The following is a 288,358-nucleotide window of genomic DNA, read 5'->3' as shown; positions in this document are numbered from 1 at the left end:
GATGAGACGACCGACCGAACGACCAACCCAGGTCGTTCCCACTCAAGTTACGTGTCGGCGACGGTCGGGCGACTCTTGGCTGTCCGAAGCTGACTGCAGCTCCAACCCGACTCAACTCGATGTCCATTCGGAACTCGGAGACACGGCGACCCGGGCACCCTGGCTCGGACCCATCCATGCAGAGGTAACTCTTGGCCATTGGCCACGACATGTCTGCAGAAGGAAGGAACCACGTCCAGCAAGACGACCAAGTGAAGAGGCCCAGAAACAGTCAAAAGACCAAATACACGTCGCCCGATGAGACGAGCAACCGAACGACCGACCAAGGTCGTCCCGCTCCAATCTCCTTCTGTCGGACAGTTCGTGCGTGTCGTCAGCGGCCGGCGAGCATTGGCTGTCTGCACCTCACTGGCGCTCCGTCCCCGACTTCACTGTTGCTGCGTCTGGCTCCACAGCTGCTGCGCCCCGACTGAGCTCCCAACACAACACCAGACACACGACGACCCGGAAAATACTATCGGTCGCTCCAGAGATGGTACGACGGTACACTTATCGATAAGCGCTCCTGCTGCCACTCACGGGCAGGTAAGGCAGGAATTTAGTGACGCCAGTAAATGGAATAAGAAAACGAGGCGGCAGTACCGTAGGAGAAGATGACAAACAATAAACAGGATGGACACGATCCGCGCTCGGCTCAGGCAACACGTTATTTCATAGTAAGAAGAAAACAAGCGAATATACCGACAAAACGAACTATTTGCCCAGCTTTTTTTTTTTTTTTTAAATAAATAGCAGTAAAATGACACTAGAGGATACAAAGTGAAAGTAGTACATTGGCAGCTCAGGCTAAAGCTGGTTAAGAGAAGCGCCTTCAAATAAACTATGAATCCCTAATGCTTGAAGCCGGCCGCGGTGGTCTCGCGGTTCTAGGCGCTCAGTCCGGAACCGCGCGACTGCTACGGTCGCAGGTTCGAATCCTGCCTCGGGCATGGATGTGTGTGATGTCCTTAAGTTAGTTAGGTTTAAGTAGTTCTAAGTTCTAGGGGACTGATGACCACAGCAGTTAAGTCCCATAGTGCTCAGAGCCATTTGAACGTAATGCTTGAGAAAAAGCTGGTACAGTACAGTTACTTAAATCTGAATTTCTAATAAGCAAGATGTTGTGAGGGAATGAGTACAATTTTGAATAAGAATACAGGGCGTAAAACGCAAAAGAGAACTTAAAAAAATGGTTCAAATGGCTCTGAGCACTATGGGACTCAACTGCTGAGGTCATTAGTCCCCTAGAACTTAGAACTAGTTAAACCTAACTAACCTAAGGACATCACAAACATCCATGCCCGAGGCAGGATTCGAACCTGCGACCGTAGCGGTCTTGCGGTTCCAGAATGCAGCGCCTTTAACCGCACGGCCACTTCGGCCGGCGCTGCTGCACAAGGAGGATCGATACACAGGGGGAGGGGGGCCGCCATAGACAGATACTACTCCTGCAGGCAGGGAAGATTCGGTAAGGAGCCGTCGCCGCCGCTCACGTGGAGTGCCCCACACCACCTCACCTCTGAAGAAAAAATTCAAAGTCGCACCCTCAGCAGGCAAAGTCATTGCGATGATCAGGGGACTCTAAAGTGGTTGTTCTAATTGATGTCCTTCCTCATGATGCAACGATCAACTCTGAATTGTATTGTTCTACCTTCAGGAAACTGAAGAAACGACTTCAACGTGTTCATCACCGCATGCCCGTCCGCATGTCGATGCAAGGTCTCACACAAGAGAAGCTAACAAAACTTCATTGCATTGTTCTCTCTCATTCACCTTACAGCCCTGATATTTGACCTTCTGACTTTCATCTGTTTGGCCCAATGAAGGATGCACTGCATAGGAAACACTAGATAGATGATGGGGAGGTTAATGCTACAGCAAGACGTTGGCTCTGATGTTGAGCAGTCAAGTAACGCCATGCAGGCGTTTTGTAGCCAAAAGAGTGTGGAATAAAATGGTGTGTTGGAATCCTGAATAAAACCAACCTGCTTTAAAAAAAAGCGTTAAATTAATTATTGAACCTCCCTTCAACAGTAACAGTGGGGGATATAGAGGTTAAAACTGCAGGGTGCGGGCTTTCAAATTAAAATGAAATGGTGTGGCCCTCAACTACGAACCCTCTGGCTCAGAGTTGAAATATGAAATTTTTGGCTGGTTTCGTTGTCTAGGGGCTGGGATACGTAGTTGCCGCATTACAAGGCAAATACTGCTGAGTCTACAGTATACAATATGAATATACACGTGAATCGAATGGTAGAAGTTTCATATCACTCGGCAATTGCGAATTTTGAACGTCATATAGACATTTATAAACAATAGATTGCAATTAAGTAAATTCTGCAGGTATTAGTTTAACGACTTTAAATGATGGGTACGATAGCAGAAGTACCTTTAAGAATGCCCTTTATTACTGTGAAACACTTATTGGTGTCGATGGTCCAGCAATTAAATAAAATATAAGTTGAATGACAGGAAACAATAGATTCCTACTTCACGTAATTAGTTATGGGTAACGACATAGCTCGCGAGGTATTCACTTCTAAACGCATACCACGTCTTCACTGCAGAAGCCACGGAAATCTCACAAGTGCACAAGTCAGCACAATATTTCTATCACCCGCGACCACGCACAAACTGCTCCAATCTCCAAGTCTTTCCCACGACCGTGCGTCTGTCGCGCTGTACTCTCCAGAACTCTCCCGTGTTCTCTCCTGTACTGTCCCTCGCGCCGCACTCTTCAGAACTGCCCCACCCCCTACTTCCATACAGTCTCTATACGTGTCCTTTTTGGAACGATCGCTGTGACTGTCTAGAGCACTCCCGCCCTGCCTCCAAGCCAACGCACACTCACAAACATAATGAAACACATTCGAAATACTGGATTTACATTTAAATAACTTGAAATTAAATAAATATTCCTACGGCTGGACCACAAACACGCTCTAACACACAGTATTAAACACATAAACAAATTAAATAAACATATATCAACGAAATAGAACAGAAGTAATCCTAATGTCTCTGTGCTTTCTAAAACACATTAAATAATTGACCAATTCCTTAATGAATAGTATATATCGGATATAAACAAAGGCATAGATGAATAAATACATTTATAAGCATGCTGTTACCGTTTTTCCATGTAACTGTGGAGTACTTATGGCCTGATGCGATTAATACTAATTGGCCACTTTGACCTCCAATATCTCACGTACTATTCAAGTTACATGCCTGTAATTTATAGCAATTTATGTTTACACTAATAGCTTTCTAAAGACACGTCGATTGACAAAGTCGGATGTAACGTTTAGATTTTGGAAATTCTTTGCTGGGTGTTACTTGCATAATTTATTGTCAGATACTAAACTTTAAACTAATAAAGATACTGAAAAGCTGATTACATCATCAGAATCGTCGTGCAAATAATGTTAATGTACATGTTTCTTTTTGAGGTATCATGATTCATCTGGCTACTATTAATTTCTATACGAACTGTGAAATGTCTGCCATGGTGGTTTCACGAAGTCCGCCATCTTTGGCGCTCCTGGCATGTCTCCTTCATCGACACAACGTCACCACGGAATTCCCAGCCATGCGTCGGCTGGACCAGGCACTGCTCAGTTAACGTTTGGCATCATGTGGTTGCTGCCGCGCCCCAGCTTGCCGAACGGCCCATGCGGCCACGCCAACTCCAAACTTCCTCCCAAGGGGAAGACAGAAATTGGAATATATCCTAGAAATAACTGTGGACGTAAGTTGCAAGTTGAAATGCTTAAGTTTAAAGTAAGGTATGTTGTTTGTGCCTATAAAGAACACTTATATCACTTGGTAGGCTGACAGCGTATCTGATACATGTTTCTATATTTAGTTGACTCTGTTTTAAACAATCTGCCAACTAGGAAGAAAGCAATACCAGTGAACCCAAACTAATTAAAACAAATGTGCAATAATGAAAAATTAAAGGTAAGTACATTCAGATCACTCAGATATACTCGGCCTTACTAGGGACATGTAAATCTGAATAAGTACAGAAGTGATACCAGTGCGAAAATCCATAAACGGTGTCGCCTTGGATAATGCACTGTTCTGCTCTCAGCACCACTAAACTAACTACAGTTGCAAAAGCCAAAATGCAATATATTTGGCTGAGATGCATTTAGAATTTGTTTAAATAAAAATGACTTGGAATTGGGAGTCAGAAAATGACTGAGGAGAATGACTGTAATATTTTACTAGAAAATCTTACTATACTGTGATACTGACTTGTAATTGTTAAGTCATATCATAAAAATTACATTTACTAAACAATTGACCATTACAAAAGATGCAATAAAAACCTAGGGTTACATACAAAGCTGGTCTCATTCAAATTCATTCTACAGCAAGAGCGCATAAATACGTGAATATTGATTACCTTGCTGTAGATCGATGTAACAAAATGTAGAAAGATTCTTCATCAAAATTTCATAATAATATTAGGTCTACAACTTTGCTTCCACCGTTTTGCAGTAGACGGAATTAGTGGAAAGGAGTGGTGCAAGTCGTAGGTCGTAAGTGTCATACAGTAAGCTTAGGCATTTGAGAACATAACGCCATCAGAATATTAGTCGATTTTTTATTGCATCTTAAAGTTACTCTCGGCTGAATATATCAACTTACGAGCCCAATTCTCGTCATCTGCGGGAGGTTTTAATTTTCTGCTTTGATATGAAGAAATCTGTGGCTGAGGCTCGTAAAAAGCTGGCTGAGACCTATGATGAGACGCCTGATAGTGAGAGAACTATGCAGAAAATGGTTTCCATGCTTCAAGAACGGTGATTTTGACGTTGAAGATCGGCATGGTTGTGAAAGAGAGAAAGCCTTCGATGCTACTGCAACCGACGAGAACAATCACAGGAGATCGTTATAGAAAGTAATTGATGTATTTGAGCTGGGCACTGAAAGACAAACGGCCACAGTACAACGATATACATGAAAAGGTGACTTTGCAGCATGACAGTGCTCGACCCCATGTGCCAAAATCCGCCAAAACATACCTGGAAACGTTGGAATGGGAAGTCCTACCCCACCCACCGTATTCTCCAGACATTGTTCTCTTTGACTAACAACTTTTTAGCTCAATGGCATACGACCTGGCTACCAAGCGCTTCGTGTCACGTGAACAACTGCAAAATTGGATCGATGCATGGATCTTCTCGAAAGACGCCCAGTTCTTCCGCCGCGGGATTCGTCTGCTGCCCGGAAGATGGGAGACAGTACTGGCCTGCGATGACCAATACTTTGAAACATAAATTTTTTGTAAGATGCTCACAATAAAGCCTTGAGCTTTGAGAAAAAACGGCGGAAGCAAAGTTGTAGCCCCAGTATTTGTAGCATATTCTTAATTAATTTTACTTCAAATTTTATTTCTTCCATAAATCCATAAAACACAACAATGAAATTATTGCACTGAATACTTAATACTAAGCGACTGCCCACTCCACAGCATCACAACAGACACTGCCAACCTCTGGCACACTACTACTGCTACTCCGGAGCAACAACTGCCTACTACTGCGGAATGTAACACAAGCTCTATGTTACACATATTGTGCCTCAGCGATAACTGTCTAGCAGCATTCTTTCACACTTACATCTTGGTAATCGATATATTGCTTATGCTCTTGGATAATGTATTAAAATGTACAATTGTCATTATATGTACCTATTTCATAACCTTGTGGCCACCCTGGCAAGAATTTGGCCACAGCTTGTAGCTATGACAAACAAACTCTTAATGTGCAATAGAAACAGTCTTATTGAAGTAAAACAGTATATAAAATTATTTGTCTACGTATACAGTTGTTCTAATGATAAGAGTGATTATCAAAATTTACAGAGAGTAACTGACTTTGGTGCACAATTACAATGGAACGGTCAAAATATCTAAAATTTACAAAACATTTTGTTACTGAAAAATTATATCAAGAAGATACAAAATAGTGACATTATATCATTGTGTAGTATTGAAAAAATTTGGCAGCGGTGGTGAGTCATTTGGACTTGCCAAGCGCGGCAAAATTTTTTCTTAACTAATTAAATTTACAATTACAGCATATATACAGATGTAGTACATGAATTAAATGTGGTGCACATGCACCGAGTACAAAACATTTCAGACAAAGACAAAATGTGAGTACAAAACAAATCAGAAAAATGTATATACAAATTATTTGATAGATAACAAAGTGCACACACACTGAAAAAATTCTTTAGCATTTTCAGAAAAATAAACAGAATGGCAAAAAATCATGTTGACAAGTCACATGAGTGCACATGCACTGCAGTTGAGAACATATCAGCAAATGACGAAATGTATATACAATGAGTAACAAATGACATAAGTGCATACACACTGAAGTATTGAACATATCAGTAAATCATAAAAAGTATACAGAATGAGTACAAATCATATTGAAAAATGAGAAAAGTGCACAGGCACTGAAGTTCAGTAGAAAACATATTAACATATAACATAAGTGCACATGCACTGAAAAACTCTTTAGCATTTTCATAACAAAAAAACGCAAAGGTAAAAAAAAATCATTTTGACAAGTGACATAAGTGCACATGCAGCGCAGTTGAGAATATATCAGCAAATCAGAAAATATATTAATAAACGGCAAAAATACACACGCACTGTAGTACAGAGCATATCAGATAGTCACAAAATATATACGAATGAGTACAAATGGCATAAAGTGGACACGCACTGAAAAACTCTCTAATATTTTAACGACAAATAAACCTAATGAGTACAAATTATATTGACAAATGACAAAAGTGCACACGGACTGTAGTACTCTCTAGTATTTTTCTACAACAAACAAACAAATCAAGGAGTGTGATAAAGTGCACATGCACTATACAAGTCTTTAGTAATTTCAGGATAACTGATCTTATTAACAAAAGAAAGGAAGTGCACACGCACTGTATATGACTTTTTCATTTTACAAGAATTAGGGAAGGGATAGGAAGGATTGCATCATGGTTGTAGCACTTAGGTTGCACGCAGCTGCACTGAAAGTCCATATCTTTCCACAGGAGTACAACACCAAGTGAGACAATTTGCAGATCTTTTCCCAGAAGTATTTATCAGCGTATCCAAGACACTGAAATGTCGTAGTAATATTTCCTGTTATCATTTTGATAGTACATCAGGTACACCAAACAGTGGGACTATAATAACGTCTTCATCGCTCATGGTGGTGGACAGCATGTCGTGTCAACACCACACTCTTACAAGGCATACCATCGTAGAATTAGTGCAAAAACCAAATATAGTGCTCCATGATTATGAGGATGGACAGGACAAATGGGTATTACAGTAATTCCAGGTAGTTAGATCAGAAGGTGAAGGACATTAAGTCACAGACTAGTCTTGATTACATTAGTAGTTTGCGGCATTCATAGCCCAGTTATTGAACATTTCTGTACCATGTATTTAGTATTACAGAATAATGTTCATAAAATTAAATTATTGGCAAAATGGGTAATCGTATTACAATAAACAGTGGCAGTCCTTGGCCAGTCACTAAGCATATTTAGTATGACAGAATAATGTTCATCAAGAGTCATCATTGAAAAGGAGAGTCAATTATTGGCATAGCATTAACATAATTCATTGAGTTATACAAATTATTGGCACTCATTGGCCAGTTACCAAAACATGAAAAGTCATCATGGAAAACAGGAGCTAATTAATGGCATAATTAATAACATAATTCATTTAGTTAATTAATTATCGGCACTTAATGGCCAGCAAGTATTGAACAGTATAAAACATTGTTCATCATTCAGTATTATTCAGAACTCTCTTAAATGAGTAGCATTATTTGGAACTGGTGATACATTTTTTTTTGTTAGTTAGCAATGCACTGCTTTGGATAATTATAAGGCAAAGCAAGAAGAGAAAAAGAAGAAGAAAAAAATTTGCTTCTGGGTTGTTCCTGTAAATGAAAAATGTGTAACGTCATTCGTCATGAGGCAGCTGTAGCAAGGTTGTGACACAAGTGGGTAAAAAAAATGCAAGTACTAGTATATGTTTAATAAGTAACAGGTTTAGTAAGTATCATGAAAAGCTTCTCCTGAAAAGAAAAAAAAATACAAAATGGATTATTGAGCTGAAAGAAAAACGCAGACTATGCTGAAAAGTAGTGAACTTCGAATTAACAGGTAGTGAAATGTGTATAAAAATGTGTTCCATAGCTGTCCTTTCCAAAACCTTCAGTCATCATACCATACGATATAAAACATACTGTCAAAACAAACTGCAACAAATACTTAAATAACTACATAGAATAAATACATAAACTTCAACATCATCCTCATCTGTAAAGAAAAACTTCATTATCCATATTATCTTAACTTCATTATTATCATCACCTGTAAAGAAAAACTTCGTTATTCATAGTAGCATACTCTTCATCATTACTCTTCATCAGCATTCATTATCATCTGCAAAAAAAATCACTTCATTATTCATTACACAACTATTCCTTATCTCCAGCATATTTCATCACTAAAACTAAGATGTGTAGTTCTGTCTGACAGCCTGCATCAATCGCCTTGTATTCTGAAAGAAAAAATTAGTTAAGACTGCTATTCTACGATGTGCATAGTATATTCTTGTTAATGCTGGTTAATTCTGATCCATTTACTCTTCCTCATAAGGTTTTTGCATCTTCTTTCGTTTATTCCGTATGTGAAATTCCCATTTTTGTTTAATTTATGTCCTTTACGTATCATTTCTTTCTGAAATTGATGAACAAAGATTAATGCCTTGCATTTAAATCATATACCCACTAAATAATGACTGGTTAATGGTGACATAATTAAGCATACAGCATAACATGACAGAAAACGTAATATGTCAAAGGCATAGACAGTGTTCAGAGGCAAAAATGTACAGAGAATATCACAATGCAGCAGAAAAAAAAGAAAAATGAAAAATAGTCACGATGTTGAGATATCATAGGGCAAAAAATGTCAAAGTCAAATGGTGTGTTATACCTTAACTATTTCACAGTGCATACAAACAAAACATGAAAACAATCGTACATAAAAAAGACAAAATGTGACGTTCGTTGTGTTCAGCTTGTATGTAGTGTAGTTAATAGAGGCGAGAATTAAAGACTTTAATGGAGAGAGAATTTGATAAAATTAATACGTCACTACATAGAATTGCATAATTATTCATAAAATGCGCAAGTTCATCTGGAAAAATATGCACGGTCTGATGTGTAACGACAAGAAGAGCGACCTGCTAACCTTACCTTGCCGGGCACTTGCCAAGAAAAAATACGATAGTCATCAATAATTAGTCACATAAATATAATTGCATAAGTGGTCATAAAATGTGTAAGTTCATCTGGAAAATATGCACGGTCTGATGTGTAACGACAAGAAGAGCGACCTGCTAACCTTACCTTGCCGGGCACTTGCCAAGAAAAAATACGATAGTCATCAATAATTAGTCACGTGAATATAATTGCAGAAATGATCATAAAAATTAGTAAATAGCATTACAGTGTGATAAATCGTAAAGTATGTTCACTCAATAAAGGGTTTTATGTTGGATAAGTGGTGGTTTCCTTTCGATTTTCTGGTTCTCAGAGTTTCGACGTGTACAACATTGGGGTGAGGAATGCTGCGAATCCGATATGGACCTGCGTATAGAAGTTCAAATTTACTGCACTTACCTTTTATTTTACTGGATAAATAGTGTGTACGTACTAATATCTTCTGTCCCACGTGAAATTCTCGGCGTGTACAAACCTGTTTTTGCTGTCTTCTCCGGCGCTCTGCGGCACGTTTAAAGTTGTTCAGCGCAATGTCAATTATTTCACGGTGTCGTAGTCGACGAGATGTAGGAAATGTTACTAATTCTTTAATTTTGTTTGGTGGTTCAACATTTTTCAGTATAACAGACGGAGATAGCATAGTGAATTCATTTGGAATGGAATTAATTACATCTTGGAATGAGAATATGTGTGTGTCCCAATCAATATGTCTTTTGTGGCAGTATATTCTACACAGTTTACCAATTTCTTTCATTAATCGTTCACAAGGGTTCGAAGAAGCATGGAACTTGGATATATAGATCGGAGAAATGTTTCTAGCTCGTAACATGCGTGTCCATATAGCAGAACGAAATTGTGATCCATTATCGGAAATTACTCTCATCACATGCCCTACATAAAATAGAAAATGTTTTACAAATGCTTTCGAAACAGTTTTAGCAGTAGCTTTGCGTAACGGAGTGAAAGTAACAAATTTTGAAGTCAGTTCAACAGCGACAAAAATGTAGCAAAAACCTCTGTTAGTTCTCGGAGTTGGACCAAAAATGTCTACTGCGGCCATATGTCTTAACAGGTACAATGGGATATAATGGAGGAATGTGTGAAGTGGTGTCTGACTTAGCTTTCTGGCAAATTTTACATGACGCTAAAACTCGTCGTATACGTTTTTCCATGTTGGTAAAATAACAGTTCTGTCTCAGTATAAGAAAACATTTTCTGCCTCCGTAATGTGCGTAACTTAAATGAGTATACCATATTAATTTGTTAACCAGTTCGTCAGGAATGTATAATAACCAATTGTTGCTGTTTGGATGAGAGCGGCGAAACAGAATGTCATTGCGTACAGTGTAGTGGTTTCTAATCGTAACATTATTCTTATCTTGCCAAAGGTGTTTAATTTCTTTCCACACATTGTCTTTATTTTGCTCTCGTTCTATGTCCTGTAATGACGACGAAATACAATTTTCAAATGCAACTTGCTGAATGTACATGACGCTGAAATTTGCTTTGCAGAAGTTGGTTGCGACGTCTTGCTGATTGTTGCTGAGAGAACGAGATAATGCATCTGCTACAACATTTTGTGTGCCGGGAATGTGAACAATCGTAAAATTAAATTCCTGTAAATAAAGTTTCCATCTACTTAATCTATCGTGTGTGAATTTAGCTGAAAGTAAAAATTGTATCGCTCTGTGGTCTGTGTAAACGGTGGTATGTCTGCCATAAAGAAAGTGCCGAAATCTCATAAATGCCCAAACAACACATAATGTTTCAAGTTCTGTAACGGAATAATTTCGTTCAGCAGGTGACAAAATGCGGCTTGCAAATGCGATGTTTTTTAATGACTGTTGAGCTATCTTCTTCAATTTCCTGGAAAATATGTACGCCTAAAGCTGTGTTGGAACTGTCGGTGGCAATGAAAAATTTTTTAGTAAGATCTGGGTGCGATAAAAGTGGTGCATTCAACAAGGCGTGTTTCAAATAACATTCTCGTGAATAAGATTCTGCGTGTGAAAATTATTGCTTACGTTACTGGAATATGCAATCTGTGCTGTATCTGGTTAAATTCTATCGTACGTGTTATTATTATCAGCAGGATTCTGTGGCATTTCGACTATTTGAACTGTAATATTATTTCTTCCTGACGTATTACGCTATGGATGATACCTATTGTCTGGTTCATTCTTGATAATATGTTGTTGCTGCTCATAAGATCGACTGTTATTAAATGTACGCTGAAAATTATACTCATTAATTTTACGTCTGTCGTAATAGTCATTTCTATACGGTGCATTGCGATAAGAATTGAAATACTGTGTTTTCTGTACGTATTTGTTCCTTTGCTGCCGTGCGTTACTATTTGTTGTACCAGGGACTATACGTCCACGCCGCGAAACATTAAAGCTAGGTTGACCTTGTAGACTGCATTGTTGGTTACGTATGCTAACCTGCTGACTTTCATGCTGTTGTGGTGAAAAACGTCTATTGTTACTAAAATGTGATTGCGACTACTGAAAATTTTGTACATACTGATGATTACGATTTTATCTGTAATTAAAGTTCTCGTGATTCTGGAGTGCCTAATGAAAACTGTCACTTTCGGTAAAAATTTGACTTATCGGGTTTTTATTACTCATTTCTTAATTCTAGGTAGAGCAATAGTTAAAGAGCTGTTTCGATAGATATAAAGGATAGTAGAAGAGAAGGCAGCAGTGCAGAAAACTAAAGATGAAACAGCACTACTACAGCTCGGGGCCCTATGCACGCTACGGCACATATTCATTAAAGCGTAATGAATCCCCTGAGGTCAATTACGCGCTGCAATTACATTTTAGTTTTTGCGTTGCAGGCAATGGTGATAAAAATCCAAAAGCAAATTGTTGTATCGATGCTAATTCCACTTTCTGCATTATAGGCAATGCTGATGAAAATACAATAGCAAATTGTCTTATCGGATTCAAAGCTAGTTTCTGCATTACAGGTAATAGCGGTGAAAGTACGAAAATAAATTGTCTTATACAGTTCAAATCGTGTATCTGTGTTCTGTCATTATTAAATTCTTTAGATTTTCTCACTGACAGAAAATGTTTGTAATCAAAATTATCGTCTCCGTATGATGGAACAGGTTCAGTATTGTAAGAGAATCTGTTAAACTGTGGTTGTTCGGAATCTAAGTCCCGTACTCTCTGTAGATTACCCAAATTACACGCGCTGCGCGAGTCTGACAAATGTTCAAAAGGTGGCGTCTGCTGTGACGTATTATTAACTGAAATATTTTTCATTCTGTAACTTCTTGCTGTAAACTTGACAATTTTCTATGCAAGCTGTTATTAGACGAATCGATCTCATTAATCATCTACTGTAAATTTTGAAATTCAGGTGTTTGGTTAAATGAAACCGGTGAAGTATCGTCTGATTTGCTGTCATTATTACTTTCAATAGCGTCAATACGACTGGCCAATTCATCACATTTTTCAGTCAGTATTTTTACCTGATCATCGGTTTTAGAATCAGAGGCATTAATCTGTTTTTGCAACTTACGTGTAGTTTCGTTCAGTTTTTTAACGTCAGCTTCAATTACATCGGAATCCTGTGTTAGTTCTAATTGTTCGAATCTGTCTTTCACTATCTGAATATCTGCTGTGTGTGTATCTGTTTTTGATTTAAGGTCAGAAATCTCATCACGTAATTCCTCGTTCAACTGTTCGATGGTATTAATTTTGTCGGACACTGTAGCAATATTGTTGTCTACGTACGTTTTTGCTTTCGCGAACAATTTACGTTTGTCTTCCTGTCTCTGTGCAGTGATTGTTTCCATTACTTGACGTTTTACTTTGTTTTGATCCTGAATAAATTTACGGAAGCGCGTATCACTGTTTTGTATGTGGAGATTAAAACGTTCGTCAATTTGAGAGTTCTGTTGGTCGAATTTTGCGTCTATCTTTGCGTCCATTGTGCGCGAAAGTTCTACCGTCATTGCTTTAAACTCGTCGCGTAATTGTGTAGCTTTTTCAGAGCATTGTTTAGCGACTCCGCTAATTTCGTCTCTAAGTGTTTCTGTTGCAGCTGTTTGCATTTCCCTTAATTCTTGAGCAACAGACCTAATTTCTTCGCTACTTTTTCTTGAACAAGCCTCTATTTCCTCGCGCAACTGTTCCTTAGTATCATGACATTGTGCGGCAACGGCTCTAATCTGTTCACTAAGCTTTCTGGAATTGTTGTCTAATTTTTCATTTAACTGTCCGGAATTGTTGTCTAATTTTTCATTTAACTGTTTGGAATTGTTGTCTAATTTTTCATTTAAGTGTTGTTTGAGATTTTCGTTATCTTGTTTGTTCTGTTCTCTAAGTTGTCTGAAATCTTCACTCTGTTGTCTGACCTGTTCACTAAGTTGTTTGAGATTTTCGATCATTATTGTCTAGTTTTTTACTCTGTTTGTCTTGTTTTTCATTAAATTCGTTCTTAAATTGTAGCAAAACTGCCATAATTTGTTCCAAGCCAAAATTAGCATTTCTATTCTCTGTGCTGTTTAGTGGTGTACCTGCAATTGTCGCGCTTTGTGTGACCATTTGGTCATTCTGCAATTTACAAAAAGGATTATCAGTCGGATGTACACTGTCAGACACTATTTCGGAATTAAATAAATCCGTCGTACTTTCAGTACATTGTCCATTTTCATTAGAAAAATTTGTCTGTACATTATTTGAATTTTCCAAACCGGGTGTATTAAGCTGGGCAGCGCTCATTCCAACAGAACGTCCCGCGTCATCAATTGTCGTCAAATTAACAGAGGAGACAATTGAGTTCGTTTGTTCATCATTAAAATAAAACTCATCATTAGTGGTTGGAACGCATTGATTGTTAGTAAACGCAGGATTGTCATCATTACGCTGTGTGTCACAATTACTATCAGTGAAGTTGTTTAAGTCGGTAATTTCATTCGTAATACCTCGCGATACACTATTCACAATCTTTCGTGGCATTTTTACAATAGTCAAAATTATTCACAAAACAAATAAGCACAATGCAAAAACAACACACAAATACAACAGAGCAACGAATTGCCGATGATCTGAGGAAAGAAATTCACAAATTAGTAAAAGCGTTGCGCCAAATGCTAATTATACACTCCTGGAAATGGAAAAAAGAACACATTGACACCGGTGTGTCAGACCCACCATACTTGCTCCGGACACTGCGAGAGGGCTGTACAAGCCATGATCACACGCACGGCACAGCGGACACACCAGGAACCGCGGTGTTGGCCGTCGAATGGCGCTAGCTGCGCAGCATTTGTGCACCGCCGCCGTCAGTGTCAGCCAGTTTGCCGTGGCATACGGAGCTCCATCGCAGTCTTTAACACTGGTAGCATGCCGCGACAGCGTGGACGTGAACCGTATGTGCAGTTGACGGACTTTGAGCGAGGGCGTATAGTGGGCATGCGGGAGGCCGGTTGGACGTACCGCCGAATTGCTCAACACGTGGGGCGTGAGGTCTCCACAGTACATCGATGTTGTCGCCAGTGGTCGGCGGAAGGTGCACGTGCCCGTCGACCTGGGACCGGACCGCAGCGACGCACGGATGCACGCCAAGACCGTAGGATCCTACGCAGTGCCGTAGGGGACCGCACCGCCACTTCCCAGCAAATTAGGGACACTGTTGCTCCTGGGGTATCGGCGAGGACCATTCGCAACCGTCTCCATGAAGCTGGGCTACGGTCCCGCACACCGTTAGGCCGTCTTCCGCTCACGCCCCAACATCGTGCAGCCCGCCTCCAGTGGTGTCGCGACAGGCGTGAATGGAGGGACGAATGGAGACGTGTCGTCTTCAGCGATGAGAGTCGCTTCTGCCTTGGTGCCAATGATGGTCGTATGCGTGTTTGGCACCGTGCAGGTGAGCGCCACAATCAGGACTGCATACGACCGAGGCACACAGGGCCAACACCCGGCATCATGGTGTGGGGAGCGATCTCCTACACTGGCCGTACACCACTGGTGATCGTCGAGGGGACACTGAATAGTGCACGGTACATCCAAACCGTCATCGAACCCATCGTTCTACCATTCCTAGACCGGCAAGGGAACTTGCTGTTCCAACAGGACAATGCACGTCCGCATGTATCCCGTGCCACCCAACGTGCTCTAGAAGGTGTAAGTCAACTACCCTGGCCAGCAAGATCTCCGGATCTGTCCCCCATTGAGCATGTTTGGGACTGGATGAAGCGTCGTCTCACGTGGTCTGCACGTCCAGCACGAACGCTGGTCCAACTGAGGCGCCAGGTGGAAATGGCATGGCAAGCCGTTCCACAGGACTACATCCAGCATCTCTACGATCGTCTCCATGGGAGAATAGCAGCCTGCATTGCTGCGAAAGGTGGATATACACTGTACTAGTGCCGACATTGTGCATGCTCTGTTGCCTGTGTCTATGTGCCTGTGGTTCTGTCAGTGTGATCATGTGATGTATCTGACCCCAGGAATGTGTCAATAAAGTTTCCCCTTCCTGGGACAATGAATTCACGGTGTTCTTATTTCAATTTCCAGGAGTGTATTCAAGCAAATAAGAGCAGATATCTGGCTACATTTCAGAAGATTCTCAACGAAATACGATCCTGGACCGGGTGTCGCCAAGTGTAACCTCCCCACAAAAAATGTATGTCAAATCTTACTCTAATGGAAATGGACCTAGAGCTAAGTGTAACCTCACAGCAATTTAATTTAAAGACAATGACAATTAAATGAAAATATAATAGCAATCTGACCCTAGTGTAAGCTCCCCACAAAATGAAGGTCAATTCAGTGATAATAAAATCTCAGTGACAATGAAAACGCAAATAGACCGAAATGTCGATCTTAGGCCCTGTGCAACAATTAAACTCAAATTCTTGCCTCAATAAAACTGCATCTGCTCTTATTTTTCGCCATAGCTTGGAGGAAATGCATCGCAAATATTGTTTGAACTTAAGTAAATTTTTTTTAACGGAAATGGAGGGCAAATATTCTTTCAATAAAATGTTTGTTTTGTTAAAGTGCTTGGTTTGAAAACAAAAATTATTATCGGGGCTATTCTTGAACAAATTAGTTACAGTTAATTTACACTACATTATCAGATGTGCGCAATGCTACTTCATTACCTTATTAAAAAATATATCTTGTCATGAATCTTGACCAGAGTGCCATGTCGACGCCCGCCGACTCCTCACACAACAGCTAACTCCCTACATGCAACTGAACTCTACTGCGACTCGACCGCCAACTGCCACTACTGCGACTCGACCGCAACAGCCTCGCAACTGAACTGAACTGCGGCTCGACCGCAACTGCCTCGCAACTGAACTGTACTGCGACTTCACCGCAACTGCCTCGCAACTGAACTGCACTCTCGTGCAGTCAAGCGCAGACTAGGAACGACAAATAGCTCTCTGGTCAGAGACTCTGCAATGCCTCGCCATCGCCGCCACACAACATACGTGTTTCAGTGAATAACTTACCATGGAAATCAAAGAAAATGTTTATAGCTAAGGTAGTAATCTAAGAGTGAGAACTTGTCTCTGTGATCCAAGTCTGTTCTGTTGTATTTACAACATTACATCATTTAGTACCTAGTATCTAATTATACAAATGTATACAGTGAATTCCTGAAGGAGACTCAATAAGGTACTTGATCTTACAGATAATAAGTGGCAACATGAGGTGTATCACACATACCATATCATAATGATAAGATGCATGAGTGATAAATAATATGTGCAAGCTAAGGCCTACAATGCATAGTTGTTCTTCCAAGGAGAAATATTTCTAGCGTAAATTATCAGGTATTGGGATTTGCACATGTCTACTGGGATGTGGATAGTATTACGGTAAGAAAAAGTGCACTTTGTAGCTGTACAATATTAATTGTAAGCATCCACAGCCATCCACATTAGTCAATACAAAATACTACAGATGAAAATTAGTAATCACATTGATAGACTAAAATAGTGGGAAAATAACATAGACATGCAGAAAGGCTTATTAACTAGAAGCATATTATACTAGTGCATTAAAGTAAACCATACAAGGATGAGAATGAGTATTTCATGGCAATTGTTTATTTCTGTGGGCTGGTGAAAGATATGGTTAGTAAGCAAAGAAAAAGGTATGTAGTAAGTAGTGTTTTATCTTTGTATTTTTTTCTGCAAGACCTGGTGAAAAAATATTAGTTCATGACAGGAATTATTTGTGCACCATTTTGTTTGCTTTATATTTCTGCACTTCTGTCTTAATGACTTATTGTCATTGGTGGTGCGATCCAAGTCCAAATTTAATGCTTAATAAAGGTGTAGTATCTCAGTTGGAGTAATTATGTAGCATATCAAAGTTTGGAACAAGAATGATGAGGATGGGTGTACAGTAATAATAAAAATTACATTGTGAAAAAGGGTCGTAATCCTACATAACATAATGCAAGTAAGGGCATACTAATGCATCAAAAGGACGTAGAAAATGGATAATAAATGTTAATGACATAAGCCATAGTGTAAGAAAATGTTAAGGTAGAAAATCTATGTAAATGAAACAAATGTTACGTCGATTTGTGACGTATAAGCTAACTAGTGAGTGATTACTCGATGAATTTCTCTCTGTTAGAAATGTGATGGTTGCCTCTAGGCTTCCTTGACCGCAACGTTCAAATATGAACAAAATTTGGGTGTGGTAAACTACGAATCCTGTAATGTCCTGGATAAAGAAGTTCAAACTTGCTCCATCATGGAAGTCGCGAAAATTACTCATCATTTCTTGTGGTGTTGTGCTCCTGGCTTAATGTTGTTGAGGGCAATGTCAATGATTTCATGGCGGTGTAACCAGTGTGATTTTGGAAAAGATACTATTTCTCTAGTTTTGTTCCATGGTTCTACATTTTTCAAAATAAGATACAGAGATAACATTGTTGGTTCATTAGAAATGGAACTGACGACATTTTGATAAGCTGAAATGTGTTTGTCCCATTCAGCATGTTTTTTGTGACAATAAATGCAATAAAGTTTACCAATTTCCTTCATTATACGTTCGTAGGGGTTGGGAGATGCATGATATCGGGATATGTAAGTAGGGGAAATATTTCTAGCTCTCAATGTGTGTGTCCGAATCGCTGATCGAAACTATGATCCTTTACCTGAAATTACCTTACAAACGTAAACAACATGTGGCAAAATATCTTTAGTAAATGCAGCTGCTACAATTTAGGTGGTTGCTTTGCGTGGTGGGTTTAAGCTGAGAAATTTCGACCTAAGTTCAACTGCAACAAAAATATAACAAAATTCTCTGTTTGTCCTTGGAATGGATCCAAAAATATCAATAGCGGCAATGTGGCGTTATTTAATGGGAACAACAGGATACAGTGGAGCAATATGAGATGCAGTTGATGATTTTGCTTTCGGACAAATCTTACATGTTGCCAAAACTCGAAATAGCTGTTTTCCAAATTACTGAAATAGAAGTTCTACCTGAGAATACAAAACATTTTCAGGAACCATAATGAGCGTAGCTTAGAGACGTGTACCAAATTAATTTAGTAACTAACTCTTCTGGGATGTATACCAACCAATTGTCGCTGTCAGGGGAGAACGGCGAAACAGAGTATTATTACAAACTAGGTAGCTGTTCCTGATTGTTGCGTTATTTCTGTCGTGTCAAATGAGTTTGATTTCTTTCCAGATACAATCTTTGTCCTGTTCCTTGGCTATATCCTTTAATGAAGAAGAGATAAAATTTTCAAAAGCTATTTGCTGCACAAAAACAGGCTGAAATTCGTTTGACACGAGTTGGCTGCAACGTCTTGCTGTCTGCTGGAAAGAGAACGGTATAATGCGTCGGGTACAATATTGTGTGTGCCAGTAATATGTATAACGGTGAAATAAGATTCTTGGATATATAATTTCCACCTGCTAAGCTATCGTGCGTGAATTTAGCTGAAAGTTACAATTGAATCGCTCTGCGGTCCGTGTAAACTGCAGTGTGTCTGCCATATAGAAACTGTCGAAACTTAGTAAAGGCCCAGACAACACATAAAGTCTCTAACTCAGTAATGGAGTAGTTACGTCCTGCTGGAGATAAAATGCGACTAGGAAATACAATGTACTTGTTTACTGTCTTACCATATTCTTGTATTTTTTTGAAAAATATGTGCGCCAGGCGCTGCCTTGGAACTATCTGTGGCAATTGAAAAATCCTTTGTAGGGTCTGCATGTGATAAAATCGGTGCTGTAAGTAAAGCATGTTTAAGGTTCGTGAATTCAGAAAGTGCTTGCTTGTCCCATGACCAGACAGTGTTCAAAATGTCTCAAATGGTTAAAAAAGATCTGAGCACTATGGGACTTAACATCTGAGGTCATCTGTTCCCTAGGACATAGCACTACTTAAACCTAACTAACCTAAGGACATCACACACATCCATCCCCCAGGCAGGATTCGAACCTGCGACCATAGCGGTCGCGCGGTCCCAGACTGTAGCGCCTAGAACCGCTCGGCCACACCGGCCGGCTAAACAGTGTTCTGCCAGTCTAGTGACACAATCGTGGAGTATCCAAAGCAGAATGGAGGATAAATTTACGAAAAACATTTATAAGACCGAGAAAACTGCGAAGTTGTTTTTTATTAGTAGGTACAGTGATGTCACATACAGCCTGAATTTTTTCGGGATTGGGCTCAATGCCGTCGGCCGAAGTAATATGTCCAAAAACTTAATTGATGCTTTGAAACGTCCCCTTAGAAAAATTATACATGACTGTGCTTAAACTGACACAAAATGTTTTTAGCGCAACGCAATCTGACTTTCAATAATCCCTACAAAAGAATGGCCCTGACTAACATTAACCTATACCTTTCACAAATCACTTACCCCACAAAAATCTTCGTTACTCGAACTACTGCAATACAGCGAGCGCCACTACTGCCAGCTAAATAAAAGATTCTAACTACTGAAGGCACTAACTACTGATAGGCATAGTTAGCAAATGAAAGATTTTGATAGAGAACAAACAATGTATTTACCTTAATAGTGTTCAAAAGTCATAATATATATATCAGTTCATGACATCCAGTCTTACAAATTTACCGTCTCTGATGGACACACGTCCAGATCATCCGCTCTCAAAACTCCGCCATCTCTCTCCCCACATCCACCACTGCTGGCGGCTCACCTCCAACTGTGCAATGCTACGCGCTGTTAACAGCCAGCTGCCCAACACTACAATGGTGAATATTGCAACAATGCCGACCAGCCACAGACCGCACACAGCACAGCCAGTGATTTTCATACTGAGCGCTATGTGGCGTTACCAATAAAAAAACCTATACAGCCTACTTACAGCTTGACCAAACTGAGATTTTCTAAGACTGACTGTTAAAAATTGTTTGAGAAATGTTTGCAGTAATGCGTGAAGAACATTGTTGTGTTCAGTCCAACTGGGTTCAGCGATGAGAATGTTGTCAATATACGTTGTGATTTTATCTTTCAATTCTTGTGAAAGTATTGTATTCATGGCTCGAATTAATGCAGCGGAAGAAATCGTCAATCCAAATGGTAATCTATAGAACTAGTAACAATACCAAAGCAAAGGAATAGCCATATACTTTCTGCAGTTAGGGTGCAACTAAATCTGCCAAAAACCATATTTGAGATCTAAACTCGAATATACAGAAGTACCATGAAATTTCTGTAGCAGTTCTTCTGTGGTCTGTGGACGATCAGTGTCAGTGATGATATCATTAACTTCTTGTGAATCCAGAGCAAGTCGTAGTGAGCCGTCTTTTTTATTAACAATGTGTAATGGGTTGATTTATTGGTTAACAGCTGGCTCAACAGTGTGCTGTTCAAATATCGCTTGAAGATCTTCTTTTGCCTGTTGTCTTTATATGAAAAGAATGGAATAGTGCTTACCGTTAAATGTGCCCTGAGGCTTTACTTGAAATTCATATACAAATCCAGTCATTGTTCTGGAAACATTATCGAATACCTGAGAGTGTTCAATAAGATATCATATAATCATTGTCTATTGTCGTCTGTAGTAACTCGGCTTTGACTTACCTCTTCATTAATAGTTTGTGCTACATCATAGACGAAATCATCTGGTAGATCATTATTAGTGTGAAGATACGTATCTGTAAAAAAATTTTGTTTGCCAAATGGTGTTTTTGCATGCAGAAATGAGCTCCATACCGTTAATGTTTTGATCTTCTGACGAAAGCGGGTTTTTAAGCTCCAGAACGAGTTGTTATTTGCCCTTCTTAAGCATTATATATGAGTTCTTAAAATCAATAACCGCATCATATGTAACTAGGAAATCCTTGCCTAATGTTGCACAAGAATTGTAATGGTTATTAAAGGCTGTTTCATTAATCGCTGAGACAGGTGAATTAGAATCAATAACTACTACAAACGAGTGTGTTCGTATTAGAATCTCATGTACAGGATCAGAAATGGTATTCTGCGCTTCGTGTTTCTCCTGTTGCAGCGTGTCTTTTATGCCATCAAATATTATAATGTTTTCACTAATTGTGTGAAGAGGTTTTGAATTCTGTGCTACATTGCTGGAATACGCAGCAGATGTATTTTCTAGTTATGTTCCATTTGGCTGTAAATTAGAGTTGGGATCCTGTTGCAGCATCTTAACTATCTGTACTGTTCTTTAATTCTGATTGGTGTAGTTTTGCTGCAGATGAAAGGGAACATTGGGTTCAGTTAAAACAAATTGCTGTTGCTGAGGTTGACTTTGATTTTGAAAGAAATTGCTTTTTCCATAATTGCGTTGAAAATTCTGATTATGATTTATGTGTTTATTATTGGGAGAGTTGTTCTGATACAGCGCATCTCTGTGCGAGTGCGACGAGTGGTTTCTCTGCACGAAGAAAGTGCTTTGTGTCGGCGAATAATTACCATGTTGTGGTGTGGCCACAAAATTCGGGGTGGAACGCCGAAGTCAGGTTGACATTGAATGCAGTATTGTTGATACGTATCCAAGCGCCTGGTTTTGTCACTTAACAAGAGGCTGCAATCCTTGATTGTTACTACTATGTTGGTACTGTTGCCGGTGTGGCTGGAATTGATTGTCGTAATAACACTGCTCCTGGAAATTACCTTGATTATTACTGTCGTTACGAAAACGCTTATTACCTCTGTTATCAAAGTGATCTGGTTGGTTACTACTTCTGTTCACACTATTATTCTGATTACCCTCAGAAAGAAATTAACGAATGAATAATCAGAATGTTGAATTTCAAGTAGTTCTAGGAAATCGCGAAACGTGGAATTGCTTTCCCCTGTTGGCTGTTAAAAGTGATACTCTGAGAGCGCGTGCAATTTAGAGATGCAAAGTTGTATTAATGCAGATTAACTGTAAGGTTCTGGAAGGTGCCGATTTTTCTGAACCAAATGTTCGAAGAATTGCGTTACTGTCGAATCCAGTCTAAGGAATGCATTTCTGATTTATTGTGTCTATGTCAGTCCTGAGACTGGTTTGATGAAGCTCTCCATGCTACCCTACCCTGTGCAAGCTTCTTCATCTCCTAGTACTTACTGCAACCCACATCCTTCTGAATCTGCTTAGTGTATTCATCTCTTGGTCTCCCTCTACGATTTTTACCCTCTACGCTGCCCTCCAATGCTAAATTTGTGATCTCTTGATGCCTCAGAACATGTCCTACTAACCAGTCCCTTCTTTTTGTCAAGTTGTGCCACATTCTCCTCTTCTTCCCAATTCTACTCAATACTTCATCATTAGTTATGTGATCTACCCATTCTTCTGTAGCACCACATTTCGAAAGCTTCTATTCTCTTTTTGTCCAAACTATTTATCGTCCATGTTTCACTTCCATACATGGCTGCACTCAATACAAATACTTTCAGAAACGACTTCCTGACATTTAAATCAATATTCGATGTTAACAAATTTCTCTTCTTCAGAAACGCTTTTCTTGCCATTGCCAGTCTACATTTTATATCCTATCTACTTCGACCATCATCAGTTATTTTGCTCCCCAAATAGCAAAACTCCTTTACTACTTTAAGAGTCTCATTTCCTAATCTAATTCCCTCAGCATCACCGCACTTTATTCGACTACATTCCATTATCCTCGTTTTGCTTTTGTTGATGTTCATCTTATATCCTCCTTTCAAGACACTGTTCATTCCATTCAACTACTCTTCCAAGTCCTTTGGTGTCTCTGACAGAATTACAATGTCATCGGCGAACCTCAAAGTTTTTATTTCTTCTCCATGGATTTTAATACCCACTCCGAATTTTTCTTTTGTTTCCTTTACTGCTTGCTCAATATACAGATTGAATAACATCGGGGAGAGGCTACAACCCTGTCTCACTCCCTTCCCAACCACTGCTTCCCTTTCATGTCCCTCGACTCTTATAACTGCCATCTGGTTTCTGTACAAATTGTAAATAGCCTTTCGCTCCCTGTATTTTACCCCTGTCACCTTCAGAATTTGAAAGAGAGTATTCCAGTCAACATTGTCAAAAGCTTTCTCTAAGTCTACAAATGCTAGAAACGTAGGTTTGCCTTTCCTTAATCTTTCTTCTAAGATAAGTCGTAAGGTTAGTATTGCCTCACGTGTTCCAATATTTCTACTGAATCCAAACTGATCTTCCCCAAGGTTGGCTTCTACTAGTTTTTTCATCGCCTCTAAAGAATTCGCGTTAGTATTTTGAAGCTGTGACTTATTAAACTGATTGTTCGGTAATTTTCACATCTATCAACACCAGCTTTCTTTGGGATTTGAATTATTATATTCTTCTTGAAGTCTGAGGGTATTTCGCCTCTCTCATACATCCTGCTCACCAGATGCTAGAGTTTTGTCAGGACTGGCTCTCCCGAGGCCGTCAGTAGTTCTAATGGAACGTTGTCTATTCCCGGGGCCTTGTTTCGACTCAGGTCTTTCAGTGCTCTGTCAAACTCTTCAGGCAGCATTGGGTCTCATTTCGTCTTCATCTACATTCTCTTCCATTTCCAGAATATTGTCCTCAAGTATGTCGCCCTTGTATAGACCCTCTATATACTCCTTCCACCTTTCTGCTTTCCCTTCTTTGCTTAGAACTGGGTTTCCATCTGAGCTCTTGATATTCATACAAGTGGCTCTCTTTTCTCCAAAGGTCTCTTTAATTTTACTGTAGGCAGTATCTATCTTACCCCTAGTGAGATAAGCCTCTACATCCTTACATTTGTCCTGTAGCCATCCCTCCTTAGCAGTTTTGCACTTCCTGTCGATCTCCTTTTTGAGACGTCTGTATTCCTTTTTGCCTGCTTCACTTCCTGCATTTTTGTATTTTCTCCTTTCATCAATTAAGTTCAATATTTCTTCTGTCACCCAAGGAGTTCTAATAGCCCTCGTCTTTTTACCTACTAGATCCTCTGCTGCCTTCACTACTTCATCCCTCAGAGCTACCCATTCTTCTTCTACTGTATTTCTTTCCCCTATTCCTGTCAATTGTTCCTTACGCTCTCCCTGAAACTCTCTACTACCTCTGGTTCTTTCAGTTTATCCAGGTCCCATCTCCCTAAATTCCCACCTTGTTGCAGTTTCTTCAGTTTTAATCTACAGTTCATAACCAATAGATTGTGGTCAGAGTCCACGTCTGCCCCTGGAAATGTCTTACAATTTAAAACCTGGTTCCTAAATCTCTGTCTTACCATTATATATTCTATCTGAAACCTGTCAGTATCTCCAGGGTTCTTCCATGTATACAACCTTCTTTCATGGTTCTTGAACCAAGTGTTGGCTATGATTAAGTTATACTGTGTGCAAAACTCTACCAGGCGGTTTCTATTTCATTTCTTACCCCCAATCCATATTCACCTACTATGTTCCTTCTCTCCCTTTTCCTACTCTCGAATTCCAGTCACCCATGACTATTAAATTGTCGTCTCCCTTCACTACCTGAATAATTTCTTTTATCTCATCATAGATTTCTTCAATTTCTTCATCATCTGCAGAGCTAGTTGGCATATAAACTTGTACTACTGTAGTGGGCGTGGGCTTCGTGTCTATTTTGTCCACAATAATGCATTCACTATGCTGTTTGTAGTAGCTTACCTGCACTCCTATTTTTTTATTCATTATTAAACCTACTCCTGCTTTACCCCTATTTGATTTTGTGTTTATAACCCTGTATTCACCTGACCAAAAGTCTTGTTCCTCCTGCCACCGAACTTCACTAATTCCCACTATATCTAACTTTAACCTATCCATTTCCCTTTTTAAATTTTCTAACCTACCTTCCGATTAAGGGATCTGACATTCCACTCTCCGATCCGTAGAACGCCAGTTTTCTTCTTCTGTAAAACGTTCATTCATTTGTGAGATGCATTGAATAGCGTCAAGTAATTGTTTGGTTCTGTCACTGCATTGTTGAGCGACTCATTTAATCTCGTCACTTAACAGTTATGCTACGTGGCGTTGTTTCTCAGTTAACTATTTTGCTGTGGTTTCTTGTTTATCAGATATTTGATTAAAACCTTCATTCATACTATTATTCAATTGTTGAAGAATCATCAAGAGGGGATCCTTCCCTGTCTGAACTTCGCTGTCCGATGTACTTTGAATATTTTGTTGCAAGAGAGATGATTCATTCATAGTCTCGAGACTCGAACAGAGCACTTGCCTGCGAAAGGCAAAGGTCCCGAGTTCGAATTTCTGTCCGCCACACAGTTTTAATCTGCCAGGAAGTTTCATATCAGTGCACACTCCGCTGCAAAGTGAAAATCTCATTCTGGGAACATCCTCCAGGCTGTGGCTAAGCCACGTCTCCACAATATCCTTTCTTCTAGGAGTGCTAGTTATACAAGATTCGCAGGAGACCTTTTGTGATGTTTGAAAAGTAGGAGACGAGGTACTGGCAGAAGTAAAGCTGTGAAGACAGGGCGTGAGTCGTGCTTGGGTAGCTCAGTTGGTTGAGCACTTGCCCGCAAAAGGCAAAGGTCTCGAGTTCGAGTCTCAGTCCGGCACACAGTTTTAATCTGCAGGACGTTTCATAATCGATAGCTGTTTCCATGGCAGTAAAGTTATTCTGTGCATTTAACACGTTATGTCCGCCCCAATAGCTGAGTGGTCAGCACGGAGGAATGTCAAGGGGCCAGGGTTCGATTCCCGACTGGGTCGGAGATTCTCTCCTGTCAGGGACTGGGTGTTGTGTTGTCCTCATCATCATCAGTGGAAGGCAACGGGAAACCACCACTGGAATCACTTCCCTAGACGCTCATGCGGTGGATCTCTCTGACGAGGCTTCCCCCATGACACGACCTGCCGTAAGGCAGAACACAAAGTTTTTAAAAGTTAACAAATTATAAGTTTTTGTTACGTAAGCACGCGACTGATTGTTCACAGTCTTGCATGGCATACTCAGTTAATAGATTCAATGGACAAACAATCACCAAGAACCGCCCGGGGTGGCCGAGCGGTTCTAGGCGCTACAGTCTGGAACCGCGCGACCGCTACGGTCGCAGGTTTGAATCCTGCCTCGGGCATGGATGTGTGTGATGTCGTTAGGTTAGTTAGGTTTAAGTAGTTCTAAGTTCTAGGGGACTGATGACCTCAGAAGTTAAGTCCCATAGTGCTCATAGCCATTTGAACCACTTTGAACCAATCACCAAGACAAGACAATGAATGACAATACAATAGAGCAAAAAATTTTCCATTCACCTGTTGAAGGCGTAGCGCCAAAATTTCTGACTATAATTATTACTATGCAAGTGACAGCAGAACCTGAGTCTCACTGTGTTAGAACCAAAAGATTCTGAAACAGTTATGATTCTGACAGTGTTATCGCCAAGTGTAACGTTTAAATCTATAATAAGGTGTGATGTTTATGTATAACAAACAAAAGTTATATCAAGAGTTGATTACGTGTATCTGTATTTTTATCTGACCCTGTTTTAAACAGTCTGTCTACTAGGAAGAAAGCAATACCAGTAAACGCAAACTAATTGAAACATGTTCAATAATGAAAAATTAGAGGTAAGTACATTCATATCTACTCGATCTTACTATGGCCCTATAAAACTGAAAAAGTACAAAAGTGTCCCTGTGCGAAAATCCATAAACTGTGTGAAATAAATTTCTTACCTCGTTTTGGTGTCGCCTTGGATAACGCATTGTTCTGCTCTCAGCTCCACTAAACTAACTACAGTTGCAAAAGCCAAAATGCAAGATATTTGGTTGAGGCGCATTTAGAATTTGTGTAAATGAAAATTACTTGGAATTGGGAGGCGGCAAATGACTGAGGAGAATGTAATATTTTACTAGTAAATCTTACTATACTGTGATACTGACCTTCAATTGTTAAGCCATATCATAAAAATTACATTTACAAAACAAATGATCATCACAAAAATATGCAATAAAAAATCTGGGGTTACATACAAAGCTGGTCTCATTCAAATTCATTCTACAGCAAAAGCGCATAAATACATGAATATTGATTACCTTATTGTAGATTGATGTAACAATATATAGAAAGATTCTCCATCAATATTTCATAATAATATTTGTAGCATATTCTTAATTAATTTTACTTCAAATCTTATTTCTTCCGTAAGTCCTTAAGACTGAAATTATTAAGCTGAATACTTAATACTACCCGACTGCCCACTCCGGAGCATCGCAACAGACACTGCCTCTTGCGCACTGCTTCTGCTACTCCCGAGCAACCACTGTCTTCTATCGCGCGACCTAACATAAGCTCTTCGTTACACACACTGTGCCTCAGTAATAGTGGTCTCGCAGCATTCTTTCACACGTACATTTTGGTAATCGATATATCGCTTATGCTCTTGGATAATACGTTAAAATTTACAATTTTCTTTATATGCACCTATTTCAAAACGCTACTCAGATGGAGAGGAGTTAGTGATGGGACACATCAAACCAGTCAGAAGACTGATCAATCAGAAAAAAAGTATGGTCAGCTGTTCTTAGCACACTCTTTTCACTAAGGAAGGTTATTAGAGACAGAGCACATGCTCCAATTGGCCGAGGATAGTGAAGGGAATCGGCCGTGCCGGCATTTGCCCCTAGTGATCTAGGGCAACAGCAGAGAAAGTAAATTTGCATCGTCGCACAGAGATTTGAACCACGATTCTCTCGAATGTAATTGTAGTGTACTACCACAAGCGGCCTCTTGAGGCACCAAGCCAAGAGCGGCCAAAATCTAAATTTGTACACCGTGTGTATCGTAATTAGGATCGGAATCAGACATATATGTTAAAGTGTACGGCAATAGAAGCAAGAATGTTCCAGAAAAAATGGCCCCCAAGACGTCATGTCTGCCAGATAACTGCGAATGAATTGTTATAAGCCAGCAGCATTGACTTTAATATCAAATGTTGTCGTAGATGGAATTTTAGCCCAATTTGGAGGTGCCTTAAAAGAAGACATTCAATTGCAATTCCAACTGTACTGACTAGGACAATACTTCATGCTAAAGTCAATGGCTGCATATAACCATACATACGTAAGTACACTCTAACAAAAAATTAAAAAAAAGACCCACCACGCAAGAATTGTCCTATTAGAATGGACATTGCTAGATGTGATGTGTATATATATATATATATATATATATATATATATATATATATATATATATATATATATATATATATATATATATATATATATATATATATATATACGAACAGGTGATTACAGTTTCAGAAAAACTTGCTGATTTATTCAAGGTAAATAGCTTCACAAATTGAGCAAAGCAATAATGTGTCGGTCCATTGAGGCTCTTATGCAAGCAGTTATTCGGCTTGGGATCGATTGAAAGATGTGTCAGATGTCCTTCTCGACATCGTGCCAAATTCTGTCCAGTTGGTGTTTTAGATCGATAAGAACCCGAGATGACTGGAGAGCCACGTCCACAATGCTCAAAACATTCTGAATTGGGGAGAGATTCGGCAGCCTTGCTGGCTCGGGTAGGATTTGACAAGCACTTGAGACATGCAGTAGAAACTGTTGTTGTGTGCGAGTGGGTATTATCTTGCTGAAATGGAAGCTCAGGATGGCTTGCCATGGAGGACAACAAAAAGGGGCGCAGAATATCGTCGACGTACCGATGTGCTGTAAGGGTGCAGCTGATGACAGCCAAAGGGGTCCTGCTACGAAAAGGAAAGGCACACTAGACCATCACACGTTGTGGATGGAGGGTGACGGTCACATTGGTACTCCATCAGTATCCCCGACGTTTCTAGATACATCTTTGGCCTGAAATCTCATTGACTGGAGTCCTGATTCGAACTGAGTCCCGATGACCCGCAAAGACTTGTCTGGAGACACCCTTGACAGGCATGGGATAGCAAACTGACTGTCACTCACCATATGGCCCAACAACCTAGAGTGATGGTCTAGGGTGCCATTTCTTTTCATAATACGACCGCTTTGGTTGTCATTCACGGCACTCTTACAGCATGTCGGTACATACACGATATTTTACGTCCCTTTTTGTTGCACTTCATGGCAAGCCATTCTCGGCTTACATTTCAGCGAGAAAATGCCAAACCGCACGTGTTGAGAGTTTTTAATGCTTGTCTTCATTCTTGCCATAACGTACCTTGACCGGTAAGGTCATCGGATCTCTCCCCAAATGAGAACATTTGGAGCCTTAGGGGCAGCTCGGAATTTCGGCGATCTAACGCGCCAGTTCGACAGGACTTGGCATGACATCCCTCAGGAGGAGACCCGATAACTCGGTCAGTGAACGTCAATCCGAATAACTGCCCGCATAAGGGCCACAGGCTGACCAACGCGTTATTGACTTGTTCAGTTTGTCTAGAATAAATCATCCAATATGTCTGAAATTGTAATCATTAGTTTGTCTGTAGATGTAGATCATTTCTACCAATTTCCATCCCATTCGGCTAATTCCTTTGTGGTGCGTCGTTTTCTTTTTCCTTAGTATATGTTGAAATGCTCACTGTACCCCTCTTTTGCTTCTGTTATTGTGCACTTTCAGTTACGTTGCGCCACAACTGCTTTACCTGGCATGGCTAAATTACACTACACATATCACCCATGGGTTAATGCAAGAAGCATTATGGAAGCAGGTCATACAGGGGTCGGCGATATGGTCAAACAGACTGTGCCTGTGCTGTAAGTACTGCCATCCAGCCTCCAGGCAGTAGCCACATATTGAGTCCCTGAGTGTTAATATCACTGACACAGTGGAACGACAGAAGCCCTGTGCATTGATGACCTGACCGCTTCACGACCAATTTGTGACTGTATGAGCAGGCTGTATATGTTTTCTTATTGGCAACGTTACGTAGCGCTCTGTATGAAAATCACTGGCTGTGCTGTGTGCAGTCTGTGGCTAGTTTGCATTGTTGTCTGCCATTGTAGTGTTGGGCAGCTGGATGTTAACAGCGCGTAGCGTTGCGCAGTTGGAGGTGAGCCGCCAGCAGTGGTGGATGTGGGGAGAGAAATGGCGGAGTTTTGAAATTTGTGAGACTGGATGTCATGAACTACTATGTATATTATGATTTTTCAACACTATTAAGGTAAATACATTGTTTGTTCTGTATTAAAATCTTTCATTTGCTAACTATGCCTATCAGTAGTTAGTGCCTTCCGTAGTTTGAATCTTTTATTTAGCTGGCAGTAGTGGCGCTCGCTGTATTGCAGTAGTTCGAGTAACGAAGATTTCTGTGAGGTAAGTGATTTGTGAAAGGTATAGGTTAATGTTAGTCAGGGCCATTCTTTTGTAGGGATTATTGAGAGTCAGATTGCGTTGCGCAAAAAATATTGTGTCAGTTTAAGCACAGTCATGTATAATTGTTCAAAAGTGGACGTTTCATATGTTGACCCTTAGCCGAGGATACCTCACTGGAATCTTTTGATTTTTTCTTGTAGTTTGTGTAATTAGTGTAGCTTTTGTTTATTGCTAGCGCAAATTGTAGAGAGTGTTTCCTTTGTAGTTGTAGTTTTTCATTGTGGTACAGTAAAACAGTTGTGGCATGCATGTAGATTTGCACCAAGTATTTCTCAGCTGCGCGTGCAATTAACTAGATATTATTTTCAGTGCTATGTTGTGTTCTCTTATTTTTGCTCTTCAAATTGTGCTTTTCTGTGTTATCGTGTGAAATATTGTGACAATAATGGCGTGTGAAAAACGTAACACTAGGCTCCAAAGTAAACTGAGAAATGACAGCGAAGACGAAAGCAGTGTGTTAGCGCCACCGTGTAATGAATTAACTAATGTTCAAAGTAGTAATTTGGTAATTGTGCATAGGGAAATGAAGTGGGCTGCAAATAATGGCGTAGACAGTGAAACAATTAGTGAACAGGGAAGCATTATCGATCGATCGGTCGGCAACAGCCCGCCTCAGGAATCGGGAATGACAGGACACAATTTTGCAAATACTGCAGATTCCGGTTTTGGGTCCTTACCGTTTTCTCAAACAAGTCAAGGCACATTTTCTGCTTGTTAAAATGTGAATGTTGCCGGTGCAACTTCACTGCCGAAAAGCACTGAGGAACATGTTTCAGACACCAGCGCATTGTTATTACAGTTAATGCAACAAATGGGACAAAGGCTACAAAAGTTAGACACAATGGAACAAAATCTTCAAAAGTTAGACACCACACTTGAACAAACACGTGAAGATTTAACTACTGAGTTACATAAAATCGAATCGAAATGTCAAAAAGTCTGTAATGACGTAAAAACACAAATTTGTGAGCATTTCCAACCTATTTTTTCGCGTCATGTAAATGCATTACAGAATCACGAAGCAGCCATAAAAGAACTGCGAACTATTGTCCATGAAAATCACGACACCTTGCAAGCTAAGATTGACTCAGTTGCATCTACCGATTCGGTTACGCAACTTGCAAAAACTCAGGAAAACTTAAAGGAGACAGTAGATACGATTTCAACACAAATGGACACTCTGAAACTTGGTTCAGAAAAACACACAGAGGAAATAATTTCACTATTGGATAAAGTAGCCGAACTTTCAGATCAGTTCACTAACTTATCTACAAAGGTAGATGATGATCTGAATGACACAAGACCTGTAGCCTTCACTGACACTGAAGAGTATGAACAAATTAGAAAATTCAAACAAAATCAAAATCAAATCAATACACTGTACAAAAGAGAAATCCGGGAAGTACAAAATCAGTTGGCACAAGTAATACAAGAATTACATATTTCAGAGGACACTCGCGCTCCAATACGGGAAGAGGGACTTAGAAATACGGAAAAGCCGCAAAATAATAACACAGGGCATTTCGGAAGTTATGAAAGAAATTGGCAATGTGCACCGAATTTTGAGATGGATCCACCGACCCGACGTAACAATGACCGACATGCGACTTGCCGACACGATGATTTTGACTATAAGCTGTTCATTACTACACGTAAATTCAAAACATTTAAGAATTCTGACAACGACATTCATCCACAAGCATGGCTTCATCAATTCTCTCATTGTTTTCCTCCCAACTGGTCATTGGAGCACAGGTTAGAATTTATGTGTGGCTACTTGGAGAATGAACCAGCTGCAAGAATGCGATCGGTCATTCACGATTGTCACAGTGAAGGAGAATTTTATCATGCCTTCCTCTCAGCGTATTGGTCTCAAGCTACACAAGACCGAGTAAAACATAGCATCATAATGATGAAACGTTTCGAACAATCTGAATTTTCCAGTCTTACGAAATATTTTGAAGACATGTTGCATAAGAATCAGTATCTTTCAAACCCATACAGCCCCTCAGAACTCATCCGCATTTGCTTAATCAAATTGCCTGAACATATACGACATATTATTTTAGCAGGACGTTGCAAAGACGACATTGAAGCTTTTCAGGGACTGTTACAAGAACTGGAAATTGACACTGACAATCGCGGAACGCAAAAACAGAGCACAACAATTACAGGTCACATCTGTCACAATTCCGCGATGACAGAAATAATATATGACAAGGCTATTCTTGCAACGTAAATCGTGACCAAAACAGACACCACCCGTATGACAACCGTTGGCAGAGTAGTAATAATTACAGGGAAAGATCACCTCTCCGCGGTAATGACTGTCACAGAGACAATCAGAGAAACAGACAATATGGGAACCAAAATAATTATTATCAACGGAGAAAGAATAACTTTAGATGCAACGGTCCAGCGTGCAGTTGCGATTCAGGGAGAAATTCTCCATCACGTGACCGACAAGAAAGAAACTATGGAATCTACCGACATGACGGCAGACGATATGATCGTAACGACAAACCTGAATTGCATCAGAACTGGTGGGATTCAAACAGAGCAGGGCCCTCTCGACAAGGTGAATTTGTAGAAGTTAGGTCTCCAAATCCCAATAACGACGCGCGCCAACAAAGACACAATAGGCAATGACTCATACCGCTGGCAGCCACAAAACGCACTTATGAAACTGACGACGTAGCTGCCGTAGCAAGTAATTATGTAAAAATGGAAGACATTAGGGACATCTTACTCCAGGAACACGACGTTAAACATAACAACATTGCATATCCTGTGATTCACATTACTGTAAATGACGTAAAATTTACGGCAGTACTTGACTCTGGCAGTCCCATTTCAGTAATTAGTGAAACAGCTTTTAGCAAATGCAACAAATCGAACGATTGCCCCACACTTCCGTTACGTAAGATTAAATTACAAGGTGCAATCATTGGAAAAAGTGTAGATGTACGCCAACAAACCAACTTAGAATTCTTTTGTCAAAGCCACAGCTTCTCTATGAACTTTCTTATTGTTCCATTATTGTCGACGGAAATTATACTGGGAGTAGACGTTTTGAATGAATACAAAGCAATCTTAAACTTTCACGATGCTGAAATAAGTTTAGAGAAAGAAGGTAAGTCAATAGCTTTGAAATTTGAAGATGGGCTCTCAAACCATGACGAAGAAATTAATCGGCTTTACCTCCTGTTAGACAACAGTTCGGAATTTTCGACGGAACTTGACACTAACAATCACTCTGCAAGTACTGACAGGGATGATATCGACGGCGCATTTGAAAGTAATTAGTTAATTCAGAATAAAATTCAAACAATTGAGAGTTGTAATGACACTGATAGGCAAGACCTTTTTGAGATTTTACAAGCACATTCCACAGTTTTTACTCACAAAGCAGGAACAATCAAGGGATTTCAATACCAATTTCGTGTTCGTGAGCATACTAAGCTTTGTGTTAGACCATACGTAATTCCAGCACATTATAGGGACCGTGTTAGAACAGAAATACAATCTATGCTTGACGAGGGCATTATTGAGCCTGCAGTAAGCTCATACAACAATCCATTACATGTTGTTGAGAAGAAAAATGGATCGATCAGGCTTGTCTTAGATTCGAGACAAATTAATACTATCATTATTCCTGAAACAGACAGGCCGCAAACGTTGGAAGAACTTCTTCAAAATTTTAGTGGTGTAAAAGTGTTGTCTTCTATTGATCTCAGATCCAGCTTTTATCAGATCGAACTTCATCCAGAATGTAGAAAATACACAGCTTTCCTTTGTTTCGGCGTTTGTTATCAGTTTCGGAAACTTTCTTTTGGTTTGAACATTTCTTCTGCGGCATTCATTCGCGGGCTAAATTCCATATTACCTGAGTTCTTAAAACGTCACATCACCTTATATGTGGACGATATTCTGATAGCAGAAGCCTCATGGGAACAACACAGTCGCATCCTCAACAGCGTGTTACATATTTTTGCAGAATCTGGAATTACAGTTAACTTGGAAAGGTCTGAATTCGGTAGGACAAAGGTGAAGTTTTTGGGACATATTATTTCTTCTGAAGGCATTCAGCCGGATCCTGAAACGTTAGAAGCAATCAGAGCCATTCCAGTTCCATCCACAAAAAAACAAGTCCGCAGTTTTCTAGGTCTCGTTAATTTTTACCGTCGTTTTCTGAATATGCAAATTCTAGTTACACCAAAACTTTGTTCTCTCACTGGAAAAAATACTATTTGGAACTGGGACGAACAAGCACAGTTGGAATTTAATTCTTTGAAAGAAGCGTTACTTAATGCGCCAATACTAGCTCATCCAGATCTGTCACAAGATTTCTGCCTTAGCACAGATTCTTCTAAAGTCGGTCTGGGTGCCCATTTATTTCAAGAAGCCATAGAAAATGACACTACTGTTCAGAAAACCATTGATTTTGCTAGCCGAGTGCTAACAAAATCTGAATTATTCCGTTACTGAATTAGAAGCTTAAGCTATCGTTTGAGCATTTAATAAATTCCATTTCTTTCTTTCTGGTAAGCACGTAAAAGTATACAGTGATCATCGTGCATTACAATTTCTTATGCCTTCAAAATTAAATCATGACAGTTTAAAACGTTGGGCATTGTTTCTGCAAGAATTCCACTTCGTAATAGTCTACATTCCCGGCAAGGAGAACATTGTTGCGGACGACCTGTCACGCGCACCGGCTGGGATTGAGAAAAGTAATACAGAAGGCAACCTCGAGAAAAATTTCAGTATTCTTTACATTCAGAAAGTCGCCTTTGAAAACTTCATTACCACATCTTTAAAGGACATTGCTCATGAACAAGATAAAGATCCGATTTGGAAAGACATCAAAAGTAAATGGCATGAAAAGTCACACACACAGATTCGGCATTATTATCTGGTTAGAAACAACATACTGTTCAAACGCTGCACTGTTGATGACGAGCTATGGGTACTTTGCATTCCTGACGATTTTGTTAATAAGCTCATTTGGTACATTCATGTCAGCTATGCACATTTTGGTCCACTAAAATGTTATCATATTCTTCGGACAACTTGTTATTTTAACAATATGGAAAAGAGAATTCGAAGTGTCTTGTCCATTTGTAAACTTTGTCAAAAGGCTAAACCATCTACTGTCTCACATCGTGCTCCGTTGTTTCCTATCATTCCTTCTAAATTCAAAGAATTTGCTGCTGTTGATCTCTTGGGACCGCTTGTCAGAACATCTAATGGATTTTCGTACGTTCTAGTCGCTGTTGAACTTACTTCAAAATTTGTTTATTTCACTCCGTTACGTAAAGCCACTGGACGGTCTGTATCCAACGCCTTTGTTAAAAATTTCTTACGTGAAGTTGGACACGTTAGTAAAATCATTTCAGATAACGGACCGCAATTCAGATCTGCTGTTTGGTCACGCATGCTTCGGAACCATAAAATCAAACCTGTTTTTATTTCATTGTACTCACCACATTGTAACCCGTCTGAACGGATTATGAAAGAAATCAATAAGCTTTGCAGACTTTATTGTCACAGAAAGCATCAGTATTGGGACAGATATTTACACTTATTTCAAAACGTGCTGAATGAAATGCCTCATGACTCCACTGCTTTACCACCTATTCTTGTAATGAAGAATGAAGAACCACCGAACAGAATCAGAGAGCTTGTACCTTTCCCGAATACATGTAAACTTCGACACAAAGCCATAATTGATTTGGCTATTAAAAATATAAAATCTGCAGCAGACAAAAGGAGAAAACTACACGGTAAAGCAAATGCAAAGAAATTATATATTGGTCAGAAAGTTCTCATTAAAGCTCATTCATTGTCACATAAGAAGAAACACTTGAGTCACAAATTCTTTCTAGTTTACAATGGACCTTACAGAATCAGACGTATACCACATGATAATTGCGTTGAAGTTGAAACTCTGCGTACTAGGAAGAGTAAAGGTTTACACCACATTTCACATGGAAAACCGTTTATTGAAAGATAATCTGTTTTTTAACTTAGTCTTTGCCATAAAACCTTTCACTTCACACTACTAGTACAATTTGTTACTCTGAGAAACTGTTAACATGCAACAATGTTTTGAAGTTAACTATCCAGTCTAGAACCTAGGGAACATTTTTAAACAGAAATTACGAATGCATTGTTATAGTGAACAGACGACACAGTGTTGTTATTTGTACATTCTTGCTTGTTAGTTGCATGATTACGTAACGACTATCAGCCTTCCATACTTAGAACATATACTTGTACTGCTAATGAGATTTTAATGCAACATTTTGGTTTACTTGAAAATACATTCTGGACTTAAAGTACTTTCTGCGAGATACCAGATGACACAGTGGTTAGTTTATGTGACAGCTACACTATTTTATCACGACGCTACTAATGAGTGACAATTTACAATGTTGCTTTTGCGGTGTTTCTATTTTATATCTGCACAGTTTTTCTGAATTCTTCCGGAAAGTAAAACATGTTTTAGTAGTAACTTTTGTGGTATAGCTACAATGTGACAGCCTTTGCAACAAAACGTTACAGTATAGTAATTTCTTGATCACAGTAATGTACGTAATAACTACGATATCTATACGCATAGCATTTCACTTTTGTTTATCATGAGGTAAGTACATTGTCTTCTGCAGAACTTAGCTTTCGGAGGACGATAACTACGACACTTCCACAGAATTATCTTATAGCAAGACGCACATTTAGCACTAAAGGACACGTATTTGAGTGATTAATTTTGTACTTAAAACATTTATTTTTAAAGATTTTTTAATTACAATGATACAGAGGTTTTCCGTGATACATTTCATTCAATTGCTGTAATCTGTAACACCTGAGGGTATAATTACATTAATCCTCAGGGGGGTACACACCTGCTTTGTGTACCATGTGTTTGGCAAGCACAAGGAGCCCTAGCTAATGTGGTATTTGCTTATACAACTTTACACATCGGTACCATATTTCTCTAACACGTAAATTACACAGCTATCTGATCATTTAACTGAGAGAGACAAACATGTCTTTTTTACTACATCAGTGACACATGTTTACGCAATTACACAGTTGGATAATTTCACACTAATGAAATTGTATTTTGTCTGCACTTTGTGGACTGTTCATATTTTTTCAGAACCATTGTGATACTATGAGAGCTTTGAATGTCGTATTTGGTAAGGGAGCATGATTTTAAAGTACGTTTGAGGTAGATGACACTATTGAAATGAGCAGAGAATTCTTTTTAGGTTTTGAAATTATTGCAGAAAGCTACGACGATTTTTGAAACTTGACTGAGGTGCTATGATGCTATTATTACGATGACTATGTGTATTATGCTGTTGCGATATATTTATGATCAATAAGCTGATGCTATATGAGTTATTTGATTATGCTACGTATCTGTTATGATGAAATATTGAAGAAGTGTCGACGAATAAGGTAAGGAATAATGAGTAGTGGTTAGGGACTCTGGTTTGTGAAAAAGGTTGTTGGAAACCAAGAATCGTACTTTAAGAGTTACAAAATGTATGTAAATGCGTGAATGTATTACAATGCCGACGAAAATTTTTTGGACACTGTTATATCAATAGGATTTTGTTTCTACAGATTTGTAACGCAAATTCTTGACCTGTGAAATTTTTTATATGAGACTGCCACTGTAGCGGAAACTGCTGTCGTAAATATTTCAGTAAGAAAGGTAAGTGACCTTGACGTAATGCGTTTTGGGTGCCCAGCTGAGAGGTAGTCGTCTGACAAAAGAAAGGCATTAGGCGGAGAGAAAGAAAAGGCCATTATCCGCGCTATTGACGTTCCTTTGTAGAAAGCATCGCAAATATGACACGCTCATTACTTGAAAACATACGATTACTCATACTTTGTGCTACTTACTGAAATGCTTATGAACTGATGGGAAATATTCGTACATCTGCACACCTGAATATGACAAGTGTCTTTCTACGAGAATTGAGAGAATTTCTACTAACTTATGAAATGCCTCATGACTCCTGAATGATATTTTTATGCTTTACTTTGTACATAGTTGCTTATTTTATTTGATATCTGGTTTCCAGCTGTGTTGCAACATTGGTTTTATAAAATAAAATGAAATGCATTTGCTAATGTGAACACTTTCTGCCTACAGATCTATTAAATAATAATTTTATGATCCGCATTCTTCGAAAAAGGAGCACTTGGAATGGAAAGAACAATAAGAAGGGATTAATAACAGTAACTGCATACATAATTTTCTTTTCAACTACTTGGTAATTTTTTGGTAGAGTAAGATATCGTGATGCATCACTCTAGTGTTAAGATGTGACATAGGTATTAAATATGGCCATTTTTACTGTAATATTTTTTCTGCTTGAGCTTTGTCATGTTTAGATATAAGTTATTGCATTTGCTGCTGCTGTTTGCCAGGCATAGTGCTACTAAATTTCACTTTGAATTACTCTGTTAAGCCAGATTTACTGCTGATTGGCTCATATTAGTGATAATGTTGCATTTGCTATACTAACTTATATATATATATATATATATATATATATATATATATATATATATATATATATATATATATATATTGCTGCTTGCTTTGCCAATTAGCATTTTTTGTCATTGCTGTTTGTGTTAATTGTTTTGTGCTGCTGCATTGCCTCGTCCCTTAGTTTAGCATCTGAGCTCAGTAGATTTAAGTTAGCTTAAGATGGGGTAGGCTATATAAGAGAACGAGTGGTGATGAATTGGAAGAAATGCATTGAGAAGCTATAAGAAAATGGTTTGGCCAAAAAGTATTTTGAAAGAGGAGATGAACAAAAAAGTAGGGTTTAGGGACAACAGGTTTAGGTAGGATTTTCTTGGAAATAAATGATGAGGTAAGATAATGGAAAATAAATAATGAGGTAAAAAATATGTGAACATATAAATACAGAAAGCATGCTTGGATAGGATTTTTTTGGTGGAAACAAATGTTGAAATAAGACGAAAGATCTATGGAATGAAGTTTTGGGTTGGACTGCAGTACCAAATGTTGCCCTGAAAACGAACCCTGTCTTTCCTTTTGTATTTTTTCGCTATGTGTTTATGTATCCTTGTGTATTTGTCTTTTTCCTGTCTTTATGTGTTTAGCTAATAAGATTTATGGTGTAGAATTTTTCAAATACTATGTTATTTTCTTTGTAAAGATGTTTAGACATTATTTATTCTGTTTTGTTTTAATACTCATGTTGATGTTTCGAAAGTTATTCTGATCTTTTATGTATGTACTTATGTCATAATTCTTGCAGCACTGATGTACATGTTTATTTCTATTCTTTTGTAAAGCCTGTTTTACTACAAATGTTATCTGTATTGTTATGTTCTTGAATGATGTATTTTGTACCTTTGTAATTGTATTCTTATGTTGTAAATTTATAATTGTAATTGACACCAGTTCATCATATTAAGTAACTTGTAAGTTACATTTCACTGCATACGTTTTTGTTGGTCATAGTATATGCACAATATGTGAAAAAAAAGAGGACTGTTAGTGTTTGGACGTGTGTTAATAATGCAGCAAGGGACTGCTTAACAGCATTGCTGGTTCTAAGGACAATTCCAAAAGGTTCGTGAGTGCACAAGTGGTGGTTTATGGACTTGCTATATTCTCTGCAACACTCTTCGATGGTGACTGTGCACCTGCACAGTCGGAACAGATGGCTGCTGGCCGTCTCTACAAGACCTACAGTGGGTCTACACCTTTGATGACTCACCAATACTATTATTTCTACAAGGACTGCAGTGGGTCTGCACCTCTGGTGGCCCACCAATACCATAATCTCTACGAGGACTACAATGGGTCTGCTCTGTGATGACCTACCTACCAATATTCTTCAAAACTTAGACTGCCTCTGCTGTGGGTTTGCTCTGTTGTGGGCCATTACATGTCTACATGTCAAGAATCAGCACTGTCTTTCCGTTGGAAGGACAACACTACTTCTTCAAGACTGCATGGAAATCCACTACTTCCGTGTGCATTCTCTTTTACTGCTCAGACTTTGAGAAAAACACTGCAATTTTACTGTGATGAACGATCAGGAGTGTCTTTATGGTCTGTGAGAAAATTTTACCTTTTGACCAACATTGTATCAGTAAGTGTGTGCATTTGATTTCTTTGTTATTGTAATTAGGAAAATTTTTTTCAAATCTGTATTGGCCACTGCCCAAAACAATTCGTAAAATTTTTTGTGGGGAGCGTGGGGGCTATGTAAGTAGGCTGTTTATGTTTTCTTATTGGCAACGTTACATAGCGCTCTATATGAAAATCACTGGCTGTGCTGTGTGCAGTCTGTGGTTAGTTTGCATTGTTGTCTGCCATTGTAGTGTTGGGCAGCTGGATGTTAACAGCGCGTAGCGTTGCGCAGTTGGAGGTGAGCCGCCAGCAGTGGTGGATGTGGGGAGAGAAATGGCGGAGTTTTGAAATTTGTAAGACTGGATGTCATGAACTACTATGTATATTATGATTTTTCAACACTATTAAGGTAAATACATTGTTTGTTCTGTATTAAAATCTTTCATTTGCTAACTATGCCTATCAGTAGTTAGTGCCTTCCGTAGTTTGAATCTTTTATTTAGCTGGCAGTAGTGGCGCTCGCTGTATGCAGTAGTTCGAGTAACGAAGATTTTTGTGAGGTAAGTGATTTGTGAAACGTATAGGTTAATTTAGTCAGGGCCATTCTCTTGTAGTGATTACTGAACGTCAGATCACGTTGCGCCAAAAAAAATTATTGTGTGTCACTTTAGTGAATGTTTGAGTATGTTCAGTTCTGCTCAGCTGTTTGAAAATCAAATAATGTAAGGGGTTTACCAGCACAGTAATTCATTAATTTTTTTAAAGGGGATGTTTCAACTGTTGTGGCTTATTGTTGTTGTTGTGGTCTTCAGTCCTGAGACTGGTTTGATGCAGCTCTCCATGCTAATCTATCCTGTGCAAGATTCTTCATCTCCCAGTCCTTACTGCAACCTGCATCCTTCTGAATCTGCTTAGTGTATTCATCTCTTGGTCTCCCTCTACGATTTTTACCCTCCACAGTGCCCTCCAATGCTAAATTTGTGATCCCTTGATGCCTCAGAACATGCCCTAACAACCGGTCCCTTCTTCTTGTCAAGTTGTGCCACAAACTCCTCTTCTCCCCAATTCTATTCAATACCTCCTTATTAGTTACGTGATCTACCAATCTAATCTTCAGCATTCTTCTCTAGCACCACACTTCGAAAGCTTCCATTCTCTTCTTGTCTAAACTATTTATCGTCCATGTTTCACTTTCATACATGGCTACACTCCATACAAATACTTTCGGAAACGAATTCCTGACACTTAAATCTATAATCGATGTTGAAAAATTTCTCTTCTTCAGAAACGCTTTCCTTGCCATTGCCAGTCTACATTTTATATCCTCTCTACTTCGACCATCATCAGTTATTTTGCTCCCCAAATAGCAAAACTCCTGTACTACTTAAAAGTCTCACTTCCTAATCTAATTTCCTCAGCATCACCCGACTTAATTCGACTACATTCCATGATCCTCGTTTTTCTTTTGTTGATGTTCATCTTATATCCTCCTTTCAAGACACTGTCCATTCCGTTCAACTGCTCCTCCAAGTCCTTTGGTGTCTCTGACAGAATTACAATGTCATCGGTGAACCTCTAAGTTTTTATTTCTTCTCCGTGGATTTTAATTCCTACTCCGAATTTGGCTTTCGTTTCCTTTACTGCTTGCTCACTATACAGATTGTATAACATCGGGGACAGGCTACAACCTTCTCTCACTCACTTCCCAACCACTGCTTCCCTTTCGTGCCCCTCCACTCTTATAACAGCCATTTGGTTTCTGTACAAATTGTAAATAGCCTTTCGCTCCCTGTATTTTACCCCTGCCTCCTTTAGAATTTGAAAGAGAGTATTCCAGTCAACATTGTCAAAAGCTTTCTCTAACTCTACAAATGCTAGAAACGTAGGTTTGCCTTTCCTGAAGGTTAGTATTGCCTGAAGGTTAGTATTGCCTCACGTGTTCCAACATTTCTACGGAATCCAAACTGATCTTCCCCGAGGTTGACTTCTATCAGCTTTTCCATTCGTCTGTAAAGAATTCGTGTTAGTATTTTGCAGCTGTGACTTATTAAACTGATAATTCGGTAATTTTCACATCTGTCAACACCATCTTTCTTTGGGATTGGAATTATTATATTCTTCTTGAAGTCTGAGGGTATTTCGCCTGTCTCATACATCTTCCTCACCAGATGGTAGAGTTTTGTCATGACTAGTTCTCCCAAGGTCGTCAGTAGTTCTAATGAAATGTTGTCTACTTCCGGGGCCTTGTTTCGACTCAGGTCTTTCAGTGCTCTGTCAAACTCTTCACGCAGTATCATATCTCCCATTTCATCTTCATCTACATCCTCTTCCATTTCCATAATATTGTCCTCAAGTACATCGCCCTTGTATAGACCCTCTATATACTCCTTCCACCTTTCTGCTTTGCCTTCTTTGCTTCGAACTGGGTTTCCATCTGAGCTCTTGATATTCATACAAGTGGTTCTCTTATCTCCAAAGGTGTCTTTAATTTTCCTGTAGGCAGTATCTATCTTACCCCTAGTGAGATAAGCCTCTACATCCTTACATTTGTCCTGTAGCCATCCCTGCTTAGCAGTTTTGCACTTCCTGTCGATCTCATTTTTGAGACGTTTGTATTCCATTTACCTGCTTCATTTACTGCATTTTTATACTTTCTCCTTTCATCAATTAAATTCAATATATCTTCTGTTACCCAAGGATTTGTACTAGCCCTCCTCTTTTTACGTACTAGATCCTCTGCTGCCTTCACTACTTCATCCCTCAGAGCTACCCATTCTTCTTCTACTGTATTTCTTTCCCCCATTCCTGTCAATTGTTCCCTTACGCTCTCCCTGAAACTCTGTACAACCTCTGGTTCTTTCAGTTTATCCAGGTCCCACCTCCTTAAATTCCCACCTTTTTGCAGTTTCTTCAGTTTTAATCTACAGTTCATAACCAATAGATTGTTGTCAGAGTCCACATCTGCCCCTGGAAATCTCTTACAATTTAAAACCTGGTTCCTAAATCTCTGTCTTACCATTATATATTTTATCTGAAACGTGTCAGTATCTCCAGGCTTCTTCCATGTATACAACCTTCTTTCATGATTCTTGAACCAAGTGTTAGCTATGATTAATTTATGCTCTGTGCAAAATTCTACCAGGAGGCTTCCTCTTTCATTTCTTACCCACCAATCCATATTCACCTACTATGTTTCCTTCCCTCCATTTTCCTACTCTCGAATTCCAGTCACCCATGACTATTAAATTTTCGTCTCCCTTCACTGCCCGAATAATTTCTTTTATCTCATCATACATTTCTTCAATTTCATCATCATCTGCAGAGCTAGTTAGCTTATAAACTTGTACTACTGTAGTAGGCGTGGGCTTTGTGTCTATCTTGGGCACAATAATGCGTTCACTATGCTGTTTGTAGTAGCTTACCTGCACTCCTATTTTTTTTAATTCATTATTAAACGCACTCCTGCATTACCCCTATTTGATTTTGTGTTTATAACCCTGTTTTCACCTGACCAAAAGTCTTGTTCCTCCTGCCACCGAACTTCACTAATTCCCACTACATCTAACTTTAACCTATCCATTTCCCTTTTTAAATTGTCTAACCTACCAGCCCGATTAAGGGATCTGACATTCCACACTGCAATCCGTAGAACGCCAGGTTTCTTTCTCCAGATAATGACGCCCTCCTGAGTAGGCCCCGCCCGGAGATCCGATTGGGGGACTATTTTACCTCCGGAATATTTTACCCAAGAGGAGGCCACCATCATTTAATCATACAGTAAAGCTGCATGCCCTCGGGAAAAATTACGGCTGTAGTTTCCCCTTGCTTTCAGCTGTTCGCAGTACCACATCAGCAAGGCCGTTTTGGTTAGTGTTACAAGGCCAGATAAGTCAGTCATCCAGACTGTTGCCCCTGCAACTACTGAAAAAGCTGCTACCCCTCTTCAGGAACCACACGTTTGTCTGGCCTCTCAACAGATACCCCTCCGTTGTGGTTGCATCTACGGTACAGCCATCTGTATCGCAGAGGCACGCAAGTCTCCCCACCAACGGCAAGGTCCATGGTTCATGGGGGGGCTTAGGTTACGGTTATAGTGGAGCGTGGCGAGGCGAGCACAGCAGCGATGGCGAAACAAATCAGTGTTACTGACTGCGCGTGATTACTATGGTGCTGCAAGCAGTTGGTCGTGTGGGGTGGGGGGTGGGGGGGGGGCAGCGGGGTCTGTGCGGAGCAGGGTGGCAGAGATCGGCGGTGAGCGAGTCGTCGTTTGTGAGCGCGACGATCTGAGTGTTCGGATGACTCCGGCTGCGGTCGGGTGAAGCCGGTAGCATTCGGCTGTGGCTGCGGGTGGCAACGTCAGTGTTGTCTCTTGCTCTTGTGTTTCTGTAGTACTGTTGAGAAAATAGTATCAGCAGAAGACTTGATAGCAACGCTTTTTAGTTGGCGTCCATTATGGGACCAACGAAACAACTATCATCACAACTAATTCATTGTGGACAAGTTATGTAATGAGGTGGCAGCAGAAAAACAGACTACAAGAACAGAACGCATTTCGTTACCTTCTTATTATTTTCAAAAAGTTCTTATTTGGACAGCTTCATTTGTAGGTCTGTTACACTTTCGGACTGCCTGATAAATGCCTTGCATAGAACGCTCGATGTCTTCTGTATGTTGTTCTTCGACACTCAGGGAAACTTGCAGGTCAATGATAGTGCTGCGGGGAACATGTACATTTCACAATATCGTCAGTAAATTCTCATGAAGTTTCTATTTGCCTACAAAACATGCTCTACTTAGCGCACATTATTCCAAAAGCACATTCTGTTAATCGTTGTGGTCTGGAAAAACGTTTGTTGAAATATTCGTACCATGGATCTAAAACACAATGACTGTAATATTTGATAAAATGGCTCAACAGTGGATATGATTAATTACCAAAGAATACAAAAGTCTGTCTAACCGATACATTTAGCAATGGAGAGTGATGGTGTATTAAGCTCTCCTTTTTGCACCGAGGGAAATACACTCGACGAATAAAATCTACCACCTTCCCTTTACTTCTCATATCCCCCAACATCGATTATAATGGATTTCTCCTGAGGATCTGCAATTGCTTACAGTTCAATTGAATGAAAATTTTTATTACTATCAAACGTTGTACCAGAATTTTCTGTGCATTTTAGACAAATGTGTTTTCTGACAACGTGACTGACTGCAGTTGGGAATTTCTGTATGTTATGTAAATCATTTGCAGTATTTAGAAAAAGGCACTCGCATGTGGTGTAACTGGAGGTAGCCCCACAACATTTTCGTAGTTTACGCCACAATACTTGCAGTGTTTGTGACTCCTATTTTGAATGTCAGAGCCATGTCCCGAAAACTACTTCTGGTTTCTAGGAACCGCTAACAATTATAACTTCATCAGCTATCGATGGCCCTTGAAAATGACGTTATATCATTGGAAAAATCTGTAGTAGCTTGAATATAGTTAGATATGGAACTTTCGCCTATTAATCAAATGGCAAAAGACTCGCCTCTATTTCCACAATCTTGTTTCGATATCTCAAACCGCTTATGAGATATGGGAAATGTTACAACTATTTCATTCTGACTTTTTCGCTGTCGCTTTTCGAAATTCTTACGTAAGTTATTTAATTTTACAATATCACAATAACTACGACCATTAGTGAAACGATAGGAAATTCATTATGAAGCTGACGAGTAAAGCTATGAGATGGGCGAGAGTCAATTTTTTTCACCTTGTTGTTTCTTTAAAATCGTTTGGGAAAGACAGCACGTCGGCCAGCTTGCGAGTTTGCCGTCCACGCAGTGAAGCGAGCCAGCCAGCTGCCAACCCGCTCCCAGCCACTGTACATCAGGGCGCGAAGCGCCAGTATGGCAGCTGCCCCACGTGCTGCTCCGTTTTGCACTGTTGCGCCGTTCCACTATAATCCGGACCTTACGTATGGAAACAATGCCTTGGCACAACAGTGACGGACCAAGCTCGTAGCACGACTATCCGTTTTGACTGGACAGTACCAGTCAACACCCGGAGCCAGCTACGAGAGGAACTCTGCGACAGTTATCTTCCTGAAATGGGTTATCTGGATGCTGCTGCCCGATGCTGTCTTCACTAAGCCGTGGGTCTGACTGCTGCACTTAAATCCAATTGACACTGAATGTGGAACGGGTGCCTACCAGATGGAAGGACACCTGCTGGCCCTCTCCCCTTAGCTTTGGGTCCTCAACATGTAGGGGTCCCTGGTCCGCACCTGAGTCTGTGTAGCTGCCTCACACGGGCAAAGTCTACTGTGGCCGATTCACCCTGTCCCGGGCATATTTTACCGCTGCCAGCCATTGTCACTGCCACTTGTTCTGGGGTCCTCACTTCAACTCTGTGTGCTCACTGACAAGGGAACCTCCCCATCGCACCACCCTCAGATTTAGTTATAAGTTGGCACAGTGGATAGGCCTTGAAAAACTGAACACAGATCAATCGAGAAAACAGGAAGAAGTTTTGTCGAACTGTGAAAAAAATAAGCAAAATATACAAATTGAATAGTCGATATGTAACATAAGTCACATCAAGGGGCATGTTATAGGACGAGAGCCGTGGTCTCGTGGTTAGCGTAAGCGACTGCGGTACGAGAGGATCTCGGTTCAAGTCTTCCCTACAGTAAAAGTTTTAACTTTTTTATTTTCTAGCAATTGACGTGTGTCAATTGTCAAAGTTCAGACCCTCACACAATCAACTTCGCTCTCGAAAATTCCAGGACATGTTCAGATTTCCTTGGACATATGCAGGATTTGACGGTCTACACGGAAAAAATTGGAAAACGTTAAAAACATATGTTTTGACAGAGCACAGGGAAAACTGTGTGACTGTGAAACTGTTGCATTCATTTGTTGCAGTTTATGTGACAAACTCTTATGTTTTCATCACTTTTTTGGGAGTTATTATCACATCCACAAGAAAACCTAAATCGGGCAAGGTAGAAGAATCTTTTTACCCATTCGCCAAGTGTACAAGTTAGGTGGGTCGACAACATATTCCTGTCATGTGACGCACGTGCCGTCACCAGTGTCGTATAGAATATATCAGACGTGTTTTCCTGTGGATGAATCGGTTGACCTATGACCTTGCGATCAAATGTTTTCGGTTCCCATTGGAGAGGAACGTACTTTCGTCTACTAATCGCACGGTTTTGCGGTGCGGTCGCATAACACAGACACTAAACTTATTACAGTGAACAGAGACGTCAATGAACGAACTGACAGATCATAACTTGGCGAAAATAAATAAAGTAAAATTTTCACCTGAGGGAATACTTGAACTAAGGACCTCTCGTTCCGCAGTTGTTCACGCTAACCACAGGACCACGGCGCTCCTGAGCTCAAGCTATCGTTGATGTTGTATATATTGCATATGGACTACTCAGTTTGTATATTTTGCTTATTTTTTTCATTGTTCCACACAACTTCTTCCTGTTTTCTCGATTGATCTGTGTTCAGTTTTTCAAGGCCTGTCCACTCTGCCAACTTATAACTAAATCTGAGGGGGGTGCGATGGGGAGGTTCCCTTGTGAGTAGTGCATTTGCCCAGCTAACCCTACATACTTTGCAAAACCTATGACAGTGGCGCACTGACCGACTGCCTGTGAGTTGACCCTGTGCTATGGCGCCGGAGTGCTGACCAGGCAACCTCGGCTCAGCTGCCGCCTGCTGGGTGAGGCGACGCCACACACTAGCCGCTTGCTGACCTAAACACATTTCACCTGCGACCTCTAAAAGAAGGGCGGCTCCTCCATCCACTGTAGAGCTCAAGTGATCCCCAACCTCTACACATGCACGAGGTTTTGTCGTTAACTGTGATCCAATCTGTACATGCTGGGTATTTCACAACTCCTACTGATCCTAATTCCTCTCGAAGCAGTCCCCTTGGCTATCTATAAACAGCTGCCAACGTTTCTGGAAGTCTTGGAAGCAAGCAGGGAAATTTTCCGCTGTGACGCTTGTAAGCCAATTTGGCACACCCCACTGGATGTCTGTGATATCTGATTCTACATCATACTCTGCAAGCCACCTAATGGTACCACTATCAGATCCCTCCAACCCTGTTCCACTCGCAAACAGTGCGTGGGAAGAATGATGGTCAGTAAGCCTCTGTATTGGCTCTAATTTCTCGAATTTTCTCCTGGTGGTAAATACGCGAGATGTATGTGGGGGGAACTAATATGTTGTTTGACTCCTCCTGAAAAGTGCTGTCCTCAAATTTCAATAGTAAATCTCTCCGTGATGCACAACGCCTCTCTTGTAACGTCTGCCAGTGGAGTTTGTTTAGCACCTCCGTAACGCTCTGTCGCCAGCTAAATGATCCCGTGACGAAACGCGCCGCTTCTCGTTGGATCTTCTCTATCTCCTCTATCACTCCTACCTGATAGAGATCCCAGATAGATGAACAGTACTCAAGAACCGGGCGAACAAGTGCCTTATAAGCCACTTCCTTCATAGATGAGTTACATTTCCTTAAGATTCTTCTGATGAATCTGAGTCTTGTGTCTGATTTTCCCACCATCTGTTTTATATGGTCATTCCACATAAGGTCGCTCTGGGTAGTTACTCGTGGATATTTTATGGCAGACGCTGTCTCCAGCTGTTTGTCATCAATAGTGTAGCTGTACAGTAGTGGATTTCTTTTCCTATGTGTGCGCAAAATGTTGCATTTATTAACCTTCAGTGTTAACTGCTAGAATCTGCACCATTCATCAATTCTCTGCAGGTCGTTCTGCAAATTCTTACTATCTTCTGGCGTTCCTGCTTTGGTATAAACAACTGCATTATTTGCGAGTAGCCTCAAAGAGCATCCGACGCTTCCTACTAGATAATTTATATATATTGTAAACAGCTACGGTCCTATCACACTTCACTGTGGTGCTCCGGATATTACCTTTACATCTGATGATTTAGTTCCGATAAGAGCGACGTGTTGAGTTCTACTTGCAAGAAAGTCTTGAATCCAGTCGCAGGTGTACTCCGATACTTCGTTAGATCGTATTTTTTTGATTAAACGGCAATGCGGGACAGAAACACGGCATCAGCCTGAGCGCCGTTGTCCACTGCGCTGTGGATCTCAAGGAGGGACAGAGTGAGCTCAGTTTCGCAGGATCTCTGTTTGCGGAATCCATGCTGATTTTTATAGAGAAGCTGTTCATTTTCCAAGAATGTCATAATTCTTGAGCATAAAACATGTTCCGTAATTCTACAGCAGATTGACGTCAACGACATAGGTTTATAATTGTGTGGATCTCTCTTACGGCCTTTCTTAAAAATGAGAATGACCTGCGCTTTTTTCCAGTCGTTAGGTACCTTTCGTTGCTCAAGGGATCTACGATAAATTACTGCTAGAAGGGGGGCAAGTTCTTGCGCATGATCTTTATAGAACCTTATAGGTATCTCATCTGGTCCCGAAGCCTTTCCACTACTAAGCGACTGTAGCTGCTTTTCAGTTCCGCGATCGGTTATCTCAATATCTGTCATTTTGACGTTCGCACGACGATTGAAAGGAGGGACAGTGTTACGATCTTCCGCAGTGAAACAACTTCGGAAGATGGAATTCAGTATTTCGGCCTTCTCTCTGTTATCTTCCGTTTCTGTGCCTGTGTGGACGCTGAGAGAATGAATAGATGATTTTGACCAACTTAGTGATTTTACATACGACCAAAATCTTTTAGGGTTTTTACTCAGGTCGGTTGACAACGTCTTACTTTCGAAATCATTGCACGTTTCTCTCATTGCTCTCCTTACGCTCATTTTCGCTTCGTTCAGCTTTTGTTTGTCAGCTAGGTTTTTACTTCTCTTGAATCTGAGATGAAGTGCTCTTTGTTTACGTAGCAATTTTCTAACACGGCATCCCTTGAAAACCTACTCGGAACATACTTGTCTACGGCATATTGAATGATGCCCTTGAATTTTTTTTCCATTTGTTCTCCACATCTTCGTTCTGATCACGGAATATTTGATGCTGACTGCTTAGATATTCTGAAATTTGTATCCTGTCACCCTTGCTGAGCAAATACATATTCCTACCTTTCTTAACATTCCTTGTAGGACCAATCGTCATAGATGCTGTCACAGCCTTATGATCACTGATACCTTCCTCTGCGTTAACTGATTCGGTAAGTTCAGGTCTGTCTGTTAACAGGAGGTCCAATACATTACCCTCACGAGTTGGTTCTCTGACTATCAGCTCAAGGCAACTTTAGGACAAAACGTCCAGACCAATGCCACACGATTCCCTGTCTCTGGCACCAGTTTTGATGGCATAACACTCCCAATCTATACCTGGCAAATTGAAGTCAGCCCCTATATCAACGGTATGATCAGGAAAATTCTTGATGAAGCTTCCCTTTCAATTGCTTTTTCACTCACAGAAACAAGAAAATGCTTCAGGGCGAGAGATCGGGCGAATATGGCGTATGTGGTATGGCAGTCACAGAATGTCTGGCCAGGTAGTCGTTAACAAATAAAGCAGTATGAGGTCTTACATTATTATGCATTAAGAACCAGTCCTGATAATGCCAAAAATCAGAGCGGCGACATAGAAACTGCTTGTCGGAAAAATTTCGAGACTTCGATGTAAAGAGCCTGGTTCACTGTTTGACCTGGAGAAACATACTCATGGTGAACTAATCCTTTACCATCAAAGAATGCGATAAACACTGTCTTTGTTCTCGAAGATTGTCGTTTGACTTTCTTAATGGCTGGTGATCTAGGACCCCACCGCTCAGCACTTTGACACTTCATGTGGGGATCATACTGGTAGCACCAGCTTTCACCCCCAGCAATTTGACTGAATTGTGGGATCACGCCTGCCTCTATGTAGTATTTCAGGAAAAATTCTTCATCTTTTCTCTTTCTGTGCTTCTGTTAGTATATGAGGCACAAGTTTTGTGTTAAGTTACCGTTTCAATAAATCTTTGCATAAAATCTTATGATACAACTTTTGTGCCACTAGAAAACACTTCCTGAAAGTGCCTCGCCTGCATATGCTTGCTTAAACATTGTCCACGTGTCACTAGGAATTTTCCCGAGTTTAACGCAGAACTTAATGTTCATTCTTTGTTCACGATCAGCATCCGTTGTGTCGCCTTAACTAATGCACCGAGAACCCAAACAGTGTGTTGTTACGCACAGCCCTGCCACCTAGTGTGTTTACATGCAAAAATGTCAAGGCCATTTCAAGGACGCACACATACCAAGTAACGTAAGAACAACATTTGTTCCTTTCTGGTATTGAAAATTCAGAAATAAAAAAAAGCCTGTCGTGGACAAATGGCGTATTACAGGCTTCTAGGGTTTGTAGAGGGAAATTATAGGTAAAGTTCTGACAAGGAATCCACACCCAGAGGTGGTCCTATTGAAGATTGTCTCACTTTCAAATCTACTGCTTCACGATACACACATAACGAAGACAATGAGCTGTGACCTATGTGTTCTGCAGCAACGCATGGTAATGGCAATGTTTCGAATGCTCGTGGTCAGGTTCTCTTCTATGTGATGAAGAACGTCCTCTTCAAAACCGAGACTTTGGCGCGTCTGTTGAGCTGTACTATCAACACCCCTATCTGCGAACGTACCAGTTTCACACTCATTGCTAGACGAAAGAAAATGGTATGTGGTGTCATAATAACACCAGGGACTGGTGATGGCGCCATCTTGTGCATACCATCAGACAATAGAGCTGACAGGTATTCCATCTTCATACTATTTTTTACATCGAAACTGTACATTTCTACATAGATATGTGTTCCTTATGAAAAATTTGTCTATTAAATCGCCTCGACAACCTGTAGAAGCCTGTAGTGGAAATTGTGAAACTGTGTATAATAACACAACGTTTATCATAATGTTTGTCATCAATATGATCATTTATTGCATTAATGGGCCTTTAAGGCTCAGAGCAGAAAAACAAATCACGACACTACAAAAGGAAAAAAGAGCACACTGTAAAAGGTTATAAGAGAACATATAACAAAAGAAAGGTAGGATACCAACAGAAGAGATGTCCACTGCAGGTGACAGTCCATCTTTGTGGGCCTGTAGCTTCATCTTCCACAGCTGTTAGCTCCACTTGTTTAAGGTTTGTTACTACTCGATCCTTCCATCGCGCCCTTGGACGTTCTCCTGGGCGTTTCCCAGCGGGCTGAAAATGGAGAACTCGGTATGAGAGAGATCTATCAGCTCGAAGAATGTGGCCAACACACTGCAGTCCCTCGAGCTCTAATGTTCGGCCAATGTGTGGCTTCCAAAAGTGGTTGTCATGGGTTTTCTTTCGCTCTTCGTTTCCATTTGCCTTCCATGGTACTTCAGTTGTCGCTGATGTCACCCAGGGTTCACAAGCACAAGTAAGTAGCGGCCATACTAGTGTTATATGCAGCAGGACCTTATTCTTCTGGGGTATCAGTCTTGACTTGAATAAATCGTCATTACTAAAATTACTAAACACCATACGATTAGCGTATATTATTCGTTTATGCACTTTTTCTTGACTTCACTTTTATTAGTCAGTGAGGATTCCAGGCACTAGAACTCTTAAATTCGCTCAACAGTTTGCCCATCGACAACAGTGGAAGGAAGGAGTACTTGACAGCACGCTACAATGCGATTTTTGGTTTATCATCATTCACCGCAAGCCCAGTTTTCTTCGCGTTGTGGAGAAATTGGTAAGTATTAGCACAAACTTGCTTCAGGGTGTCTCCAAGAATCACAGCACCAACAGCAAAGCCCACGATTATACTCGCTGCCACCATCTCCATTTCTCCGATTTGATCAGTGTCAGTGTCAGTGTTTTACAACATCAAGATGAATAATGTTTATAAGTAAATAAATGGGGTGTGGCTAAGAGCTTGATGCAAATATTTTCATCTGACTCAATTTCAGTGACGGACGAGTCTGTTTAAACTGATGCTGTCAACAGCAGCCGAATACATATCCATGGTGTGGTTTGTTTTTCGTACCACATACAAAGTTGTGTTATTCTTTTCACTTGCAAACATAAAAATCTGAACCATGTTTATCAATTTTCTACAACCTTCATGTAAAGTTTACCATCATATACCTAGTTACTGCAGCGTTTTCTCAAGTTTATCATACAATTTAGGGAGTTAAACAGAGTAGAGTAAACTCAATCCTAGCTAGCGGCATTAACCTGGAATCTAAACCTCTCATGTGTACTTGAAACATTTGTTCATAAATTTCTTCAAATGTTCATTTGGAAAATACCACCTTAAGCGTCGCAGATGTCTGCTGATTCGCTACAACGATTTTAATCTCCTTTGCAGTGTGGTTCTAGGAACATTAAAACGACCTGCAGCAGTCCTTTCGGTCATTTCGGTTTCCAAATCACTTGAAACCGCCTGCTTCATTGCACTCCCCGACCTCTTCCGTCAACCTCCACCAGTGGGATTCTGCTTCAACCTTGGTACTATGCATTAAAAGCAAAACAAAAATATTAGTTACATGGTCCATACCACCCAACTTTGGTATAGCCCTTACTATCCGACTGACTCTGGCTCTAAAACGTAGTGGAAACAGAAACCAGCTTCAGTGATCGGAATTTCATTATTGCGATACAACCTACATTAGGCTACTTAAATATTGAACAGTAATATGATGATATTATTGCTTACCTTCGAAAGCATAAACCGATACTGAAAATTTCTCCGTTTACCATCTTCGACACCAAAAACAAAATAAAACATAATTGTTACACAAACTCAACAGTTACAGCACTCAAGCTGTAGCAAATGGCAGAATGATGTTTGCATGTCATTCCAAGCACCGCATGCTACCGCTCTTTTGCGGCAAACCCGAGAAACACCAAGTGGCCATGCTACACACTGGACCACACTAATCACATTTCTCCTGTTCCTAGTGTGCCGTTAAGATGAGCAGCTGAGCTTACCTAATACTATTTACTCTAATTCGTAAATTTCAGTTTCCTGTACTGAGGTTTTAGTTCTCTCACTAACAGATAATCGGATGTGATATGCAATCCGGTGACTTGATTCCAATTTTTGTTTGTTCCTGTTAAATTATATTCTGCACAAAGTTTGTACTAAAATGTAAGACAGTCAATGAATATAATAGTCCAGGACAAAACTAGAAGAAAAACAAACAATACTGCAAAAAATACAAATACACAGTATACAGTACTACATTTGAGGTTTCAAGAAAAACCACAGCCCTGCAGACAATAGACATACAAGACTTACAGTCTTACATACATTAGCATACAAATTACATCATTTGTAATATAATACATCTTTTACAAAACTTATAGCCAAAGAAATTTAAATTGTATACATTGTGGTTTATGAGGATTTGTTTCACTTTCCTCTTGAATATATGAGGTTTTTTTTAGTGACCTTTGTTATATTCAGTGGGAGCTTATCGTAAATACTTATTTCTGCCTGGAAATTTCCTTTCTGTTCTACATGGAGAGTTACTGAAATTTTTCTTGTTAGTTGTGCTATGACTGTGAAGTTTTTGGCTGTTGAATACAAATATCGTCAACGAGTAGATGCACTGACTTGTGAGCGCAAATATCAGAAGTGTGTTAAATAGGTGCGATTTGAAACGCCACAGATCAGCCTTACAGTGTGCTTTTGTATTTTAAAAATTTTTTCCAGTTTTGCAGCATCTCCCATGACTATTATATCATACAAGATTAGAGAGTGAAAATATGCGACATATGACAATATTATTATTTCCCTGTAAACGTACTGTGCAATAGCTCTTGGCGCAAAGAATACTGAGCTTTCATTCCATCTTAATTTATTATCAATTTGGTTTCCTAGAAATGGTAAAAGTTAAGTTTCATTTATTTTCTGACGATTGATATCTATTTGAAGAACTTTTAGCTTTTCGTTTTCAGTCTGAAAGTGCATTAAATTTATTTCTGAGAGGTTTAATGATAAATTCTTTGCTGTAAACCATTCGTTTACTTGTTGTGTTATTGTTTCAGCTGTAATCTGTATTGAAGATTTTATGCCCTTGATCGACATACTTGTATCACCACCAAACATTACGATCTTAGCATTGTTACTTACTGATGCTGGTAACTCATTGAGGTACACTAAGGAGATCAGTGGTTCAAGAATCGACCCTTGAGGAACACCGTTTTTAATAGTTCCACACTCTAATTTTATTGTTTGACCTGTACCTTTTAGCACAACTCTTTGTTTTCTGTTATGTAAGTAGGATTCTAGCCAAGCTAATGATTGGTCTTTGATGCCAAATATGTCCTAATATGTTCTGTTTTACTCAGTTAAACGCCTCAGCGATAGCAAAGAAAATCACTATGGAATACCTTGTATAGTTTAGTCATGAGATGTATTATGGATAAGTTTCATCCTTAATTTATAGCTTATATATTCTACATGCTGTTGTCAGTGGTCTAAAAATCAAATCTTTGTCTCATTTTGATGTTTTGTGATCAATATTTTTACTATTAAGTATTGAGGTAGTGGCAGAACAAGAGAGTTTTTGAGAAGATATGCAGTGTAAGAAGCAAATAGTTTTAGAAGGCTATGGCTGCTCTTAATACTCATTTAAATTCAGACCCAAGAAAGTCCTCATGCTACCAGCTAAACACTTATTCTGCGATTGTAGATGGAACTGCATCAATTCAGCTTTCACGCCTACTGAAGCACGGGAACTTCCATTATCTGAATCCATATTCCAGGGTTTTTTGATTAGAAAAAGGCAATAGATGAAAGCTAGTTTGTGTGTCACACTTGGTAACTGGTTATGTGTTTTTGATTCGAACCCCTGCCTACAATGCCATGGACGATGCCAAAGTAGCGATTAGCGAGGGATGGGGAAGTCAGCCAAAACCAGATCGTGTACGCGCATTTGTAAAAGTATTTCTGATGCACTCTGTATACAGAATGAACCTGCACTGCACAGACAATATTTCTTAGTTTGTTGTGGGATGATTTTGATACAAACAACCATGGCCTTGTTATTCAAACAGAATTGGTTCAATGTTTTAAATTAATCACAAATGTGAGGATTGAGTCCTTGTTTATTTGAACAAGTGGAATAAGTTTCCGCACAATTTTACTTTGGCCTTACCAAACTGAGTCATCCTTGTCTGGCCATCTCCAGTATTTCCCCCTTTCTGATCATGGTTGACACGCGAATCTCACTGCCAGATTACTGGTGGGGATGGCATTTCACCAAAACAAAGTCTACGTGGTATTCAAGGTGGTGTGGAGGCCCCTGAGACTGTCTGGGTTTCATCGCAGGTCTTGTTCGATGTAATCCATTGGCAACTTTTTGAGGTTCTGTAGGATTTGTGGAAACTGATGATTGAGAACTCTCACTGTCGTCTAAAAAGGACGATGAGGGTGAAAACTCTTTCCCCATCGAGAGGCCCTTCAGCCCATGAACTAGCGTTAAGGAAGTCCAAACTGTCATCATGTGTGGCATATCTATTGTGTGACACACTGTCATAAGAATCCGTAGAAGAAAATTCAGATCGACATATTTTGAGAAGTTTTTTCTTCTTCGACTTATCAGCCTTAGCCATGTCGCCATTCTTCATTGTGCTTGGCATTTTATGCTTAGTGGATCTTTCAACACGATTCAATCTTCGATGGAACTGTGTGTTGGAATAGCAGTAAACCTCATTTTTCGGACGTGCTTGGATTGTTGTCATGGGTCGGCTATAGGGAGAGATCAAATCTTTTCTGGGGCGATGTATACTTATTAATTTTTTCAATAAGTTGTTTCTTTTTGAATGAATATTAATGGAGGGGTTACTTGTTATTGGTCTGATGCAAGCTGTCATAAGTATGCCAACTGATCTCATACCTAACCCTGCGCACTAGCCCCAAGGCGATATCAAAACCGAATTGGATTGCACAGAATACAAAGATGAGAAACAAAAAACTATCATACACGAATACAACCACAGTTCACCACTCTTTCGAAAACCGGCGGAAGTAGCGTCTCAATCACAAATAACGACGAAACAATTTACTCGCCAGTCAGAAGAACGATTAAAACGGGGTCCTTCCTGTGTGACACTTCCCAACAGACTAAAGGTACGGTGGATGCTACACATTTACATACAGCCTGCACTAGAGCGATGCCAGCGCTCTAACACCGCGGTGTCGAGAAATAGAAGCTGTGCGCCACGTAGCCCCTTATGCCAACCAACCCCAGTCTACTCTACTAAAGAGTGCTTCGCAAGTATTCCACTGCGAAATCGGTTCTATTTCCAAATCCTCACTTGTAAATAACTGGTGGTATTGATGCAGGACAACAAATAATTACCACTTGGCTTCGAAGCAATGCCTATCATGACCAATGTGAGTCATTCCTTGTCACAGTGCATGAAGTATAAGTGATGGGAAAAACGGGTATGTATGATGACAAAAAAATTACCCCTGTGTGTGACGTATACATCCTCAAGTGTTTATGATGAGGTCATAAATCACTCTGCACGCTTAATTCCCACTTCCTTGTCGGTTACAAGAAATTATGGCCTCGAACTCTGATCCATTTGTCGGATAACTATCAAGAATTTTTATTCTGTCGTAAGGAGTTTGTTTTGAACTCCCTCGTTATCTCTCAGGAGCAAAACGTAGATTACACTAATTTTAATGAAACCTCTCGATTTGTTTTCCATGAAGCGCTCTCTTCAACAAACACGATAACTGATACATCCTAATCACTGAGTACGTGTATAGTCGAGAGCGTATTTATCATATACAAAAACTTGCTTGCGCAACTCGAGCTTGTGATAAATGAAGGCAAAATGTCTGGAAGCCTTTATTATATATAACTAACAAATTGTCAGGTGAAAAAAACTGCTTCAAGGACGTCGAAGGACCGTTCGGATGGTCTCGTGGATTATTGGACGGGCAGTGGCGCTCAGACCCGCGACCTGGGACGAGACGTAGACAGGTAAAAGTAATGAAGGGCCTAATCAAGAGCCCACATAACAATAACTGCTGATACTTCCTGCAATTTTTGAATCTAGGGCATTCCACGTGCAAATCACCATAGGCAAAAGTTATGAGGCATTTGGGCAAGCATGAAGGCTTTCATTACCAGGTGACATAACTGCTGGTAAACCTTTTGGGATGTAAGGTCGTGGTCCAAGAAACACTTCTGTTCCTGACGTTTCGTCCAGGACTGTGCTGGACATCATCAGATGCTCTCCTCAGCTGACTCGGCAAATCTCAGTGGGAGGATCACCTCTGAGGATGTCAAGCGCAGTTCTGGAACAAACGGCAGGAACGGAAGGGTTCATGGACCACGACCTTACATCCAAAAAGGTTTACCAAGTGCTACTTGGGCAAGTGTCGAAATAGCGGAAAGTATCAAAATCTGCAAAACAATGCATCCACTAGTAATTGAAATCAGGACATCCTAAGCACGATTTGTCAATGTAAGTGACGTATCCGATTGCTGAAAACATGTCCTACTGAGAATGTTGCTATCACAAACCAAGAACCGACTGGAGAAATAAGGGATTGTGCCTAGTAACCGTGTCTACCCTGGAACTCAAAAGCAATGCACCAGATGCAAAAATGTTTGGCGGACGTCGAATATCGGGAATGTCACCTAAACACACATCGGATGGTCTCTTGGATTACTAGGGTGGCAGGGTGAGCATGCCTTACTCCAATTTATTACCTGCAAATTGCTAATGTTATGAAATAGTTGTCAGTGTAGGTCAAGAACAGTGACGTGGTGATATCGATACGTCTGTCACAGAACAATACGAAATCAAACTGTAGGCTGGACTGGGAGTATTTGGTTCCTTCTGAACTTCACTGTGTGGCCAGTGAGTTGACAGTTGGACTGTTATTTGAAAGTGAGGCTCCTTGGAGCAGGAACAACTTCCGGTTGGCTGACAGGCGCTCGTAAGAGGACTCTGTGGGCTGTTTTGCTGGCGACGGAAAAATGGAAATGAGCGTTTGGCGTCATTGGCCAGGAGGCCCCTTGTGGGGCAGGTCCGGCCGCCTTGGTGCAGGTCTTATTACATTCGACGCCACATTCGGCGACCTGCGTGCCGGATGGGGATGAAATGATAATGAAGACAACACAACACGCAGTCCCTGAGCGGAGAAAATCTCAGACCCAGCCGGGACTCGAACCCGGGCCTGTAGGACGACAGTCCATCATGCTGACCACTCAGCTATTGGGGCTCGATAGAAGCGGATAAGCAGCCTCTGGTTGAATACTGTGTTGAAGTCTCTCATGTACATGTTTGGCAGATGAAGAAAATCCCAATGGAAAAATATTGTGGAGTGAACACTCGTGGGACAAGGAAACTTCATACTCTGGGTAACAATGGTTGCCTGTTCACTGTGGACTGCCAATTCTGCAACAGAAACCACAGTACTCGAACTTTAGAATAAAGTGCCACAATAAAACATCCAGAACTTAACATATTCTTAATACTATTGTCCAACTACACTACCTGATCACAAATATTCGACCATTTATTGGTAATGCAGAACTAACTACGAGAGTGAGTCAAATGAAAACCTTAAATTCGTAATAACAAATCGAAATTTCGCGCCATTATCCTGTAAGTTGGCAAGCGTGCTACAAACAGCGTGCAGAATGGCCTGTAGGTGGCAGCATAGTGCAGATGCACACATACCGTCGCAGTATCAGTATAAAGATGGCCGCCCCACTTGTGACTTGCACCAGCGAAGAACAGCGTTCTGTTATTCGGTTTTTGCACAGTGATGGTATGAAACCTATTGAAATTCATCGACAAATGAAGGTTCGGTACGGCGATGCATGTTCATCACAGCAGCAAGTCTACGAATGGAGAAGGAAGTTAACAAATCGTGTGACTTCAGTGGAAGATGCTCCTCACCCAGGTCTGGCACAACGAGTTGTGACTCCACAGAACATTGCAGCAGTTGAAGCCATAGTGAAGGAAAACTGCCGAGTGACGCTGAATGATATTGCAGCATGTTTACAGATTAGTCATGGGTCAGCACACCACATTGTACATGATGTGCTCCACTTTCACAAAGTGTCTGCAAGATGGGTGCCACGGCAGTTGACTCCTGAAATGAGAGAACGACGTGTTGATGTTTGTGAAGAACTTCTTCGGCGCTTTGAACGAGAAGGTGATGGCTTCCTTGCAAGAATCGTTACTGGAGACGAAACCTAGGTTCACTTCCACCAACCGGAAACGAAGAGAGCGAGCAAGGAATGGCGCCATTCCTCATCACAAAAACCAAAGAAGTTTCGAACAGAACCATCAGCAGTGAAGGTTATGCTGACTCTGTTTTGGGACGAAAAAGGCATCATTTTGGAGCATTACATGCCTAGGGGGACCACTGTCACCAGTGCATCACACACAGATCTTCTAAAAAATCATCTGCGGCCTGCAATCAAATCAAAGCGACGTGGATTGCTGTGAGCAGGTGTCCTTTTGCAACATCACAGTGCAAGGCCCCACACTGCCCCTACAACAGTTGCAACAATCACACATCTGCCTTTTAAGTGTCTTCCTCGTCCACCATACTCACCAGACCTTGCCCCAAGTGATTTCCATATATTTGGACCACTCAAAGACGCAATGGGAGGAAAGAAGTTCCGTTCTGATGAAGAGGTACGCCACGCGCTGCATGAGTGGTTGCGCGGACTACCAACAGAATTTTTTTTCTAAAGGAATTTATGCACTTTGTAAGCGCTGTAGGACTTGCATTGAGCGTGGGGGAGATTATGTTGAACAGTGGTACAGCTTTGTACTAAGTCTGGACAATAAATAATATTTAAAAATATATTTAAGGTTTTCATTTGACTCACCCTCGTACTATATGTCACGCGAGGCGGACCCGCCAGTGTAAAAAGGGGCGGGTAGAATTGTGGCGTCAGTAGGGAAGCAGTTGCAGCAAAAAGTGTCGTTCAGGAGAGCTCATTGACTTCGAACGTGGACTAGACATCTCGATATCTCCTGAGTTATAAATCCATGAGGAACATTTCAACCTTTCTAAAGCAGCTCAAGCAGATTGTTGGCGATGTGACTGAAGTGGGGAACGTGAAGGAACAACCATAGCTGAAGCAGGACCTGACGGACCTCTCGTACCGATGGAAAACGATCGCTCGGGATGGTCGTAAAAAAGAAAATCGCATGAAGTCTGCGGACTGAATCACTCGTGAATTTCAAATTGCTATCAGCAGTCCATCAAGCTTATTGAATGTTCGTAGGGAGTTAAAATTAATGGGCTACAATGGTTTCATAGTTCCACATAAGACGGACATTCCTGCAGTCCGTGCTAAGAGAAGCTTGCGCTGGTGTAAAGAGCAACAGCACTGGACAGTGGGTGACTGGAAACAAGTGAATTGCTGTGATGATTCATGCTGTGCTATGTAGTAATCCGATGGAATGGTTTGACGAATACGTGGAGAACGTTACCTGCCAACATATGTACATTCAACAATGACGTATGGAGGGAGGGGAGAGTCTTATGGTACGGTGGTGTTTTTACGTGGCAAGGGTGTGGTCATCTTTCTTCGCTTAATGAAACGCTAAATGCGGAAAGATTACAGAGTTGTGTATTCCGTACAGTGGAGGATCATTTCGGAGAGCATCACAATCCACCATGGTATAAGGCAGCTTCTCTGAGGCGAAGCTTTGCGAGCAAAGTTGTTGTTGTGGTCTTTAGTCTAAAGACTGGTTTGATGCAGCCCTCCACGCTACTCTTTCCTGTGCAAGCCTCGTCATCTCCGAGTAACTACTGCAACTTACATCTTTCTGAATCTGCTTAATTTATTCAGTTCTCGGTCTCCCTCTGCGATATTTAGCCACCACATTTCCCTCCAATATTAAACTGGTGATCCCTTGATGTCTCAGATTGTGTCCTGTCAACCGATCCCTTTCTTTAGTAAAGTTGTGCCACAAATTGTTTGTCTCCCCAATTCTGTTCAGCACACTCACATTACTTTCGTGATCGACCCATCTAATCTTCAGCATTCTTCTGAAGGACCACATTTCAAAGGGTCCTCTTCTCTTCTTGTCTGAACTGCTTATCAGTCATGTTTTACTTCTATACGTAGCTACACTCTATACAAAAACTTTCAGAAAAGACTTCCTAATACTTAACTCTATATTCGATCTTAAAAAATTTCTTTTCTCGGGAACGATTTTCTTGCCATCGCCAGTCTACATTTTATATCCTCTCTACTTCGGCCGTCGTCAGTTATTCTGCTCCCAAATAATAAAACTCTTCTGCTACATATAGTGTCTGATTTCCTAATTTAATTCCATCAGCATCATCTGACTTAATTCGACTACATTCCATTATCCTTGTTTAGCTTCTGTTGATGTTCATCTTCCCATTCCGTTCAACTGATCTTCCAAGTCCATTTCTTTCTCTGACAGAATTACAATGTCATCGGAAAACCTCAAACTTTTTATTTCTTCTCCATGGATTTTAATTCCTACTCCAGTTTTTTCTTTTGTTACCTTTACTGCTTGCTCAATATACAGATTGAATAGCAACAGCGATAGGCTACAACCCGGTCTTACTCCCTTCCCAACCACTGCTTCCCTTTCATGCCCCTCGACTGTTATGACTGCCATCTGGTTTCTGTACAAATTGTAAATAGCCTTTCGCTCCCTTATTTTACCCCTGCCACCTTCAGAATTTGAAAGACAGTGTTCCACTCAACATTGTCAAAAGCTTTCTCTAACTCTAAAAATACTATAAACGTAGGTTTGTCTTTCCTTAAACTGCCTATTGGCTTCTGTCTCGGGTTCTTCGGCCGACGTTCATCTAATGATTTTTCTGACGTTTCGCCAGCACGAGTGGCTGGCATTGTCAAAGCTTCACCCTCCATTGCCGGTGGTGAACTGGAGGCGAGCTCGCGGCCGCAGACAATATGTACCTGGCGCGCCAACGTCCGAGGGCTTCTCCGCGGTCATTTCCGGTGCGGTTCTCCTCTTGCTACCTGCGACGGTCGTTCGCTGCAGTACGGGAAGCCAGGATCCGTTTACCTTAAGGCTTTCCTCTTTCTTGTTGAAACTGTTCGCGTGTTTTTGGATTTCTACAGCTTCTCTGAACAAGCGCGTGTGATAGTGCTTCTCTACAGCCAGAACTTCCGTGTCGGCGAATTTTATTACGTGGTCGGTCTCATTCAGTGCGTGTTCTGCCACGGCCGATTTCTCCACCTGCCCCAACCTGCAATGTCGCTTATGCTCTTTGATCCTGGTGTTAATGGATCGTCCAGTCATTCCGACATAAACTTTTCCGCATGTGCAAGGTATCCGGTATATTCCCGACATTGCAAGTGGGTCTCTTTTCTCCTTCGCCGATCTAAGACACTCTTTGATCTTCCTTGTCGGTTTGAAAATCGTCTTTACGCCGTGTTTGCGCAATATACGGCCGATTCTGTCCGTCACTCTGGGAATGTATGGCATAAACGCCGTACCCGACATTTCTTTTTCTGGTTCCTTACTTCGCCGAGTGTTTGGCTCTGTTACACTTCTAATGTAATTTGTGGAGTACCCATTGCTCCTCAGAACAGTTTCCAGGTGTTGCATTTCTCGTTTGAGGTGTTGAGGCTCACATATTCGTCCTGCTCTCGTTACGAGCGTACTAATCATGCCTCTTTTCTGGCTCGGGTGGTGGTTTGACAGTTTGTGGAGGTATCGGTCCGTGTGTGTCGGTTTTCGATACACGCTGTGTCCCAGGTTTTCGCCGTCCCTTGTGACCAGCACATCTAGAAATGGCAGTTTCCTGTCCTTTTCTACCTCCATGGTAAATGTTATGTTGGCATGGAGGCTGTTCAAGTGTCTCAGGAATTCACCGAGCTGTTCTTCACCATGGCTCCACACCACGAAAGTATCATCGACGTACCTGTACCACACCTTAGGTTTGCAAGTCGCCGAGTCCAGTGCCTGTGCTTCGAATTGTTCCATGAAGAAGTTGGCCACCACTGGACTGAGAGGACTACCCATGGCGACGCCTTCCAGCTGTTCGTAGAAATCGCCATTCCACGTGAAATAGCTCGTGGTGAGACATGCATGGAAGAGCTTTTTGATGTCTTGCGGGAACATGGAACCGATGTGCTCCAGAGCGTCGCTGAGTGGCACTTTCGTAAATAACGAAACAACATCAAAACTGACCAGGATGTCGTTTGGCGCAAGTTTCAGTTTCTTCAGCTTCTCAATGAAATGTCCTGAGTCCTTAATGTATGTGTCGGTCTTTCCCACGTGTGGCTGTAGCAGAGAGGCCAAGTGTTTCGCCAGTTTATACGTTGGTGAGCCAGGAGCGCTAACGATCGGTCTCAGTGGAACGTTGTTCTTATGGATCTTGGGTAATCCATACAGCCGAGGTGGTAGGGCTTCTGTGTTGCGCAGGTTTCTCTGTATGTCCGCCGGCAGAGAAGACGCCTTGATTAATCGATTCGTATTCCGAGTGATACGCTGCGTCGGATCTGCGCTTAGTTTTCGGTACGTCGTCGGATCTAATAGGTCTCGGATCTTTTGCTCATAATCTTCGGTCTTCATTACGACGGTCGCATTCCCCTTATCGGCAGGCAGTACCAATATACTCTTGTCGGTGTTGAGATTCTTAATGGCTTGTTCCTCTTCTTTCTTCAGGTTGCAAGCTGGTGGTTTTGCTCGGCGCAGTATCCTGGCTGTTTCAGTGCGTATTTCCTCTGCCCTTTCACAAGGAAGGGTCCGAATGGCTGCTTCGGTGTTGGCAATGATTTCCTCCATAGGTATAGTTCTCGGGATGATAGCGAAATTCCCTCCTTTTTGAAGGACTGACACTTCCTATTCGGTCAATTGTCGTTCAGTGAGGTTGACCACTGTGTGTGACATGTCGGGAATCGCCTTGTCGGTCTGCTTCCGGCATCTTTCAAACTTTTTCTTTTGCCGCTCGGTGCAGCGCTCGAGTTCGTTCTGCATGCTCCTGTGAGTGATGCTGTCGATCTTGTCCCAGTCGTCTCGATGCATTCTGCTACTTAGTTGATAGAAAATGTCCAGAAGTTCCTGATCCGTTCTTGCCAAGTCTCTCCGTGTTGTATGTATTCGCTCACGAAGAAAAGCTCGTTCCATTCTGTCGTAGATACGATGTGCTTGGGCGGTGGTGAATAGGCGCTTGCATCTCAAGAACTTCGGTGTAGCACATTCATCTCGGCACCGTGACAGAAAGGCGAGAGAGGACATCAGCCGCGCTTTCTTCTTCCGTCGTTGGTCAAGGCGTCGGTACAATCTGCAAATCTCCTCCCCGTAGAGGCATAATACAAAATTGTTAAGGCTTTCGTGGCCACTTGTTGACAAACTGCCTATTGGCTTCTGTCTCGGGTTCTTCGGCCGACGTTCATCTAATGATTTTTCTGACGTTTCGCCAGCACGAGTGGCTGGCATTGTCAAAGCTTCACCCTCCATTGCCGGTGGTGAACTGGAGGCGAGCTCGCGGCCGCAGACAATATGTACCTGGCGCGCCAACGTCCGAGGGCTTCTCCGCGGTCATTTCCGGTGCGGTTCTCCTCTTGCTACCTGCGACGGTCGTTCGCTGCAGTACGGGAAGCCAGGATCCGTTTACCTTAAGGCTTTCCTCTTTCTTGTTGAAACTGTTCGCGTGTTTTTGGATTTCTACAGCTTCTCTGAACAAGCGCGTGTGATAGTGCTTCTCTACAGCCAGAACTTCCGTGTCGGCGAATTTTATTACGTGGTCGGTCTCATTCAGTGCGTGTTCTGCCACGGCCGATTTCTCCACCTGCCCCAACCTGCAATGTCGCTTATGCTCTTTGATCCTGGTGTTAATGGATCGTCCAGTCATTCCGACATAAACTTTTCCGCATGTGCAAGGTATCCGGTATATTCCCGACATTGCAAGTGGGTCTCTTTTCTCCTTCGCCGATCTAAGACACTCTTTGATCTTCCTTGTCGGTTTGAAAATCGTCTTTACGCCGTGTTTGCGCAATATACGGCCGATTCTGTCCGTCACTCTGGGAATGTATGGCATAAACGCCGTACCCGACATTTCTTTTTCTGGTTCCTTACTTCGCCGAGTGTTTGGCTCTGTTACACTTCTAATGTAATTTGTGGAGTACCCATTGCTCCTCAGAACAGTTTCCAGGTGTTGCATTTCTCGTTTGAGGTGTTGAGGCTCACATATTCGTCCTGCTCTCGTTACGAGCGTACTAATCGGAATACGAGCGTACTAATCGGAATACGAATCGATTAATCAAGGCGTCTTCTCTGCCGGCGGACATACAGAGAAACCTGCGCAACACAGAAGCCCTACCACCTCGGCTGTATGGATTACCCAAGATCCATAAGAACAACGTTCCACTGAGACCGATCGTTAGCGCTCCTGGCTCACCAACGTATAAACTGGCGAAACACTTGGCCTCTCTGCTACAGCCACACGTGGGAAAGACCGACACATACATTAAGGACTCAGGACATTTCATTGAGAAGCTGAAGAAACTGAAACTTGCGCCAAACGACATCCTGGTCAGTTTTGATGTTGTTTCGTTATTTACGAAAGTGCCACTCAGCGACGCTCTGGAGCACATCGGTTCCATGTTCCCGCAAGACATCAAAAAGCTCTTCCATGCATGTCTCACCACGAGCTATTTCACGTGGAATGGCGATTTCTACGAACAGCTGGAAGGCGTCGCCATGGGTAGTCCTCTCAGTCCAGTGGTGGCCAACTTCTTCATGGAACAATTCGAAGCACAGGCACTGGACTCGGCGACTTGCAAACCTAAGGTGTGGTACAGGTACGTCGATGATACTTTCGTGGTGTGGAGCCATGGTGAAGAACAGCTCGGTGAATTCCTGAGACACTTGAACAGCCTCCATGCCAACATAACATTTACCATGGAGGTAGAAAAGGACAGGAAACTGCCATTTCTAGATGTGCTGGTCACAAGGGACGGCGAAAACCTGGGACACAGCGTGTATCGAAAACCGACACACACGGACCGATACCTCCACAAACTGTCAAACCACCACCCGAGCCAGAAAAGAGGCATGATTAGTACGCTCGTAACGAGAGCAGGACGAATATGTGAGCCTCAACACCTCAAACGAGAAATGCAACACCTGGAAACTGTTCTGAGGAGCAATGGGTACTCCACAAATTACATTAGAAGTGTAACAGAGCCAAACACTCGGCGAAGTAAGGAACCAGAAAAAGAAATGTCGGGTACGGCGTTTATGCCATACATTCCCAGAGTGACGGACAGAATCGGCCGTATATTGCGCAAACACGGCGTAAAGACGATTTTCAAACCGACAAGGAAGATCAAAGAGTGTCTTAGATCGGCGAAGGAGAAAAGAGACCCACTTGCAATGTCGGGAATATACCGGATACCTTGCACATGCGGAAAAGTTTATGTCGGAATGACTGGACGATCCATTAACACCAGGATCAAAGAGCATAAGCGACATTGCAGGTTGGGGCAGGTGGAGAAATCGGCCGTGGCAGAACACGCACTGAATGAGACCGACCACGTAATAAAATTCGCCGACACGGAAGTTCTGGCTGTAGAGAAGCACTATCACACGCGCTTGTTCAGAGAAGCTGTAGAAATCCAAAAACACGCGAACAGTTTCAACAAGAAAGAGGAAAGCCTTAAGGTAAACGGATCCTGGCTTCCCGTACTGCAGCGAACGACCGTCGCAGGTAGCAAGAGGAGAACCGCACCGGAAATGACCGCGGAGAAGCCCTCGGACGTTGGCGCGCCAGGTACATATTGTCTGCGGCCGCGAGCTCGCCTCCAGTTCACCACCGGCAATGGAGGGTGAAGCTTTGACAATGCCAGCCACTCGTGCTGGCGAAACGTCAGAAAAATCATTAGATGAACGTCGGCCGAAGAACCCGAGACAGAAGCCAATAGGCAGTTTGTCAACAAGTGGCCACGAAAGCCTTAACAATTTTGTTTCCTTAAACTGTCTGTTAAGGTAATTCGGAGGGTCAGTATAGCCTCGCTTCTTTCTACATTTCTCTGGTGTGTCATACCATGCTCTCCAATCTCTAGATTAGACAAACACTTTCAGCACATCTCCTCCTACTCGGCTCCTTTCCATCTCACACAATTAATTCCCCTTGCTACCACTACCAGTGTTTGACCAATTGAGTTACATCCTTTCATTGGACATCCCCCGAGGTCAGGCTCTACCAGTTTGCCCATTATTCTGTAAAGAATTTCTGTTAGCATTTCGCAATCATGACTTATTAAACTGACAATTCGATAATTTTCATGACTTCAGCAACTACTTTCTTTTGAACTGGAATTACTACATTCTTGAAGTCTGAGGATATTTCGCCTGTCTCATACACCTTGCACACCAGGGAAAGAGTTTTGTCATGGCTTGCTCTGCCAAGGCACTCAGCAGGTCTGACGGAACGTCGTATATTCTTAGGGCTTTGTCTCGACTTAGGTCTTTCATTACTCTGTCACATTCTTCTAGCAGTATTGTTATCTCCAGTGGCGTTTTCATATACAATCCCTTCCATTTCTATAATGCTGCCTCCAAATTCATCTCCCTTGTACAGATCCTCTACATACTTCTTTCACCTTTCAGCTTTCATTTGTTGCTTAGTATCGTTATTCTACCTGAGCTCTTGATATTCAAACGGCTGCTTCTCTTTTCCCCAGAGGTCTCTTTAATTTTCCGGTATGTGGTATCCGTCTTTCCCCTAGTGAAATACGCTTTTAAATCCTTACTTTTGGCATCTAGCAATTCATGCTTAGTCATTTAGCACTTCCTGTCCATCTAATTTTTTTGCCGTTTGTATCTCCTTTCGCCTGCCTCATTTGCAGCATTTTTATTTTTTTTCCGTTCATCAATTTAATTCAATATCTACTTTGCTATCCATGGATTTCTATCAGGTCCTATCGTTTTACCTATGTCATCCTCTGCTGACTTCACTGTTTCATCTTTCAAAGCTACCCATTCGTCTTCCACTGCATTCCTTTCAGCTGTTCTGGTCAATCGTTGTCTAATCCTCCCTCTCACACTCTCAAAAGCCTCCGGTTCTTTCAAGCTATACAGATACCATCTCCTTAACTTCCTATCTTTCTGCAGTTTCTTTAGTTTTAATCAACCGTTCATATCCAATAAATTGAGGTAAACGAAGTTGGGTCAGGACAATGTGGCCAGCATGAAATTTTGCACTAGACTGTTGAAAGATTAAATCACAGAGACCTCTAAGAAAGGCCGAATACATCAGCCTTAACACATCAGAAATTCGGAGGGTCAGTATAGCCTCGCTACTTTCTACATTTCTCTGGTGTGTCATACCAAGCTCTCCAATCTCTAGATTAGACATACACTTTCAGCACATCTCCTCCTACTCAGCTCCTTTCCATCTCACACAATTAATTCCAGGTGATGAACACGTATAAAGATCGGGATTGCAATCTGTCAACACATGTAAATGTCAGAAGATAAAGTTTGACATGTAGTAAAGCATATTCTTTTGCAGTATATCAGTTTATAATGCCCTTAAGGCTTCCCATTGCAACTCCATCAGTCTGTTCGTAGTACTCACCACTGAATAAAAAGCAAGTGGAAGTCAGCATATGTCGAGGATGTTAAAAGCTGCAACAGAAAAGGACAGGAAGTAAACAAATTTTACTTACTGCGCCTGTAATGCGCAGTAGCAAGAATACCTGATTAAATTTGTAGATGATGACATGTATTTAATGCAGAGAAATATGTAGTATACAGGGATATTTGGCACATAGGGGTATTTAATACACAGAGCAGCAAACTCTAGAAGCAACAGTGGTCGAAACAAATTTGTTATCTGTATCGAACACCTTGCGGAAGTCAAATGCAAAGGAATACGATAGACCCCAGCCTTTTTAAAAACTGGAGCATATACGTGCCACTACATAAAATTATGTACAAAATAGCGAATTACTAAGCTGTGTGGTACTGTTTCAAAAAATGTCTGTGATGTATAAGAAAACACAATTAGTTATTCAGACATTCTTGGAATGGAGATTTTTAATTTTAGAATGATTTTATTAGGGTGGGAATTATGGACAAAAGTATAGCAAATAACTACTTGAACACATTTATTATCCTGAGAATGAAAAACATGAAATATAACACACAAGTTTTCAACATAACATTTGAAGATGGCTTTGATGTACCACACACCAACTTTTTAACTGTTTCTACACTATATGTTGTTTTCTGGATAAATAACACTGCAGTGTCTCTAGAGGATACAAGGTGAAAACAGTACATTGGCAGCTCAGGTTAAAGCCAGTTAAAAGAAACACTTTGAAATAAACTATGAATCCCTAATGGTTGAGAAAAAGCTGGTACAGTACAACCCGGTCTCACTCCCTTCCCAACCACTGCTTCCCTTTCATGCCCCTCGACTGTTGTTACATCGGAACTCCTACTGCCCACTTCTCAACAAGCACTCTCCACGACGCCTTCACGACAAGCACTCTCCACTACCACATCTCAACAAGCACTGCCAGTGGAGGCGGCTGAATAATACTCTTTGGTGCACTCTCTGGCGCTGTGACTCAGTGTAGCCACCTTTCAAAACCCAGCTCACGCTATTCGTCCACGAGACTCAGAGGGCCATAGACACCGGTTCACAGGTAGATGCCGTGTTTCTTGACTTCCGCGTTTGAATGACTCTGATATTTTAGTCAGTTTTGAAGTGGTTTCTCTTTTCACTCGCGTTCCTCTCCCTGATTCGTTGCAGCTAATTGAGGTTAAGTTTGGTATCGAGTTAACATAGCCGTAAAGCTATCTGTGTTCGATACTATTCCAGAATCTTCTGTCGTTAATCTCGAATTATGAAAATTTTTTGATTGTGAAAAATTTTGAACTGGTTCCGGACTATTTTCCCGACTTATTAAATTGTTTTCTACTTCATTATTCATCATACTATTCTCATGTGTTGGCGAGTTCGCCATGTTAACAATTTCGTCATGCTCATTATTCATCATTTTTGCCTTTTTCATCGACCGCGTAATCATTTACAAAACATACAAAACTCGTCACTATACGAAAATTACACACAATATAACACTTTACCACCAACAATACCATTCACACGAAATGCTTCCCGACAAACAAGCCTAACGAACAATTAAAATCTTCACAACTGCACAAAATTGTCAGACCTGTATACAAGACATCAAAAATTAAATTCTGCAAAAATACCATTAGAAGAATGACAAGACAACGACAAATGTTCGATTAGCAAATCTACACATATAATATTCTATTACTACAAATTACTACAACAATACTATTGTCTGCTATTTTTACTATCAAAAGAATTCCAAGGGACGATCCTGGCTGGGTCGCCACGTGCATGGGGACTTAATTATATAAAATGCAAATATTTTTAATTTTAGTAGGTGACTGTCCGGTTACGCAGTCTCGTAACCGGTTGGCCCTGACCAGTATTAGTACGCAATCTGACTGCATACAATAACAACAAAGAATGAAACAAAACTTCCGTTAACACAATTAATTAATTAAGTACCCAGCAACTATACAAGCTACAAAACAAAAACTATGGAACAACAAAACACAAATGAAACTGTTCTGTGTGTGGAAGTGTGATTCAACATACACATCTGGCACGGTTCTTCCTGAATACGACAAGATGCTTTAAACGCCATCTACAATGAAGTAATTAAAAAAAACAAAAATACTATAATTGCACATAAAAACCAGAATTACACTCTAATACATGAACACAAGCCAGATGCTTTGTTGACTGAACCTGTGACCAAGAGACATTGTTAGTTAGGACATTTGAAATAATAATAATAAAAAAAAATTTATTACCTTCATATATATTGACGAAACATACACTCTGATCATTACAACACCCGCAATCGAACAGCATCGGCTGTCTAGCCCATCAGAACAACTGCGTACAACATGCTCACAACTAGTCACGGCTACATCGGAACTCCTACTGCCCACTTCACAATAAGCACTATCCACGACGCCTTCACGACAAGCACTCTCCACTACCACATCTCAACAAGCACTGCCAGTGGAGGCGGCTGAATAATACTCTTTGGCGCACTCTCTGGCGCTGTGACTCAGTGTAGCCACCTTTCAAAACCCAGCTCGCGCTATTCGTCCACGAGACTCAAAGGGCCATAGACACCGGTTCACAGGTAGATGCCGTGTTTCTTGACTTCCGCAAGGCGTTCGATACAGTTCCCCACAGTCGTTTAATGAACAAAGTAAGAGCATATGGACTATCAGACCAATTGTGTGACTGGATTGAGGAGTTCTTAGATAACAGAACGCAGCATGTCATTCTCAATGGAGAGAAGTCTTCCGAAGTAAGAGTGATTTCAGGTATGCCGCAGGGGAGTGTCATAGGACCGTTGCTATTCACAATATACATAAATGACTTGGTGGATGACATCGGAAGTTCACTGAGGCTTTTTGCAGATGATGCTGTGGTGTATCGAGAGGTTGTAAAAATGGGAAATTGTACTGAAATGCAGGAGGATCTGCAGCGAATTGACGCATGGTGCAGGGAATGGCAATTGAATCTCATTGTAGACAAGTGTAATGTGCTGCGAATACATAGAAAGATAGATCCCTTATCATTTAGCTACAAAATAGCAGGTCAGCAACTGGAAGCAGTTAATTCCATAAATTATCTGGGAGTACGCATTAGGAGTGATTTAAAATGGAATGACCATATAAAGTTGATCGTCGGTAAAGCAGATGCCAGACTGAGATTCATTGGAAGAATCATAAGGAAATGCAATCCGAAAACAAAGGAAGTAGGTTACAGTACACTTGTTCGCCCACTGCTTGAATACTGCTCAGCAGTGTGGGATCCATACCAGATAGGGTTGATAGAAGAGATAGAGAAGATCCAACGGAGAGCAGCGCGCTTCGTTACAGGATCATTTAGTAATCGCGAAAGCGTTACGGAGATGATAGATAAACTCCAGTGGAAGACTCTGCAGGGGAGGCGCTCAGTAGCTCGGTACGGGCTTTTGTTATAGTTTCGAGAACATACCTTCACCGAAGAGTCATGCAGTATATTGCTCCCTCCTATGTATATCTCGCGAAGAGACCATGAGGATAAAATCAGAGAGATTAGAGCCCACACAGATGCATACCGACAATCCTTCTTTCCACAAACAATACGAGACTGGAATAGAAGGGAGAACCGATAGAGGTACTCAGGGTACCCTCCGCCACGCACCGTCAGATGGCTTGCGGAGTATGGATGTAGATGTAGATGTAGATGTAGAGGCCCTGATGGATAAAGCTGGAGCTGTAATATTATTGGCAGAGTGGAAGGACAGAAGTCTTGTGTTGTTGATGGCCTGACCGCTTCATGACCAAGCTGTGACTGTGTTGTGGCTTAGGCTGCAGTTATAGTGGAGCGATGCGGCATGATCAGAGCAAATGGGCGAGGCGAGTAGAGCAGCGATGGCGGAACAAACCTCAGCTTGCTGACTGCGCGCGATTACTGTAACGTTGCAATCAGGGGGGAAGGGGGGCGGAGCAGGGGAGGGGGGGCAGAGAGCGCCGCTGGCCGAATCGATGTTTCTGAGCCCAGCGACCAGAGCGTTCGAGTGACTCTGGCGGCGATTGGGCGCAGCCGACAGCATTCGGCTGTCGCTGTGCGTAGCAGCGCCAGTACTGCTGCTGACACTCGTGTTTCTGTTGTTGTACTGTTGAAAAATGGTACCAGCAGAAGCTTTGATAGCAGTTGTGTTTACATGGCGTCCTTAATGGAACTACCGAAACCATTATCACCAAAACTCATTCATTTTGGACAAGTTATGTGTAAAGTGGTAGCAGAATTACAGACTGTAAGTACTGAATGTATTTCATTAACCTCTTATTTCTGTCATTGTCTTAAAACGAGAGGCAATACTGAAGTTGATGTAGCGTACCTGAGAAATATATGAAAATCGCGATTTATTAAGTGAGAATAAGTTTTCAGAACTGTCTCATTTGGACAGCTTCATATGAAGTTGTGTTAAACTTTCGGCCTGTCTGATAAATGCCTGGTATAGAACACTCACTTCTGTGTGTTGCTCATCGACACTCAGGGATCACTGTTGGTCAACGACATTGCTGTGGAGGACATGTACATTTCTCAATATTGTCAGCAAATTCTGCTGAAGTTTCCATTGCATTCCAAATAAGGCTGCTCTTGACGATCATTATTCCAAAATCACATCCTGTTAATCGTTGTTGTCTGTAAAAGTGTTTGTTGAAATATTCATACCACCGATCTAAAACACATTGAAATGATAATTAAATGGACACCCTAGCTGCAAACAGGCGTTGATGTACTTCAATGGGGACATGTTGAAAATGTGTGCCCCGACCGGGACTCGAACCCGGGATCTCCTGCTTACATGGCAGACGCTCTATCCATCTGAACCACCGCGGGCACAGAGGATAGTGCGACTGCAGGGACTTATCCCTTGCACGCTCCCCGTGAGATCCACATTCCCAACATATCCACACCACTACATTCGTAGTGCGCCTAATTGACCTTCTTGTGCGAGCGCACACGCTATGCCCGAACTCGTACGGGACTTGGTAGATTAATGTGCCACGAGTAATGAGTATGATGGGCAAACATCTATTAGGCGCACTACGAATTTGGTGGTGTGGACATGTTGGAATGTGGATCTCACGGGGAGCGTGCAAGGGATAAGTCCCTGCAGTCGTACTATCCTATGTGCCCGCGGTGGCTCAGATGGATAGAGCATCTGCCATGTAAGCAGGAGATCCCGGGTTCGAATCCCGGTCAGGGCACACATTTTCAACATGTCCCCATTAAAGTACATTAACGCCTGTTTGCAGCTAGGGTGTCCATTTAATTATCATTTCATTTCTAGCAAAGCTGCATGGTCATCCACGGTAACTGTTCTTTCGGGAACAGATACTACCGTCATATATAGCTAAAACACATTGACTGTGATATTTGATAAAATGCCTCCACAATGGATATATCTAATCTCCAATGAAAACAAAAAGGAATCCAACTGATGTATTTAGTAGTGGAAAATCTGGCAGTATAAGAGCTGCCCTTCTTGCATCAGGCGAAATACACTAGAAGAATAAAGTCTACCACCTTCCCTTTCCTTCCTTTCTGGAAGTCTTGGAAGGAAGCAGGGAATTTTTCAATTGCGATGCTTGTGAACCCATTTGTCGCAGCTCGTGGGATGTCTGAGACACGTTGATGAAGCTTTCCTTTCAACGACGTTATCACTCATCGAAAAAAGGAAGTATCATGAGGCGAAAGGTCGGGCGAATACGGCTTATATGGAGCGGCAATCACAGAATGTCTGGCCAGGTAGTCGATAATAGGTAATGCACTATTATGCAGTAAGAACCAGACCTGATAATGCCAAAAATCAAGGCGACTTCCTTCGAGGTTGGTGATCCAGGACTGCGCCATTCAGCACTTTGACACTTCATGTGAGGCTCATACTGGTAGCACCAACTTTCATCCCCAGCAATTCGACAGAATTGTGGCATCACGGCTGGCTCTATGTAGTAGTTCAGCATAAATTCTTCATCTTTCCTCTTTCTGTTCGTCTGTTAGTGTTTGAGGGACGAGTTTTGCATTAAGTTTAGCCGGCCGGAGTGGCCGTGCGGTTCTAGGCGCTACACTCTGGAGCCGAGCGACCGCTACGGTCGCAGGTTCGAATACTGCCTCGGGCATGGATGTGTGTGATGTCCTTAGGTTAGTTAGGTTTAAGTAGTTCTAAGTTCTGGGGGACTGATGACCTCAGACGTTAAATCCCATAGTGCTCAGAGCCATTTGAACCATTTGCATTAAGTTTACATTTCCCTAAATCTTCGTGTAAAATCTTATGACATACATCACGATTCAAATTAAGTTCTTCTGATATCATACAGTTCTGGGATCGTCTTACACTGAACCTCTGCCTCTAAAAAACTTTTGTGCCATCGAAAACACTTCTTGAAAGCGCGTTGCGTGCATATGCTTGCTTAATCACTGTTCACATTTCACTAGGAGTTTTCCCGAGTTTAACGCAGAACTCAATGTTCGCTCTTTGTTCACAGTCAGCATCCATTGTGCTATCGTAACTAATGCACCAAGATCCCAAACAGCGTGTTGTTAAGCACAGCCCTGCCACCTAGTGTGTTTACATGCAAACATGTCAAGGCCATTTCAAGGACGCACACATACCAGGTAACATAAAAACAACACTTGTTCCTTTCTGGTATTGCAAATTCAGAAATAAAAAAAATCTGTAGTGGACAAATGGCGTATTACAGGCTTTTAGGGCTTGTAGAGGGAAACATAGACAAAGTTCTGATAAGGAACCTAAGTCCAGAGGGTCCTATTAGGATGCAAAATAAGTTTGAAGATCTCATCACTTTCAAATCCCCTGCTTCACGGTACACACACAGCAGAGACAACGAGCTCTGGCCTCCGTGTTCCCCATCAACTCATAACATGGGAAATGTCTCGAGTACTCATGGTCAGGTTCTCTTCTACGTTAAGGCGCTGCAGTCATGGACTGTGCGGCTGGTCCCGGTGGAGGTTTGAGTCCTCCCTCAGGCATGGGTGTGTGTGTTTGTCCTTAGGATACTTTAGGTTAAGTAGTGTGTAAGTTTAGGGACTGATGACCTTAGCAGTTAAGTCCCATAAGATTTCACACACATTTGAACATTTTTCATCTACGTTATGATGAACATATTCAAAACCGTGACTGGGCGCGCGTCCGTCGAGTTGCACTAACAGCATTCCTAGTTGCGAACATACGAGTTGCTCAATCACTATTGTGTACTAACGAAAATGGTATGTGACGTCATAATCATACCAGGGACTGGTGACAGCGCCCTCTTCTCACTTTGTGTGCATGCCGGAGGCATGCGAGTTGAGAGGTACTCCCCGGCCTAGGTTCAAAAAGATTGGTTCAAATGGCCCTGAGCACTATGGGACTTAACAGCTATGGTCATCAGTCCCCTAGAACTTAGAACTACTTAAACCTAACTAACCTAAGGACATCACACAACACCCAGTCATCACGAGGCAGAGAAAATCCCTGAGCCCGCCGGGAATCGAACCCGGGAACCCGGGCGCGGGAAGCGAGAACGCTACCGCACGACCACGAGCTGCGGACCCGGCCTAGGTGGCCGAGCGGTTCTAGGCGCTACAGTCTGGAACCGCGCGACCGCTACGGTCGCAGGTTCGAATCCTGCCTGAGGCATGGATGTGTGTGATGTCCTTAGGTTAGTTAGGTTTAAGTAGTTCTAAGTTCTAGAGGACTGATGACCTTAGAGGTTAAGTCCCATAGTGCTCAGAGCCATTTTTTTGAGAGGTATTCCATCTTCAAATACTTCTTACACAGGAACGGTTAAATGGTTATTAGTGGGCGAATGGTCTGGCACAGTCGCCGCGTAAATAATTCACTGGGTGAATGGTTATCTGGAAAGTGATTTGTAAACAGAAACTGTGGGAAGTTAGTCACTTTGCGCCACTGTAGTCTACTGTACGTTTCGTGTGCCGTAAAATTTAATCAAAATTGGGAAAATTTAATATAGAACTGAATTAATGACTGAATTGATAAGCATAAATAACTTGTTAATATTTTACAAAATCCAAGTGAATATATCGAATGAACATATGGGAACAATTTAAGCACAAACGATAAATCAAATAATTCAGGGCTGGCTTAGCCGAGCGGTCTATGGGCGCTGCAGTCATGTACTGTGCGGCTGGTCCCGGCGGAGGTTCGAGTCCTCCCTCGGGCATGGGTGTGTGTGTTTGTCTTTAGGATAGTTTAGGTTAATTAGTGTGTAAGCTTAGGGACTGATGACCTTAGCAGTTAAGTCCCATAAGATTTCATATACATTTGAACATTTTTTTGAGCTGGCTGAAGCTTAAGCCTCAACAAAAAAAAAAAAAAGGTAATCGGACAAAAGTCTACAAATATAAGGCCTGGTTTTTGCTCTGCAGAAAGGCCAGATGGGATGTATTAAAAATAATCTTACAAAACGGGACGGGTTTGTCTGAGAAACAGCCATCACAGTTTAACATAGTCTATTAAAATAAAACAGCATATTAAGAAAGCACAAAGTAATTCTTAACTGTGATCTGTCGTTGCCTGTTGTGTGTGAGTATGTGTCTGTGTGTGTCTGGTGCTTACAGACGCTCAACGGCGAAGTTATCAGCGTCCTAAGTCATACTAAAAGTAACGCGTTACCTGTTATTAAATTAATTAACTCACTTCTATAACATTGAAGCGCCAAAGAAATTGTTACAGCCATGCCTATTCAAATACAGAAATATGTGAACAGGTAGAATACGGCGCTGCGGTCGGCAACGCGTATATAAGACAACAACTGTGTGGCGCAGTCGTTAGATCGGTTCCTGCTGCGACAATGGCAGGTTATCAAGATTTAAGTGAGTTTGAACGTGGTATTATAGTCGGCGCACGAGCGATGGGACGCAGCATCTCCGAGGTAGCGGTGAAGTAGGGATTTTCCCGTACGACCATTTCACGAGGGTACCGGGAATATGCAGAATCCGATAAAACATCAAAACTCCGACATCGCTGCGGCCGGAAAAAGATCTCGCAAGAATGGGACCAACAAAGACTGATAGAAGTGCAACCCTTCCGCAAATTGCTGTAGGTTTCAATGCTGGGCCATCAATAAGTGTCATCGTGCGAACCATTCAGAAGAATGCGACACCCCACACGTCCAGAATTGCTACAGAGTTGCTCCAGAAACACTCTTCTGAGTTTAAACACTTCTGCTGCCCACTAAACTCCCTAGCCATGAACATTATTGACCATATCTGGGCTGCCTTGCAACGTGCTGTTCAGAAGACGTCTTCACCCCCTCGTACTCATACGGATTTATGGACAGCACTACAGGTTTCATGGTGTCAATTCCATCCAGCACTACTTCAGAGATTAGTCGAGTCCATCCACGTCGTGTTGCGGCATTTCTGCGTTCTCGTGGGGGCCCTACACGATGTTAGGCAGGTATGCCACTTTTTTTGGATCTCCAGTGTATTATTATATTGAGTGCTGAGGTACATTGTGATGATAAATGAAAAGGAAATCTTAGGTGCACAAGGGGAAAGTTGACCCAAACATAAACGATTCACATATGCAAGAATAGAGATAAAAGAATTTTGCCCATCACAATAAATCAAAGGCTCAGAGATTCATCACTGTCGGTATGATTGAACTGCTGTGAATACTGATATTGTGGAATACTTTGTAACAAAGAAATTTATCTGCATCAGCTAACACATGAAACAAAGGTACCCTGGCGTGAAACACCCGCGAAAGCCGTGGATATTCAAGAACAAAGCAAATTACTAAGACTCGGCCGGCCACGGTGGCCGAGCGGTTCTAGGCATTTCAGACCGGAAGCGCGCGACTGTTACAGTTGCAGGTCCGAATCCTGCTTCGGGCATGGATGTGTGTGATGTCCTTAGGCTAGTTAGGTTTAAGTAGTTCTAAGTACTAGGGGACTGATGACCTCAGATGTTAAGTCCCATAGTGCTCAGTGCCATTTGAACCATTTGAACTAAGACTCGTGGAAACTTCAAGAACACAAACGTAAACCGTATAGACACAAATAGCAATAAAATACCACACAGAATTAAGAATAAAACTTATTCAAGATGGTACTGGAATTACACGCGATGTAATCACTATCTTGTGGTATGAAAAAAGCTGCACAGTCTTAAAAAACTGAAACAAAATGAAAAGTAGAAGAGATAAAAGGCACACATTCGAGGAAAGACCACACATACATTCCAGTTAAAAGATAAGTCAGGGAACTGAATTGTAAAACTCTGTGGAGTAACGAACTTCCTACATGACGTATTCTGGTTGCACAAAGCAAGAACCAGAAAAACTTACTAAATACAGAAAATGTCCACTTTGAAAACTATAAGGATTCGACTAGCGATCTTTAAGACTGAGTAACAAATCAAACGTGTGCATCAGAATAGCTACACACCATCACACATTAACACACTCATCAACGCCAAATAGCTCTTAAGAGTACCACCTTTACTCATCCAAGGTCCAGTCCCGAGTGCAGAGGGCACTCTCTCCCTGCAACGAACGTCCCCAGGTAGCCGGAAGAGACCAGAGGGGTTCTCTCCGCCGCCAACTTTACTACTGTCGAATGACTACCGAAGGGGTACAGATCTCTTTAAATTGACTGAGAAAGCTACGTTGGCTACACTGTTGCTACTACAGCTGACAGCAAAATGCTGACTGCTCCCATGTTGTTGTTGTTGTCTTCAGTCCAGAGACTGGTATGATGCAGCTCTCCATGCTACTCTATCCTGTGCAAGCTTCTTCATCTCCCAGTACCTACTGCAGCCTACATCCTTCTAAATCTGCTTAGTATATTCATCTCTTGGTCTCCCTCTACGATTTTTACCCTCCACACTGCCCTCCAATACTAAATTGGTGATCCCTGGATGCCTCAGAACATGTCCTACCAACCGATCCCCTCTCTTCTAGCCCAGTTGTGCCACAAGCTCCTCTTCTCCCCAATTCTATTCAATACCTCCTCATTAGTTATGTGATCTACCCATCCAATCTTCAGCATTATTCTGTAGCACCACATTTCGAAAACTTCTATTCTCTTCATGTTAAAACGATTTATCGTCTGTGTTTCCATACACGGCTACACTCCACACAAATACTTTCAGAAAAGACTTCCTGACACTTAAATCTATACTCGATGTTAACAAATTTCTCGCCGGCCGAAGTGGCCGTGCGGTTAAAGGCGCTGCAGTCTGGAACCGCAAGACCGCTACGGTCGCAGGTTCGAATCCTGCCTCGGGCATGGATGTTTGTGATGTCCTTAGGTTAGTTAGGTTTAACTAGTTCTAAGTTCTAGGGGACTAATGACCTCAGCAGTTGAGTCCCATAGTGCTCAGAGCCATTTGAACCATTTTGAACCACTATCCTCGTTTTGCTTTTGTTGATGTTCATCTTATATCCTCCTTTCAAGACACTGTCCATTCAGTTCAACTGCTCTTCCAGGTCCTTTGCTGTCTCTGACAGAATTACAATGTCATCGGCGAACATAAAAGTTTTTATTTCTTCTCCAGGGATTTTAATTCCTACTCCGAATTTTTCTTTTGTTTCCTTTACTGCTTGCTCAGTATACAGATTGAATAACATCGGGAATAGGCTACAACCCTGTCTCACTCCCTTCCCAATCACTGCTTCCCTGATAGTTCATTAATTTTCACGTCTGTCAGCACCTGCTTTCTTTGTGATTGGAATTATTATATTCTTCTTGAAGTCTGAGGGTATTTCGCCTGTCTCATACATCTTGCTCACCAGGTGGTAGAGTTTTGTCAGGACTGGCTCTCCCAAGGCTATCAGTAGTGCTAACGGAATATTGTTTACTCCCGGGGCCTTGTTTGGACTCAGGTCTTTCAGTGCTCTGTCAAACTCTTCATGCAGTATCACATCTCCCATTTCATCTTCATCTACATCCTCTTCCATTTCCATAATATTGTCCTGAAGTACATCGCCCTTGTATAGACCCTCAATATGCTCCTTCCACCTTTCTGCTTTCCCTTCTTTGCTTAGAACTGGGTTTCCATCTGCGCTCTTGATATTCATTCAAGTGGTTCTCTTTTCTCCAAAGGTCTCTTTAATTTTCCTGTAGGTAGTACCTATCTTACCTCTAGTGATATATGCCTCTACATCCTTACATTTGTCCTCTAGCCATCCCTTTTTAGCCATTTTGCACTCCCTGTCGATCTCATTTTAGAGACGTTTGTATTCCTTTTTGCATGCTTCACTTACTACATTTTTATATTTTCTCCTTTCATCAATTAAATTCAATATATCTTCTGTTACCCAAGGATTTCTACTAGCCCTCGTCTTTTTACCTACTTGATCCTCTGCTGCCTTCACTATTTCATCTCTCGAAGCTACCCATTCTTCTTCTACTGTATTTCTTTCCCCCGTTCTTGTCAATCGTTCCCTAATGCTCTCCCTGAAACTCTCTACGAACTCTGGTTCTGTCAGTTTATCCAGGTCCCATCTCCTTAAATTCCCACCATTTTCTACGATATGAAGGACAGATTCAGTATAAACACTCCATCACTCATTCATACAGAAGAGAGATAGGAAATTTGGGAGCACAAAATGTAGGTAATGTACGTAGGATTAGGTCCTTGCTGGAAAAATTGATACTTTAATGTAACTGCCCGCATCTCGTGGTCGTGCGGTAGCGTTCTCGCTTCCCACGCCCGGGTTCCCGGGTTCGATTCCCGGCGGGGTCAGGGATTTTCTCTGCCTCGTGATGGCTGGGTGTTGTGTGCTGTCCTTAGGTTAGTTAGGTTTAAGTAGTTCTAAGTTCTAGGGGACTTGTGACCACAGCAGTTGAGTCCCATAGTGCTCAGAGCCATTTTTTTTTAATGTAACTGTGTAGCACTGAATGGGGACAAACACGAGGTACAAAACTAAATTACTAATTATTGAGCATGACGGCACGAAATACACCTGAAACAGTATGGAACGAATCTAAAGAGACGTTTCACGGTACATTACTACCGCTGGGTTTCTTATCAAAACTTTGTCTACTAAATCCGCTCTACAACCAGTAGAAGCCCGTAGCAGAAATTCTTAAACGCTCTGTATAACAGCACAAGGTTTATCGTAATGTTTGTCATCATCATGATGACCATTTATGCCGTTAAAGGGCCTTTAAGGCTCAGAGCAGAAAAACGAAAGAACAAATGTCACTACAAAAGGAAAAGAAACGAGATCACTATACAAGATTATAAGATAACACATACACAAGAAGCACAATAAAAAAGAAGGGCAATCAGTGACAACAGAAGAGGTATCAACTGCAGATAGTAGTCCACCACTGCGGTCTATCTCCTACGTTGTGAGCTCCACTTGTTGAAGGCTTGCTCGTACTCGATCCTTCCATCACGTCCTTGGACTTCCCCCTGTGCGTTTTCCAGCAGGCGGAGAATGGAGGAAAGTTGTCATGTGGATAAAAATCAGCATGTTTTTAAAGGTTTGTCATAACTAAAATATTAAATGCAGGTGGGAATTGTCCACAGGTCTACATTGCTCACAGATGCTTCTGCGATACCAGGCACGCATTGAATAAACCGTCCGCACTAAAAAAACATATGATTAGCATTTATTATTGGTTGATGCACTTCTTTCTTCACTCAATTTTTATAAGTCAGTAACGATCCCAGGTACTTGAATTCTTGAACTCGTCCAAAGAACAATGGAAAGAAAGAGAGCTTGACAGCATGACGCAACAAGATATTTTATTATCGTTCACGACATGTCTAGTTTTCTTCGTATTGTGGAGAAATCGAGAAGTATCAGTGCTTAGTTGCTTCAGGGTGTCACCAAGAATCACAACATTGTCAGCAAACGCCACGGTGTCAGCAAACGCCACGATTATATCCGCTGCCACAATCTCCACTTCTCCGATTTGACTAGTGTCACGGCTTACTTTTTACAACGTCAAGTTGAATAATGTTTGTATGTAAATAAATGTGGCGTGGCTCAGAGTTTGATGCAAATATTTTCATCTGACACAATTCCAGTGACGGCCTAGTCTGTTTAAACTAATGCTGTCAACAGCAGTCGAATCCAAATTCATAGTGTGGTTTATCTTTCGTATCACACACAAATTTGTGTTATTCTTTTCACTTGCATACATAAAAATCTGGAACATGTTTATCAATTTTCAACAACTTTCATGTAAAGTTTACTATAATATAACTAGCTACTGGACAGTTTTCTTTGCCATTGACATACAACTTAGGCAGTTAAGCTATGTCTTATGTTTAAATCGTCAGCATAAGATCAGATGATATTTTTTGTGTTTATGTCGAAACTTTTCCGATGGAAAATGGAGTAATTTGTTAATTGCAGAATTAAAAAGTTCCACTATAAACTAAAAAGTATCAGAACTTATATATTTTCATTGCTTCCACCCGATTATTAGATGTGTGTTTTTATCGAAGGTAGAACAACAGGTGTAACTCTTTCAGATTTCACTGAAAGCTTTTACAAATTCACAAATTACATTAAATGAAAACGAATTACTTCTTTTAATATTTACCATTGGCATAAGGTTCAGAAATTCATACCTGTTAGAAACGAATGTCTACGTAGAAGCTTTTTTTAAAGAAAAAACATGTTTTACCATTATCACTAGATTTACATTTATTTTTATTGATCCTACAAACAGTACAAAGAAAAGTAACTGATTTCTGAGGGGAAAGGGGCGTTGCCAAACGATATCTCGCTTAAGTGGGGAAATGCGCCCTTGACTGCGCCACCTTATCCTGTAATACTACCAGGAAGCAACTTGTTTTCGTAAGTGACCGTTGTAAAGAGTACTTCACACTTCGGGGAAACTATGGAACTGTATCTTTAATTACGAGTACATCAGATTCGTACCGATATAAAAATCCTGTAATCTGATATCGTTTTGTCAGAAAAAAGACCACCGTTCTTGTAATCGACTGTGAAGTTAACTGATTGGTCAGTTACTTCAAAGGAAACAGATATATTTTTCCATTATCGTTTTTCCAACGAGTATTTACACGTCATTCTGACTCATCACTGCCTTATTATCGGACACATACTGTCACGTGCTCGTGGGTCGCACACGCTGCAGCAGAATGCGTAGTTTGTTGCTTGCCTTCTCACTACTTTTGGTAAGTAATAATTGCAGTTTTCCTCGGGTGTCTATATTTTTAACACTTGGGCTAAAGTCTCTTTCTTCTGAACGGTAAATGTGAATTCTCTGTTTCTGTTCACACCAAACTGATTAGTTTTCTGACTAAAATTGTGTAGTGTAAAATCTACGTATTTAAATGTAAATGAAAACTGTTCGATGAGCTTCACAGTTCTATGAGTTGCTAATTGATGCATCCGTTTTTCCACTGCGACACACGGCCGTTAATACATTAAAGTTAAAAGAACGAATTTGTTAACAAATTTCACCAACATGGTGCGCCATTCACACGTGGATCATTTTGATACATTTTTAAAAACAGTTTTGAGAAGTCTGAATATCTTGATAAATGCTGTCATTGTAGTTATACACGTAGGCAAATGGTGATTTCCAATCAAAACGACACCCAGGAAGAAAAGATTTTCTAAGACTTATAATTCGAACTGTTAATAAAAGCTCGTTTTGTAAATAAAACAGCGTTTTCTTGCTGTAACTTAATTTATTTTTCCCCGAAACGAATAGTGTTTGGTATTATGGGCCATATAACAGAATGTAAGTTTTTTAAAAAATACTAGTTTCTGTGATTCAAAAACAAATTTATCTGCTTGTATATCAAAAGTACGAGATAATAAAAAGCATTTGGTTGAAAGAAACCTTTCATCCTGTGTTCGACTGTACCTGACACAACGCGTTATACCTCTGGACTGAGGTTTTCCGTAAGACAGTTCTCGATGTTTCAACAAAAATTTTGATGGAAAACTTTACCTGGCAGTTTCTTTCCTTTGTTAAATCTGTGAGGCAATTTCAAATTTTGCTGCCAATTCAAGCCAACTAGCGGCATTAGTCTGGAATATAAATCTCCGATGTGTGCTACAAGCATTTCTTCGTAAATTTCTTCAAATGTTCATTTGGAAAATCCCATCTGAGGTGTCGCAGATGTCTGCTGATTCGCCACAACGATTTTAGTGTCCTTTGCAGTGTGGTTCTAGGAACATTAAAACGACCTGCAGCAGTCCTTTCGGTCATTTCGGTTTCCAAAGCACTTGAAACCGCCTGCTTCATTGCACTCGCCGACCTCTTCCGTCGACCTCCACCAGCGGGCTTCTGCTTCAACCCTGGCACTATGCACTGAAAGCAAAACAAAAATATTAGTTATATGGTCTATACCACCCGACTTTGGTATGGCTCATTCTATCCGAGTGACACTGCGCATTAAAACTTATCGGAAACAGAAACCGGCTTCAGTGATTAGAATTTCATTATTATGACGGAATCTACATTAGGCTACTTAAATACCAAATAGTAATATGATGATATCACTGCTTACCTCTGAAAGCATAAACCGATACTGAAAATGAACCGTTTAGCAGCTTTGATACTCAGAAATAAGTGAAATTTAGCTGTGACACAACCTCAGCAGCACTCAAGCAAATGGCAGAATGATGTCTGCATTTCATTCAAAGCACTGCATGCTTCCATTTCTGGAGAAATGTTGCAAAACAGGAAAAAAATTTCAAAATACAAAAACGATCTTTGAGGTTGATCTGTGATGTTTCAAATCAGACGTGCTGTTGGCACCAGTTCAAGGCATGTCGGGTATTGGCACTCACAAGTCAGTGCATCTCTCATTGACAATATTTGTATTCAGCGAAAAAGTCAGTGCATCTCCTCGTTGACGATATTTGTATTCAGCGAGAAACTTTTCCAAACTGTGATATTCACAATTATGCCACGAGTCAGAAGCAAAGCCTTCAGTAACTCTCTATATAGAATAAAAAGGAGTTACCCAGGCTGGGATAAGAATTTACAACAAGCTCCCACTGAATATAAAAAAGGACAATGAAAACCCTTACGTATTCAAGATGAAAGTGAAACAATTTCTCATAAATCATAATTTATACAACTGAAATGAATTTCTGGAGCTATAAGCTTTGTAAAAGATGTGTTACGTTACAAATGATGTAATTTGTATAGTAAAGTATGTAATATTGTATATATTATATGCATATTGCCTGTAATACCTTGGTTTTTGTCGAAACATCGAACGTAGTACTGTATTTGTATTATTTGTAGTATTATTTGTTTTTCTTCTCTTTTCGCCCATGTATTATTATATTCATTGTCTCACATTTTAGTACAATCTTTATACAGAATATAATTTAACAGGATCAATTAAAAATTCGAAACAAATCACTGGATAGCATATGACATAGGATTATCAGTTAGTGAGTGAACTAAAACCTCAGTATAGGAAATTGAGATTTACGAATTAAAGTAAAAAGCGTTAGGTAACCCAGTTGCTCATCTTAACGGAACACTGGGAACAGGAGAAATGTGATTATAGTGTGGGCCTGTGTGTAGTATGGGCCTGCCGGACGCTGTCGCCGAGCGGTTCTAGGCGCTACAGTCTGGCACCGCGCGACCGCTACGGTCGCAGGTTCGAATCCTGCCTCGGGCATGGATGTGTGTGATGTCCTTAGGTTAGTTACGTTTAAGTAGTTCTAAGTTCTAGGGGACTTATGACCTCAGAAGTTGAGTCCCATAGTGCTCAGAGCCATTTGAACCATTTTTGATGACATGTTGGTGTTGGATATAGAGAAGGTTAGTAAGTATATTACCCACAAGTGTACAGCTGAGGGCTATGTCTGTCGCTGTTTGACATCTACATTCGCTACAGACGACTCCCGCTGCACTAATCGACAATCACTCTGCAGCCCTGGTGCTCGAAATTCAGAAAGGCTAATACATGCTACTACAACGGATGAAAATGCTTCACTGTTCTAATTACGCACCATAATTTTCGTGAACATCAACAAAAGCAAAACGAGGATAATGGAATGTGGTTGAATTGAGTCGGGTGATGCTGCGGGATTTATATCAGAAAATGAGACACTTAAAGTAGTAAAGGAGTTTTGCTATTTGGGGAGAAAAATAACTGATGATGGTCGAAGTAGAGAGGATATAAAATGTAGACTGGCAATGGCAAGGAAAGCGTTTCCGAAGAAGAAAAATTTGTTAACCTCGGGTATAGATTTAAGTGCCAGGAAGTCGTTTCTGAAAGTATTTGTATGGAGTGTGGCCATGTATGGAAGTGAAACGTGGACAATAAATAGTTTGGACAAGAAGAGAATAGAAACTTTCGAAATGTGGTGCTACAGAAGAATGCTGAAGATTAGATGGGTAGATCACATAACTAATGAGGATGTATTGAATAGAATTGGGGAGAAGAGGAGTTTGTGGCACAACTTGACAAGAAGAAGGGACCGGTTGGTAGGACATGTTCTGATTCATCAAGGGATCACAAATTTAGCATTGGAGGGCAGCGTTGAGGGTAAAAATCGTAGAGGGAGACCAAGAGATGAATACACTAAGCAGATTCAGAAGGATGTAGGTTGCAGTAAGTACTGGGAGATGAAGAAGCTTGCTCAGGATAGAGTAGCATGGAGAGCTGCATCAAATCAGTCTCAGGACTGAAGACCACAACGACAACAATTTTCGTGAAAAAACTAGCACGCTAAACAACGGGTCATAATGCAACACATGTACGGGGACTGAGAAAATGATTGTAATAATACGACTACTGCAAAAACCGACCCCAAAATATTGCAACGGGTGAGAGGGGTGGCAGTTACACGTGTGTTCTTTTCGATGTGTGGTCACAAACTAACCACCTTAGAGCCAGTCTTACCTCTCCCCTCTTTCCACCTCTCATTCCCCCTCTCCTCACTGTATGTAGGGATACAGGCCTGTTCTATCCTGTAGTCGATGGTCCACAAAGTGATCCATTGGGTGGCATTGATACACTGTCTCCAGATTGTAGCAATCAGTCACAGATGGACAAAAAGGACAGGACGCTTCCTGCAATATGTTAAACGTCTTTCTTGGAAAGACGGGCCCCCCTGGAACAACAGCAAAATTCTGGAGAACTCTCCAAATCGCTTTTTCAAACTTCCGGTGGTTAGGAAATAGACAGCTGCTACCAGTTCTGCGTGCCACCGTGCAATCCTCCCTGCAAGTGGGCAGTGCCTTGGACCAGCCTCCACAGCGGAACACATGGTTGGGGACGGTCAGTGTTATCGATGCCAACAAAAGTCACACATACGCAATAGGCCGCGACATCACCAGGCCACAGAACAAAGCGAGACAAATGACGCTACCCCAATTGATAGTTTTTTGGCTAAAAGTGCAGCTGTAACTGTCTATAAGACACACCCCCATACCTCCAGCACCCGCCCCCGCAAGCGCTCGCCATTCTGAGAGAGAAAACACTTTAAGTGTAACAATTGTATTTAACGTCAATGGATCTGTTATAAGGGAGCTTCTGTTAAAAAAGAACACACAATCGCAACCATAATAAATGTCCAGTTTTCACGAAAATAGGCGCAGTCCATTTTCTTTTAGTTTTATGAACAAAATCGGTATATTTTAAGAGCATTACTCGTTTTCAAATTATAAATTGTCATGCATGAGGGCATTGAAATCTTTTTGATGATTGAATTATCATTAAAGAATGGCACCTACACAGTCATTCTTTTAAGTTTGACTGCAGGTTGGCCTTCGCATCTCTCTCTCTCTCCTCCCATTCCATTATTCTGTGACATCCAACGACGTGAAAAAAAGAAAAAGAAAGAAAATCTACAGCACTGCTGCCGATTACAGATGAGAAAACTGCAGAGGTCGGAGCTCTACAGTGATACATCTGACAGATGTATTAACTTACCTCGCAGCTTCTCTACATGTCCACTATTTCGCTGCAAAAACTACAGATCGCTGCAGAATGTCCTGTTATTTCGAAACATTCATCAGAGTAAAGAAAAAGCGAGAATTTAAGCTCCTATGTTAAGGGATTTCTTTCAGTTTGAGGGACAAAAATACACAGACTGAGAGTATCACTGGCATTCAAATCAGTATCCATAAATAAACTTTCATGCACATGTGTATTACAAACGTTTCAGATACATGAAATGGCATTGCAGAATTTCACGCCATTTGTTCTCATGTCGGGAAAAACACAATCATTTTACACCCAGCAACAACAAGCTATCATTCAAGAGGACGTTGTTGTTTTGTACACTATTGCAGGTCTCGTTTTACCAATGAGATACTGTATTACACTGTCGTTTATGAAATGTGAAAAACAAATCGTGAGAGCATGCCTTGTAATAGAAAGGGGTTTGAATACTGTATGGGTAGAGATGGAAATCTTCAACAACAATTTGGCACATTGTCTTCCGGTTGATTCTCACCTGTTGCGTAGCTCGTCTGATCGATGTCCTGTGACTGGTTTGAAACACAGCGTGTGTCTTCTCGATGTTTTCAAGCGTTATCACCGTTTTTGGGCGACCGACATTGCCAACACTGTCATCACGAACACTAGCCGTTCTCTCAAACTTGCGAACCACATTCTTGATTATTAGCACACTTGAACCGGTTGTCTTAGCTTGGAGTCGGTCGCAAACGTCCTTGGAGCCGCAGTTAGGCTGTTATTGCTCGCATAGTAGGCCTACACGAGCGCTATACGCTCAGGCATGCTGTACAGTGACGTTTCCACGTGCAACTGAGTGACGAAAAGAAGGCACATGCGCATACTAATTCCCATCATGCTCAGCAGCCAACTGTGCAGTTTTGAACACCCTAACGCAAACCGTTCGGAAGTTATGATGATTTTATTTCATATAGTTCAATTGTCACTAGTGATGGGCTAAACTGCGATTTTCCGATATCAGTGATTTCAGTGAATGCTACTTTTCAGTATCTGTTATTCTTAATTGCGATTTGTCGCAGTTAAGAGTCGCAGTTAAGGAACATAGGTCGTGTATCCCTCCGCCACTGCTATTTCTGCGATTTCTGCTACTACCGCGATTTCTGCGACTTCTGCTACTTCTGCTACTTCTGTGACTTCTGCGATTTCTGCTACTTCTGCGATTTCTGCTACTTCTGCGATTTCTGTGACTTCTGCTACTTCTGCGATTTCTGTGACTCCTGCGATTTCTGCGACTTACCACCATATGAAAAAGTTACATCTGTCAACACAGAAAATTGCATCGTTACAAACCTGTCATTGGCAAGTATGTTTTACGTTTTTTCTTCCGTTGGCTTTCATTTTGTATTAAAGAAACAACTGTGAAAATATTAATAGTCTAATTAATATGTAAGTAGTCGTACAGTACCGTAATAGTTCGTGTTTAGAAAATGAATTCTAACATATTGTTATGTTCACAGGTACCTGAACTACATTTCAGTCACTCAGTAAAGTGATAACTCAAAATATCATTGTCAGCAGATCTGAAGAAATTTGCCACTGCGTCTTCAGACCGTTTTCGTCAGACGAGAGGTTAGTTTCTAAGCGTTTCGATGGACTTAATTACTTCAGTGAGATCGTTCTTGGAAATGTGACATTCATTATAGCAAATATTAGCAATCTACTCTGTCAATTATATTGCTAGTAATTAGTGACAGCAAAAATTGTTTAATAATCCTTGTGTTTTTGCAGACGCAGTTCTGACTCTGATTACTGGTTGCTGTACGTATCTATCCACATCAAGGCTGTTGAGAGAGATTCGTGAAGATGCAAGACAGCTCTTAGAGGATTTGCTGTTTAAAAGTGAAATAATTGTGAAATAAGTGTGTGAATGATTAAACTTGTTTTATTGAAGTTGTTGTGCAATTTTAAAGGCATAATAAATGTTAAATACAGCAAGTGAATAATAAAAATCTAATTTTCCACATGTTAAGCCGTCCAATACCCGTAATATTCCGCCACTTACTTATTGGGAAACACTTGTTGGAGAGTGACATGCCGCCCCCCCCCCCTCCCTTTCTCCACAATCTTGGTGTGACACTGACCTGTAACATATCCCGAAGTCTACAATATGCATTTTGAGGCTTTTGATGTGAAAGTGGGAAGTACAGATCCTCCAGTTAAATCGGGAATAGTTTAAGTGCATTACTTGAAAGTAACACAGGAAAAGCTTACTTATGTAGGTGGTAGTAGTGTCGGCAAAAAGTTCTTGTGTGTGAAGTTGCCATGTAGAGCACCAGGTGTAAAACTTTTCTCCCGAGTCTTGAACTGTGTCGGAACAAAAGTGAGGCATTCATATGACTGTTTTCATTTCACTACACTTATACAGATGTCTGAGTTCTGCTGTGTTAACATTGCAAAGTCCTGTAGGCATGTGGAGTATTAACCAAAACTGTCATATTGGAAGCAGAATCAAACACATTTGTTACGTTACTTGATATTTTCAGGAGAAAAAGGCAATGTTGCTTCTTATTAATATAATACATTCAGAGTCACAGCAGTATTTGACCAACCATAACTGATGCTGAATGTGCATGCCGTCACATAATATGAAAGGCTTATTTCAATAGTAGTACAAGTCCATTACCTCCACTTTTCTGTCTATAATGCTTCTGAAATTAATGATCCAAGCAAACATAAATAAAGGTTCATCTCTAGCAAGAAGCCATATGCTTGAATATTTCTGGTATCTCAACTGCAGATTTTTCAGCGCTCATTTAACTTTACGACTCTGTATCTCAAAATGAACAAAAATGGACTTGTACCACTATTGAAATAGGCCCTTCATATGCACACATAGCACATCGATCTCGGGAGGCACAAGGCTCTCATTACGAAGTACGTCCGTCGGTCAACAGATGGCGCTAGGAAAAGTATGTTAACTGCGCTTTTTAGTTGCTACTTGCGACTCTTAGTTGCGACTTGTCACGGAAATCGCAGTTGGACTCAATAGTGTATCGCAGAGATGGGCGTAGTACGAACTTTGACCCACAGATGGCACTGTTAACTGCGCTTTCTAGTTGCTACTTGCGACTCTTAGTTGCGTCTTGTCACAGAAATCGCAGTTAGACTCGATACCGTATCGCAGAGATGGACGTAGTACGAACTTCGGCCAAGAGATGGCACTGTTAACTGCGCTTTTTAGTTGCTACTTGCGACTCTTAGTTGCGACTTGTCACGGAAATCGCAGTTGGACTCCATAGCGTACCGCAGAGATGGACGTAGTACGAACTTTGGCCAACAGATGCCACTGTTAACCGTGCTTTTTAGATACTACTTGCGACTCTTAGTTGCGCCTTGTCACTGAAATCGCAGAAAGCAGTGCTAAATTCGACCAATAGATGGCTCACGTCTTTGAATGTGAAATACTACTTGCGACTGCTAACTGTGACTGAAATCGCAGTTAGATTCTGTAAAGTTGCTACTGTGATATCTGTGACTTCTCAGTCACTGTGATTTCTAACATACGCGATTTCCTGCCCACCACTAATTGTCACCCAGTACTTAGCAAACAATGAAAAAATTGCGCTGAATAATTGAAACAATATTAGAAAAATGGGATACATCAGTGACTGGGGAGAAATCACAAAGGAAGTCCCACCGGATCCAACGTTGGGTCCACTCTTATTTCTTACACAGGGTGTCCTTCCCATGAGCCGTCAGGCACATTTTCCCTGGTATTTCGACAGATATTTGTAATTTCGTCTTTGCTATGTGTAGCTGGAGTCATCCCAAACAAATACTGCTCATCACATCTTTCAGCTGACTCCCAGTGTTCCCATTACAAACAAAATTACCTACAAGCTGAAAATTACGTGCCCATTCGATAGAACTGTCCAGAATTAGCCTAGTATGATAGTAGTGTTGGCAGTATGTATCAACAGTGACAGTAAGACACGAAGAATCACCAAGACTCTAGCAGCTCAGCAGCAGCACTGCTACTGCATGACGATAGCTCTCGGCGAGGGTAGTGCCGTAGCCGCTGGAGTGCTTGTTATTCTTCGTGTTTTACTGTCACTGCCAATGCATACAGACAACACGAATATCGTAGTGGGCTACTGTTGGACCCCGCTATCGAATGGACAAGAGAAATTTCGCTTTAAAAATAATTTTGTTTGTAATGGGAAACATTGGGAGTGGCTTTGAAGAAGTGATGAGCAATATTTCTTTGGGATTGCTCCAGCTATACATAGTAAATACGAATTTACAAATATCTGTCGAAACACCGGCGAAAATGGGGCTGAATGAACTTCCTCTTAACGTTCAACAAGCAGGATTGGAACTTTCGGTTCATGATACTGGTGTTATAAGTCCCATTACAGAGAAAGCAGGAAAAGAGGTGTTTTTCAAAGAATTATTAAGCGACCCTCTGAAAACCGGCTCCTCTTTAATTTTGTGAAAGCATAGCACATTCAGTTCTAACAAATGGTGTAATAACAACAATTGAAGTAGGACATGAACAGGACACATTGAGTAGGGTAGAATGCTCGAAATTTTTGGATATACGTATTGATGAAAACTTGAACTAGAAGAAGCATATTAGTGAGTTCCTCCAACATTTAAGTTCAGCCACTTTTGCTCTTCGTATAATTACTAATCTTGGAAACAAACGTATCAACCTCCTGACATATTTTGCGTATTTCCACTCAATAATGTCGTACGGAATAATTTTCTGAGGTAACTCATCGCTTAGAAACAAAGTATTGATAAAACAACAGCCAAGTATACTATGTGGTATTCCTCTTCAAGGAGCTAGGTATTTTAGCTGCGCCAACACGATACACACATTCTCCAATGAAATTCGTCAATAATAATTCATCACAATTTGAGAAAAACAGTGATACACGTAGCTACAACACTAGAGGGAAAAATTACTTTTATTACTCATTGTTAAAGCTGTCAGTGGCTCAAGGAGTTCAATATGCAGCAGCAAAAAGCTTTGATCATTTTCCCAACAACATAAAATGTCTGACAGGTAGCGAAGTAAGTTTTAAATCTAATTTAAAACATTTCTCCTGGATAACTCCTTCTGTTCCACTGATATTTCTCTACTTAAAAACTGGTAGCCAGTAAAAAAAAGTGTAGTTGCGTGGGGAGGACTAAAAATAATAACGTGTTCATTAATATTAACATTAATCATGTATACATATGTTGGAAACTGACTCGTACCACATCATTTCGATAAAAGCATCATTCAAATGATCTATGGAACATGTGACTAACTAACTAACCCCGAGTGCTGGCATACCCTTAGGAGGGAGATAGCATAAGCTGATGTGCATAGGGATGCTGAAACAGAACACGGCAATTTTCTGGGAAAAGTTCTATTTTATCAAAACTTGCGATAGCTTCTCTTCTATGTTATAAACTGTTAAAACAAATTCCTTCTCAAAAATAGTGTCCAGATAAGAATGAATTCTGCTTGAATGTAGGAAGAATAGTATGAACTTAAATGCATAAAAAAATAATGAATTCTTCAAGAAAAATAGAATTCTGCTTATTATTACGGCTATCTACAGTTCTTCAAACAGAATTAGCTCGATGTTTTAAATCAACCACAAATGTGGGGACTGGGCACTTGTTTATTTAGTGAGTATCGTGACGAATACAGGGATTAGCGACCACAAGGCAGTAACTGCTAGGCTGAATACCGAACTCGTACACCCATCAAAAAGAAGCGCAAAGTATATCTATTTAAAAAAGCTGATAACAATGCTCCTAACACCGTCCGCACTCCTTCCGATCTGATCAAGTAAGCGTAGGAAAGTTGTGGAATGATTTCAGAGAGATAGTATCGACAGCAATTGAGAGATATATACCACATAAATTAATAAGTGATGATACTGACCCCCTCCCCATGGTACACAAAACGGGTCAGATGGCTGTTGCAGAAGCAGCGAAAAAAGCATGCCAATTTAGAAGAACGTAAAATCCCCAAGACTGGCAAAGTTATGCAGAAGTTCGAAATATAGCGCATACTTCAATGCGAGATACTTTCAATAATTTCCACAACGAAGCTCTGTCTCGAAATCTGGCAGAAAACCCAAAGAGATTCTGGTCAAACGTAAAGCACACCAGTGACAAGACGCAATCAATACCTTCACTGCGCGGTAACAACAGTCAATTCACTGATGACAGTTCCACTACAGCAGAGTTATTATACACGATTTTCCGAGACTCCTTCACCAAAGAAGACGAAGTAAATATTCCTGAATTACAATCACGAACAACTGCCAAGATAAGAAACAGAGAAATAGATATTCTCGGCGTCGCAAAGTAGCTCAAATCAATAAAAGCAAGACTTTCGGTCCAGATTGTATACCAGTCAGGTTCCTCTCAGAGTATGCTGAAACAATAGCTCCATATTTAGCAATTATATACAACCGCTCGCTCACAGAAAGATCCGTACCTAAAGGCTGGAAAATTGCTCAAGTCAACCAATACACAAAAAGGAAGTAGGAGTTATCCACTGAATTACAGGCTCATATCACTAACGTCGATTTGCAGTAGGGTTTTGGAACATATTCTGTATTCGAACATTATGAAGTACCTCGAAGAAAACGATTTATTAACACGTAATCAGCATGGATTCAGAAAATATTGTTCTTGCGAAACACAACTAGCCTTTTATACTCATGAATTAATGACTGCTATCGACAGGGGATGTCAAATTGATTCTATATTTTTAGATTTTCAGAAGGCTTTGACACCGTTCCTCACAAGTTTCTTCTAACCAAACTGCGTGCCTATGGAATATCGCCTCAGTTGTGCGACTGGATTCGTTGATTTCCTGTCAAAAGGGTCACAGTTCGTATTAATAGACTGAAAGCCATCAAGGAAGTGTTATAGGCTCTCTACTGTTCCTGATCAATATTAACGACAAAGGAGACAATCTCAGCAGCCGTCTTAGATTGTTTGCAGATGATGCTGTCATTTAGCGTCTTGTGAAGTCATCAGATGACCAAAATGAATTGTAAAATGATTTAGATAAGATATCTGTATGGTGCTGAATTGGCAGTTGACCCTGAATAAAGAAAAGTTTGAAGTTATTCACATGAGTACGAAAAGAAATCCGCTAAATTTCGATTACGCGATAAGTCACACGAATCTGAAGGCTGTAAATTCAACTAAATACTTCGGGATTACAATTACAAATACCCTATACTGGAACGACCACACAGATAATGTTGTGGGTAGAGCAAAGCGAAGACTGCGATTCATTGGCAGAACACTTAGAAGCTGCAACAGGTCTACTAAAGAGACTGCTTACACTACACTTGTCCGCCCTATTCTGGAGTACTGCTGTGCGGTGTGGGATCCGCATCAGGTGGGACAGACGGATGACATCGAAAAAGTACAGAGTAGGGCAGCTCGTTTTGTTTTATCGCGAAGTAGGGGAGATAGTGCCACAGACATGATACGTGAACTGGAGTGGCTATCATTAAAACAAAGGCGTTTTTCGTTGCGACGGGATCTTCTCATGAAATTTCAATCGGCAATTTTCTCCTCCGATTGCGAAAACATTCTGTTAGCACCCACCTACATAGGGAGAAATGATCATCACGATATAATAAGAGACATGAGGACTTGCACAGAAAAATTTAAGTGCTTGTGCCGTTCGAGAGAGGAACGGTAGAGAGGCAGCTTGAAGGTGGTTCATTGAACCCTCTGCCAGGCACTTTATTGTGAACAGCAGAGTAATCACGTAGATGTATTTGAACAGGTGGAATCAATTTCCGCACGACTTTGCTTTGGCCTTATCAAACTGAACCATCCCCGTCTGGCCACCTCCAGTTTTTCTCCCTTTCTGATCGTGGTGAACACACTGTCTCATTGCCATCTCTTGCGATAATTTTTCGAGTGTTGGCGGGGACGGTACTTCACCAACACAAAGTAATATACATGGTATTCAAGACGGTCAGGAAGCCCCTGAGATTGTCAGGGACTCGGTATAGGCCTTGTTCGAAGTGACTTATTGGCATCTTTTTGACGTTCTCTAGAATTCGTGGATACCCATGATTGAGACCCCTCACTGTTGTCTAAGCAGGAGGCTCAGGGTGAAAGCTCTTCGCCACGGAGAGGTTCTTCAGCTTCTGAACTATCATTACGGTGGGGCTAAACTGTCATCACGTCTGGAGTACCTATTACGTGACACGCCCTCATCAGAATCCATACAAGAAAGTTCAGATCGACATACTTTTTTCTTCTTCGACTTTCCAGCCTTATCCATGTCGCCCTCCTTGATTGTACTTGCCCTTTTCCTCTTGTTGGCCCTTCCAGCACGATTCAATCTTCGATGCAGCTGTGTGTTGGAACAGCAGTAAACCTTATTTTTTCGGCCGTGACTGGACTGGTGCCGTGGTCGGCCCGTGGGAAATGGCGAATTTCTTCCGGCGTGACTTATACATTTAAAAAAAAAGTTTTTTAGTGAATTTTAATGAAGGCGTTACTTGGTACAGGCGTGAAGCAAGCTGTCATAGGTATGTCAGATTATCCCATACTTAACTCTGCGCACTAGCCACAAGGTGACATCAAAACCGAATTGGATACCACATAATCCCTAATCTCAGAAACAAAACATTATCATACATGGATGCAACGACAGTTTACCGCTCTTTCGAAACCCGATCTACGGGTTCGCCAGGACAAAAACAAATGACGACTAAAAATTTAAGACCAGTCAGAAGAGCGATTAAACAGGGCTGCTTCCTTCGTGGCACTTCCCAACAAACGGAAGTATACCTTTACATACACTCTGCACTAGCGCGATGACAGCACTCTGACTCCGCGGTGGCAGGAAATACAGTCCTGGAAATTGAAATAAGAACACCGTGAATTCATTGTCCCAGGAAGGGGAAACTTTATTGACACATTCCTGGGGTCAGATACATCACATGATCACACTGACAGAACCACAGGCACATAGACACAGGCAACAGAGCATGCACAATGTCGGCACTAGTACAGTGTATATCCACCTTTCGCAGCAATGCAGGCTGCTATTCTCCCATGGAGACGATCGTAGAGATGCTGGATGTAGTCCTGTGGAACGGCTTGCCGTGCCATTTCCACCTGGCGCCTCAGTTGGACCAGCGTTCGTGCTGGACGTGCAGACCGCGTGAGACGACGCTTCATCCAGTCCCAAACATGCTCAATGGGGGACAGATCCGGAGATCTTGCTGGCCAGGGTAGTTGACTTACACCTTCTAGAGCACGTTGGGTGGCACGGGATACATGCGGACGTGCATTGTCCTGTTGGAACAGCAAGTTCCCTTGCCGGTCTAGGAATGGTCGAACGATGGGTTCGATGACGGTTTGGATGTACCGTGCACTATTCATTGTCCCCTCGACGATCACCAGTGGTGTACGACCAGTGTAGGAGATCGCTCCCCACACCATAATGCCGGGTGTTGGCCCTGTGTGCCTCGGTCGTATGCAGTCCTGATTGTGGTGCTCACCTGCACGGCGCCAAACACGCATACGACCATCATTGGCACCAAGGCAGAAGCGACTCTCATCGCTGAAGACGAAACGTCTCCATTCGTCCCTCCATTCACGCCTGTCGCGACACCACTGGAGGCGGGCTGCACGATGTTGGGGCGTGAGCGGAAGACGGCCTAACGGTGTGCGGGACCGTAGCCCAGCTTCATGGAGACTGTTGCGAATGGTCCTCGCCGATACCCCAGGAGCAACAGTGTCCCTAATTTGCTGGGAAGTGGCGGTGCGGTCCCCTACGGCACTGCGTAGGATCCTACGGTCTTGGCGTGCATCCGTGCGTCGCTGCGGTCCGGTCCCAGGTCGACGGGCACGTGCACCTTCCGCCGACCACTGGCGACAACATCGATGTACTGTGGAGACCTCACGCCCCACGTGTTGAGCAATTCGGCGGTACGTCCACCCGGCCTCCCGCATGCCCACTATACGCCCTCGCTCAAAGTCCGTCAACTGCACATACGGTTCACGTCCACGCTGTCGCGGCATGCTACCAGTGTTAAAGACTGCGATGGAGCTCCGTATGCCACGGCAAACTGGCTGACACTGACGGCGGCGGTGCACAAATGCTGCGCAGCTAGCGCCATTCGACGGCCAACACCGCGGGTCCTGGTGTGTCCGCTGTGCCGTGCGTGTGATCATTGCTTGTACAGCCTTCTCGCAGTGTCCGGAGCAAGTATGGTGGGTCTGACACACCGGTGTCAATGTGTTCTTTTTTCCATTTCCAGGAGTGTAGAAGCTGTGTGCCAAGTAGCCCCTTATGGCAACCAACCCCTGTCTACCCAGCTAAAGAGTACCTTGCAAGTATTCCACTGCGAAATCGCTTCTATTTCCAAAACCTCACTTGCAAAGAACTATTGGTTTTTATGCAGTACAACAAATAATTACCACTTGGCTTCGAAGCAATGCCTACCATGAGCAGTGCGACGTACTATGACAAAAAGATTACCCTATGTGTGTAACATATACATCCTCAAGGATTTATGATGAGATCATAAATTACTCTGTACGCTTAATTCCCACTTCCTTGACGGTTCCAAGAAATTACGGCCTCCAACACTGATGCATTTGTTGCATAACTATAAAGAACTTTTATTCTGTCGTGAGGAGTTTGTTTTGAACTCCCCCGTTATCTCTCAAGAGCAAAACATAGATTACACTAATCTTGATGAAACCTCTCAATTTGTTTTCCCTGGAGTGCTCTCTTGAGCAAATGCGATAACTGATATACCCTAATCACTGAATACGTGTATGATCGAGAACGTATTTATCATAAACAAAAGCTTGCTTGCGGAACGCGAGATTGTAATAAACGAAGGCAAAATATCTGAAGCCTTTAGAATGCATAACTGACAAATTGTCAGGTGGTAGACAATTGCTTCGAGGACGTCGAGCGTCACGATACCGTTGGGGTGGTCCCGTGGATTATTGGGCGGGCAGTGGATCTCAAACCCGCGACCTAGGACGAGAACTCGACAGGTAAAAGTAATGAAGGGCCTAATCAAGCGACCAAATAACAATATCTGCCGATACTTCAAGAAATTTTTGAATCTAGGGCATTCCAGGAACAAATCACCATAGGCAAAAGCTGTGAGGCACTTGGGCAAGTGCCGAAATAGCAGAAGATATCAAAATCTGCAAAAAATTGCATCCACTGGTAACTAACTGAACCCAGGATATCCTAAGCGCATTTTCTCAATGTAAGTGACATATCCTAAACGCAGAATGTGTGTCCGACTGAGAATGTTATCTTGCTATCATAAATTAAAAACCGGCTTGAAAAACATGGGAGAGTACTTAGTAACCCCGTCTATCCTGCAACTCAAAAGCAATGCGTCGGATGTAAAAATGTGAAACGTCCCCTTTGAAAAATTGTACATACGACTGTGCTTAAACTGACACACAATATTTATAGCGCAACGCAATCTGACTTTCAAAATTCCCTACAAGAGAATGGCCCTGACTAACATTAACCCGTACTTTTCACAAATCACTTACCTCACAAAAATCTTCGCTGCCCAAGCTACTGCAATACAGCGAGCGCCACTACTGCCAGCTAAATGAAAGATTCAAACTATGGAAGGCACTAACTACTGATAGGGATAGTTAGCAAATGAAAGATATTAATAGAGAACAAACAATGTATTTACCTTGATATCATCATATATAAACATATATAGAGCAGTTCATGATAAATTCCAAAACTCCGCCATCTCTCTCCCCACATCCACCACTGCTGGCGGCTCACCTCCAACTGCGCAACGCTACGCGCTGTTCATAGCCAGCTGCCTAACACTACAATGGCGAGTATTACAACAATGCAAAGCAGCCACAGGCTGCACACAGCACAGCCAGTGATTTTCATACAGAGGTGGCGTTACCAATAAAAAAACCTAAACAGCCTACTTACATAGCCCCCATGCTCCCCACAAAAATTTTTACAAATTGTTTTGGGCAGTGCCCAATACAGATTTTAAAAAATTTTTCATAATTACAATAACAAAGAAATCAAATGCACACACTTATTGATACAATGTTGGTCAAAAGCTAAAATTTTCTCACAGTCCATAAAGACAGTCCTGATCATTCATCACATTGCAGTGTTTTTCTCAGAGTCTGAGCAGTAAAAGAAAATGCACACAGACGTAGTGGATTTCCATGCAGTCTTGAAGAAGTAGTGTTGTCCTTCCAACGGAAAGACAGTGCTGACTCGACATGCAGACAGGTAATGGGCCACAACAGAGCAAACCCACAGCAGAGTCAGTCGAAGTTTTGAAGAATATTGGTAGGTAGGTCATCACAGAGCAGACCCACAGTAGTGCTGGTAGAGATTATGGTATTGGTGGGCCACCAGAGGCGCAGACCCACTGCAGTCCTTGCAGAAATAATGGTCCTGGTGAGTTAGCAAAGACGCAGACCCACTGTAGTCCTTGTAGAGATAAAGGTACTGGTGGGTCATCAAAGATGCAGACCCACTGTAGTCCTTGTAGAGATGGCCAGCAGCCATCTGCTGCGACTGTGCAGGTGCACAATCACCATCGAAGGGTCTTGCGGATAATGTACCAAGTCCATAACCACCACTTGTGCACTCACAAAGTTTTTGAATTGTCCTGAGAACCAGCAATGCTGTTAACCAGTCCCTTGCTGAATTATTAACACACGTGCAAACACTAACAGTCCCTACTTTTCACATATTGTCCATATACTATGACCAATAGAAACGTGTGCAGTGAAATGTAACTTACAAGTTACCCAATTTGACGAACCGGTGTCAATTACAATTTTATAACATAAGAATACAATTACAAAGATACAAAATACATCATTAAGGAACATAACAATACAGATAACACTTGCAGTAATACAGGCTTTACAAAAGAATAAAAATGTATACATCAGTGTTACATAAATAATGACATAAGCACATACATAAAAGATCAGAATAACCCTCGAAACAGCAACTTCACACATGAGCAACAAAACAGAACAGATAAATAATGTCTAACATCTCTACAAAGAAAATAACATATTATTAATGCAATTTATATTTGAGGATAACAGCATTCCTCATCATAGTGAATGTAGCTTAGTATTAGAAGAAGAAAAAAATTCTATGAAACTACACAGAGACAGGAAGAAAACAAATACACAAGGGTACACAAACACATAGTGGGATAACACAAAAGGAAAGGACAGGGTTTGTTTTCAGTGTATCATTTGGTACTGCAGTCCAACGCAAAACTTCATTCTGTAGACCTTTCGTCTTATTTCAACCTTTGCTTCCACCAAAAAAAAATCCTATTCAAGCATGCTTTCTGTATATATATGTTCACATATTTCTTACCTCATTATTTATTTTCCATTATCTTACTTCATCATTTATTTCCAAGAAAATCCTACCTAAACCTGTTGTCCCTAAAACCTACTTTTTTGTTCATATCCTCTTTCAAAATACTGTTTTGGCCAAACCATTTATAGATTTTCAATGTATTTCTTCCAATTCATCATAGTTAGTTTCTTATATAGTCTACCCCCTCTTAAGCTAACTTAAATCTACTGAGCTCAGATGCTAAACTAAGGGACAAGTCAATGCAGCATCACATAAAACAATTAATATAAACAGCAATAAAAAAAACGCAGATTTGCGAAGCAAGCAGCATTAAGAAATTAGCAAAGCAATTGTAATATTACAACTAATCTAAGGCACTGTGCAGCAACAATAAAAATAAATCATTAGTAAAACTGGCTTAACAGAATAATACAAAGTCAAATTCAATAACACTATGCCCGGCAAACAGCAGCAACTTATACCTAAACATGACATAGCTCAAGCAGAAAAAGTATTACACTAAAAATGGCCATGTTTAAAACTTACGTCACATCTTAACACTAGAGTGATGCATCACAAAAACTTACTCTACGAAAAAAAATTAGCAAGTAGTTGAAAAGAAAATTATGTATGCAGTTCCTGTTATTAGTCCCTTCTTATTGTTCTTTCCATTCCAAGAGCTCCTTTTTCGAAGAATGTGGGTCATAAAATAATTATTTAATAGATCTGTTGACAGAAAGTGTTCACATTAGCAAATGATTTTTTTTTTATAAAACCCATGCTGCAACACAGCTGGAAACTAGATATCAAATGAAATAAGCAACTATGTACAAAGCAAAGCATAAGAACATCGTTCAATAGCCATGTGGCATTTCATAAGTAGTAAAAAAATATCTCATCTAGAAAGACAGTAGTCATAATCAGGTGTGTAGACAAACTATTTCTTGTCATTTCATTAGGCATTTCAGTAAATATCAGAAAGTACGATATGTTTCCAAGTAATGAGCGTTTCGCATTTGCGATGCTTTCTACAAAGGAACGTCAATAGCGAGGATAATGGCCTCTTTTTTTTTTTTTTCTTCTCCACCTGCGCCACACACTAATGGCTTTTTCTCAAGGCGGCTGGCACACCTGGCCGCTCACAACGAATTACTTCACGGTCACTTACCTTTCTTAACGAAATATTTACGACAGCAGTTTTCGCTACAGCGACAGTCTCATATAAAAATTTCATAGGTCAAGAATTTGCGTTACAAATCTGTAGAAACAAAATCGTATGAATATAACAGTGTCCGAAAAATTTTCGTAGTCATTGTGGTACATTCACGCATTTACACACATTTCATAACTCTTAAAGTACGATTCTCGGTTTCCAACATACGTCTTCACAAGGCAGAGTTCCTAACCGCTACTCATTACTCCTTACCTTATTACACATATATATATTCGTCGACGCTTCTTTAATAATTCATCATATGAAATACATAGCATAATCAAATTCCTCATATAGCATCAGCTTCTTGACCATAAACATACCTCATCAGCATAATACACATCGTCATCGTAAAAATATCATAACATCTCAGTCAATTCTCAAAATCGTTGTAGCTTCCTCCAATAATTTCAAAACCTAAAAAAATTCTCTGCTCATTTCAATAGTGTCATCTACCTCAAACGTACTTTAAAAATTATGATCCCATACCAAATACATCATTCAACGCTCTCGTAGTATCACAATGGTTCCGAAAAAATATGAGCATTTCACAAAGTACAGACAAAATACAATTTCATAAGTGTGAAGGTATCCAACTGCGTAATTGCGTAAACATCTGTCATTGATGTGGTAAAATAAATGTTTGTTTCTTTGTTAAATAATCGGATAGCTGTGTAATTTGTGTGTTAGAGAAATATGGTACCGATATGTAAAGTTGTATAAGCAAATACCATATTAGCTAGGGCTCCTTGTGCTCGGCAAACACATGGTACACAAAGTAAGCGTGTACCCCCCTGAGGATTAATGTAATTATACCCTCAGGTGTTACAGATTATTGCAATGGAATGAAATGTATCACGGAATACCTTTGTATCATTGTACTTCAAATATCTTAAAAAAAATGTTTTAAGTACAAAATTAATCACTCAAATACGTGTCCTGTAGCGCTAAATGCGCGTCTTGCTGTAAGATAATTCTGTGGAACTGTCGTAGTTATCGTCCTCTGTAAGCAAAGTTCTGCTAAAGTCAATGTACTTACCTCATGATACACAAAAGTGAAATGCTTTGCGTATAGATATCTTAGTTATTACGCTTATTGCCGTGATGAGGAAAGTACTGTGTTGTAACGTATTGTTGTGCTACGGAAAAGGCTGCCTCATTGTAGCTATACCACAAAAGTTAAATACTAAAACATGTTTTACTTTCCAGAAGAATTCAGAAAAATTGTGCAGATATAAAACAGATACACTGAAAAAACAACATTGTAAATAGTCACTCATTAGTAGCGTCGTGATAACATCGTGTAGCTGTCACATAAACTAATCACTGTGTCCTCTGGTATCTCACATAAAGTAAATCCAGAATGTATTTTCAAGTAAACCAAAATGTTGCATTAAAATCTCATTAACAGTACTGGTACATGTTCTATGTATGTAAGCCTGATAGTCGTTACGTAATCGTGCAACTAACAAGCAAGAATGTACAAATAACAACACTGTGTCGTCTGTTCACTATAACAATACACTCTTAATTCCTGTTGAAATAAGTTCTCTTGGTTCTTGACTGTATATTTAACTTCAAACATTGTTGCATGTTAACAGTTTCTCAGTGTGACAAGCATACTAGTAATGTAAAGTGAAAAGTTTTATGGCAAAGACTAAGTTAAAAAGCAGATTATCTTTCAATAAACGGTTTTACATTTGAAATGTGGTACAATCTTTTACTCTTCAAAGTACTCAGAGTTTCAGCTTTAACGCAATTATCATGCAGTATACGTCGGTAAAGAACACCGGAATTTTTCTCAAGGTTAGCTTCTATGTTATTTTTCTCTGAGCCAGCCGGTGCACGCGGCAGCCTGCGGTGCGAGTCATTGTCTCTTTGTTGGCGCGCGCCGTTATTGGGATTAGGAGACCTAACTTCTACAAATTCACCTTGCCGAGAAGGCCCTGCCCTGTTTAAATCCCGCCAGTTCTGATGCAATGCAGGTCTGTCGTTACGAATATATCGTCTGTCGTCATGTCGGTAGGTTCCGTAGTGTCTTCCTTGTCCGTCATGTGGTGGAGAATTTCTCCCTGAATCGTAACTGCGCGCTGAACTGTTGCGTCTGAAAGTATTCTGTCTCCCTTGATAATAATTATTTTGGTTGCCATATTGTCTGTTTCTCTGGTTGTCTCTGTGATAGTCATTACTACGGAAATGCGATCTTTCTCTGTAACTATTACTACTCTGCAAACGGTTGTCATACGGGTGGTGTCTGTTTTGGTCACGATTTGTGTTGTGAGAATAGCCTTGTCGTGTCCAGTTCTTGTTTCTGTCGTCACGGAATTGTGACGGATGTGATCTGTAATTGTTGTGCTCGTGCGTTCCGCGATTGTCAGTGTCAATTTCCAGTTCTTGTAAGAGTCCTTGAAATGCTTCAATGTCGTCTTTGCAACGTCCTCCCAAAATAATATGTCGTAAATGCTCAGGCAGTTTGATTAAGCAAATGCGGATGAGTTCTGAGGGGCTGTATGGGTTTGAAAGATACTGATTCTTATGCAACATGTCTTCAAAATATTTCATAAGACTGGAAAATTCAGACTGTTCGAAACGTTTCATCATTATGATGCTATGTTTTACTCGGTCTTGTGTGGCTTGAGACCAATATGCTGAGAGGAAGGCATGGTAAAATTCTCCTTCACTGTGGCAATCGTGAATGACCGATCGCATTCTTACAGCTGGTTCATTCTCTAAGTAGCCACACATAAATTCTAATCTGTGTTCTAACGACCAGTTGGGAGGAAAACAATGAGAGAATTGATGGAGCCATGCTTGTGGATGAATGCCGTTGGCAGAATTCTTAAATGTTTTGAATTTACGAGTAGTAATAAATAGCTTATAGTCAAAATCATCGTGTCGGCGAGTAGCATATCTGTCATTGTTACGTCGTGTCGGCGGTTCCATCTCAAAATTCGGTGCACCTTGCCAATTTCTTTCATAATTTCCGAAGTGTCCTGTGTTATTATCTTGTGGGTGTTCCGTATTCCTAAGTCCCTCTTCCCGTGTTGGGGCGCGAGTATCCTCTGAAATATGTAATTCTTGTATAACCTGCGTCAACTGATCTTGTACTTCCCGGATTTCTCTTTTGTACTGTGTATTGATTTGATTTTGATTTTGTTTGAATTTTCTAATTTGTTCATACTCTTCTGTGTCAGTGAAGGCTACAGGTCTTGTGTCATTCAGATCATCATCTACCTTTGTAGATAAGTTAGTGACCTGATCCGAAAGTTCGGCTACTTTCTCCGATAGTGAACACATTTCCTCAGTGTGTTTTTCTGAACCAAGTTTCAGAGTGTCCATTTGTGTTGAAATCGAATCTACTGTGTCCTTCAAGTTTTCCTGTGTTTTTGCAAGTTGCGTAACCGAATCGGTAGATGCAGCTGAGTCAAATTTAGCTTGCAAGGTCTCATGATTTTCATGAACAGTAGTTTGCAGTTCTTTTATGGCTGCTTCGTGATTCTGTAGTGCATTTTCATGACGCGAAAAAATAGGTTGGAAATGCTCACAAATTTGTGTTTTTACGTCGTTACAGACTTTTTGACATTTCGATTCAATGTGATGTAACTCAGTAGTTAAATCCTCACGTGTTTGTTCAAGAGTTTGCTCCAATGAGTCTAACTTTTGAAGATTTTGTTCCATTGCGTCTAACTGTTGCTGTGTTTGTCTCTGATTTTGTTCCACTGTGTCTAGCTGTTGCTGTGTTTGTCTCTGATTTTGCTCCACTGTGTCTAGCTGTTGCTGTGTTTGTCTCTGATTTTGTTCAATTTGTCTCTGATTTTGTTCCATTTGTTGCATTAATTGCAATAATAATGTATTAGTGTCTGGAATCTGTTTCTCTATGCTTTTTGGCAGTGCATTTTCACCGGCAACATTCACATTTTGACAAGCAGAAAATGTGTCCTGACTCATTTGAGAAAACGGTGATGACCCAGAACCTGAATCTACAGTATTTGCGAAATTGTGTTCTGTCATTTCGGATTCCTGAGGCGAGCTGTCGCTGACCGATCGATCGATAATGCTTCCCTGTTCTCTAATTGTTTCGCTGTCTACACCATTGTTTGCCGCCCGCTCCATTTCCCTATGCACAATTACCAAATTATTACTTTGAACATCAGTTAATTCATTACTCGGTGGCGCTAACACACTGCTTTCGTTTTCACTGTCATTTCGCAGTTTACTTTGGAGCCTAGTATTACGTTTTTCACACGCCATTATTGTCACAGTATTTCACACGACAACACAGAAAAACACAATTTGAAGAGCAAAAATAAGAGAACACATTAACATAACACAGAAAATAATATCTAGTTAATTGCAGCTGCGAAATACTTGGTGCAAATCTACATGCATGCCACAACTGTTTTACTGTACAACAATGAAAGACTACAACTACAAAGGAAATTCTCTCTATAATTACGAGCTAGCAATAAACAAAATCTACACTAATTACACAAACTACAAGAAAAAATCAGAAGATTCCAGTGAGGTATCCTCGGCTAAGGGTCGCCATATGAAACGTCCCCTTCCAATAATTGTACATACGACTGTGCTTAAACTGACACACAATATTTATAGCGCAACGCAATCTGACTTTCAAAATTCCCTACAAGAGAATGGCCCTGACTAACATTAACCCGTACTTTTCACAAATCACTTACCTCACAAAAATCTTCGCTGCTCAAGCTACTGCAATACAGCGAGCGCCACTACTGCCAGCTAAATGAAAGATTCAAACTATGGAAGGCACTAACTACTGATAGGGATAGTTAGCAAATGAAAGATATTAATAGAGAACAAACAATGTATTTACCTTGATATCATCATATATAAACATATATAGAGCAGTTCATGATAAATTCCAAAACTCCGCCATCTCTCTCCCCACATCCACCACTGCTGGCGGCTCACCTCCAACTGCGCAACGCTACGCGCTGTTCACAGCCAGCTGCCTAACACTACAATGGCGAGTATTACAACAATGCAAAGCAGCCACAGGCTGCACACAGCACAGCCAGTGATTTTCATACAGAGGTGGCGTTACCAATAAAAAAACCTAAACAGCCTACTTACAAATGTTTGGCAGGCATCGAATATCGCGAATGTCACCTTACACATCGGATGGTCTCTTGGATTACTAGGTCGACAGGGTTGGCATGCTTTAATCCAGTTTATTGCCTGCAAATTTTTCACGCCATCAAACAGTTGTCAGCCTCCGTTAAGGACAGTGAAGTAGTAATATCGAGGAACCTGTCGCAGAACACGACCAAGTCGTATTGTGCGCAGGATTGGAAGTATTTGCTGTCTTCTGACCTTCACTGTATGGCCAGTAAGCCGACAGTTGGTCGGCTCCTTAAACAACAACCATTTCCACATGGCTGACAGGCTGCCGCAAGAGGAAACTGTGGACTATTTTGCTGACGATGGAAGCGGATAATCAGCCTCTGGTGGTATGCTCTGTAGAAGGGTCTCATGTATACGTTTGACAGATGAAGAAAATTGCAATGAAAAACATTGCGGAAGAGATTTTTCTTTCACTCATGCACAGGAGTGGGACAAGAAAACTTCATACTCTGGATGATAACACTAGTCAACAGCCATTTTGCATCTGGGATGTGATACATCAGCTAGTATGTATTTTGGTGTGTAGAACCTGAATATACCTTTCAAAATGTTATAGTACGTACCATTTTTTAGTTTTTAAAGGCTTTTTATTTTTCGTATTCAGTATTTCGCTTTTTGCTGTTCTTCTGATTTGATTTTTAATTGTTTGTTTTTGATTAGTATATATATATACGTTTTTTTGATTAGTATATATATATATATATATATATATATATATATATATATATATATATATGTGTGTGTGTGTGTGTGTGTGTCACTAAAATAATATACACTTCTTAGCGTTGGGACATCTATGACTCATATATGTCTAGTGGTAGCATGTAGCGAGATGCTTTCAGAATTTGGGGAAAAATACTACGACCATGGGGTAAATATACAAAAGGCTGTGAGCGATCAAATCGAGCGGCATGTGTTGATATGTGGCGCTGTACGATTGTACAAGAATGTTGAAGTAACTAATTTTCGCACCATATATATAAAATCATGAGACTGATGTGAAAAAAAAAAATGTTGCTTACCGTTTTAGTCAAGTTTAGTGTTGTCTCCTTCAAAGTAGTTCCCTTCTGATTACACACACTTTTTCCCATCGCTTCTGCCATTGATGGTAACATTTCTGGAGCTCATCTTCTGTAATATACTCCAAGATCCTCGTCAAAGCTTTTTGGACATCCTGTGTTGTTTGGTGTCCCTTGACCGCCGTTTTGACTCTTGGAAATAGAAAAAAGTCGCACGGAGCGATATCTGGTGAATAATATGGCTGTGATGGTATTGAAATTTGTTTTGAGGTTAAAACTTGCTGTACTGACAGAGCAGTATGGGAGGGCGCATTATCGTGATGCAGAATACAATTATCAGCAATGTTGGCAAGGACACGAAGAATTCTTTTACGAAGTCTGTCTAAAATTTCTTTGTAGTAATATTGGTTAACTGTTTGTCCTGGAGGCACCCACTCTATATGAACAATTCCCATGGAATCGAAGAAGCACACAAGCATGCATTTCACTTTTGACTTTGACATACGAGCTTTTCTTGGTCTGGTTGATCCCTTTGAGCACCATTGCGAACTTTGGCGTTTTGTCTCTGGATCGTACTGAAAAAACCAACTTTAACCACCAGTGATAACACTGCTCAACAATTCTGGATTGATTTCCGTTTGCTCTAACAGATCGGCTGCCACATTTTTCCGTGTTTCTCGCTGTTGTGGTGTGAGATTTTCGGGGACCTTTTTTGCTCAAATCTTTCTCATACCAAGATCTTCAGTTACTATTAGTTGAACCGTTTCTCGATTGATGTTCAGCTCTTCTGCAATCATTTTCACAGATACTCTTTGATCAGATCGTACGAGTTCACGCACCCTGGCCAAGTTGACATCCGTCTGTGAGGTTGATGGTCGTCCACTGCGGTTTTCATCTTCAACATTTGTTCTGCCTTCACTAAACATTTTATGCCAACGAGAAACTTGAGCTCTTGACATAACCTCCTTACCAAAAGCCTTCTGAAGCTTACCGTAATTTGTCGTCGCCTTTTTACCCAATTTAACGCAAAAAGAAATGGCACACTGTTGCACAATATTGTGCAGTTCCATTTGAGAGACACAAACACGAGTTAACTTATTACAGCATAACTCACGACTGAGCAGTTGCATCAAGGTGCCGCTTGGACTAGAAGCAGCTTATAGACCAAGGTCAATGATATTGTGTCTACGCAAGCCTGCAGGGTTGCCACATCTTGCAAAGAAAATCAGTCTCATTACTTTATTTTCTCACCTCCATCAGCCACAAAATGGTTAATCGGTAGCAGTACTTGGCGACTGGTGACGTAACAGTAGGTCAGCAACTCGTGACCGGGTGTTCTCAATGCGTCAGGCACCTGGAAAATGTGCTGGTGAGAGCAACAGTCCATCACCATCTACATCGAAGTTCGGTCAGGACACTATGGACATCATGCAATTTTGCATTAGTCTGTTGAAAGATTAAATCACAGAGACCTCTAAGAAAGGCCGGATACATCAGCCTCAACACATCAGAAATGTACGTCAGCTGATAAATTACTCGTTATGTAAACCAGAAGTGATGGTGTTGCGTAACCAACGACAGCGTACACCATCACGCCAGATGACGAACTAGTATGAAGATCAGGAATGCAATCTGGCAACATGCGTACTGGCAGAAGATAAAGTTTGACGTGTATTAAAGCACATTCTTTTGCAGTATACCACTTGATAATGCTCTTAAGGCTGAAACTGCAATAAGGAAAATAAATATTTCTACAGTCCGTGATGACTATGAAATCTTTTAAAAAATATAGGAAGATTGTGAACCACAATTACAAGAAGTTAAAAATATATAAATTACGAACAACTTTTAAACTCAATTTTGACTATGCAGACGAATAAATTACGGATGGCACTTGTACGCGCAAATTGACGGTACTGAAGATCGAACTCAGAACGACAACGGATCGTACTGTACCAACGTCGCTATGCCGCTAATGTATGGCTTCCTGCCGCGCAAAATTACTTGAGCGAACCAATCGACCACTACAGCATGAATTTGATACAGTTTTAATTTTACAGTTGATGATATGACTGTGGAACGCTATTAGTTTTCAGAAGATTCCAGTCGTAGCGGAGCGCCTGGCAAATACTCGAAGTCTAGCTCGTACCGTAGTTGCACTCTTAAAAGACGAACTGAAGACAGATCAACGCTCGTATAATTGATACTGCAGCAATCATAACCATTGACGAGACGGAAGACTCAAATGCCGAATAATAATAAACAGCACCTTTACTATACACAACGTCGTAATCGTACAGTGACACTATTACACCACAAATAGGCACGCTAAAACATTCCAATGACACTGACATACAATATCGAGCAGCAATTAAGAGACACGCATATTTCGATAAAAACTCCCGTTATCGTACTATCGGACAAACACAACACCAAACCACTTCATATACAATACCTGTTTATATTACGTAAAGCTAAATGTTACCTCTAGCTTGCAATTGTTCTCACGCACAACAAAATTCTCACACCGCAACACACTATCTCTGGAAAAGCCTCGTAATCTTTTAATTATTTACAATTTTTGTATCCAATATATCGTCGTGTTACGACCAATACACTTTAAGTTGCTTTCACCGATATCTATAAAAATTAAGGTAATTGATGCTACCATTAAATCTCTTTCTGTTTACCCAGATCAGGCAAAACTTACAAATACTATCGTAAAATTGTGTCATGCAAAGCGTTATTAATAGCTCTGCAACTAAAGCTTTGCTTTTCTCACAACAGCTACTAATTGACCACACGTAAAAGTTTCTTTTAACCCAAGAAAACTGGTATTTATTGGGTCTAGGTACCTCAATACAATTTAATTCACGTAAGTGAGCGAGTGCCAGCAAAGACTAACACACCCCACAAAAACGGAAATCCAATAATAAAATAAATAAATAATTAAACAAAAATCCTAGGCGCCACCGCCTCTTTAACCCTAACCTTAAATAACAATTTAACACAATTCTGAGCCTCTCCAGGCGTTAGCAAAACGCGACCCGCTAAGTTCCCTAGATTGAAATAGGCCACTCGCCACTTTGACTAACAAATTTTTCGTTTAGTTGCGTGTTGCTTGTAAATGGTTCCTTTTATTCTCGTCGCTTATGAACTCAACTACTGGTGCGATTATCGTATTACAGTGAAAAAGTTCGAATCTATACGAGCCAATTCTAGGTCCGCTGCATGATCGTGGTATTTAAACAACAACAACAAAATGTGTCCGAGGATTTCCCTTCTCGACACTCACCAATCGCTACCAAACCACTCCAACAAAGCAGCTAACAACCCAATTACCTCTGGGCGAGCCGCGACTACTAATCGTACACCACGAACAGGATATCGGTTCCAACGATTCCCAAAAACTCATCAACTGCAAATCTCCTTCTCACTAACACGGCTCACGCTGTATCTATCACAGCAAACTATTCCTTACTATCGAACTGTCCACAGGACGACAATAAATCGATCGCCCCAGCACATAAATTCGCGAAAACGAGTGTCTCATCCGCGACTATTTATAAAACCACACAGAGCCTACGTACATTCCGTAGCTCAGCTTTGGGAGGAAACTACCGTCACAGCCACGTATATGTACAGGGGCCTAAAAAACAAAGTATCCACGCTACCTCTGTGAACTGCACCAAAATAAGATACTGGTTTTGCTAGCAAAACTTCTTTCCCTCTCTCAAGCCTTAAAACACCAACTGCGGTGCTTCAATACACCACGCAATGGGTCGGTATCGTATCGGACCTAGTCGGTAAGACGTCTACTCGGGAACTAACTACCTTCTTACGTCATGCAATAGGAACCATTTACACGAACAAACAGGCAGCGCCACGCCAACTTTCGACTATTAATTAATTATTCGTTGATGCTGTCGGTTCTCTACGACAGCAGCCGGCTGGTGCGCGTCGCTCAGGCAGCATCTCTGGACCCAGCGAAGGCGAGTTGTTGCATCGCTGAAGTCGCGCGCGCTCAACACCTGTTTTTTTCGTCGGCACTCTCGAATCATCTATGCATCGCCCTTAATACATCATACACGTATATTTATAGTAACCACCAGGTGTTATTAGCCATTTATCGGGTCGGATGCTCATCAGTTGTAATGACAAACGAAACCCGTGCGTTTCGACACAGTACACACTCACAGATTATTATAGTACATAAACTCAGCACTCTCCAACCGACAACACGATTATAACAACTTCCAAGATATCAAAATAGGAAGATTCATTCATACACCTTAAGATAAGTTTTTACTTCATTAATAACAGTAATATAAGCCTCTTGTTAACGTTTCTGACGTACAATGTTTATTTATTTCATTTTCTTTTTATTTTCTTTATGATTTGTAAATAGCACCATACAGCAACTCATATTATGTATGTAATACATCGCAGATATTAATGACAATGTAATACGTTTTTTAATATTCCTTTCCGGAATTTCTAAGTATGAGAGATATAATCAAAACTATAATTTGAACTGATGAAGAATACTTGGAAAACCGTAAGGTAGCAGGACGTCAGCTTTCTTTAAGTCTTCAGGAACACCTGTCTAAGCGCCGGCCGGAGTGGCCGTGCGGTTCTGGGCGCTACAGTCTGGAGCCGAACGACCGCTACGGTCGCAGGTCGGGCATGGATGTGTGTCATGTCCTTAGGTTAATTAGGTTTAATTAGTTCTAAGTTCTAGGCGACTGATGACCTCATAAGTTAAGTCACATAGTGCTCAGAGCCACATGTCTAAGCATACTATGTTTTGCACAAGCAAAGAAAGTACGGTTCACACTTGCGTAGGAGGTACTATCACAGTCGCAATAAGGAGAATTCAAGGTGACCATTCGGTGAAGATGGGCTGAAAAATATTCTTGATTGAAACACGCCAGAATTATGCTATTTATTAATTTCCTGGAAAAGTTTCCGTCTTGGAATCAAGGTTTACGTGGAATACAATCTTGCATCGATGAACACCATTTCCCCTTATTAGCTACAAATAACTTTCAATATTGTTTCCAATAAATATTAATTTTCTCTTTCATTCAGGGACTGAGGTATGATTTAAGGAATTCTTGAGTGATATAAAATTCATGCTGTAACTGCTGACTTCGGAAGCTGATCTATCTGTTCATTGCATATTATGTCTGAGTGAGTGTGAATCCAAATGAAAGAAGAGACGATTTCTTTGTCGTTGCTTTGCATCACCATGTGAATAATTTCAACTGTATATATTTGTATCCTAGTTCCATTTGGATTGCCATAGATTGTGTAACGTTTTTCGAATCTGAAACAACTTCAGTGTTGCGATGTCCTGTTGTCTACTAATGAAATAGTTCATTGTTTATGGCTATTGTTCAGCTGTGTAGATGGAAGAGTGTGGTGAGAGGATAACTTGTTTGCACTGTCCTAGCTGTGGGCATAAAAAAAAAACGCAGCCCACCGAACCACTGTATCCCATTTTTGGACCATCTGTAACTATTAACAGGGGCTTAGAAGAAACTTCAAAACTCCGCTAATAACATCGTTGTTTCAAGTATAGGAAGAGTGCCTTGTCTGGTTACAATAATGAGTCGTGGCATTGCTTAGCTGGCAACTAACTGGAAATTTAAATGGAATACCCACATCGTGTGGTCAAAGAGGTAGACTCCCATAGATCGTTAACACCACAATGAGAGTGAAGCAAATTAAACACCCCGCCGACAAGCTTTTGGAAGACAAAACAAAGGAGCATGGTACACGATAGTGCTTAAAGAAATTACGAAACCTAAATAACAAATTCACATATTCACGTGAAGTTAAACTTGTGGAGGTTCTTCCTGTGCTGGTTTATAACACAACTGTACAAAACCTTTAACACGTAACATTTTTAAACAATATTCACTTGAAATTAGATATATTCGTAGTTTTATTGCTTTTGTGAGTACAGTTATAATATTTTCAAACAGTACTCGCTTGAAATAAGATATATTCGTAGTTTTATTACTTTTGTACGTGCAGTTATACCCTGCGGAAACGTTAGGCATAATTTAGAATAGAAATTTGGCAACAGCTTATCTTACACGTTCGCACACATTCTACATTGCTATCAAAACAGCCAGAGAATGACTTCCGAAAATGTGGCGCATAGTACTACAGCGAGGCACCGCAAGTAGTGCTAAATTTGTATAGTGTATCTCTCTGAACGTGCCTTACAATTCATCATTCCATAAAACAAAATTCAGGGGAAGTGTTCACAGATTTAATAAATTAATTAAAGCAGTGTAATGGAATTATACCACCTACATGCTGGTAGAAGGTAGTTCTTCAAACAGTAAGTGACTTGAATAGTTAGCTGTTATCGATCGAAATTAGGGGAGGCTTGCGTGCCTCAGCGATACAGATAGCCGTACCGTAGGTACAACCACAACGGAGGGGTATCTGTTGAGAGGCCAGACAAACGTGTGGTTCATGAAGAGGGGCAGCAGTTGACCGGCGTTGCCTGGTGAAACGTTGTTGTGATGCCTCGTGTAAGGAGAAGAATGCGTGCCATCACGTTTCCGACTTTGATAAAGGTCGGATTGTAGCCTTTCGCGATTGCGGTTTATCGTATTGCGACATTGCTGCTCGCGTTGGTCGAGATCCAATGGCTGTTAGCAGAATATGGAATCGGTGGGTTCAGGAGGGTAATACGGAACGCCGTGCTGGATCCCAACGGCCTCGTTATCACTAGCAGTCGAGATGACAGGCATCTTATCTGCATGGCTGTAATGGATCGTGCAACCACGTCTCGATCCATGAGTCAACAGATGGGGACATTTGCAAGACAACAACCATCTGCACGAACAGTTCGACGACGTTTGCAGCAGCATGGACTATCAGCTCGGAGACCATGGCTGCGGTTACCCTTGACGCTGCATCACAGACAGGACCGCCTGCGATGATGTACTCAACGACGAACCTGGGGGCACGAATGGCAAAACGTCGTTTTCTCGGATGAATCCAGGTTCTGTTTACAGCATCATGATGATCGCATCCGTGTTTGGCGACATCACGGTGAACGCACATTGGAAGCGTGTATTCGTCATCGCCATACTGGCGTATCACCCGGCGTGATGGTATGGGGTGCCATTGGTTACCCGTCTCGGTCACCTCTTGTTCGCCATGACGGCACATTGAATAGTGGACATTACATTTCAGATGTGTTACGACCCGTGACTCTACCCTTCATTCGATCCCTGCGAAACCCTACATTTCAGAAGGATAATGCACGACCGCATGTTGCAGGTCCTGTACGGGCCTTTCTGGATACAGAAAATGTTCGACTTCTGCCCTGGCAAGCACATTCTCCAGATCTCTAACCAACTGAAAACGTCTGGTCAATGGTGGCCGAGCAACTGGCTCGTCACAATACGCCAGTCACTACTCTTGATGAACTGTGGTATCGTGTTGAAGCCGCATGGGAAACTGTAGCTGTACACGCCATCCAGGCGTATCACGGTCGTTTTACGGCCAGAGGTGGCTGTTCTTGGTACTGATTTCTCAGGATCTATGCACCCAAATTGCGTGAAAATGTAATCACATGTCAGTTCTAGTATAATATATTTGTCCAATGAATACCCGTTTATCATCTGGATTTCTTCTTGGTGTAGCAATTTTAATGGCCAGTAGTGTATTATAATTCCACTATCGCGCCATTTGCATGCAGTGGTGAATGTTAAAAAATCGGGTGTATGGGTACCGCATGCTCTAATCCAAAATCACAAAAATCAGCTGTTGGTCATATGTGCATCTCTGTTTGCTCATCCTCAATTTGCTCGTGAACAACTCCAACCAGTCCTACCCTGTATCGTTACTGGTGACGAAAAATGGCGTCCTTATGATAACATAAGGAAAAGAAAGGATGGTTGATCCCAAACAAAGCGGCAACTCCCCGTACAAAGATCTGCAGGATTCCACAAAGATAATGTTCTGAATCTGGTGGAACAGCGACGGTGTGGTTTACTATGCATTGCTTTCCCGAGGTGTAACCATCACAGCTGACATTTATTGTCAACAACTGTGAGGTCTTGCACACTCAGTCCGAGAACAACGACCAGGAAGACGGAGTAAAGTGATGCTACTCCACGATAACGCCCACCCGCATTTTGCTAAAGACAAAAAAACACTCTACAGGAGCTGGATTGGAAAGTCATTTCGCATCCATCTTGTTCACCTGATCTTGCGCCCTCAGATTTTCACCTTTTCCGCTCTCCTTCAAGGAACTTCCTTTCCGGATGAAAATCCGCTCCGAACATGGCTTAACGAGTTTCTCGCCTCAAAACCACGTGATTTCTACAGTAGAGGACTCTAAACGTTACCCAACACTGTCAGACAGTTGTAAATAGTGAAGGAGAGTATATTTTTAATGAGTAAAGCCCCTATTAAGTGTATCTGTTGTCTTAAACTTGTAGAAAAATGCTACGAATTTATGCACCGAACTAATATGATCGTGCTGTCTTTACCTTACTTGCCTTGTACTATACAAAACAATTTTCAGCTAAGATATAATGTGAAATTTCCTATATCGAATAAACTTAGATAAAGGGAAAGACATGGTAGAAATGAGGGAGAGACACTGGAGTATAAATATCGCCATAAATTCGACGCAGTAAGTGACAAACTACACTGAAGCGCAAAAGAAACCGGTACAGGCAGTGTATTCAACTACAAAGATATGTAAACATGCAGAATAAGGCGCTGTTCAAATGGCTCTGAGCACTATGGGACTTAACATCTGAGGTCATCAGTTCCCTAGAAATTGGAACAGCTTTAGGCTAACTAACCCAAGGACATCACACACATCCATGCCCGAGGCAGGATTCGAACCTGCGACCGTAGCGATCGCGCGGTTCCAGACTGAAGCGCCTAGAACCGCTCGGCCTCACCGGCCGGCGTGCGGCACTGTGGTCGGCAACACGTGTATACGACAACAAGTGTCTGGCGCAGTTGTTAGATCGGTTACTGCTGCTACAGTGGCAGGTTATCAAGATTTAACTGAGTTTGAACGTAGTATTATAGTCGGCAACGAGTCATGGGACACATCCTCTCCGAGGTAGCAATGAAGTGGGGATTTTACCGTACGACCACTTCACGAATGAACCGTGAATATCAGGAATCAGGTAAAACATCAAATCTCCGACATCGCTGCGACGGGAAGAAGATCCTGCAAGAATGGGACCAACGCCGGCTGAAGGGAATTGTTCAGCGTGAGAGAAGTGCAATATTTCCGCAAATTGCTGCTGATTTCAATGCTGGGCCATCAACAAGTGCCAGCGTGCGAACCATTCAACGAAACATCATCGATAGGGGCTTTCGGAGCCGAAGGACCACTCGTGTACCCTTGATGACTGCACGACACAAAGCTTTACGCCTCGCCTGGGCCCGTAAACACCGACATTGGAATGTTGATGACTAGAAACATGTCGCCTGATCGGACGAGTCTCGTTTTAAATTTTGTCGAGCGGGTGGACGTGTTCGGGTATGGAGACAACCTCATAAATCCATGGACCTTGCATGTCAGCAGGGGACTGTTCAAGCTGCTGGAGGCTCTGCAATGGTGTGGGGGTGTGTTGTTGGAGTGGTATGGGGCCCCTGATACGTCTAGTTACGATTCTGAACATTATTGAGCAAATGTGGAATGCCTTGCGACGTGCTGTTCAGAAGAGATCTCCACCCCATTGTACTCTTACGGATTTATGGACGGGCCCGCTGGATTCATGGTGTTAATTCCCTCCAGCTCTACTTCAGACATTAGTCAAGTCCATGTCACGTTGTGTTGCGGCAATTCCGCGTTCTCGCGGGGGTCCTACACGATATTAGGCAGGTGTACCAGTTTCTTTGGCTCTTCAATTTATATGACCTGTTCTGACAGAAAGAAATTCCCTTCTCACAAGCCTCGCTGTTATGTTGAAGGGAAGTTCCTCAGGCTACATGCGGTCAGTTGCTATTGTTAATACAAACAGTTATAAAGTGGTTATTGCTTTCTGAATAACATTCATGTCTCGAATTAGTGGCAGTGGTTCGTCCACTTCTTTGATTTCAACCACAATTATTAGTGCACACTCAGTAAAAAAAAGAACGGGGAGGTGATATTCTGGACATATGTATTTGGTGTTTTGGAAGGATATTTGGAAGGTAAATGACTAGTTAGAGGCAGTGGTTCATCCATTTCTTCGACCTCAACCACAATTATTAATGCACCTTGAGTAAAAAAAAAAAACAAAAAAAAGAGTTGATATTGCAAGCAGGTGTACTTGGTGTTTTGGAAGGATATTTGGAAGATAAGTGACTAGTTAGTGGCAGTGGTGCATCCATTTCTTTGACCTCAACCACAATTATTAATGCACACTGAGTAAAAAAAAGGAGAGTTGATATTACAAGCAGATGTACTTGGTGTTTTGGAAGGATATTTGGAAGATAAGTGACTAGTTAGTGGCAGTGGTTCATCCATTTCTTTGGCCTCAACCACAATTATTAATGCACACTGAGTAAAAAAAAGGAGAGTTGATATTACAAGCAGATGTACTTGGTGTTTTGGAAGGATTGAAACATCCCGTATGAACAATTATACATGACTGTGCTTAAACTGACACACAATATTTTGTTAGCGCAACGCAATCTGACTTTCAATAATCCCTACAAAAGAATGGCCCTGACTAACATTAACCTATATTTTTCACAAATCACTTACCTCACAAAAATCTTCGTTACTGGAACTACTGCAATACAGCGAGCGCCACTACTGCCAGCTAAATAAAAGATTCAAACTACGGAAGGCACTAACTACTGATAGGCATAGTTAGCAAATGAAAGATTTTAATAGAGAACAAACAATGTATTTACCTTAATAATGTTGAAAACTCATAATATGCATAGCAGTTCATGACATACAGTTTTAAAAATTTCACAACTCCGCCAAAGATTTTAATAGAGAACAAACAATGTATTTACCTTAATAATGTTGAAAACTCATAATATGCATAGCAGTTGATGACATCCAGTTTTAAAAATTTCACAACTCCGCCAAAGATTTTAATAGAGAACAATGTATTTACCTTAATAATGTTGAAAACTCATAATATGCATAGCAGTTCATGACATCCAGTTTTAAAAATTTCACAACTCCGCCATCTGTCTCCCCACATCCACCACTGCTGGCGGCTCACTTCCAACTGCGCAACGCTACGCGCTGTTCACAGCCAGCTGCCTAACACTACAATGGCGAGTATTACAACAATGCAAAGCAGCCACAGACTGCACACAGCACAGCCAGTGATTTTCATACAGAGGTGGCGTTACCAATAAAAAAACCTAAACAGCCTACTTACATAGCCCCCATGCTCCCCACAAAAAATTTTACAAATTGTTTTGGACTGGCCAATAATGATTTGATAAAATTTTTTTATAATTACAATAACAAAGATATCAATTGCACACACCTATTGATACAATGTTGGTCAAAAGCTAAACTTTCTCACAGTCCATAAAGACAGTCCTAATCGTTCATCACAGTAAAATAGCAGTGTTTTTCTCAAAGTCTGAGCAGTAAAAGAAAATGCACACGGAAGTAGTGGATTTCCATGCAGTCTTGAAGAAGTAGCGTTGTCCTTCCAAGGGAAAGACAGTGCTGACTCTCGACATGCAGGCAGGTCATGGGCCACAACAGAGCAAACCCACAGCGGAGTCAGTCGAAGTTTTGAAGAATATTGGTAGTTAGGTCATCACAGAGTAGACCCACTGTAGTCCTGGTAGAGAGTATGGTATTGGTGGGCCACCAGAGGTGCAGACCCACTGCAGTCCTTGTAGAAATAATGGTATTGGTGGGCCATCAAAGACGCAGACCCACTGTAGTCCTTGTAGAGACGGCCAGCAGCCATCTGTTGCGACTGTGCAGGTGCACAATCACCATCGAAGAGTCTTGCGGAGAATATAGCAAGTCCATAAACCACCACTTGTGCACTCACAAAGTTTTTTCTAATTGTCCTTAGAACCAGCAATGCTGTTAACGAGTCCCTTGCTGAATTATTAACGCACGTGCAAACACCATCAGTCCCTACTTCTCACATATTGTCCATATACTATGACCAACAGAAACGTGTGCAGTGAAATGTAACTTACAAGTTACTTAATCGAACTGGTGTCAATTACAATTTTATAACATGAGAATACAATTACAAAGGTACAAAATACATCATTAAATAACATAACAATACAGATAACATTTGTAGTAAAACAGGCTTTACAAAAGAATATAAATAGACATATACATCAGTGTTACAGGAATTATGACATGAGTACATACATAAAATATCAGAATAACTTTCGAAACATCAACTTCGCACATGAGCATTAAAACAGAACAGAATAAATAATGTCTAAACATCTTTACAAAGAAAATAACATATTATCAGAAAAATTCTACAACATAACTCTTATTAGCTAAACACATTAAGACAGGAAAAACACGACTACCCAAGGGTACACAAACACATAGGGGAATAACACAAGGAAAGGACAGGGTTTGTTTTACTGCAGTATTTTGCAAACAAAGCTTTCTTTACTTCTCGGAGATCTCCCTCCATTCTTCATTATTTCCAAAAAGTCCTGTCTATACCTGCTTTCTGTACTTTTTTCGTATAACTTCTCAATGCATTTCTTCCAATTCATCGCAACGCATTCTCTTATATAGTCTTTCTCTCTTAAGCTAACTTAAATCTACTGAGCTCAGATATATATACCAAGGGACGAGGCAATGCAGCAGCACATAACAAATTTACACAAACAGCAATGACAAAAAAAATGGAAATTGGCAAAACAACTGCAATATTACAACTAATATAAGGCAATGTGCAGCAAACAAGAAAAATAAATCAGTAGTAAAACTGGCTTAACAGAGTAATACAAAGTGAAATTCAGTAGCACTATGCCTGGCAAACAGCAGAAGCAAAGGTAATAAATTATATCTAAACATGACAAAGTTCAAGCAAAAAAATCTTACACTAAAAATGGCCATGTCTAATACCTATGTCACATCTTAACACTAGAGTGATGCATCACGAGAACTTACACTAACAGATAAGTTACCAAATCGTAAAGAAATTATTTATGCAATTCCTGTGAAGGGAAATGTCTATTTACGTGCCCTCGTTTTCTTGGAAGTAGATCATAAATTTCTTATTGACTGGATCTGTAGGCATAAAATAACTATATTAGTACATATATTAAATTTTATTTTAACCAATGCTGCAGTGCAGTTAGAAACTAGATATTAAAGAAAATGAGCAAATATGTACAAAGGACGGCATGAAACATCATTCATTAGGCATATGGCATTTCATAAGGCAGTAAAAATTCTCTCAATTCTCGAGAAAGACGCTTGTCATAATCAGGTGTGAAGATGTAAGTATCTTTCCAAGTAATGAGCATGTCGTATTTGTGGTGCTTTCTACAAAGGAATGTCAATAGCGAGGATAATGGCCTCCCTTTTTTTTTCTCTCCACCTAATGGCTTTCTTTTGTCAGACGACTACCTCTCAGCTGGGCGCCCAAAACGCATTACGTCAAGGTCACTTACCTTTCTAACTGAAATATTTACAACAGCAGTTTCCGCTACAATGACAGTCTCATATAAAAATATTTTCACAGGTTGAGAATTTGCGTTACAAGTGTGTAGAAAATAAAATCCTTTAAATATAACAGTGTCCAAAAAATTTTCGCCGGAATTGTGATACATTCACGCATTTACACACATTTCATAACTCTTAAAGTACGATTCTTGGTTTCCAACATCCTTTTCATAAATCAGAGTCCCTAACCACTACTCATTATTCCTTACCTTATTACACATATACATATTCGTCGACACTTCTTCAGTATTTCATCATAATAAATAGATATCATAATAAACATTCCTCATATAGCATCAGCTTATTGATCATAAACATACCTCAACAGCAAAATACACATGGTCATCATAATAATAACGTCATAACACCTCAGTCAAATCTCAAAATCGTCATAGCTTCCTCCAATAATATCAAAACCTAAAGAAAATTCTCTGCTCATTTCAATAGTGTCATCTACCTCAAACGTACTTTACAATCATGCTCCCTTACCAAATACATCATTCAAAGCTCTCATAGTATCACAATGGTTTCGAAAAAGTATGAACAGTTCACAAAGCACAGACAAAATACAATTCCATAAGTGTGAAGTTATCCAACTGTGTAATTACGTAAACATCTGTCACTGATGTAGTAAAAAAATGTTTATCTCTCAGTTACATGATCAGATAGCTGTGTAATTTGTGTGTTAGAGAAATATGGTACCGATGTGTAAAATTGTATAAGCAAATACCATATTAGCTAGGGCTCCTTGTGCTTGCCACACACATGCTACACAGAGTAAGCGTGTACCCCCCTGAGGATTAATGTAATTATAACCTCAGGTGTTACAGATTACAGCAATGGAATGAAATGTATCACGGAAAACCTTTGTATCATTGTAATTCAAAAATCTTAAAAAATAAATGTTTTAAGTACAAAATTAATCACTAAAATACGTGTACTGTAGCGCTAAACTGTGCGTCTTGTTGTAAGATGATCTCTGTGGAAGTGTCGTAGTTATCGTCCTCCGAAAGCTAAGTTCTGCTGAAGTCAATGTACTTACCTCATGATAAACGAAAGTGAAATGCTTTGCGTAATGATACCGTAGTTATTACGTACCTTACCATGATCCAGAAAGCACTATAATGTAACGTATGAAAAAGGCTGTCTCATTGTAGCTATACCACAAAAGTTACTACTAAAATATGTTTTACTTTCCAGAATAATACAGAAAAACTGTGCAGAAATAAAACAGAAACACTGCAAAAGCAACATTGTATATTGTCACTCATTAGTAGCGTCGCGTGATAAAATCGTGTAGCTGTCACATAAACTAACCACTGTGTCATCTGGTATCTCACAGAAAGTACTTTAAATCCAGAATGTATTTTCAAGTAAACCAAAATGTTGCATTAAAATCTCATTAGCAGTACTGGTAAATGTTCTAAGTATGTAAGCCTGATAGTCGTTACGTAATCGTGCAACTAACAAGCAAGAATGTACAAATACAACACTGTGTCGTCTGTTCACTATAACAATACACTCGTAATTTATGTTTAAAAATGTTCCCTAGGTTCTAGACTGGATGTTTAACTTCAAACATTGTTGAATGTTAACAGTTTCTTAAGTCTGACAAAGCATACTAGAAATGTGAAGTGACAAGTTTTATGGCAAAGACAAAGTTAAAAAGCAGATTATCTTTCAATTAACGGTTTTACATGTGAAGTGTGGTGCAATCCTTTACTCTTCATAGTACTCAGATTTTCAACTTGAACGCAATTATCATGCGGTATACGTCGGTAAAGAATACTGGAATTTTTCTCAAGGTTAGCGTCTATGTTATTTTTCTCTGAACCAGCCGGCGCATGCGGCTGCCTGCGGTGCGAGTCATTGTCTGTCCCTTTGTTGGCGCGCGTCGTTATTGGGATTAGGAGACCTAACTTCTACAAATTCACCTTGCCGAGAAGGCCCTGCCCTGTTTAAATCCCGCCAGTTCTGATGTAATTCAGGTCTGTCGTTATGATTATATCGTCTGTCGTCATGTCGGTAGTTCCTGTAGTTCATTTCTTGTCGGTTAAGTGGTGGTGAATTTCTCCCTGAATTATCACTGCACGGTGGACCGTTGCGTCTGAAGTTATTCTGTCTCTCGTGATAATAATAGTTCTGGTTGCCATATTGTCTGTTTCTCTGATTGTCTCTGTGATAGTCATTACCGTGGAGAGGTGATCTTTCCCTGTAATTATTACTACTCTGCCAACGGTTGTCATACGGGTGGTGTCTGTTTTGGTCACGATTTGTGTTGTGAGAATAGCCTTGTGGTGTCCAGTTATTATTTCTTTCATCGCGGAATTGCGATGGATGTGACCTGTAATTGTTGTGTTCCTGTTTTCGCGTTCCACGATTGTCAGGGTCAATTTCTAATTCTTGTAAGAGTCCTTGAAAAGCTTCAATGTCGTCTTTGCAATGTCCTGCCAAAATAATGTGTCGTAAATGTTCAGGTAATTTGATTAAGCAAATGCGGATGAGTTCTGAGGGGCTGTATGGGTTTGACAGGTACTGATTCTTGTGCAACATGTCTTCAAAATATTTCATAAGACTGGAAAATTCAGATTGTTCGAAACGTTTCATCATTATGATGCTATGTTTTACTCGGTCTTGTGTAGCTTGAGACCAATACGCTGAGAGGAAGGCATGGTAAAATTCTCCTTCACTGTGACATTCGTGAATGACCGATCGCATTCTTACAGCTGGTTCATTCTCTAAGTAGCCACACATAAATTCTAATCTGTGCTCTAACGACCAGTTGGGAGGAAAACAATGAGAGAATTGATGGAGCCATGCTTGTGGATGAATGTCGTTGCCGGAATTCTTAAATGTTTTGAATTTACGTGTAGTAATGAACAGCTTATAGTCAAAATCATCATGTCGGCGAGTCGCATGTCGGTCATTATTACGTCGTTTCGGCGGTTCGATCTCAAAATTCGGTGTGCCTTGCCAATTTCTTTCATAATTTCCGAAATGTCCTGTGTTATTATTTTGTGGTTGTTCCGTATTTCTATGTCCCTCTTCCCGTATTGGAGCGCGAGTGTCCTCTGAAACACGTAATTCTAGTATTATCTGAGTCAGCTGATCTTGTACTTCCCGGATTTCTATTTGGTGTTGCGTATTAATTTGATTTTGATTTTGTTTGAATTTCCTAATTTGTTCGCACTCTTCTGTGTCATTAAAGACTACCGGTTTTGTGTCGTTCAGATTATCATCTACCTTCGTACATAAGTTAGTGAACTGATCCGAAACTTCAGCTACTTTCTCCGATAGTGAACACATTTCCTCAGTGTGTTTTTCTGAACCAAGTTTCAGAGTGTCCATTTGTGTTGAAATCGAATCTACTGTGTCCTTTAAGTTTTCTTGAGTTTTTACAAGTTGCGTAACCGAATCGGTAGATGCAACTGAGTCAATTTTAGCCGACAAGGTCTCATGATTTTCATGAACAGTGGTTTGCAGTTCTTTTATGGCTGCTTCGTGATTCTGTAATGCATTTTCATGCCGCGAAAAAATAGGTTGAAAATGCTCACAAATTTGTGTTTTTACGTCATTACAGACTTTTTGACATTTCGATTCAATGTTATGTAACTCGGTAGTTAAATCTTCACGTGTTTGTTCAAGCTTATTTTCCACTGAGTCTAACTTTTGAAGCTTTTGTTCCATTGCGTCTAACTGTTGCTGTGTTTGTCTATGGTGTTGTTCCATTGTGTCTAACTGTTGCTGTGTTTGTCTCTGATTTTGTTCCATTTGTTGCATTAATTGCAATAATAACACTGGTCAACACTCATTTTCTTGCCAAGGATATTTGAGTGGCTTTCGGATGGGTTAGTGGTGCTGAGGACGAATATAGCAACCATTTATGCAGTTTGGCTCTAGTTTTTGAGATAATGCATGATTTATTCAAAAAATTAGAAAAAATTGCTAATACTGAACTCGAGCGCTACAAACTACAATGAAAAAAGAAAATAATCTTTATAAATAGCTTCTATGAAAACCTGATAGGCATTTGTCCACGTATAAAACATAATTGAAAAGTTTCTCTATAAGTATATCATTTTCCGTCCATGACGAACCGCTTCCTGCACGCTTTCCTTTTATAGATCTCTTCAGAACAGTCACGTTGCAGATTCCAGCAATAATCTGCCATCATATGCCTGTCCCATCTTCCTTTATATCTTTCCTCCATTCCTTTCATATCTTGATGGAACCGCTCTCCTTGTTCCTCACTGAAATCACCTAGATTACGAGGAAATCGATCCAAGTGGCTGTGAAGGAAGTGCAATTTTATGCTCATGTTAGCTCCTAAGTTTTGAAAGTTAGTGAGCATGTTTTTGACCAGTTCCTCGTAATTGGGAGCTTTATGATTGCCCAAAAAACATTTTACAACAGCGACAAAACTGTTCCAGGCCGATGCTTCAGTGACAGTCATGACACTTGTAAAATTGGTATCGTTGATGAGCCTGCGAATTTGAGGACCATCAAATATTCCTGCCTTAAGTTTTTCACTACTGAGTCCAGGGAACGTATTGCAGATGTATGTGAAGCAATTACCATTTCTGTCTAAAGCTTTGGTGAATTGCTTCATTAGTCCTAATTTAATATGTAATGGTGGAAGAACAATCTTGTCCCTACTAACCAGAGGTTCATTAATGATGTTTACTTCACCAACAGCCATATGTTCCCTTGGAGGCCATGTTTTCTGCTTCCAATGTTCGTGTTTTGCCCTACTATCCCACATGCAGATAAAACATGGGTGCTTTGTGTATCCACTTTGTTGTCCAAGCAAGAAGTTCACCATTTTCAAATCAACACAAATCAACCACTGGTGCTGCATATACTGAATTTTCTGCAGAACCATCTTGATGTTAGCATATGCTTCACAAAGTTTTGTTGAGTGGGCAATTGGAATAGATGCGTAACGATTGCCATTGTGTAGGAGAACACATTTTAAACTTCTAGTGGAACTGTCTATGAAGAGACGCCAGTCCTCTGGTCTATATTCCGGCAGCCCCAATTCAAGTAAAAGTCCAGGTATATTGCTGCAAATACACTATAACCTCTTCTTGGTTGAAGTATGGAAGAAGGTTTTCTTCTCTCGTCCGGTAAGCTGTTATTTTAACACTTGGATGAAGACAGTTCTTTTCCTTAAGCCTGGATGCTAAGAGTTCTGATGCTTGCTTTGAAAGATTGAGTTCTCGTATCAAGTCACTGAGCTCCTTCTGGTCGAACTGCTGGGGTTGTGTCTCACGTCCTTCGTATTCCGAACCACTACTTGTACATTCCTCGCCGTGCACATCGTCATCTGATGATGTTAGCGTGGGTAATGTTGTGAAGGTTGGTACAGGAACATCGTTGCTGTGCACCACCGGTCTTCTTGCTGACTCCAAATCGGGATATTCCCACTTTCGTTTTTTGAACCAATTAAAACCTTTCACATTAACAATGCAAAAATAGCAATCATCTGTATGGTTCTTCTGCTCTCGCCATACCATAGGCACTCCGAAGTTTAAGCTTTTCCTTTTTCGTTTTGTCCACTGCCGTAAGCACTCCACACAGCATTTACAAACTTTATGGGGTGCCCACGCCTTGTCTTGATCTCCAAGTTTAATTCCGAAATATGCCAGATACGCTTCCTTCACAAAAGGAATGATATTCTTCCTGTTCTTTTGAAGAACGTATTCACCACAAATGTAGCAGAACTCATCTGGATGGTTCACGCAAAGACGGAGTGAAGAACTCATGTTTTCCTAAAACAAAATTGCACAAATACTACATATTATGCAGAGCTTTCTTGTATTTGCATGTCAATCGCATCCAACAAACATCATTAATTGTTTTGTGTGAAATGAATACTCACCTCTTATTTGCTACGTCACGATGAAAAGGTTCTATCTCCTTGAAGCTGCACTGCACATGTGTGTGACTTTCGACCATCGTCATTTTTTTTGTTTACACTGAACGCTACCTATCGGCTGTTGTGGGGATTACCTCGGCCAACAAATGAATGTCGAGTACCGCCGAATTCAAATCTGCACAACCCTCAATATCTTCAACACACGCACCGCACAACAGGACTGAACACATGCTGACAGTGTGATGTTTGCATGATGTAATCCTCAACCACACAGATGCACTCCCTGAGCACAATTGTTTAATAAAGATAGTACAATATCACTAATTAAAAAACAGGTAGCAAATACATTACACCATATATGGACCCTGCAGTCGATATTATCCACATGAAACTCTCATTTCCACAAATAACCTATATCTCAAAAACCAGAGCCAATTTGGAAAAAGTACAAATATACTCGGAATGAGTATCATAACAATATCCCATTTTCGTTCAAACTTCCCTGGCAACGAAAAAAAAAAAATTATTTTGTAGAGCTGTGTAATGTATTAGTGTCCGGAATCTGTTTCTCTATGCTTTTTGGCAGTGCATTTTCACCGGCAACATTCACATTTTGACAAGCACAAAATGTGTCTTGACTCATTTGAGAAAACGGTGAGGACCCAAAACCTGAATCTACAGTATTTGCGAGATTGTGTCCTGTCATTTCGGATTCCTGAGGCGAGCTGTTGCCGACCGATCGATCGATAATGCTTGCCTGTTCACTAATTGTTTCACTGTCCACGCCATTATTTGCAACCCGCTCCATTTCCCTATGCACAATTACCAAATTACTACTTTGAACATTAGTTAATTCATTACTCTGCGGCGCTAACACACTGCATTCGTCTTCACTGTCATTTCTCAGTTTACTTTGGAGCCTAGTGTTACGTTTTTCACATGCCATTATTGACACAATATTTCACACGATAACACAGAAAAGCACAATTTGAAGAGCAAAAATAAGAGAACACATTAACATAGCACTGAAAATAATATCTAGTTAATTGCAAGCGCAGCTGCAAAATACTTGGTGCAAATCTACATACATGCCACAACTGTTTTACTGTACAACGATGAAAGACTGCAACTACAAAGGAGATTCTCTCTACAATTACGCGCTAGCAATAAACAAAATCTACACTAATTACACAAACTACAAGAAAAAATCAGAAGATTCCAGTGAGGTATCCTGGCAGGGTCGCCATATGAAACATCCCGTATGAACAATTATACATGACTGTGCTTAAACTGACACACAATATTTTGTTAGCGCAACGCAATCTGACTTTCAATAATCCCTACAAAAGAATGGCCCTGACTAACATTAACCTATATCTTTCACAAATCACTTACCTCACAAAAATCTTCGTTACTGGAACTACTGCAATACAGCGAGCGCCACTACTGCCAGCTAAATAAAAGATTCAAACTACGGAAGGCACTAACTACTGATAGGCATAGTTAGCAAATGAAATATTTGAATAGAGAACAAACAATGTATTTACCTTAATAATGTTGAAAACTCATAATATGCATAGCAGTTCAAGCAGTTCATGACATACAGTTTTAAAAATTTCACAACTCCGCCAAAGATTTAAATAGAGAACAAACAATGTATTTACCTTAATAATGCTGAAAACTCATAATATGCATAGCAGTTCATGACATCCAGTTTTAAAAATTTCACAACTCCGCCAAAGATTTTAATAGAGAACAAACAATATATTTACCTTAATAATGTTGAAAACTCATAATATGCATAGCAGTTCATGACATCCAGTTTTAAAAATTTCACAACTCCGCCATCTCTCTCCCCACATCCACCACTGCTGGCGGCTCACCTCCAACTACACAACGCTACGCGCTGTTCACAGCCAGCTGCCTAACACTACAATGGCGAGTATTACAACAATGCAAAGCAGCCGCAGACTGCACACAGCACAGCCAGTGATTTTCATACAGAGGTGGCGTTACCAATAAAAAAACCTAAACAGCCTACTTACAGGATATTTGGAAGCCAAATCTGTCAGCCCATTTGTAGAGAGTTTCTATCTGTTTGGCTGCTGTCTTCTCGTCGTCTGCTAGAATTACCAGATCGTCTGCGAGAGCTAGACAAGAAATTTGGATGTTATTTTTAGGTCTTCCAGATTGCATGGCTCCCAATTATTTTTTTCTTTAAGTTCTGTTTCCCAGCTCTCGGATAACTTTATCCAAAACCAGATTAAAGTTAATATGAGTCAGTTCGTCTACTTGCCGAACACCGGTTTTTATTAGAAAAGATTCTGACACCTCATCCTTGAATTTTTACTCTGGGAATTGTGTTGATGAGAGTTTGATGAGATTTTAAGATTTTAAATAAGGTTCTTGTTTTTCGAGAATAATAAAGAGGGCCTGGCGATAGATTGAATTATATGCTTTCTTGATGTCCACCAAGTAGGATATGATCGAGCTGTTCATGGGCGCTTCGTATTTTCGCATTGTTTTTAAAATGAATATTTGTTCTATACAATTTCGAATAGTGTGTAATATGGCGACTCTGCGCTGGTTTTGTTCGTCAGACATACGAGGTGTGTGAGAAGAGTAATGATACTGACAACACTGTGGGTGATCTGGCAACGCTGTGTTGTTCTACTCAGTCAGAGTTTCAGCCCCTTACAGCTTTCATGTAATTTTTGAGATCGCCATCAGTGAAGTTGTGTTTTTGTTGTGTGTTACGAAAATGTCACAGCGGAATTTAATGCAACGTTATGCCATCAAGTTTTGCGTTAAACATGGGGAATCCACGTGCCTGAACTTTGATAAGTTGAAACAGGTCTACAGGGAACATTCCTTATCAAGAGCACAAGTTTTTAGCTGCACAAATCATTTTTGGAAGGCGGAGAACACGTTGAAGATGAACCTCGCTCAGGGAGGCCTCTAAACACCGACGAAAACGTGCTCCTGTGAGGTTGTTTCTCCAGGACAAACTGTCAACCAAGCATTTTACGAAGATGTCTTCAAGGCTCAGAAGGGCGAATCGAGTGACAACAGTCATTGCAGACAAGTGGCTGCTGCATCGTGAAATTGCCCCATGTCACACGGGCACGAAATTAAAATGCATTCACGTTGTTCCATAGGCCCCCTATTCATCTGATCTGAGTCCTTGTGACTTTTTTTTTCAGAAACTGAAAAATGTCTTAGAAGAACGTCATTTTGGGACTGGGAAACATTCAGAACAATATGACTGATTTGCTAGAAACTATACCAGTTGAAGCCTTTCAACGCTGCTACCGAGAACGGGAACAACGACTCCACCGGTATATATCTGCTGAAGGGAATTGGTTTGAAGGGGAAAATACTATTGTTGGAAAAAAATAAAAACTTTGATGGATAAAAAATTTATTTTCTCGTACACCTCGTAGAAAAAGTTCAAGTGCCAAGTGCATAAAATAGGTGCAAAACAAGCACAACAGAAATACAAATAAAAGTATATAAAAAGTGGTTCGTGCTTTTTGAAGTTATAACTGATTGTAATCGCCACACACTATGGACTGGGCAACCAGCAAACCACGGGCCGCACCTGGCCAGCGATTGGTTTCAATCTGGCCCACGAAAGAAATTGCAGGTGAATCTAAAATGAACTTTTCTCAAAAACACGAGTGTTCAGGCATAATTTTTTGGAGTGGAGTATCAGCACAGTACAAGGTTGCCGTTGATATCAGTGCGTTACCCCAAACGCATTAAAGTCACAGATGCGATAGTTTTGAGTTGATGCGGTAGGGATGTTGTAGTCACGTCATGACGACGTGGTTCACAGTAAGTATGTGAATCAGACCAGTATAAAAAGGAGGCGTGGGCTATTGTGTTGTTAGCAGTTACTACAGAATGGGTCGGTCAAGAGAGCTCAATGACATCGAATGTGGACTAGTCATTGGACGCCGCCTGAGTAACACTTCCATCAGGGGACGTTTTAACCGTTCTAAAGCTGCCCAAGTCCACAGTTGTGGATGTGACTGTGAAGTGGAAATACGAAGGAACAACAACAGCCAAACCAAGACGAGGCATACTGCACGTGCTGACGGACAGTGGTCATCGAGCACTGCGAAGGGTGGTTGTAAGAAATCGGATGAAATCAGTGGACGGAATCACTCGTGAGTCCCAGTGTGCTACCAGGAGTCCAGGAAGCACAATGACTCGGCAGCGAGTTAAAAAGAATGGAGTATAACGGGCGAGCAGCTCCTCATAAGCCACAAGTTGCTACGTAAAACTTGAGGTAGTCTAAAGAGAAACACTGCTGGGCAGTGGATGACTGGAAGCGAATGATCTGGGGCGATGAAGCACGCTACACCCTTCGACAGTTTGATGAAAGGGTGTGGGTTTGGTGAATATGCGTAGAACGTAGCCTGCCGTCATTCGTAGTGCCAACAGTGAAGTATGGAGGAGGTGGTGTTCGGTATGGGGGTGCTTTTCGTGGTGGTTAGGTTGAGGCAGCCTTATAACATTTAAGAAAGCGCTAAGTGAGGAACGATATAAACCTGTGTTAGTGCATTGTGGTAGAGCGCACGGTGGAGGAATAGTTAGCAGGCGATGATTGTTTGTATCAGTTTCACAAGTAGCTTGTCTGCGGCAATGGTTTGTGGACAGTAACATTCGCCGGCCGGAGTGGACGATCGGTTCTAGGCGCTACAGTCTGGAACCGCGCTACCGCTACGGTCGCAGGTACGAATCCTGCCTCGGGCATGGATGTGTGTGATATTCTTAGGTTAGTTAGGTTTAAGTAGTTCTAAGTTCTAGGGGATTGATGACCTCAGAAGTTAAGTCCCATAGTGCTCAGAGCCATTTCAACCATTTTTTACAGTAAAATTCCTGAAATGGACTGCCCTACCCAGAGTCCTGACATGAACCCACTGGAACACGTTTGGGAATGAGTTAGAGCCTGAGCTTCACTCGAGATTCCAGGGTCGAACATCACTGTCTTCTCTGGTTTCGGCTGAATGAGCTGCCATTCCTACACAGACATTCAGATGCGTTATCGAATGGGTCCCCAGCAGAGTTGAAATCGTCGGAAAGGTGAAGGATTGCCCCGTATTGTCACAGTAATCACTACGCAGCCTTCAGACTGACAACACCAGCAACAACAATAGTTACAGAGTGATTAACATTTCGAAACAGTAAAAGTAAAAAAAATCCAGATTTTAGAAACAATATAGTTTCTGTTGAGTCTAACAGGCAACCAAAGTGATGGCCTTTCTTACAGTGTCCTTTAAAGCCACTTGTTCGTTTGCATTTGCAGCCGCAGCCAAAGATGGAGGTAGGTTTTCAATACGTCCGGCAGACGAGGCACTGCGGTGTGGTGGACAGCGTCGCTGTTGTTTAACTCGCCTGGCTGTGGCCTGTGTTGCAGGCGACGGCGTCCCAGAGCACCGCCTCCCCACCCCAGAGGGCGGCGCTCGGCTTCCTGGCGCAACTGCGCTACCTGACGCAGCTGGCAGCCTCCACGTGCAGCCAAGCCGGGCAGACCATCTGCAATGCGGCCTGCACACAGGTAAGACGCCACCGAGCTCGACTCGTCCCGCTGCTTGCAGAAGAAGTCTCATGGTCCGCCACGGCAAAGTCCGTACAAAATACTGTGGCCGGCAGACGCGCAGTCGGCAGGGCATGCGTAGGGGGAGTGGTAGAGGTAGGGGGGACACGCAGGCGCTGTAGGGGAAATGCTGAGCGCTAGAGGTGAAGTGTCCTTCTAAACAGAAGCTCAAATTTTTTTGTAAATACCAGCTGGAACCCCTTCACACCCACACATGCATGGTGACCATTCAAAAAAATCTCTCACTTCTGTAGTTGTAAGCACTGAAACGTAATGCGATTTCTACAGTTGTAATTGCTCTCTGCAGTATATAGCAAAAACTGGAATCCGTAATTAGAACTGACCTATATATGTCAATTCTAGTTACCCCATTCCAATTTTTGCTATACACTGCAGTAGTTTTTGAGAGCAATTACAACTGTAGAAATGGTATTACGTTTCAGTGCTTAAAACTACAAAAATAATTTACATAACGATTCCAATATTAATAACTTTTTGGAGCAGTTCAAGGAGCAATTAAAAACGCAGAAATCACATTAGCCTACATTTCAGTGCACACACGTACTGAAAAACCGACCTAATTAATGAGTGATCGAATGGCTGGAATCAGTAACCAGAATCGACCTACATAGGAGGTCAATTATAGCTACCCATTCCAACTTTTCGATGGTTCATAATTTTGGACATTTTTGCAGTAAATCTGTGGACTACGTTTTTGTAGGATTTCTAGATTTCTTATACCTCTCAGAACTATGTTGAAAAGCTAGTAAATATTGTAGGTACAAATTCCAAATTTTTCTCTTTTTCATAGTAATGAAGATGGTAATATCATATGTAGAAATCCTGTAGCACTTCAGTGCACACACTTGTTGTTGAAACGATGTCAGTAACGAACCGTGGAATGGTTGGTATAGGTAACTAGAATTAACCTATATAGGTCAGTTCCAGTTACCGATTCCACTATTTGTTAGATCCTACATTTTGTAAATTTTCGTTACTTGTTTACTCGTCCCGCTAGATTCAACAGTTAGTATTAAAAGTTAACGCTGATTCATAATGTTGTGACTTCACCATCCGCTATACTGTACTGGATTTAAGGGTTCTCTGTGCTTTTCTTGCTTGCGTAAATTACCATGATAATTTATTTAGGACATGTATACTTCTCTTTTTATGTTCTTATTTATTTTCGTTACCTTTAATTGTTGTCGGTATAATTTGTCGTTAAGTAATTAATCACTTGAACTGTGTTTGTAGTTTTATTGAATGCTACATTCGTTTGTTAGCGAGTATGATCAACTGCTTTCAAAAATTGCCTTTATGTAGCGTCTCTGCCATAGGTATGACGTCTTTGCTCAAAGCCGACGGTGGAATCGGACTCTAGAATTGACCCGAATTGTGCATCACTGCACCACCTACATACCTGCGGTTGTGCATACGCACACTTTTACATGGGGCAGGGAATGAAGGAACAGGTCTTAAAAAAATACTTTACTTCTAAATACAAACAAACCAGCAACAGAAATAATGACAGTTTGTTTGAAAAGTGCATACCTCCACACATCTGTGAATACGAAGTCTGCTGCTCTGTAACATTCGATACAGCGTTGATCCATTTGTATCCTCCCCACTAAATTTTGTTTCTGTACAAAATTTAGCCCAACTTTACCTCCCATTGTACAAAAGTCTGCGTATTACCAAAACCTATGTACCCATAAACTGTCAACAATTTTCACTCGTATGCTAACCTTTGACTAAACAGAGCCTCATATGAAGTGAACTGTAGCTGATCTAAGTGTAGCTTATCTTTGTATTAAATGCACAACGGAAGTAAAACAATTATCTCGCCCTAATCAAAATTTCCACTGACTTTGCGTCTTGGATACATTGTTAGAGATTTCTTAAATCACAACAGTAAACAGGCAGCTTGTGTACAACCAAAAATATTTCTCAAGCGAACAGCACATTGCTGATAATCCGTGTAACGTCTAAGAACTGGTTTACAAAAATACTGTCAATGTTCATTTTATTATAAATTTTTTATTCTTATTCGATTTCTAGATGAAATTTCGAAATTCGTAGCAGTTAGTAAACTAAGCGTACGTATGGTGGCAACAAATCGCTCGATTCTTGTCAAAAGTTGCCTGGCGCACGACAGGAGTCCCTCTGGCATGCGGTGCAATAGCATTGTTTATCGCTGTTACTGTGCACTGTAATGCAAGAAATATTTTAGAAATGGGTGAATATAGTTCTCTCATCTGGGTACCATTTTAGTAAATAGCGTGCTGACTTTTACCACACTGGTGTTGCGTACCATCTCTGTTGCGCTACTAACCACATTACTGTTCGTCACCTTCCCTTTATTACATACAAGGTAATGAAATATATCCATGCAAAGAAAAATCAACTTAAAAAAAAGAAAAAAAAGCACGGTTCCTAACATTTGCCCTAACCATTACCTACTCAATCCGTATAACATATCATAATTCTTAACCATACCGTCTTTCTAATATATTATCATCGTTATCCTCATGATCATCATCAATAATCACTAAGACTTTCAACAGATTTATCTCTACTATATCATCATCGTAATAACCTTGCATTTCACAATATCCTCATTTCTCGTACATAATAGTAAATACTCCCTGCTCTGTTTGAAACAGTCCAAGTCACACTTCATAAATAACACTACTGAGCAAACAAGCCTTCATTATGAAAAGAAAATCTCCACAAAAACTCATACTACTCGGACGCTGTTAATTTCCGTCAGACAACACAATCTTACCTTTAACAACCTGTAATTATTCCTTGAACTGCTAGGAAATCCTTCATATACTTGCAGTTCATCACTACCATTATTATTTGCAAAACAGACTTTCCATTTGGACAACACAACTACTATCTCATTCATCTGTATATTTCATAAGAACTTTTACTAAATCTTTAATTTTATAATTTATGACTGCTACTGCTGTCTGTAAAAGTGACGGTGTTCAAGGCTGTGTATTTTTTTCGCCAAATCTGTATTTCACTTCCAAAAACTACATATTAGAAAATACTTACCGATATCACAATTCCTGGGAAGATCAATAAGATGTCCCAGATATTTCTACAAGTGATCAAAGTGTAGTGCTGTAGGGGCGGTATATTTTGTGTGACGTGACTCATTATTTACTGCCCTGCCGGAATTGCAAGTTGCTGCTCTGTAGTACATTTCTGCCGCGTAATGTTATGTATGTGTCACGATAGAACTTCAAATGGAAATGCCGTTTGTTTTAACACAACAATTTTGCTAACGAGATCAAATATTTATTATTTTAGAAATCTCACACTATTTATTACCAGAAGAAGCAACGAAGTGTCGTGGCAGATAGGTCTATATATGTAAGCTCCCCACTATATTTGTTTCTGTATGAAATTTAGCCCAACTTTACCCCCCGCTCTATAAAAGTTTACATATGACCAAAAACTATCTACCCATAAACTGTTGTCCAATTTACACTCATGCGCTAACCTATGACGAAACAGAACATAATTTGAACTGAAGTGTAACTGATCTGAATGCAGCTTGTCTTTGTATTAAATGTGGAACGGAATTGAAACAATTATCCTGGCCCTAATCAAAATTTCCACTGACCTGGCGTCTTGACAACATTGTTGCGGATTTCTGGAAGGCACAACGGCTAAGCTACATTTCTGTTTCTAAATACAATTCAGATTGTTGCCTGTGGTAATGCTTAATGATAAACAGTGGGGTGGGGAGAGTAACTATTCCTATGAAATGATATTCAAAGACAATTTTAGAATGAAATACGAGGGCGGTTCAGAAAGTAACCTCTGATTGGTCACAGTGCAGGTTGTGGGGGGAGTAGCGACGCCATCTGTGCGTTCACGCACTCAACAGGTCAGTCGGCATCAAGCCGTGGTCGAGTGAACGTCGTACCTGCGCTAGTTTAGTTTTTGTGGCAGTTTGAAATGTGTGCTGCAATAGAAAACCCCGCCAAATGTGAAGTGCGTGCTGTCATAAGGTTTTTTACAGCCAAAGGATATTCTGCAGCAGCTATTCATCGTGAGCTTTGTGCCGTGTACGGACCAAGAGTTATGAGTGAAGGAGTTGTCCATGAATGGGTACGTTTATTTAGAAGTGGACGAGAAAACGTTCATGATGAAGAGAGGAGTGGTAGACCATCATTGGTGACTGACGAACTCGTTCAGACAGTTGATGCAAAAGTTCGTGAAAATCGACGTTTCTCAATGTCGGAGTTGTCTACTGGTTTTCCACAGATTTCTAAGACTCTCTTGTACGAGATAGTGACAGCAAGATTGGGTTACCGTAAGTTCTGTGCACGATGGTGCCCAAAATTCTTACCGACCACCACAAAACTCAAAGAATGGCCTCTGCATTAGACTTTCTGTCACGTTATGAGGACGAAGGAGAACCATTGTTAAACAGAATCGTGACTGGTGACGAAACCTGGATTAAGTACGTGAACCCTGAGACAAAAGAACAATCAAAGATGTGGGCACATTCAAATTCGCCTACCAAACCAAGAAAAGCCTCGCAAGATTTTTCTGCCAGTAAACTGATGGCAACGGTGTTTTGGGACGCCAAAGGGGTGTTGTTGGTTGAATTCATGGAACGTGGTACGACCATTAATCAAGACGTGTACTGTGAAACAATAAAAAAGTTACGACGGGCTATACAGAACAAACGCCGTGGTATGCTGACTTCCGGTATCGTTCTTTTGCACGATAACGCCCGTCCTCACTCTGCTCGCAGAACAACGGCCCTTCTTGAGTCCTTCAAGTGGGACGTTATCAACCATCCACCTTACAGCCCAGACCTGGCGCCAAGTGATTATCACCTCTTCATGCATTTGACGAAATGGCTCGGGTCACAGCGGTTTGATGACGACGAAGAGCTCAAAGATGCGATCACAGGCTGGCTCCAGGCACAAGCGGGTGATTTTTATGCAGAAGGAATTTCAAAGCTTGTGAAGAGATACGATAAGTGCCTCAATCACTATGGAGACTATGTAGAGAAATAGTGCAAAGATGTAGTTGTAAGATGTATATATTAAAATATTTTTATTTAACTTGGTGTATTTTTTTAAATCAACCGGAGGTTACTTTCTGAACGGCCCTCGTATATATTCGAAAAGACAGAATAAAAGTTCGCATGATCTTCACACAGCACACTGGGCTGAACAATACTGTGTTTAATAAAGTGAACAATGATTCAAAAAGGGTACAAAGACAACAGAGAATTTCTATTAAAAACAAAACAGCTTAATCAGTTAATACGTTACAGCATGACTCAAGGAAGTGCGGTGGTCTTTCTCTTGGATTTCAGCAGGTTAAAGTTAACTCGTTGACAATAATCACTCCGACAAATAGGAGTGTAGTGCTACACCCTTACCTCAGACTTCTTCTCTTCAAAAACAATCACGTTATTTAAATTTATATTCCTTTCACCTTTCATTGCATATATCATATTCATTCTTGCTGTCGTTTCCAATAAATCTTTATGTAACAGATGCAGTCAGAAGTCAATATGGCACCAATGAATACGTCTACCACCTATCACCTTCAACTAAGAATGTATCGGACTGCGCAGAGACAAAGACTGTGCCACAAGCCCAAAGATTGCTTAATAGTAACGTAACTTGCTCTCTCTCTCTCTCTCTCTGATGTGCTCATCGATAACACATAAAAACCAAAATGACATGATCACCTTACACAGTCCATGGATTATAACAATCTTGGCTCCTCCCTGTCACAGTGACTGTCATTCCACTCTTCAACGGTGGCTCTCTAAAGGCCATCCAGTACGGTAGGTGGTTTCCATCGGCAATGGCTGTGTTCATTTACACGCGTTAGCTACGTAAGACGGGTGACCTTGAACGAGGTTCGCCTGGCTGCCGCTAGAGCTTCTTCCGGTCCGCCATTGCTGTTTTCTGGCGCGCTACTTCCTGCCGCGCCCAGTCTTATCAGTTGGGGCTTCCGCTACAGAGGCAGCTGCATGCTCATTCAACTCGAGGCAGCCGCACGATATACACAGCCGTGCCGTACAGGAGGAGGATGTACAGAAGAAGGAGCAGAATGCCAGTCTACAAGAGTGTTGATAGTTTTTCTATTACTCAAATGGTCCCAGGCATGCTTCAGGCAGGTTAATCTCACCAGATACCATAGGCCATTCCAGTCGACTGAGTTCTGCCTCCCAGAAGAAGGCGTTCACGGGGTGGGGAGAGTGTCGCGGTGTGCCCTTGCAATGTCGTCCTAAAAGACGATACCATTGCTAAAAAGTTGACTGTGTGGCTGGAAAATATGTAATAGGATTAATGAGAGGCGTCTGACATTTGTATAGGATGCTGTTTCGCCTGCTTGTTGAACATGTGGCACTGCATATCTGAGAAGTACATTGCCCCCACAATTTCCTACAACAACCATCAGGTATCATACAAACCCTACACGTCTCAGTGAAGAGAGCCCGACACTAATGATCAAGGACTCATTTCACCTTGTTGGCGCACCGCGATGCTGGGTGGTGTTAGCACTATGTCTCGTAACTGTAGTGATGTCGGCAATGCGGATACGTCTATAAGCCAAGACGGCTTCTGCCGTGGACTAGCACGTGCAGGAACATTGGGTTGCATCCTACCAATACAACAGCGAGAACGGAGCCGAGAACAACCTCTGTTCTGCAAGACTTCCGTACAGACGTTGATGACGGCGTCTCGGTGGCATGTGTGGCCATCCAGGCAGCAGTTGCTGCTGCAGCCCAATTTCCAGGAACCGTGCTTACGACACAGTGACGGTGAACTGCAGTTCAGACGTTCATATGTCGTACGCCGAACCGAGGACCCTTAGAGTCGCCTGGATTGTCGGAGGAAGACACCCTAATGGACGTCTTCCCTTGGTGACGCCAGCCTGAGACCCAGAATCATCACATCTTGTTGTGGCTTGTAGACCATACTTCGTCTTTCGCCATACCGGTCAGTTTAGTATTAATGTGACTGACTGGAAGCCTGTTCAGTATTTGCGATAAATCTTTCTGTTGTGGTATGGCTTCCGTAGAACAAGAGCGAAATAAGTAAAAGCAAATATTATTCTGCATACTATCTTTGAAAACTTACTTAAAATCACTTCTACCATTGACGGGGCCAAACGTAATTTATATTATTTAAATTCCTATCTATAAGAACTGAGAAAACCTGAAAAATATCTTGATGTTCTGATAGACACCCTTCAGTGAAACAATTTTAGATAGTTTCCTGCTGTTACTGTAAACGGTAAAAAACAATATTTGTGTAAATTTGTATTTGCCGCGTAATGGGTCCGTATTGTCGTCCACCAGCGATGCTCTGTTAGCTGGCGGCGCAGCAGTTAGAAAATGCTAGAGATTCTGAAATAATTAAAATCACAACATAGGGGATGCAAGGTTTCTATAAACAATAACTGAATCAATATCTGATACATACAGAATGTATCATAATTAATGGCGTAAATCCATACAGTTTAAAGTACACGATACTAGAAGCAAAAAAGTCTCAGTAAACATAGGGTCGAAAATGCATACCTTAAGAGCTACGAGCAATTTTTCATCTTCGATGCCGTAAAGCAAATCTGTTCTACTGCAAGCCCTTGCTTTCTATATTCTGGGAAGTACTGGTATGGAACAAAACAAGGAACAATGTCCAGTAAACATTTGCTCTAAAATGCATACCTTAAAAGTTACGAGCAATTGTTCATTAGAAGAGTTGTGTTTCCAAGTAGCGAAGATGAGCACGTGCAATAGTTCTTAAGGTATGCATTTTAGAGCATAGTTTACTGGACATTTTTTCCTTGTTTCGCAAAATAGAGAAAGCAAACTTATGCGTTTACGCCATGAATTATGATACACCATGTATATTAAACTTCAATTATGCAGTTGCACACCTTAATTTCACTTCGGTTAGATACAGCGACTGCATTCGACAGGAAACAAAACGTAAGAGAGATTGTGGCTGCTGATCCCGCTTCTTTATAGCTAAAAGGTCCGCCTCCGTAGCGTAATGGTAGCGCTACCGGCTACCATGCAAGTGGGCCCGGGTTCGATTCCCGGCAGAGGACTGGGATTTGTGTGTTCGTCATCATCATTTTCATCATCACTGACACGCAAGTCGCCGAAATGGAGACAACTAAAAAGACTTGCAATACGGCGGCCGAGCCCCAAAGGGGATATCCCGGCCAATAAATGCCATACGATCATTTCATTTCATAGCAAAAAGAGAAAGATAACATTACATAATACCCTCTCCGGGGATAACACTTCATACACGTGGTTATAATGTTCAGTGCACAGATCTTTTACTCGCATTTCACTGTTATTCGGTTTTTTATTCAGATTTCACTTCGTCGTGAAACGTTTCTTCCAAGGAAAAAAAATGTGAAAAATTGTAAATAAATGATCCTGCACTTTCGTTTCGGGAGGCTATAATCACTGGCTAGATGATGCTGCTGCTAGGTGAAACTGAAGCTGCTAGAGCCGTGTGGTACCATCGGCTTGCGTGGACAGTATTTACGACGTCAGCCACAGTAGGAACTTCGAGTACCAGTGCTGATCAGGACTGAGTGACGAGTATTTATTGTCGCTCCGCACAGCTTTGTTGTAACAGGGGCATGCCTCCACTCATGTAGGTGTATTAAGTGGAGTGTTGTGCCACGGCATGTGGAAATGGGACCCATCCCCACGGCAGACTTGCCGTATGACAGGGTGCTATCACAGCAAGGATTTTCTAGGCAGCACATCTGCACCTCTCAACAGATTGCGACATCTGATTTGTGGGTTTCGCTGCAACATAATGGACACACAGACGCCGACCTGATCGTGTGAATATGGCTGTGTGCTGTCTGGTTTGACCAGCCTTCCATTTCCCCCCAAAACAGCAGCGTGCAGTCCAGTGGAATTATCCACTAAGTACGTAACTACTAGCCTTAATTTGTAGACAGCAGACATCACCTGATGTAGTTCGCCTCAGGACACCAAGACGACCTGAACTTTGTGTTTTCTGCCTCATGACGGCAGCTGAATGTTCGAATGATGTTGCAGTAGAATATGGCTACTTGAGAGGAAACTTCCAGCGTTGACAACCATACTTTGGCTCTGAGCATTATGGGACTTAATTTCTGAGGTCATCGGTCCCCTAGAACTTAGAACTACTTAAACCTAACTAACCTAAGAACATCACACACATCCGTGCCCGAAGCAGGATTCGAACCTGCGACCGTAGCGGTCGCGCGGCTCCCGATTGTAGCGCCTAGAACCGCTCGGCCACACCGGCCGGCCCAACCCTACTTTCTCCAATGTGTTAGCTAACGCATTGTATAGGCTTGAAATGACCCCTCGAGCCATGATGACAAACTGATCCGTGTACACAAGCCACCCGTTCACGGTAGGGAGAAACAGTGCTCTTTACTGAAATGCAGATTTACTTTTACATTTATTACACATCTGCATCTTCACCAATACTCTGCAAATGAGTCTGGTTCACATATGGACAGTATGATAAATGACTGCAATTGTATGTAGGCTGACTACAGTTCCCCAGCATCCTGTCAATCAACTTAAGTCTACCAACTACTTTACCTATGGCCGAACCTATATGGTCATTCCATTTCATGTTGTTGTTGTTGTGACCAGAAGATTGGCATGGTGCAGCTTTCCTTGCTGCTCTGTCCTGTGCAAGCCTATTCGTATCTGAATAACTACTGCAACCAACATCGTTTTGAATTTGCTTACTGTATTCGTCTCTTCGGGACCCTCTACGTGTTGCACCCTCAAATTTCCCTCCAATACTAACTTGGCGATCTCCTGATGTCTCAGAATGTGTCCTATCAACCGATCTCTTCTTCCAGTCAGGTTGTGCCCCAGATTTCTTTGATCTCAAATTCTGTTCACTGCCTCCCCATTAGTTATGTGATCGACCCATCTAATCTTCAGCATTCTGGTGCAGCACCATATTTCAAAAGCCTGTATTCTCTTCTTGTCTGAAATGTTTATCGTCCATGTTTCACTCCATACAAATTCCTTCAAAAAACTTCCTAACTGATGCTAACAAATTTCTCTACTTCAGAAGCGGTTTTCTTGCCATTTGCAGTCTGCAATTTATATCCTCTCTACTTCAGCCATCATCAGCTACTTTGCTGCACAAATAGCAAAACTCATCTACTACTTTAAAGTGTCTCGTTTTCTAATCTAATTTCTTCAACATCGCTTCATTTCGTTCAACAACATTCCATTATTATTGTTTTCCTTTTGTTATGTTCAACTTATATCCTCCTTTCAAAACACCGTCCATTCCATTCAACTGATCTTCGAAGTCCTCTGCTGTCTCTGACAGAATTACAGCAATCGATAAACCTCATAGCTTTCATTTGTTCTCCCGGAACTTCAATTTCTTCTCTAAATTTTTTTTTGTTTGCTCAATGTACAGATTGAATAGTGTGAAGGATAAGCTACAATTCCGTCTCACTCCCTTCTCAGCCCTTCGACTCCCATAACTCCCGTCTGGATCCTGTACAAGTTGTAAATAGCCTTTCGCTTCCTGTGTTTTACCCATACTACCTTCAGAATTTCAAAGAGTATTTGCAGTCAGTTTTGTCAAAAGCTTTCTCTAAGTGTACAAATGCTAAAAATGTATGCTTGCCTTTACTAAAATCTTCTGAGGTAAGTCACAGGGTCAATATTGCCTTGTGTTTCCTACATTTCTCCTGAATCAAACTGACCTTCTCGGAGGTCGGCTTGTATCAATTTTTCCGCTGTTTTGTAAAGGATTCGTGTTACTATTTGCAACCACGACTTTTTAAACTGATACCTCGGTAATATTCACAACTGTCACCATCTGCTTTTTTGGAATTGGAATTATTATGTTCTTCGCCACGGGGGATTACCCGAGCGGTCTTAGGCGCTTCAGTCATGGACTGTGCGGCTGGTCCCGGCGGAGGTTCGAGTCCTCCCTCGGGCATGGGTGTGTGTGTTTGTCCTTAGGATAATTTAGGTTAAATAGTGTGTAAGCTTAGGGACTAATGACCTTAGCAGTTAAGTCCCATAAGATTTCACACGCATTTGAACATATTACTTTCTTCTTGAAGTCTGAGTGTATTTCGCCTGTCTCATACATCTGGCATATCAGATGGAATAATTCTGTCATGGCTAGCTCTCACCAGGATATCAATAATTCTGACGGAATGTCATCTACTCCTTGGGCCTTGTTTCGATTTAAGTTTTTCAGTGCTCTGTCATCTCCAACTACATCCTCTTCTCAACTCTTCAAGGTCATTTCCCTTGAATAACCTCTCTTTATACTCCAGTGCTTAATTTCTAAAATTTTAGGTGCTGGAACGCACCTGTTTAGCCATACATGCCATTCCCACATCCCTCCGTCCCACCAAGCAATAAAAATCACAAATTTCCATTTTTCAGAACTTGTGATAAAACGTACAACGATAATTCATTTTTTACAAAATACTGTTTTGAAATTCAGGTTTTTGAAACATAATTTCTTGTAATCAAAACAGTAAAACCACAAGATATACTATCAGTAAAACTATTTCTATCGGTTCTGTCCCTGTAGCATTCTTACTTTGCTTCTTAGTTCTGCTCGACACATCTCGGCCGAAGTCGATAGCCTTCGTGACCATGATGTCATGTTGTCAACTGCTGCCAGCCGCAACGTTCAAAAAGTTGCACAGTAGTGGCTCAGTGAACCTGTGTCCAGTATTAATGAATAAAGCACTTAACAATGAATAACAATGAAGATATTTCTGGCCCGTCGGGGTGACGTACAGTTCCGACTTCCCCAAGAGTTAGAAAAAATGAAACACGATGTGATAACAGATACGGCGATAGATGTTTAGAAAATGCTTCAGATGTCATTTGTCTTCTGATCATTGAGTAACCGTGACGAACCACATTTATATGAAACTACAGAAAATGTAATCACACATGATCTTGTTTGAAGACGAATAACAGTCGTCGATGCTGTTGCCCAAATTTGTCAAAAAATAAGGTAAAAAAATCAGATTTTTCAATCACTTTTCTTCTGTGAACTCACACAACCTGTTGTCACGCATTGTAGAACAGAACCACAGTTTTACTCTTTCTAGAGTACTGAAGCATCATTGAATTACGCATGTAGATGTAGGCAAATCAAGATCAATTAATACAGTATTCTTCATAGGAGAAAAAAACTCTGTATGTTTATCTATCAATAATATCAATATCTGATAGATTTATAGACATTTGTATTATCACAGAACGAAAATCATGTCACAGTGTTGCTTCAGACAAGAACTTACCAGTATTATAACATTCTTGAGCCGCTTTGACTAAGGAAACACGTAGCTTTGCAGAGCTGTAAGTTTTCGAGTACATATGTCGCAATATAGTAAATTTCTTGTTGGTATTTTCGATAAGAGAAACACTGGTACACACTCAGTGCACATCCAAATATTAGATACGTGTAAAAAATTGCAGAGTAAACTAAGTCAGTATTCTGATTTGAGAAATCCCATGAACCACAACTTATAATATTTGTAGATGCCTATATACTAAATGCATGCCCATGTGGTAGTGCTGTGGTGCGGTTTTTCAACAGGACCATGCTCTTTCAGACATGGGACATGCTTCTATGAACTGTCGGCATGATGTTGAGGCACTCTCAGCACCAGACATCTGTCCAGAGTGGAACATACGTGGAAGCAGGTTGGACATCAACTCTGTCCAGGATATCAAGGAGTATGTGCAACATCTGTGGGCCAGCTTGCCTCATGAGAGGACACAGTGGCTTTGTGACACCCTTCCCAACCGAATCAGGCCAGTGAAGGACCACTGTCATACTGCTAAATATCTTACGAGCTCAATGATCTTTTCGTCTTTGCTACTGTGAAACACTTCTCATCTCTGAACAAGTGCTCATTGCTTTTAAGGTATACGCTTTAGAACCTTTAGAACCCTAGTTTACTTGACACCTTTTTGTTTTATTTTGGTTCATGCTATCACTTCTGAAAGTTTATCAGTGGAGTTCCAGAGCTCTGATTCACTCTTTTTGTCCTATATGACATGACTTTTGAATAACCCTGATTTTATATATATATATATACATTTAATCACACTATGTGAGCGTGGAAGTAGTTGCCAGTGGGTAACTGATGAAAACAAATTAATTTTTCTTTCAATAAATGGAAATTTTATTCCTACAAGCCCTTTTTTTAAACAGATTTAAATTTATAATCAGAAAGCACCCTGTAAATATCAAGTTAAAATTTATTCAGAAGCAGAAATAACAAAATTTGTTTTTGACAGTATGAGCTTTCGGTCTGAGAACCTTGCCGCTCCCTTTTAACACGGCTATAGTCACAACCACTCACAACAACCTCTGAAAGACTACACTGGTGCAAATCTGCAACACACCAGATTACTTTAAACTAAAAATTTTAACAACTCACACAAACACATAAACTATGCACCCCGTATGAGGGATGGAAACGGTACAAAACACTCACATTAAAAATTATTTGCCACTGAAAGTGCAACTTGTTTTTAAAAGAACTCCTATGATGGAAGTGTGGCAACCTTATGTACTAAAATGACCATTTAAATACCTGCATTGGACTCACACTATACTGGATAAACACTGCAGCAATGCCCTCAAATGGAAACTGTTTGGCTGCCACTTATTCACAAACATATTCACCTAAAATAATAAAACAGTCAGGAACAAATGCAAAATTAGTTGCTGCTACACATTTCACATATAATGCATGGATACATCTCAGCAAGGGAAAATACAAATGGGATAATAAGGTATGCATCCTTAGTCTATTTGCATCCTTAGTCTCCAAGCACCACACTCCCAACTATAAATCTATTCTCACATAAGGCAAGGTGGCTAAAGTTGATGTGGATGCAGATGGGAAGTCCCACCTCAAAGGACACAGTGCCTCTATCACATGAGGTGATAGTTAATGTGATTTGCGACTGTAGCATTCTCTAGTGGCACCTGTCAGTTGTATCTGGCTCTCAAACTACACACATAGTTTACTGAAATAGATCCATGAACATGTTACAAGGCAACATGTTACATGTCCAGTCAGTAAGAACATCAGTTTATAGAAATTCACGAAACTGGACAAACTCACTCTTGAGAGAGCATACTTATATTTCCATAACATCAAATATTACAGACAACATTTCTGTAAATTTAACAAGAAAATGCGAAGGCAAAATAAGAAAAAAATGATACTGCAAGATGCGAATTTGCTAAACTTTTTTTCATAACTTGGTACCTCTGCCAACTGCATTACACTGAACTCCTAAATCAAACGCCGTAGTATTTTAGTTGCAATGTTCTGAAGGCTTTAATCATTGATATGTTATTAATTGACATTTTATTACTAATATAACAAATTCTATCAAGAATCACATGTGCCATTGCCTTAAAATGGCAAACTTTCACAACACACGAGCTTTAACACGATAATAAGTAAATATGAAAATTCTGTAACCACTGATAATATTTATCATTTAGTTTCAACAAATCATACCACTAACAACTGGGTTTTGGGAGATGCTAAGTGTGCTGATGCTTAGAAACAGAATATAGCCATAGCGTGTAAATAATAGTATAAATCTCACACAATATGCGCTTCAGCTAAAAGTGAAGTGACAAATACAATTTGGCGTCTGACAAGTTCTGCTTGTGATTTAGATAGCGTTCTTGCTTCTTATTGGTTCAATGCTTTGCAGCACATTGCTGAAATATTGCAGTCCTTATTTTGAGTTTCACAGGAGGCAACTGTGACTCAACATGAAATAATAGGACGTGACACCACAAACCTCATGCACCTCAACGTCAATGTTAGCTAACTCATCCCGTGTGAAGACTACAACTTAACGCAATTCATATAGCTGCAGGCCGTGTTACCTCTTGCTACATCCAAGGAACCTGCCAAGAAGATACTACTGTCACGCAACCGCATGGCTCAAAGAGTGTAATGCTAGGCAGGTGAGGATTGACTATTGTGCAAATCTTTGGAGACACTTCACGCATGCAGCTGATTGCCAAAACGACGATGAAATGGAATGAGGCTATTAGTCATATATCACCAACTGCCTCACTTAAAGCTCGCTGGGATTTGTCCGAAAATATCGCTAAAGACACGAATCTTAAACATCCCAACTTGTCAGTTTATACAAAGAACTGAGAAGTGAAATAAGGAATAGTTACTCTCAGACAGTATGCGGTGTTGATTCTGCATGTGTCTTCATTAACTTCAGGTGGATTGCATCATAATGCAATAACTGTACTTTTCTTCTTTAATTATTGTTCCCATTACTACTCTTTAATTTTGTGGCAGAAGTGGCTTCACAAGATACATAAACTCGGATATTCGCTCGAATACATAACACTGTTGCATGTAGCATTTACACTACACGAGCGAGAAAGTTGGTTGATTAGTTCCATTGTACGTTTATAAGAATAATTATGTTGTATGTTGATAATTTTTTATTGTTTGGTTGCTGGCTACAAGTGAAGTTTTAATACTGTTCTTTGTTGAGGGTCACTAAAAAGAATCTGTTAGTATATGGTCAGTTATGTGGTTCATTTCACACACACAAACACACACACACACACACACACACACACACACACACACGAGAGAGAGAGAGAGAGAGAGATAGTCGTCCAGAATGACGAAGTAAATATAAAAATGTATGTGTAATTTCTCTTGTGTGAATGCTTGTAAACAAAGAGCTTGTTTCACCAAATAATGAAAGAAGACTTTACATTGCAATTCAGTTCGACACTTGACAGGTTGGTACACTCTGGATTGATACATAACACAATTTATGTGCCTAACAGCTATGTTATATACACTCCTGGAAATGGAAAAAAGAACACATTGACACCGGTGTGTCAGACCCACCATACTTGCTCCGGACACTGCGAGAGGGCTGTACAAGCAATGATCACACGCACGGCACAGCGGACACACCAGGACCCGCGGTGTTGGCCGTCGAATGGCGCTAGCTGCGCAGCATTTGTGCACCGCCGCCGTCAGTGTCAGTCAGTTTGCCGTGGCATACGGAGCTCCATCGCAGTCTTTAACACTGGTAGCATGCCGCGACAGCGTGGACGTGAACCGTATGTGCAGTTGACGGACTTTGAGCGAGGGCGTATAGTGGGCATGCGGGAGGCCGGGTGGACGTACCGCCGAATTGCTCAACACGTGGGGCGTGAGGTCTCCACAGTACATAGATGTTGTCGCCAGTGGTCGGCGGAAGGTGCACGTGCCCGTCGACCTGGGACCGGACCGCAGCGACGCACGGATGCACGCCAAGACCGTAGGATCCTACGCAGTGCCGTAGGGGACCGCACCGCCACTTCCCAGCAAATTAGGGACACTGTTGCTCCTGGGGTATCGGCGAGGACCATTCGCAACCGTCTCCATGAAGCTGGGCTACGGTCCCGCACACCGTTAGGCCGTCTTCCGCTCACGCCCCAACATCGTGCAGCCCGCCTCCAGTGGTGTCGCGACAGGCGTGAATGGAGGGACGAATGGAGACGTGTCGTCTTCAGCGATGAGAGTCGCTTCTGCCTTGGTGCCAATGATGGTCGTATGCGTGTTTGGCGCCGTGCAGGTGAGCGCCACAATCAGGACTGCATACGACCGAGGCACACAGGGCCAACACCCGGCATCATGGTGTGGGGAGCGATCTCCTACACTGGCCGTACACCACTGGTGATCGTCGAGGGGACACTGAATAGTGCACGGTACATCCAAACCGTCATCGAACCCATCGTTCTACCATTCCTAGACCGGCAAGGGAACTTGCTGTTCCAACAGGACAATGCACGTCCGCATGTATCCCGTGCCACCCAACGTGCTCTAGAAGGTGTAAGTCAACTACCCTGGCCAGCAAGATCTCCGGATCTGTCCCCCATTGAGCATGTTTGGGACTGGATGAAGCGTCGTCTCACGCGGTCTGCACGTCCAGCACGAATGCTGGTCCAACTGAGGCGCCAGGTGGAAATGGCATGGCAAGCCGTTCCACAGGACTACATCCAGCATCTCTACGATCGTCTCCATGGGAGAATAGCAGCCTGCATTGCTGCGAAAGGTGGATATACACTGTACTAGTGCCGACATTGTGCATGCTCTGTTGCCTGTGTCTATGTGCCTGTGGTTCTGTCAGTGTGATCATGTGATGTATCTGACCGCAGGAATGTGTCAATAAAGTTTCCCCTTCCTGGGACAATGAATTCACGGTGTTCTTATTTCAATTTCCAGGAGTATATATATATATATATATATATATATATATATATATATATATATATATATATATATATATATATATATAAAAGCTGCTCCTACCTGATGATGTATGTAGATAATTAGGGATTTTATGGTCGCTGGTCTTGCTGTCTGTGTTGAATCGCATACCTCAACTCCTTCTTGAATGTCACAACTAACGTCAGTGTTTATCTTCATCGACAGCAATGGCATCTTAGCAAAATAATTGTCCATATTACAGGAGAAGAACCAAACTACAGGGTTTGAGCAGCGTGATAGTGAGCACAATTTGATATGTTGGCCATCAGATTTACCTGATCTGAACACTAGGAACAGAACTGGAGCGCTATTGCGCATCTGTTCTGCATCCACAATCCACTGGTTCGTAATTTTCAGGAATTCCGTGACTTATGCACAGACATCTGGCACCACATACCTTCAGAGACCTACCAAGGCCTTCTTCAGTGTATGCTGCGCAGTACAGTTGCTTCCAAAGGTGGACCAGCATGCTATTAAGTTGGAGGTCCTGATGTCTTCTATCATCAGTGCATTATATTCTTTCTTTGACAACATGAACTGTATGAGATGATCTTGATAAAACGGGCAAACTGAAAAAAAAAAAAAACAGAAAGAAAGAAAGAAAAGAAAGGAATAGCAGACAGGATAATGAGCAACATAGGACTCACTGTCATTTCACTAGAAATGCAATCCAAGGGAGGTGAACCTACATGGTGGTGGAAATGAAAGATATTTGACAGTGTCCATAGTATCAGCATCAAGCAGGTGGCCTGCCAACGTGGGGTAAGCCAGATAACTGTGTGGAACATTCTCCACAATGACTGCCACAGCCTGTATCACCTAAAACACATACAAGGCTTGTTATCTTATGCACTTGCCTTCACAGCGGCTGTTTTTGCTGTGTACGACTTCATACAAAATGGTAAGGAGAGGTAAGTTACAGAGTTGTACAGCAAGTGTTGTCTTAGGAAAGCTGGACAGGAGCAGAACTGAACAGCAATCAAGTTAACACAACAAACAGAAGATTTCTCGAGGCATATTAAGACTCATTACAAATAATGCAGCAAGAGACCGAGTGCAGCTATCAATGTCAACAATCATGAGACTCTGTGTACTGAAGCACGAATGATGGATTCAGAGCCACAACTAGGTGACGCCACTTAGCATCGTATAGCAAAGAGGCTCCAAGTGTGATTGTGGCTGTCTGGCAGCCGCTGGCCATCCTTTACTGCAGAGGCAGACGGCACTCCTAGCCAGAACAACTGGAGGTGTGGCTCAGCTGGCACGAACCATTGTGTCCTACAGGTCCCATATGACCGCTGTTGGCGTCTGATGAAACTTGCAATTCCGTTGCCAACTTTCTAACACACATGTGGTTGTATCGATATTTCATACAACAGTTTTGTCACTGGTTCATTGCACAGGCCACCATGCAACTGGGATTTCTATAATCCGTCCTCTTCACAGATGAGCGGTGGTATCGTCAATCTTCATGACAGCATACTGTGGGCTATGTAGAATCCTCAGGGTATGGTGGCAATGAATTATTAGCACCATTTCAACCTCAGTATGTGGGAGGGGATTATTGGCGACCGCCTCAAAGGATCAGTCAATCTTTCACAATAAGTGAGGCACATATCTGCACTTGGCTGTGGCCTTCCTCCCCTGCTGGAAGAGTGCTTTTGCTGATATGTAAGGTAATGTGGTTACTGCATGATGGTATTATAGTTCAAAGAACTCTTAAGTGTTCAGCTATAACAGACAGGACATTCATATCTGTCTATTGTGTTCTCATGTGTGCTTTCAATCACGAAAACCTGCACTGTCAAATACCTTTTATTTCCTCTTTCACTTGCGTTTACGCAATTCTGGGCATATGACCATATGATCTTTTTTGCTCCTTATGCAATCTGTGATCGTTTCCTGTGGTTTGTCACCCCATTTAGCAAAATCACCCACATAGAGGACCAATCAAATTGTAACTTTGAATAAGTGCAGCATGCCCTACACACACTACATAACATTTCCTTTTAAACATCACAATCTGCTCTCATTTTACACCGTTTCCCAAAACGAAAAATAATTACTATTTTTTTTTTTACTCTAAGTCTTCATGCCTCTCAGGAATCGTGCTATAGATCAGTCCAACAAAAGTCAGTAAGTACCCTTCTCTCGACTACAGCGTCCTTCAACTGTACACTGGACATACCACTCATATTACATAAAATAAATACGTACAAAATGTTCAAACATAAAATTTTGGTATACCACGTCTCGCAAATAACATTAGTCTATATAAATAAGAATGTAAATGTTTCGTTTGCTCAAAATTTTTAATTTATGAAAGTTATTCACCAATTGATTTGAAATTTTTACACAACATTGCAGTCTAATATGTATGTAGTTTTATATAGCTACTGGGGCGCCACATACACTTTATAAATATATATGTAATATTTATGGGGGAAATGTATATCAAAATGTAAATGTTCATTTGTTCAAAATCTGACATCTCTGAAAGTTCTTCACTGATTGCTTTCAAACTCTCGCACATCATTGCATTTGAATAAACATGTGTTTCATATATCTATTTTCAATATGTATAATATATATAAATAAACATGTAATGTATAAAGGGGAAATTTTATTACCAAAAATCTCGAAATGTTCTCGATCAGTTTACTTCAAATTTTTACACAATATTCTAATGACCATATAGATGGACATAGGCTATGTACTTTTAATATGTATCAAATATAAATATATAAGTAATGTATAAAGAAGAAATATTGTTCCAAAAATCTCAAAATGTACACGACCAATTTACTAAGTATTTATTATTTACTGTACATTTACTATATTTTAATATACATGTGATTCTTATTAACATTTAAAAAGCAGCAAAGTGGCGTAGATGATGCTGAGATGAATAGTTTAATATAAGATGCATGGGGCAGCTAATGTCAGGAAATAGTCAAAAGGGGGTGACAAATGTTGAACATGTGATGTTACCAGATGATGTGGAGCAGTTGAGCCTGTTGGTCTGTCCCGCCTGATCATCCCAACCCAAGTCAAGCATTTACGTTGGTTTGGCTCTGGGCTTATGTGTGCGACTCCAGTGCGTGGACTCAGGTTTCGAGTCTTGCGTCTGGCAGGAAATATTTGTATTTCATTGTGTTAGACAGTTATGTGTTTACATTGAGGTACGATTTATTATTTTATTTACCTATCTCGCTGTCTCCACTGGTTTATTGCCAAGTACAGTTCAACAAAAGCATACCATATTGGTTCACAAGTAAATTATTATAAGCTTCTGAATTTCGTCTTCACCAGTGAATGACCTATTTTTTCCTAACTAAATAGTACCTGTAAACAAAAAAAGAGGACAAAACGAACAAACATAAAACAAGAACAGCTTTGGTTGCTTACTGGGAGGACAGTAATTTTGTAACTTCTACGTTTACAACAGATCACATCTGCAAAAGATGTTCGGAATTTGCACCATTATGCAGCGGTGTGGAGCCCTGCCTCCCTACCACCGAATGTACGGCTGAAACTCCAACCATTGCACGGGGAGTGAAATATGTCATCTGTTGACGACGCATGTTCAACGTTTGCAATCCACTTCTGGGATGTTAACCAACATTTGAGGTGCCATGTCTCTTGTATCAAATTACTTGTTGCAGTGGCTTCGATGTAGCTTCTGGTGTTTTTAAACGTTAATAAGAATCACCCTATGTATAATAGGTGAAACATTGTTACCGAACATCTCAAAAACTGCTTGACTGATTTACTTCAAATTATTATATGTTACTTTCATAAACATTTGGACACATATATAAAAGGGAAACGTTCTTAGCAAAGAGGAAAATTGTATTAATTAATTATTGGCCTTCAATTACAATACTATTACAGAACCTGAATTTGCAACCACAATAAACAAGACTCAAGGTCAGAGAGAGGGGCGAAGAGGAGATGGACAGGGGGTGGGAAGAAATTGATATAGAAAGTGGTAGGGAACAGATGGACAAAGAGAGGGGGCAGGAGGAGATCGAGAGAGAGAGAGAGAGAGAGAGGGAGGAGAAGATGGATAGAGAGGAGCAGGAGGTGATGGGCAGAGAGAGGGGCACAAGCAGAGAAAGGGGGGAGAAAACGAACCAAGAGAGGGGGAGGAGGTGATGGACAGAGGAGTGAGAGAGGGGCAGGAGGATGTGGAGAGTGAGAGAGAGAGTGAGAGAGAAAGACAGAGAGAGGGGGAGGAGAAGATGGGCAGAGAAAGGAGGGAGGAGGTGATGGGTAGAGAGAGGAGGGGAGAGAAGGGGCACAAGCAGAGAAAGGGGGCAGAAAAAGAACTGAGAGAGGTGGAGGAGGTGATGGACAGAGGGGGGTGAGAGAGGGGCAGGACGATGTGGAGAGGGAGAGAGAGAGAGTGAGAGAGAAAGAGAGAGAGAGGGGGAGGAGGAGATGGACAGAGAAAGGAGGGAGGAGGTGATGGGCAGAGAGAGGGGCACAAGCAGAGAAAGGGGTAAGAAAACGAACCAAGAGAGGAGGAGGAGCTGATGGACAGAGGAGTGAGAGAGGGGCAGGAGGATGTGGAGAGAGAGAGTGAGAGAGAGAGGGGGGAGGAGGAGCAGAAAAAGGAGGGAGGAGGTGATCGGTAGAGAGAGGGGGGAGAGAGGGGCACAAGTAGAGAAAAGGGAGAGCAAACGAACTGAGAGAGGGGGAGGAGGTGATGGACAGAGGGGGGTGAGAGAGGGGCAGGAGGATGTGGAGAGGGAGAGAGAGAGAGAGAGTGAGAGAGAAAGAGAGAGAGAGGGGGAGGAGAAGATGGACAGAGAAAGGAGGGTGGAGGTGATGGGCAGAGAGAGGGGCACAAGCAGAGAAAGGGGTAAGAAAACGAACCAAGAGAGGGGGAGGAGATGATGGACAGAGGAGTGAGAGAGGGGCAGGAGGATGTGGAGAGTGAGAGAGAGAGAGGGGGGGAGGAGAAGATGAGCAGAAAAAGGAGAGAGGAGGTGATCGGTAGAGAGAGGGGGGAGAGAGGGGCACAAGCAGAGACTAGGGGAGAAAACGAACCTAGAGAGGGGGAGGAGGTGATTGACAGAGGGGGGTGAGAGAGGGGCAGGACGATGTGGAGAGGGAGAGAGAGAGAGAGAGTGAAAGAGAGAGTGAGGGGGAGGAGAAGATGGACAGAGAAAGGAGGTGATGGGCAGAGGGACACAAGCAGAGAAAGGGGGGAGAAAACGAACTGAGAGATGTGGAGGAGGTGATGGACAGAGGGGGGTGAGCGAGGGGCAGGAGAATGTGGAGAGTGAGAGAGAGAGTGAGAGAGAAAGACAGAGAGAGGGGGAGGAGAAGATGGGCAGAGAAAGGAGGTGATGGGTAGAGAGATGGGGGGAGAGAGGGGCACAAGAAGAGAAAGGGGGGAGAAAACGAACTGAGAGAAGGGGAGGAGGTGATGGACAGAGGGGGGTGAGCGAGGGGCAGGAGGCTGTGGAGAGGGAGAGAGAGTGAGAGAGAAAAAGAGAGAGGGGGGAGGAGAAGATGGACAGAGAAAGGAGGGAGGAGGTGACGGGCAGAGAGAGGGGCACAAGCAGAGAAAGGGGGGAGAAAACTAACCAAGAGAGGGGGAGGAGGTGATGGACAGAGGAGTGAGAGAGGGGCAGGAGGATGTGGAGAGTGAGAGAGTGAGAGAGAAAGACAGATAGAGGGGGAGGAGAAGATGGGCAGAGAAAGGAGGGTGGAGGTGATGGCTAGAGAGAGGGGGGGAGACAGGGGCACAAGCAGAGAAAGGGGGGGAGCAAACGAACTGAGAGATGGGGAGGAGGTGATGGACAGAGGGGGGTGAGAGAGGGGCAGGAGAATGTGGAGAGAGAGAGTGAGAGAGAAAGAGTGAGAGAGGGGGAGGGGAAGATGGACAGAGAAAGGAGGGAGGAGACGATGGGTAGAAAGAGGGGGGAGAGAGAGGGGCACAAGCAGAGAAAGGGGGAAGAAAATGAATTGAGAGAGGTGGAGGAGATGATGGACAGGGGGGGGTGAGAGAGGGGCAGGAGGAATTGGACAATGTGGTGGATAGGAGGAGGTGGACAGATTCTAATGGACGATCACAGCAGCTGTGCTGATGTTCACTTCACTCATAGCAGAAGCCAAAACACCAGGTGCACGTAGTTTGACACAAACAAGTCGGTATTTGTTGAAGTCCTTGAACCATATACACACTATTGCACGAGGTAGTACATCTTCACCATAAGCTTGCTGTCCACCCAGATAGCTGAGTGGTCAACGCGATGGACTGTAATGTCAGGGGACCCAGATTTGATTCCCTGCTGGGTCTGAGATTTTCTCCGCTCAGGGACTGGGTGTTGTGTGGTCCTCATCATCATCATCATCATCCCATACCCATTGACGCGCAAGTTGCTGAAGTGGCGTCAACTCAAAAGACTTCACCAGGCCACTTGTCTACCCGATGGGAGGCCCTAGCCACACATTTCCATTTCCATAAGTTTGCTGCAGCTTATCGTAACTTTCAGCGGTTGTATGGTTTAAGAGAACACAGAATTTCATTGCATCATACTGATCTCCTCGTGTCACCTGCACTGTTTCATATGTGAAGTGCAAAGAGCATGTACAAAATAGAGCATTACTACCAACCGACCGATACGAAAATACTGCCGCCTACGGACATTGTATATACATTGAAGCGCCAAAGAAACTAATTTAGGGATGAATTTTCAAATACAGATATGTAAACAGGCAGAATACGGCGCTACAGTTAGCAACGCCCATATAACTCAACAAGTGTCTGGCGCCGTTGTTAGATAGGTTACTGCTGCAACAATGGCAGGTTATCAAGATTTAAGTGAGTCTGCATGTGGTGCTATAGTCATCGCACGAGCGATGGGACACAGTGTCTCTGAGGTAGCGATGAAGTGGGGATTTTTCCCTACGACTATTTCAAAGTATACCGTGAATATCAGGAATGCGGTAATCCATTAAATGTCTGACATCTCTGCAGCTTGAAAAAGATCGTGCAAGAACAGGACCAACGATGACTGAAGAAAATCATTCTACGTGACAGATCTACAACCCTCCCGCAAAACTGCTGCAGATTTCAATGGTGGGCTATCAACAAGTGTCAGCGTGAGAACCATTAAACAAAACATTATCGATATGGGCTTTCGGAACCGAAGCCCACTCGTGTACCCTTGATGACTGCACGACACAATAAGCTTTACGTCTCGCCTGGGCCCGTCAACACCAACATTGGACTGTTGATGACTGGAAACATGTTGTCTCGTAGGACGAGTCTCGTTTCATATCGTATGGAGCGGATGGATGTGCTCGGGTATGGAGACAACCTCATGAATCCGTGGACCCTGCATGTCAGCAGTGGACTGTTTAAGCAGGTGGAGTATCTGTAATGGTGTGGAGTGCGTGCAGTTGCAGTGATATGGGACCCCTGATACGCCTAGATACGACTCTGGCAGGTGACACGTACATAAGCATCCAGTCTGATCACCTGCATCCTTTCGTGCCCATTGTGCATTCCAAAGGATTTGGCCAATTCCAGCAAGACAATGCGACACCCCACACAACCAGAATTGCTACAGAGTGGCTCCAGGAACAGTCCTCTGAGTTTAAACACTGGCCACCAGATTCCCCAGACATGAACATTATTGAACATATCTGGGATGCGTTGCAATGTCCTGTCCCCTTCGTACTCTTACGGTTTTATAGGCAGCCCAGCAGGATTCACGGTGTCAGTTCCCTCCAGCACTACTGACATTAGTCGAGTCCATGCCACATCGTGCTGCAGCACTTCTGCGTGCTCACGGGGCCACTACACGGTATTAGGCAGGGTACCAGTTTCTTTGGCTCTTCGGTGTAATATAAGTATGAGAAAGTTGACAAGCACACACGCAGACGAAAGCTCTGGACTCAAACTCCTCTCTGCAACATGTTTAATCAATTGCTCTCGGGCCAATGGACTGTGTGCACACACTTTTCCTTACTACACATGTAGACAATGTTTGGCATCAATAGATTCCATTTGGCAAAGGAGGCTTCCTTCAAGTGAAAGGACTTTTTGCACCGTACAGGTGATCCTCTGCGTGTCAGACGGCCAGGGAGGCTTCCAGGAGGTGCCACAGGAGACTTGCTCCTCGGACACGAGGTGCAGCGCCGAGCAGGGGACGTGCGTGGAGGGCGCCACGTCCTGTGGCAGCAGCCCGGGCGGCAGCATCTACTGCACTGAGTTCGGCTACTTCCCAGACCCTTACGACTGCACCGTCTACCACATCTGCCTCGCCGCCAACGTCCAGTCCACGCCGCACCAGTGTGCGGACGGCTACGCCTACAATCCTCTCACGAGTGAGTGCAGGTAAGCTTTCGTTGCTGAAGGACTGGTGACAACCTACCATTTAAAGGAACACAGCTAACCCTGTAATTTTGTCTAATAACGGCACACGCTTGGTGGGACAAGTTCAGTACACATCCGTCTAACGATACCTAATCTTCCGACACACGCACACAAAGACAAAGTGTTCTCACAGAGGAGTCTTATCCATCAACTGTACTGTTACGAATAATGCTAGGCTACACGTGAGTAACACAGCATTTCACACTGCGTATCGAAGTAACTACCCTACAGCCCACCCGGTTAGCCGTGCGATCTAAAGCCGTCGGCACACGGACCGTGCATCCGAACGTTGAGCGTGCCGAGCTTCTGACGTCATAGCGTGGAATAGCACGCTAGGGAGTCTTTCCGAACGTGCAATGCAATATCTGGCATGTCCGATGTTCTGAGCGTGCGTCTGAGCGTTGACCAATGAGAGGGCACAACGCCACCTACGTCACACGCACGCCGTCTCCCTTCAGTACAGAGTTGTGAGGTGCCATATTGGCATTCATTTCAAGCCTGTATGTACAGGGCTATTACAAATGATTGAAGCGATTTCATAAATTCACTGTAGCTCCATTCATTGACATATGGTCACGACACACTACAGATACGTAGAAAAACTCATAAAGTTTTGTTCGGCACTTCAGGTTTCTGCCGCCAGAGCACTCGAGAGCGCAGTGAGACAAAATGGCGACAGGAGCCGAGAAAGCGTAAGTCGTGCTTGAAATGCACTCACATCAGTCAGTCATAACAGTGCAATGACACTTCAGGACGAAGTTCGACAAAGATCCACCAACAGCTAACTCCATTCGGCGATGGTATGCGCAGTTCAAAGCTTCTGGATGCCTCTGTAAGGGGAAATCAACGGGTCGGCCTGCAGTGAGCGAAGAAACGGTTGAACGCGTGCGGGCAAGTTTCACGCGTAGCCCGCGGAAGTCGACGAATAAATTGGCTCATGCCACAACTGGAGACCGACAGCGCCGACTTCACCTTTCAACAGGATGGTGCTCCACCGCACTTCCATCATGATGTTCCGCATTTCTTAAACAGGAGAATGGAAAACCGATGGATCGGTCGTGGTGGAGATCATGATCAGCAATTCATGTCATGGCCTCCACGCTCTCCCGACTTAACCCCATGCGATTTCTTTCTGTGGGGTTATGTGAAAGATTCAGTGTTTAAACCTCCTCTACCAAGAAACGTGCCAGAACTGCGAGCTCGCATCAACGATGCTTTCGAACTCATTGATGGGGACATGCTGCGCCGAGTGTGGGAGGAACTTGATTGTCGGCTTGATGTCTGCCGAATCACTAAAGGGGCACATATTGAACATTTGTGAATGCCTAAAAAAACTTTTTGAGTTTTTGTATGTGTGTGCAAAGCATTGTGAAAATATCTCAAATAATAAAGTTATTGTAGAGCTGTGAAATAGCTTCAATCATTTGTAATAACCCTGTATATATGCCGTTTCTGAGCACCAGCAAACTGAGAATCACTGACAAACCCGTTGTTAACTGTGTGATTCGTTCCAATAAAATAATGAGAAACATCATATTCGCGGCAAAAGAATTATTGTAACTTGCGTATTATGAGAGTAGGTTATTTGAAGGCAGCGACTCACTGAAGATGCACCCAAAACGTATTGTTCTTGGTACAATTTGTTAAAATTAAATTTCAATTAGTAACATATCTACGATTAAGGTTTTCAGCACGCGGTAACACAATATGATTAGATGAACAGAGCCTGCTGTGGGTTTAGCGTAATGAGTAGCGGCACTGTCCTGTACAGAGTTGTGTATTGGTTCGGTTATTCGCCTCTTGGCAGAACTAATTTTTTTTCCTAACATTCACGTTTTTATTAGGTTCTGATACTTTATTATTAGATTAATATAAATATATACTATAATATTTGATGTTATGTAAATATAAGTTCACCTTTTTTTGAGGGGTGACTTTGTTTGATTGGCTTAATCTACAGGATATCTTCCGCTACTTCTATAAAGATATTTTGCTCCTTTTTCTTTTACGCTTCGTAATTCACATGTTGCAAGGATTCTGCTACTGGGTACGAACTGTGATCAAGTAAGACTGACCATGAGGTTTTACTAAAATGTGGGAATGATGAAATAATGTTTATCTGATGCGGAGAAGTATTCCAAATTTGTAATGCACTGTTTGTAATGGAACTGGACATGGTACTTTCCTTTTCGTGGACGATGGAGTAAATGTGGGTTTTAATAGAGCTAGCAAGGGAATTTTAGGCGCGCCCGTTGAGTAAACAGTGTGATTTACGAACTAGAAGCATCCTTCAACTGCCGCTGGAGTGCGTTGCGATCGCGTATACCACGTTGGGGCCCACGTACCGTATGCACAAGTCGCATCGTTCCTGAGCGTTCGGCAGCACGTTGAACTTGGCACGCTCAACGTTAACGTTCGACAGCACGGTCCGTGTGCCGACGGCTTAACACACTGCTTCCTGGGCAGGAAAGCGTGCCAGTCCCCGGCACGAAACCGCGCCGCGGAGCCGCGGATTAGTGTCGAGGTCCGGTGTGCTGGCCAGTCTGTGGATGGTTTTAAGGCCTTTTTCCATCTGCCTCGGCGAATGCGAGCTGGTTCCCCTTATTCCCCCTCAGTTACACTATGTCGGCGATTGCTGCGCAAACACTGTCTCCATGTACGCCTACAGCATAATTACTCTCCCACGCAAAACATTGGGGTTACACTCGTCTGGTGTGAGACGTTCCCGGGGGAGGGGGGTCCACTGGGGGCACAATTACCCTGGGTTTGGTATGAGGCGCCGGTGGGGTGAGTGGACTGCTGTAGCCTGTTGTGGGGTTATGAACCACTAAGGCCTACGGCGGGAGCGACGCCTCTCCGTCGTTTGTAGGTCCCCAGTTCCATACAATACAACTATCCTACATATTATCAGGCTCCCTTTGAAACACCCCCTTAGAAAAATTTATGAATTACTGTGCTGGTGAACCTCTTACGTTATTTGATTTTCAAACAGCTGAGCAAAACTGAACGTACTCACACATATCTCTCTTTACTTATTCTGATCATCACTAAACTGACACACAATATTTTTAGCGCAACGCAATCTGACTTTCAATAATCCCTACAAAAGAATGGCCGTGACTAACATTAACCTATACCTTTCATGAATCACTTACCTCACAAAAATCTTCGTTACTCGAACTACTGCAATACAGCAAGCGCCAATACTGCCAGCTAAATAAAAGATTCTAACTACTGAAGGCACTAACTACTGATAGGCATAGTTAGCAAATGAATGATTTTGATAGAGAACTAACAATGTATTTACCTTAATAGTGTTCAAAAGTCGTATATATATATATATATATATATATATATATATATATATATATATATATTTATATATATATATATATATATATATATATACACTCCTGGAAATTTAAATAAGAACACCGTGAATTCATTGTCCCAGGAAGGAGAAACTTTATTGACACATTCCTGGGGTCAGATGCATCACATGATCACACTGACAGAACCACAGGCACATAGACACAGGCAACAGAGCATGCACAATGTCGGCACTAGTATAGTGTATATCCACCTTTCGCAGCAATGCAGGCTGCTATTCTCCCATGGAGACGATCGTAGAGATGCTGGATGTAGTCCTGTGGAACGGCTTGCCATGCCATTTCCACCTGGCGCCTCAATTGGACCAGCGTTCGTGCTGGACGTGCAGACCGCGTGAGACGACGCTTCATCCAGTCCCAAACATGCTCAATGGGGGACAGATCCGGAGATCTTGCTGGACAGGGTAGTTGACTTACACCTTCTAGAGCACGTTGGGTGGCACGGGATACATGCGGACGTGCATTCTCCTGTTGGAACAGCAAGTTCCCTTGCCGGTCTAGGAATGGTAGAACGATGGGTTCGATGACGGTTTGGATGTACCGTGCACTATTCAGTGTCCCCTCGACGATCACCAGTGGTGTACGGCCAGTGTAGGAGATCGCTCCCCACACCATGATGCCGGGTGTTGGCCCTGTGTGCCTCGGTCGTATGCAGTCCTGATTGTGGCGCTCACCTGCACGGCGCCAAACACGCATACGACCATCATTGGCACCAAGGCAGAAGCGACTCTCATCGCTGAAGACGACACGTCTCCATTCGTCCCTCCATTCACGCCTGTCGCGACACCACTGGAGGCGGGCTGCACGATGTTGGGGCGTGAGCGGAAGACGGCCTAACGGTGTGCGGGACCGTAGCCCAGCTTCATGGAGACGGTTGCGAATGGTCCTCGCCGATACCCCAGGAGCAACAGTGTCCCTAATTTGCTGGGAAGTGGCGGTGCGGTCCCCTACGGCACTGCGTAGGATCCTACGGTCTTGGCGTGCATCCGTGCGTCGCTGCGGTCCGGTCCCAGGTCGACGGGCACGTGCACCTTCCGCCGACCACTGGCGACAACATCGATGTACTGTGGAGACCTCACGCCCCACGTGTTGAGCAATTCGGCGGTACGTCCACCCGGCCTCCCGCATGCCCACTATACGCCCTCGCTCAAAGTCCGTCAACTACACATACGGTTCACGTCCACGCTGTCGCGGCATGCTACCAGTGTTAAAGACTGCGATGGAGCTCCGTATGCCACGGCAAACTGGCTGACACTGACGGCGGCGGTGCACAAATGCTGCGCAGCTAGCGCCATTCGACGGCCAACACCGCGGGTCCTGATGTGTCCGCTGTGCCGTGCGTGTGATCATTGCTTGTACAGCCCTCTCGCAGTGTCCGGAGCAAGTATGGTGGGTCTGACACACCGGTGTCAATGTGTTCTTTTTTCCATTTCCAGGAGTATATATATATATATATCAGTTCATGACACCCAGTCTTACAAATTTCGTTTTCTGACGGACACACGCCCAGATCGTCCGCTCTCAAAATTCTGCCATCTCTCTCCCCACATCCACCACTGCTGGCGGCTCACCTCCAACTGCGCAACGCTACGCGCTGTTCACATCCAACTGCTCAACACTACAATAGCAAATATTCCAACAATGCAAGTCAGCCACAGACTGCACACAGCACAGTCAGTGATTTTCATACAGAGCACTACGTGGCGTTACCAACAGAAAAACCTAAACAGCCTACTTACACCTTGAGTTTTTGAGCTAGATACGAAAACAAAACTCGTCAATTTCCCTTGCCACCAGTCAGTTAAATCTTCACGGAACACATCGTGTGGAGCTGAACTTTGCATTTTTCGTAACTGGGCCTTTATATTTTTAATTACGAAAATGACAAGTGTGAACTAATTTGCACTAACTACTTTTTGTTGCAGCTGTGTTTCGGTACCATAGAGAATCGAACTATTGACTTCTGGAACCCACAGTCCATGTTCCTGGCTGCTGCGTACAGACTGTTTCTGTGCCCATGGCTCGCCTGTGAGCGTGTTGCCACAGGAAACTACCGTTCGCAACACACGTTATTTCCACGAACACTACCGCTTTTGGTCTCTGAATTGAAAACTGGCGTTTATTCTGCACTTTACGAACGCTTTATTTAAGGCAGTTCAAATGTTTTTAATACTTTTTACCATGTGGAGAATTTACTTTATTGTTAAGTCAATCAAAAAGTACTACTGACTGCTTTCCGAAGCAGGATGAGGAATAGGTGTCTAATTTACAGTTCTGGTACACACATAAATGACACTTCACTTCACTGCCAATTTCTTACAACATGGTTTTATCCTAAACACAGCAGTATGCAGTGTGAAGACTCGAAGAAAACTGGTACCGTACCACAGTCCCTCTGCAAAAAATATTATTCACCAAAGATATCGGCTGCCAGATCTCAAGGAGCGTTTTAACTTTAGCGTTTCAAGAACAACGTTAATTTTACTGAAATGAAGTTAATTATTTCTTGACAAACTGACTTTTACTTAGAGAGAAAATGGATGCAAAGTGCGATAGTAATACGTAGCACAATGATTACCACCATTAAAAGTTTTGAAATACACTGTTACTGAAATTAATTACTTCAAAACTGTGAAGTTATTTTAAAATACAGTTAATCATCAACAAGTTTTCAAAGTGCCCACAACATTTAATTGAAGCAGTAATAGCTCTTTAAGCCATAACAGAGTTATATTTAAACTGAACTAGAATTTATGGCAAACATTATTTGTCCAAAACTTGGATTCTGATAAGAGGTTTTAGATCGTATAAATTTACCCAAAAACCTGTACAAAATTCAGTATCAGGAAACAAGATTAAGTAAGTGACACTAGGAGAATGAATTTAAGAAGCTTTTTTAATACCTGCTTACATTCAAAACTTGCACAATATTGAAAGACAGTAGTACTCTGAACAGTTCTAAGCACAGTTAAATTTACGAAAACGGCCTTCCCTTAGTTGGTAAGGGGTTGTGCTGACGTCGCAGATGTTGGGTGCCTGGTAATTTGTGAAGCTCTGCGTATCTTAAAGCTGATAGAATAATATGTGGTGAACCGCGTTACCTATACGAGCCATTGTTCTTGAAATCGCCGTAGCGCTAGATTATGACCGGAAACCTTGCATGCACGACCCATAATTCTAAGAGACGACTTTACACCATAAAAACAACAAACACAAAAAATCTCATTTCAGTCGGCTTAGTATAGGCTCTATCAAAATTTCGACTCTCCACACATGACGCAGTCCCACATTCGCACACACTGCTAACCGGCCTTCGACTCCCCACCTTTCTACTCCTACTCACCATGACAGGTGCTCCAAGGTCATCCAAATGTAGAATGTAATACCCCTAATGGATCCCAGCCTTGTGATTATTGCTTTCCAAAATATTAATACATAATTATTGACCCTAAGAATATTACAGTGATGCTTCCTACACTGAAGCCGTAAATTCAACTAAATACCTAGGTGTCGCCATTACGAACAACTTAAATTGGAAGGAACACATAGAAAATGTTGTGGGGAAAGCTAATCAAAGACTGCTGGCAGGACACTTAGAAAAAGTAACAGACCTACTAAGGAGACTGCCTACACTACGCTTGTCCGTCCTCTTTTAGAATACTGCTGCACAGTGTGGGATCCTTACCAGATAGGACTGACGGAGTACATCGAAAAAGTTCAGAGAGAGGCAGCACGTTTTGTATTATCGCGAAATATGGGAGAGAGTGTCACAGAAATGATAAAGGATTTGGGCTGGACATCATTAAAAGAAAGGCGTTTTTCGTAGCGACGGGATCTTCTCACGGAATTCCTATCACCAACTTTCTCCTCCGAATACGAAAATATTTTTTTGACACCGACCTATATAGGGAGGAACGATCACCACGATAAAATAAGGGAAATCAGATCTCGTACGGAAAGATATAGGTGTTCATTCTTTCCTCGCCCTATACGAGATTGGAATAACAGACAATTGTGAAGGTGGTTCGATGAACCCTCTGCCAGGCACTTAAATGTGATTTGCAGAGTATCCATATAGATGTAGATATAGATGTAGATGAACGTTCATGATAATCATATAATATACTGTAGCTCAAATAAAAAAAGACGCACCACAAAGGAATTATCCGAAGGGGACGGAAATTTGTAAATGTTATATACCTGTACGGACAAACAAATGATTACAATTTCAGAAAAAATGGTTGAATTATTCAAAAGAAAGAACTCTATAAATTGAGCAAGTCAGTAACACACTGATCCACCTCTGGCCCTTATTCAAGCAGTTATTCGACTTGGCACTAATCGATAGAGTTGTGAGAGTTATGAGGGACAACGTGTCAAATCCTGCCTAACTGGTTCGTTAGTTGTCAAAATCCTGAGATGGTTGGAGGGCCCTGCCCACAATGCTCCGAACGTTCTCAATTGAGGAGAGATCAGGCGACCTTCTTGGCTAAGGTGGTACGAAGACGGGCAGTAGAATCTCCCGGCGCGTACAGGCGAGCAGCATCATGCTGAAATATCGCTTTTCATGAAGGGCAGCAAAAAAGGACATAGAGTATCGTCGATGTATCGCTGTACTGTAAGGATGCCACGGATGACAACCAAGAGGTCCTCCCATGAAAAGAATGGCACCTCAGATCATCAATTCTGGTTGTCGGACCGTACGGCAGGCGGCTGTCAGGCTGGCACCCCACTGCTGTCTGGGGCGTTTCCAGACAGATCTTCGCCTGGGAATGTAATTCACTGGGGTAGAATTGTCTTCAGTGATGAGTCTCGCTTCGAACTGAGACCCGATGACTAGCAAAGACGTGTCTGGAGAGAACCTGGACAGTGGTGGGATACCACCCTGGTTGGTTCAAATGGCTCTGAGCACTATGGGACTTAACTTCTGAGGCCATCAGTCCCCTAGAACTTAGATTTACTTAAACCTAACTAACCTAAGGACATCACACACATCCATGCCCGGGGCAGGATTCGAACGTGCGACCGTAGCAGTCGCGCAGTTCCGGATTGAAGCGCCTAGAGCCGCTCGGCCACTCCGGCCGGCGATACCATCCTGACTGTCGGCCGCCATACGGCCGACAACCAACAGTGGTGGTTTTGGGTGCAATTTCTCTTCAAAGGCACCCTTGCAATACAGCGATACATCGACGATATTCGGCGGCCATTTTGTTGCCCTTCGTGACATGCGATCCTGGGCTTTCATTTCCGAAAAATAATGTCTACTTACACACGGCGAGAGTTTCTACTGCCTTGTCTTCATGTCCGTCAAACCACGCCTTGACCAGCGGATTTCTCCCCAATTGAGAACGTTTGGAGCACTATGGGCAGCACCGTTTAACCACCTCGAGATTTTGACAATCTAACGCACCAGTTGGGCAGAACTTGGCACGATATCCTTCTGGAGGACATCCAACAACTCCATCAATCAGTGGCAAACCGAATAACTGCTTGCATGAGGGCCAGAGGTGGACCAATGCCGTATTGACATGCTCAATTCGTGAAGCTCTTTTTCTTGAATAAATCATCGAATTTTTATGAAACTGTAATCATTTGTTTTTCTGTATATTTACATCACATCTATCGATTTCCGTCATATTCGGATAAATCCTTCGTCGTGCGTCGTTTCATTGGTCTCAGAGTGTAGCTATTAACAAATATTCATTTATTCGCCTTCTTTTACAGGTAACTTATCAGACAACTGAAAGCTGTCCATTTGGTCTATATTTCTGTATCGATTTTTGTGGTTAGAGATAAATTTAAAAAGTTCTTTTAAGATTGTGGGTTCAATTTAAACTAAAACCTTGTTGTTGTTGTTGTTGTGGTCTTCAGTCCAGAGACTGGTTTGATGCAGCTCTCCATGCTACTCTATCCTGTGCAAGCTTCTTCATCTCCCAGTACCTACTGAAACCTACATCCTTCTGAATCTGTTTACTGTATTCATCTCTTGGTCTCCCTCTACGATTTTTACCCTCCAGGATGCCCTCCAATGCTAAATTGGTGACCCCTTGATGCCTCAGAACATGTCCTACCAACCGATCCCTTCTTCTAGTGATGTTTTGCCACAAATTCCTCTTCTCCCCAATTCTGTTTAGTACCTCCTCATTAGTTACATGATCTGCCCATCTAATCTTCAGCATTCTTCTGTAGCACGACATTTCGAAAGCTTCTAGTCTCTTCTTGTCCGAACTATTTATCGCCCATGTTTCACTTCCATACATGGCTACACTCCATACAAATACTTTCAGAAACGACTTCCTGACATTTAAGTCTATACTCGATGCTAAAAATTCCTCTTTTTCAGAAACGCTTTCCTTGCCATTGCCAATCTACAATTTATATGCTCTCTACTTCAACCATCATCAGTTATTTTGCTCCCCAAATAGCGAAACTCATTTACTACTTTAAGCGTCTCATTTCCTAATCTAATTCCCTCAGCATCACCCGATTTAATTCGACTACATTCCATTATCCTCGTTTTGCTTTTGTTGACGTTCATCTTATATCCTCCTTTGAAGACACTGTCCATTCCGTTCAGCTGCTCTTCCAGGTCATTTTCTGTCTCTGAGAGAATTACAATGTTATCGGCAAACCTCAAAGTTTTTATTTCTTCTCCATGGATTTTAATTCCTACTCCATATTTTTCTTTTGTTTGCTTTACTGCTTGCTCAATATACAGATTGAATAACATCGGGGATAGGCTAGAACCCTGTCTCACTCCCTTCCCAACCACTGCTTCTCTTTTATGCCCCTCGATTCTCATAACCGTCATCTGGTTTCTGCACAAATTGTAAATAGCCTTTCGCTCCCTGTATTTTACCCCTGCCACCTTCAGACATTACAATATCAAAACACTAGCTATTGACCATAGACGATCGAATGTATGATACGATTAGGTTGAGACTACTAAAAATGAACCCCGCAAGTTTATGACAAGAAAATATCCTTATTTTAAAATAAAAGTGAGAGGGCAGAGTATAACTGCTTGTACCATCTTAGAGCATACGATCATGCTGAGAGTACTAATAGCGAACCCCACGAGTCTATGACATGAAAATATCGTTATTTTAAAAATAAAAGTGAAACTACAAAGCAAAATTTTGTTTAGGAGAGAAACAGTGTTTACAAACTATCGGTAAATCAACTATCACAATATGCGCTAATGGTCAGATGAAAATTAATGCTTACTCAAAAAATGGATAAAAACAACACTCTCCGTCTATCAACGTTTACCGCGTGTTTTTAAAGATCCGCATTGTTGGTTCCTGTTCGGTTGATAGGAATCTAAACACAATCAAGCATCTCGAGTTCCTAAGATATGGTGCTGACGTAGTTACTAGAAGACATCCCACTGGATACAAGGCAATCGTTGTGGTATTAACATGACGGATGTCCCTCCCATTTGACATACGTAACGGCAGACCCTATTAAGTTCAAAAATAGTTCGAATGGCTCTAAGCACTATGGGACTTAACATCTGAGGTCATCAGTCCCCTATAATTAGAACTACTTAAACCTAACTAACCGAAGGACATCACACACATCCATGCCCGAGGCAGGATTCGAACCTGCGACCGTAGCAGCAGCGCGGTTCCGGACTGAAGCGCCTAGAACCGCTCTCGGCCACAGCGGCCGGCCCCTATTAAGTGAACTTTTGGAGAGCACTGGAACAGTTTTTCAGGAAACGCCAAATGGTCTGCACACTCACCAAACTTAACATTTCTGTAGATTTATCTGTGGCGAAAATTGAAATGAGAGATCTGTTAGAAAACACCGGCCTGGGCTGCTGTTAACTCCAGATGAAATTCAAGGTGTCCACCCAGTCATGTCACGTATAACGAATGTACATTGTTAGGAGTTTGGGATAGTACCTTTTGCGGAACGGTGCTTCTTTTAGTCTGCTCTGCGACTCTGGCTCTTCCGAGTTTCTTGCAGTAGATGCTGTGTATGGGACTGTTGTATTTCTTACCGGTGCTGCCCCCGCCGTGCGACAGTTTCGTATTATGCTCTGAAAATAGCAAACTCGACAAACCTGCCGGCGGTCTGCAGCATTTGCTCTCAGAACAGCATCCAGCTCTTCTCCATTCGTACTCTCCTAGAGACTCAATCATACTCATTGCTCCATTCTATAGTTTCTTTTAAGACTTACGCAGTGTTGTAAGGCTGCGACTGGTACGTCACTCTTCGTAGACACACTGGATAGTCCATGTTGATACATCAACAAATCGGACACTTTCGTTCGCAGTGTGATTATCGCCACGTCCATCTTCAGTAGTTGATTTTTGCTGCTCTGTTCCACTTCGACGGTGACCCATCTTGAATGGGTGATTGCCCATCCGACTGAGACACTCTTTCCAATGACATATACATACACTGCCATGATTTACCTCATTATAAATCTTACTTTTGTTGTTAGAGGCTGTGTTTTATCTACACTCCTGGAAATGGAAAAAAGAACACATTGACACCGGTGTGTCAGACCCACCATACTTGCTCCGGACACTGCGAGAGGGCTGTACAAGCAATGATCACACGCACGGCACAGCGGACACACCAGGAACCGCGGTGTTGGCCGTCGAATGGCGCTAGCTGCGCAGCATTTGTGCACCGCCGCCGTCAGTGTCAGCCAGTTTGCCGTGGCATACGGAGCTCCATCACAGTCTTTAACACTGGTAGCATGCCGCGACAGCGTGGACGTGAACCGTATGTGCAGTTGAGCAGTTGACGGACTTGGAGCGAGGGCGTATAGTGGGCATGCGGGAGGCCGGGTGGACGTACCGCCGAATTGCTCAACACGTGGGGCGTGAGGTCTCCACAGTACATCGATGTTGTCGCCAGTGGTCGGCGGAAGGTGCACGTGCCCGTCGACCTGGGACCGGACCGCAGCGACGCACGGATGCACGCCAAGACCGTAGGATCCTACGCAGTGCCGTAGGGGACCGCACCGCCACTTCCCAGCAAATTAGGGACACTGTTGCTCCTGGGGTATCGGCGAGGACCATTCGCAACCGTCTCCATGAAGCTGGGCTACGGTCCCGCACACCGTTAGGCCGTCTTCCGCTCACGCCCCAACATCGTGCAGCCCGCCTCCAGTGGTGTCGCGACAGGCTTGAATGGAGGGACGAGTGGAGACGTGTCATCTTCAGCGATGAGAGTCGCTTCTGCCTTGGTGCCAATGATGGTCGTATGCGTGTTTGGCGCCGTGCAGGTGAGCGCCACAATCAGGACTGCATACGACCGAGGCACACAGGGCCAACACCCGGCATCATGGTGTGGGGAGCGATCTCCTACACTGGCCGTACACCACTGGTGATCGTCGAGGGGACACTGAATAGTGCACGGTACATCCAAACCGTCATCGAACCCATCGTTCTACCATTCCTAGACCGGCAAGGGAACTTGCTGTTCCAACAGGAGAATGCACGTCCGCATGTATCCCGTGCCACCCAACGTGCTCTAGAAGGTGTAAGTCAACTACCCTGTCCAGCAAGATCTCCGGATCTGTCCCCCATTGAGCATGTTTGGGACTGGATGAAGCGTCGTCTCACGCGGTCTGCACGTCCAGCACGAACGCTGGTCCAACTGAGGCGCCAGGTGGAAATGGCATGGCAAGCCGTTCCACAGGACTACATCCAGCATCTCTACGATCGTCTCCATGGGAGAATAGCAGCCTGCATTGCTGCGAAAGGTGGATATACACTGTACTAGTGCCGACATTGTGCATGCTCTGTTGCCTGTGTCTATGTGCCTGTGGTTCTGTCAGTGTGATCATGTGATGTATCTGACCCCAGGAATGTGTCAATAAAGTTTCCCCTTCCTGGGACAATGAATTCACGGTGTTCTTATTTCAATTTCCAGGAGTGTATTTGACAAACTAGTAAGCTAGATATTTTCTGTGAACTGTATAGACTGTCATAACAATGTGTCAGTAAGCGATTCATTATTTCAAATTGGAAATTTCGAGTATTACGTAAATTTATATATTTCAGCAATTGTTAAAATTATCTTTTTTACTTTTACCCATATTTTTCAGTTATTGCTTATACGAGGGCCCATCAATAAAGACTGAGACCGATTTTTTTCACAGATGGTTATTATTCCATTACAGTGTTTACATGATATTTTTCAAAGTAATCCCCTTCTACTCGAATTTACTTTTTACAGCGTCCCTGCCAGTCCTCAAACACATGGTGCAGGCCATTATTTGAAAGGTCCTTGAGAATCGCCTCATTTTTCTCGAACACTGCTTCAGAGTTCTGAAACAGAATTCTCCAAAGCTTTGCCTTTAGTGATGGGAATAAAAAAAAACATGGGCTGTAATATCGGATCTATAAGGCTGATGCAGTACACAGGTGATATTGAAGTGTGCCAGAAATGGCATGACTTGATTTGCGTTTTGAGGCTCTGTATTAGCATTATGAAGTCACCACCTAGTCCAAGAAAGTTCTGGTCGTTTCCTTGCAATGTGCTCCCTGTTCCGTGACAGTAAAAAAATGTGATCATCATAAATTTCCCTGCATATAGAACAGCGTTCACCTGTTTTAGTGAAAGAGAACCCTTCCACACTGTATTGGCTCGTTTTCCTAGAGGATCATAATGCTGCCATGACTCATCACTGATGACAATCGATTCCAGAAACGCATCCCCTCCATCAGCAAAGAGGACACGGGTATATGGAAATGATCATGCATAATCGTGAAGACCCTTGCCATATGAAATTCTCAACACTTCATTGAGATTGCGTAATGTTATCCACTGATCCTCATGCACAGTCAACAGGATCTCTGTTGTTATTGACTTCAGCCACAGCAGGAGCCAAAATCCAGCCCCACCTCGCTTAACACAGACAAGTTGGCTTTTGTTGAAGTCCTTGAACCACCTAAACACTGTTTGCACGAGGTAATGCATCTTCACTGTACGCCTGCTGCAGCTATTTGTAAGTTTCAGTGGCTGTTTGGTTTGAATAAACACAGAAAGTTATTGCACCATACTGCCCCTCCATTGTTTCGTATGTGAAGTGCAAAGAGCATGTACAAAATAGATCATTACAACTAACCTACCGATATGAGAGTGCTGCTACCTATGGAAAGTACACCATACCGACATCTTACAGTTGGCAATAGATTTACAAGTTTTAGTGAGACGTCGGTGGTGGTCGCCCTGGATCTGGCCGACCCAATGCACCACGCCTACGAAGCCACACCTCCAGTGGCTCGGTATCTCGAGCACCCTGTGCCGCCACAATATAAGGCGGCCGGCGGCAGACACCCAACCCACTGGTACACAGAGCCCCCACACTACACAGAACCTGCCTAGATGCGGCTCCAACTCCATCAGTCGTACTTCAGTACAGAGTACCTAATCCTTGTCGACATTATAAGCCGCACTCTACTCTTTCTGCATTATTTGTAATGAGTCTTTGTACACTTGGAGAAATACAAGTTAAGTAAATCTTCTGTTTACTATGTTAACTTGTATGCTAATAATTTCTGCTCCTGTCCAGCTTTCCTTCAATGACAACTGCTGCACGACTCTGTAGCCCACCTCTTCTCACCACTGTGTACGGAGTCATACACAGCAACGTAAAAACCCACTGCAAGAAAAGAGTCAGTCCCAGTCTTTGTTGATCAGCCCTTTTACTTCCAGTGCATTAAAATTATCACCTCGTCACTTGAATAGTGAATTACTGTTACCATCTGGAAGTGTCGGGTGAACTTTTATTAAAATAAGTCTACTGAAACTAATAAAAATTAATCCACAGGTTGCTGTGTAGTTTAGGGACTATATACGTGATCACACATATGACACACATGTAATGCTATGTGGGAACAGAACTCCCGGTCTATATCTCCTTGCAGCATATTCACGAACGATCAGTACAGCCTCTTTGTGAACGACTAAATACAGCCATGCCACGAGTGATTCTAGACAGCGTTCTCCACAGGCTGGTACGCATTCTGTTTCAGCTTCCGGACGACGGACCCAGTCTGCACGAGTGGCCCCGTCCCTGCCTGCATAACTGCGGGTCAGACTGGAGCACTGGACACCGACCCTAGCATGTACTACGTCTGCACGGCAGATGCTAACGGAGTACTCACCCCCCTGCTCTACAAGTGCCACAACGGAAAAGTTTATGACCCTGCAACTTATAGGTAAGTTAGTAGCAGAACCACTAACAATAGTCAGTGCAAAGGCAAGATGAAAAGTTTTAGTTTTATCGTTACACATTAACGCATGTCAAGAATCAACTTCGCAACGAATCTTCCGTGGCAGCAACCGTGTGAAAATTTCAGTTCGCAACACATTCGAGCAGAAACTCCAGCTTTCAGATATTAGCACCATTTTCATCTCCTGAGTTGTCCCATAGGTAACATCTCTAAGGACTATTATTATTATTATTATTACTATATTGTTACGTCATTTCAGTCCATTGAGCAGCCTAATTATCGCAACATCTAGATATAAGATAAACAGAGCTAAAATGAGAATGGGAAAGGGTAGCAGAAAGAGCCTATCGATTTGTTGATTACCAGAACTTTTACAGACACTGCAGCAGAAAAAGTAAAGACTGTCCTTACTTAGGAAGCAGAAAGTCCTAAGTAAACATGACATTAGAAGAAAAACAGTGAAGCCAAAAAACGCTTTATTCAACAAAGAACTTGGACTGGTTACCAAGATGGACATGGACGGCAGGGAAAACTGCCAAAATGTTACAAGGTGCAACGCGGTGGTGTATGGGAATGAAACTTGAACTGAGCAAAGACAAAAATTTTAATTTCGTTGCACAGAAAAAAAAACGAAAAAAATTACATACGAAGTTAACAGATGTTGTAAGGAACAGAGAAAGACAAAACTCTATTTGAAGACCTTACCAGAAAGAAGGATAGCTGATGGTAGCATTCTAGGTCGCCCAGATATAACTGACAGTAGGGAATCTGTAGCGGCTGACATGTGAAATGTAATTCAACACGGAAAAGATCTTTGCGTCAATAACAGTAGACTAAAAGAACTAACTTTTTTCTGTAATATAATGGAAAAAATTAATCAACCTGTTTTTGAAGATGCTGAAACGAAAATGGTCGTTAAAAAGTCAGTTTGCCTGTGGCGTTTTAGTTGATCTTTCTTTTCAGAATTACCCTTTAAGGCATGTACCCGTGTGCACCTAATTGTTTCTTTAGGAAGAATTATTAGTCAAGGCGTAATCATATTAAGTGTCGCTTGTGGAGCTTCTTTGATGAAAGTCTTTCAATAATAAGTCAATGCCGATTCACTTTACTTTCCTCTGCCTTGGAAAGTTTTTGGTGGATTGTCGCTTAGACCAGAGCAGTTTTTAGGGAAAAAAACCAAAGATATAGAGATGAGCAACTGTAAGGACAGCTTATTTTCCAGTCCTTTATAGTGTAGCGCATGTTTCCCACTTGTAGTTTCTGCCTATGGACTTTCAAGGGAACTGATGGACACTTTAACAAAAAATACATTTTTAAATGAAATCATACCACTTTCGGCTATTAAAACATTATTTATTGCGATTGTAGTTTCAACATGTGGTCATTTTCAAGCGTTGTGGAATGTTGTAACACAATAATATAAACCTGTGCCTTGTTGTGTATTAGATGCTGCATGTGATGTCGTAAATTTATCTGCTGTTTGTAATGGTACTTTGACTTCCGCAAAGTTATAATTTACGATCGCGCACACAGAAGAGCGCTGCGCCAGCGACCGATTTTATAAATAATTTTGTTCTTTTTTTTTACTTTTGCGTAGGTTTTTTGTTTTTAAGAACTAACTGATGTCTCTCTCTCTCTTGTCTTGATACGAAAGACGTGTATTTTTCCGCGATGTGTTGAATGTGCTTTTGGTGAAAATTAAACTTACATTACAAAGCGATGTTGTTTCAATAGCTAATGAGGAGAAGATAATAAAAGGTAACACTACAATTGGCGACCGTGACAGGACTCGCAATCTTCAGATTTGATACAAGTGCAGTTCGGATTTGATACAAGTGCAGTTTGGATTTGATACAAGTGCAGTTTGGATTTGATACAACTGCAGTTATTATAAATTTTGGACATTTTATCTAATTTTAACCACTTAATAGCATCAGAAAATGAATTCGGACTAAGTCTCATTCATTTCAATTGTAATGTTACGTGCATGAAATTTACAACAATATTGTTTTCCCTGTTATTAATTTGTGTTAATTTTCATTTTCATGCTGAGGAAATTAATTTGGTAAAAAAAAGGGAAAAGGATAACGTTCCATAAAATAATTTGCACAGACGCGAAAGAAAAATTTTGGATTGAAAACTACGTATTTGACGCTACATTTGCAACATAAGACTGAAAAAAAAATGGTGAGTACAGAAATTTACATTTTTTCCAGTTTCAAGCAGCCATATGTACTTCCTTTATTCTGATCCATTTATTTCGAAATTATTTTTTCAAATTGTAGTTAAAATTGATTTACTACTATTATTGCAAATGATAAGTGAAGAGCATATTCACAGTCATTTATTTGTGAAAGGGAAATTTCAGTGCCAATTTAATAATTCAATTTCTAATTAGAAATCATATAGAAATATCCATTTCCATAAGAGAAATTTCAGATTTCAACATATCATATTTAAAAATTTTTTTTTACCTTTTGGAAAATTTTATTTGCAATTAATTATGAAAATCGCAAGATGGACGCTAGACGCGTAGAAATTGTTTCCGCGGACGAGCTTAGTGAAAGTGACACATTGCAAAACATGTCCGACAGTCAAATGAATATTGAGCTTAATAGGGAGGATGTTCAAGACATAATTTTACCGGATCGATTAAGACAACAACCCCTATATTTAAACAGATATACAGGCGAATGGAGAGTGAGTACTACGCGACAAAACGTGACATTGACAACGTCAACTTCAGAACCAGACATCAATCAGACACAAAAAAATGACGAAACTAAGACACAGGACTCTGACATGCTCAACCAGATTCTGAAGTTACTTGGTGACCAAAACAGAAAATTTGACACTTTAGATAAAAGGTTTGACGCTTTAGACGAGAAAAATGACAATTTAAAACGTGTCATTGGGAAATTTGACACTAAATTCGATGAACTGACACGGGACATAAAACTAAATTTTGAAAAACAATCGAGACAAATTGCCGACTTGACAGAAACCACCAGTAGTCTTGGAAGGAAATTTACTGACTTATCAGACAAGGTTACGAGACAAGAAAAGGTATTTGTGGAATTCAGTGACGAGACAAAAACTGACTTACAACGATGTAATGAGAAATTGTTAACAGTAGTTTTTGAACAACAGAAAACCAGTACCCAAGTTGACGAATTACGACAGTCACACAATTCCGTAAAAACAAACCAAGAACACTTAGACCTGACGATTACAGACCTTTCAGACAGATTAAATGATGTAACATTGGAGCAGAAATCCTCACAGGAAAAGTTAGAAAAGCTTGAAGACAGAGCAGATGTAGCATCTTTAAAGAATGACACAACTCTAGCAAAAAAACTTGTACATGAATGCAAATTATGTGATGATTATTTAGATGAGAAGTTTGAGACAATGACACAGATCATTTTAGATAAGACAAAGGAACAAGTAAAGGGAGAAACAGATAATATTCAGAAAGAGGTACGTAAACTTAAAGAGAATGTAATACCAAGTTCGTCAGTGATACCAAAACCCATAACAGACAACCAAAACATAAATGAGAATCATAATAATGCTAGACCCAGCACAGAGCCGAAAATAGAATTACCAATGAGTGATACAAATCCCAATGAACCATTTTCAATGCTACCACAAGATCAAAATTACTATCAGACATCACCACATACTATGCACAGTTTGACACAAAATACAGGACCCATAATACCATCGGGAGTAGCTGATGAAACGTTAGTACGACATGGATACTTTCAGACATTTTCATGTGATGAGACAGACAAAGTGCATCCGATTGTTTTCATCCGCTCTTTTGATGGTATTTTCCCGAGACATTGGTTAGAAGCCGACAAAATTCGATATGTTACAAATTTGTTATGTGGAAGAGCAGCTAAGTGGGGAGCAGCAATTAAAAGACGATGTTTAACATTTGAACAGTTTGAACAAGCATTTCTTGAGGAATTCTGGTCGATCACAGAACAGCAAAGTTTAAAACGAGAAGTATACAATCCAGAAATTTACAACCCGAAGAAAGAGACTTTATGACAATACTTTGAACGCTACCTAGACAAAACATTATATTGGACAAAACCAGCAGATTTACCAGATGTAATTAGAACACTTAAAAGCCACTTACCATTTCCTTACCATGATAAATTAATAGGAGTGTCCGAGGACAACATAAAGAATTTTTTCAGTTATGTTGATGAGATAGATGTTGTTTACAGAGATGAGATCAGGAATTTCAATCAATTGTATCCGATCCATCCAAACAATTCGCGTACGCACAACAGAAATGACAGAGGCTATTGGAATCCGCCTCCGACACCACAACAAAACACTCAAAGAAACAATTCACACTACACTCGGACAAATCCATTCAATATTAGGAGAAACAACTCGCAGCATTGGCAAGGAAACAGTAATTATTACTATAATGGTTATCCGAACAGTAATTACAATCAGAACAATAACAGTTATATTCAAAATAACAACAACAGAAGAAGGAACCGAAATTATAGAGATCAAAGAAGAGAGGATAACAGGTACCATCCAGGATATTTTCAGAGAAACAACATCCAACAACATCCAAACATGTATTGCAGGAATAACAGTAATGACAATACCAGTTACAGTCATGGGCAAAATAATGTATGGGGAAATCACAATGGACAACCGCCACGACACATGCAATACAGCAAAGCCTCAATTTGTACCTAACGGAACTCCCAATGCGACGCGGGCTAATGTCAACAACCAAACAGCTGATACTTGGGTGACGTGCGACAGAAATGTAAATATTATTGAGTTGGGCAATGAACCCAACCCGCAGCAACAACCGAATTTGCCGGAAAACGAACGACGACCGAGCTAAGCGCTCGAGTTACGGTCAATAGGGAGCAGAGCGCAACGGAACCGACGATTTGTTTTCTCCGATATAACAGTAAGAAAATAGAAAAAGAATTATATTAGGATGTAGATTTTAATAGTACCAGTAAAACAAAGAAGATTATTCAGGCTATAACACGAGTTATGATTGGTAGTTATGAAGTGGAAGTGATGTTAGATACAGGAGCAGCAGCAAGTGTCATTTCAATGTCCTTATATAATGAACTCAAATAAATAATGAACATACAAACATCGCCAGTACAGAATTGTCACATTACATAAGTGCCACCGGTAACAAATCAAAGAATGTGAAATTTCAAGTGCTAATTAACTTCACATTTTCAAATATACCACTCAATTACAGTTTTCTGGTAGTAGACAAATTAGTTATGTATTGCGTATTAGGAATTGACTTTTTGAATGAATATCAAGCAATCATAGATTTAGGAAAAGGGAAATGTCATTTAACCGTAAACCAACAACAACTGACAATAGAGTTAACACAGGGTATAAACTTAAACAGTAAACAAGGTAAATTTGAACAGTTACATTTTGTGTATCCACCAGCAATAAACATATGTGATTTAACTTTTAATGAAGCTGTATCTCAGGGAATTAAACCTAATGATTTATATGAGAAATGCACAGAATCTGAATATCTGACGAAGGAACAACAACTTGAATTACTTGAAGTTTTGCAGCAATTTGCTGAGGTATTTGTAGAGAAACCAGGAATTATTAGAGGCTACACTTATGAGATGGATGTTAAACCACACAAAACATACTGTAGAACATATTATAATATTCCTTGGTCAAAGAAACCCGCAGTTTTGAAAGAGACTGAAAAAAATGCAAGTTTGGGGTATCATTGAAAGGTCACATTCACCATATTGCAGTCCGATACTAGCAGTTAATAATGAGGATGGTAGTGTAAGGTTAGTGCTGGACGCACGAGAAATTAACAAAGTTATAATCCCAATCAACACACGACCTATTAATTTGGAAGAACAACTTTTAAAATTTCATAATGTACAGTATTTAACCAATATCGACCTCTGCTCATCATTTTGGCAGGTGAACCTCCATAAAAACAGTCGTAAATACACTGCATTTCTATGTGAGGGACGTAGTTATCAATTTTGTGTTCTACCCTTTGGTCTACGAGTGAGTGCTGGAGTATTTATTAAAGCCTTAGATGCTGTTCTTGGACCACAATTGTTATCGCAAATCACAGTTTATATTGACGACATTGTCATTGCCACCACTACTTGGGAAGAACATGTAAATCTTTTGAAGCAACTTCTGACTAAATTTTTTGACGCAGGTGTCACTATCAATTTATCAAAGACGAAATTAGGGAGGAGAGAAATCAAATTCCTTGGTCACATCATATCAACTGAAGGCATTTATCCAGACTCAAGAAAAATTGATGCAATAAAGAATTTTCCATCCCCACAGAATCGTAAACAACTCAAAGCCTTTCTTGGTCTATCTTCATTCTTCAGGAAATTTGTACCCTACCACCTTCTTAACAGTCCACATCTTCTATCTTTACTCAAAAGAAATAATATTTGGAAATGGACAGAGTTCTGTCAGACAGATTTTGAAGCGATTAAGAATGCTTTAGTTAATGCACCGTTGTTATGTGATCCTGACATGACGTCAGACTTTTGCCTAGTAACAGATGCAAGGTCCTATGGGCTCGGAGCATTTTTATTCCAAATTCATGTAAAAGATGAACAACCAGTCATCAAACCTATACGTTTTGCTAGCCGCACGCTCACTGAATGCGAAAAGTCATATTCAGTGACCGAGCGCAAAACACTTGCCATAGTATGGGCGTTTCGCAAGTTTCGTTACTTTCTATGGGGAAAACGTACTAAGCTTTATACTGATCATCAAGCTCTTTCTTTCCTGCTATCATGCAAGTTATTACATCCACGTCTTGCACGCTGGTGTGCATCACTACAAGAATATGATTTTGATATTATATACATAAAAGGAGAATCCAACATTATAGCCGATGCTCTATCTCGTTTGCCACAAGGCCTACAAGAATATTCAGATATGACAGAACAAACATCAGATTTTAAAATTTTACTCATGTATGACGGTACATTTGCACCTTACTACAAAAACATGTGCAGGAAGTTAGCCATATTGCAGGACAATGATCCCAGGTGGATCCAGATAAAGAATAAATTACGTGCAGGAACAGACCCACATCTTGAAAAATATTACACGTTACACAAAGAAGTATTATTTCACCGACGAAACCCTGAATCACAGCATTGGTGTGTTTGCTTACCTGAAGCTCATGTTGATGATTTTATTTTATTTAGACACAGAACTTGGGGACACTATGGTGTAACCAAATGTACAGATAAGATTATACAATATTGCTATTTTCCAAATTTAAGGCGAAGAGTATTGAGTAATATTAGGAAATGCATCATATGTCAGAAAGCCAAATATTCTAATCGCACAAGCATGAATGAATTGCACCCAATCATACCTAAGAGGCCATTACAGCTAATTTCTTTAGATATTGCAGGACCCTATCCACAAGCACGTGGACGAATGAAAATCATCCTTGCTGTGTTAGATGTTTTCACAAAGTATTTAAAATTATATTCTTTACGTTCAGTTTCTACCACTGCTATTACCAGACGTCTGTTAACAGATTATTTTGTAAGAATAGGAAAACCTGAAGTTATGATCACGGATAATGCAGCATATTTTACCAGTTTAAAGTGGAAGACATTTATTGAAGAACAGAATGTTAAACATATTTTAATTTCAAGATTTCACGCAGCAGGAAACCCAGTAGAAAGAACATTTCGAGAATTTGGACAGTTTATGAGAACACACACACCAGAGAAGCACACAAAATGGGTAGAATACCTAGCACCATTTGAACAAATAGTGAACAATTTAACTCACATTTCTACTGGATACACACCAACTGGATAAAACAGAAAGAAATGAATGGACAGACCCTCTACCTAAATTTACAGCAACAACAAATCATGTTAGTTTAGAAGAAAAGGTAAGACAAGCTTACACAACATTATGTGACAAAGCTATGGAAAGAAGGCAGAAATATGACAGAGGTGTCAGGAAAGCACAAACATTTCAAGTTGATGAGTTAGTTTTACTAAGAACACATCCTAAACCCACAAAACTGAAACATTTAAACAGGAAATGGCAGATCTTATACTCTGGACCATACCGAATTGCAAATATTCCACACCCTGGCTGTTATTCATTAGAATATCCATTAACACATAAACCCAGAGGTCTACATCCGCACAGACATTTGAAAAAATACATACAGTAAAATGTTAGCTAATGAGAAGAAGATAATTAATATGATATACAGTTATGATGAGCCTACATTTAAGTTATACAGATACTTACAATCTAATGAATGCAGGTAAGTCTAGAAAGCAATGTGAACCATCCAATAGCTAATAAGATATTTGGTTATAAGAGGAGTTGCTATTGAGGCATATACACATTAGAGGAGGCATATACACATTAGAGGAGGCAGAGAACTGAACAGAATTATTTTCTTTAGGAGGCATGTGATAATAGTAATGTTGATATGAGTGATGTGAGTGACTGAATGAGATGAGTGAATGTAATTTTAGTTTAATAAGAGGATAAATAGTAATATGGAGAGAGGTAAATGGAATATGAGATGAGAAAAGGGTATTATTATTGTTGTTGTTGTTGAAGTAAAAAGTAAGTGGTGATGAATAAGAGGAAAATATATATATATATAATTCTGAGGAATAAGTATATATTATTTTGTGAAAAATGAATAATGGATAGGTGAGAATGTTATGAGTAATTGAGAATATGTTGAGAGGAGAGAAACTAGATTTGAACGCTATATCACATGTACTCATGGAATACAGAATGAAAGTAGTGGAAAGAATATTATTTATTGAAAGATTGGTATGCCTGAGATAATAACTTATGTGGTGTCTTATATATTCTTATAACTAAAGGTGAAAGTATAGATTTATGTGGAAAGAATTATTTACAGCAGCCACTGTTGGAAATATACCAGAAGATTTAAATCTATAACACTTTAACACTAATCTAATGGGAACTTGTAATGAAATTTTTGGAGTTATGTAGGCTTGACACTTCAGATTGGAAGAATTATTTAAGAGAACATATTTAGCAGTCATCTAATGACACAATTAAAGCTCGTCTACTGAACTGAACTAATGCACCATTAAATAGAAAGGAGAATAAGGAGAAAACAAAATGTCAGTCCTCTGTTGCGGCTCATACTCTCATCCCTCCCTTAGAAAAATTTATACTTGTTGATGAAATATTGGACATTATATAATTCGTGATTATCTGACAGTATGGAGAGACATACACAAATATTTATTTATGAATAGAATTTTACAGGTACCACAAGGTAAATACAGAATGGATATACAGCATGGAACGCAGCAGCAATTATCTAAGAAGATTTATTTATTTATTAAGTAAAACATTTATTTATATTGCTTGATACTCATGAAAGGAAGGAGATGAACTACACAAACTTTATAGGAACATGATTGACTTGAACTAGATATATATATATATATATATACACTTACCACACTGATGTACATACTTGTAGGATCCTAAGATATTTAGAGGGGCACCACCCTTAGAAACGGTAATAGAGGGGTACCACTCTTAGAAACAGCAATAGTGGGGACACCACACTTAGAAACGATATTAGGTATAGGAACTTTTACGTTATATTAAGTTAACATGTATTTTATTTATCATATTTTATTTTGTGTAGTCCATTGTAGGGGATGACTTTACTAGTATTTATGAAGTAGTAAGCAACCATCCCATGAACCTATCCTCCTACAGAGGGCTGTCTTGAAGCTTGAAATATGTGTAAATTTTATTCCAGGAGGCAAGATGAATTTTAAGTTGAATATTCTAGCGAGTTGCCACAATTATCTTGAAATGTTTCAAGTGTAACGAAAAAAAAGGAGCTAACAAATAAAATGTATATTTCAATCTGAATGTAATGTAATTCACATGTCAGCACAATGATATTGAATGTAACGTAAAAAAAATTGACTATATTTTTCATTTAATTCTGTATATGTACTATATGACAACAATGTATCTCATGTAATGATTAATTGTAAATATTTCTATATTTATGTACTTACTATATCAAGAAATGTATTTTAAGTAGATTTTAATGAGCTGCAAAGGACTTGTGCATGTAGCACATGATTCATATAAATGGAACTGAAAATGCAAAGAAGAAACCAACGTGATGGAACACTGGTCAAGAAATATTTACGTAGTGTCAATATGCTTTGAAGTGTATGGTGTTGTGGAAGCCGGCAGGTCTTCAGGTTGGTGTAAAAGACAAGCTCGTCACCTGTCGTAGGCAGTGAGTGTTTCCTGTGCCCTCATTGACCATTTACACCCCGGTAGACGCCACCAAAATTCGACTGCTGGAGATCACAATTTCATGTTGACACATTGAACAAACTTTGGATTTTCTTCAAGTCACACGCAAGAGATCCAGGCAGTATACACACACTCAGAATCCGATACTACGTTTAAAGACATTGGAGCAATATAATAGAAACATTTATTGTTCGAATTAATTCCATTGTAAACACGAATCATGTGAACTGAATTCAAACGCTGTGCTAAGCAACGATAATACGCTGCAATTCAAAGACATTAATGTTACGACTCCTAAAGAAGATACACACCAAAAAGACTGTATACAAAGACTGATATGCAAAGAGCATTGTGCTCAGAAATATTTTTTGTAATATGTAAATTTCTTATTTTCTCATATATATATGTATCTATGTAAATTTTCTATACTGCCACGCTCACTTGCGGAGCGTGTCAGTAGAGGAGGCATTGTAATGGTATTTTGACTTCCGCAAAGTTATAATTTACGATCGTGCACGCACAAGAGCGCTGCGCCAGCGACCGATTTTATAAATAATTTTGTTCTTTTTTTTACTTTTGCGTAGGTTTTTTGTTTTTAAGAACTAATTGATGTCTCTCTCTCTCTCTCTCTCTCTCTTGTCTTGATACGAAAGACGTGTATTTTTCCGCGATGTGTTGAATGTGCTTTTGGTGAAAATTAAACTTACATTACAAAGCGATGTTGTTTCAATAGCTAATGAGGAGAAGATAATAAAAGGTAATACTACATGTTCCACACACCATACATCTTATAAAGTTGGAGAAATAAGGATATAAACACTTAAGTTTAAGCTACACGAAATTTAAAAGCAAGTGTATGTATCATTATATCTCCAGCTTTCTAACGTGTATGGTATGTGGAGCAGCAGATAAATTCACAACACCACTTGTAGCTGCTCTTACACAACATGGCATAGGTTTATATTATTGAGCGGTTTACATCCCACAATGCTTGAAAATGACCACGTGTCGAAAATGCAATCACAATAAATAATGTTTTAATAGCCACAAGTGGAATGATTTCGATTCAAAATTTCACGAAGGCTGTGGACGCAGTTATCACCAAACTTTTAAAATAAATACAGGCTAACTCTCCTCAACTGTCGAAAAGTTATTGAACTGCTCACCCCCATTTTCTCATTTTGTCTTTATTGAGAAGTGATAACTAATTATAGATGCAGGAATACCTTCCCACGCCTTCCAAGGCCTTGAAAGTTCTTCACAAGCTCCAGTTTCACATGTCGAGCACCAGGGAGTAGACAATTATAGGTTTCTTTAACAAGTTATATAATTTTTCTGCCCCAAGTTGCAGTGATTGATGCATAGTCTAATCCTTCCGTTTCTAGTGGTATGATTTAAGCAGGACGTTTCTCTTTTATTCGACAACTTTGTTAGTAAATAAGGAATATATATGCGATAAATGAAAATAAAATGCATAACTTAATTAATTTAAACATGAAAAATATTACAGTAAAAGTGTTATTGAGCAGTAGAAATAATTTGTTTATAAACTAAAATGTCTTCTTGTGAGACATAATGTTCTCTTCTTTGTCTTGCTTCAGTCCCCTGGTGTTGCTTCCAGCACGTCACCAAATAATTTTTTTGTGTTACTGACCCTTTTGCTTTCCCAGTAGAACACTTTGATGTAAGTAATGAAGTTGGTAAAGACATCATCCCTTCTGAGACTACTTACGTATTTGACACAATGTCCCAGCAGCCGCATTGCAATGTTATTTTTTATGGTAGTAGGCAGTTTGGCTGCAGGCTGACGCAGGATGTCTGTCGTATAGTTGGTTTTGGAGTTTGTTGTCAGCAGGGCAAGTCTTTTCCTGATCCCTTTCCAGCTGTGCAAATGAACACAGCAAGTGAAACTGTGAAGAACGGCATCAACTAATCCACATTTATCAATGTCACCAAGTATTGTTGCAATGGTATTGTTAAGAAACCTGTACCATGAGGATGTAACATTAGATTTGCGTATTCTGAGGATTCAGTTTGTTCATACAGTTTCCACGGTTGCCTCTGTTCTATATTGTTAGGATTCCCCTTTTTCTGTTCACGTTGGAAATATCTTGTTGCCAGGTGATTCATCTTTACGAGACTAACTTACTCAGACTCAAAATGCAATAGAATTTAATGTATCCATTTTCAGAGATAATGAATGTGGTAACGATTTTGAGATCACCGGCATTCCGGCACATAAACGTTTACCACTTTAGTTTTGGTAATAAATGGTTAATGTTATGATACGTTTCATTCATTAAGGCTGCATGAGCAATTGGAAATGAGCGAAGCAAGCTTGCATCATGTAGGCAGACTGCCATTAGACTTAATATGGTGTCGCCCAGGGACTGTGGTGCTTCACCAAAGTCGGCAATGCGAATCGATTCCACAATCATTAGCGAGGGTTCGCTGCTATCTGCAGTGACGTAATAGGAGGCGCTACTGAAGACCACACCTCTTCCCCAGCAATGCAGCGCCCTCTCACTGAGGTCAATATAGTGTCAAGCACACAAGAGATTGACCCCCCCCCCTGTGTGTGTCCACAGCTACGGCAGTTAGACACATAATGTAAGATCAAAGAGTTGGTAGTGTTTCAGATGAACCTGTACTGTTGTAAACGTTGAACATTGTACCTCAAGAGAACAGTATGTTAATTAATTCATCAAGTGATTCATTGCTAGTCCACGACAGCTGTAAATTATCCATCACTCCTATAGCAAAGGAGTGGGAAAAAGTTAAGCAAATCTTTTACTCGTTAATGTAGTAAAGTGAAATAATATTTCATATGTTCTAGTTCGATGACGCTTCTCCCAGCCTTCTCAAATAACTCACAGTTGTGACTGGATGAAAACAGTTTTGTCTGGTCACAGCTCTTAACTTTAAGGAAACTGTTAACAGTCTCTAGTTACCAATCAAGTTCTCAGTTCAAAGAGCCAAGTTTTCTCGCTTGTAAAAAATGGTAGGGCAGAGGATGGTGACTGCATAACATATTCGTATGTACAATATGATCAGGACAATTTCGCTGCTGCAAAGCAGGTGCCTGTACCTCTGCCTTGACTTCAGGCAATTCTAGATCTTTTCACTGGTCACTCCCCTCACGCTATGGTGCCTTATGTTTTCGATTAGACTCCCCCTTGTGCATAGTGATACATCTCTACATCCACATCTTTCCAATAAAAAACCACACACACAGTACTCTGGGAAATAAAGCTAATTTCGCAACCGGTATGGTCGACTTAGAAGATAACAACTGGTTTTGTTCAACATGCGTTGTGGTTAGTGTTGTCAACACAGGCTGGGTTTTAGCACATGTGCATTTCTGTCATATATTACATGGTCTGGTCAGGCAGAGGAAAAGTTTGACTTCAAAGTAGTGTCTAACACTCTTATTATACTTCTGTATTTGTGTGAATTAAAATTTTCAGGAGTAATTTATAACAAGTAAATCTGTAATATTTTGAGATCAATATTAGCCATAATAAGGTTGTTTTATCACCAAAGCAGGATGGAATGCAATAATTTTTATTGATATTTCTTACCTTCTTTCACGAATTCATTACATGAAACAGCTAAAAAAAGTCAGCATAAATCTACATTGGTGGTTATTAACCTATCTCTGCCAGAATTAATTTTCACTTCTGAATTTTATAAAGGAATCAGACATATATAATTTTATTGTCATAAAAAACGTACTAGAACAAGAAAACAAAAAAAAAATTAATTACTGAAGCAAAAGGAGTAACACATCTCATGCTAGGTACTGTTGTTGTTGTGGTCTTCAGTCCTGAGACTGGTTTGATGCAGCTCTCCATGCTACCCTGTCCTGTGCAAGTTTCTTCATCTCCCAGTACCTACTGCAACCTACATCCTTCTGAATCTGCTTAGTGTATTCATCTCTTGGTCTCCCTCTACGATTTTTACCCTACACGCTGCCCTCCAATGCTGAATTTGTGATCACTTGATGCCTCAGAACATGTCCTACCAACCGGTCCCTTCTTCTCGTCAAGTTGTGCCACTAACTCCTCTTATCCCCAGTTCTATTCAATACCTCTTCATTAGTTATGTGATCTACCCATCTAATCTTCAGCATTCATCTGCAGCACCACATTTCGAAAGCTTCTATTCCCTTCTTGTCCAAGCTATTTATCGTCCATGTTTCACTTCCATACAAGGCTACACTCCATACAAATACTTTCAGAAACGACTTCCTGACACTTAAATCTATACTCGATGTTATCAAATTTGTCTTCTTCATAAACGCTTTCCTTGCCATTGCCAGTCTACATTTTATATCTTCTCTACTTCGACCATCATCAGTTATTTTGCTCCCCAAATAGCAAAACTCCTTTACTACTTTAAGTGTCTCATTCCCTAATCTAATTCCCTCAGCATCACCCGACTTAATTCGACTACATTCCATTATCCTCGTTTTGCTTTTGTTGATGTTCATCTTATATCCTCCTTTCAAGACACTGTCCATTCCGTTCAACTGCTCTTCCAAGTATTTTGCTGTCTCTGACAGAATTACAATGTCATCGGCGAACCTCAGAGTTTTTATTTCTTCTCCATGGATTTTAATACCTACTACGAAATTTTCTTTTGTTTCCTTTACTCCTTGCTCAATGTACAGATTGAATAACATTGGGGAGAGGCTACAACTCTGTCTCACTCCCTTCCAAACCACTGCTTTCCTTTCATGCTCCTCGACTCTTATAACTGCCACCTGGTTTCTGTACAAAATGTAAATAGCCTTTCGCTCCCTGTATTTTACCCCTGCCACCTTCAGAATTTGAAAGAGAGTATTCCAGTCAACACTGTCAAAAGCTTTCTCTAAGTCTACAAATGCTAGAAACGTAGGTTTGCCTTTCCTTAATCTTTCTTCTAAGATAAGACATAAGGTCAGTATTGCCTCACGTGTTCCAATATTTCTACGGAATCCAAACTGATCTTCCCCGAGGTCGGCTTCTACCAGTTTTTCCATTCGTCTGTAAAGAATTCGCGTTAGTATTTTGCAGCTGTGACTTATTAAACTGATAGTTCGGTAATTTTCACATGTGTCAACACCTGCTTTCTTTGGGATTGGAATTGTTATATTCTTCTTGAAGTCTGAGGGTACTTCGCCTGTCTCATACATCTTGCTCACCAGATGGTAGAGTTTTGTCAGGTCTGGCTGTCCCAAGGCTATCAGTAGTTCTAATGGAATGTTGTCTACTCCCGGGGCCTTGTTTCGGCTCAGGTCTTTCAGTGCTCTGTCAAACTCTTCTCGCAGTATCGTATCTCCCATTTCATCTTTATCTACATTCTCTTCCATTTCTATAATATTGTCCTCAAGTACATCGCCCTTGTATAGACCCTCTATATACTCCTTCCACCTTTCTGCTTTCCCTTCTTTGGTTAGGACTGGGTTTCCATCTGAGCTCTTGATATTCATACAAGTGGTTCTCTTTTCTCCAACGGTCTCTTTAATTTTCCTGTAGGCAGTATCTATCTTACCCCTAGTAAGAGCCTCTACATCCTTACATTTGTCCTGTAGCCATCCCTGCTTAGCCATTTTGCACTCCCTGTCGATCTCATTTTTGAGACGTTTGTATTCCTTTTTGCCTGCTTCATTTACTGTGTTTTTATGTTTCCTCCTTTCATCAATTAAATTCAATATTTCCTCTGTTACCCACGGATTTCTACTAGCCCACATCTTTTTACCTACTTGATCCTCTGCTGCCTTCACTACTTCATCCCTCAGAGCTACCCATTCTTCTTCTACTGTACTTCTTTTCCCCACTCCTGTCAATTGTTCCCTTATGGTCTCCCTGAAACTCTGTACAACCTCTGGTTCTTTCAGTTTATCCAGGTCCCATCTCCTTAAATTACCACCTTTTTGCAGTTTCTTCAATTTTAATCTGCAGTTCATAACCAATAGATTGTGGTCAGAGTCCACATCTGCCCCTGGAAATGTCTTACAATTTAAAACCTGGTTCCTAAATTTCTGTCTTACCATTATATAATCTATCTGATACCTTTTAGTATCTCCGGGATTCTTCCAGGTATACAACCTTCTTTTATGATTCTTGAACCAAGTGTTAGCTATGATTAAGTTAGGCTCTGTGCAAAATTCTAACAGACGGCTTCCTCTTTCATTTCTTACCCCCAATCCATATTCACCTACTATGTTTCCTTCTCTCCCTTTTCCTACACTCGAATTCCAGTCGCCCATGACTATTACATTTTCGTCTCCCTTCACTATCTGAATAATTTCTTTTATCTCATCATACATTTCATCAATTTCTTCATCAGGTACTATATAAAGTTTAAGTGAAGTACATTATAGCACCTGAAATAATGCGGTTTATGTCATTTAGATTATATATGCGATTGCAGTCTTTTTCGGCGTATTCCAATGATGAATTCTTCTTGGGTTATCAGCCGAGTGGTGGGGTCGTCTTGTCGCAACGTTTCGATGAGTTTCGTACCCATCATCTTCTGGCACACTTCGCCAGAAGACGATTGGGAAAGAAACTCATCGAAACGTTACGACAAGTCGACGCCACCACTCGGCTGATAACCTGAGAAGAATTTATATTTTAGATTATGTTTGGCAACAGTATTCGCTTTCTGTAATATGGTGTGCACAAACCAATACCATATTTCGTATTGTTTTTAGAGTTCTTCTGAACTTTTCTGCAGCACATCGTCTTCCATTTTTCTGTCGCGCCAAAGCGACCGGATGATTTTTCTCATCATCACCCCCCCCCCCCCTCCTGAACCATGAACCCTGCTGTTGGTGGGGAGGCTTGCGCGCTTCAGCGATACAGCAACCAAAACGGATATCCAAAACGGCCATGCTGTGCTGGTACTGCAAACGGCTGAAAACAGGGGGAAACTACAGCTGTAATTTTTCTCGAGGGCATTCAGCTTTAGTGTATGGTTAAATTGATGATGGCGTCCACTTGGGTAAAATATTCCGGAGGTAAAATAGTCCCCCAATCGGATGTCCGACACACACACACACACACACACACACACACACACACACACACGCACACACGCACACACACACACACTACTCAGTAGGACGTGGGACATTGTTACCAAGGGAATGAAAACAAGTATTCTACGGATTGGAACATGGACTGTCAAATCCCTTAATTAGGTAAGTAGGTTGGAAAATTTAAAAAGAGAAATGGACAGGTTAAAGCTAGATATAGTGGGAATTAGTGAAGTTCAGTGGCAGGAAGGTTGGGTTGGGGGTTGGGTTGATTTCGGGAGGAGACCAAATTGCGAGGTCATCAGTCTCATCGAATTAGGGAAGGATGGGGAAGGAAGTCGGCCGTAACCTTTCAAAGGAACCATCCTGGACTTTGCCTGAAGCGATTTACGGAAATCATGGAAAACCTAAATCAGGCTGGCCAGATTGAACAGTCGTCCTCCCGAATGCGAGTCCAGTGTGCTAACCAGTGCGCCAACTCGCTCGGTGGTGGCAGGAGGAACAAGACATGTGGTCAGGTAAACACAGGGTTATACATACAAAATCAAATAGGGGTAATGTAGGAGTAGGTTTAATAATGATTAAAGCCATAGGAGCGCGGGTAAGCTATGACGAACAGCATAGTGAACGCATTATTGTAGCCAAGATAGACACCAAGCCCACACCTACCACAGTAGTACAAGTTTAATGCCCACTAGCTCCGCATATGACGAAGAAATTGAGGAAATGTATGATGAGGTAAAAGAGATTATTCAGATAGTGAAGGGAGACGAAAATTTAATAGTCATGGGGAACTGGAATTCGATAGTAGGAAACAGAAGAAAAGAAAAAGAAGTACGTGAATATGGAATGGGTGTAAGGAATGAAAGAGGAGGCCGCCTCGTAGAATTTTGCACAGAGTACAACCGAATCATAGCTAACACTTGGTTTAAGAATCATGAGAGAAGTTTGTATACGTGTAACATGTCTGGAGACAGTGGAAGGTTTCAGATTGATTATATAATGGTAAGATAGAGATTTAGGAACCAGATTTTAAATTGTAAGACATTTCCAAGGGCAGATATGGACTATGACCACAATCTATTGGTTATGAACTGTAGATTAAAAGTGAAGAAACTGCAAACAGACGGGAATTTAAGGAGATGGGACCTGGATAAACTGAAAGAAACCGAGGTTGTAGCGAGTTTCAGAGAGAGCATTAGGGAAGGATTGACAAGAATGGGGGAAAGAAATACAGTAGAAGAAGAATGGGTAGCGTTGAGAGATGAAATAATGAAGGTAGCAGAGGATCAAGCAGGGGTGGTTAGAGGACAAATATACGGATGTAGAGGCGTATATCACTAGCGATAAGATAGATATTGCCTACAGAAAAATTAAAGACCTTTGGAGAAAAGAGAACCACTTGTATGAATATCAAGAGCTCAGATGGAAAACCAATTCTAAGCAAAGAAGGGAAAGCATAAAGGTGGCAGGAGTATATAGGACGTCTATACAAGGGCGATGTACTTGAGGGCAATGTTACGGAAATGGAAGAGGACGTAGATGAAGATGAAATGGGAGATATGGTACTGCGTGAAGAGTTTGACAGTGCACTGAAAGACCTGAGTCGAAACAAGGCCCCGGGAGTAGACAACATTCCATTAGAACTACTGATAGCCTTGGGACAGCCAGACCTGACAAAACTCTACCATCTGGTGAGCAAGATGTATGAGACAGGCGAAGTACCCTCAGACTTCAAGAAGAATATAACAATTCCAATCCCAAAGAAAGCAGGTGTTGACACATGTGAAAATTACCGAACTATCAGTTTAATAAGTCACAGCTGCAAAATACTAACGCGAATTCTTTACAGACGAATGGAAAAACTGGTAGAAGCCGACCTCGGGGAAGATCAGTTTGGATTCCGTAGAAATATTGGAATACGTGAGGCAATACTGACCGTACGACTTATCTTAGAAGATAGATTAAGGAAAGGCAAACCTACGTTTCTAGGATTTGTAGGATTAGAGAAAGCTTTTGACAATGTTGACTGGAATACTCTCTTTCAAGTTCTGAAGGTGGCAGGGGTAAAATACAGGGAGCGAAAGGCTATTTACAATTTATACAGAAACCAGATGGCAGTTATAAGAGTCGAGGTGCATGAAAGGAAAGCAGTGCTTTGGAAGGGAGTGAAACAGGGTTGTAGCAGATCCTCGATGTTATCTAATGTGTATATTGAGCAAGCAGTAATGGAAACAAAAGAAAAATTCGGAGTAGGAATTAAAATCCATGGAGAAGAGATAAAAACTTTGAGGTTCGCCGATGACATTGTAATTCTGTCAGAGACAGAAAATGACCTGGAAGAGCAGTTGAACGGAATGGACAGTGTCTTGAAAGGAGGATATAAGATGAACATCAACAAAAGCAAAACGAGGATAATGGAATGTAGTCGAATTAAGTCAGGTGATGCTGAGGGAATTATATTAGGAAATGAGACACTTAAAGTAGTAAAGGAGTTTTGCTATTTTGGGAGCAAAATAACTGATGATGGTCGAAGTAGAGAAGATATAAAATGTAGACTGGCAATGGCAAGGAAAGCGTTTCTGAAGAAGAGAAATGTGTTATCATCGAGTATAGATTTAAGTGTCAGGAAGTCGTTTCTGAAAGTATTTGTGTGGAGTGTAGCCATGTATGGAAGTGAAACATGGGCGATAAATACACTCCTGGAAATGGAAAAAAGAACACATTGACACCGGTGTGTCAGACCCACCATACTTGCTCAGGACACTGCGAGAGGGCTGTACAAGCAATGATCACACGCACGGCACAGCCGACACACCAGGAACCGCGGTGTTGGCCGTCGAATGGCGCTAGCTGCGCAGCATTTGTGCACCGCCGCCGTCAGTGTCAGCCAGTTTGCCGTGGCATACGGAGCTCCATCGCAGTCTTTAACACTGGTAGCATGCCGCGACAGCGTGGACGTGAACCGTATGTGCAGTTGACGGACTTTGAGCGAGGGCGTATAGTGGGCATGCGGGAGGCCGGGTGGACGTACCGCCGAATTGCTCAACACATGGGGCGTGAGGTCTCCACAGTACATCGATGTTGTCGCCAGTGGTCGGCGGAAGGTGCACGTGCCCGTCGACCTGGGACCGGACCGCAGCGACGCACGGATGCACGCCAAGACCGTAGGATCCTACGCAGTGCCGTAGGGGACCGCACCGCCACTTCCCAGCAAATTAGGGACACTGTTGCTCCTGGGGTATCGGCGAGGACCATTCGCAACCGTCTCCATGAAGCTGGGCTACGGTCCCGCACACCGTTAGGCCGTCTTCCGCTCACGCCCCAACATCGTGCAGCCCGCCTCCAGTGGTGTCGCGACAGGCGTGAATGGAGGGACGAATGGAGACATGTCGTCTTCAGCGATGAGAGTCGCTTCTGCCTTGGTGCCAATGATGGTCGTATGCGTGTTTGGCGCCGTGCAGGTGAGCGCCACAATCAGGACTGCATACGACCGAGGCACACAGGGCCAACACCCGGCATCATGGTGTGGGGAGCGATCTCCTACACTGGCCGTACACCACTGGTGATCGTCGAGGGGACACTGAATAGTGCACGGTACATCCAAACCGTCATCGAACCCATCGTTCTACCATTCCTAGACCGGCAAGGGAACTTGCTGTTCCAACAGGACAATGCACGTCCCCATGTATCCCGTGCCACCCAACGTGCTCTAGAAGGTGTAAGTCAACTACCCTGTCCAGCAAGATCTCCGGATCTGTCCCCCATTGAGCATGTTTGGGACTGGATGAAGCGTCGTCTCACGCGGTCTGCACGTCCAGCACGAACGCTGGTCCAACTGAGGCGCCAGGTGGAAATGGCATGGCAAGCCGTTCCACAGGACTACATCCAGCATCTCTACGATCGTCTCCATGGGTGGATAGCAGCCTGCATTGCTGCGAAAGGTGGATATACACTGTACTAGTGTCGACATTGTACATGCTCTGTTGCCTGTGTCTATGTGCCTGTGGTTCTGTCAGTGTGATCATGTGATGTATCTGACCCCAGGAATGTGTCAATAAAGTTTCCCCTTCCTGGGACAATGAATTCACGGTGTTCTTATTTCAATTTCCAGGAGTGTAGTTTGGACAAGAAGAGACTAGAAGCTTTCGAAATGTGGTGCTACAGAAGAATGCTGAAGTTTAGATGGTTAGATCACATAACTAATGAGGAGGTACTAAATAGAATTTGGGAGAAGAGGAATTTGTGGCAAAACTTCACTAGGAGAAGGGGTCGGTTGGTAGCACATGTTTTGAGGCATCAAGAGGTCACCAGTTTAGTAGTGGAGGGTAGCGTGGAGGGTAAAAATTGTAGAGGGAGACCAAGAGATGAATACACTAAACAGATTCAGAAGGATGTAGGTTGCAGTAGTTACTTGGAGAAGAAGGAGCTTGCACAGGATAGAGTAGCATAGTGAGCTGCATCAAACCAGTCTCTGGACTGAAGACCACAACAACAACATTTGATGTCATGCAGGATGACCACGATCTCTACGGATTGTTCGCGTTGGAAGTCAGATATCGTTTCACAGTGTAACGCCTGAACTGCAGCTGCGACGTATTCATATCCGTCATTCATTATGTATGGGCACAATCAGTAGCCACGTAAAAACTGGCCACCAACATTTCTTTCCTCTTATATTCAACGTTTATAACGCTATGTTTTCATCTTTTCGTCCTTTCGGTCAGTCCCCCACATATTTTTGTTGTATTCTCCAGTAACATGGTTGAGGTACAGCGATACTTTTCTTCTCATGCCTGGAGTTTCCTTGTCGTTCTCGTAATCAAAATCTTCTCTTCTATTCCATTTTGGCATTCTCTTAGACGATATAAGTGGGCATCCTTTGGGCAGCAGATTCTCATGAATATTCCAGTTACAGTATAACCTAGTTCCTTTAAATAGATCAACAATGTGATGTACACAGGTTACTAAAATAAAACCTGTAGGACAGATTTTTAGTTCTTTCAGAAAGTGAATGGATCATCTGAGCCAGAAGTGCAGCAAATTTTCCAAATGCTTTCTTGTACACTTTGTTCCAGTCTGGATCTGATCCTTGGTATATTTGAAAACCTCCTGGATATCCTATGTTTATGTTTAGGTGCCATACTTTGTACCTAAATCTGACGGATTTGCCTTTCAGAACATCCGTTCCAGCCAAAATACTTTGTCATGATCTCATCATGACGCAAATCTTTCGCAGGCTGAAACTGGACAGAATATTCTTTTCTTAGCGTTTCTATTAATGGAGGAAGTTTCCGCATTTTTTCTTTTGTATTAATTTGTATGTTATCACATGAGTGAAGGCTTGAGATTTGACGGCCTCCGGGAGGGCTCAGACAAGGAACACGAAGGGCTCTTAGACGTGGTGACATCAGCCTTACTAGGGGATTTAACACCGAAGAAAAATTAAATAGCTGCAGGCTTAGGTGACTGGCTTACAAAAGACGAGAGGGAGTAAATTTCGATCAAAAATTACTGGCAAGGCATGAGACAAAAAGATGGCAGCCCCACCACATGTCTAGCCTGGCTACAGGGTAGCATCCCGTACTGGGGACAGTAAATTTACTCATACTTTTCAAAGTAATAAAAGGCGACCCAAAAAAGAAAAGGACAAACGATTTGGAATGGTAATGGATATTCTCTTATACATTTTGCCACAGGTAATGGACCAAAAATAACTAATTATTTTTTTAAGAAGAGGGATATACATAAATACACTTGGAGCGCGAGGGGATAGTGATCAGTAATAGATTATATGATCGCAGACAGGAAAATACGCAAGCACGTTCTGGATCTTCGTGTTTTCTGAGGTAGTGATATGAACTCGGACAACCATCTAATAGTAGCAAAAGTAACTATACTCGCTAGATGAAAGAAGAGAAAAAGAGTCGAGACAAGAAGGGAAGAAGGCTTAAAGTTTTTCCTATTACAGGAGGAGAGTATAAAACATCTGTTCCAAAACAGATCGAATCTTTGGCTAAAAAAGACAGACACAAGCGGTAGTTTAAAAACCTAACGGGGAAATATAAAGCAATGTATAGAACAGGTCGCAAATGAGTCACTAGCAAAAAAGGAATAAGAAAAGAAGTAAGAAGGGACTTAGAGTCTTGTAAATGTTCATCGCGAATTTATTAAAGGCGTCGTCGCTTCTGCTGTGGAGTCCGAGTTGCCACTGTTGTTATGGTAGGCCAAGTTTATGAGTTCGTGAAACGGCTTCTGGAGCAGTACACTGCTAAGACAATTTCTCCCTGCCACTATCACACAGCAATGCCCCAGGGTCAGGCAACAGGACAGGAGAAAGGAGTTTCTACAACACTTCACCAAACTGGTATCAAAGTCACAAAAATGAGTTGAAAGATTGACTTATCTTTGTGACTTGTCGAATAACGACGTCTACAACACTGCATGTAATATAACACAAAAATGTACTCAGTGGATAAGTGCAAATAACCGTAGGTGAACTTCACAGCACATAACAAATGCAATAAACAGCAACTGTCTGTTCACTTCTGAGTTCGCTAAACGACGTCCCCTCTCTAAGTCAGCCCCGGGCGATGATCTATAACCAAATAGGTAAGAGCTGCTCTTCTATCTTCCGAGTAGGCTTCTTTCCGTTATCGTCCAATCGTTGTCGGATTGTACTCGGCCGGCAAGTGGCCTAGGCGAAGTCGATATTTTCATCCTCAACCCCGCCAGTGGTGCTGGTGGAACTCGCGCAAGCGGCGAGTCTCTATGACACTGGCACCAGCTCGCATCTTTGCACCTGTACTGCTTTCGACCTGTCTGTGTCTCGTTCGGACGACACAGCATACAGTATGGAATGAAGATATCGCAAAAGCAGTTAAGGCACAGAAACAAGCATATCGGATATACAGGGTTATTCACGAAAATGTGCAAATATTTTCATTTGTTATTCTACAAGTTAAACTTAAAGAAAAAAGTTCATATAAACATACGAGTGTGAGTCAAATGCACACCTTAAATATTTTTTTAAAATATTATTTATGGTGCAGAACTGGTACAAAGCTGTATCACTTTTCAACATAATCTCCACGCTCAATGCAAGTCCTCCAGCGCTTACAAAGTGCATAAATTCCTTTAGAAAAAAATTCTTTTGGTAGTCCGTGCAACCACTCATGCACCGCGTGGCGTATCTCTTCATCAGAACGGAACTTCTTTCCTCCCATTGCGTCTTTAAGTGGTCCAAACATATGGAAATCATTTGGGGCAAGGTCTGGTGAGTATGGTGGATGAGGAAGACACTCAAAATACAAATCTGTTATTGTTGCAACTGTTGTACGGGCAGAGTGGGGCCTTGCATTGTCATGTTGCAAAGGGACACCTGCTGACAGCAATCCACATCGCTTTCGAGTTAATTGCAGGAGTGGTTCATCTAGGCATGTAATGCTCCAAAATGACGCCTTTTTTTGCCCCAAAAGGGAGTCAGCATAACCTTCCCTGCTGATGGTTCTGTTCGAAGTTTCTTTGGTTTTGGTGATGAGGAATGGCGCCATTCCTTGCTCGCTCTCTTTGTTTCCGGTTGGTGGAAGTGAACCCAGGTTTCGTCCCCAGTAACGATTCTTGCAAGGAAGCCATCACCTTCTCGTTCAAAGCGCCGAAGAAGTTCTTCACAAGCATCAACACGTCGTTCTCTCAGTTCAGGAGTCAGCTGCTGTGGCACCCATCTTGCAGACACTTCGTGAAACTGGAGCACATCATGCACAATGTGGTGTGCTGACCCATGACTAATCTGTAAACATGAGCTGCAATGTCATTCAGTGTCACTCGACGGTTTTCCTTCACTATGGCTTCAACTGCTGCAAAGTTCTGTGGAGTCACAACTCGTTGCGCTAGACCTGGACGTGGAGCATCTTCCACTGAAGTCACACCATTTGCGAACTTCCTACTCCATTCGTAGACTTACTGCTGTGACAAACATGCATCACCGTACTGAACCTTCATTCGTCGATGAATTTCAATAGGTTTCACATCTTCACTACGCAAAAACCGAATAACAGAACGCTGTTCTTCCCTGGTGCAAGTCGCAAGTGGGGCGGCCATCTTTATACTGATACTGCGACGGTATGTGTGCATCAGCACTATGCTGCCACCTACAAGTCATTCTGCACGCTGTTTGTAGCACGCTTACCAACTTACAGGATAAAGGCGTGAAATTTCGATTTGCTATTACAGATTTAAGCTTTTCATTTGACTCACCCTTGTATGTCCGGAAATGTTTCGTTACGAAGTTACGGCTAATCAAAGATTTTGCCTGAAATTTAGCAAATTCGCTAACATGAAGCCATCGCAAAACTGTACGAGTTTAAAGCACGTTTTTCATTTATTTTGATGTTATTGGTCTGGCGAATCTAATAACTCATGTCCCAGACATGTAGCCGCAGTAGTTTTCCAGAATATCTAAAGAACAAAGATTATTATACAAGTATATTTTGTTTACTTTCCATTAATAATGTAGAAATGTTTATGACATTCTAGGCAACCGTTAGTGAGTTGTTTCAGTCGTTGTCTAACTTTGAAACGAGTTAGTTTTCTGTATTGTTCAGTGAAAGAACGTAATAACAACAGTGTATTTAAGTGAGACCACATAGCATCTTTGTAATTCGTGGATGCCTTTCAAATTTACGACAGAGGAATACGCCGATATGGTGTTTATTTGTGGCAAATGTGATGGTAGTGCTACGGTTGCGGTTAACGAATATCGCGTACGCTATCCAACTCGGACGATTCCAAATGCACGAACCATTAGTGGAGTATTTCGAATGTTACGGGAGACACGTTCTCTACCTAGCGTTCATAATCAGTACGAGCGCTCGATACGTGAAGACGGTGATGAGGATATTTTGGATGCTGTTCATCGTAGCCCGGGTACCAGTACACAACGTATCTCTCAATTAGGCGTTTCACAGTCTGAGGTATGGAGTACACTAAAGTACAATAATCTGTATCCTTACCATAAACAAAAAGTGCAGCATTTACATCCGGGAGATCCTGCCCATCGCTTGGAGTTGTGCAACTTGTTAAATACTAATTGGGAGTTACACAAATACGTTTTATTTACTGATGAGGCACAGTTTACTCGAGATGGTATAAACAATTTACTTAAAGAGCACGTATGGACTGAAGCAAACCAACATGCAACAGTGCAACGCAATTTCCAGCAGCGATTTACATAAATGTGTGGTGTGGTATAATAAACACACACTTTATAGGACCTTCATTTTCCCAGGACGTCTAACTGGCGAGACGTACTTACAATTCCTTCAAGGAGAAATGCTCCACTTGCTCGAAGATGTTCAACTTTCTACGCGATTGCAAATGTACCCTTTTTAACATGATGGCGCGCCTCCAGATTTCACCAACGCCGTTACTCCATATTTAATTGAACATTTGTCCCAGAAATGGATTGGTCATGATGCTACACGTCTGTGGCCACCCAGATTGCCCGATTTATCACCAATGGATTTTTGTGTATGGGGATGGTTGAAGGACATAGTTTATGACGACAAAGTCAAAACACGTGAGGCAATACTTGCTCGCATTATGAAAGAGACGAAATTAAGAACGATCCTGTGAAACTGAAAAGAGCAACAAAATCTGTTCATACACGTGCAGCTAAATGCACTGAACTCGTTGGAGACATTTTTGAAAAGTTATTGTGAATGTATTGTGAAATTGTTAGTACACTGTACAATCCTTAACACTGAGCTCTGTATTTTCCGGTTTGACATGAATTCACGTGTGCTGCGGTATTAATAAAAGCAGATTATCTGACAATTCATACAGTTTCAGTTAACGTTATTACCATCATTTTTTCCAAAATTAAATTCTCTACAACTTGTGATGAAAACTTTGTGCACTTATCTGGGATTTAAAAAACAATTTGGGCCAAGTAGTTAATATATTAAAAATTTTACGAAATTACTTCTTTGGATGTTTTGGAAAACTACTGCAGATAGACATATGGGATATATTTTATTAGATTCAGCTGATCAATAACAACAAAATAAATGAAAATCGTGCTTTACTTTAACCTCATACAGTTTTGCGATAGCTTCATATTAGCGAAGTTGCTAAATTTCAGGCAAAATCTTTTATTAGCCGTAACTCCGTAAGTAAACATTTGTGGACCTACGTTTATATGAACTTTTTTCTTTAGTTTTACTTGTAGAATAACATATTAAAATATTTGCATATCTTCGTGAATCGCTCTGTATACATAAAAGTGAAATCAGAATCTGCGAAGCAGGAACGTAAAGATAACAGAAAGAAAGTAAAAACCATAGCCAGGAAAACAAATGAAGAATCTTGGAATAACTTTGTGAGCAAAATTGAACGTGACATCCATGGAAGACAGTCCAAAGCTTACAAGATGGTAAAGCGTTTAAAGAAAACTGAAAAAGAGACAACATGTCTAAATGTAATACCAAACTATAAATGTGTTGCACATTATAAACACTTCTGGTGTAATGAAAACCAAGCTTTAGCGGAAGATCGCCCTGAAATGGATAAACCACATGGTGGCGATCTCATAACCATCCAAGAACTAAACGAGGCCCTGAATAAAACAAAAAACGGGAAGCAACAAGCCTCGACGGCATAAACGCCGAGTTACTTAAATACGGGGGATTATCATTAAAACTTAGACTTCTTCATTTACACAACATGTGTTGTCAAAGACACCAAATCCTAAAACCATGTACAATTGCAGATGTCATTCCAATCCTTAAAAAAAGTAAACGAAATGAATGCAATAATTATCGCGGTATAACATTAGCGGACCTGCATATAAGATTTACGCCAAGTTAATAAATCATCTACAAGTTATCGCCGAAAATCTGTTAACTGAAGAACAAAATGGTTTCAGAAAAGAAAGATCCTGCTCTGATGATGTTTTCACACATAACAAAGAAGTCTATAGGGAAATACACATCGCTTTTGTAGACTTGGGGAGAACTTTCGCTCATGTTGATAGGAAAGTCTTACGGGACATATTACATAAAAATGGATACTCTCAGCAAATAATAAAGGTAATAAAAAGCCTATATAAAGATATAAAAACAAAAATATAGACTAATCATGCTATATCAGAAGACATGCCAATAAACCAAGGAGTTCGACAAAGCTGTAGCTTATCACTCACACTTTTTAATATATACATTGACCTTATTTTTTAATGTGATGCTTTTTGCAGACGATCTTGCAATTGAACTGGATAGAGCGACTTCGCTACAAAGATCCATCTACAGAATAAACAAGATTTCTAAAGAATATTATATGAAATTATCCATTCCAAAAACAAAAGTGATGGCTTTCAAAGGGACAAAACCGCTGAGAACCAAGATCATAGGGAGCAAACCCAATGAACAACTTAGCCACTTCAGTTAGCTTGGAAATATTATAAGGTACCTGAGTGAACTCGACATTAACAGCAAACTGCAGAAATATCAAATGATATGTGGAACAATCAATAGAAGTTGAGAAAAAAGTGATAAAATACACAAAAAGAAAGTTTTAAAGGATATTGGCCACTTCCACATTGCTTTTTGGAAGCGAAACCTGGACAACTACTAAAAAGCAAGAAAATATAATCCAAGCGGCGGAAATGAAATGTCTAAGAGGAGTTAAGGGCTGTACAAGGTTAAATAGAATAAGAAACAAAGACATAAGAGCAGAGCTCGAGGTGTATGCTATAAATGAGGTGATCAGCTCTAATCAACAAAGCTGGCTAGAGCCTCTACAAAGAATGACAGATTCAAGACTACCAAAACAAGCCTTAAAATTAACAAGGTACGTAGGAAGACCAAGAAAAAGACGACTGGATACTTAAAAGACGGAGCAGTCCTATGGCCTTGACTACGATGAAAGAAGAACTCTGAGGCCTCACTAACATGCTGGTGGAGTCTCACAGACAACTAGACAGAGAAATCAAAATAATTTCGATAAATACAGGAGAGGTATCCATTGCATAAAATATGGTAAAAATATGCAATATTTTCTGAACAGACCAAACAACTTGCAGTTTTTACAGACAAAATAATCATGCTGGGCACAAATAAAAATTTATCACATCTAGTACTGCTTTTCGGTTTTTCTTAATTTTCTTTCTGCTTCTTGACTGAAGGTTTTTTGGGAGCCTGGATGTTACTTACACATTATTCTTTACGTGTCGAGAAAGATGGATCAATTCTCCGTGTCCAACATGTCGGTGAACCAAATGGTCTGCGAGTTGTATTTGTTCTCTTATGATTTGTTTGGGCTGAATACTGGCACCGTTTACACCACTAGTCTTGAATATGGCAAGAAATATTTCTAATGGCCATCTTGTGGTTCGTCAGTATACTGAATAATAACTGTAAATTTGATCTAGGCTGTCAATGGGCTGCCCCCACCTTTCGCCTAACCGTTTATCATGAATGGTTCGTTACTTGAATGTAGTGCATTGTAGACAACAACAACAACAACAACAGAACTGCTCGATTTCTTTGAGGAATATATGAACAGACCGTCGTGTTATCAACCTTAGAGGAGAAGACATTAACGAAGAAAAACCGTGACTTCTGATTATCGCACGAGGTGCTGTGTTTTCGTATGTGTTCCTCACGGTGAAAAAATCATTTCCATGACTTGATTTCATCCATTCTGACAACAACAAGAGTCCAAGAAAAACGCTAAATTCAATTATAGTGAAATCTTTTGTTTAAGATCGTTGTGGTTCCAGAACTTCTTCTGATTGTTCTCATTGTGTCATTAACGTATTAAAATATATTGCAACAGGGGATCAGAAATAAATAACAGGCTTACAAGATATGTCGAGACTCAATATTCCTAGAAAACGACCCTGGAAGTTAAACAACAATACTTTGAGGCCGAGTTCAGATACGTGACTTACACAGTTCACACAACTTCCAAGCTGCGTTTTTTAAAGTAAAAGTTGGTTTAGGTCAACATTTTTTTTGTTCTGGGAGTCCGTATGAAGAGCATGACACTCGATTCATGATCACCTGTGATGAAATCAATCCAGCATCAGTGCCATCTTCTGAAAGGCAAATGTGTGAATCATTGAGACCTAATGTAAACGTGAGTAAAGAGCATCGTTGTTCGTTTTCGGGGAGCCATGTTGCTGTAAAACATGATATCTTTTTACCAGTTTATGTAGTAACACTAAAAGCAATAGTTGATCTAGAAGGAAAGATACACAGGGAAAAAAGAGGCACTTGTGTGTCAGTGAGCTCCAAACGGAAAAATCTTGTGGTATTCACCACGCAACAGTAATAATGCACAATGTTTTCTTAGCCATGAGTTTCAATACTGTCTTCCACTTAACGGACGAGACACTACAACATTCGTCAGTATACTGAATAATAACTGTAAATTTGATCTAGGCTGTCAATGGGCTGCCCCCACCTTTCGCCTAACCGTTTATCATGAATGGCACATTAGATCCTTCATACAGCAACAGCACCGTTAAAGGTTAACAGTAATTTCCCAGTTCAGTAGTGGAATTTGTACAGTTTTCGGGTTGCGTTAGTAAACCTTTGAATCCGAACTGCATATTCATTGTAAAATGCATGCACCATAACGTGTTTCGTTCTGTGAAGTGAGCTGCGAGAGTGGAACTCCTAACCACACTTTTTAGTGATACCCAGATAGCACGCTAATGGATCTCCAATTAAACTCACTCACCTTAGCACTGTGTATTGCCCTACTGACTATAATCGAGCCCTCCGATCTCACGTGCCCTGAGTTTGCCACTCCTTTGTGCAACAAATCGCGAGTAATCGAACCTAATGTTTCCGTAACAGTGTTTGTTTGACTGTTACATAATAACGCTTGTGACCTCGTGTACTTTACTTCCTTTGACTGAATAACATTCTTACCTGCCACATCTAACCAACGCGTAGTAACCGTTCTACACTGCAAAGAAAAAACCTGGTATAGGCATGCGTATTCAAATACAGAGATGTAAACAGGCAGAATACGGCGCTGTGGTCGGCAACGCTTATATAATACAACGAGTGTCTGACGCAGTTATTAGATCGGTTATTGCTGCTACAATGGCATATTATCAAGATTTAAGTGAGTTATAACGTGGTGTTACAGTTCGCCGCACGGGCGATGAAACACAGCTTCTCTGCGGTAGCATTGAAGAGGGGATTTTCCCTCACGACCATTACAGGACCGTACCGTGAATATCAGAAATCAGGTAAAACTTCAAATCTCCGACATCGATGCAGCCGGAAAAATATCTGCAAGAAAAGAACCAACGACGACTGAAGAGAATCGTTCAGTGTGACAGAAGTGCAACCGTTCCGCAAATTGCTGCAGATTTCAATTCTGGGCTATCAACAAGTGTCAGCGTGTGAACCATTCAACAAAACACCATCGATATCGGCTTTCGGAGCCGAAGGCCCACTCGTGTACCCTTGATGTTTGCACTACACAAAGTTTTACGCCTCGCTTGAGTTCCTCAAGACTAACATTGGACTTTTGATGACTGGAAACGTGTTGCCTGGTCGGACGAGTCTCGTTTCAAATTGTATCGAGAGGATGGAGGTAATTATATCTAGCGATAATTTATCCATACTTGGAATCGACGATATTGACAATTTTTGCGTGTTACCGACATTGCTACTGGAAAAATTTCGTTCCGAGGGATTACAAGTCTTTCGAGAATGTTTGAATTTCAAGTTCGAAGTCGGATAGCTAACGACAAGAGAAATATTTTTTTTTTACCATGTGATATAATTACAGACTAACAATTTCGGTTTTTCTTCTTTACTTATACAGTGAAACCTTGCATCTTGTAGAACTTCGTGATGTTAGGTCAACGGGAAGCGTACTGCAGGATTTGATGAATGAGTTTCCTAGTATCAAAAACTTCTGAACGGTTTGGTTTAGGACGTTCAAACTGCACATTTGGCCGCGGTGCATGATGGGAATTAGTATGCGTATGCGCACGCGCCTTGGCTTGGCTTAGCGAAGAAGCGAACTTTCATTTCGAGGGGTTTGTCAATAAGCAAAATTGACGCATCTGAGGGACTGAGAATCAGCAATCGAGAAGTCTCTTCACCATAAACGGGTTACTGTGCGGTGTGCAATGTCCACTCACCCAATAATTGATGCGATATTCTTCGATTGCATCGTGACTACCGAACGGTACATGAACGTTCTGGAAGATGATTTCATCTCCTTTATCCAAAGCGATCCTGATTTCGACAAGATGTGGTTCATGCAAGACGGAGCCCGACCCCGTCGAAGCAGGAAACAGTTTGATGCCCTGGAGGAGCACTTTGTGGACCGCCTCCTGCCTCTGGGGTACCCAGACGCCACTGGCATTGGCTTCGATTGGCCGCGGTATTCTCCGGATCCGAACACATGTGACTCCTCTTTGTGGGGTTACATTAAAGACAAGGTCTACCGCAATGACCCCAAAACCACTGCTGAGCTGAAAACAGCCATTGAGAAGGTCATCGGCAGCATCGATGTTCCGACACTTCAGCGGGTCATGCAGAATTTCGCTATTGGACTGAGCCACATCACCGCCAGTGATGGCAGGCATCACAAGCTGCGACATCGTCGCGAAAAAACACAGTGACCCGTATATGTAATAAGTTTTCTAAAATTTACGTCTATGGTGACATTAGCGACATCTGGTCAACTTACTACACAAACATCTTGTGGCTACTGTAAGGCAGCTTGTTTTAAACAGTAGTTTTACTGACAACATGACTCGTGCATGTGATGTGATTTATATGTATTTGACGATGCTGGTGCTGATTCCGCATTTAATATTTGACTATGCCACTATGGCTGCAGTGCATTAGGACTTTGATTTTATGAGACAGGTATGCCTCTTCACATTTAAAGCGCACAAATGTAAATTTTGTCAGTACTACTTTTCAATATGCTCTATGTATTGTTCTTAAGCTGTATACAGTTTGCGAGTGTATTTATATTTTTCCCATTTTTGCTGCAGATCTGATGATGGCAGGCATATCGAACACGTCATAACCTAAATCCCAATATCTGTAGTGACGTTTCCATGTTGAATAAAGTGTGTGCACGCCGTAGTTTGTAATTAATTTGCGTTTTTTTCTCATATAGTTCAACAATTTTTATCCTGTATGTGACATAATTTTGAACTTGATACATATTCCTGCTTCTCAGAAAAGTGTTCTTAACAGGCGGACAGACAGACACAAACGTGATCCTACGTGTAACTGTTCCGATTTGTACGTAATGAGGTACGGAACCCTAAAAACGAGGAGGTCCTCAGCAGTTTCGGCGAATGCGAGAGTATGTGGAAAACATTGACTACAGAGTGTTCAAAATGGCTCTGAGCACTATGGGACTTGACATCTATGGTCATCAGTCCCCTAGAACTTAGAACTACTTAAACCTAACTAACCTAAGGACATCATAAAACACCCAGTCATCACGAGGCAGAGAAAATCCCTGAGCCCGCCGGGAATCGAACCCGGGAACCCGGGCGCGGGAAGCGAGAACGCTAGAGCTGGGTTTAGTGCTGTTTTGTAGGGAAACGCATCAAGTTTTTTTACGTTAAACTAAAGATGTATGTGACTTCCATTGGTTATCCTGCACGCATCTCATCAGATCTCAATTTCTTCCCAAATTGGCTGTAGCATTGCAGATGTAGCTTGTTCAGTGGCGGCGTAAATTTTTGTTCTAAGTTCACGGGTTCACAGGTAGATGCCGTGTTTCTTGACTTCCGCAAGGCATTCGATACAGTTCCCCACAGTCGTTTAAAGAACAAAGTAAGAGCATATGGACTATCAGACCAATTGTGTAGTTGGATTGAAGAGTTCCTAGATAACAGAACGCAGCATGTCATTCTTTATGGAGAGAAGTCTTCCGAAGTAAGAGTGATTTCAGGTGTGACGCAGGGGAGTGTCGTAGGACCGTTGCTATTCACAATATACATAAATGACCTTGTGGATGGCATCGGAAGTTCACTGAGGCTTTTTGCGGATGATGCTGTGGTATATCGAGAGGTTGTAACAATGAAAAATTGTACTGAAAGGCAGGAGGATCTGCAGCGAATTGACGCATGGTGCAGGGAATGGCAACTGAATCTCAATGTAGACAAGTGTAATGTGCTGCGAATACATAGAAAGATAGATCCCTTATCATGTAGCTATAAAATAGCAGGTCAGCAACTGGAAGCAGTTAATTCCATAAATTATCTGAGAGTACGCATTAGGAGTGATTTAAAATGGAATGATCATATAAAGTTGATCGTTGGTAAAGTAGATGTCAGACTGAGATTCATTGGGAGAATCCTAAGGAACTTCAATCCGAAAACAAAGGAAGTAGGTTACAGTACGCTTGTTCGCCCACTGCTTGAATACTGCTCAGCAGTGTGGGATCTGTACCAGATAGGGTTGATAGAAGAGATAAAGATCCAACGGAGAGCAGCGCGCTTCGTTACAGGATCATTTAGTAATCGCGAAAGCGTTACGGAGATGATAGATAAACTCTCCTGGAAGACTCTGCAGGAGAGACGCTCAGTAGCTCGGTACGGGCTTTTGTTGAAGTTTCGAGAACATACCTTCACCGAAGAGTCAAGCAGTGTATTGCTCCCTCCTACGTATATCTCGCGAAGAGCCCATGAGGATAAAATCAGAGAGATTAGAGCCTACACAGAAGCATACCGACAATCCTTCTTTCCACGAACAATACGAGACTGTAATAGAAGGGAGAACCGATAGAGGTACTCAAGGTACCCTCCGCCACACACCGTCAGGTGGCTTGCGGAGTATGGATGTAGATGTAGAGATGTAGATAGAGAAGCCGGCACACGAGGTACAAACACGATATCTTTGATGAATCCCCATAAAAAAAATCGAGTGATGTCAGATCTGTGGAACGTGGGAGCCATCCAATTGGCCAATCCATTGACCTGGAAAGTGGTCACTGAGAAAATCGCGGACTCCAGCCAGTCAGTGGGGTGGTGCATCATCTTGCATGAAGTAAACATTTCTTTCTTGGTCATCCTCATCTATCTGTGGTATCAAAAATAGTTGTAACGTATCCAGATACATTATCCTGTTGATGGTACTCTCACGAAAAAAAATGGGCCGTACACTTTGTTCTTGCTCAGTTTAAAAAAATTTCAGTTTTAGGCTATCACGAACATGTTGCAATGTTTGATGTGTATTTTCATTGCCCCAAATCCTACAGTTATGCGTGTAAATCTTGCCACTTAAGTGAAAAGTCGACTCGTCAGAAAAGATGATTTTGTCGAAGAAATGTTCATCCTCATGTAATCGATTTAACATATCTGCACAGAAGTTCTTGCGAGCAATTTTATCAGTATCTTTTATTGCTTGCACGATCGTCAATTTGTACGGTTTCAAATGCCAACGGTTTCTGTTAACAAAACGTTGCCTCACTCACACAACGACATCGTCAGATGTCTTTGGGCGACCTAATGATTTCCGATGTCTTACCGAGCAGCCTGTTTCTAGAAAACATTTATGCCACTCATAAATTGCAGGCCTACTAGGAGGATCTTTAGCGTACTTCGTGCGGAAATTACGCTGAATTGTTGTCACCGACTTCGATTCTTCAAACCAAAAAACGCAGCTAGCACGCTCGGGTCCAGTGTAGGCAGCCATCTTTAACGCAACTGCTGCTAGAGCTTCTTACGGTGCCATGCGGCACTAGCAAACTACGCAAGACAAAACTTGATGTATTTCCCTACAAATTGACATTAAAATCACCTCTGTAGGTACTATTTATATGAATTTTCAAAGTTTTAAAGTCCTTTTTGAAACACCCTGTAGAAAAAGCGACAGGATGATGGGACATGTCTTGATACATCAGGGAATGATTGCCATGGTGATAGAGGTAGAGGTCAAAAACTGCAGGAAAAGAAAGAGACAGAAATATACCCAAAAAATAGCCGAGGACGCTGGGAGTAAGTACTACTCTGATTTAAAGGGTTGGCACAGGAGACGAGTTCGTGGTTGCCGTGCCAAAGCAGTCTGAAGACTGTCACTCAAGGAAAAAAAAAAAAAAAGTCGCTTCGATATATTGGTTTCTTTCTTTTAATTACGTATTTGATGCATTTTTTACGCGTATTTCTCAGGTTATATTGCACGTTACCGGATTTTTAGTGCATATTTCTAGCACTTTATCCATAGAAACATACATTTTTTAGTGCATGTCAATCCGCCCTCTGGTTATCAGTGATCTTTCCTAGTGTTTATCACATCGTGCGGGGTCCACTGTTTTCCGTTATTTGGCAAGTATATTTTATTTAACTCTGTCGCTAGGTGTCCTTCGTGTTGCCCCAGGGAAGTCGCGAGCACCATCCAACTACGAATCGTGCGAAATTTGTTGTGTGTATTGTCGTATTTTAACTGTACGTGTATCACGTTTTCATTGTCTGAGGTAGAGATTTGAGATAAGCCCAGCAGTAGTTTAAACGAGCGTGGAAAACTGCCCAAAGACCACACACTGGCTGGTTGGTACCAGACCAAAGGTCGTAAATCCACCGCTCACTTCCCTATCTCACAACCGATAGTGCTCTGTGTTAAGCTAACACCTTTGAAATTACGAAACGGTCGTAAAGAAATATACGCAATGTACTAAAGTATAAATACAGTAACGAAATTAAGAAACGTAGGAGGCAAAATATAAATTCTCTGTGATGTTTACTTAAACGAGACAGTAGCAGCAGTAGTAAGTAGTTTGTAAACGTGTCATAGTCTGATAGAGGGCTATTGTTTTCGTCTACAGACGTCTGAGTTTCACAGTTCAAAAAATGGCTCTGAGCACTATGGGACTTAACATCTGAGGTCATCAGTCCCCTAGAACTTAGAACTACTTAAAGCTAACTAACCTAAGGACATCACACACATCCATGACCGAGGCAGGATTCGAACCTGCGACCGTAGCGGTCGCGCGGTTCCAGACTGTAGCGCCTAGAACCAATCGGCCACACTGGCCGGCTGAGTTTCACAGCTGATAGCTGTTATACGCGCTGCTAGGTGTCAGGGATCTCCTTAAGTTGACTCGACTGCAGGAGTGTCTCAGTAAGTGAAGAAAAGAGGTATTAAACGTACATACATGATGCGGCATATTTTCACGTATCTCAGTATTTATGACGTCATATTTCTTGAATTATGTGTCATACAGTGATATATTTGTGTAAGTACATTCAGCGGCATATGTGGATATCTGTAAAATATGTTGCGAAGAGAGTTGGAAGCACAGAAGTAATAAACGTCACGCACTATGCGGAAGTTTTTCAAGCATCTCAATGTTTATAACGTCATATCTTCTTAACTATGTGGGGTACCTTGATACATTTCCATGGGTGCATATAGTGATATAAGTGGATACTGCTGCGAAATTTATTGCGAACAGAGTTAGTTACACAAACGTAACAAATTTTAGCGTCATGAAAGATGCGGTAGTTTTTCACGGTCTCATTGTTCATGACGTCATATCTCCTTAGTTGTGGTAGGTAGGTGGTTCTTACCGACACAGCGATTGTTGCCAGACAGCAAGGGATGTGTGTACCACATCTAGTTAAAATCGGTTAGCTACATCAACCTAGATATTGAACTCTGGCAACACGTTCAGTCACATCCCAGACTCGGTTGATCGGGTTCAGATCTAGGAAGTTGGGGGGTGGGGGGAAGCACTCTGTTCCTCAAACCACTTCGTCACACTCCTGACCTTTTGATATGGCAAACTGTCTTGCTGAAAAATTCCAATGCCATCAGGAAACTTGATCGTCATGAAGGAGTATACGTGGTATGCGACCTGTGTAAAGTGCTCCTTGGCCATCATGGTGCCTTGCACGAGCTGCACTGGACCTGTGGATGGCCTATGAATGTCCCCCAAAGCATAATGAAGCCGCCACCAGGTTGTCTCCATCCCGCAGTACAGGTGTCAAGGAGCTGTTCCCTGGAAGAAGAAGGTTCGCTCCCTCCCATTAGCATGAAGAAGAAGGTATTGGGATTCATCACACCATGCAACGCTCTGCTACAGAGTGAATATCGAGTGCCGATGGTCACCTGCCCATTTCAGTCACAGTTGCCAATGTCATGGTGTTAACATAGGCACATACATGGGTCGTGGGGTGCAGAGGCCCATTGTTAAGATTATTCGGTGCACTCTATGTTGAGACACACTTGTATCTGCTGCTAAGCAGATACAGCATTAAAGTCTGATGCTAGTTCCAGCACAGTTCATCGTAACTGTTTTACCAGTCTGCCCAGCCTACAACGTCTGACATCTGTAATGAGGTGACCACTCAACCCCTCAACGTCTGGATGTGGTTTCACCTCGGTTTCACCACATGTTGAAGACACTTACCACAGCACTCCTCAAACACCCTACTAGTCATGTAATTTCCGAAATGCTCATGCAGAGCCTCCAGGCCATCACAGTCTACCCTCAATCAAACCCAGATAGATAGTGCACCTTCGCCATTCTACATACAGACAGCATGCTCACTGGTACTATATGCACTGTGTGTGTGTGTCTGACTAGCAGTCGTTGCTCACCAGGTGACACTACTATCGCCTTGATGGGTTTATATCAATAGTAGGTTGGTGGCCACGATATCTTGCCGATCAGTTTATATACAGGGTGTTACAAAAAGGTACGGCCAAACTTTCAGGAAACATTCCTCACACACAAATAAAGAAAAGATGTTATGTGGACATGTATCCGGACACGCTTAATTTCCATGCTAGAGCTCATTTTAGTTTCGTCAGTATGTACTGTACTTCCTCGATTCACCGCCAGTTGGCCCAATTGAAGTAAGGTAATGTTGACTTCGGTGTTTGTGTTGACATGCGACTCATTGCTCTACAGTACTAGCATCAAGCACATTAGTACGTAGCATCAACAGGTTAGTGTTCATCACGAACGTGGTTTTGCAGTCAGTGCAATGTTTACAAATGCGGAGTTGGCAGATGCCCATTTTATGTATGGATTAGAACGGGGCAATAGCCGTGGCGCGGTACGTTTGTATCGAGACAGATTTCCAGAACGAAGGTGTCCCGACAGGAAGACGTTCGAAGCAATTGATCGGCGTCTTAGGGAGCACGGAACATTCCAGCCTATGACTCGCGACTGGAGAAGACCTAGAACAACGAGGACACCTGCAATGGACGAGGCAATTCTTCGTACAGCTGACGATAACCCTAATGTCAGCGTCAGAGAAGTTGCTGCTGTACAAGGTAACGTTCACCACGACACTGTATGGAGAGAGCTACGGGAGAACCAGTTGTTTCCGTACCATGTACATAGTGTGCAGGCACTATCAGCAGCTGATTGGCCTCCACGGGTACACTTCTGCGAATGGTTCATCCAACGATGTGCCAATCCTCATTTCAGTGCAAATGTTCTCTTTACGGATGAGGCTTCATTCCACGTGATCAAATTGTAAATTTTCACAATCAACATGTGTGGGCTGACGAGAATCCGCACGCAACTGTGCAATCACGTCATCAACATAGATTTTCTGTGAATGTTTGGGCAGGCATTGTTGGTGGTCTTGATTGGGCCCCATGTTCTTTCACCTACTCTCAATGGAGCACGTTATCACGATTTCATACGGGATACTCTACCTGTGCTGTTAGAACATGTGCCTTTACAAGTACGACACAACATGTGGTTCATGCACGATGGAGCTCCTGCGCATATCTGTCGAAGTGTTCGTACGCTTCTCAACAACAGATTCAGTGACCGATGGATTGGTAGAGACGGACCAATTCCATGGTCTCCACACTCACCTGACCTCAACCCTCTTCAGACTTTCATTTATGGGGGCATTTGAAAATATATATATATATATATATATATATATATATATATATATATATATATATATATATATATATATATATATATATGAGGGGATGCAAAATTGAAGTTCCTGATTTGCTTCTAAAATACAGTTTCTTTCTCCACTTGGACACCTAATTCTTAATGGTTTCTTGTTCAAAATCACTGTACAAATTTACTGGGAAAGGAGTATGCAGCGTACTTTGTTATTAGATCCCGCTAATTTAATGAAATCTCGTCGTCCGAAGGTTGCCAAATATTAAAGAACAGCAAGTGTGGCCAGGAAGCATCAGTGGACATTTTCTCACTGAATTGGCAGAGTCTGATAGCAAGGTATACTGCATGATACCGGCTCCAGTAAACTGATAGAGTGATTTTCAATAAGAAAACAATTAAGAACTGGAGTCTCTAAGTGGAAAAAGAAACTGTATTCTAGGAGCAAAACAGGAACTTTAATTTTGCTGGGCCTATCACCTTTCATATGGAGCAGATGCCTGGATTGTAGACAACACACAAGACATACACACAACTACGGAGTGCTTATGACTTGATGAATCTCAGGAAGATAACCACTACAAGAGAATTCACAGTGTTTCCGAGAAGCATCAGCGTCGATTTCATCTCTAACAAAAGTTGTTCCCCATGATCTGGCTTGTAACCTCTACACGTTTGATGCAAAGACTTAGAAACATCTTAGATGTATACAGTCTAGTTTTGATGAAAATTGATATATATATATATATATATATATATATATATATATATATATATATATATATATATCCCAAACATGCTCAATGGGGGACAGATCCGGAGATCTTGCTGGCCAGGGTAGTTGACTTACACCTTCTAGAGCACATTGGGCGGCACGGGATACATGCGGACGTGCATTGTCCTGTTGGAACAGCAAGTTCCCTTGCCGGTCTAGGAATGGTAGAACGATGGGTTCGATGACGGTTTGGATGTACCGTGCACTATTCAGTGTCCCCTTGACGATCACCAGTGGTGTACGGCCAGTGTAGGAGATCGCTCCCCACACCATGATGCCGGGTGTTGGCCCTGTGTGCCTCGGTCGTATGCAGTCCTGATTGTGGCGCTCACCTGCACGGCGCCAAACACGCATACGACCATCATTGGCACCAAGGCAGAAGCGACTTTCATCGCTGAAGACGACACGTCTCCATTCGTCCCTCCATTCACGCCTGTCGCGACACCACTGGAGGCGGGCTGCACGATGTTGGGGCGTGAGCGGAAGACGGCCTAACGGTGTGCGGGACCGTAGCCCAGCTTCATGGAGACGGTTGCGAATGGTCCTCGCCGATACCCCAGGAGCAACAGTGTCCCTAATTTGCTGGGAAGTGGCAGTGCGCTCCCCTACGGCACTGCGTAGGATCCTACGGTCTTGGCGTGCATCCGTGCGTCGCTGCGGTCCGGTCCCAGGTCGACGGGCACGTGCACCTTCCGCCGACCACTGGCGACAACATCGATGTACTGTGGAGACCTCACGCCCCACGTGTTGAGCAATTCGGCGGTACGTCCACCCGGCCTCCCGCATGCCCACTATACGCCCTCGCTCAAAGTCCGTCAACTGCACATACGGTTCACGTCCACGCTGTCGCGGCATGCTACCAGTGTTAAAGACTGCGATGGAGCTCCGTATGCCACGGCAAACTGGCTGACACTGACGGCGGCGGTGCACAAATGCTGCGCAGCTAGCGCCATTCGACGGCCAACACCGCGGTTCCTGGTGTGTCGGCTGTGCCGTGCGTGTGATCATTGCTTGTACAGCCCTCTCGCAGTGTCCGGAGCAAGTATGGTGGGTCTGACACACCGGTGTCAATGTGTTCTTTTTTCCATTTCCAGGAGTATATATATATATATATATATATATATATATATATATATATATATATATATATATATATATATATATATAGGGTGAGTCACCTAGCATTACCGCTGGATATATTTCGGAAACCACATCAAATACTGACGAATCGATTCCACAGACCGAACGTGAGGAGAGGGGCTAGTGTAATTGGTTAATACAAACCACAAAAAAATGCACGGAAGTATGTTTTTTAACACAAACCTACGTTTTTTTAAATGGAACCCCGTAAGTTTTGTTAGCACATCTGAACATATAAACAAATACGTAATCAGTGCCGTTTGTTGCTTTGTAAAATGTTAATTACATCCGGAGATATTGCAACCTAAAGTTGACGCTTGAGTACCACTCCTCCGCTGTTCGATCGTGTGTATCGGAGAGCACCGAATTATGTAGGGATCCAAAGGAAACGGTGATGGACCTTAGGTACAGAAGAGACTGGAACAGCACATTACGTCCACATGATAACACCTTTTTATTGGTCTTTTCACTGACGCATATGTACATTACCATGAGGGGTGAGGTACACGTACACACGTGGTTTCCGTTTTCAATTACGGAGTGGAATAGAGTGTGTCCCGACATGTCAGGCCAATAGATGTTCAATGTGGTGGCCATCATTTGCTGCACACAATTGCAATCTCTGGCGTAATGAATGTCGTACACGCCGCAGTACATCTGGTGTAATGTCGCCGCAGGCTGCCACAATACGTTGTTTCAAATCCTCTGGGGTTGTAGGCACAGCACGGAATACATTCTCCTTTAACGTACTCCACAGAAAGAAGTCCAGAGGTGTAAGATCAGGAGAACGGGCTGGCCAATTTATGCGTCCTCCACGTCCTATGAAACGCCCGTCGAACATCCTGTCAAGGGTCAGCCTAGTGTTAATTGCGGAATGTGCAGGTGCACCATCATGCTGATACCACATATGTCGACGCGTTTCCAGTGGGACATTTTCGAGCAATGTTGGCAGATCATTCTGTAGAAACGCGATGTATATTGCAGCTGTTTGGGCCCCTGCAATGAAGTGTTTTTTACAACACGCAACTGAACGTCGGAGGTTTCAAGCGTCAACTTTAGGTTACAATATCTCCGGATGTAATTAACATTTTACAATGCAACAAACGGCACTGATTACGTATTTGTTTATATGTTCAGATGTGGTAACAAAACTAACGTGATTCCATTTAAAAAAACGTAGGTTTGTGTTAAAAAACATACTTCCGTGCATTTTTGTGTGGTTTGTATTAAACAATTACACTAGCCCCTCTCCTCACGTTCGGTCTGTGGAATCGGTTCGTCAGTATTTGATGTGGTTTACGAAATACATCCAGCGGTAATGTTAGGTGACTCACCCTGTATATACACTCCTGGAAATTGAAATAAGAACACCGTGAATTCATTGTCCCAGGAAGGGGAAACTTTATTGACACATTCCTGGGGTCAGATACATCACATGATCACACTGACAGAACCACAGGCACATAGACACAGGCAACAGAGCATGCACAATGTCGGCACTAGTACAGTGTATATCCACCTTTCGCAGCAATGCAGGCTGCTATTCTCCCATGGAGACGATCGTAGAGATGCTGGATGTAGTCCTGTGGAACAGCTTGCCATGCCATTTCCACCTGGCGCCTCAGTTGGACCAGCGTTCGTGCTGGACATGCAGACCGCGTGAGACGATGCTTCATCCAGTCCCAAACATGCTCAATGGGGGACAGATCCGGAGATCTTGCTGGCCAGGGTAGTTGACTTACACCTTCTAGAGCACGTTGGGTGGCACGGGATACATGCAGACGTGCATTGTCCTGTTGGAACAGCAAGTTCCCTTGCCGGTCTAGGAATGGTAGAACGATGGGTTCGATGACGGTTTGGATGTACCGTGCACTATTCAGTGTCCCCTCGACGATCACCAGTGGTGTACGGCCAGTGTAGGAGATCGCTCCCCACACCATGATGCCGGGTGTTGGCCCTGTGTGCCTCGGTCGTATGCAGTCCTGATTGTGGCGTTCACCTGCACGGCGCCAAACACGCATACGACCATCATTGGCACCAAGGCAGAAGCGACTCTCATCGCTGAAGATGACACGTCTCCATTCGTCCCTCCATTCACGCCTGTCGCGACACCACTGGAGGCGGGCTGCACGATGTTGGTGCGTGAGTGGAAGACGGCCTAACAGTGTGCGGGACCGTAGCCCAGCTTCATGGAGACGGTTGCGAATGGTCCTCGCCGATACCCCAGGAGCAACAGTGTCCCTAATTTGCTGGGAAGTGGCGGTGCGGTCCCCTACGGCACTGCGTAGGATCCTACGGTCTTGGCGTGCATCCGTGCGTCGCTGCGGTCCGGTCCCAGGTCGACGGGCACGTGCACCTTCCGCCGACCACTGGCGACAACATCGATGTACTGTGGAGACCTCACGCCCCACGTGTTGAGCAATTCGGCGGTACGTCCACCCGGCCTCCCGCATGCCCACTATACGCCCTCGCTCAAAGTCCGTCAACTGCACATACAGTTCATGTCCACGCTGTCGCGGCATGCTACCAGTGTTAAAGACTGCGATGGAGCTCCGTATGCCATGGCAAACTGGCTGACACTGACGGCGGCGGTGCACAAATGCTGCGCAGCTAGCGCCATTCGATGGCCAACACCGCGGTTCCTGGTGTGTCCGCTGTGCCGTGCGTGTGATCATTGCTTGTACAGCCCTCTCGCAGTGTCCGGAGCAAGTATGGTGGGTCTGACACACAGGTGTCAATGTGTTCTTTTTTCCATTTCCAGGAGTGTATATAAAATACTGGCCATTAAAGTTGCTGTTGCTACACCACGAAGATGACGTGCTTCAGACGCGAAATTTAACAGACAGGAAGAAGATGCTGTGATATGCAAATGATTAGCTTTACAGAGCATTCACACAAGGTTGGCGCCGGTGGCGACACCTACAACGTGTTGACATTAGGAACGTTTCCAACCGATTTCTCATACACAAACAGCAGTTGACCGGCGTTGCCTGGTGAAACGTTGTTGTGGTACCTCGTGTAAGGAGGAGAAATGCGTACCATCACGTTTCCGACTTTGATAAACGTCGGATTGTAGCCTATCGCAATTGCGGTTTATCGTATCGCGACATTGCTACACGCGTTGGTCGAGATCGAATGACTGTTAGCAGAATATGGAATTGGCGGGTTCAGGAGGGTAATACGGAACGCCCTTGACGTTGCATCACAAAAGGGGCGCTTGCGATGGTGTACTCAACGACGAACCTGGGTGCACGAATCGCAAAACGTTATTTTTTCGGATGAATCCAGGTTCTGTTTACAGCATCATGATGGTTGCATCCGTGTTTGGCGACATCGCGGTGAATGCACATTGGAAGCGTGTATTCGTCATCGCCATACTGGCGTATCAGCGGGCGTGATGGTATGGATTGCCGTTGGTTACACGTCTCGGTCACCTCTTGTTCGCATTGACGACACTTTGAACAGTGGATCCGATCCCTGCGAAATCCTACATTTCAGCAGGATAATGCACGACCGCATGTTGCAGCTACTGTACGGGCCTTTCTGGATACAGAAAATGTTCGACTGCTGCCCTGGCCAGCACATTCTCCAGATATTCCACCACCTGAAAACGTCTGGTCAATGGTGGGCGAGCAACTGGCTCGTCACAATACGCCAGTCACTACTCTTGATGAACTGTGGTAACGTGTTGAAGCTGCATGGGCAGCTGTACCTGTACACGCCATCCAAGCTCTGTTTGACTCAATGTCCAGGCGTATCAAGGCCGTTATTACGGCCAGAGGTGGTTGTTCTGGGTACTGATTTCTCAGGATCTATGCACCCAAATTGCGTGAAAATTTAATCAGATGTCAGTTCTAGCGTAATGTATTTGTGCAATGAATACCCGTTTATCATCTGCATTTCTTCTTGGTGTAGCAATTTTAATGGCCAGTAGTATAAACAAGGGTAGATTATCAATAGTTTCATAGCTGCATCTTTCACCCCTTTCTGCGCCAAAGTTACACTCATTAAACAATTTTTCCTTCTAGTTTACTACTTGTGAATACGAGGGGCGTTCAATAAGTAAAGCAACATTTTTTTCCGGCCAATTTCTGCTACAAAGCCGGCCGTAGTGACCGAGCGGTTCTAGGCGCTACAGTCTGGAACCGCGCGACCGCTACGGTCGCAGGTTCGAATCCTGCCTCGGGCAGGGGACTGATGTTCTAGGGGACTGATGACCTCAGACGTTAAGACCCATAGCGCTCAGAGCCATTTGAACCATCTACAACAAAAATGCGGAATCTGTTGTGGGGCATCGTGGAATATTCCCACTGCAGCCGCTACAGTTTCATGACGTTCCGAAGGGTGGCGGCTCTGTATGTACACTACTGGCCACTACAATTGCTACACCAAGAAGAAATGCAGATGATAAACGGGTATTCATTGGACAAATATATGATACTAGAACTGACATGTGATTAAATTTCCACGCAATTTGGGTGCATAGATCCTGAGAAATCAGTACCCAGAACAACCACCTCTGGCCGTAATAACGGCCATGATACGCCTGGGCATTGAGTCAAGCAGAGCTGGGATTGCGTGTACAGGTACAGCTGCCCATGCAACTTCAACACGTTACCACAGTTCATCAAGAGTAGTGACTGGCGTATTGTGACGAGCCAGTTGCTCGCCCACCATTGACCAGACGTTTTCAGGTGGTGGAATATCTGGAGAATGTGCTGGCCAGGGCAGCATTCGAACATTTTCTGTATCCAGAAAGGCCCGTACAGTAGCTGCAACATGCGGTCGTGCATTATCCTGCTGAAATGTAGGGTTTCGCAGGGATCGGATGAAGGGCAGAGCCACAGGTCGTAACACATCTGAAACGTAACGTCCACTGTTCAAAGTGTCGTCAATGCGAACAAGAGGTGACCGAGACGTGTAACCAATGGCACCCCATACCATCATGCCGGGTGATACGCCAGTATGGCGATGACGAATACATGCTTCCAATGTGCGTTCACCGCGATGTCGCCAAACGCGGATGCGACCATCATGATGCTGTAAACAGAACCTGGATTCATCCGAAAAAATAACGTTTTGCCATTCGTGCACCCAGGTTCGTCGTTGAGTACACCATCGCAAGCACTCCTGTTGTGATGCAACGTCAAGGGCGTTCCGTATTACCCTCCTGAACCCGCCAATTCCATATTCTGCTAACAGTCATTCGATCTCGACCAACGCGTGTAGCCATGTCGCGATACGATAAACCGCAATTGCGATAGGCTACAATCCGACGTTTATCAAAGTCGGAAACGTGATGGTACGCATTTCTCCTCCTTACACGAGGTACCACAACAACGTTTCACCAGGCAACGCCGGTCAACTGCTGTTTGTGTATGAGAAATCGGTTGGAAACGTTCCTAATGTCAGCACGTTGTAGGTGTCGCCACCGGCGCCAACCTTGTGTGAATGCTCTGTAAAGCTAATCATTTGCATATCACAGCATCTTCTTCCAGTCGATTAAATTTCGCGTCTGTAGCACGTTATCTTCGTGGTGTAGCAATTTTAATGGCCAGTAGTGTAGCTTTCAAAATGGTCTTTTTAACAGAGGTGCGTTCCTGGCAGAGAGCTGTCACTGAGTTTCTTTTGGTGTAAAACCAGAGCATCTCAGCTATTCATAGGCGCTAATAGAATGGCTACAGAGAACTGGCAGTCAACAAAAGCAGTGAGTTGATGGGCGAGGAGTCTATCATCATCGTAACAAGATCGCACAAACGTGTTTGATCTTTTCATGCCGGCCGGCCGCAAGCAGCTGTGACTCCTGCAATGTTGGAAAGTGCGGACACTCTCGTTCGAGGTGATCGATGGATCGAAATCAAGCACCTTGCTGCACAACCGGACATCTACGTTGGTAGTGCTGACACACTTGTCCAACAGTTGGGTTACTCAAAGGTTGAAACTTCTTAATACATTTTTACTTGGACTGGAAACCTGAGAAGGTGAAACTTCTTAATTTAATTCTGAAGCTGCTGAGTGAAACTGATTACTGCAACTGAACCATCAAAAACTGCTGAGTGAAATTAAACGTACTGTCTCTTTGCTTGTCTTTATCATTTCATTTCATTGACCTACAGAATTTTCCCTGACAAATACAACTCAAAGTTATTCTATTCAGTTATGACCCACAATATACAAGGATAACGCAATCTGACTATTACTTAACACAAAAGAATGGCCCTGAATTTGAAGGAATCCTAACAATAACCCATACGTTTCATAAGTCACTTACCTCACAGAAAATATTCATTCCACGAACTACAGCGATACAGCAAACACCAATACAGCCATCTAAATAAAAGACTGTAACTACTGTAAGCTCTAACTACTAATAGGCATGCGGTTAGGAAAGAAAGATTTTGTTGCAGAGCAAACAATGTAGTCAGCAAATTTTACGTTAATAATATGAGATCCAGTTATATATATATATATATATATATATATATATATATATATATATATATATATATATATATATATATAAACACACACACAATATTCAAGCTTTCGCAACAAACTTTCGCCTCATCAGGAAAGAGGGGAAGGAGAGGGAAAGACGAAAGGATGTGGGTTTTAAGGGAGAGGGTAAGGAGTCATTCCAATCCCGGGAGCGGAAAGAATATATATATATATATATATATATATATATATATATATATATATATATATATATATATATATATATATATATATACTGGGTGATCAAAAAGTCGTATAAATTTGAAAACTTAATAAACCACGGAATAATGTAGATAGAGAGGTAAAAATTGGCACACATGCTTGGAATGTCATGGGGTTTTATTAGAACCACCCCATATTGCTGGACGCGCGAAAGATCTCTTGCGCGCTTCGTTTGGTGATGATCATGTGCTCAACCGCCACTTTCGTCATGCTTGGCCTCCGAGGTCCCCAGACCTCAATCCGTGTGATTATTGGCTTTGGGGTTACCTGAAGTCGCAAGTGTATCGTGATCGACCGACATCTCTAGGGATGCTGAAAGATAACATCCGACCCAATGCCTCACCATAACTCCGGACATGCTTTACAGTGCTGCTCACAACATTATTCCTCGACTACAGCTATTGTTGAGGAATGATAGTGGACATATTGAGCATTTCCTGTAAAGAGCATCATCTTTGCATCGTCTTACTTTGTTATGCTAATTATTGCTATTCTGATCAGATGAAACGCCATCTGTGGGACATTTTTTGAACTTTTGTATTTTTTTGGTTCTAATAAAACCCCATGCCATTCCAACAATGTATGTCAATTTGTACCTCTCTATCTACATTATTCTGTGATTTATTCAGTTTTCAAATTTATACTGACTTTTTGATCATCTGGTGTATATATCCAGTTCCAAAAATTACATAATCGTCAACAATATTACAAATCTATGACGGACACACATCCAGATCGTCTGCATCTGCAAACACTTCAGACCTCTAACCTCCATCACTGCTAACTATTAACTTCCAACCTCCATCACTGCTGGCTATTCACTTCCAACAGTGAGTCCGACCAGCTATTGTTGAGGAATGATAGTGGACATATTGAGCATTTCCTGTAAAGAGCATCATCTTTGCATTGTCTTACTTTGTTATGCTAATTATTGCTATTCTGATCAGATGAAACGCCATCTGTGGGACATTTTTTGAACTTTTGTATTTTTTTGGTTCTAATAAAACCCCATGCCATTCCAAGCATGTATGTCAATTTGTACCTCTCTATCTACATTATTCCGTGATTTATTCAGTTTTCAAATTTATACTGACTTTTTGATTAACTATATCCAGTTCCAAAAATTACATAATCGTCAACAATATTACAAATCTATGACGGACACACATCCAGATCGTCTGCATCTGCAAACACTTCAGACCTCTAACCTCAATCAATGCTAACTATTAACTTCCAACCTCCATCACTGCTGGCTATTCACTTCCAACAGTGAGTCCGACCAGCTTACAGAGGGCGCACAGCGCTGTGAGTGATATTAATGCAGAGCGCTGCATAGCGCTGCCAACATACAAGCACATAAACAGTCTACTTATAAGGTGTGTGCCCGCTAGGTTCCTTGCTGCCCAACAGAAGACCGTAAAGAGCAACGAAGGACCATCTGTCTGCATTTGTTTGCGCGTTACGAGGTTTATTGTAACAATTTTTGTCGAACATCGTCACAGGCGATGAAACATGGGTTCACCACTTGAACTGGAAAGAAAACAGCAATCCATCAAGTGGTGCCGCACCATCTCTTGTCTGGAGAAAGAGTTCAGAGCCGCACCCTCAGCTGGTAAACTCATGACGACCCTTTTCTGAGACTCTGAAGGGGTTATTCTGTTCGATGTCCTCTCTCATGGTCCAACGATCAACTTTGATGTGTACTGTGCTACCCTCAAGAAACTGAACAAAGGACTTCAGCGCTTTCGCCGTAACAAAAATACAAGAGAAATTCTTGTTCTCCATGACAATGCAGCACCTCACACAAGTCTGCACACCCGAGAGGAGCTCACAAAACTTCATGGACTGTTCTTCCTCATCCACTGTACAGCCCGGATCTCACACTTTGCGAGTTCCAAATATTTGGAAATGAAGGATGCACTTTGCGGGAAGCAGTACGGGGATGACGTGGAGCTTATTGGTGCAGCAGAACGTTGGCTGTTACGTCCACCAGCAGAGTGGCACCATGCAGGCATACAGGCGCTTTCAGTAAGGTGGCGTCAGGAGACGTAAGCCCGTTGCATTGAACAGAGATATGGTGAGAACTATGGTCCTGTAGCCAAAATGTGGGGAATGATGTGTTCGAATCCTGAATAAAACCAACCTACTTTCAGAAAAAGATATGTTACATTACATATTGAACGCCCTTCACATCTATGCTACTCTTGAAATCAGTCTTATTGTTGATATCAAACTTCGTAAGTGTATAAATGTTCTATGACGTTGTGGTTAATATTGCCAGCAGTTTAGCGAGAAGCTTGCAAGATGTACGTTTGTAAACCCCACACATAGTTCTAATCACTTTCTTTTGGTATATGAATACTTACCAAGTGAGGAGCTAACCCAGAATACAGGGTGATTCAAAAAGAATACCACAACTTTGAAAATGTGTATTTAATGAGAGAAACATAATATAACCTTCTGTTATACATCATTACAAAGAGTATTTAAAAAGGTTTTTTTTCACTCAAAAACAAGTTCAGAGATGAAACTTCCTGGCAGATTAAAACTGTGTGCCCGACCGAGACTCGAACTCGGGACCTTTGCCTTTCGCGGGCAAGTGCTCTACCAACTGAGCTACCGAAGCACGACTCACGCCCGGTACTCACAGCTTTACTTCCGCCAGTACCTCGTCTCGGTCGGGCACACAGTTTTAATCTGCCAGGAAGTTTCATATCAGCGCACACTCCGCTGCAGAGTGAAAATCTCATTCTGAAAAGTTCAGAGATGTTCAATATGGCCCCCTCCAGACACACGAGCAATATCAACCCGATACTCCAACTCGTTCCACACTCTCTGTAGCATATCAGGCGTAAAAGTTTGGATAGCTGCTGTTATTTCTCGTTTCAAATCATCAATGGTGGCTGGGAGAGGTGGCCAAAACACCATATCCTTAACATACCCCCATAAGAAAAAATCGCAGGGGGTAAGATCAGGGCTTCTTGGAGGCCAGTGATGAAGTGCTCTGTCACGGGCTGCCTGGCGGCCGATCCATCGCCTTGGGTAGTTGACGTTCAGGTTTCATAACTAACCTTTTTCGTAGGACTCTCCATACAGTTGATTGTGGAATTTGCAGCTCTCTGCTAGCTCTGCGAGTCGATTTTCCTGGGCTGCGAACAAATGCTTGCTGGATGCGTGCTACATTTTCATCACTCGTTCTCGGCCGTCCAGAACTTTTCCCTTTGCACAAACACCCATTCTCTGTAAACTGTTTATACCAACGTTTAATACACCACCTATCAGGAGGTTTAACACCATACTTCGTTCGAAATGCACGCTGAACAACTGTCGTCGATTCACTTCTGCCGTACTCAATAACACAAAAAGCATTCTGTTGAGCGGTCGCCATCTTAGCATCAACTGACGCTGACGCCTAGTCAACAGCGCCTCAAGCGAACAAATGTACAACTAAATGAAACTTTATAGCTCCCTTAATTCGCCGACAGATAGTGCTTAGCTCTGCCTTTTGTCGTTGCAGAGTTTTAAATTCATAAAGTTGTGGTATTCTTTTTGAATCACCTTGTATAATCCCGTAACACATTAGTGAATGAAAACGTGCACAATGTGTTAAATTACCGACTTATATACCCCCAATGTTGTTAATTATTCTTTTGACAAAATTAAACTAAATCTTTATGTTTTCAACAATATGCACACCTGAGAACGTGGAATTTTTTATCTTGTTCATTTTATCTTTTTAGTTTACCAGTTTAATAGGAGCTGGGATGTTTTAGACTGTACAAAACCGGAAAAGCTGTATTCATAGTTTAAAGTTCGTCTGTTTGTGCAGAACCAGTCATTAACTTGTTTGCTCGGCTTCACAACACTTGAATCATTTGCAAACAGGACTAATTCTGCCTCCTGATTCCAACAAAATAGCAGATCATAAACATAAGGCAAGAACAGTAATGGGCCGATGATCCAGCCTTGTATGACTCCCATTGTAATTTCTTTTGCACGCAGATGACGTGGCGTCCACCTTTGTGTTAATCAAACAATGCGGAGTAACTTCTTGCATTCTGTTGCTTAAATAAGAATAAAACTCAGCTACATTTTTCACAAAAAACTTACTTCCTCTAGTACAATATTATTAATAGTCTAATTCGTTAGGTAAGTCACAAAAGCTCATAAACGATGAAATTTATCATTTAAATATTTTATTACCAACGCGTAAAACGTATAAACAACTGATTCAGTAATAGTGGCTCTTTTGAAACCGTAATTAGCTAAGTATCCCATTACTACATAAGTGGGTGGCAACAAATGTTTAGAAAATTATGTTCTGACATTGGGTGGTAGTTACTGACATCTTTTGAGTCACGGTTCCTTTTTTTTTTAAGTTGATCAGTGGGCATCATCCATAGAGCCAACAATAGAAGGATTTTTTTAAAATTCAAGTGTGTAACAACCCGAAATCATTAAAAACGACAATTATGAGTTAAATCCATTTAACATGTACCTAAATCACCGATGTAAGAAAATTAAAATACATTCATCATGAAAGGAGGGTTAATGACACACCTAGTACTTATTCATTTACTGTATTTTAATGTAAAAAAATAAAATATTAAAAGAAATAAAATGTAAAAAATTTCCTATATTCTTATTTGTTCTCCCGCTACACAACCGTGTAGGAGTTTCTACCCTTTTATGTCTTCTGTTGCTAAAAGAGTTTGAGTGTTCGTTGGGAAATCGTTACCAGAGGACATCAGACTTGCATTCGTTTCGTGGTTTATTGATATTTTCTGTCACAGCTCAGGAAAAATTTGTTAAAATCTATCTCACTGTCGCATTCACAAGATAGATCGACCAAACAATGAAATAATTTAATTTTTGTGAAAAAACGCCCTGAATTACATACGTGACTAATTATGTGACATATTATGGAGCCACAACCTTTTACTGCGTAGTTGGAGATCCTGTCCACGAACAGGTCATCAGTGTTCTTAGTGTAACTCAATGTGCCACAGGGTAGCACATTATTATCTCTGTTGTTTACCTCTTCACACCGAAAGTGAAGTGACTAATTTTGTAGATGATTCCGCCAGCATAAACTGTGACAGAAATTTACAGGATACCATAACAAAAAGCAAAATGATACTTGAATCTATCACTAGGTGACTTGAAACCGATGGGCTAACTCTCAGTAACGAGGAAAGTAAAACAGTACTGCTCATGAACAACATCAAAGGAATAATGGAGGAATCCTCAAAAATACAAGAGCTGGGTATAAATGTAACCCAGAACACAGAATTCTTAGAGCTTACCATAGATACCTGTTTACTGTGGAAAGACCACATTGCTACCACAACTACAAAACTAAGTTCAGCCATATTTGTTCCCTAAAACATAAAACCGCTAGTAGCACATGATGCTATGTGAATGGTGAGTTTTTCATACTTTAGTAGGAATATGACAGCCCGAACGTAAATGTGGGATCAGTCGAATGATGCAATTAAAATCTGCAGACTGCAAAAGTAACAAGCACAATAACGACTAATGCAAAAAGGACAGACGGATGTAGGCCACTATTCAAACAACTTAAAAATCTAACGTTCTACAATACGTATATATATATATATATATATATATATATATATATATATATATATATATATATATATAATAGTGATATTTGCAAGGTAACAAAGAAACAACTTCAATAAGAATGATGTTCATATCCATCCTACTTCAAAGTTCCTCAGAAATTTAATGCTTAATGTGGTGTGACTAGGGCCTGCCGTCGGGAAGACCGTTCGCCGGGTCTTCGCAAGTCTTTCGATTTGACGCCACTTCGGCGACTTCCGCGTCGATGGGGATTAAATGGTGATTAGAACAACACAACAACTACTCCCTGAGCGGAGAAAATCTCCGACCCAGCCGGGTTAGGATTGACATTCTGTCTCGCTGACCACTCAGCTACCGGGGCGAATAGTTCCTCAGTTTAACACAGCTAAACTTGGAAGAAACACTGCTTATATGTCAGTAAAACGGTACAAGTGTTTACAACTTCATTATTTCAAATATCAGCTAGAAATAGAAATTTAAACAAACCATAAAGCTAATACCTGTAAAAAAAATACCTTCCTATTCAGTTGGTGAGTTCATACCAAACCCAAAAATAAATAAAAATAAAAAATAAAAAATAAAATAAAATAAAATAAAAAATGGAAACAGGCATACCATGTGATAGAATTGGAATACACTGACGCCAAAAATCGTAGCAAAACATAATTATTGTAGATTATGAAATTTCGGGAATATATTTGTCTGGGTAACATAATTAACTGATTAATAATGCAAGATCACAGTTTAATGTAAGTCTGAGATAAGGCATTGCAAATGTGAAACGCAGGTACATTAACAATCAGTGTAGCCACCAGAAGGTGGGATCTAAGCACGCAAACTTGCATTCACTGTGTTGTACAGGTGCCGGGCCGCGTGGGATTAGCCGAGCGGTCTCAGGCGCTGCAGTCATGGACTGCGCGGCTGGTCCCACGGAGGTTCGAGTCCTCCCTCGGGCATGGGTGTGTGTGTTTGTCCTTAGGATAATTTAGGTTAAGTAGAGTGTAAGCTTAGGGACTTAGCAGTTAAGTTCCGTAAGACTTCACACACATTTGAACATTTGAACAGGTGCCGGATCTCAGTTTTTGGGATGGAATTCCATGCCTATAGCAATTCATCGGCCAGTACAGGGACGGTTAATGCTGTGTGTGGACTACGCTGGAGTTGTTGTCCGATGGTGTCCCATAAGTGCTCGATTGGACATACCTGTTGACACATGCTGATTGAGCAGGCCAAGGCAACATGCGACACTCTGTAGAGAATGTTGAGTTGCAACAGCGGTATGTGGGCGAGCGTTATCCTTTTGGAAAACACCCCATGGAAAGCTGTTTATTAATGGTAGTGCAACACATCGAATCACCAGACTGACGCACAACTTTGCAGTCAGGGTACGTGGAATAACCGTGATTGTGCTCCTGCTGTCATACGAAATCTCACCCCAGACGACAAGTCCATGTCTAGGTCTAGTGTTTCTAGCACGTAGACAGGTTGCTTGCAGGCCCTCGACTGCCTTCCATGTAACCGACATACGGCCATCACTGGCATCGAGGCAGAAACAGCTTTCATCAGAAAATAAAACAGACCTCTACCCAACCCTCCAAACCACTGAAGTCCCAAATGTGGGTGGTCTGGAGCAGTGGAATGCGTGCTACAGGGCATCTGGCTCAGAGCTGTCCTTAAAGTAACCGCTTTGCATCAGTTCTTTGTGCCACTGTGGTACCAGCTGCTGCTAGATTTATCGAGTGAGGTGGCGCAGTGGTTAATACGAGGTGTGGCTAGAAAAAAACCGGACTAGTACTGGTGAAACAATAAAACGAATGCAATAAGGCTGAAAGTCGCGTGGCCTGTCACGTGACTCTCTCCGCCTACTGCTCTTCATCTGCCTCCTGCACTCAGTCTGCCCGTGGCGTCTGTTTTAAGTAGTTGACGTTTTGTCTGTGCGTCGGAAAATGTTGAGTGTACAGAAAGAACAGCGTGTTAACATCAAATTTTGTTTCAAACTAGGAAAATCTGCAAGTGAAACGTTTGTAATGTTACAACAAGAGTACGGCGATGATTGTTTATCGCGAACACAAGTGTTTGAGTGGTTTAAACGATTTAAAGATGGTCGCGAAGACACCAGTGATGACACTCGCACTGGCAGACCATTGTCAGCAAAAACTGATGCAAACATTGAAAAAATCGGTAAACTTGTTCGACACTTTCCTTGTCAACTCCTGCTAACTCAGACACTGCTCTGATTGTTAAACGGCGATCTTGTCGAACAAGTTTACCGATTTTTTCAATGTTTGCATCAGTTTTTGCTGACAATGGTCTGCCAGTGCGAGTGTCATCACTGGTGTCTTCGCGGCCATCTTTAAATCGTTTAAACCACTCAAACACTTGTGTTCACGATAAACAATCATCGCCGTGCACTTGTTGTAACATTACAAACGTTTCACTTGCAGACTTTCCTAGTTTGAAACAAAATTTGATGTTAACACGCTGTTCTTTCTGTACACTCAACATTTTCCGACGCACAGACAAAACGTCAACTACTTAAAACAGACGCCACGGGCAGACTGAGTGCAGGAGGCTGTGGCTCTGAGCACTATGGGACTTAACAGCTATGGTCATCAGTCCCCTAGAACTTAGAACTACTTAAACCTAACTAACCTAAGGACATCACACAACAGCCAGCCATCACGAGGCAGAGAAAATCCCTGACCCCGCCGGGAATCGAACCCGGGAACCCGGGCGAGTGCAGGAGGCAGATGAAACTCGAGCAGTAGGCGGAGCGAGAGTCACGTGACAGGCCACGCGACTTTCAGCCTTATTGCATTCGTTTTATTGTTTCACCAGTACTAGTCCGGTTTTTTTCTAGCCACACCTCGTACACTGGACTCGCCTTAGGGGGCACGACGGATCGAACCCGCAAACTTGCGACCGTACATTCTCGTGACCACTGCCGCCAGCAACCATGTGCAGTGGCTACATTCCTAGCAAGTCTTTCTGCAACATCGCAGAAGGAACATCTAGCTTCTCGTAGCCTCGTTCAAACTCAGTGAAGCACTGATGATAGCATCTCGTCGCCTTAAAGGCATTATTGAGTAACTTCACCTCAGCACGCCCAATCTCAAAGGTAACTAACGCTCATGGCCGCTACAGCGTGTATTTAAAGCAAACCAGATCTGCATCGTCGTATTGGCGCTACTAGCCTCACTCTTATGCGTCCTGCGCCCAAACTGAACAGTCATCATCTTTCAGATGTAGGAACATGCCTACCAACTTTCTTTTATGTTGCATAATTCCTTCTTGATGTTGCGATTTTTTTCCGTCAGTGTATGTATAGGGAGATGGACTGTAAATTCAAGAGGTGTACTTTTGTGTAATGTAATAGAATTAAAATGTGTATTGGTAGAACGTACAGTAGATACAAAAGTGTAATTAAGTATGGTGTTTTGCATTTAAAAACGATATACCCATAATAGTTACAGGGTGTCAATTATTGAATGATATGAAAGAAAAACGTAAATCAGTTACAAATTATGGCGTGCACACTCTGTATTCAACATGTAAACGTCACTGCACATATTCAGATTTAGGTTATGACATGTTCGATATGCCTGCCATCATCAGATCTGCAGCAAAAATGGGAAAAATATAAATACACTCGCAAACTGTATACAGCTTAAGAACAATACATAGAGCATATTGAAAAGTAGTACTGACAAAATTTACATTTGTGCGCTTTAAATGTGAAGAGGCATACCTGTCTCATAAAATCAAAGTCCTAATGCACTGCAGCCATAGTGGCATAGTCAAATATTAAATGCGGAATCAGCACCAGCATCGTCAAATACATATAAATCACATCACATGCACGAGTCATGTTGTCAGTAAAACTACTGTTTAAAACAAGCTGCCTTACAGTAGCCACAAGATGTTTGTGTAGTAAGTTGACCAGATGTCGCTAATGTCACCATAGACGTAAATTTTAGAAAACTTATTACATATACGGGTCACTGTGTTTTTTCGCGACGATGTCGCAGCTTGTGATGCCTGCCATCACTGGCGGTGATGTGGCTCAGTCCAATAGCGAAATTCTGCATGACCCGCTGAAGTGTCGGAACATCGATGCTGCCGATGACCTTCTCAATGGCTGTTTTCAGCTCAGCAGTGGTTTTGGGGTTATTGCTATACACCTCGTCTTTAATGTAGCCGCACAAAAAGGAGTCACATGCATTGGGATCCGGAGAATATGGCGGCCAATCGAAGCCCATGCCAGTGGCCTCGGGGTACCCCAGAGGCAGGATGCGGTCCCAGAAGTGCTCCTCCAGGACATCAAACACTCTCCTGCTTCGATGGGCTTGAGCTCCGTCTTGCATGAACCACATATTGTCGAAATCAGGGTCACTTTGGATAATGGGGATGAAATCATATTCCAAAACCTTCACGCTCCGTTCGGTAGTTACTTTGCCATCAAGGAATATCGCACAGATCATTCCGCGACAGGACATTGCACACCGCACAGTCACCTGTTGAGGGCGAAGAGACTTCTAGATCGCGAAACGCCAGTTTTTCTTATTGGCGAACCCATCCAAATGGAAGTGGGCTTCGTCACTAAACTAAACCATACTGCACATACTAATTCTCATCATGCCACACGGCCAAACTGTGCCGCTTGAACGTCCTAAGGCAAGCCGTTCTGAAGTTACGACTATTTTACACCGTGTAGTTCAATGGTTGTCACCCTGTAGTTAGTGTATGTGTTATTTTGTAAAACTGATAATGCAGATATGTACTTGGATGTGATGTCAAAGCTGCTAAATAAATAAATGTATCGTTTCAGCTGTGTCGACCCCACATCTAGCCCAGGACAGGAGACTACTGCGACCACAACCTCCGCCACGAGCACAGTCTCCACCACCACCCCCAGCACACCCATCCCAGGAACTTTCTGCTCGCCGCCGCTGGCCAGGCTCCCCGACCCGGACGACTGCACGCGCTACTACGAGTGCAGCGAGCACTGGACCTGGGTACACGGCGCCTGCACGTGGGGCACCTACTACAACCCCGTGCACCAGGAGTGCGAGCTCGGCTTCTGCTGAACGCGTCGCCAGCCTGCTGCACTTCACTAAATTCAACTGTATCGCTACAGGCCCTCTCTACTTCTTCACAGTTAACAGCATCTTGTCACGAATAAATATGTTGTAAAACTTGTTTACATTTTTTGTATTATACACGACACACCTTTTCCAAAATGATGTTCTTACTCTTATTAAAATAGAGGAAAGGTGCCTATTATACGATAGTTCCCTAATATGAGACACCCCAACTGTGCTCATGTTAGGGGTTGTACTCTGGTGGGGAGTTTCTTAAACACGTCTGTTGCATGGCAGACGACGACACAGCGAGCAGGACGCCATAGTTGAGCCGGACACAGTACGTAGAGGGTGATACAAAATTTCTTGTGTTTGGAGTTTTTGCGACATCAGTGTTGAGACAATATTTCAGCTTAAAGGTGAGTGGATATTACTGCATTCTTTTATTGTTGTTATTTGTAACGGTATTACCTATAATTATTGACAATTAGGTTCATTTTCCAACGAACGTTGTTAGCAAGTGTGTGATTCTTTGTGTAAGATGGCGAAATTCCTAATATGCGGTAGTATGGGGATCCAAATACGCGACAGTGTCGCATATTACGATATCTATCGCATATTGGGGGAACTCGTTCTCTCATGAATTTTTATATGTAATTTACGCAATACTATCATGAGATAACAATATTTCATCATATATTGTATTAAAATTTTGGCAACTGCGTTTATTTTAATTCGATTAAATTGTCATAAACAGGGGTTACTTTGACTAGTCTTATGATCAGAAATTGCCATCCAAGTGGCTGGATACAAACTCACATTTTTACTCAGTGGTTTGATCGTTTTGTGAGTCATGTAAAGCCATCTTCAAATGACTATCTCATTTTGGTTCTTGATGGGCATTATTCCCACACAAAGAATCTCGATGTGTTAGATAAAGCACGTGAAAATAATGTTCATATTGTATGTTTGCCACCTCACTCAACGTATAAAATGCAGCCAGTTGACGTCGGATTTATAGGGCCTTTGAAAACCTACTATGCCCAAGAGATAGAAACGTTGTTGGCAAGTAACCCAGGTCGTGTTATCACCCCATTATTAATAGCCAAGTTATTTGGGGCAGCTTACAACCGAGCAGCAAAAATGGAAGCATCTGTTAAAATTCAAATGGCTCTGAGCACTATGGGACTTAACATCTATGGTCATTAGTCCCCTAGAACTTAGAACTACTTAAACCTAAGTAACCTAAGGACATCACACAACACCCAGTCATCACGAGGCAGAGAAAATCCCTGACCCCGCCGGGAATCGAACCCGGGAACCCGTGCGTGGGAAGCTAGAACGCTACCGCACGACCACGAGCTGCGGACGGAAGCATCTGTGAATGCCTTCAGAAAAACAGGTCTCATCCCATGTAACAGAAATATCTTTAGGGAACATGAATTTTCAATTCATCGCCATGCTAACGCTCTTCAAGAAAGAGATGACAAAAACGAAAATGAAACTACTGATGGTGATGGTCAAGCTGTCAGCCTGGCAGACATCAGACCTCTCCCACACATCGGAAAACCACCTGGAGTTAGTCAAATAGGTCAAACATCGCGTTCGTGCTCTGCTGCGTTACTGACTTCAACTCCTTATGTGAAGCAATTGCAAGAATCTAAACAGAAGAAATCAGAGGCTTAAGCTAAGAAAGCAGCGAGAAAGTTATTTGGGGAGAAGAGTGCAAAATCTTCCAATCGTAGACCTAAAGCAGAAGAATCGTCTAGTGACTCGGCATCCGATGTCCATCTTGATGACAGTGGGGATTCAGACAGCAGTGGTGACGATGACGCAGAGTGTCTGTTCTGTACTGGGCGCTTTTCTGAAGGCAAACACGGGGAGAAATGCGCACAGTGCACGAAATGTTATCGCTGGGCTCATGTAGATTGCGGTGTCACAGAAGACAATTTTGTTTGCCCCGGATGTCGTAAATATAAACCTAAGTAGTGTGAAATGAGTGAAGGATAACAGAAATGAATGAACATGTAAAAATTGTGTATTCATATGTCATTATTATCTAATAAAATAATAAAAGCAAAATATTATTACTGTCCCATATTAGGAAACCTTGATCTCATTTCTATGAAATGCCTTGTTTGTGAATATTTAATAACTACTCTGAAAGATTGTTTATTATTGCAAATACGATAATTGTATGATAAAATTAAATAGTGTAAGATCTTATTACCATCATAAAAAACAATTGCACTTACTTTTAGGTCTTTCAAATGGGTTTACAAAAGTGTGTCTCATATTAGGCACCTTTCCTCTACTAGCTGTGAAACCCGAGAATCTACTTATTCCAATCTTCTGTTAGTCCATCTCCTTCCACCTCCTCCTCTCTCTCTGTCCATTTCTTCTAACTGCTTTTCTCTGTCCATCTCCTCCTGCCCCCTCTCTGTATTCACCTTCTTCCTCCCCCTCCCACTACCCATCCCCTCTATCCACCTGTCCTTCCTCCTCTCTCTATCCTCTCCCCTCCCCCCCTCCAGTTCCTGTCCATCAACTTCACTCCTCCTCCTCTCTGTCCATCTCCCTCCACCGCCACGCTTCCTGTCCATCTCCTCCACCCCACTTTTTATCCATCTCCTCCTGCCCCTCCCTCTGACCTCCTTCTCCTCCTCTCTCTCTCTCTCTCTCTCTCTCTCTCTCTCTCTCTCTCTCTCTGTCTGCTCCTCCTCCTGCTGTCCACCTCCTCTACTTTCGTCATCTCCTCCCTCTTTCTTTGTCAATCTCCTATTCCTCCTCTCTCTGTTCGTCTCCTTCTTCCCCTCTCCCTGTACATCTCCACCCCTTTCCTTTTTGTTTCTATCTCCCACTATTCTCTCTCTGTATATTGCCTGCTCTTCCCTTTCTCTGTCCATTTCGTCCTTCGTCTCTGTTCGTCCTGCCCCCATATATCACTGCCTGTCTCTTCCTCCCCCTGTCTCTGTCCATCTCCTTTCCCCCTTCTCTCTAGCCGGCCGAAGTGGCCGTGCGGTTAAAGGCGCTGCAGTCTGGAACCGCAAGACCGCTACGGTCGCAGGTTCGAATCCTGCCTCGGGCATGGATGTTTGTGATGTCCTTAGGTTAGCTAGGTTTAACTAGTTCTAAGTTCTAGGGGACTAATAACCTCAGCAGTTGAGTCCCATAGTGCTCAGAGCCTTCTCTCTCCATGTTATCACACTCACTCCAACAGGAGGCTGATGGTGTTTGCCCCTACAGTATTGCTTTCCACAATGTAACCAACATGTGTACCAATTTTGATTTAAGCGATTCCAGGGGTTTAGGACGAGCATTTTTCCCGTGCCTTCGCTCACATAAGCACATGCAAATATATTTCACAGGTATTTAACATATTTCACGAGTATTGGTTCACATATTTTCTCTGTATGTCGCCCTGCAGTTTCATTTTCTTGCAGTTTAATGTTTACGACGTTGTGTCTCCTGAACTATGTACGGAACAATGAAATAATTTTGCAGGAACATCCAGTGATTTATGTCCCTACTGGCTGAGAAATGTGTCGTGAGCAAAGTTAGTAGTGCATAACGCAGCACTTTCTCACGCAGCTCAGTGTTTATGATGTCTTATCTCCTGAACGGCGTTCGTAAAACGATACATTTTTGTAGGTACATTCAGTCACATATATGGATATCGTCTGTGGACTGTGTTGCAAATAGAGTTAGCAGCAACGAAGTGATAAATTTAAACGTCGTATGTAATTGGGGTAGATTTTCACGCATTCAGTTTTTATAACGCCGTTACTCCTCAACTAAGTGTCGTACAATGACGTAACTTTGTGGTCATTCAGTGGCCTATGCACATTCTGTCTGCAAAAGGTGTCACGAATACAGTTAGTAGTGAGGTTCCAAAATGGCTCTGAGCATATGGGACTTAACTTCTAAGGCCATCAGTTCCCTAGAACTTAGAACTGCTTAAATCTAACTAATCTAAGGACGTCACATATATGCATGCCCGAGGCAGGATTTAAACCTGCGACCGTAGCGGTCGCGTGGTTCCAGACTGTAGCGCCCAGAACCACTCGGCCACCCCGGCCGGCAGTAGTGAGGAAGTAATAAATTAAAATGACGTGCTTTATGTGGCAGTTTTACTGCAAGAACGGAGAAAATGTAGTAAGCGACAAACGTCTCCCCTTTGATCATTCTGTGGGGGTCGTCAGCAACGAGAGGTTGCGTAAAGGTTTGAAATGATGTGTAAAGTTTGTTACAAGTCTCTAAGTACTCTCATTCTCAAATACTTGATAACTAAAGTATACGACTACCCTGCTTTGTCACCCACCCCCATTCCATCCCCCGCCCCTTTGATAGGTAAGTGTTTCTTACCCCATAGGGATTATTCCCAGACAGTAAATGATGCGTGTTCCAAGTCTGGTTGGAATCGGTCCAGTGGTTTAGAGATGTGGAACATACGTACATACACTATGTGATCAAAAGTATCCGGACACCTGGCTGTAAATGACTTACAAGTTCGTGGCCCCCTCCATCGGTAATGCTGGAATTCAATATGGTGTTAGCCTACCCTTACCCTTGATGACAGCTTCCACACTCGCAGGCATACGTTCAATCAGGCGCTGGAAAGTTTGTTGGGGAATGACAGCCCATTCTTCACGGAGTGCTGCACTGAGGAGAGGTGTCGATATCAGTCGATGAGGCCTGGTACGAAGTCGGCGTTCCAAAACATCCCTGAGGTCTTCTATAGGATTCAGGTCAGGACTTTGTGCATGTCAGTCAATTATAGGGATGTTATTGTCGTTTAAGCACTCCGCCACAGGCCATGGATTATGAACAGGTGCTCGATCGTGTTGGAAGATGCAATCGCCATCCCCGAATTGCTCTTCGACAGTGGGCAGCGAGAAAGGTGCTTAAAACATCAATGTTGGCCTGTGCTGTGATAGTGCCACGCAAAACAACAAGGGGTGCAAGCCTCTGCATGAAAAACACGACCACACCGAACACCACCGCCTCTTAACTTTACTGTTGGGACCACACACACTGGCAGATGACGTTCATCGGTCATTCGCCGTACCCACACCCTGCCATCGGATCGCTACATTGCGTACCGTAATTCGTCACTCCACACAACGTTTTTGCACTAGTCAATCGTCCATTGTTTACGCTCCTTACACCAAGCGAGGCGTCGTTTGGCATTTAGCGGCGTGATGTGTGGATTATGAGCAACCGCTCGACCATGAGATCCAAGTTTTATCACCTCCCACCTAACTCGTCATAGTACTTGCAGTAGATCCTGACGCAGTTTGGGATTCCTGTGTGACGGTCTGAATAGATGTCTGCGTATTACACATTACGATTGTCTTCAACTGTCGGCGGTCTTTGTCTGTCAACAGACGAGGTCACCCTGTACGCTTTTGTGTTGTACGTTTCCATTCACGTTTTCACTTCACTATACATCGGAAATAGTGGACCTAGAGATGTTTAGGAGTGTGTAAATCTTGCGTACAGACGTGTGACGCAAATGACAACCAATCACCTGACCACGTTCGAAGTCCTTGAGTTCTGTGGAGCACCCCATTCTGTGCTCTCACGATGCCTAAATGACTACTGTGGTCGCTGATATGGAGTACCTTGCCATAGGTGGCAGCACAATGCACCTAATGTGAAAAACGTATGTTTTGGGGGGTGCCCGGATATGCCCGGATACTTTTGATCACATAGTGTACATATATTGATGGAAAAAAATCACAACACTACGGAGAGTTGTGCGACATAAACGGTAGTTGGTAGGCGTGTTTCTAAACCTGAAAGATGATGTCTGTTCAGTTTTCGCGCCAGTTGCATAAAAGCGCTGCTACTAGCACAACACACCGAGCGAGGTGGCGCAGTGGTTAGACACTGGACTCGCATTCGGGAGGACGACGGTTCAATCCCGCGTCCGGCCATCCTGACTTCGGTTTTCCGTGACTTCCCTAAATCGCTCCAGGCAAATGCCGGGATGGTTCCTTTCAAAGGGCACGGCCGACTTCCTTCCCCGTCCTTCCCTAATCCGATGAGACCGATGACCTCGCTGTCTCGTCTCCTTCCCCAAACCAACCAACCAACCAACTAGCACAACTATGAGGATGCAAATCAGGTTTGCTTTGAATTGACGCTGTAACTGTTGTGAGCCTTAGTTGCTTTTGAGATCGGGCATGGTGAGTTGGTGTTAGTAAATAATGCCTTTAAGGCGACAAAGACGCCATTATCAACACCTCATCGAGTTTGAACAAGATCGTGTAATAGGGTTAGAAGAAGATGGATGTTCCTCCTGCGATACTGCAGGAAGACTTGGCGGGAATGAAACCACTGTACATGATTGCTGGCAGCGGTTATCACAATAACGTAAGGTCGCAAGAAGACCGGACTCCAGGCGGCCACGTGATGCTTCCTGGTTGTGCCTCGGTGCCAGTGATGGCCGTGTCTTGGTTAGAAGGAGGCTAGTCGAGGGCCTGCTACCAACCTGTCTGGACCTACACCTGGAGTATGGTCTGGGGTGCGAGTTGATATGACAGCAGGAGCACACTCGTGGTTACCAAACATACCCTGACTGCAAATTTATACATCAGTCTGGTGATTCGAGGTGTTCCGCTGCCATTCTACATCTACATCCACATCTACATCTACAACCATACTCCGCAAGCCACCTGACGGTGTGTGGCGGAGGGTACTTTGAGTACCTCTATCGGTTCTCCCTGCTATTCCAGTCTCGTATTGTTCGTGGAAAGAAAGATTGTCGGTATGCGTGTGGGCTCTAATCTCTCTGATTTTACCCTCATCGTCTCTTCGCGAGATATACATAGGAGGGAGCAATATACGAGTACTGCTTGACTCCTCGGTGAAGGTATGTTCTCGAAACTTCAACAAAAGCCCGTACCGAGCTACTGAGCGTCTCTCTTGCAGAGTCTTCCACTGGATTTATTTATCATCTCCGTAACGCTTTCGCGATTACTAAATGACCCTGTAACGAAGCGAGCTGCTCTCTGTTGGATCTTCTCTATCGCTTCTATCAGCCCTATCTGGTACGGATCCCACACCGGTGTGCAGTATTCAAGCAGTGGGCGAACAAGTGTACTGCAATCTACTTCGTTTGTTTTTGACTGCATTTCCTTAGGATTCTTCCAATGAATCTCAGTCTGGCATCTGCTTTACCGACGATTACTTTTATACGGTCGTTCCATTTTAAATCACTCCTAATGCCTACTCCCAGATAATTTATGGAATGAACTGCTTCCAGTTGCTGACCTGCTATATTGTAGCTAAATGATAAAGGATCTTTATTTCTATGTATTCGTAGCACATTACGCTTGTCTACATTGAGAGTCAGTTGCCATTCGCTGCACCATGCGTCAATTCGTTGCAGTTCCTCTTGCATTTCACTATAGTTTTCCATTGTTACAACCTCTCGAAATACTAGAGCATCATTCGCAAAAAGCCTCAGTGAACTTCCGATGTTATCCATCAGGTCATTTATATATATTGTGAATAGCCGTCCTACGACACTCCCCTGCGGCACACCTGAAATCACTCTTACTTCGGAAGACTTCTCTCCATTGCGAATGACATGCTGCGTTCTGTAATCTAGGAACTCTTCAATCCAATCACACAATCAATCTATATGCTCTTACTTTGTTCATTAAACGACTGTGGGGAACTGTATCGAATGCCTTGTCTATGGCCCTCTGAGTCTCGTGGACGAATAGCGCGAGTTGGGTTTCACACGGTTGTCTTTTTCGGAACCCATGCTGATTCCTACAGAGTAGGTTTCTAGTCTCCAGAAAAGTCATTATACTCAAACATAATACGTGTTCCAAAATTCTACAACTGATCGACGGTCGAGATATTCGTGAACAACATTCCAAGGGGTGTTTTACAACAGGATAACGCTCTCCCATTTACCGCCGTTGTAGCCTGACATGCTCTACAGTCTGTCGACATGGCCTACTCGCTCACTAGATCTGCCTCCTGTCGAGCACATATGAGACATCATCGGACAACAACTCCAGCGTAATCCACAAGCAGCATTAACCCTCCCTGTACTGACTGACCAAGTGCGGCAGGCGTGGAACTCTAGCCCATAAACTGACATCCGCACCTATACAACAAAATGTATGCGCATTTGCATGCTTGCTTGCGACATTCTGGCGGTTACACTGTTTGTTAAGGTACCAACATTTCACATTTTCAGTGGCTTATCTCGCGATTGCATTAAACTGTGATCTTGCAATTTTAATCACATAACTTTGTTATCTTGACAAATATATTCCCGAAATTTCATTACTCCTCATTAATTATTTTTTAAAGTTGCGATTATTTTCCGTCACTGTATATATGTGCATCATTTTTATAATTTGCATGGATTCCATGTTACCCAGCGCTGGTCCGATGAGTTTCTTGTTGAAACCCACCTTCTTGTCGCCATTTCCGGAGGACATCTTCAAGAGAGGCTGTAAATTATTTAAAGCTGTGATGCACACCCTGGCTCGCTACTGGCTGAAGAAAAATTCTGTCCCGGCGTGTTCCCATGCAGGGGCGTGGCGTCACCTATTTTGGAAACTCGAGCGCAACTGGGTGCTGTCCATTGTTGTCGTCCGCTACTGGCATCACGCCATGGTGGAAGACTGGTAAACATCTATTTCAGCAGCGGTATGCACATACTGCTTATATCCGCACCCTCCTCCTTCCGATTACAACTATTAGGGTATTTAGTCGTTTCCATGGCCTCTCTCCATGCCCTTTCATAGTATCTGCATATGATAACCGGTATTTGAGTCTCATCAAATCTAAGCCTCTGCTCTTCTGGCTTCCATGCTTCTTTCGTAACAGGTGATCTATCTTTTTTCCCCTTTTTAAAGTTGTCCTTGTTTTCTTATGGTCGTGTTTCGATCGTTCGTTTAATACTACCCACCTACATGGCCTGCAACTTGTAACACAGGTCGCCTTCAAACGGCAATCGATCATAACATTATACCTCTGCGAGGAAATTTTGAAAGTTGTGACCATGAGATAAACTAATGGAAACAGAACAATCAAACTGGGATTCGTTTCCGAAACACTCCAGCAAAGAATAACAAACAGTAAACGGTGGGGCGGAACAGACGTTCTCCCAGCACAAAAGTAAGTTGAAACATTACATATTAAAACCGGTCGCCAGCCTAATTAGGCATTCTTGTGTCAAGCAAAACGATAAACCAGAAGGCCTAACCTTCCTTGATACACACACTAAACTCTTTCCTTACATCTTTTCCTACTACAACACAGTAACCTAACCTTGCAGATAAATGTCTACTGACGAATTAATGGCCAATGAGAAACTAAACAGTAACATATGCCTCTCAATAACACATACCTTAAATGAAATACGTATAACAGTTTATAAAACCAATGACAGATATACATGAAACTAGTAGCAATACTGAACAGGGAAAAGCATGAAATGATTCTGAATTTAAATCAGGGAGTCTGCTAATGATCATAATCTATAATTTCATTGCTTAGTACAGGGTCTCTACGCCTGTGTATTAACCAACTTGCATTATAATAGATAAGACAGTAAATACTTCTTTCTTAAATTTGCTTTGAAGCAACTAAACAGAATGGAAATCTAACTACACTGGCTCGGAAGGAACCTTCGCATTGCTTCATTAACTAATTAGCCTAGTACATGAAGACCTTTAAACATTCGTGGTTTGAAGAACCATGCTCATTAACAAAACTACACCAGTATGTATGAAAAATGGTAAGTATTCTTATCATTCCTCATAATTAAGTAAAGCACAACAAATTATAACTCTTTAAATAATAAATGTGCATTCATAAGCACTCTTTTGACCTACTCAAAAGTACAATTGGCTGTGCAAATAACAACACAACATTATATTCAAGTTCAACCACTTTCTCATAATAAATTGGGACATTCGGAATTATGTTCACTAGGGCAGGATTCCTGTCCAGGTTTCTGATTTGGGATAATCGCGGGTGTAAGCACCACCACAATTATTGTTATAAAATCAAACCAAATTTCACAAATTCCTGGTCCATTTACAGAGTGCCAAATATAAACAATTTAGTGGAAGGCTGGTGCCACTGGTGGCGCAATTTGCAGTGGCTATTGACCTGACGGCGATGCAATCATAGCAATACTATTGGCCTCGCCCTGTTACATATCTTCTTTGCGTCGACATTATATATCTATAGGGCCAAAAACCATGCCATGATAATGGTGTCACCAAATGCAGCATCCGAGGCCCATAAATACTGCCCTTAAGCTCTTCTGACCTCAAAACTCCAGGAATGTGAGCCACAATCACAGCACTGCTTAGTCCAGACTCCTTACCCATAACAAAGGACGAGTTGCCATTTGCGCGCCGACCACACCTTTTCCACTCCGTCAGCCTACTTCTGTACCTACGGGGCTCCTCCACATCTTTTACATTCGACACTACGTTCCCTATCTATGGACCAAGTAATTTACAGTACATTATATAACAATCACTTCAGTAGTTATTTAAATTCACAAGCATATTTTAAACAACATCGTTCAAAAGTTTCACATAACTGAAACATATATACATAGTCAAAGAATTTCCATGGCAGATACAACATTTTATATAAGCAACACTACAAAATGACACAGAAATGTCGATACAGATACAAAATAGGTCGAAAATAGGAGTTAAAAACTACACAGTATCCTATAGAGTCTTGCTTTATCAGCGTTTTGTGAGCATTCTTGGATGACTTAAGGTTTCCTGTATGTTTCCGTGGGTTTTGCAGATTACAGGGCCATTCCGTTTCACCAAGGTATTTCCTCTGCGGCCAGTAAAGTCTCTGATGAAAGGCAGGAAAATCTTGGGTTTCGCTAACGCCTGTGTACCACTGAGTTCTTTCCGCTGTTGTCTTAATGCTCTTTCTACCTCAGAAGATGAATGTGCACTATTCAGCTACACACAGGTGAGATATTTCAATTTCTCGTCGAGCAGTTCCAGTTTACAGATGTTCCTCGCTTTGCCATCCATCGTTTTCATAATATCTCGCTTTTATCGCGTGTGCTTTTTTGAATCCCAGTGTAGATGACGGCATGTTTGCGTGAATTTTCTGGTGTACTCCGTTGGGCCAAGCTACCACCTTCTTTCTTTAAGACAACCACATCAAGGATGTGTAGTCTGTTGTCTTCCTCCTCCTGAGCTGACTCTTCGGATTGAGCTCACTTCTTCCTGTCTGCCATGCCTGTACCACACAACAGTATCATGCACATAACGGAAGAGAATATTCAATTTTTTGTTGGTTCAAATGGCTCTGAGCACTATGGGACTTAACTTGTGAGGTCATCAGTTCCCTAGAACTTAGAACTACTTAAACCTAACTAACCTAAGGACATCACACACATCCATGCCCGAGGCAGGATTCGAACTTGCGACCGTAGCGGTCGCACGGTTCCAGACTGTAGCGCCTAGAACCGCTCGGCCACTCCGGCCGGCGTTTTTGTTGGCTGGCAGTTAAAAAACAAACGAATAAATGGTTCAGTTCGTCTTGTAAATAACCCGAATCCCAAATTTAAACAGCCGTGTACACTAAGGTTTTAATAACGCCTGTACATCCAAAGTCCCGTCCTCTCATTTCACTACTGGTACATTCAGAAAATTCAGTTGTTTCTCCATCGTAAACTGGATTTATATAATTTTAATTGACTTTAATCATGCAAGCTGTAAACCGCGACGAACTGTGGTGCCCCTAATACAGCGCTATAATCTCACGGGCCTCTGGAGACGTGGATGCAGCTGTCGTTTTACCTCCGAAGATGCCTCTCGCAGTCAGAGACGAAACCTCGGGGAACAGTTCTATACACCAACCACGGCCTCCCGGCCTGGAAGTTTTAACTGAATTAAATACCAGTCCTGAAGGCCTGCATTGCACGTCCTTTCACAAGTTCGGCGATTCTACAGTGGCTCGACCTGTCAGTACTACACTCCTGCCGACAGGAAAGCAATTCTGTCCAGAATCAATTTTCATTCTGCAGCGGAGTGTGCGCTAATTCGAATCTTTCTGGTAGGATAAGGGTAGAGTACCCTTGAATGTTCTGAATGTCACATCATGGCTGTCGCCAGAAGTGCTGGGCAGTAGGCTCGGAAGACGAAGAGCAAGTTCACTGTCGATATGAACAAAAACTTCTTCTTGTACTACTGCGAAAAATAATACGTCTGGTTGCAACCGTAGAGAAATGGATTCATCACCAGATCTGGAGATTGCAGTGCATACGACAAGTAATCACATAAGAGCTTTCAGTTCCAGAACATCAAAATCAGTGTACCAAAGATAAGTTATTGTGAGAGTACTTTTATTTTACCTATGTTATTCTTCGATCACTGTAGAACCTCATCTAAAATGCCATAAGTAAAATGTAGACGCCACTGTTGTTCAATATCTGGATTCCTAACCAAGGCCTTTGCTCTACGTTGCGGATCAGGAATCTCCAACACTATGTTACGTTGTCTTGTTTTGAGATTTGTTGGTAGCTATGCTTTTCGCCATCTGAAGCAGTTCCCCCTATCATAAAATAAGGATACAGCGATACTACTACTTTTTACTCAGATCATCTTTACCTTATCATGTCCTCCGTTCAATCGTTCTGTTTGAATTCGTACCATTACTTTGTGTCTCGTAATCTGCATCAATATCACTGTCGTCAAAAAGTTAATTGGTCATTCCTTCCAAAGGCGTTCCATTTTTGGTTCATTTAGTGTCAAAACTAGTTGAGAATAGCGTTTGTTCTGACTGTTTTCATTGACGAGATGGACGTTTAGAGGCCCAAAATTGTGCAAATTAATTACGAGACACTTCCAATATTAACCATAATATACGGGGTGTTCAAAAAGTCTCTCCGCAGTGCCGTATGATTGTTAGCCATGCGTGGCGTATGATTGTTCGCCTGCCTGGGTTACTTCCCTTCAAGTGGACTCTACCAACATTCTACTGTTTCGTTTACCTCAGACAGCGACAGTAGTATCGTTGGTGTGTGTAGTTACGTGTTGACGTGAACGTTTAAGTTTAGTTCCGTTGTTCGTTTGTTTCGTTTTTGTCACTGTTAAAATGTTAACCATTGAAGAACGTGTGTTTTTAGTCGAACAAGTGTCCAAAGCTGGCGGTAAATACACAGTTTCAGTTTGTCAAACATTTAATTCAGTTTTCGCGGAGACAACACTTCCACATCGCGATACTGTGCGAGATTTGATTAACAGATTTCGAAGTACGGGTTCAGTGAGAGATGCACCGAGAAGTGGTCGTCCTAGCGTTTTGTCTGAGGATAAACTACTCGATATTTCCGATAAAATGTCCATGAGTCCGAACAAGTCAGTAAGAAAACTCGCCCAGGAAATCGATGTTAGTGTCGGAACGGCCCACACAGCTGTAAGGAAAAAATTAGAACTTTTCCCATACAAAGTGACAGTCGTACAAGAACTGAAAAATACTGATCATGGCAAGAGACTGCATTATTGTCAATGATTCAAAAATTTCGTTCAACAAAATGGAAGGGATATTCTTAATGAAACGTTTTTCACTGATGAGGCTTGGTTTCATTTATCCGGGTACATGGGCTCAAATGACTCTGAGCACTATGGGACTTAACTTCTAACGTCATCAGTCCCCTAGAACTTAGAACTACTTAAACCTAACTAACCTATGGACATCACACACATCAATGCCCGAGGCAGGATTCGAACCTGCGACCGTAGCGATCGCGTGGTTCCAGACTGTAGCGCCTAGAACCGCTCGGCCACCCCGGCCGGCCCGGGTACATGAACTCGCAAAATTCTCGTATGTGGAGTACTGCAAATCCAATGTGTATTCATGAGGAACCACTTCATTCTGTCAAAATAGTAGTTTGGATTGCGATTTCTAGACGTCGGATTGTTGGTCCCATATTTTTCAACGAAACAATAAACGCACAACGATACTGCAGTGATATTCTGTATCCATTCGTAGGAGAACTTGTGTTAACTGAAATAGTGAACAGTTATTTTCAACAAGATGGTGCAACCGCGCATACAGCTCGCGTTTCAATGTCACTGCTTGCTGATGTTTTTGGTGATCGCATAATTTCACAGGGACTTCGGCCTCCACGATCGCCTGACCTAACACCACCTGACTTTTTCTTCTGGGGTGCAGCGAAAGCAACTGTCTATAAAAACCGACCAAAATCCATCAATGAATTGAAAACTGCAATATCCACTTTCACTGCTTCTGTCACAGAAGAAATGTTACTGCTTGTGTATGAAATATGATTAGACGAATTGAATTTCACTGCGGCATACGGCCCGCGCGGCTAACAATCATACGGCATTGCGGAGAGACTTTTTCAAAAATGGTTCAAATGGCTCTGAGCACTATGGGACTCAACATCTTAGGTCATAAGTCCCCTAGAACTTAGAACTACTTAAACCTAACTAACCTAAGGACAGCACACACACCCATGCCCGAGGCAGGATTCGAACCTGCGACCGTAGCAGTCCCGCGGTTCCGGACTGCAAGACTTTTTAAACACCCCGTATTACATCAGAATTTTCGCAACAAGCAAGTGGAATAAACCACAGCTGTCACAAATATGCACTGAGGTGACAAAAGCAATGGGATACCTCCGAATATCGTGTCTGATCTCCTTTCGCACGGTGTCGTGCAGCACCTCGACGAGGCACGGACTCAAAGTCGTCGGAAGCCGCTGTAGAAATATTGAGCCATGCTGCCTGCCTCTATAGCCGTCCATAATTGCGAAAGTGTTGACAGGTTAGTATTTTGTGCATGAACTGATTCCTCGATTATGTCCCCTTGCAGGCCTCGGGTACGTGACAGGAAACTCTTCCTCGAACAAAGCCGTCGGTCAGCAGGCTGGTGTCCATATAAAGGGTGACGCATGTCCTTTTCTTGCTTGGTTTTTTCGGCTTCGGCAGCGATGTCACGTCGTATGTTGGGCGGTGCGATCCCTATGATTAAGTACATCTTGTGCACTGGGGTTGGCCTCAAGCATACGGTAACAATCCGTGCCATTTCATTCACCGCGACATCAACTTTTCTCGCGTGTGTTGATGCAGACCATACTGGAGCGGCGTATTCCACGGCTGACACACTGAGCGCAAGGGCTGAAGTTCTCAGAACTTTTGGGTTTGCACCCCAGGATCCGCTGGTTAGTTTCCTGATGATGTTGTTTCTAGTTGCGACTTTTTCCCTTGTGGCATTACAATGATGTTTATAGGTCAGTGTGCGATCCAACGTGACACCAAGATATTTGGGCGTTTTGCAATGCTCGAGACTTTCACCTCTCCAAATTACATTTAATTCACGATTTGCCTCCCTGTTCTTTAAATGGAATGCACAGACCGGCGTCTTGGAAGGGTTCGGCCTTAGGTGGTTTGCCTCATAATACTGGGAGAGAGCTTCCAAGGTACTGGTTAATTTCTCCTCTACACCCATAAAATTGTTACCTTGGGCTGCAACTGCAGTGTCATCGGCATACATAAATTAGCGCGTGATGCTTGGCACTGGTTGGTCATTTGTATATATATATTATATAGAGCTGGGGCGAGGACGCTTCCCTGAGATAGGCCATTCCTCTTATTTCTCCACCTGCTCTTCTTGCCCTGGAGACAGACGATAAATCTCCTGTTGTTGTTGTGGTCTTCAGTCCTGAGACTGGTTTGATGCAGCTCTCCATGCTAATCTATCCTGTGCAAGCTCCTTCATGTCCCAGTACCTACTGCAACCTACATCCTTCTGAATCTGCTGTTATGCAGGAAAGTACCTATCAGTTATGTTAAATGGTAATCTCTTGTCACATTATATACTTTCCTAAGGAGCCTCCGATGGTTTACAGCATCATATGCAGCTGAAAGGTCTATGAGTGCCACTCCAGTGATCTCTTTCCTCTCAAACCCATCCTCGATATGTTGGGTCAGCTTCAGGACTTGACCGCAGCACGATTTGCCTGGTCGGAAACCTGCCTGCTGTGGGATGATCTGTTGTTCTAAGACTGTTGTTCCTGACTTAGCGTCAGGCGTTCCAAGATCTTAAAACAGTGATATAAAAGAGACACAGGTCGGAAGTTTTTTGGATCATCAGAGTCCTTTCCTGGTTTCAGAAGTGCAACCACTCGGGCTTTCCTCCACATCTTTGGAATATGGAACCTTTCTATACATGCGTTTATCAAATCTAGAAGCCACTGTAGGGTATTACTGCCAAAGTTTTTAATTTTTCGACTCTAAGTTCATCGATACCAGGAGCTCTGTTAATCTTCAAACTGGAAATGGCTGCAGTAGGTTCTGACATTGTAAATGGTGCCTTGAGGTGATGATTTTCCTCTGCCGGATCACGTGCTAATGGTTCCTGGTAATTTCTGCCGTGGATTTTGCCATTCATAAGGAGTGTAGTGGCGACTTGGTCTGCCGTGACGTTAGTAAATTTATCATTTGGCTTTGTGGCGTCACCGTTAAGGTTCTTTAACAGTTTCCAAGCCCTACTGTTCAATTTCATGTCCAGGTTCTCCACGAGGTCACACCATTTGGCTTTGCGGTTCTCAGCTATGACTGACATGAGTTCATCACCTGCTAGAAGTGTCTCATCATCAAATGGGTCGTTATCGAAGGGCTTCTGGTATCTTTCCAGTAGTGGCTTTGCGTCCTCAGACAGTCCCGTGATATACTGTGTTCTGCATCCTCGCGGTATTGTTTTCCTAGACACCTTCCGGACGAGTTTGACAAAACAGTCGTACATCTCCGGTTGTGGGGGGATTTTTGTTATTTCTTCATCAATGAGCTCTCTAAATTTCTTCTAATTGGTCTTTTTAAAGTTGAACCTTTCTTTTAAAGGAACTTGTTCAGGCTTAACAACTGCATTGACCGCGCAAATTATGGGCCGATGCTGCATATGGGGAATTGGCTCCCCAATCAGTTTTCCACATTGGCCAGCGAGTTTCTTTGTAACAAAGATGTTATCGGGAGTGTACCCTTTCTTCCATCTGCCACTATTAAAGGAACTTGGCAGTTTCGGATCATGTATGAGCAGTAGATCGTGTACCTCAGCCCAGGTCTCTAGTTCCACTCCGCTGCTGTTAGTTTCTTTATAGCCCCGTGTAGTGCTCTGACAGTTGAAATCGCCCAATACAAAATTAAAGTCTTGGTAACTGAAATTGCCAGGCTCAGTGAAGACAAAATCTGATTCTGGGGGTTTGTACACAGAGGTAACGTTATACTGCTGAGTTCGAACGGTTAATATCTCAATGTCTTGCATGTCAGTCAGTGATGCAGAAGTGACTCTAATTCCTGGCCTGGCGAAGATGGCACTACGGTACCGTTCATGTGGTCTCTCCAAGATCATCTTCATTCCACCTACTTTGGGTGTGGGTCTTGTACTGCCCCGATGAGTTTCTTGAATCAGGAGGAAGTCACATTGATATTCTTTACACAAGTCAGATAATAAAACTTCTTTGTCTCTCGATATTCCTTCAATGTTTATCGACATCGTCACAAGTGGCCTTAGAAAAGACCGTTTGCGTAAGGTCTTATTGGTCTTCATTTTCTCAGAAGTCCGTTCCGGTTGTTGAAGGATTAGCCGCTGATGGATCAACGTTGCCCGGGGTGCGCCCGATTGCGGATCTTGTTTGTATCTTGCTGTCGCAATCTTCGGGGAGGCTCCTTCATTGCTGGCAGTCAAATGCAAGTCTTGTCTGCCTTGTGACGTTCGACGAACGTCCCATAATTGATCCGTGTACTTTAACCTTTCGTGTTTTCAACACTAACAAATCATTGTCACTATTGCAACGATTAAATATCGCCGTTAACTCACTCCCACTATCTATTATTGCGTTAACAACAACACCCTTTACTATTACACGCAGTATCGGCCTTATCTTCCTCCATTAATATATCCTCAATTACTTCGGTTTATTTGTGTTTATTCGACAGTTTGGGGAGAAGTATTTCCTCTCAAATTGTCTAACTGTATTCTTGCCGCTTTTAGATCAGCTTCTACCTTAACCAGTCTAGATTTTAAAGCCTCATTTTGACACCTTGCTCTCTCTTTTAGATTTGTCTCTTCGTCACATATCCGTATTTAATTTGGATTTTAAAATATGGAACGTATTCTTTAAATGTGATAGTATCTCACGTTTAGATTCTGGGGATTCGTCAGATTCTACAATAGTTGTATCTGTACTCGCACCCAGATTCAATTCGTTTTCATCTTTGTTGTCTACCACTGAGGGTTGCAGTTGCAAACTTTCAGCTATGTCGTCATTTATTACGACTCTGTTTTCTGTATCTGGTTTGATGATTACATAGTCTAGGTAATGCAGTCGTACTACGTCCTCATATGTGCCACAATTGTATACGTTAGACTCTGATTTATCCGCCTGTTCAGATACTTTATGATCTGGTTCGTTTTCCGATCCAGACGAAATATCATTGGCCTCTGCATGATCTGCTTGTTCTTCCCTATTCTGTTCGATTCTCTGAGTCCATAACGCTTCCGACACTTTTTGCTTTTCTTCCAAAGTTTTATGGAAGGATTTTAGCAAATCTTGTAGCGTATCGAACTTTTGATTAGGTGTACTTATTCGTACTTTTCTCTTTTTTTCTGACCTATATTATTCGTATTTTGTGGGTTATTCTTGTCGTCTGGATCAATCGTACTGTGACTGATTACGTTAGGATATATATTATCTTGCTGAAAATCATTAATCGTCTGTACAGTCTCAAACATCTGTACAATATACATCACTGCTTCCTCATTATTACCTAGTTCATGATTAGGTAAAGCTAGGAGTCCGTCCTCATCGTGTGTATCTGTCCAATCTATCTCGTCCCAACACTTCACTTGTGACTTCCTGCCTATCTACGGTATCTGTCCGGATACTTTTGACCATCCTTCTCTCGTTCCTATTTCCACTTCCGATTCCTGTCCTAACCTATTTATCGCTGCGGTTACTTTGTTATCCGTCTCTGCAGAAAGTGTATTATCTGCTTGAACCCCTGCAATACCTAACGTCTGTCATTCCACACGCTTCCCAGGATTTGGTGGTCGTAATTCAACCTCCCTCTGTGGTTCATTTCTCCGGTAAGTACCTGAAGTATTTGGCTGTGGCTGCATTCTTGCACCACCTCCCCATGTGCTTTCTCTCCATTGACTTGGCGATCGCCGATTAAAATCAGTTTGTCGGTTTTCCCGAGTTCTCCGGTTTTCATTCCTATTTTCGTCCCTGTTTGTCCGGTTCCAATTATTATTATTAGAGCCATATCCATTATGTTGTGGTCTCTTGTTTCCACTATTCCCATTTACGTAACTATTTCCATTTCGTCCCGAATTCATTCCCAATACCGGCCTATCATTGCTACCATTACTGTTATTATTATTATTATTATCTGTTCTTTCAAAGTTATTGTGTCCTGAATCACGACGTCTTTGAGCGTCGTTTTCATACATGAATTCGATTTCTCGCAAAACTCCTATGAAGGTTTCTACATTATCGCCCCCACGTCCTATCAATGCTTGTTGACACTTCATCAGTAGTTTCGTTTTGCATATCTGTATCAATTCTCCGTCACTATATGGGCTGTCTAAATATTGGTTCCTTTTAGCCATACCCTCAAAGAATTTGACCGTTGTTTTCTCTCGCGAATTTTCAAATGAGACATTTTGTAATAAGCCATATTTTATTCTCATTTGCGCCTCAGGCCACTAATATCTGGCTATAAAGGATGCTCGAAACGAATCATACGAATCGCAAGTTTCTGCTAACTTCTGCATCGTTTCAGCACTACTTCTTTCCATGTGTGCACAAATGAAATATAATTTATGTTTCAAACGCCAATATGCTGGTATACCTATTTTGAATCGATCAATAAATGTGCGAGGATGAAGACTGTTTGCATCTTCCTTATAGTGCTGGTATTTGCGCACTGTCAGAAAGTGGTTACCATCAATATTTCTCGCTTCGCTCTGTGATATTCCTTCTGTGTTTTGGAAACTGGAATTCTGTCCTTGGTTTGCATCAAATCTACGCAAACGTGTATAATTTGGCTCATTCTGTGACATTTGTGGCGCAGAATCACTTGCAGGTTTCATTGCGCAATATGCGTGCATAACACCCAGTACTGGCTCTGTATCTTGTCGTGTAAGCTACTCTGGCTCCTTAGATACTGTATTGTAACCCGTCGGTATTCGTCCTATATGTTGTGATGTTGCATAATGTGTCGGTATAGCTTGATCTGCGTATGTGACGCTTTGTGCTTGACGTGCGACACACGCATTTTCCCGGCTGACCTGTTATTCATTTGTGAACAAGTGGTCGCAATCCACTCTGTTCCCTACTATTACCGTACTGTTCTGCGATATGCTGTTTTGGACTAATTTCCGTGCAGTACGTTTACATAATGAAAAACTACGACATTGTTTCCGGCAATGCTACCAACAGAAACGATGTAATTTCATCTTTGCAATACTGCAGTCCACAGTCTTCTATAGAAAAAGTTACCAACTTTATTTGATCTTAAAGTAGTGCTTGGAAGATTTTATGCATTTTTAACATTTGCAGACAACATCAAATAAAAAGTGAATCAAAAACTCCACCGCTACTTTGTAAATGATTTATATACCATGTTATTAAGAAAACTGCACATTCCATAATGGCGTAAATAACCGAAAATGGAAGAAATGTTTTTTTTTTTCGTTCTAACTCTTCCTGCCCGCGCCACCTGATGAACGGGCCAGAACCCCTACTCCACCGCAACTATCACGACACAAACGTTCAACACAAATATAAGGAAACACTACTTACAGTGGTAGGGAAAATATAAAGAAAAAAATTTGGTCCTGTTATCAAGGGAATGGAGAATCGCAAAAAACTGGAGAACTGTGGAAGCTCTACAGACATCATAAGGTCTCTACAAAGCTTATGAAGAGAAGGTTGAACTGGGCTGGCCATACGTGTATAGTACAAGCGAATGAGCATTAGGCGCGTATTACTCTGTAAAGAATCTTTGTCTTTGAATATGTACTGGGGTACTTTTATAACAACTTCTATAAAAGTTAGAGTGTGGCCACAACTCGGACCTTACACATAAAGAAATGTCAGAGGCTTGTGGATCATGCTTATGGTCGATAAGAACATGAAAAATGCGCTTCATGATCTTCACCATTCTCGAAAAGTCATGCTTATTATATATCCAGATCATGCGTGGATCGAAACTGTTTTCATGCTGTGGACTTGACCGAGAGGTATCATTATGTTTTCACAAACTATTGGTCCATTTGTGATTTCTCCCTGATTTATGAAACCAGTTAATATACAGTAAGGCTACAGCGGCAAAAGAACGGCACAACAGAAATACAATGATTACTGGCAAAGTGGTTATATTTCTGGCTCTGTTGCAGGAAGGTCTTTCTAGCAGCCAAGACTGCTGCACCTCAGCAATCTGATAAAAACTATTGCTCGAATTTTCTCACTGATGCACTGCCTGATTCCAGGAGTCTCCAAACGACCAGGGTCCAAACGTGCCAAACACAGGCAAGACACGTTCTGACTGACAGGACGTGTAATATCTGAGCTCTATCTCTTGTGTGCTCTGGGACAACGATACATTATTGAATTCTTCCTAACTATGCAGTTAATCGCCGGACACTTGTGGAAAGATAACAGGAAATGTGTGACATTATCTTTAAGGTGTAAAGCAAATAAGTGATAACAGTATCTCTATGAAAAACCTGCTGATATGCTTCTGATTACGCCTGCCCGTTATAGAGGGTGTCCCAAGAGGAAAGGTCAGTACGCAGTAATATGACGGGAAACACTTCATATGGAACATAAATATCTAAAAATTGGAACCACTCACTTTTTTGAAATAGTTGTTTATTCTTTCCAAGAACCTGTTTTCAAACCTTTTCAGGCTCATCTTCAGACGGTGTACAGGAAGTTATATAGCTATTTCAAGCATAATGCTGGGTGCTGGCTCTGTGACAAGAAGATGGAACATGCTTTAATGCTTCTCCATGGGTATTGTTTATCTGCTGATTTGGATCCAAAATTTAATTTTGTACTTATAGCGACAGTATGAGAGGCTTTTGTTGTTAATATCCATCTGTTTGCTTCCATTGTGATAGCCAGTCGGTACCACATCACTCACTTTTACAGAATGTGTATGCATATACACTGCGATAACGAAACTTTGTTAGCATCCAGAATGTGCTTTTCAACTGTTACTTGTTACAAACATCTTCACACAAAAATTTGACAAATGTCGACTTTGGTCAGAGATATTGTTTGATTTTGTTTGCATGTAATAAAGTCGAGGTAGTTATCAGTAGGTTCCACCAACATGGAAATATTGCAAATATTATGGAGATGCTTCATGAACTAAAACTGGAATTACTGGAGGGAAGGCGACGGTCTTTCCGCTAGATGCTACGAGATAATTTAGTGAGCCGGCATTAGAAGATGACTGCAGAAGGATTCTGTTGGTGCCAACCTACGTTTCACGTAAGGACCACAAAGATAAAATAAATCAGGTATCGTACGGAGGCATATACAAGAATCGTTTTCCCTTACTCTCTTTGCCAGTGAAACAGAAAAGGAAATGACTAGCAATGGTACAAGGTACCCTCCGTCCCGCACCATATGGTGGCTTGCTCATTGTGTATACAGATGTAGAGGAAAGTTGAAATAAACATCCTGTTTCCTGCTCATGCTAAGCTGTACGAGCAGATCCGAGTCATGGTGCGAAAAACGCAAACAAAACATCACAGCACCAAGACACAAAGGAATTACAGATGTATAAAAAAAAACCTCCAAGTCGTATAATCTTTCAACGGAGTCTGCAGTGCTTTTGACATGACGCTATAAAATCACGCTCCATGCCAATCTTCGTTTATAATAATCTGGGATATCTTCAACTCTGTACTCGAGGTTCCGGTTGAGCGTACACATTCATTATATACTACGAGTATATACCTCTTCAAAAACGAGAATCTTCACTGATGAGATACGACTAAAGGTATGTATTAAAAAAAAGAGCAGCAACTTTCGAAACCTTAATTTCTACACGGAATGAATAACAAACAGTCACTATACTATATAAAACCATTTGTTATTACGTTAGCTACATATAGGTTACTGAATTGGAGGGGAAGCCACTACTTTGAAAAACGCTATTCCTTACTCAGTTAAAAAAACAGATGCTGCTTATCTTCTATTGATAATTTATACTTACTTGATTACAATCACACTTTTAAAAGAAAATAATTACGTAATTTGTTACAACAAAGGCCTGTTTAAAATGCACTATTCTTATCATACAGCGTTACACTAAACACTTCTGTTTGCCATATTGCTAAAAGGAACTTTCAGTCCTTGACTCTAGATAACTACGACATTTGTCGAAGCAATAGCTGATGAGTTACGATCAAAATTTTATTTTGTATTTGTAGAGATTCCCAATTTCTTGCTTTGCGTTAGGTGGGAGGCTGTTGAATAGTTTTGCGCCACAGTACATAAATCTACTCTGAACCCTGAACCTGGAAGAAAAGTCTACATCAAAGTTAATTTTGTGTCTTTTATTCTGGTTCACAATACAGCTGAAAACGATTTTTATTTTCATCAACAAAACCATTAAGATGAGAATGTGCTAAGAAGTGAGTGTAAAATGTCAAAGATCCTTAAAAAGGATTGTGCTAAATACTGTCCACGTCTCCTGAAATAATACTTCGTTTACTTTAGGTGCAATTCCGCAAATTATAATTCTATTACTCAACAGCGAGCGAGAATATGCAAAATAAGACAATGCACTTGCCTTTATGTCAACGCAATTACAGATACGTTTAAAGTCAAATCAAACTGAACTGAGGTTGTTAATTAGTTTATCTGTGTGTTGCCTGCATTTCTACTTGTAGGCGCCTAGGCTCCAAGGAATTTTGCACCCAGTGTTTTATATAGTCTATGACTGACACTGTTGGCTTTTGGTAGTAGATTGTCATTTACGCTTATTTGCATTTGTCTCATACAAGTATTTTTGAGATTAAGACTCAAACTGCTTCCTATGAACCAGTTGTATAATTCTTCACTTATCATCTGAATTGTGTAATTCGTAAAAATCACAGTATTTGAACCATCCTCTAAAATCACTAGAAGATCAAGGATTTAACCAAGTGCCAATCCTTGTGGGGCCCCGCATGTTACGATCATCAATTTTAAGGTTAGATTCTTCTTGTGCTATCATCTGTCACTGTGGCCCTGTACTGTCTGTTATGAAAGTAAGACTCAATTTTTGTTAGAAGGATGGCAAAATACCATAACACATTAATTTGGCAACTTTAATCATGTGCTATACACAATCAAATACCGTGGCAAGGTGACAGGATAAATATTCTTGTATAGTTCTTTCAGGATTTCATTGTAAAGTCTTGTACGTCTTTCTCTATGGAGGATCCATTATGAACTAAAAACTGACAGAAAATTAACATGTTCTGGTCAGAAAAAGAGTCAGTGTTCTGTCGTAGGTCAATTTCTCAACAATTTTTGAAAACACTTGGAGGAGTAAATTAAGTCTACAACTGGAAGTAGATTTCTGATCTCTTGTTTTAGTGAGGTTTGTCAGAGCGTCTTTCCTGGTGGACTTAAATATGCTGTAGTAAGTCATTGACTGAATACAAAGACAGCTTAAGTGTACCAACACTCTAGTGCACAGCTAGAAACACCATCATAGCTTTCAGAATTACCATTTTTTAGTAGCCAGATGTGTAATTTACTTGTCACTGTATTTTAGAAGCTAAAGTCTGTTCGCATTGCATGCAGTGTCTGCTGAAGTAACTATGTCTATTACATCTATACTTGGTTGTTTATTCAGACCAACTGGAATTCTTAATATCTGCATTTTTTTGTGTAAAAAGCTTCAAAACACATGAAAGCACAATATTCTCCATTGGGTGGTCATCATGTAATTTGAGATCTTTAGCCATGTAATAGGTAAGCGACCATCATTGTGGTCCAGTTTCAAGCTGAACCCATATGACAACACAGCCTATTGCCAGTCGGCTTGCTATCATCTAAGATATTTTTAGATTTAATAGCAGTATATGACACTGTATGGAGACAAGCATTAATAAGTAAGTTCCACCACATTACTTCCTGTTGTGTAATTGCAATATAGCTAAAAAAATATGCTTAGAAACAGAAAAACCGAAATTATTATTGGGAATACATGGAGCAAGAAATGGAAATCGAAAAATGGCCTTCCTCAAGGCTTATTCTCAGCTCCTCTGCTCTTTACTACAAATATTTTGTACGCTGGCAACAAAATCTCTAAAATTTGGATACGCTGATTACTGGGAACTAGCTACACAGCACAAGGAAATTAAGAGAAAGGATGTTGTAAGAAATGATTTGGTTGCAATGAGCAACTATTTCCATTAATGGAGGCTCTAGCCCAGGTGAGCTAAGATGAAGGTTTCATGCTATTGACCAGTGCTACCCTTAACACCCATTGGTTATCACTATCGAGGATCTCCTGTGTGACCTCTACCAAGTTTGACGATTGGTTGTCTTTGTAGCGACCCATGATTATGTTGGGATCCTATGGTATGAACATGCTGAGCAGTTGGCCAAGATGGTCGCCAGGATCCCGACCTTGGTGTTGAGGGTGCCAGAAACAAACCTTCAGTCGACGTTATGCCATCAATTGTTGGAGGCTTGGAATACTGATTGTTGTGCCTCGGTATCTCTGAATAAATTGCGAACCATTAAGGAGGCGAGGACCATGTCACAGTCTTCCCTTTGTACTTCTTGCAGGAAATCTACTGTTATCTGTTGGCTTCGCATTGGCCATATTTGGCTGATCCATAGTCGCATTCTCTGACATGAGGCTCCACCTCGCTGTCAGTGCTGTGCCCATCTGACACTCGCCCACACCTGCTGGACTGCCCTAATTTGGTTACCTTACAGCGAAACTTTAAACTTGCTGATACACTACCTCTGGCGCTAGCAGACCACGCCAAAGCGGCTGACTTGGTTTTATGTTTTACACATGAAAATGGTTTCTACTCCTCTTTGTGACATAGGGCACATTAGCATCATCGGCCGATTGAGGAAATGGAGGGCCGTCCTGTCGCCTCCTCCGACTCGTGGGCCCCATCACTGCCCTTTCTCGGTGGTCTGGCCTCTCTACGGCCCCCTTCTTCCTATTCTGTTACATCTGTCGTCGGTTCACTGTCTCGTCATCGTTGTTCTCTTTCCTGAGATTTTATAAAATTGTCCATGTAGTTAGTTTTCTTGTAGTAATGGAGGGTGTGAAGCCATGGTGGGATGTTGAAGATGCATCTCTAATCGCATAACGTTTTTTCAGGAGCCTACAGCTGCCTTCTGGAAGTGGCAACTGTTTTGGCGCAACGACAAGCGTTGGAATGAAGACGAAGAACACAAGACCAGGGAAGGCGGTGAAACGACGTTGGGCAATGGTGCACTGATTAGGAACACTCCATGAGAGGAGCAACCTTTGCAAGAAGTGAATGTAAGCGCCACTCCCGCCAGCCTCGGCCGGACATTGGTGGACAGGATTAGCAGAGTATCAGCATGGCCTAGCAGAGAGCGCTACAATATCAGTTTCTAGTGATCCATATTCATTGATTGCAGGAACATTGTGTATAGCAAGGACTCATATTTATATTGCAACACTTGTTCTAAATCCAAAGTTAAGTATTGTCAATCTGCTTTATTGAAATAATGTTTTTTGCTTCACTTGCACCCCTTGGCACCCTATACGAGACGAGTGGGAAAGACTCCACAGGAACTCTCCCATCTCCACCCCTTTTACACATCTCTCATCTCTTCTTGCTTCTGTCTCTCGGTTTTCTTGAGCCTCAGATTCAGTTGGGTTCATTAGAATTTGTCTTTTGTGTCCTTCCTCTCCAGAACTATTTCTGGCTTGACACACAGAGAACTGAGGGACTGATGACCTCATAGTATGGTCCATTTCACCTCATCAATCCATCCTTAAATGATAACAAGCTTCTAGGTATCCTCCATCCCCACCCCAAGAACCTACTTCACTCTCTCAGGATTCCACAGTAAATTCCCATGATCCCTAAGCAGGCGCTAAGGCATGAAGCCAAGAGCAGTGTAAGTATGTACAAAGAAAGGTTTACTGGAAGAAACTTATACCACGTGCATTCGGCACATATAGGGCAACAAATGACTACATGAACAGGATGTAGAAATGAATATAAGTAAGAAACACAAACATATAATTGTAAATAGAAATAGCTACACCCAGACAAACTGCAAAGAATCACTACAAATCTCACATCAAAATAAGTATAATTAAATAAAGTTATATGTATTACAGACCATTGGGCATTCCTAACATGAATAGGGAAAATACATCTAGTACTCAAGAATAAATTTCAGTTGTAAAAGACCTAAGTTTGCTTATCTTCACGATAAAACATAATTGAACTCATCAGAGAATTTAGAAAAATTCAAAACAACAAACGACTTCGTTTTCATTCGTTCTCTGAATAACATTAAATGACTTCACTCTAGAAAACCACTACTTGTGGTAGCTATATGGTTAGGAAATAACAGCTTGGATATTATGCAATACTGGAAGAAAGCCTGGGAAGATACTGTAACTGCAGATCTCAAGAAATTACAATGTATCTCTGAAAATCTGACTGGCTTTGACCTCCCACGAAAATTCTGGGTAACTCTAAACAGAATTATAACCACGTGAGAAATGTCTGGACTCATTTTCCTATTTCTAAAATGTATTATTTGTATACATTATATGGAATGATTGTATCTGTTGTACCTGCGCACCCCCTCCAACCTCATCCTTTCCCCACTTTATCCCTCCTCCGCCTCCTATCTTTCATGTTAGATCTAGAAGCTGCAATTTCCAGATTTTGTGTGTTCATATAACGTTTCTGCTACTTCACGATACCTATGCAAAGCTGTCTAGCAGCCGTAACTATGTACATACCTTTATCTTTGCCTCCCTGCCATCCACTTGCATCGTATACTCCGTCTAAGATGGATTCACTACGTATGTAACATGTTAAGCAAACATAAACAGATGTACAAATGTGGATTTTACTGTGTACTGTACGAAAATGTTCAAATGTGTGTGAATTCCTAAGGGACCAAACTGCTGTGGCCGTCGGTCTCTAGACTTACACACTACTCAAACGAACTTAAAGTAACTTATGCTAAGAACAATACAAACACCCATGCCCGAGGGAGGACTCGAATCTCAGACGGGAGGGGCCGTGTACTGTACATTTTAAGAAACAAGCCTCTTTGAGTGCTACATACGCAAACATGCCAGTGTGCACAAGGAGTTTTTTGAACTGGTTTTATTGTAGATAAACCTGTGTATAATGTGCTGTATTTCATTCAGCATAATGACAACATGGTGTGAGGTACTAACTTACAATGGTACACGTTGTACAACAAAAAAGTTTTGAAGGTATCTAAATGTATAGTTTTCATTTCCATCTTTGTAATGTCAAACAAAAATTTTTTCTTAAATATTTTTTCAGAAATCATGATAGGAGATATTTTTCATTTATATGCCTGACGTAAGGGACCAGAAGATGACGATTACAACTGTCGAAACCAGTTGTCAACAATAAGGACTAATTTATGTGATCTTGGCTATTGAAGCTTTTTCGTAAATAAACTGTTAGTTTACCTGTAATGAGCGGAATTCGTAATAATTGTATTTTGTTCCTGTAAGAAGCTTCATAACACACGGAAGCATGGTATTCTCGTGAGTGTGATTACATACGTAGTCCTCACTATTCATCTGAGAGGTAAGTGACTGTCACTGTAGGCCATTTCATAGCCAAACCCCATCTCATCAGTCGGATTGCTTTCCTACTTTTACATCCGTCCACTGTGACGATGTATGAAGGTGTGCTGAACAGTAATGGTTCCGAATTTTTCACGTGAAAACTCTAGCAACCTTCTAAATAAGACAAAGTTTATTAACAGTCTACACTTTTATTCTTCGTGTCTATAATTTTTTTTCAACATAGTCACCAAGAAGACGAACTCGTTTCTCCCAACGCTCCCGTTGATACCGTCGCTGTGGAACTTTGTTGATGGAGCCACAATGTCACGTCTACTGCACCGCTTGATCACTGTCAAACTGAAGTCCTCGGAGGTGTTCTTTAAGGCTTGGAAACATGTAAATCGGATGGGGCCAAGTCGGGATTGTATGGAGGATGATCGATGGCAGTGAAGCCAAGGCGCCGGATTGTTGTAGATATTGCAGCGCTCCTGTGTGGTCTGGCATTGTCATGCTGAAGCACGTGTGTGGACAAACTTTCGAAATTCGAAAATTCTATTACAGCACTTTGTTTCTCACGCACCGACATAGTTACCGTTACACACCGCCAAGGTACACACTACAATTCGCAGCCCTCTAGCGGCAGAGGGTTGCAAATATGTAGACATCAAAAATAAAGATGTAGAATGTTTATAACGATTGTTTCATTTTAAAACCTTTAAGAGTTTTCACACAAAAAAATTAAGAGGTGTTGCGTCTCAGCACGCCCTCGTACTTTTCCACAGTCTTAAGAATATATTACAATCCCCTACGTATCGCTCACATAGGGGTTATGAGGATAAGAATAATTACTGCAGGCACGAAGGAATTCAGACAATCATTCTTCCCGCGCTCGATATGTGAATGGACCAGGAAGAAACCCTAATAACGATGCAGTAGGACATAAACCCTGCCATGCCTTTCACGGTGGTCTTTTAAATTTAACTTGCGACGCTGTAAAGAAATAGAAGTACATCACTTTAATGGGTGACAATTGATTTCAATTTTAATCTACCCCTTTCCTAATAATAACAATTCCTTTCAATGACATGAACAATTCACATGCAGACATTACTTCAGATGGCACTTCATAACTAAATAGTCGTCTTTGCTTCCATTAGATTATAAAGCAACAAAAATAATCCGAATGATTATAGAAAGCATCTCAAACGAAACTACTAGTTGATGTCAGTTATAGTATTATAGTGAAGTGATGGGCATCGCGCCTGCTCGTGACAGGGTTAGTAATCATGTCATCTAGAGATGCTCAGCTCAATCGCTACATACTAGAATTTGTCAGAATGTGTTCATTTGCTTGATTTCCACTGTCTGCCTCGTCACGTTAGAAACCTCGTATTTTTTGACAATACTGACTCCCAGATTCTCACCGATCGGACATCAATTGCTCTCCGGTTGAAAATGGTTGCGCTGTTAAATATAATTAGTGTACTAGACCAACTAGTTAAGAACACGAAAAACGTGTCAATAACAACGTCATCTTTTTAGGAAATCAGGTCTATAATAGTTACTCGTAGAAAAACTGACGAGTTGCTTACTTCACTCACATTCTGATTTAGTTTTGCACTTGCCGGCAAAGATACAAATCTGCTGAGAATTCCGTTTGTAACGTAGATAAAATATATCTTGCATTGCAGGTCAAACCAATATGTGACCATTCCTGCCTTTCTTATTTGTATACGTTCAATATACGCTGTTTATTCTATTTGACATGGGTCTCACACACTTGAGGGATATTCTAGGACGTAAAGTACAAATTATATGCGAACCGTCTGCTTTGTAGACAGACTGCATTGTCCCAGCATCTGCCAATGAACCATGGTCTGTCACTTACTTTATCTACGACCAACTCTGTGTAATCATCTGTTTCATATCCTCACAAATTGTTACTCCCAGGCATTTGTACGAGTTTACTGATTCCAACCGTGATGTAGTAATCATTAGATATTACTACTCTGCAAGTTATGAAGTCAGAATTCTAAATTTCTGAACATTTAAAGCAAGTTGTCAATCTTTGCACAACATTGGTATCTCATCAAGATGAGACTGTACATTATCTCATAAAAAGTGTCCTGATGCTCCTACGTAATGCGGAATTAGCCATTAGATGACGCCAGGGGTGAGGAGTATTTTGTTGTCAGAAGAGAAGCAGTAACAATACAATGGGTTGGTCAAGAGAGCTTAGTGGCTCCCAATGTGCATTAGTAATTCAATGTTACCTGTGTAGTAAATCCACGAGGGAAATTCCCACCTAGTGAAAGCTGCCTGTAGTATACTCATGCCGATTCTGGCTCAAAGAGCATTGTTCAAGTAAAATTTCCAGGATGCAAACCAAGAATCTAATTTCGCAGTTTTGTCCAACCAAATTCTACATAAATACAACGAAAACAAAATGATCATATAGGTAAGTAAATCTCTTCACTTTACTTCTGGATAGCCAGTTTTGGCTACTTTTGAAAACAATTAAATTTTATGATGAAAAAAGAGGACAACAAAAAAATGGACAACATACGTGAAAGAAAGTAAATGAATGAAAAATAGAAATAAATGGAGACTGATGAAAAGTGAGGACAACAAGAAATGAACAGAAAAAATGGACAGTAAAAGTGGTCAACAAAAAATGGACAAGAAGAAGACGGAGAACAACAAAATTGACAACAAAAAATGGACAACAAGAAATGAACAACAAAAAATGGACAACAAGAAATGAACAACAAAAAATGGACAACAAGAAATGAACACCAAAAAATTGGCAACCGACCAAACATTAAACGAAAGTTAAACGAATGTAAGACGTTAAAAAAACGAATATCAGAATTCCATAATCAAAAGTTAGGTGTTAAATTTAAATATAAAAACGTTAACATCGAACTTGAGGTTCAATGTTAACGTTTCTATGTTTAACATTCATTTAATGTTTGATTGTTTAACATGTGACGTTCGTTTGTTTAACATCTTATGTTCGTTTACTGTTTTGTTGGTTATCCATTTTTGTTGTCAATTTTTTGAGGTGCATTTTTTGTTGTCATTTTTCATCAATCTCCGTTTACTTCCATTTTTCACTCATTTACTTTCTTGTGCACATGTTGTTGCTTCTTTGTTGTCCTCATTTTTCATCATAAAATTTAATTATTTTCAACATTAGCCAAAACTGGGTATCTGAAAGTAAAGTGAAGTGATTTTCTTACCTACCTGATCAGTTTGTTTGGCAAAACTGAAAATTAGATTCTTGGTTTGCATCCTGGAAATTTTACTCGAACAATGGTCTCTACACCATTTTCGCCTTGGCTATACTACTGCTGCCCAAGTCGACTGTTCATACTGTAAAGTGGAAAGAATACCCACTGCTAAACCAAGACCAGGCAGGCCTCACGTACTGACAGACAGGGACTGTCAAGTATTGAGGAGGATGATTGTTAAGAATCCCATAAAATCAGTGGATGGAATAACTCGTGAGTTCCAAAGTGCTACCAGCAGTCCAGTTAGCACAGTGAATGTGCTTAGGGAGTTAAAAAGAATGGGGTAGAGTGATCGAGCAGTTCCTCGTAAGCCACACATACCTATAGTCAGTGTTAACCAAAGCTTGATATGGTGTAAAGGGCGACGCTACTGAACAGTGGATGACTGGAAACGAGAGATTTGGAGTGACGAGTCAGGCTGTACACTGTGACAATCAGACGGAAGGGTTTGGGTTTGCCGAAAGAATGGAGAGTGTTACCAGCCATCATGTATACTGACAACAGTGAAGTACAGAGGAGCTGGTGTTAGGGTATGGGTGTGTTTTTCGTGGTTAAGGTGTGGTTCACTTGCTGTGCTTAAGAAAACGCTAAATGCAGAAGGGTATGAACACATTTTATATCATTGTGTACTGTGTTCAATAGAAGAACAATTAGGAGACGATGACTGTTTGTTTGAGCATGACAATTTATGTTATCATAGGGGTGCATCTGTGGGGTAATGGTGGACAGCAGCATTCCTGAGATGGACTAGCCTGCCCTGAGTCCCCATCTGCACCCAGTGGGGCACCTTTGGGGTGAGTTTGAATGTCAACTTCGTTCCAGATACCAATGTCCAACATCAGTATCTTCTCCAGTTTCGGCTCTTGAGGAAGAATGGACTGACATTCTTCTACAGACATTCACACACCTCACTGAAAATGTCCCCAGCAGAACTGAAGCCATCATAAAGGCTAGGTGACCCAATACTTCTGATCAAATAGCGAACATCCATGCAGCTTTTTTTTCTGGTAATACTTCATTGCTGATAACTGTATCATATGCAAAAGGTCTTAAAATACTTTCAGTACTATCTTTCAGGTAATTAACATAAAACATGAACAGAATACTTTGTGCGATTCCACAACACATAGATTTCAATGAGACCAGATAATGGTTTTTTGGATCACTTGACTCACTTCTGCTACCTTTCTTGTAGACAGTTGTGAACAGTGCTTTCTCTACTGCCAAGGAGGAGCTCCAGATTTGAGAGCTATTTAGATAAAGGTGCCAACATAGGCAATGTAACTTCTCACATTTCATAATTAAGAGACTTAAGTGTAAGCTGGGATAAACAGTCGAGTACTTGCGGGGCTATAGTGCATTAATTGTTCTGGAAACTGCCTATCTCTCTTGTCTAATCTTACCTACTTGAGATGACTCTGTGACTGACAAGGCAGATAGATTAGCAATCGATCAACGCGCTTTGGAATCGGTAGCTCCTTATTTGCTGCAAATTCCATATTATTGAACGACCGTTAAAACTGAAATGCGAGAAAGGGATGCTCAAATTGAGGTACTGTCAACTTCGAGACCATCAGAGACTGGACAGTAGGTCGAGCCTAAAACAGGATAGTATACGAAATTGGAAGCAAGCATCGTAGCATTCAGCTGAGGTTACTTAAGAAACCACACTACCCTCTTGTAAAGACGTTTTCATATAATCCGCATTCCAACAGTATTTATCAACGCTGTTGGATTTTAACTTTAGTACATACCTGTTATACAGAGCGAAGCAGTTAAGACAGGGCATCCCATATACATCCAGAGTGAGCCAATATATAAAAAGCTGTAACAGACTATGTGGTGAATTTTGTGATGTACATAACTGATTTTTTACTTTTATAGTTGCTTATTTATCATATCGACTTTATTTTTTATGGAACTGTACATTTTTTCTGTGGCACTGGAAAGATCCCTCGAAGAGCATATCTACGTCATAATATGTGGGGACCTCGATCAGACAGTAATAAGATATCAGTGCCTCAAAGTACTGTCTTGCCATTACGAGAACAGATCGACAAACGTCAGCTCTGTCGTATGAATATGAGCAAACCCGTGACTCAGACACTGTTCGTGTGTTTACCTGCGCGCTTTAATTTCATCAGCCTGTACGATATTCGACAAAGTGTATATCGTTTCCGCTTGTGGCGAATGACGAAAACTGTTCTGCGCTGAAAAGTATTTTCTTGGTGCCAGGGTAAGGCATTATGTCTTCGCTCACTCTCTTTCAAAATATCACGAAACTGAAAGTGCGAAGCGACAACAACAGAGCAACTATTGACAGAAATACAGCTAACACTCTAACACTTTAGCAACGATCTCATACCATCTGGCTGTCGTTACCACACGCAGTGTTGGCTTTATCTGTAGGAAAAACGGCCTGAACATCTTAAGTTGCTGTTCGGATCATTCTTCAATGTGCGATCGATTTCTGTCGGACGCCATTTTCCATCTTCTGTTATACACACGCCATGGATACACAAAAATTTCGGCCGGCCGCGGTGGTCTGGCGGTTCTAGGCGCTCAGTCCTGAACCGCGCGAATGCTACGGTCGCAGGTTCGAATCCTGCCTCGGGCATAGATGTGTGTGATGTCCTTAGGTTAGTTAGGTTTAAGTAGTTCTAAGTTCTAGGGGACTGATGACCATAGATGTTAAGTCCCATAGTGCTCAGAGCCATTTGAACCATTTAAACACAAAAATTCCAAGCGAGAGTATGTTTGGAAATTCTAGTAAACTACAAACGAGAATATTTCAGAATTTGTTAACACGAAGACCCTCGTGTATACAGATGAGCAAGAACATTATGACCACCGACCTACTATCGATAGAAACCCAACCGGGCGATAGCAGCGTTACGTGGCGAGGAATGACTGCTAGGTGAGACACACTCACATTACATGTACTATTAATGTACGTGCTGTCCGTGTGTAGAATGAGAAAAAAAGTGCGATCTGTCTGAGTCTGACAGAGGCCAGATTGTGATGGCCCAGAGGCTTGGCACGAGCGTTTCGGAAACTGCACGACTTGGGTGTTCGAGGAGCGTTGTGGTGAGTGTCTTCAACACGTGGCGGAACCAAGGTGAAACCACATCCAGACGTCGTGGGGTTGGGCGGCCACCCCCTATCACAGATGTCGAACGTTGTAGGCTGGACGGACTAGTAAAATAGGACAGGCGGCGAACTACTTTGGAACTAACATCAGGCTTTAATGCTGGGCAGAGTACAAGTATGTCTGAACACGCAGAGCACTGAATACCCCTAAGATGGGCCTCTGCAGCCGAAGACCGAAGTTTGTGCCAATGTTAATACCACAAAACCAGCAACTATGACTGAAATGGGTACGTGATCATCAGTACTGGATACTGGCACAGAGGTAGAACATTCCACAGTCTAGTGAATCCCGATACCTTCTTCATCATGCTGATGGGAGGGCGCGAATCCGTCGTCTTCCAAGGGTACTTGACTTTGGCACCTGTACCGTGCTACCGAGACAAGCTGGCGGCAGCTCCATTGTGCTCTGGGGACCGTTCACATGGGCATCCGGGATTTTCTCTGCCAGGGACTGGGTGTTTGTGTTGTCCTTGTCATTTCATCATCATCATCATCATCATTTGTGAGAGTGACTAGATTGGACTGAGAAAAGAAAATGGGCTGTGTAGAAACTGGGACTTTGTACGGGCGCTGATGACTGTGCAGTTGAATGCCCCACAAACTAAATATCATCATCATCATCATCATATGGACATCCATGGCCCAGTGGAGCTTGTGCGAGGCACCATGATGGCCAAGGAGTATCACACACTGGTTTCAGACCATGTACACCCCTTCAAGACGATTATGTTTACGACGACAGTGGCATTTTTAACCAAGATAATGCACCATGTCACAAGGTCAGGAGTATGATGGAGTGGTTAGAACAACACAGTGGCGAGTTCCAGTTGATGTGCTAGACCCCCAGCTCAGCCTGTCAGAACGTGATCTAACACATCTGGGATCTGATTGAACGTGGCATCAGAGTTCATCGCCCCTCCCAGAATTTACAGGAATTAGGTGACTTGTGTGTGCAGATGTGGTGTCTCCAGCGACCCACCAAGGCCTTATTGCTTCCATGTCACAGAGAATCGCTGTGCCAAAGGTGGATATACTGGCTACTGGGTAGCTTGTCATAATCTTCTGGCTAATCAGTGTGTATACCAAAGTATATATACATAAAACAAAAGACAGAGAATTTCAAAGATACCGTTTAACCTGAAATTTTCCTGTATCCATGACGTGTAGAACACCTGCTGAAAAATGATCTCTGACCGAAACCAGTCGCACAAAAAAAAAAAAAAAAAAAAAAAAAAAAAAAAACTGAACAACACATTAAGGTGTTACATGGCGTCATTTCTACAATTTATAAAAGCTCTGGAACGCGAACAACAAAAAGTATTTTGCCTTTCTCTGTGTTTAACTTCAGGGGCCATCCAGCGTATGAAGTAAGCGTTGTCTTCTCTCTCATATTACACTGCCGGAAAAAAAACTTAGTACACTCATTTAGAGGTTTTAAACTCAATCAAGTTTATTGTGCTTATGGAGCACATAAAATGATTTCATTTACAGATCAGTAGTACAAACAGTTCTGAGGTAACAGTTATCGACTCATGCTGAAACACCAATTTTAGAATATGCCGTAGCCTCCACAGGTGGCAATGCACGTCCTAACCCTGGTATCAAGTCGATCATACAGATGGCAAATACTGTCTTGGGATACGTTATGTCATTCCTGTTCGAAATGTTCATGTAGTACTATAAGAGCTGTTGCTTCATTAGTCAAACGGGTCACTTCTCGTCCCGTCATATCCTGTACGTGCTCGACTGGATATAAGTCTGGAGATCGCTCTGGCCAGGGAAGTTGTTGCACGTCCTTCAGAGCACGTTGAATTTTACAGGCAGTGTGTGGGCGAGCATTATCCTTTTGGAAGCACACATCACCTTCCCTTTTGCAAGACTCAGCAATAATTAAAATTCCGAAATTAAATATTTTGTATTCAGTTTATTTATGCATTCAACTGCATCGCCCTCGAATTTGTATCCATTGGACCTGGCGAAGTTATTCAGTTTCATCTTCTGATGAACAGCGTCTAAAGTCTTTTGATGTACTGAAAATGTACAGGATGTAGACATTCAAATTTCCTCTAGCCACAGTGTAGGTCAGCCGGTCCAGGGTCTTGTATTCCATTATTTTCCTTTCTTTCTGGAGAATCCTGCAGTCTGGTGAGCAAGGCAAATGGTGCTTCCCGCAGTTGACACAGATGGGAGGCAGGGCACAAGGAGTATTGGAATGTGAAGGACGTCCACAACCCTGACAGGTGATGCTGGAAGTACAGCAGGAAGACATATGGCCGAACTTCCAGCATCTAAAGCATCGCATTGGGGGAGGGATATATGGCTTTACATCACAGTGGTAGACCATCACCTTGACCTTCTCGGGTAATGTGTCACCCTCGAAGGCCAATACGAAGGCGCCAGTGGCAAACTGATTATCCCTTGGAACCTGGTAGACACACCGGATGAAATGGACACCTTGCCGCTCTAAATTGGTATGCAGCTCATCGTCAGACTGCAAAAGAAGGTTCCTGTGAAATATGATACCCTAGACCACATTTAAGCTCTTATGGGGGTGTGATGGAAACATAAACATCCCCCAGCCTCTCACAGGCGAGTAGAGCCCGTGACTGGGCAGAGGATGCTATTTTGATCAAGACTGACACATATCGCATTTTAGACAATCCTCCACCTCCCCAAACTTGTCCTCTAAATGCTCAACAAAAAACTGAGGCTTCATCGTCATGTAAGATTCCCCATCAGCTCTCGAACATACAAGGTAACACTGCAAATAAGATGTGCTGCCATACTTAGCCTGGCATTCCTCCCATGGGTGGCCAGGGAGGGGAGCAATTTGGGGTTGTACTCCTGTGCATTAAATTGAGCCCATGAATGCTTAGAGACTGCTGGTGTGTGACCACCAGCAAGAGATGATGTACTATGCTTCATCACATGCCATCTGCCCTGATGCCACCCACTCCAACCAGGGCCCTCCCCATGGGTGCCACACAGCTGCAGCAAAGGCCACCTGGCAGGATGGCTATTGCCGGAGTCCCGATGCCACAGGGGGATGGGCATCTACCACTTGGCATACGTGGAGAGTTAACAGTGCAGGCATCAGCAGAGCGATCCCTGTGTGGTCACGGGGCTACAACCAACAGGGTACATGGCGGTCCCACCAGAATGGACTGGCTACTGTGCTGGATACCAGGTGCAAACAAGCTAAGAAGTCCATTATCATCGTCAGTGCAGAAAGTGATACTGCGCAGTGGATGGAGGAAAACGCACCCAGGAGGGTGATCTCACATAACAGCTGGAAATGAGCAGCAGTGCAGGTCCACATCGCCGAATGATGCGAGAGGTCTCAGCGTATGATGGACACGACGCACCATGTAAGGCGCCCTTCCGAAATTGGCTTGCTCTTCAGGAAAATTTAGAAGGATGGAGGTCAAACCCTACAGGGGACCATCACATAAAGGCCTAAACATGTGAGACTCCTTTTAGTTGCCTCTTATGACAGGCAGAAATACCTCGGGCCTATTCTAACCCCCAGACCCACTGGGGGAATACAATTAGTGCCAGTTTTTGTCACAGGGTAGATGATAGTGCACAAGGCTGCTCAGCCTTTGGCTCTTTTAGATCCTTACTAACATCCCATATCCAATTTCTTTTCTTTTTCAGGAAACCAAACAAAGAACATATTTGGTAACACCTTCTCTGAGGGTCACTCAAATTTTCATGCACAATGGTCTAATTGGCTAACTTCAGTGCTAATTAACATGGAAATGGCACAACATATCAATTTTTTCTTAGTTATTATTTCTCAGCATAACCTGCCCTTCAACACCCTTACAAGCTTTTTAGACTGTTTCTGACCACCCTGCATATGAGAAACAATAAAACTGAGCCTTGTGATACACTAAGTAATTTTCCCACAGTTAGAAGAATCTCCCTTGGTTACATTTGTTGAATTATTAAGTGCAACTTTGTACATGTTTGTGGTTCAATATGACATCAGTTGGTTGGCTATATCACCAATACCACAAAACCTCAGTTTATCTAGGAGACTATCGAGAGTCTGGCAGTCAAATGCCTTGGATAGGTTACAGAAATATCAAATGATGTGATTTTGTTATTTAATACTTGTAAAATTTGGTGACTGAATGTGCAGATGGCTTTCTCAGTTGAGCAACTCTCCAAAACTGTGATTTACTGAGGACATTGTTGTTTCTCAGTTCTGATGCATCTAGGATACATTTCATCAAAAATTTTGGATACTAATATCAGTAGTGAAATGAGTTAGCAGTTACTGACATCTCTACCTTTCTTAGAGAGGGGTTAACAATGGCATATTTCAATCTCCCTAGAAAAATACCTTAAGTTAGTGATTGCATTACATATTTCACAAAAGACAATGCCCATTACATGAGAACAAACCTTGGTACTCTGTTGGAAACACTATCAGATCCAGCTGAGTTTTTATTTTTGAGAGATTACATAACTTTTTTAATTTCAGAAGGAGAAGTGGGTGAGAATTCACCCTACCCTGCGGTAATACTTCGCCCAACATCTAGTCCAATGGAACTCTCATGCAGATAAGGAAAAAACAATGAACCAACTGTGTCTTAACATTTCACAATAGTAGCTAAGTCATACAATGTTCACAATGCTAATAATTCCTGGTCTGCTGATTCTTGTAGATTTTCTGTAAGGATAAGTGAACCATGTTCAGTTGACAGTCTCTGTTGAAGTCCCAATTGTTTGCTACTGAAAATGCATTCTGCACTAACTGCTCACCATTACTGTTGTACATGATAATATAATAAATGAAAAAATAATAAATGTGAGATGAGATGGTTGGTAATCCTTTACAACTGTTTAATTTTCTTTGTTATGAAGAGTCTTGAAAACAGTGTATGCAAGTCTGTCTGGGTAACTAACCTTATGAAAAGATTCATTACACATGCGATTTGGTGCATTACAAAGCTCAGTTTAACTTTTCATTACACTGATGGAAAAGAAAGTGTTACACCATGAATACCTCGATCGAACCCTACCATGCTGAGACATGAGTATTTCGATGCCTGTATGATATGGTGATTAAAATTTCATTCTAATGAAATATTAGTCTCGCTATATTCAGCACAGAAAAAGAGACATTTCTACCAATGAAGTATGATTTGAGTAAATGGTGGCCATCAAGTATATCAAATATTACTGGTGGTGGTGGTGGTGGTGGTGGTGGTGGTGGTGGTGGCAGCGGCGGCATGTAAAGAGTGCTCAACAGTGAGGTCATCAGTGTCCTTATTCAACTAACTGGATACCAAAGTGGTTTTGTTTTGTGAAAAGTATACACCAAATTGTAAAATATAAAAGCAAATAAAACTGTATGGTTCCAGACACCTTTTCAAATCTCAAACACCTATGGTGTATGTACACAAACTGAAGCGATGAATGAAAATTTGTACCGAGGCTTTGATTCGAACCAGGGTCTCCTTCTCACTAGGCAGATGCGGTAACCACTACGCCACCCTGTCACAGTGGCTTTGCATGACTGCATGGACTACCCTAGCACATCTCCCTCTTCAATCCAGATTCCCATCCACACCATTTTGATTGAGAAGGGAGGCGTGCTAGGGTAGTCCCTGTCGTCTACTACAATGTCTCTAGCTTCCACTCACACTTTTACAAAGAAGACCAAAAGACAAATAACCCAAGACAGGTTGTGATTAAAGTACAAAAATAATGTAACAGGGAACTGTACCTGGTTCAACAACGGGAAAGTAAAAGATAAAACAATCACCTGGAAATACATCTTCTACCTAAGAAACAAGGGAGAAGGTCAGACAGGACACAGAATCTGAAAACATGAAACACACTTGATCTATCTACATCTACATCCATACTCCGCAAGCCGCCTGAGGGTGTGTGGCGGAGGGTACCTTGAGTACCTCTATCGGTTCTCCCTTCTATTACAGTCTCGTATTGTTCGTGGAAAGAAGGATTGTCGGTATGCTTCTGTGTGGGCTCTAATCTCTCTGATTTTATCCTCATGGTCTCTTCGCGAGATATACATAGGAGGGAGCAATATACTGCTTGACTCTTTGGTGAAGGTATGTTCTCGAAACTTTAACAAAAGCCCGTACCGAGCTACTGAGCGTCTATCCTGCAGAGTCTTCCAGGAGAGTTTATCTATCATCTCCGTAACACTTTCGCAATTACTAAATGATCCTGTAACAAAGCGCGCTGCTCTCCTTTGGATCTTCTCTATCTCTTCTGTCAACCCTATCTGGTACGGATCCCACACTGCTGAGCAGTATTCAAGCAGTGGGCGAACAAGCTTACTGTAACCCACTTCCTTTGCTTTCGGATTGCATTTCCTTAGGATTCTTCCAATGAATCTCAGTCTGGCGTCTGCTCTACCAACGATCAACTTTATATGATCATTCCATTTTAAATCACTCCTAAAGCGTACTCCCAGATGATTTATGGAATTAACTGCCTCCAGTTGCTGACCTGCTATTTTGTAGCTAAATGATAAGGGATCTATCTTTCTATGTATTCGCAGCACATTACACTTGTCTACATTGAGATTCAATTGCCATTCCCTGCACCATGCGTCAATTCGCTGCAGATCCTCCTGCATTTCAGTACAATTTTCCATTGTTACAACCTCTCGATACACCACAGCATCATCTGCAAAAAGCCTCAGTGAACTTCCGATGTCATCCACAAGGTCATTTATGTATATTGTGAATAGCAACAGTCCTATGACACTCCCCTGCAGCACACCTGAAATCACTCTTACTTCGGAAGACTTCTCTCCATAGAGAATGACATGCTGCGTTCTGTTACCTAGAAACTCTTCAATCCAATCACACAATTGGTCTGATAGTCCATATGCTCTTACTTTGTTCATTAAACGACTGTGGGGAACTGTATCGAACGCCTTGCGGAAGTCAAGAAACACGGCATCTACCTGTGAACCCGTGTCTATGGCCCTCTGAGTCTCGTGGACGAATAGCGCGAGCTGGGTTTCACAGTATCGTCTTTTTCGAAACCCATGCTGATTCCAACAAAGTAGATTTATAGTCTCCAGAAAAGTCATTATACTCGAACATAATACGTGTTCCAAAATTCTACAACTGATCGACGTTAGAGATATAGGTCTATAGTTCTGCACATCTGTTCGACGTACCTTCTTGAAAATGGGGATGACCTGTGCCCTTTTCCAATCTTTTGGAACGCTACGCTCTTCTAGAGACCTACGGTACACCGCCGCAAAAAGGGGGGCAAGTTCCTTCGCGTACTCTGTGTAAAATCGAACTGGTATCCCATCAGGTCCGGCGGCCTTTCCTCTTTTGAGCGATTTTAATTGTTTCTCTATCCCTCTGTCATCTATTTCGATATCTACCATTCTGCCATCTGTGCGACAATCTAGAGAAGGAACTACAGTGCAGTCTTCCTCTGTGAAACAGCTTTGGAAAAAGACATTTAGTATTTCGGCCTTTAGTCTGTCATCCTCTGTTTCAGTACCATTTTGGTCACAGAGTGTCTGGACATTTTGTTTTGATCCACCTACCGCTTTGACATAAGACCAACATTTCTTAGCATTTTCTGCAAGTCAGTACATAGAGCTTTACTTTCGAATTCATTGAACGCCTCTCGCATAGCCCTCCTCACACTGCATTTCGCTTCGCTTAATTTTTGTTTGTCTGCCAGGCTTTGGCTATGTTTATGTTTGCTGTGAAGTTCCCTTTGATTCCACAGCAGTTTTCTAACTCGGTTGTTGCACCACGGTGGCTCTTTTCCATCTCTTACGATCTTGCTTGGCACATACTCATCTAATGCATATTGTACGATGGTTTTTAACTTTGTCCACTGATCCTCAACACTCTCTGTACTTGAGACAAAACTTTTGTGTTGAGCCATCAGGTACTCTGTAATCTGCTTTTTGTCACTTTTGCTAAACAGAAAAATCTTCCTACCTTTTTTAATATTTCTATTTACAGCTGAAATCATCGATGCAGTAACCGCTTTATGATCGCCGATTCCCTGTTCTGCGTTAGCTGTTTCAAATAGTTCTGGTCTGTTTGCCACCAGAAGGTCTAATATGTTATCGCCACGAGTCGGTTCTCTGTTTAACTGCTCAAGGTAGTTTTCAGATAAAGCACTTTAAAAATTTCACTGGATTCTTTGTCCCTGCCACCCATTATAAACGTTTGAGTCTCCCAGTCTATATCCGGCAAATTAAAATCTCCACCCAGAACTATAACATGGTGGGGAAATCTACTCGAAATATTTTCCAAATTATCCTTCAGGTGCTCAGCCACAACAGCTGCTGAGCCAGGGGGCCTATAGAGACATCCAATTACCATGTCTGAGCCTGCTTTGTTGTCTTCTGAAATAGAGGGCAGATCAGCTGGTTGCAGTCCTCATAGCTTGGTATAAAGTGAATACTTGAATACTGGTGGATTCTCCCTCTGGGGGAGGAACCCACTTGTCAGACAACAGTGTTCTATCCAGAGGCAGGTTAATAGTACTTCCTCCTGCTGCAGTGGTCAGAGGGAGGAACACTATTGGAGCATTGTTGGTTTCAATGACTGCAATTTGTTGTTCCTCAACCCTAAACACTCCTCCTCCTGCAGACGTATGATCCCGTTCCTCAGCAGCAATGTAACTGCATGTACAGGATCGGCAGATTTGGAAATTGTATTTCCCCAGCAGTTAGTTTTAGCTGCTTCATTAGCCTGAATTCCTACATGTTGTGGTACACAGCAGAGTAACACCTACTTGGCCCACCTCTATAAGTGGAAAAATGCTGTTGTGGGTTAGCTGAACATACGTTTCTGCTCGATACACATTATGGACAACCTAAACGGCACTTAGGGAGACTGCGCAGATGAGGAATCGGGTACCAGGAAGACATTGTGTCAGCTCCAGCACCCCCTAGATTGCATATAATTCAGAATCATACACTGTCAATGTATCAGGTAAGCTAATTTTGAGAACACATTCTGTAACTAACACGGCACAGCCAATGGAATTCCTTTGCTTAAGCCTGTCTGTGTAAACTACACCACAGTTGCAGCGCTCAGATAAAATTCTGTAAAATATTAATTTAGGAACATAGCCTTGGATATGATTCTTATTGTATACTCATAAATCTAAAATAACTCGGGATCTCCTTAGCCAGGGTAACAAATGACTCCAACCTCGATGACGCACTGAAATACGGTCTGGATTAAGAACCACTATGTTCTGCTGCACATAAACCCTAAATTGATTCATTACTCATTGTCTGCTTCTCAATAGCTGCTCTGCTGGAGAGCAAGCAACGGTATGGGATGCCAGTGACGGTGAGGTTGAGAATAGGTTGCACACGTGGCATATCACGAGAATCTGTTGCCGGATGACAAACGGTGGCTCACCAGCATCAACATGTAGGCTGTGGATTGGACTTGCCCTGCATCGTCCTGTCATCAACTGTATCCCCTCATGGTGAACAGCATTGATATCTTAAGATAAAATAGCCTAGCTGAGTCATAAATCGTGCATTCAATTGTCAAGATGGGATCACACAAATGCCTTTTAAAACTGGAGTAGACTTGGTCGGTCTGCTTCCCATGACCTGTGGTTGAGACATTTTAAAATATTCAATGCCTTCAGGCCTTTATATTCCGCAGATATGGTAATCATGTCAGCCACTCAACTAATGCAAGACCAACCCTCACTGAGTTTTTAAAATTGAGAAGAGTGTCCCTCATTTTAAGAACAGACATGTTAAAAGGGCAACAAGAATGATTAAATTTAACATAAACACATTTCTCTGAGAAAAATTTAAAACCTATGCTTTCTGCCCTTTTTCTTCAACCAACATGATGTTACTTGCCACTGATGAGTGGTTGTTGCAAGGCTGGAGGAGGAACAGAATATGGCTAAGTCATTGGGAACAGCTTACTGGAGTTGGGTTGAGATTTCGAGTTGCCATATGTCACTTACTGCTGACCATATCATAGACATTAGAAGCTTTTATGATCTAGAGCTGCAGTGAACTGGGACACTGAATGGCTTTCTGTGGTGTACACAAATAAACCTCACTTCTCTTTGTAGCACACACTGACAACAAAATGTCCATAGATGATCTGCTGAACAGTCACAGGAAGTGATTCTCAAGACTGTGATGAACTATAGGATATGACAACAGGACTTATTTCGTGGTGTGGTCGTGTGTGTGTGTGTGTGTGTGTGTGTGTGTGTGTGGGGGGGGGGGGTTATGAGCAATCAAGCAGCAAGGTCGTCAGTGCCCTTGTGAAAATTAGTACGGAGAAATGCAGTTAAAATGCCTAAATATCAAAAACAAGAGTAAATCTTACAGAACTACACTCACAACCTCACTCATGGTTGCACACACAGTCACACTACCTTCCATCTTCTAGACAGTGTAAAATTGGTTAGATGTTCCAAAACTGTCAATTAAGACACAAGTAATATGAGAGGATGGCTAAAATAATTACATAGAAATATGTGATCGGCTGATCACTTAACAATAAGCATGGATGAGCCAGCCACCTAGATAACACATTAAAACTTCTCTCTGAAATTTTTGGAAACAATCGGACATTTCACAAAACCTCAAAAGTTGTAGCACATTTGTGTGACTGTCAGTTAAAATAGACGGAAAATCTGCCAGTAAATGAGCTATTGTCCTCTTGTCTACTAAAATGTGGTGCACTGTGATATGCATGCCGCAAGCAGCGTACAATAAAGGGTCCGCTCACTGGAGCAAGCTGTCCCCTACACGAAGGACCTAAACCCCATCTGTATGGCTGGAATGAGATATGCTATGGCTAAGCTGTTGGTCTTATTAGGGGTAGCTTACTGTCAGCCAGTACCAGCCAGTGTTCCTCCCACCTACATGACAATGCACATCAACAGTGAGGTGATATCATGTCGGCGGATGACATACTGAACTATCTGAATATCACTACATGCCTCCTTGGCTCATTTCCCAGCTAGACAATGGGGTCCTGGGTATTTTCAACGGTTTATTTGCTGAGTAAAAGTGTCGTAGAGAGTCAAGGGCACAGAGGGATTCGGACCAGACAAGGAATTAGGCTGTTGCTACACTTGGCACCTGTTCTAAAACCATCAAGATAATGCATAAATTTGCACTGCACACAACTTGTTGAGGTAATCAAATCTTGAGCACATGATCAGGCAAATCAACTGAGCAGTCAACAGGGTCCCCCTGTTTTTAGATCCACCTGTGAATACAGTTATGTAGCTGTGGTGCTGATTTACATCTACTCAGATACTCCACAAACCACTGTATAGTGTGTGGTGGAAGGTATCTCCTACTGCAACTAGTCATTTTCTTTCCCGTTCTACTTGCAAATAAAGCAAGGGAAAAATGGCTATCAATATGCTTCCATGTGAGTTCTGATTTTTATTATCTTATCTTTGTGGTCCTTGTGCAAAATGTACACTGTTGGCAGCAGAATAGTTCCACAGTCAGCTTCAAATGTAAATTCTCTGTTTTTTTTCAATAGAATCTATCAAAAAGAATACCGCCTTCCCTCCGGGGATTCCCCTTTGACTTCCTAAAGCATTTCTATAATACTTGCATGTTGACTGAACCTACTGGTAACAAATCTAGCAGCCCACCTCTGAATTACTTTGCTGTCTCTCATTAATCTGACCTCAAGGGGATTCCAAAAATTGGAGCAGTATTCAAGAATGGGTTACATTAGTGTTCTACACCCAGTCTCCTATACATATGAACCACTATTTCATAAAACTCTCCCAATAAACCAAACAACCATTTGCCTTCCCTAATATCATCCTTATGTGCCTGTTCCATTTCATACTGCTTTGCAGTGTTACACCTAGATGTTTAATTGAAGTGACTGTGACAAGCAGTACACTAACAATGTTTCTCAATGTTATGGGATTCTCTTTCCTGCTAATCTGCATTAACTTATATTTTTCTGCCATTCATCACACAAACTAGAAATTTTATCTAAGTCATCTTTTATCTTCCTCCATTCACTCAATGACGACATCAGCAACCAGCTGCAGATTGGAACTCACCCTGTCTGTGATATCACTTACGTATATAGCAAATAACAGCAGTGCTATCACACTTCTCTGGGGCAGTCCTGAGAATATCTCTGTCTCTGATGAACACTTGCCACTGATGACAATGTACTGGGTCCAATTACTTAAGAAGACTTCAAGCCACTGACATATCTGGGAACATATTCCGTTTGCTAATACCTTTGTTAACAGTCTGCAGTGGTGCACCTTGTCAAATGCTTTCCTGAAATCTAGGAATATGGAATTTGCCTGTTGCTCTTCATCCATGGTTTGCAGGATATCACATGAAAAAGGGCAAGCAGAGTTCAATGCAAGTGATGCTTTCTAAAGCTATGTTGATTTATGGGCAGAAGCTTTCATCTTGAGGAAATTAATATACAGGGTGATTCAAAAAGAATACCACAACTTTAAAAATGTGTATTTAATGAAAGAAACATAATATAACCTTCTGTTATACATCATTACAAAGAGTATTTAAAAAGGTTTTTTTTTTCACTCAAAAACAAGTTCAGAGATGTTCAATATGGCCCCCTCCAGACACACGAGCAATATCAACCCGATACTCCAACTCGTTCCACACTCTCTGTAGCATATCAGGCGTAACAGTTTGGATAGCTGCTGTTATTTCTCGTTTCAAATCATCAATGGTGGCTGGGAGAGGTGGCCGAAACACCATATCCTTAACATACCCCCATAAGAAAAAATCGCAGGGGGTAAGATCAGGGCTTCTTGGAGGCCAGTGATGAAGTGCTCTGTCACGGGCTGCCTTACCCCCTGCGATTTTTTCTTATGGGGGTATGTTAAGGATATGGTGTTTCGGCCACCTCTCCCAGCCACCATTGATGATTTGAAATGAGAAATAACAGCAGCTATCCAAACTGTTACACCTGATATGCTACAGAGAGTGTGGAACGAGTTGGAGTATCGGGTTGATATTGCTCGTGTGTCTGGAGGGGGCCATATTGAACATCTCTGAACTTGTTTTTGAGTGAAAAAAAACCTTTTTAAATACTCTTTGTAATGATGTATAACAGAAGGTTATATTATGTTTCTTTCATTAAATACACATTTTTAAAGTTGTGGTATTCTTTTTGAATCACCCTGTATTTGAACTGAGAATATGTTTAGGGATTCTGCAGCAAACCAATGCTAAGGGTACTGGTCTTCATAATGCACCTAACACTGGAGCTCCTCATAAGTAGAAAACCTGTCCCTTCACGTGCCTACTCGGACCTTGCTGAAAGTGCAGACATCCATCCACTCAAAAGGGAAATGGGCGAGGCCAGACAGCCAGTATCCACACTGACCCTACATCTTGAGCAACATGAACACGTTACCACTCAACATTCACCCTGTGCTGAGGGTGGATCCACTGCATTGGGCATACCTGAAGGTGTCTTGGCAGCAGAGCCTGTGTGCAAAACAAGTGACACCTGAAATGTCACATGCTATGTGCTAGATTCTCTGCCACTGCTATGCCCAGAGGCAGCAGCCTGCAGATAACTGACAGTACTCAAAAGTGCCTTTAGCTGCTCGCAAACTACAGCCAGTTCCTCCTGCATTCGCACACAGTATGCACACATTCTATCCTTCATAGTGTAACTAATCTTAAGAGGTAAACTATCAAAGCACACATAGCAAATTGAATATGTAACTTGCTACTCTCCTGGTGTGTCACCAATTGAGGCTGATGTCTTACTGAGCTGTGTACCTGAAAGGAATAACTACTGAGTGACAGACTGCCTGAACCTACACTTCAGTTAAAAAACACTAGATTGCATGTAGAAAAAGATATACACATAACTTGCTGTTCTGCTTGTGCATAACAGGAGTGAATGTTGTAAAATATTCTATTAAAAACACGTGCATGGGTCAGTGTCTCCTTTATTGCACTAAAACTAAAATTGTTCTGGGCCTATGCAGGAACCACGCCTAGGGCCTTGCTGCAGTGGTAACACCAGTTCCTATCAGATCACCAAAGTTAAGCACTTTTGAGCTTGCCTAGCACTTGGATGGGTCACGATATGGGTGTACTGAGACCTGTTCGCAAGATGAGTGCACTCAGCCCTTGTGAAGCCAATTGAGGAGTTACTTGATTCAGAAGTAGTGGCTCCAGTCACAAGAACTGAGACTGGCTGAGACAACAGTGTGCTGAACATGCCCCTAGAAATCCGCATTTAGTGATACCTGTCGGCTGAGGATGAAAAGGTGTTCAGCTGGTACCACCGGGTCTTCCATGACCCATTCAGTCGGAGTATGCAGTCACCATGGTGTTAATCAATTCCAACCCTGGATTAGGGTTTGTATTTACACAAGTAACTCCAGCTCATGTTTTACATAGATCCAAAATGGCCTTGTCGCTCCTGGGTGATTTGAGAAGCGGTTTTCCATGTCTGGGGAAGCAACAGCATGCTACGATGGTGAATTTTGAGCAGTATTCTTGATGCACCATGAGTTGTTCCCGCCAGGTAGTGACTGGCAGTTCCCCAGACTCAGAACAGAGACTGGGTTGGTTGGTTTAAAGGGGGGAGGGGACCAAACTGCTAGGTCACCGGTCGCTTGTTCTGAATAAAACAATGCTACATGGGTGAGAATAAAATAAGCGAAACTGACAACACAAAACGGAGAGAAAGGAAAAACCAGGAGAATGACGGAAGAGCAACAAACACTTAAATGGACAAAAGGGGAGAACAAAACCACAGAAATGCAAGAAACAGGTACAAGAGATTAAAATGACAAAACAGATTACCATAGCTGGCTGACCATGAGAATAAAAAGGAGAAGCCAGCCAGTCTGCAACACATTAAAACCTCCACCCTAAAAGCTCTATGGTGGAGGCCACAGAGGAACAAAGGACATGTGCTAAAACTTAGATCAAATGATAAAACCCACTCTTACGAATAAAACGTAAAACTAAATCAGCCAATGAGGCGTTGTCAGATAAAATTAGCGGCAATGAGTTCGGTAACCGAAGATTTCATCATAGGGCAGTCAAAGTGGGACAGTGCACCAGAATATGGGCCACTGTCAACTGGGTGCTGCAATGACACTGAGGCGGGTCTTCACGGTGCAGGAGGGAGCCATGGGTCACCCAAACATGGCCAATGCGGAGCCGGCAGAGAACCACAGAGCCCCTCCAAGAGGCCCGCATGGAGGACTGCCACACATTCATTGTCTCCTTAATGTCATGCAGTTTGTTGTGCATACTGAGACTATGCCATTCAGTCTCCCAAAGCTGAAAAACCTGGCGGCATAAAAATGAACGCAGGTCAGTTATTGGAATGCCAATCTCCATA

The 288,358-nt window shown here is 41.7% G+C and overlaps 1 protein-coding gene across 1 annotated transcript; it reads left to right on the top strand.

The window, feature by feature from the left end:
* The first annotated feature begins 85,897 nt into the window (after positions 1 to 85,897).
* LOC126195289 (uncharacterized) lies at positions 85,898 to 237,806 on the top strand. Its single transcript, XM_049933837.1, has 5 exons — positions 85,898 to 86,022; positions 136,547 to 136,687; positions 162,184 to 162,464; positions 177,898 to 178,083; positions 237,436 to 237,806. Exons 1-5 carry the CDS (start codon positions 85,987 to 85,989, stop codon positions 237,692 to 237,694), a joined length of 903 nt encoding a protein of 300 aa, XP_049789794.1. The 5' UTR covers positions 85,898 to 85,986; the 3' UTR covers positions 237,695 to 237,806.
* Positions 237,807 to 288,358: the final 50,552 nt, after the last annotated feature.

Source organism: Schistocerca nitens, chromosome 7 (genome assembly GCF_023898315.1).
Source record: "Schistocerca nitens isolate TAMUIC-IGC-003100 chromosome 7, iqSchNite1.1, whole genome shotgun sequence".
Classification (NCBI taxonomy): domain Eukaryota; kingdom Metazoa; phylum Arthropoda; class Insecta; order Orthoptera; family Acrididae; genus Schistocerca; species Schistocerca nitens.
This window is presented reverse-complemented; position numbering and strand designations above follow the sequence as displayed.

Excerpts from the sequence above, each read along its gene's own strand:
- LOC126195289 (XM_049933837.1), top strand. The coding sequence starts at position 85,987 with ATGCGTAGTTTGTTGCTTGCCTTCTCACTACTTTTG. Across the intron at positions 86,023-136,546 it reads TTGCCTTCTCACTACTTTTG|GCGACGGCGTCCCAGAGCAC; the intron begins GTAAGTAATAAT and ends CCTGTGTTGCAG. Across the intron at positions 162,465-177,897 it reads CCTCTCACGAGTGAGTGCAG|CTTCCGGACGACGGACCCAG; the intron begins GTAAGCTTTCGT and ends ATTCTGTTTCAG.